The 272,311-nt window shown below is 49.4% G+C and overlaps 70 protein-coding genes across 70 annotated transcripts in view; 38 read left to right on the forward strand and 32 right to left on the reverse strand.

The window, feature by feature from the left end:
- The window catches only part of INS49_003731 (uncharacterized protein), a gene marked incomplete at both ends in the record, with an annotated part of 4,131 nt that extends 1,040 nt beyond the window's left edge, over positions 1-3,091 (reverse strand). Inside the window, 4 exons of the mRNA XM_043164521.1 lie at positions 1-412; positions 1,326-2,424; positions 2,493-2,980; positions 3,027-3,091. The exon at positions 1-412 is cut by the window's left edge and continues 307 nt beyond it. Coding sequence (XP_043019286.1) covers positions 1-412; positions 1,326-2,424; positions 2,493-2,980; positions 3,027-3,091 — 2,064 coding nt within the window. The remainder of the gene's footprint in view (positions 413-1,325; positions 2,425-2,492; positions 2,981-3,026) is intronic.
- A 727-nt stretch (positions 3,092-3,818) lies between these two features.
- Positions 3,819-5,593, forward strand: INS49_003732 (uncharacterized protein; the record flags this gene model as incomplete). The annotated part of the gene is made up of 4 exons (XM_043164522.1): positions 3,819-4,000; positions 4,065-4,103; positions 4,204-4,440; positions 4,501-5,593. The coding sequence occupies 4 exons, from the start codon at positions 3,819-3,821 to the stop codon at positions 5,591-5,593; spliced, it is 1,551 nt and encodes a 516-aa protein (XP_043019287.1).
- Positions 5,594-27,554: 21,961 nt separating this feature from the next.
- On the forward strand, positions 27,555-28,453 carry INS49_003733 (uncharacterized protein; the record flags this gene model as incomplete). The annotated part of the gene is made up of 2 exons (XM_043164523.1): positions 27,555-27,649; positions 27,730-28,453. The coding sequence occupies 2 exons, from the start codon at positions 27,555-27,557 to the stop codon at positions 28,451-28,453; spliced, it is 819 nt and encodes a 272-aa protein (XP_043019288.1).
- Positions 28,454-29,729: 1,276 nt separating this feature from the next.
- INS49_003734 (uncharacterized protein) lies at positions 29,730-30,581 on the forward strand (the record flags this gene model as incomplete). The annotated part of the gene is made up of 1 exon (XM_043164524.1): positions 29,730-30,581. One exon carries the CDS (start codon positions 29,730-29,732, stop codon positions 30,579-30,581), a length of 852 nt encoding a protein of 283 aa, XP_043019289.1.
- A 204-nt stretch (positions 30,582-30,785) lies between these two features.
- On the reverse strand, positions 30,786-32,570 carry INS49_003735 (uncharacterized protein; the record flags this gene model as incomplete). The annotated part of the gene is made up of 3 exons (XM_043164525.1): positions 30,786-30,818; positions 30,952-31,290; positions 31,323-32,570. 3 exons carry the CDS (start codon positions 32,568-32,570, stop codon positions 30,786-30,788), a joined length of 1,620 nt encoding a protein of 539 aa, XP_043019290.1.
- A 1,863-nt stretch (positions 32,571-34,433) lies between these two features.
- Positions 34,434-36,144, reverse strand: INS49_003736 (uncharacterized protein; the record flags this gene model as incomplete). The annotated part of the gene is made up of 2 exons (XM_043164526.1): positions 34,434-35,936; positions 36,052-36,144. The coding sequence occupies 2 exons, from the start codon at positions 36,142-36,144 to the stop codon at positions 34,434-34,436; spliced, it is 1,596 nt and encodes a 531-aa protein (XP_043019291.1).
- Positions 36,145-37,346: 1,202 nt separating this feature from the next.
- Positions 37,347-38,766, forward strand: INS49_003737 (uncharacterized protein; the record flags this gene model as incomplete). The annotated part of the gene is made up of 4 exons (XM_043164527.1): positions 37,347-37,447; positions 37,533-37,584; positions 37,669-38,461; positions 38,540-38,766. 4 exons carry the CDS (start codon positions 37,347-37,349, stop codon positions 38,764-38,766), a joined length of 1,173 nt encoding a protein of 390 aa, XP_043019292.1.
- A 269-nt stretch (positions 38,767-39,035) lies between these two features.
- On the reverse strand, positions 39,036-39,633 carry INS49_003738 (uncharacterized protein; the record flags this gene model as incomplete). Its single annotated transcript, XM_043164528.1, has 2 exons — positions 39,036-39,482; positions 39,568-39,633. The coding sequence occupies 2 exons, from the start codon at positions 39,631-39,633 to the stop codon at positions 39,036-39,038; spliced, it is 513 nt and encodes a 170-aa protein (XP_043019293.1).
- Positions 39,634-40,273: 640 nt separating this feature from the next.
- INS49_003739 (uncharacterized protein) lies at positions 40,274-41,660 on the reverse strand (the record flags this gene model as incomplete). Its single annotated transcript, XM_043164529.1, has 2 exons — positions 40,274-40,561; positions 40,644-41,660. 2 exons carry the CDS (start codon positions 41,658-41,660, stop codon positions 40,274-40,276), a joined length of 1,305 nt encoding a protein of 434 aa, XP_043019294.1.
- A 2,562-nt stretch (positions 41,661-44,222) lies between these two features.
- On the forward strand, positions 44,223-45,221 carry INS49_003740 (uncharacterized protein; the record flags this gene model as incomplete). The annotated part of the gene is made up of 1 exon (XM_043164530.1): positions 44,223-45,221. The coding sequence occupies one exon, from the start codon at positions 44,223-44,225 to the stop codon at positions 45,219-45,221; it is 999 nt and encodes a 332-aa protein (XP_043019295.1).
- Positions 45,222-46,297: 1,076 nt separating this feature from the next.
- INS49_003741 (uncharacterized protein) lies at positions 46,298-50,683 on the forward strand (the record flags this gene model as incomplete). The annotated part of the gene is made up of 3 exons (XM_043164531.1): positions 46,298-46,634; positions 46,696-49,862; positions 49,925-50,683. 3 exons carry the CDS (start codon positions 46,298-46,300, stop codon positions 50,681-50,683), a joined length of 4,263 nt encoding a protein of 1,420 aa, XP_043019296.1.
- An 817-nt stretch (positions 50,684-51,500) lies between these two features.
- On the reverse strand, positions 51,501-53,042 carry INS49_003742 (uncharacterized protein; the record flags this gene model as incomplete). Its single annotated transcript, XM_043164532.1, has 2 exons — positions 51,501-52,887; positions 52,981-53,042. 2 exons carry the CDS (start codon positions 53,040-53,042, stop codon positions 51,501-51,503), a joined length of 1,449 nt encoding a protein of 482 aa, XP_043019297.1.
- Positions 53,043-56,318: 3,276 nt separating this feature from the next.
- On the forward strand, positions 56,319-57,055 carry INS49_003743 (uncharacterized protein; the record flags this gene model as incomplete). Its single annotated transcript, XM_043164533.1, has 3 exons — positions 56,319-56,465; positions 56,520-56,648; positions 56,789-57,055. The coding sequence occupies 3 exons, from the start codon at positions 56,319-56,321 to the stop codon at positions 57,053-57,055; spliced, it is 543 nt and encodes a 180-aa protein (XP_043019298.1).
- Positions 57,056-58,512: 1,457 nt separating this feature from the next.
- Positions 58,513-61,091, reverse strand: INS49_003744 (uncharacterized protein; the record flags this gene model as incomplete). The annotated part of the gene is made up of 4 exons (XM_043164534.1): positions 58,513-58,898; positions 58,971-59,627; positions 59,792-60,251; positions 60,360-61,091. The coding sequence occupies 4 exons, from the start codon at positions 61,089-61,091 to the stop codon at positions 58,513-58,515; spliced, it is 2,235 nt and encodes a 744-aa protein (XP_043019299.1).
- Positions 61,092-63,816: 2,725 nt separating this feature from the next.
- On the reverse strand, positions 63,817-67,527 carry INS49_003745 (uncharacterized protein; the record flags this gene model as incomplete). The annotated part of the gene is made up of 6 exons (XM_043164535.1): positions 63,817-63,924; positions 63,972-63,997; positions 64,505-65,436; positions 66,047-66,167; positions 66,446-67,378; positions 67,449-67,527. 6 exons carry the CDS (start codon positions 67,525-67,527, stop codon positions 63,817-63,819), a joined length of 2,199 nt encoding a protein of 732 aa, XP_043019300.1.
- A 1,321-nt stretch (positions 67,528-68,848) lies between these two features.
- Positions 68,849-70,675, forward strand: INS49_003746 (uncharacterized protein; the record flags this gene model as incomplete). The annotated part of the gene is made up of 1 exon (XM_043164536.1): positions 68,849-70,675. One exon carries the CDS (start codon positions 68,849-68,851, stop codon positions 70,673-70,675), a length of 1,827 nt encoding a protein of 608 aa, XP_043019301.1.
- A 487-nt stretch (positions 70,676-71,162) lies between these two features.
- On the forward strand, positions 71,163-72,268 carry INS49_003747 (uncharacterized protein; the record flags this gene model as incomplete). The annotated part of the gene is made up of 2 exons (XM_043164537.1): positions 71,163-71,820; positions 71,964-72,268. The coding sequence occupies 2 exons, from the start codon at positions 71,163-71,165 to the stop codon at positions 72,266-72,268; spliced, it is 963 nt and encodes a 320-aa protein (XP_043019302.1).
- Positions 72,269-72,548: 280 nt separating this feature from the next.
- On the forward strand, positions 72,549-75,499 carry INS49_003748 (uncharacterized protein; the record flags this gene model as incomplete). Its single annotated transcript, XM_043164538.1, has 2 exons — positions 72,549-72,762; positions 72,867-75,499. The coding sequence occupies 2 exons, from the start codon at positions 72,549-72,551 to the stop codon at positions 75,497-75,499; spliced, it is 2,847 nt and encodes a 948-aa protein (XP_043019303.1).
- Positions 75,500-77,562: 2,063 nt separating this feature from the next.
- On the forward strand, positions 77,563-79,324 carry INS49_003749 (uncharacterized protein; the record flags this gene model as incomplete). Its single annotated transcript, XM_043164539.1, has 2 exons — positions 77,563-77,951; positions 78,007-79,324. The coding sequence occupies 2 exons, from the start codon at positions 77,563-77,565 to the stop codon at positions 79,322-79,324; spliced, it is 1,707 nt and encodes a 568-aa protein (XP_043019304.1).
- Positions 79,325-80,241: 917 nt separating this feature from the next.
- Positions 80,242-81,440, forward strand: INS49_003750 (uncharacterized protein; the record flags this gene model as incomplete). The annotated part of the gene is made up of 2 exons (XM_043164540.1): positions 80,242-80,354; positions 80,444-81,440. 2 exons carry the CDS (start codon positions 80,242-80,244, stop codon positions 81,438-81,440), a joined length of 1,110 nt encoding a protein of 369 aa, XP_043019305.1.
- A 427-nt stretch (positions 81,441-81,867) lies between these two features.
- Positions 81,868-83,645, reverse strand: INS49_003751 (uncharacterized protein; the record flags this gene model as incomplete). Its single annotated transcript, XM_043164541.1, has 4 exons — positions 81,868-81,898; positions 81,960-82,215; positions 82,450-83,504; positions 83,602-83,645. The coding sequence occupies 4 exons, from the start codon at positions 83,643-83,645 to the stop codon at positions 81,868-81,870; spliced, it is 1,386 nt and encodes a 461-aa protein (XP_043019306.1).
- An 873-nt stretch (positions 83,646-84,518) lies between these two features.
- On the reverse strand, positions 84,519-85,973 carry INS49_003752 (uncharacterized protein; the record flags this gene model as incomplete). The annotated part of the gene is made up of 6 exons (XM_043164542.1): positions 84,519-84,565; positions 84,622-84,660; positions 84,726-84,930; positions 84,989-85,059; positions 85,119-85,226; positions 85,967-85,973. 6 exons carry the CDS (start codon positions 85,971-85,973, stop codon positions 84,519-84,521), a joined length of 477 nt encoding a protein of 158 aa, XP_043019307.1.
- Positions 85,974-86,362: 389 nt separating this feature from the next.
- Positions 86,363-87,552, reverse strand: INS49_003753 (uncharacterized protein; the record flags this gene model as incomplete). The annotated part of the gene is made up of 2 exons (XM_043164543.1): positions 86,363-87,310; positions 87,370-87,552. The coding sequence occupies 2 exons, from the start codon at positions 87,550-87,552 to the stop codon at positions 86,363-86,365; spliced, it is 1,131 nt and encodes a 376-aa protein (XP_043019308.1).
- A 2,403-nt stretch (positions 87,553-89,955) lies between these two features.
- INS49_003754 (uncharacterized protein) lies at positions 89,956-91,124 on the reverse strand (the record flags this gene model as incomplete). The annotated part of the gene is made up of 2 exons (XM_043164544.1): positions 89,956-90,515; positions 90,632-91,124. 2 exons carry the CDS (start codon positions 91,122-91,124, stop codon positions 89,956-89,958), a joined length of 1,053 nt encoding a protein of 350 aa, XP_043019309.1.
- A 1,517-nt stretch (positions 91,125-92,641) lies between these two features.
- Positions 92,642-93,197, forward strand: INS49_003755 (uncharacterized protein; the record flags this gene model as incomplete). The annotated part of the gene is made up of 2 exons (XM_043164545.1): positions 92,642-92,833; positions 92,913-93,197. 2 exons carry the CDS (start codon positions 92,642-92,644, stop codon positions 93,195-93,197), a joined length of 477 nt encoding a protein of 158 aa, XP_043019310.1.
- Positions 93,198-93,224: 27 nt separating this feature from the next.
- Positions 93,225-94,954, reverse strand: INS49_003756 (uncharacterized protein; the record flags this gene model as incomplete). Its single annotated transcript, XM_043164546.1, has 4 exons — positions 93,225-93,418; positions 93,511-93,863; positions 93,931-94,536; positions 94,599-94,954. 4 exons carry the CDS (start codon positions 94,952-94,954, stop codon positions 93,225-93,227), a joined length of 1,509 nt encoding a protein of 502 aa, XP_043019311.1.
- A 450-nt stretch (positions 94,955-95,404) lies between these two features.
- INS49_003757 (uncharacterized protein) lies at positions 95,405-97,097 on the forward strand (the record flags this gene model as incomplete). The annotated part of the gene is made up of 3 exons (XM_043164547.1): positions 95,405-95,628; positions 95,689-95,987; positions 96,061-97,097. 3 exons carry the CDS (start codon positions 95,405-95,407, stop codon positions 97,095-97,097), a joined length of 1,560 nt encoding a protein of 519 aa, XP_043019312.1.
- Positions 97,098-98,613: 1,516 nt separating this feature from the next.
- Positions 98,614-99,520, forward strand: INS49_003758 (uncharacterized protein; the record flags this gene model as incomplete). The annotated part of the gene is made up of 2 exons (XM_043164548.1): positions 98,614-98,668; positions 98,730-99,520. The coding sequence occupies 2 exons, from the start codon at positions 98,614-98,616 to the stop codon at positions 99,518-99,520; spliced, it is 846 nt and encodes a 281-aa protein (XP_043019313.1).
- Positions 99,521-103,154: 3,634 nt separating this feature from the next.
- On the forward strand, positions 103,155-104,264 carry INS49_003759 (uncharacterized protein; the record flags this gene model as incomplete). The annotated part of the gene is made up of 4 exons (XM_043164549.1): positions 103,155-103,541; positions 103,658-103,748; positions 103,822-103,901; positions 104,070-104,264. The coding sequence occupies 4 exons, from the start codon at positions 103,155-103,157 to the stop codon at positions 104,262-104,264; spliced, it is 753 nt and encodes a 250-aa protein (XP_043019314.1).
- Positions 104,265-104,992: 728 nt separating this feature from the next.
- On the reverse strand, positions 104,993-106,864 carry INS49_003760 (uncharacterized protein; the record flags this gene model as incomplete). The annotated part of the gene is made up of 3 exons (XM_043164550.1): positions 104,993-105,620; positions 105,677-106,210; positions 106,335-106,864. The coding sequence occupies 3 exons, from the start codon at positions 106,862-106,864 to the stop codon at positions 104,993-104,995; spliced, it is 1,692 nt and encodes a 563-aa protein (XP_043019315.1).
- A 1,963-nt stretch (positions 106,865-108,827) lies between these two features.
- INS49_003761 (uncharacterized protein) lies at positions 108,828-111,093 on the reverse strand (the record flags this gene model as incomplete). The annotated part of the gene is made up of 5 exons (XM_043164551.1): positions 108,828-108,918; positions 108,968-109,029; positions 109,135-110,687; positions 110,783-110,920; positions 111,072-111,093. 5 exons carry the CDS (start codon positions 111,091-111,093, stop codon positions 108,828-108,830), a joined length of 1,866 nt encoding a protein of 621 aa, XP_043019316.1.
- Positions 111,094-114,347: 3,254 nt separating this feature from the next.
- INS49_003762 (uncharacterized protein) lies at positions 114,348-115,334 on the reverse strand (the record flags this gene model as incomplete). The annotated part of the gene is made up of 2 exons (XM_043164552.1): positions 114,348-114,800; positions 114,864-115,334. The coding sequence occupies 2 exons, from the start codon at positions 115,332-115,334 to the stop codon at positions 114,348-114,350; spliced, it is 924 nt and encodes a 307-aa protein (XP_043019317.1).
- An 898-nt stretch (positions 115,335-116,232) lies between these two features.
- INS49_003763 (uncharacterized protein) lies at positions 116,233-117,765 on the forward strand (the record flags this gene model as incomplete). Its single annotated transcript, XM_043164553.1, has 4 exons — positions 116,233-116,333; positions 116,394-116,517; positions 116,595-116,760; positions 116,831-117,765. The coding sequence occupies 4 exons, from the start codon at positions 116,233-116,235 to the stop codon at positions 117,763-117,765; spliced, it is 1,326 nt and encodes a 441-aa protein (XP_043019318.1).
- Positions 117,766-118,028: 263 nt separating this feature from the next.
- Positions 118,029-119,278, forward strand: INS49_003764 (uncharacterized protein; the record flags this gene model as incomplete). Its single annotated transcript, XM_043164554.1, has 2 exons — positions 118,029-118,835; positions 118,916-119,278. 2 exons carry the CDS (start codon positions 118,029-118,031, stop codon positions 119,276-119,278), a joined length of 1,170 nt encoding a protein of 389 aa, XP_043019319.1.
- A 109-nt stretch (positions 119,279-119,387) lies between these two features.
- On the reverse strand, positions 119,388-119,846 carry INS49_003765 (uncharacterized protein; the record flags this gene model as incomplete). Its single annotated transcript, XM_043164555.1, has 1 exon — positions 119,388-119,846. The coding sequence occupies one exon, from the start codon at positions 119,844-119,846 to the stop codon at positions 119,388-119,390; it is 459 nt and encodes a 152-aa protein (XP_043019320.1).
- A 1,999-nt stretch (positions 119,847-121,845) lies between these two features.
- On the reverse strand, positions 121,846-122,767 carry INS49_003766 (uncharacterized protein; the record flags this gene model as incomplete). Its single annotated transcript, XM_043164556.1, has 2 exons — positions 121,846-122,033; positions 122,161-122,767. 2 exons carry the CDS (start codon positions 122,765-122,767, stop codon positions 121,846-121,848), a joined length of 795 nt encoding a protein of 264 aa, XP_043019321.1.
- Positions 122,768-125,739: 2,972 nt separating this feature from the next.
- INS49_003767 (uncharacterized protein) lies at positions 125,740-127,047 on the forward strand (the record flags this gene model as incomplete). The annotated part of the gene is made up of 2 exons (XM_043164557.1): positions 125,740-126,107; positions 126,318-127,047. The coding sequence occupies 2 exons, from the start codon at positions 125,740-125,742 to the stop codon at positions 127,045-127,047; spliced, it is 1,098 nt and encodes a 365-aa protein (XP_043019322.1).
- A 234-nt stretch (positions 127,048-127,281) lies between these two features.
- INS49_003768 (uncharacterized protein) lies at positions 127,282-127,956 on the reverse strand (the record flags this gene model as incomplete). The annotated part of the gene is made up of 1 exon (XM_043164558.1): positions 127,282-127,956. The coding sequence occupies one exon, from the start codon at positions 127,954-127,956 to the stop codon at positions 127,282-127,284; it is 675 nt and encodes a 224-aa protein (XP_043019323.1).
- A 2,235-nt stretch (positions 127,957-130,191) lies between these two features.
- Positions 130,192-131,373, reverse strand: INS49_003769 (uncharacterized protein; the record flags this gene model as incomplete). Its single annotated transcript, XM_043164559.1, has 3 exons — positions 130,192-130,978; positions 131,040-131,092; positions 131,167-131,373. 3 exons carry the CDS (start codon positions 131,371-131,373, stop codon positions 130,192-130,194), a joined length of 1,047 nt encoding a protein of 348 aa, XP_043019324.1.
- Positions 131,374-131,848: 475 nt separating this feature from the next.
- On the forward strand, positions 131,849-133,664 carry INS49_003770 (uncharacterized protein; the record flags this gene model as incomplete). The annotated part of the gene is made up of 3 exons (XM_043164560.1): positions 131,849-131,916; positions 132,188-132,760; positions 132,833-133,664. The coding sequence occupies 3 exons, from the start codon at positions 131,849-131,851 to the stop codon at positions 133,662-133,664; spliced, it is 1,473 nt and encodes a 490-aa protein (XP_043019325.1).
- A 298-nt stretch (positions 133,665-133,962) lies between these two features.
- INS49_003771 (uncharacterized protein) lies at positions 133,963-134,879 on the reverse strand (the record flags this gene model as incomplete). The annotated part of the gene is made up of 2 exons (XM_043164561.1): positions 133,963-134,661; positions 134,763-134,879. The coding sequence occupies 2 exons, from the start codon at positions 134,877-134,879 to the stop codon at positions 133,963-133,965; spliced, it is 816 nt and encodes a 271-aa protein (XP_043019326.1).
- A 625-nt stretch (positions 134,880-135,504) lies between these two features.
- On the forward strand, positions 135,505-136,665 carry INS49_003772 (uncharacterized protein; the record flags this gene model as incomplete). The annotated part of the gene is made up of 1 exon (XM_043164562.1): positions 135,505-136,665. One exon carries the CDS (start codon positions 135,505-135,507, stop codon positions 136,663-136,665), a length of 1,161 nt encoding a protein of 386 aa, XP_043019327.1.
- Positions 136,666-138,089: 1,424 nt separating this feature from the next.
- On the reverse strand, positions 138,090-139,556 carry INS49_003773 (uncharacterized protein; the record flags this gene model as incomplete). The annotated part of the gene is made up of 2 exons (XM_043164563.1): positions 138,090-139,148; positions 139,236-139,556. 2 exons carry the CDS (start codon positions 139,554-139,556, stop codon positions 138,090-138,092), a joined length of 1,380 nt encoding a protein of 459 aa, XP_043019328.1.
- A 1,812-nt stretch (positions 139,557-141,368) lies between these two features.
- INS49_003774 (uncharacterized protein) lies at positions 141,369-147,033 on the forward strand (the record flags this gene model as incomplete). The annotated part of the gene is made up of 2 exons (XM_043164564.1): positions 141,369-142,679; positions 142,735-147,033. The coding sequence occupies 2 exons, from the start codon at positions 141,369-141,371 to the stop codon at positions 147,031-147,033; spliced, it is 5,610 nt and encodes a 1,869-aa protein (XP_043019329.1).
- Positions 147,034-147,310: 277 nt separating this feature from the next.
- Positions 147,311-149,026, reverse strand: INS49_003775 (uncharacterized protein; the record flags this gene model as incomplete). Its single annotated transcript, XM_043164565.1, has 6 exons — positions 147,311-147,561; positions 147,629-147,974; positions 148,164-148,382; positions 148,446-148,553; positions 148,608-148,665; positions 148,773-149,026. 6 exons carry the CDS (start codon positions 149,024-149,026, stop codon positions 147,311-147,313), a joined length of 1,236 nt encoding a protein of 411 aa, XP_043019330.1.
- A 4,256-nt stretch (positions 149,027-153,282) lies between these two features.
- Positions 153,283-156,169, reverse strand: INS49_003776 (uncharacterized protein; the record flags this gene model as incomplete). The annotated part of the gene is made up of 5 exons (XM_043164566.1): positions 153,283-153,297; positions 153,337-153,872; positions 153,961-154,535; positions 154,629-155,278; positions 155,534-156,169. The coding sequence occupies 5 exons, from the start codon at positions 156,167-156,169 to the stop codon at positions 153,283-153,285; spliced, it is 2,412 nt and encodes an 803-aa protein (XP_043019331.1).
- A 1,900-nt stretch (positions 156,170-158,069) lies between these two features.
- On the forward strand, positions 158,070-158,453 carry INS49_003777 (uncharacterized protein; the record flags this gene model as incomplete). Its single annotated transcript, XM_043164567.1, has 1 exon — positions 158,070-158,453. The coding sequence occupies one exon, from the start codon at positions 158,070-158,072 to the stop codon at positions 158,451-158,453; it is 384 nt and encodes a 127-aa protein (XP_043019332.1).
- Positions 158,454-162,188: 3,735 nt separating this feature from the next.
- Positions 162,189-164,162, reverse strand: INS49_003778 (uncharacterized protein; the record flags this gene model as incomplete). The annotated part of the gene is made up of 3 exons (XM_043164568.1): positions 162,189-163,326; positions 163,477-164,088; positions 164,152-164,162. The coding sequence occupies 3 exons, from the start codon at positions 164,160-164,162 to the stop codon at positions 162,189-162,191; spliced, it is 1,761 nt and encodes a 586-aa protein (XP_043019333.1).
- Positions 164,163-165,914: 1,752 nt separating this feature from the next.
- On the forward strand, positions 165,915-167,635 carry INS49_003779 (uncharacterized protein; the record flags this gene model as incomplete). Its single annotated transcript, XM_043164569.1, has 5 exons — positions 165,915-166,159; positions 166,216-166,357; positions 166,429-166,744; positions 166,807-167,168; positions 167,252-167,635. The coding sequence occupies 5 exons, from the start codon at positions 165,915-165,917 to the stop codon at positions 167,633-167,635; spliced, it is 1,449 nt and encodes a 482-aa protein (XP_043019334.1).
- A 5,217-nt stretch (positions 167,636-172,852) lies between these two features.
- Positions 172,853-175,498, forward strand: INS49_003780 (uncharacterized protein; the record flags this gene model as incomplete). Its single annotated transcript, XM_043164570.1, has 11 exons — positions 172,853-172,886; positions 173,289-173,330; positions 173,390-173,401; positions 173,468-173,536; positions 173,598-173,641; positions 173,755-173,776; positions 173,931-174,296; positions 174,355-174,887; positions 174,950-175,018; positions 175,076-175,254; positions 175,318-175,498. 11 exons carry the CDS (start codon positions 172,853-172,855, stop codon positions 175,496-175,498), a joined length of 1,551 nt encoding a protein of 516 aa, XP_043019335.1.
- A 738-nt stretch (positions 175,499-176,236) lies between these two features.
- Positions 176,237-177,622, reverse strand: INS49_003781 (uncharacterized protein; the record flags this gene model as incomplete). The annotated part of the gene is made up of 3 exons (XM_043164571.1): positions 176,237-177,016; positions 177,091-177,416; positions 177,619-177,622. The coding sequence occupies 3 exons, from the start codon at positions 177,620-177,622 to the stop codon at positions 176,237-176,239; spliced, it is 1,110 nt and encodes a 369-aa protein (XP_043019336.1).
- Positions 177,623-179,104: 1,482 nt separating this feature from the next.
- INS49_003782 (uncharacterized protein) lies at positions 179,105-180,175 on the forward strand (the record flags this gene model as incomplete). The annotated part of the gene is made up of 1 exon (XM_043164572.1): positions 179,105-180,175. One exon carries the CDS (start codon positions 179,105-179,107, stop codon positions 180,173-180,175), a length of 1,071 nt encoding a protein of 356 aa, XP_043019337.1.
- A 2,153-nt stretch (positions 180,176-182,328) lies between these two features.
- INS49_003783 (uncharacterized protein) lies at positions 182,329-183,446 on the forward strand (the record flags this gene model as incomplete). The annotated part of the gene is made up of 3 exons (XM_043164573.1): positions 182,329-182,371; positions 182,555-183,164; positions 183,233-183,446. 3 exons carry the CDS (start codon positions 182,329-182,331, stop codon positions 183,444-183,446), a joined length of 867 nt encoding a protein of 288 aa, XP_043019338.1.
- Positions 183,447-191,108: 7,662 nt separating this feature from the next.
- INS49_003784 (uncharacterized protein) lies at positions 191,109-193,449 on the forward strand (the record flags this gene model as incomplete). Its single annotated transcript, XM_043164574.1, has 4 exons — positions 191,109-191,430; positions 191,500-192,215; positions 192,282-192,621; positions 192,800-193,449. 4 exons carry the CDS (start codon positions 191,109-191,111, stop codon positions 193,447-193,449), a joined length of 2,028 nt encoding a protein of 675 aa, XP_043019339.1.
- Positions 193,450-194,943: 1,494 nt separating this feature from the next.
- On the reverse strand, positions 194,944-197,657 carry INS49_003785 (uncharacterized protein; the record flags this gene model as incomplete). Its single annotated transcript, XM_043164575.1, has 5 exons — positions 194,944-195,616; positions 195,668-196,152; positions 196,212-196,277; positions 196,333-196,483; positions 196,555-197,657. The coding sequence occupies 5 exons, from the start codon at positions 197,655-197,657 to the stop codon at positions 194,944-194,946; spliced, it is 2,478 nt and encodes an 825-aa protein (XP_043019340.1).
- A 2,514-nt stretch (positions 197,658-200,171) lies between these two features.
- On the forward strand, positions 200,172-200,942 carry INS49_003786 (uncharacterized protein; the record flags this gene model as incomplete). Its single annotated transcript, XM_043164576.1, has 2 exons — positions 200,172-200,238; positions 200,407-200,942. 2 exons carry the CDS (start codon positions 200,172-200,174, stop codon positions 200,940-200,942), a joined length of 603 nt encoding a protein of 200 aa, XP_043019341.1.
- Positions 200,943-201,748: 806 nt separating this feature from the next.
- Positions 201,749-204,816, reverse strand: INS49_003787 (uncharacterized protein; the record flags this gene model as incomplete). Its single annotated transcript, XM_043164577.1, has 7 exons — positions 201,749-202,627; positions 202,820-202,860; positions 202,939-203,121; positions 203,291-203,301; positions 203,416-203,481; positions 203,772-204,376; positions 204,541-204,816. The coding sequence occupies 7 exons, from the start codon at positions 204,814-204,816 to the stop codon at positions 201,749-201,751; spliced, it is 2,061 nt and encodes a 686-aa protein (XP_043019342.1).
- A 2,109-nt stretch (positions 204,817-206,925) lies between these two features.
- INS49_003788 (uncharacterized protein) lies at positions 206,926-208,451 on the forward strand (the record flags this gene model as incomplete). Its single annotated transcript, XM_043164578.1, has 3 exons — positions 206,926-207,132; positions 207,210-208,032; positions 208,195-208,451. 3 exons carry the CDS (start codon positions 206,926-206,928, stop codon positions 208,449-208,451), a joined length of 1,287 nt encoding a protein of 428 aa, XP_043019343.1.
- A 786-nt stretch (positions 208,452-209,237) lies between these two features.
- INS49_003789 (uncharacterized protein) lies at positions 209,238-210,173 on the forward strand (the record flags this gene model as incomplete). The annotated part of the gene is made up of 1 exon (XM_043164579.1): positions 209,238-210,173. One exon carries the CDS (start codon positions 209,238-209,240, stop codon positions 210,171-210,173), a length of 936 nt encoding a protein of 311 aa, XP_043019344.1.
- Positions 210,174-210,313: 140 nt separating this feature from the next.
- Positions 210,314-213,208, reverse strand: INS49_003790 (uncharacterized protein; the record flags this gene model as incomplete). Its single annotated transcript, XM_043164580.1, has 7 exons — positions 210,314-210,723; positions 210,793-210,933; positions 211,034-211,244; positions 211,473-211,685; positions 211,774-212,216; positions 212,318-212,468; positions 212,531-213,208. The coding sequence occupies 7 exons, from the start codon at positions 213,206-213,208 to the stop codon at positions 210,314-210,316; spliced, it is 2,247 nt and encodes a 748-aa protein (XP_043019345.1).
- Positions 213,209-214,379: 1,171 nt separating this feature from the next.
- INS49_003791 (uncharacterized protein) lies at positions 214,380-216,002 on the forward strand (the record flags this gene model as incomplete). The annotated part of the gene is made up of 2 exons (XM_043164581.1): positions 214,380-214,743; positions 214,828-216,002. The coding sequence occupies 2 exons, from the start codon at positions 214,380-214,382 to the stop codon at positions 216,000-216,002; spliced, it is 1,539 nt and encodes a 512-aa protein (XP_043019346.1).
- Positions 216,003-216,244: 242 nt separating this feature from the next.
- INS49_003792 (uncharacterized protein) lies at positions 216,245-217,547 on the reverse strand (the record flags this gene model as incomplete). Its single annotated transcript, XM_043164582.1, has 4 exons — positions 216,245-216,560; positions 216,653-216,771; positions 216,961-217,212; positions 217,476-217,547. 4 exons carry the CDS (start codon positions 217,545-217,547, stop codon positions 216,245-216,247), a joined length of 759 nt encoding a protein of 252 aa, XP_043019347.1.
- Positions 217,548-218,931: 1,384 nt separating this feature from the next.
- Positions 218,932-221,872, forward strand: INS49_003793 (uncharacterized protein; the record flags this gene model as incomplete). The annotated part of the gene is made up of 5 exons (XM_043164583.1): positions 218,932-219,098; positions 219,184-219,211; positions 219,340-219,545; positions 219,604-221,588; positions 221,658-221,872. 5 exons carry the CDS (start codon positions 218,932-218,934, stop codon positions 221,870-221,872), a joined length of 2,601 nt encoding a protein of 866 aa, XP_043019348.1.
- A 2,526-nt stretch (positions 221,873-224,398) lies between these two features.
- INS49_003794 (uncharacterized protein) lies at positions 224,399-225,745 on the forward strand (the record flags this gene model as incomplete). Its single annotated transcript, XM_043164584.1, has 3 exons — positions 224,399-224,554; positions 224,711-225,443; positions 225,498-225,745. The coding sequence occupies 3 exons, from the start codon at positions 224,399-224,401 to the stop codon at positions 225,743-225,745; spliced, it is 1,137 nt and encodes a 378-aa protein (XP_043019349.1).
- Positions 225,746-225,874: 129 nt separating this feature from the next.
- On the reverse strand, positions 225,875-227,596 carry INS49_003795 (uncharacterized protein; the record flags this gene model as incomplete). The annotated part of the gene is made up of 4 exons (XM_043164585.1): positions 225,875-226,922; positions 226,967-227,123; positions 227,177-227,237; positions 227,294-227,596. The coding sequence occupies 4 exons, from the start codon at positions 227,594-227,596 to the stop codon at positions 225,875-225,877; spliced, it is 1,569 nt and encodes a 522-aa protein (XP_043019350.1).
- A 1,868-nt stretch (positions 227,597-229,464) lies between these two features.
- Positions 229,465-231,855, forward strand: INS49_003796 (uncharacterized protein; the record flags this gene model as incomplete). Its single annotated transcript, XM_043164586.1, has 3 exons — positions 229,465-229,802; positions 230,092-230,284; positions 230,425-231,855. 3 exons carry the CDS (start codon positions 229,465-229,467, stop codon positions 231,853-231,855), a joined length of 1,962 nt encoding a protein of 653 aa, XP_043019351.1.
- Positions 231,856-233,821: 1,966 nt separating this feature from the next.
- On the forward strand, positions 233,822-234,254 carry INS49_003797 (uncharacterized protein; the record flags this gene model as incomplete). The annotated part of the gene is made up of 2 exons (XM_043164587.1): positions 233,822-233,842; positions 233,916-234,254. 2 exons carry the CDS (start codon positions 233,822-233,824, stop codon positions 234,252-234,254), a joined length of 360 nt encoding a protein of 119 aa, XP_043019352.1.
- A 1,727-nt stretch (positions 234,255-235,981) lies between these two features.
- INS49_003798 (uncharacterized protein) lies at positions 235,982-237,939 on the forward strand (the record flags this gene model as incomplete). Its single annotated transcript, XM_043164588.1, has 4 exons — positions 235,982-236,277; positions 236,338-237,448; positions 237,586-237,741; positions 237,811-237,939. 4 exons carry the CDS (start codon positions 235,982-235,984, stop codon positions 237,937-237,939), a joined length of 1,692 nt encoding a protein of 563 aa, XP_043019353.1.
- A 15,394-nt stretch (positions 237,940-253,333) lies between these two features.
- Positions 253,334-259,592, forward strand: INS49_003799 (uncharacterized protein; the record flags this gene model as incomplete). The annotated part of the gene is made up of 3 exons (XM_043164589.1): positions 253,334-253,345; positions 255,263-255,275; positions 258,274-259,592. 3 exons carry the CDS (start codon positions 253,334-253,336, stop codon positions 259,590-259,592), a joined length of 1,344 nt encoding a protein of 447 aa, XP_043019354.1.
- A 9,548-nt stretch (positions 259,593-269,140) lies between these two features.
- The window catches only part of INS49_003800 (uncharacterized protein), a gene marked incomplete at both ends in the record, with an annotated part of 7,631 nt that continues 4,460 nt past the window's right edge, over positions 269,141-272,311 (reverse strand). Inside the window, one exon of the mRNA XM_043164590.1 lies at positions 269,141-272,311. This exon is cut by the window's right edge and continues 4,460 nt beyond it. Within this exon, the coding sequence (XP_043019355.1) occupies positions 269,141-272,311 (3,171 nt within the window).

Below are 272,311 nucleotides of genomic sequence, written 5' to 3' on the forward strand. Positions count from 1 at the left end.
TTGCTCATCTCGGTAGGCGAGACTGACGGGCTGTTCCGACGCAGGCTGTTTCGGTCCAGGATCAGTGAAGATAGGCAGTGATACCATTTTCTGGAGCAGTTGGGCCGTGGTGACCAAGGCTATGCCATGGCCGGCGTTGAATGAGGGCTGAGTGAAGGCGCAGATCTCGTCTTGGCCGACCTCGTGACAGATGTCACTTCTGTACCACTGATTGTCTTGGACTGGGACGGTCTCATTGTCGATGGGATTGGATGTACCAATAGGACATGTGGTCGGTAATGGCCAGGTGCCAACTGGCAGGACGGGGCAGACAGGTCGCACTTGTGTCTCTTGAGAGGCTGAGCCCAAGGCTGTTGCGTGCAGCCCGGTAAAAGCCGCGCCAAGGGGCTTCAAGTACTTCATCTCGGAGTAGCTTGAAAGTATCGATGAGCTTCGTGACCAGGATGATACCTTGACAAAAATTTGCAATAGAACTGCGAAGCTGGACAGCTCCGGAAAGTGGAAGTCGGTGCTGACAGGACAGGAGGTCCGTGACGATCCTGTTTCAGCTGTAGCTGCACAGTGCGCGAATTCCAAGCCTGAAGACCGGCTGGTCCAGCAACACTGCAAACTCTAAGATCGGCCACTTTGACTGCATTAAATCAATCCTTACTCAGATGCCAATCGATTTCAAAGGACTTTGCGGAGGGGATTTGATGTGGTGAACGTAGTCTGAGGATTTCGGAATCATCAACCCCCAGAGAGAAGGACGCTCGGTAGTAGTCTGGCCAATCGCAGAAGAGAATGAATCCTGAATTGTGTTGGAGATTCTTGAAATGATCCGAGCCTTGAGAATCGGCGGCTAAAATAAAGTCCGTAGTTCTTTACTTCATACTTCGAGCCAGGTACACAGCTTCCTCTCACCAAAGAAAGACCATGCCAAGTAAAGAATGCTGAGATACATGAAAAAAGAAAAGAAAAGTGTGCACGCAGATTCCAGTCTTCCGTGGAAGTACATGCCCTGAAGCAACCCGAGTGGGCTCTGTCTGGGTAGAGAAGGGCAGTCAATGACTGTTGTGTGTTCTTCGCAAGATACGCAGATGTAGATATTCAGTTGGTGTGTATTTCTTAGACGACGCGGTCGACCCAATTATTACTTTGCATCAGCAGCATCGGTAAAGGACAATTATAAATACAGCAAAGAATTTCATGCCAGGCACTCGTATGTTCTAATCACTTATCCCGCCGGAAGCTCGTACACCGGTGTACTGCCCTCCGCCTCGTGCACGCGATGACGCGGCCGGCCATCTGCCTCATAGACGGGTGCGTCCCCTTCAGCCTCGAACCTGGGTGTCCCAGCCGCTTCGTGCATATGCATATTTCCCTCGGCCTTGAATCTCTGCGCCCCATCCGCTTCAGACAAGGGAGTGCTTCCTTCCGCCTCGTATTTCTCCCTGCCTCCTGCCCCCGAAAGAGGCGTGGCACTCATCGCCTCATGCCTCGAGTTTGGTGTCGCCATCTCCGCCCTTGCCTTCCCATCAGATAACTCGGGGACGTTGGCAGCACTTCCGATCAGTTCGCCTCCGTAATGCGGTGGTGGCGCGTCCTCGGCACTCTGTTCGGCAGGCTCTGCATCTGGCCACTCGCGACGCTGGTTGCGGCGTCGTCGGAACCACCAAAAAAGAACCCCAGCCAGGATTGATAGCGCGCCCACAGCGCCCACCACTATTCCGGCGATCGCGCCCCCGCTAAGTCCATCTTCAGCGACCTGAGAACCTAATCCCGTCGTAGAATTCCCGCCTGCCGTCGAGTTTGTGTCGTCTGTCGAGAGGATTGCCACTAGGTCGGAGGAAGGCATTGGGTTTGAAAATTTGGCTTGGGATATGTTGAAGATGCCCCGTTCACTGTCCACCGTCAAGTATGTCTCCTGGAGGAACACTCGACCGATCGTGTACTGCGAGTCATTCGCGGCCCTCCTGATGGGGAAATACCGCGTAGCATTTGGAAACACAGGGTACTGCCCTTCGAGATCGAAGGCGGCATATGGAAACTCGAATCTGGTGATAGTGCCACCACTTGTGCTAGCGCCGAGCGTGAAGGTGAGCCTGGGCTCGAGCCTCTGTAGTTCTGTGTGATGTTCGTCATCGACCAGATATCGGCCCGTCTCTTCAACGTAGCGAAGTCCGAATGTCTCCTCGAAGACGTCGCACCACGCTTCAGGCAGCCACATGTCTGGAACGGTCGAGTCAATGACAGCAAGTATTCCGCCGTTAACACCTGAGAAAGCGATCGTCCCGTTGGGGGTATTAGTCCCAATCGCTGACTGCAGTCCAACAACTAACGGACGTTCTGAATCGGACCCGAATGGAAACGAGATCGATGTGTCGGTAAATCGAGACGAGTCATAACCGCCGAGTGTCAAGCTGCCAACAACCTTGGAGTATCCTTTTCCTAATCAGCACATATGTTTCAAAGAACATGCCGACTGGCCCAGCATAGTGTAGAGAACTTACTATAAGGTGCTCCGGCCGTATAGCCGTACGATAGACTCGGTATTTTTTCCGAATCTTTCAGTGTCCGCAACAAGGATGTTGGTTGCTCGTCATCAGAAAAGTTGGTATAGTTCGCCCCAAGTCCGAGAAGTCCAAGCCAGTAGTTCGGCGTAGCAATACCCCCGACAACTTGGTTTTCTGTGGCGTTGCCTGATGCGCCCAGGCCAACGGAATCATAGCCGAACAACCCATTCCCGTCTATGCCCAGGTGCTCCTCGATGAAAAGCGTGTAAATACCGATGTCCTTCCACGTAGACGACTGATCTGTCTGGAAGCCATCGCTGACCTGGTTCTCGAACGGCCAGACTCCTCGGCTGTCTCCGCAATTACTGAGATTCCCAACCCGAGTGCTCGCACATCCTTCCGGTATTGGCACCCAGGTCTGCTGGTTCGCTGTGGATGGCAGAACACTGAAGTATTGTGCAGGAGTCCCTACACTGATGATGAATCTGCGAGGATTAGCGAAAGTGGGCCCGGCGGAGGCGGTGAACTCACGTCGACCAGCTTCCATCCACGCCGGCCCAGACCTCTGTTGGGTCAACAGAAAGAGGTTCTGCCATGCGTCCGACTGTGATGGCAATCCATACGTTGTGAAACGAATGTGATATTGAGATGTTCAAAGCAGGCACAACTTCTGGTTTCCAGAGAAAGATCCCACGGACGACCGGGTCAGTGGCGGCAGCCCATGCACGCGGGCAGCCCCCTCGAATATCGATGAAATTGGACCACTTCTGCGGCCGAACACAAGCCTAGGCAGCGCGTAAGAAATAATTCTCCGGTTCGCAGCGCGATTCTTTTCTAGGTGAATGGAACACAGCCTCAAATCTCAGGCGGATCGTTCCGTACTGGCCATTGGCCACAGTCGTTTCTGCAGTCAGCAAAGGTCCATAGAAGGATTCGTACTATGGCCTTGGCGACAACGTCCGGGCAGTCCAGGCTGGCCCACAAGCGTAAACATGAGCCCACTTGCGTGATATTCTTGGCATCGTTGATCAAAGGCTTTCTAGGTAGCAGGATAGATCTTATAATATCGGCTTCCCTGCGCGTACCTGCAGAAAGGAATGGCGATCTTGTGGTAGAGATTCCCGAACCTGAATTTCATCAAGTGCTTGCAGAATGGTTGCAGTTCTTCGTCAGATCTGGCCATTGGCCTGGGCAGCATGCGTTGCCTGTGCCCATCAGCAAGTTCGAGCCTTGAACTCGACCTCGACCTCGGCCACAACCACCACTTCCCCTTCCCCGATCACCACGGCACCGGGCGTACCGGTCTGTGGGCTGGCAGCCAACATGGCGATGGTGTTAGATTGGAATAAGACAAACGCAGAGACAATAACCCACACAATCGTCCCTCATGTCACCACATATCCTAATGGCAGTGCTGTAACAAGCCTGGAAACTATCACGGCCAGCGCGCCAGAGGTGACGGATTTCGTCCGCAACACCGCGGTGATAAACGGGTGGTTCACGATGTAAGTCATATGTGCTTCGTCATTAGGCTACACATAAGATGGCTAAATACTCACCCATTTACAGGACTTATCCTGAGACCTGGATTCAGTACATAGATTTCTGGTCGGCAAACTGCACAGAGCGCGACCTCTCTACCACCAACTACAGACCCTGCCAAGTTCTTCTACACGGCACACGGCTCAGACTGGGCCTCTGGCCATAGCCCAGCAACCGTGACACCGGCGATGGTAAAGTACCTGGCGGGGCTCGAGACTGTTGTTGAGCAGATGTCAGGCCAAGACATCCGGACTTGCACCTTCGCGACTTGTGCTCAGACAGCTGTCGGCCACTCGATGGTGTCCGCTTCCGTTCTGATACAGGCAACAGAGACTGCGGAAGCCGTGCACTATACAGCCCCAGCTCCGGTGACGACTGAGCGCGGCACGGCAGAGGCTCCCTCGTGAGTGTTGAATCCCGTCTTGATTGATGACAGGCTTGGTATTGACGGATGACGCTACAGGCCGCCCGAAACGACACCATTGCCCTCTTCAACGCAGCAACTGCCTAGCCCTGCTCCAACATCAGAGTCAAATCCTGACGAGCCGCCATCATCCGAGCAGCCTGCTCCTTCTCAGGAGCCACCAGCTTCTGAAGAGCCTGCTCAACCCTCGGGTCAAACGCCACCCTCGGAGCAGTCACCCAGTCCTGAGCAGCCGGCTCAGTCTTCCGTTCAAGCACTACCCTATGAGCAGTCTCCCGCCCCGGAACAGCCCAACAACCCAGTATCGTCTGTGGAGGTCACCATCATCTCGACGGAGGTGTCCAACGGTGTGACTGCTATCACGACGCTGGTAGGCCCCGGCAGCAATGGCGCCCCGGTTGCTCCGGCCGAGACGACGTTTGTCCGCACGGTGACACCGGATGGGCAGACGCTAGTCCAGACCGTGATCTCTCCGGTTGCCACCGCCTCCCCGGGCGAGGTGACGTTGGTGCAAACAGCCAACGACAACGGCCAGCCCGTCGTTCAGACACTGGTCTCGATCCTTCCTGCTCCTGACGTCCAAGCATCAGAGGTGACCCTCGTCAAGACGGCCACGTCAGACGGGAGCACGGTCCTGGAGACGGTGGTTTCGATCTCGCAAGCCGCGGTTGGTGACTCCCCGGCTTCGGAGGTGACTCTGGTCAGGACAGCCACGTCTGGCGGAAGGACGGTGTATGAGACGCTCGTCTCGATCGCACCGGCGTCGGGAGGAGGCAACCAGGCGTCGCAGGCGCCGGATGCACCACAGGTGACATTCGTGAGGACGGTGACGTCCAACGGGCAGACACAAGTACAGACGGTTGTGTCTGCGGCGCCGTCGGGAGGTGCGCAAGCACAGACGACGTTCACCAGGACGGTGGTGTCAGACGGGCAGACGTACTCGCAGACAGTCGTGTCTCCTCTTGCCAGCGGGACAGCCGCAGGGTCGTCTGACGTGGGCAGCAGCGGCCCGACAAGCCCGTCTTCTACTACGGAGCCGGTTGTAACGGCCGGTGCTCCCGGGAGGTTCGCGCCAGTGGGCGTAGTTGGTGGAATGATGGCGCTCGGTGTGGCGATGCTGGGTGGACTGTAGAAGTACAAGTAATGTGCCCTGTATGATGGACGAGTATGACAAATATTGTGTGGCGTGGCATGGCGTATTTGCCCAGCATAGAGGTAGACTAATGAGCCATGATGAGGATAAATGATGATACCCTTTACCACTCACTCGGGCTGCAATCTGATATGTTCTGACTTTCGGCTTGCGGATGTTGCTCGCAGCCTCGCGGCGTGTGAGAGTATTGCACAAGCTAAGTCAGGGTCTGCACATTCGGCCCACCCCCTGATTCGGCCCACCAAAACGGTCCTCCTCGCCATACCACCCCTTTAATTAAAGTCACTTTAAATCATCATCACCACCCATAACGATGCATTCCTCTGCATTTATAATATCTTTAAAAGCGTTTATTTTTACTAAGTTATCCTTAATTACGCTAATATTAATTTATGCCCTATATATATACTTAATTTTAATAAATATAAAGTTTAAGCTTATTTTAACCTTTCTTTTTTTTTAAGGTATTATAACCGCTAATTTATCTTTAAGGACTTAATTTTCTTGCAAAAGCATTATTAATTGCTAATCTTTCTTATTATATTTTTTTAAATCTTTTTAAAAAATAGTTATTAAGTTATAATTAAGTATTTTTATAAGTTATAATTAATAAAAGCAACTTGCATTTCTTAAAATATTTTAAAGGTTAAAAAACCCTTTTTTTATAATATAATAAATATTAAAGTAATTAATTTAAATCTTTTAATTCTTATAACATTATTAAAAATAAGTATAAATATTATTTTATTAAAGTTTTTAAGCATTATTGGCGGGTGCAGGGAATTACATAAGAAATGGTACCGCGTTAAATTCCAGCTAATTATAAAAAGCTAGCTTTTACGCTTATTTTAAATATTCTTTTAAGAAATCAACTTTTTTCTTTTCTTATATATTTAATGCTTTAATTAAGCTTTTCTTATTTTTAAGAATTTCTAAAATATTTATCTTTTCCCTTTTTTTAATTTTCTTTTATTCTTATCTTTCCTCTTTATTATATTAAAGCTCCTTCTTAAATTATCCTTAAAAGAGTTTAGCAAAACCTATCCCTTATTATTTAAGTAGCTTATTTTTACTAATAATTTAGCTTAAATATAATTTTAATTTTATATATCTTTAATTAATAATAAGAAAAATAGGAAATTAATTATAAATTAATTATTTATTAATTTTATTTCTTCTTATTTTTATATTAAACATTGCTAAATTATTTTATATATTAATTTAAAGCTTTAATTAAAGCTTGCATTTATTTTTAACTTATTATAAAGAAGAGTTAAATATAATTAAACTTATAATAATATTATAAGTACCTTAGGATTATTTTTTAATCTTAAGGTACTTTTTATACTTTTAATATTTAAATAAAATATTACCTTAATTATATATTAATATATTATTAAGCTTTAAACTTATTTTAAGTTTTTTATTAAAAATTATACTTAAAATATAATAATAATTTAAACTTAAGATTAAAATAATAAATTTAAACTTTATAAATATTACTTAATATTAATTAAAGATACTTTAAACTTTTAATTAATATTTATTATTATTATTATAACCTTAAGTTTAAAATAAAAAAAGCTATAATATAAAATTAAAATACTTACTTTACTTACTTATAAGTTTAATAAATAACATTATATTATATATTTTTATATTAATTAAATTATATAAAAAACTTAAACTTAAAATATAATCCTATTTAAGCTTTAATTAAATTTAAATATAATTTATTAAGAATTTAATATAATATTAATAAGCAAGGCATTAAATATAAATTTAAAGGGCTTTCTTTATTATAACTTTATAATTTTTATTTTTTAATAAAATATCCTTTTATTAAATTTATTTTATTTATTATATTTATTAATATCTTTATTCTTTAAACTTTAATTTAAGTATTTTATAATAATATTAAAAATAAATTCCTTAAAAGTAATTATTTTAATTAAAAATATTATTATTTTTAAGTTTCTTTATTTTGCTATTATTTTAATAAAAATCATTATAATATATATATTATATTTTTAAGCTTAAGTTTTTTTAAACCTACTTTTACTTTAAAAGTACTTTTAAATCTTAAAAATTATTTATTTTCTTTTATTTAAAACTAAGAAAAGAATCTTAAGAAACTTATTAAGAAAAAAAAAAGATTTAATTTTACTTATTATTAATTAAAGTATTAACCTTATTTTAATTAAACCTTATAATTTATTATTAATAATAAATTAAGAATTTAAATTAATATTTTAAAAGTTTTACTTTTTATTAATATAATAATTTTATTATAAATAGCTTTATTTATAATTTATAATTTAAATACCTTAAAGTTAAATAAAATTAATATTATTAAGGTTTTAAATAATTTTAAGATTATTACTTATTAATTTTCTTACTTAAATAATTAAATTTTAAAATTACTTAAGTAATATTATATTATTTTAAATTTAATAAAAGTAATTAAAAGCATTATTATTAAATAGTTTATTTAAAAAAATTAAAAAAAAAGCTTCTTACCTTTTATAAGTTTAATAATTAAACTTATTATATAAACTTAATTATAATTATTAAAAATATTATTTATAATAACTCTTATAATAACTTAAAAATATAAAAAAAGAAAATTATAAAATATAATTAAAAACTTAATAATATAAATAATATTTCTTTTATTATAACTTAGCTTTTTTATAAAGCATTTTTATTATATTTAAAAAAATAGCTAATAAAAAAAAGAATTATTTATAAGTTAATAAAAAATATTCTTTAGTTAAACTTTAAGTATGCCTTATTAAAAATTATTAATTAAGAATTTAAATATTTTAAGTAAAATAAATATTTATTTATATAAAATAATTTTAATTAAAATTTACTTAATTTAAAAAGGCTAAATTTCTTTTAAAAAAGCTAAAATAATTTTAATTCTTTAAATTACCTTTAAAATAAAAACTTATAAATTTAATAATTTTTATTTAAATTTAATTATATTAATATTATTAAAAAATATAATTAAGATTTATAAAATATAAATAAATTTATTAAAAAGTTTATAAAGTTAAAATTTAATTTAATTAAATTTAAAAATAAATTTAAATTATTTTAATAAAATATTAAAGCTTTCTTTTATAATAAATAATAAAGTAATTTTAAAATAATTAAGCTAAAAGCTATAAATTTTATTTAATAGCTTTTAATAAAACTTAATTAAAATAACTTTAATAATAATAAGGTATAAATTATAATTTTAATACTTTTTTTTAAAAAAAATAAGTTACTTAAAATTTATTATAATTATACTTTTTAAGATTATAATATATATTAATATAATAAATTTAAGTAACTTTCTTTAAATAGCTTATTAATAGCTTTTAAGCTAAAAAGATTATTAATATTTCTTAGCTTATTTAAAAATACTTAAATTAACTTTTTAAAGTATTTAAACTTTATTTATATTTAATTATATTATAATTAAAATAGTTATAATTTAAAAAAATATATTTATAATTAATTAAAGTTTTTATTTAAAAAAAAAGATTTAATTTACTTTATATAATTAAATATTATAAGCTTATTAAGATAAATTCTTTATTTAAAGGAAAGACCTTATTAAAAGCCTTAAAAGTAATTTAAAAGCTTAATAATTAAAAGAAAGTTAGCTTAATTTTAATACTTATAAATCTTATAAATTATATAATTTATATTAAAAAAAAACTTATAATTATAAATAATAATAAGCTTTTTTAAATAAATATTATTATAATTAAGAAAAAGCATATAGTTAAAAATATTAAAAATTAAAATAAAGTTATAAAAATTATAAAGGCTAATTATACTTAACTTAAAAACTTTAAAAAGGTAGAAAATAATTAATCTTAAATTATTAATAATAAGTTATAATTAAAAAATAAAAAGAAAATAAAGAAAAGGAAAAACTTATTTATTAATTAAGATTAAACTTAAAAAAAAATATTAAGTTTTTTATAATAAAAGTAAGCTTAATAAATATAATAAACTTAAAATTAAAAAAGCATATTTAATAATTTTTATTATTTAAGAAAAAGGTAGCTTAAGTAATTTTAGCTATAATTATTAAAATAAATATTATAAATATCTTAATGCTTAATAATATTAATTTAATTTTAATTAAGCATTTATTAATAATATAATTTAAGGTATATATTTTATTAAAGGTACTTTTTAAATTAATATATTTTAAGAATTATATTAAAGATTTATCTTTTAAAGTTAATATAATTACTTTTTTAAAAAATAATATTAAAATTAATATTTTAATTAATTTATTATAAATTATTTAATATTAAATTAACTTTATTATTATATTTATTATAAATATAATTAATTAAAAATATTTTAATTTAATTTACTTAATAATTTATATAAAGGTAAATAATTATTTTTTATAACTTGCTTTTTTAAATATTAAAGTTAAAATAAATTTCTTACCCTTATTATATTATAAATATAATAAATTTTTATATACTTTACTTAATAATATAAACTTAATAATATATAATAAAGATTTTTTATTTTTAATTAAAGTTATAAAAAAGTAAATTTACATTAATTTAAATAAAATTAAAGCTATATTTTTTATTATTAATAATAAAGCTTTTAATACTTTATATTATATTTTTTTAAAAATACTTTTTTTTTAAATATAAACTTAATATTTAAATAATTAAAGGGATATTTTTATACTTATCTTATTCTTAGCAATATTAAAGTAATATATAATTTAAAATAAAAGAATTAAAAGCTCTTTAAAATAACTCCTTTTAAGGAAACTTAAATTTCTTAAAAGTACTTATTAGCTTTTAAAAGCATTTCTTTACTTTTTTTAAGCCTTAATTAAAGCTTAATATTAATTAATATATTAATAATATTAATTTATTTTAATATTAAGATAAAAAAAAATAAAAAGGTTTTAAGCATTTTTTTAAATAAAAATATAAAAAGTTTAATTTTTATATTTATAAAAAATTTTTAAATTAAAGTTTAAAAAATTTATTAAATTAAAGAGAAAAGTTAATAAATATTAACTTATATTTATAATACTTATTTATAGAAAAAAGCTATATATATTAAAAAATAAGTTAATAAAATTCCTTTTATTTTAATAATTATTAAATTAATTAATAAAACCTTTTAATCTTTAATTAAAATTCTTTATAAATAAGTAAGCATTAAAGTTTATCTTATAAATAACTATCTTTTTAATAATATTATTTTTAAGGGTATAATTAATTAAAAACTTATTTATAAAAAAGAAATAAAATTAATTATAAATAAGAATTATAAAAATAAATATAATATTTAAATTTAGCTTAAGTTTTCTTTAATTAATAAGGAATTAAGATTAATGCTTAATTAATTAAATGCTTTTTTATAAAAAAATTATAACTCCTTTTTAAAGTAAGAAAAAGAAATATTTATTTATTTATTTTTTAATTAAAAGAAATCTTTAATATAAAATTAGTTTTATATTATTTAAATTAATATTAATATAGTATTATTATAATTTATTTAAATAATTCCTTATAAAGTATATTAAATAAAGATAATTTAACTTTTAAAAACTTTAAGAAAGATAATTATTAAAATACTTAGGAATTAATAAGTTAATAAAATTATTAAGAAATCTTATATTATTTATAAAAATTAATAATTTCTTATAAAAAAGAAAAACTTTAATTATTAATTTATTAATAATATTTTAAAAGCTAATAAAGTTATAATTAAAAATGCCTTTATTTTATTATTAATAAATAAATTTATTAAGGAATTTATAATATATAAAATATTATCTTTCCTTAACTTCTTCTTAAAATATAATTAAATTAAGCTAAATAAAAAAAGTTAAAATATTATAACCTTTTTTACTTTAATTAAATTATTTTAATAATATAATTTATTTATAAAAGCTATAAATTTTATTACTTAATTTATATAATATATAATTTAAATCTTTTATAACTTAATTTTTATAATATATAAACTCTTTCTTAATAATATTATAGTTAAGGATTTAAAGATAAATTATAAAAATAAAGAAATACTTATTTTATTAAAGGTTTAAAAATATATAATTAAGTATATTAAAAACCTTAATAATATTTTTTATAATTTTAAGTTAATTAAAAAAGCAATTAATATTGCTAAATTAAAATAATATAAGTAATAAGCTAATATTATTAGCTATACTTATAAAATACTTAATTAATTTCCATTAAATAAGAAAATTATTAAAATTAATAAGTAAAATATTTATAAGAATATAATTAAGCTTAAATTTTTTTTAAGCTTATTAAACTTTTATAAAGCATAAATGCCTTTTTATAAGATTATTATTAAGCTATTATTTAACCTTTTAAAAAAAAGTATGCTTTATTAATAAATCTTAAATTATTAAAAAGCTATAAATACTTTTAAAGTTATAATTACTTTAAAACTATATTTAATTAATATTAATTATTTTAGTAATAAGATTATTTTTATAATAAATATAAATTTTAAAAAATAAAATATATACTTTATATAAATTAAAAATAAATTATAATACTTAATTTAATATAAAAGTAATATTTAAATAAGGGTTAAAAAGCTATATAATGCAATAAAATAAAAATATAAAGCTATCCTATATATAATTAAGTGCTTATGCTTTTATATTTATAATATTTATTTTACCTTAAAAATAAATTTAAATATCTTAATTTAATAATTAAAAGAATTTATCTTAAATATATTAAGCGCCTATATTATAAAATAGCTAGCTATAATTAAAATATATAATTTTATTATTTATTATATTAAAGGTTTTAAGAATATTATTATAAATATACTTTTTAAAAAGCTATTAAGGTTATTAAATAAGATAAATTATAAATTTAAAGGAAATATTAAGAATTAATATAATGCTTTTCTTAATTAATTATCTTAACTTTAATTATTTAATTAAGAATTATTATTACTTAATAATTATTTTTAATTAAAAGAATTATTTAAAATTGCTTAATATCTTTGCTATAAGACTTATTTTAAAAACTTAACATTATAATAGCAATTATTTTTTTATAAAAAGGCTTATTATTTCTTTATTTATAAAGAAACTCTTTAAAGATAACTTAAAAAGAATTTATTATAATAATAAGTTATTAATAATCTTAATTAAAAATAAGAAATTATTAAGAATTATTATGCTTTTCTTAAGCATTATAAAAGGGATGTTACTTATTTCTGGATTTAAATTATATATTATTAAAAAAGAATATATATTAATATTAAAAAAGCTATTGCTAGCTATCCTTATTATAATAAGTAGGATATTTAAATTTATAATAATAAAATTATTTTAATTATATTAAATTAATTATTTATTAAGATTTATATTAATATTTAATATTTACCTTTTAATTAAGGATATAATAAGCTAGTTAAAGAATAATATAACTTAATAAGATAGGTTAAAGTTATACTTCTTAAAATAATTAACTTAAAAAGTATTAAAAAGTTCTTTATTTAAAAATTTCTTCTTAAATAAGGGCTTTTAATAAAGATAATAATAAATAAAAAATAAAAGAATATAAATTAATTTACTTAATATTTCTTAATAATTAAAGTTAAAAAGATTATAATTTTAGCATATAATCCTTATGCTAATAATATTATTAAATATAAGTACTTTATTATTATAATTATTATTAAAAAAATACTTAATAAAGAAATTAAAGATTAAATATAAATCTTACTTTATACTTTCTTTATTAATTAAACTTTATTTAAAAGATTTTATAAAAAAAGTTCCTTTTATCTTCTTTATAGCTTTAAATTAATTATTTTAATTAAAATTATTATTCTTATATAATATATTTAAACTTAAACTTTAAATATATTTCCTTAAAATGCTTTTAATTCTTAGCTTTATTTATTTTTTAATTTCTTATAAAATGTAAAGATAATAATTAAATTAATTTTTAATTATAAAAAGAAAGCTATATAATAAGATATATATTATAGTTTCCTTTAATTTATTCTCTTAAAAAAGGATAACTTAATTTTGCTTATTAATAAGCAAAAGAAAGTTAATTATTCCTTATTTTAAAAATTAACTTATTATTAATTTAATTCTTTTATTATTTATAATATTTATTATAATAATATTTATAAACTTTAAATATTTAATAATATTTACTTTTTAAATATATTTTTATTAAAATAATTAAAAAGATTTATTAATTATTTTAAAATATAAGAACTTAAACCTTATTTACTTTAAGAAATTAATTTTATAATTATTATAAATAATAACTCTTTTTTAAATATTTTAATAAAACTTAATTTATTTAACCCTATTTTAAATAACCTTAACTTTAATTATTATTAAAATTAATTAAATATATTTTTATTTATTACTTAAGTATATTAATTATTTATAAGCTTAAACTTATTAAATTCTTTAAACTTTAATATTTAAAATATTAAACTTATAATATATTTATATATAAAATATAAAAACTTAAGAAATAAGCCTTTATAATTTATTAATATTCCTTTGCTTTAATTAAATAACTTTTAATATTCTTAATATAATTAACTTAGCAATATTTTTAAATCTTAAATTAAGTATTTATTTAAGGGGGAGGGTTGTCTTTTCTTGCATATATATATATATATATTTATTATAATATAGAATTTCTTTTTATATGCATTTATTTACTTAATTAAATTTAACCTTAAGTTTAAATATAAAATATTATATTTTTAAAAAATGCATTATAAAATTTATTATATACTTATTTATTATTTTCTTATTAAAATTAAAAACTTTTTTTTTCTTTTTAATAACTTAATTTACTTTTTTCTTTTTTCCTTTTATCTTAATTATTATTTATACCTTATTAAAAGCTTATTTTTATAATTAATATAATAAGAATTTTATATTATAAAATTATAATTATTAACTTTAAATAATGCTAATCTTTTTATTTTAAATAATATTAAAATTAATTATTTTTTTAAGCTATATTATCTTGCTAATAATAATTATAAAGTTAAGCATACCCTTAAACTTTATTTACTTAATTATTATAACCTTTTATACCTTTTTTATATTACTATATTTATTAAAAATATAATTAAATCCCTTAATATAATAAATATAATTAATATAAGCATTATTATAAAAATTATATAAAAAGCAATAATTAAAAAAGGGAATTATAATAAAAATATTCTTATTTATAATTAAGGAAAAGTTATAATTTATATGCTTTAAGCAATACTTATAAGGGGAAGCGTTTTAATAATTATAAAAGATTATAAGTAAAGCTACTTAATAATAATAATTAAAGTAATTATATATTATTATTATATACTTTTTATAAAAAGCCTTATTATTTTTTTTAATAATAATAATATTTATATAACTTTTAATTAAATTCTTAATATTATTTAAAAATTATTCTTTTTATAGCTTATTAAGAAATTTATTAAATAATTTCTTAATTATCTTTTTAAAAATAAAATTAATAAGTTATTAAATAAGGTATTAATTTTATTTAATATTAATAATCTTATATATATAAATACCTTTTATAAAAGCATTATAAAGAATAATCTTAATAAATTAACCTTTATTAAAAATGCTTTTTAGCTTAAAAAAAGTATAAATACCCTTAATTAAAATTTACTTAGCTTATAAATTATAATAAATAGCTTAAAAAGAGAAAAGAAAATCCTTTTATATTAAACTTCTTAACCTTAATTAAAAAAAGTTTAATAATAAAGATATTATTATAAAAAGATATTAAAGAATAAAAGAATTATAATATTTTACTTTAATTTTAACTTAATTTAAAGGCTAATTAAAGTTAAAAAAATTTTTAAAAAAAAAAAAGAAAGAAGAAACTTAAGGGAAAAAAGGAAATTTATATATATAAAGTTATTATAATAAAAGGAAGTAGGCAATGCTAATAATAAGCTACCTTATTACTAAAAAAAGTAATTTATTACCTTGCTTTTAATTAAGATTAGTTTATTATTAAAAAGAAGTTACTTATCTTTAATTCCCTATTTATAAAGAAGTTACTTATCTTTTCATTATAAAGAAATTTTAATTAAGTAATTTATTTTAATTTATGCTTAATAAACTTATAAATTAAAAGAAAAATACTTTATAATTAGCTATTATTTAAAAAAAATAAAAAACTATATACCCTTTTATTTTAATTATTAATAAAATAATAAACTAATAGCTTTTAATAATAACTTATAAGCCTTTTTATTACTTCTTTCTTTTAATTAATGCAATTATTTAACTTAAGGGTAATAAGTTATTAGCTTTTGCTACTTTAGCTTATATATATTACTATATTTATTTATTTATAGCTAAGCCTTCTTCCTTTTTCTTTTTTCTTCTTTTTCTTTTTACCTTTATATTATTATTAATTAAAAGTTAAAGGTTAGCTATTACTTAGCTATTTTAATAATAATATACTTTTAATATATTAATCTTTTCCCTTACTTAATTTTTATTTAAAAATAAGTAATAATTATTTATAAAAGCTACCTTAAGCTATAGCTAAATATTAATTATATCTCTTTCTTATTTCCAACCCTTTTTACCTTAATTACTTATATAATAATTTCTAAGGATATAAGGCTCTTTTTATTACTATACCTTCCTTTTTCATTACCTAACTTTTATTACTTATTCTTTATTTTACTATTTATTTTTTTTATCTTCTTTCTTTATAATTAAAAGCTAAAATATTTTTTAATTAAAAAAATAAAATAAAAAAGCAATCTTAATTACTTTTATGCTATAAAATACCTTAAAACCTTAATATCTTAATTTTAATAATTAAGCTTATTAATTTAGGAAAGAATAATTTAATGCTAATAATTATAAAACTTTCTTATTTTAATAACTTTAAAGATTTACTTAATAAAGTATTATAATTTTTAAATATTATAAATATTTAAAATTAATAAAACTTTGCTTAAAAAGTAAGTATTAATTTCTTTAAAGATTTCTTTAAAATAAAAATTATTATAAATAAAGTTTATTTAAATAATATTTAGCAATCTTAAACTTTTAATTAGCTATTATTTTTTAATATAAAATAAATAATATTTAATAATAAGCTTATAAAGATAATATAAAAATATTTCTTAAGTGTTAATTTTTACCTTAAGTTAAAAAAATTAGCTAAATTAATAAATTTAATAAAATAATATTAAGCCTTCCTTACTCTTAATCTTTTTAATATAAAAGGAATGTTTTATAAATATAAAAAATTAAAAACTTAGCATATTATAGCTTTTATAACTTAGCAGCTTTTTAATTTTTAAAATATTATATTCTTATTTAAAGAATTTTTATATTATAATTATACCTTATTTAAAAAATATTAATAGCATAAATTAATAAAAAATTATAAATTTATTATTATACTTATTTATATATTTAATTATTAAATAATAGCAATTTTTAATAAAATAAAAAATTATTATTTATTATAAAATAGTTTTGCATTAAAAAATAAAAAGAGTAAGATAAATAAAAATGCTAAAGCATTTATTTATAAATATTTAATAATTACTTTAAAAAATAAAATATAAAATTTTAATAAAGAATTTATATTAAAATTAAGATAAATTAATAAAGTATTTTATAAATAATATATTATTAAGTTTATTAAAAACTACTTTAAAGAGAATTAAAAAAAGAATAATTAAAAGATATGGAATTAAGTTAAGGCTTTTTTAATTAAAATTATATATTATAAAATGCTTAAAGTTACTATTAGCATTATTATTTAAATATTTGCTATTTAATTAAAGCTTAATAAAATTAATAAAGTTATTTAAATATTTATATTAATTCTCTTTATTAAAATTAATAATATAAAAGTAATTAAAGTAAGAAATAAGCTTTTATTATAAAGGAATATTATTTAATAATAGCTATTTAAATTATAATATATTAAGATTATTGCTAATTGCAAAAAAAGCATAAAGAAAATAATACCTTTAATATAAATTAATTTAATAACTTAATTTTAAATATTTAATATATAATAAAATATAAACTTTTAAATAACTTAAAATTAATTAAGTATAACTTTAATTAAATAAGCCTTTAGCTTAAATATTATATTATAAAATATTTTAAAGTTAGCGAAAAATACTTATCTTAATATATATAAAGATTTTTTTTATTTATTTATTTTAATAATAAATATAAATAAAATTTAAAATATATTAATTAATTTAAAATAATTAAAATAATAATAAAGTTTACTTAAGGATAATTTAAAAGGCTTATAAATAAGCTAATTAAGTAATTAAATATAAAATATAAATATTAAAAGTAAAAGTATTATAAAAAGTAAAAATAAAAATAAAAGCTTTATAAAAAGCAAAATTAAAAATTAATAAAATTAATATATTATGCTTAATATAATAATTAAAAGAAAAAATAAATTTACTTTTTATTTTATAAAGATATTTAAATCTTTAATAGCTATATTAATATTAATTATTAAAGTAAATTTTAATAATTAAAAGAATATAATTAATAAATATATTACTAAATAAGTTTTAAAAATATTTAAAGTTTTTATAAAAAAGTAAAAGTTATAATAAGATAAGTAAATAAGGAATTAAAGATAATAATAATAATTAAGATTATAATAAAATAAATTTTAAAACTTAAAGGCTTAATTAAAGATAATAAAGTTTTATTTTAATAATTTTTATAATATTTATTATAAAATGCTTAAAAAAAGGTATATTAATAAGTATAAGGAATTATATAAGAAATAATATTGCATTAAATTTTAGTTAATTATAAAAAGTTAGCTTTTATGCTTATTTTAAATATTTTTTTAAGAAATTAACTTTTTTCTTTTTTTATATATTTAATGCTTTAATTAAGCTTTTCTTATTTTTAAAATTTTTTAAAATATTTATTTTTTCCTTTTCTTTAATTCCCTTTTATTCTTATCTTTCCTTTTTATTATATTAAAGCTCTTTTTTAAGTTATCCTTAAAAGAGTTTAGCAAAACCTATTCCCCATTATTTAAGTGGCTCGTTTTTAGCATAATTATACTTATTAATAATTTAGCTATATTAATTAGCTATAAATTAATTCCTTATTATTTAAAAAATATATACTTTTTTTTAAGTATTATAAATTTTACCTTTTAATAACAATAAAGGAATAATTGCTTCTTAATATAAGTATTATTAATATAAAGGTTTAAAAGACTTACTTTTTTTTTATATATTACCTTAAGGCTAAAAAATACCCTTAAATTAAGAGGTTATAATATATATAAGGTATATAGCGGTAAATAAAGGTAATAAATCTTATATAAAAAATATTTCTATATAAACTTTAAAATATAATAGTTTTTATGCTTATTTATTATTAATAAATGCCATTCTTTAAGGGCATTTAGCTTTATTTAAAGAATAAAGATCTTTTATAGCTACTTAAGTATTATAGCGTTATTTATTTAATTATTTAGCGTTGCTATAAACTTTTAATTTTTATAACCCTTAAGGGTTTTAAATTATTATTGCTAAACTAACTTTCCCTTAAAAATAATAAAGGGAAGGCATGATTTACTTATTATAAAAATGCACTTAAAGAAAAAGGTTTATATATATAACTTATAACTTTTTTAAGTAATAACCTTCCTTCCTTTAAGTTTTAAAATAATGCTATTCTTCCCCTTACCCTTAGCTATACCTCTTTTATTAATATTATAATAATTTTTTAAATAAATATTTATAATTATTAATAATTAAAAAAGGTGTGGTTATGGACGTGCCATAGGGGAACAGCAGCACTGGGCACGATAGGCACTATGGGCACTATGGGTAATTAGCACTAGAGTACTGGCAGGCAAGGGTTATATGCGGCAGCATGTAACTACCCCTAGATAGTTTATAGCTAAAAGGAGGTTTTGCAGCCTATGGCCGCAATCCTCCTTCTTTTTATATAGCCAATTTAAATATAATTAATTTGCTATTAATTAACGTACATTAACCTAATTAACATTAATTAATAATTACCTATAGGTAATTATAAATAGCAAGGTAAGTAAGCAATAAATTTATATTATTATTAATTAAGCGGTAATTATTAATAATGGAAACTATTATAATTAAGTTGTAATATTTACGTTAAATAGTTAATATTAATATTATAAAGGTAGGCAATTATTAATAATGAAACCTTACCTAATTAAGTGTTAATAGCTATGCTATAATTAAAATTAATAAAAAGAAATTAATAATGCCTTAACCTTCTTATTATAAAGATTTAACTTATTAATTAATAAGTTCTTAATAGTGCCTTAAATTTATTAACTATATAGCATATTTTATTATGCAGTTAATATTAAAAGTGTTTATGGTTACTTTACTTTAGCATAAATAACAACCTATATTTACTTAAGTTAATAAATACTTTTTAATAAATATTTTTTTATTATATAATTAATACTTTCTTTTTATGCTTTAAAATAATTTTATTATATTTCCTTAATTACCCTCTTTCTTTTCCCTTATATATAAATTACCTAAATATTTTAACGGCCTAGCAAGATAACTAAATTTAATAATAATGCTAAGGAAATACCCTTAAATATTAATAATGCTTTTATATAAGAACTTTAATTACTCTTTAACCTTAATAAAAGGTTTTAAAGTTAATAAGTTAATGTTAGCTATTAAGATAAATTAATAATAAAAGTAAATAGCATAATTAATTAAGTAAACATTATTATTTTTAAGTTTATAAAGGAAATAATAAAACGCTAAGATATAAATAATAATTTACTTTAATGCTTTATAAAAAACTTTGCTTTTTAAAATATAATGATATTTAAAAAGTTAATTATTATTTAAAACTTTAAGAAATTCCTTTAAAAGAAAAGAGTTAATATTAAAGGAAGCGTTAATAAGTAATGTGCTAATTTAAAAGTATTACTTATATATAATAAATATTCTTTATAGCAAGAAAAGGAATTATATAAGGTAGCTAATATATATAAACTCTTTAAGTTTTATATTTAATGGCTTTAATCTTAAAAGTTAGAAATAATAAATACTTAAAAAATACTTATTATTTAAGAAATTTAAGAAACCTTAGCTTTTAATATAGTTTCGCTATTTATAGCTTCTTCTTATTAAAACTTAAAGCAATTAATTCCTTTTATTAAAGATAATAAAGGATTTTAAAAATTATAATTTCTTTATCCTTAATTATTTATAGAATTAAGATAAAATATTATTTAATTAACTCCCTTATAGTAAGTATTATAATTATTATTTTATAAAAAGGAAATCCTTAATTAATTAAATATAAAGGCTCCTTTAGGATATTAAGAGATATTATCTTAATGGAAATTAAGTTTATTAAAATACTTAAAAATTTTATAACTTAGGAAATAATTTATAAGCATTCTCCTTAAGAAGTTAATAAAGATTTTATACTTAGCATTATTATTTATTATAATATTAAAACCTTTATAAGCATATAATTTATATTAAGACCTACCTTTTTAAAAGATAATAAATAATCTTCTTAATGCTAATGGCAATATATAATTTAATAAAATATAAGATAAAAATAAGAATTAAAGCGGTAAATTATATAATTTGCTAAATAATAAAATAAGGATTTTCCTTAATGTTTGCTAAATAGTAAATATTAAACTTAAATAGTTCCATATAATATTTCTTTTAATTTTTAAAGATTATGCTAAGATTTACTATATTTATTATATTAATATAAGGTCCTTTATTTATAATATATACTTAAAGCTTAAAGCTTACTTTAATATAAAGGTTAATTATTAATAATACTTTTATAATTAAACCTTAATTATATTTAATAAAATGCATGTTAATTTAAAAAACATTAATAAGCACCCTTAAAAGGTTTTTATTATAATATTTAATAAATTATAACTATATTAATAAGCACTTAACGTACTTTATTAAGGAAATAACTTCTTATGGATAATAGTTATTTGCGCTTATATAAGCGTATTGAAATTATAGCATATACTTTTTAATCTTAAGTATTTATGTAAAGCGTTATTTTTAGGATTAAGATTTTTTCTTAAACTTAGTTTTTAGCGTAATGCTAATTAATATTATAATAAAGATGATTAAAGTGTTAATAGCAAGAGAAATAAAGCATATTATATTAACTGCTAATACTAAGATAATAGGCCGTTAAGCTATGGTAAATATGGCTGGGGAGGCTTTAGCTATGGCAACTTTAACCGGGGCAACTCTAACCGGGGTAACTTTGGCAATAATGGCTTTCGTCCTTAATATAACTCTCGCTTAAGCCAACGACTTTTAGTTGCTTTAGCACCGTTTCTTCTTTAACAAGGGATGCATGTTAAGCTTTAAGATGTTACTTAAGCCTATTTATAGTTAAAATTAAAGCTTAAATGTATAATACTCGCAAGGTTATTGCTAAAGATTTATAATAAGTATCCTTTTGGTATTATTATATATATTATTAAACCTTTATATAGCATTGCTAAGTTTAATATATATTAATGGATAATATATTATAAACATTATTATAAGGAACTGGGCATAATTATCTTTGCCTATAACCTATGCTTTCTTATCTTAAATGGTAATGTAAATAACTTTGGCATTATGGTTATATAAATAGATAATACTTTCTTTATTATTACTTTAGTATTCTTAATAATAAAGGAAGAGAAGATTAAGAAGATGGATATTTAGTGCAAGTTAAAAATAATACTTACTTTTAAAATAGCACTTAACTTTAATAATATAAAAATTATTATTATAAAGGACGGTATTATTAATATATATTAAAAAGGCTAAGGTATAAAGATTGCCCTTATTTAAATCACCTTTTTTAATTAAGGATAATAATATGCTAAGTAATAGGCTTATAATGCCTACTTGGCTTTTATTTATTAACTAAAAGCTGCGTTTAACTTATTTATAGTTGCTTAAATTATTAATTTAGGCAAAGAAAACTATGCTAGGCTTAATAAAAGGCTTTAATGATAAACTAATTATTTTAAATGCAATATATAATATATATTACTTAACTTAATTATAGCTAAATTACTTATCTTTATTAATAGTTTTTTTGCTAATAACTAAAATCTTAGCTCTTAAATAAGCTTTATTATTACTTTTATTAATAAAACTTAAGGCAATAGCTTTATAAAATTAAATATTTATAGCAACATTATTTATTAATCCTTTATTAAGTATAAGAAAGTTATTAAAAGCATTTTAGCTTTTAAAATTTATAATATAGTTTATAAATTTAATATAGATATTATTTTAATAACTACTTTACGTTAAATTACTACTTATCTTAATATTAATATTATTTCTTTTATAATTTATATAAATTTATACTTTTTATATAAGTACTTAGTTAAGCTTAATATAATTAAAAAGAAATATTTTATAATTAACTTAATAGTACTTTAATAATTATACAAAAGATATAAGATCTTTAAGATTTAATAAATTGCTAATAACTGCAATTTAGCAAACACCTTTATAAAGGGTATGTTAAATAAAACTCTTAAGTAGCTTATAAATATTAATAAAATTATAATTAAGGTATAGGGATATATTAATTAAAGATAGTTATTTACTTAAGCAAAAGGAAAAGGTATATTAAGACTTAATACACTACTTATTATTAAGGAAAATATTTAAATGGGAGTTAATAAAAGTTAATAAATTAAAATAATTGCAATAAGGTTATAAAGAAAAGATTGCCAAAGTAACTTAGTCTTTGCTTTTATTTAATAAAAGTATGTAAAATTAGCAAAAGTTTAAATCTTTCTTTTATTAATTAATTATAAATTACCTTAAGGAATAATATAATATGGCCTATATTTAAAATTACTTCCCTCTTAAGGGCAAATCTTATAGCTAAGATTTTTATAATAATGCCTATGCATTAAGGGTTTAGGTAATAAGGGTTATTATTATTTTATAAGTATTTAAATTATTAGCTTATATTTAATAAACATTCTTAATTAAATTTCATAGTTTAATACTTATATATTAGTCTTATATATGTTTTTATTTATTAACTTAATTAATATTAAATAATCTCTTAATACTTAACTTTTCTTCTTTATTTAAATACCTTATTTACCAACCTTTATAACTTATCTTGCCTATCTTTCCTTTATAATTAATTAATCTTTATTTAATTATAGAAATTAAGTATAATTAAGCTTAAGCTAAATTAAATTAAGGTATATTATAAGCTAAAAATTAAATAATAATGTTATTAATTTAAGGGTTTAATTTAATCCTTATTTAACCTAAGCGCCATAAGCAATAGAAATATAAGTTTATAAAATGCATTATAAATAAAATATTTATATAGCAAAAGCAATAATTTATGCTTTATTAATTAACGCAATTAGGATAATTTGCTATGCACAACCATTAAAACAACCTTTATCTATTAATTACGTACTTTAACGAAATAATTAACCTCCAACCCCTTAATAATAACCCAAGCCTTTTTATATACCTACCTTTTATAAGCACTTAATATAATTAAATAGGCGCATATCTTTAATTAATTTAATTAATTAATAAATTTAAACTTAACGGCTTTAAGTTTAATTTAACTTCTTTTTCTTATATACTTTTTAAAAACATGCATTAATTACTTAATTAAAGATTGCTAATATAATTATAAATATGCCATAAGAGAATAATAGTACTAAGCATAATAAGCATTATGGGCATTATAAGCAATTAGCACTAAAGCACCGGCAGGCAAGGGTCACGTGCAGCAGCACATAACCACCCCTAGATAGTTTATAGCTAAAAGGAGGTTCTGCAGCTTACGGCCATAACCCTCCTTCCTTTTATATAGCCAATTCAAATACAACCAGTCTGCTATCAACCAACGTACATTAACCCAACCAATAAAAGGTTAAATTACTCTTTAATTATATTTATTTCTACTTTATTTACTTAGCTTAAAATCATTTAACGGCTTTATATACTTTAAATTTTAAGATTTTTAATAAGAAAAGCCCTTAGTTAATGCTTATTAAAGAGTAATTAATATTTTTAAGAAGCGGCTATTTAAATTATAAAAAACCTTATTTTAAAATATATTATTAACAGCCTTAATATTACTTAATTAATTACTTAAGTAAATAAATATATTTTTTAAGTTTATAATAACTTTATTTAAGATTTTAAGGCATTTAAATAGCTTTAAGCATTATAATAATAATTATAAAGTATAATTTTTAAAATGCCTTAATATAAAAAGGCCTTTTAAATATTAACGCTAACCTAAATCGCCTTAAGTGCTGCACCTATGTTTTTTTCTATATATAGCTTTATAATTAATAAATAATAATATATTAAAAGTTTAAAGAAAAGAGAAAATTCCATTATAAAGAAAACTCATAATACATAATAGGGTGGACCTAACGCGCACGCGAATGTGAAGTGGGCCGAATCAGGGGGTGGGCCGAATATGCAAACCCTGACTTATATTGGGATGTGTGGTCTTCGAACCAATGATTCCAGGTGTCCGTCCGCCTTTACGCTTAGGTCCTTAGTAAACCCCTTATTTGCACAATCACATGAAATAGACGGATGCCCGAGGTGGAATTACCATTCCGCAGGGTTTCTTTTGGGAAACCGATCGGGAACATATTGGCATGAAGCTGAGAAATGCATTGTGTTAATTTATCGGAGTTCATGTTGCTGATGGTCGGAGAAGATTATTTTGGTAGTCCAATAGACGGTCGCCATCTACTTGGTTCTTCATGCGATGCGAAGGGACCGTTGTGGGTTGCACGATCAAGCTTGAAGGTGGGAAACTTGCATGAGCTGCAACGCAACTTGCTGACAAGGCTGCGACCTTATCTGAACTGAGAATTTGGTGAGCCACCGGAGCCATTTAGTGACGCCGTGAATATCCATTCCTAAGTATGTGTAAGACACACAGTTGCGCTTCATGATCGGTCTGAGTTAGCAATAAATTTTCATCAGGACCAGCCACATCTTTGGCCACATTTTTGCGAGGCTCGATGCCCGACGACGCTCGAGAATTAATTAAGGCATCCAGGCGCCCCGGCCGGGGTAACGTTGCCCAACAGTATCTGTGTAATATTAGTATCGCCAGTGTCGTTCCAACAATAGAAGTACCAAAAGGTAAAGAAACAAATTGTCAGGAGATATTAGGGCTGCTGTGTGAGGGTCCAGTGGCACGAGGTATTTTGAGAACGCTGCCCGAAAATATGCGACGGCCCTAAAACCACGCTGGCCAGCGCCTCTCCTCAAAACTGGCTAGATAATCATATGGGGGCCAAAATGGCAGATGGGGGCTGAAGGAGCAATGCAGGCTGGGTAGGTGTTGCCGCTGTAAATCAGAGTGTGATCCTGACTACCCTGGACGAGAAGTCCATGTTGCTGAGTCATGCTGTGCATGCCCATTACATTGTATTGCCAATCGTGTCGACGGAAAGATTGGGGGTTGGTTGAACAAGTGAAATGTATTCTCAAGGACACTTGAATTGGTCTGGGGCTTATAAATGGGTAGAACCTCATTCTCTCCGTGAGTATCTCCAATTGTTTCAAGCGCATCTTTTGATCATGATCAGTCAATAGCTCAATTTCTTTTCTTAGCGATATTCTAGAGATGCTCTGTGGGGTGAAGGGCGAAGTTACAACGACTCTCGTTGTCTAATAATGGGCTTTAGGCGCAGTAATGATTTGCCTGAGTACCACTGCATCTGGGTTCGGTGGACCGTAGTTGGACACAACGGCTACGATGACTTCTTCAACATCCTAGGGTATACTGCGCTGGCACTGCATAGTTTGTTGTAGCACGCAACAGGATTGATCTGCAGGGGCATATGTCTTTGAGCACTTTGGACAGGTTTTGCGAAGTTATAGGGAGAGTTCACAATAGAATAGGGCAGCCAAGGCGCGAAGCTGGTGGGCCAAGCATCACAGAAAAGACAGAATACACAGGAGGGACTGAGCAGTCCAAGCCATATTCCTTAGCTAACACTGGTTGAGCTTTGGTTCAGTTACCTAGTTGACCTTGTTAAAATCGCTGAAAAGGTTTCTCAACATAATGCAGAGATCCCCTGGAAAGCCTCGAGTAGGAGATGTTCGATTCACCATCTCGAACTTGTTGTCGAGCATGTAAGACGAGGATCATCCAGTGAGCCCCGCCGAATCCCAGTCGCGATTCCAGAACGTTCCGCTGTTGACAAATGGCCAATGGAGTCAATGGACTGGTCTTCTGCGCTGGGCGTACCTGCCGGCTGCAGCGGGGTTCCCCCCTATACCACAGTAAGCTTGCCGACTTCCAGGGTCCGCAGCTCCAGCTGCCAACACCGACGCCATCGCAGCCCGGACGAACCTCACCTCACCTCACCTTCCTTGCCCGCTCCCCGCGCCTTCCGATGCTGCGCGCCTGTGCTACACGTACATAATCGGACGGCATACAACCCGTCCCTGCCTGCCTGCCTTACACCATTCCCTGTTTTCCTGTATCCCCTCGTACTGCACCGCGTCGTACCCAGCCGTACCGTACCGTAGCTGCTCACGGAACCCAGCGTGACCCTCTGCGATCTGCGATCTGCCGCCTGCCGCCTGCCTTGTGTGCTCTGCCGTCGAGCTCGGGACGACGACAATGCTCACCACCCGCCCTCTCAACTCCTCTTGACTGACCTAGAACCTGCAGTCCTCTGAGACACCAGCTTGTTTCCTCGCATTTACCACAGCAAACCTCAGCAACAATTGGTCCAAGCTTTGTCCTCCAACTACCCGCTCAAATCGAGATATCGCATCGCTCTGTTCGACCCGCCTGAGCAACATGGCGGTGCAAGAAGCTGCTGTCCTCAAGGAACAGGGCAACAAGCGCTTCGCAAGAGGTGACTATGGAGGCGCAGAGGGTCTGTACTCGCAGGCGTAAGTCCACGCGCCCCTACCTCTCCCCTGCCACTCTGCCACGAATTGCCCCGAGCCGACACACCACCTCCCGACCACAGGATCATCGCCGACCCCAAAGACCCCAAGATCTACACCAACCGCGCACTGGCACGCTTAAAGCTCCAACGCTGGGAGGACGCCATCCTAGACTGCCAGACATGCCTCGGCCTCTCCTCAGACAACATGAAGGCCCACTTCCTGATCGCCCAGGCCCAGATCGAGCTTAAGTACTTCGACGACGCCCTCCACAACGTGAAGCGCGCCCACGAACTCGCAGTCAAGACCGGGGACAAGTCCCTCGGCGCTATAACACAGCTGGTCCTGCGGTGCAAGAAGGAGCGCTGGGACGACAAGGAGCGGAGGCGCCTGCGCGAGAGCTCCGCCTTGGAGCGCGAGGTGCTCGAGATGCTCGAGAAGGAGCGCGCCCAGGCCCTGGCCGACTGCATTGACGAGTCCGAGCTCAAAGACGTTTCGGCAGACTGGGACGTCAAGATCGCCGACATGAGGAAGACCTTCCAACAAGCGAGGGGCGAGCAGGGCAAGAGGAGGGATGTCCCCGACTGGGCCGTCGACGACATCACGTTCGGCATCATGGTTGACCCCGTCATCACGAAGACGGGCAAGAGCTACGAGAGGGCGAGCATCCTCGAGCACCTCAAGCGCTCCAAGACGGACCCTGTCACGAGGGAGCACCTGGATCCGTCTGAGCTGCGGCCTAACCTTGACCTGAGGGACGCCTGCGAGGACTTTTTAGAAAATAACGGGTGGGCTGTCGACTGGTAGGATCCTGGCGACTTGAGCACCCTTGCCCCCAAACCAACTCCCTGGCGCTGTCTGGTGTGCAGGACCTGGCTGGGGTTGAAGCGCCGCACGAAGATGCCCCGGCCACAGAGTGGATCGCCGCGGCCGTTGTAGGCACTCCATCTACACTCCTGTTTATAGAATACAGCTATTGCTCTTGATCGACGTCTTGGTTCCCGGCATACAACATGGCATTGGCGTACACGGCGCTCGGGGTGATATCACGTTGACTTCGAGGGATTTGGGCATGATTAGCGTCTGCAGTGGGAAGATGAGTACTCTCGGTTCGAACGTGGAAATAGGTGGGTGGACCACTAGACAGTATTGAATTAATCATATCCAATAATACCACCTGGATTGTATGCGTTCCTGTTCAGGCAATGCGTTCGTTATTGAAACTATCCCTCGTATTATGTCTGTGTGCGAGAGTCGTCATGAAAGCATCGAAGTTGGAATTGTGGTCATGGAGGTGAATTGCTTCAGTAAAAGTGAGAGGGTGAAACCTAGAGATATTTGTTCTAATAGTTGTGAACCAACGCCCTCAGGTTCTGTTGCAAATAGTGTCCCGTGTACAAGTGTTAACTCTGTTGGCTCCTGCAGTAAATATTGCTGAGGTGCAATTGCCCATGTCCTCCTTAGCTCTATGAGTGACGATGGCCGGATAAAATCTACCCGTTTACAAACGCCCAACGAGCTCGGAGAGTTTTGTCTTCGGACCTTCGGCACCGGCGAAATCAATAGTAAAGCGGAAAGTATCCAGGCCAGAAAGGAGAGCTGACGGGATTTAGTTGGGCCGTTATTGCTTAGTGATAGTCAGCTTCGTCGTTGAGGCACGCCGAGAGCAGGCCATGGTGGGGCCACCCGTGTTGTGATTACAGATATCTGATCTGCATGGCCAACCCAACCGTCACTATTATATCTGTACCACGCATATATAAAGACGTGAGTTGACTTAGATCGCCGAACTTCCATGAGTCAGTTGGTTGTATTAAACACGCATATTCTCTGCATCAGAACTAGTATTTGCGCCCAAGATACATGAACTCCGGTTCAAAGTGTTCCGAGTCTACTCCGATCACAGTTATCGCCCAGCTTGACCAAGATGGGTGGGAAAATAAATGCTTGGACATTCACCCACGGGGGTTACCCAAAGGCACTTCAACAGTCAACCCTCCCCCCTGACACAAGACCATTGAAACCCTCAGAGATCCGTATCAAAACCTATGCCGCATCCATCAACCCCGTCGACGCCCAGCTAATGGGGTTCCCCCTGTGGCCGTACCTCCCAAGCTTCCTGATACCTTCCCAGAAGGGCGTGGCCGAGGACTTCTCGGGAGTAGTGCAGGAGGCAGGGCCAAACTCGGGCTTCAAGACCGGCGACGAGGTCCTGGGCATCTGCCCCTTCCTCCCCGGGGGCACCCTGCAGGAGGCCATCAGGCTCGACACCAAGAAGGGTTCCGTCGTGGTCCCCAAGCCCGCCGACTGGTCTTGGGAGCAGGCCGCCGCGCTGCCGCTGGTCTGGCTCACCGCGCGGACCGTCATCGCTGAGGCCGAGAGCCACGTCAGGAACGGCAGGGTCGCGGTGCTGGGCGGGAGCTCCGCCAGTGGCATGTACGCTGTGCACCTCGCGGCGCGCCGGGGGTGGACGGTGGCCGCCTCGTGCTCTGGCCGCAATGCGGACTTCGTGCGCGGTATGGGGGCGAGCGAGACCGTCGATTACACGGCCGAGAGCGTGCCGGACCGGCTCAGGAGGTTCGCGCCAGACGTGATCATCGACTGTGTTGGCGGGACGGAGTGCCTGGGTATTGCTAAAAGATATGTCACTATCGTCGGTGACAAGACGAACCGGTATACGATGGGCGGCGCAAACACCTATTTATGGAACCCTCAGATGATCTTGCGTGCTCTCCTTGGGAGGGTAGGTCTTGGTCGGTCGTACACTTGTGTCAATCTTGAGTTCAAGTACCCCTTCCTGGAGGAGATCCTGAGCCTGCCTAAGGACAAGATAATTGTCGACAGCACCTTTGGCTTCAATCAAGTTCGAGAAGCGTTCGATAGACTAAACACTGGACGTACAAGAGGCAAGGTTATAGTTAGAATCAGTGCCTAGAAACCAAAGAGACAGATGACCCCTACGGGTATAGATGACTTGAAGATGGCACCTAGAACAAGACATTCACCCGTATGTAATTAATTACTTCAAGATAATTAGTTTGTTCAATCGCATGTAGACATCGTATTTGGACATGAGACCTGCGGTCCCAGGAATTTTCATCATGTCTGTTAAGTGGCCGGTGACCAAGCTTGGGAGGTTTTACAGACAATGTCCTACCTCTCGAGGGAAGTCCTTTGAGTAAGAGTATTAGGAAAGGACCCGAAACAGATATGCCAAGCCACCAAAGACATTCCCCAAACGACCAGAAGGATCTAGCAGTATACCACCCATCCGTTAGAGAACCCATCCTTCATAAGGAACGTACAGGAGGGCCATTCGCAGAGCCACGCGCGCCATCCCCACCACGGGCCTCTTCGGACGTGAGTATCCTCCGCATGCGGTCCATGAAGCTCTCCCTCCGCGGAATGTTCTCGCGGCCCGGGACGTTCGCGACCAACGCAGGCCGCTCCAGGTGAGCCGTGTGCTCCTGCCCGTCGAGCTTGGTCTCAAGGACCAGGCGCCCGTGGTTTCCCTGCCCCCGTGATGGTCCTGCGCTTGGTGCCATCCGGTCCACCGGTCTCGATGACCGGTTGGCACGCTTCTGCTGCTCGGCCTCGTGCTTATCCCTGCACCTCTTTGCGAGCTCTGTCGTGGAGGCGTGGCGCTCCGGCCCATCTGCTTCAGCACCGAGCGTACGACCGCCTCGAATGCCTCCTCGACGTTCGTCCCCATCCTGGCGCTCGTCTCAAAGAACGGAACCTGCAGATCCAGCGACCTGGCCAGGTCCTCGCCCTCGGCTTGAGAGACCGATCTCCCTGGCTTGGCCTTGGTGACTGCGGTTTCCGAGGCCGACGGTTCATGGTCCCCATCTTCTTCGTCCTCCTCTGACGCCTTCCCGAGAACCTGCAGCCACCGCTCGACGGTCTCGGAGCTTTCTGCGTGAGATGGCTTCGACCTGTTGGTGGTCCCCAGGACCGACCACGCCGCGCCAAGCTTAGCATCCTCGCGGAGGTCGCGGTGCAGAGTGTCCCCGAAGACAGCTATGGCGGACTCGCAGTCGTCGTCAAAGTCGTCATCCTGATCAACTAGCCCGTCCTCTTCAGACAGGTTGGAGTCCCCATCGCCAATGTCAGCCTTGTTACCCACGAGCGCGACCACCACATTATCGCCTGATCCCTTCCCGGCCTCCACGTCCTCCTCAGGCCCGGCCAGCCCGCCGCCCGGGCTGAAGAAGCTCATCACGCTGCCCCTCCTCTGCAGAGACGACCCAGTCGGCGGGCCGGAGTGCCTCCTCGGCACGTGCGACCTCTGCCTCCTGTGGTGCTTGGTGCTGGTACTGCTGATGAGGGGCACCTCGGCGTGGAACTCGCGGACCTTTTCGAAGCTCCTCCGGTCCGAGACGTCGTACACGAGGAGCACGGCGTCGTATTCGCCCTTGGCGAGGACGTGCTGCCGCACCTTGGCGGACTGGAGGGCTGGGTAGTTGACCACCTCTACGAGGTACGTGCTGGCTCTGTGTACGCACTTGGCGCATGGCTGTGGCTTGGGTAGTTCGAGCTCGTGGCCGAAGGAAGCTGAAGTGGGTATGCTTGTCGTGCTGGTGTTGATTGTCGACGTCGTGCTGACGAAGGATATTGGCGACACTGGGTCCGAGATGGGGCTTGCTGGGCCTGCGGAGTCTGGTGGTGATAGAAGAGAACGCGTGGACCCGTGGAAGTCTGTCGAGACGCGTAGGCCGGGGAGCCTCGATGCCCGGGAGCCACCATCACTCGACGGCTTTGGCTCGAGGGTGAGGAAGCGTCGGCTGCATAGTGTGAGGGATGGGTCGTAAGGAGGAGGGTACTGCGATGTCGTAAATCTCGACTCCAGGCAATTCTTCCCGGCGCCCGCTGTCCCTATCACCAGAATCCTGACCGTGGGATTTGAAGCGGTCTCCTTTGCCATTTTGTTTCTTGCTCTGCGCGGTATCTCGAGGTGGTATTCGAAGAGGCCAAGAGTTGGAACACGCGTGTCCGTTTCAGTTTACAATCAATGACAAATCCTTGAGGATAGTCGCAACGCTCAAGTGCAACTGTAACAAGAAGAGAGCAAGCAGGCCACTTGAGGAAAGAGGCTCCACGGCCAACACCGAACGCCGTATACCGAGATCTTCTCTAATTTGGGGAGTTCATCTATGCAACTGCTCACTTTATCCAGTCCAGACAAGGCGATAAATAATGGCTGGATGTCAGCCGTACACACCAGCCCACAATATGCCGCCCAACAATGGAGACCTCGCAGATTGTGAGCACGAAAGCTTGGTCTCACATTCTTGAGCTTGTTACTGGAGCGACGGCCCGAGTCAATGCTCGGCCCGCAAGGCGGCCATGGCAAGCTTGATGACGCATCTGGCCAAGGCCTGACAGCATCGAGATCAGGACGGAAAGAAGCACATCAGACTCGAGCACAACACGAGACCTGTGTGGCCTCACAATGGTCACACAAAATGGGGCGATGTTGTTGTGCGTTGACCAAAGTGGTGAACTGGTTGGCACCCTGTGTGGACAGCAGGCTGTCCCGTGCCTAGTCCCAGCTGTAAAGCGGACTCAGGCTAAATCGGTCACCGGAGACAGACGTACCTAGCTCGACAACGGTACTCTCTCGGCGAATTTACATATATTGGATGCTGATGAGTAAGACCCGCTTATGGAGGTCTGAATGGTATCGTGACTTGCTTGCCGAGCGGATTGCTGCAGCCGACGTCACTACTGCTGCCGTTTCCTGATAGGCGCATGGAGCGCGAAGCCGGATGCTGGCCCGAGACGGTCTTGCCGGTAGACATATCAAAAAGAGCGAATTTCGAAAGCCAAGTCAGTGGGTCGATTAAGGGATCGCCGCCCTCATTCAGTAAATGGTTGGTTGTACCATCCTCGCGCTGCTCTTGTGCGGCCCGACAGCCCTGGATAAGATGCACTCAGCAGTCAACCATCCCAAACCTTAACTGGGTATCATCAAAATTCTTATCATCCTGGCTGACGAAGGAATCCTTTCAATATCCATTGTCATCCCCGATTAATTGCGTCGGGCGCAGATGTCCAACCCGTGTTTCCTTTCGCCAGGATCCACTGCCTGCAAGTTTCGACGTGACACGTGTGGAACGAAAGCCTTTTCGACCTTGCAGCAGCAGCGTATGCCTGTACTCTATCAGCCTCATTCCTAACACATTACACTCATCAGGCAGGCTCGCCAGATTGAAGGGCTCAGCAGTGCCATCGAATACTGCTTGGGGATATTGCTTCCACTCGAATCCTCCTCGTGTGATGGCCGATCTCACAGCAGCGCCTCTGTTGCCTGCGGCAGAGAGCTTGAGAAGAGCTGTGCCCCAAGTCCAGCGTAGATCTCGAGTTCTCTTCGGAGGCAAATGGTCTGCATTTACCAGGCATTAATTCTCGTGCCGTGATTTCTTGAGACGACGCACTCTCACCCTTGCTCTCTTAGGCCAGGCGAGTGATTGATACTGCATACTTCGAGTATCCCTAGGAAAACACTGCCCGTTTCGTGAGGACTGCAGGTGGTCGACAATCACAAGCTCCAGAAACAACGCATCGTGAATTCCAGGTGCACAATCGACACGATTGCGGAAGAACGGCCACCAGAAGCCTTGCTTATGTCACTGAGCCCGCCAATTGACGCTTTATTGTGCACCGGTCGGTCGCAGACACACAAAATATTCTTTGAGACTGATAAGTATGTAATTATTGAGACCTCGTCGAATCCCGCTGTAGTCCCCGAACCCGGCTTTGGTGGCTTTCGATTTGACGTTAGTAGCTAAGCCTTGGAAATGTAGCCCCAGGCGACCATACACTCAAACACTGTGCCGGCCTTACGCGAATCCCAAGACGATGGATTCTTGCTACAGATTTCCTTGACCTGTTTTTTCTTCAGAGAGCCATTACCCTTGACAGCTTCCCTGATAATCTCAGCCTTCACCATAACATAAGGCTTCGGCTGCATCCTGATGACCTCGCAGAGCCTAACCTCTTCGTTCGTGAGAAGATGATAATCGGGCATGTCTTGGCTCAGCTGCATCGGCGTGACGCCAGAAATAGGCTGTGGCACGTGGGTTGGCTTCTTCGATGAATCAGCGCCGTTGGCTACGACAACACTGCCGCCATTGACACCGTTCGCATGGGTTCCGTTCGTGAGCTTGACGTCCCCGTCGGCCGCAGGCTCGCCATTCTGGAGTCCGCTCTTTGCTGGCCGTATCGGAAGTTCTGGGGCTACCAGAAGGGCGGCTCCGCTTGGCGGATCTGACGGCGGGGGCTGCTTGTTACGCTGAGCCGCGGCCAGGCGTTCCCTGTCCATGGAGCCCATTGGAATCTTATTCTGTGCGCGAGCTGCCTTGTCCTGCTCGTACTTCTCGCCGTTTCTGAGGTTGCCAATACCCATGTTGCGCCAATCTTGGAGCTGGGTGATGGCCTGGCGGAGGTTGAGCTCGTCAACAAGGCCTTGGTTGAAATCCTCAAAGTCCTTGTGGTTCATCATACGCGCAAACGGTTTGGCTTTGTTGAGGATGTCCCGCTCCTCCTTGGACCGCTTCTTATCGAGCTTGGTATTCTCTCGATAGTCGAGGAGGTTGTGCTCGAAAATGACCTTTTTGCGATCCACACGTTGTGTCAGCCGCGAGTTATAAATCTCCATAACCGTCAACTTGAGTTCCATCTCTGGTTCCAACTGGCCAGTGTTTGGGTTGATGCCATCTCCAGGTTCGAATTGCATGAGCTGGACTGCCTCCTCGGCCTCGTTGGCATGCTCGGTCTCGAACTCCAGGCGGCCAGGCATGTAGCCCTGGATCTCGTGGCACGAGGGGACAGAGGCGGTTGGTTTGGTTTTCGGAGGTGGGGCAGGCGCATTCTTGATGGCGTCTTTCCGCTCCTCGATTCTCCGTTTCTTACGGGCCTGGAATTCCTCCCTGGTGATTGCGTTCGCTAAGGCGGTGTCTTTGGGACTGCAGCGCTCAGGGAGCGGGAACTTGGAGGACTGGATGTAAACCTTCTCATAGTGGTCCCTGACCTCGTCCTTGTTCCGGTATCCGCCAATGTGGTCTGCAATGTCTGCCCAGGACCCGAGACCATAGATCTCACAGCCCTCAAGAAGCAGAAGCTCCTCATCTGCTCCCCACTCTTCGTCGTAGATGGGGAAGGAATTCTGCTCTATAACTCGGTACGGGTGTGTGGCAGGATTGTGGTTATTACTTGCTGAGCCCTTGGAGAAGCACTGGACGCAGAGATCATAATCGTTACAAGCGGCGTGGGCGCACCGTATTCGGACCTGCAGTAGCGAGATGAATCAATGTCAGAACTGGCAGTGCAAGCTTGAGTGACCCCGGCGGGGAGGGCGGTGCGCAATGAGGCAACGGGGGCAAGGGCAGGAGATGGTGACTCACGGTGGATGTGATGTCCACAGAGCAAACGTCGCATATATATTTGACACCACCCTCGCTGCCTCGGGTGGCAGTCTTCTTCCTGATGACAGCCATGGCGGTCGCCGAGGGTCGAAGCGGCGATCAGGAGCACGTTGTCGAAGCGTCGAGCGGTTGTAGTGACGTTTGAGAGGAAGGAGAAGGAGGGCTCAAATGCGCGTTCGATTGGCTCCGAAAGCCAAGAAAGATGGGCTACAGTGCAGAGGGGATCGAGAATTGATGATGCGACGCGTAAAGTCGATGCCTGGGAGTGCGCATTGATGACAGACGAGCGTGGTCGTCGGTGCTGGATTGATGCTGAATTGATGCGGAGGTGGAATCGCGGGTGAGCAGGTGTGGAGCCTTGGCCGATCCAGTCGGACGAGCCAAGTTTGATGGATGGACCTTGAGCCGCAGGAACCAACTCCGAGCTCCTGGGTGGGCCCCACCAGGGACGCTAAAGGGCGCGATAAGCAGGATAAGCCTTCCCAGCGCAGACAATGGCCTTGGCACCAGCTGACATGTTGAGGCGAGCTGCCAGAAGGCGGCCTGCATTTTTTGGGTGCATGCCTATGTACAGGCTCTCACAGAATTGAGAGCTTGATGAAACGGACAACCGCATGTCTACAACGTTGGTATATATGCTATGTGTATATATGCGTAGATACCTACGAAGTACATAATACCAACTCGACCACTGACATATCTGCTGAAGATCGTAAGGCACCGATTGATATTTCTGCTTGTCGCTGGAAAGGCGCACTTGCTTCTCTACCGTATACTAATTGACCAAACGTCCCAATGATCTGGAAAAATAACAAGCCCTCTGTCACGACAACCAGTGAGAACAACAGGACGTGTTCGAGACCAGATTGTCTGCTGGCGCCGGGTTCCCCGAATTTTGACCCACCCCCAGCCGAGGCCAATAGGCCGCCAACACACTGCCAGGTGCTCGGTGCTGGGTGGTGCTCACAGAAGCTGGGGGACTGGGGGCCGGGGACTGGGGTCGTCACGGCGAGAGCTTGAGCGAGGACCGCCCCACCAAGCCAGGAGCAGTATGGCGGGGTATCAACGATAGTAACACCACCTTGTGCCAGAAGGACCGATGACAGGATTGTTTAGTGCGCGTAATTCTGCCGTTCGAACCACAGGGTAGGTAACAGTAGTCTGCAGTACATATAAGAAAACGGCTCATTCGTCTCGAGACCTCGGGCTGGTCCCTCTGCTTCACTCTGCAGTCCTGCCCTTCCCCCCGTCCTCGTCCACGCCTCTTCTATAACATGCCCGACAAGATCCTCGACGATATCTCCCACCGCAGGTACAACCCGCTGACCGGGTCCTGGCTGCTGGTCTCGCCCCACCGAACAAAGCGGCCGTGGCAGTGAGTGTCTCACAATCCTTTTCCACGACCTGTCTGCTTGTAGATGCGCGCGCAACAACCATGTATCTGACCACCAGTCTCTTAGAGGCCAGCAAGAAGGCGCGCAGGCGAATACCCTGCCAGACTATGATCCACAGGTCTGTCTGCCGCGTCTTGCCTCTGCGCTCTCCTCTCGCGCATGAGCCGCAAAAAGAGAGCGACTGACCCCCGTTTCTAAACAGTGCTACCTCTGCCCGGGCAACCCTCGCGCGCAGGGCGACTCCAACCCGCAGTACGAAAACACCTTTGTCTTCGTGAACGACTATAGTGCCGTCAAGGAAGAGCAGGCCGAGTACCACCCACCAAAGCCCTCCTCCAGCGATGACCTCTCGGCCCTCCTGCTCCGCGCCGAACCCGTCACGGGCAAGTGCTATGTCCTGACCTTCAGCGCAAAGCACTCCGTGACCTTGGCCGACATGTCACCCGCCGAGATCCTCCCGGTCATCGAGACGTGGACGCGCATCTATGCCGCCCACCTGTCTCCCTCGAGCCCCCTGGCCAAGGTCGCTGCCGCCCTGCCGCTGCTGCAGAAGCAGCCCGGCCTGCCGGACAACATCGACAAGCCCAAGAACCAGCTACGCTACATGCAAATCTTCGAGAACAAGGGCGCCGCCATGGGCTGCAGCAACCCCCACCCGCACTGCCAGGTCTGGACGACTAGCACCCTGCCCGAGGAGCCGGGCAAGGAGATCGCCCAGATGACAAAGTACCGCGCCGAGCACGGCGGGCGCCACCTGCTGGCTGACTACGTCAAGCTGGAAATCGAGAAGGGCGAGCGCCTCGTTTGGGAGAACGAGGGCTTCGTCGTGGTGTGCCCGTGGTGGGCTGTCTGGCCCTTCGAGCTGCTCATCATCGCCAAGAGGCATGTGCGCGCCCTGGTGGACCTGAGCGACCAGGAGAGGGTGTGGTTTGCCGAGGCGGTTCAGGAGGTCACCAGGAGGTATGACAACCTGTTTGAGTGCAGTTTCCCGTACAGTAAGTTACATCAGCTCTCTTTCTCCCTCCCAACCCGCCTGAAAAGGCCGGCCAGGCCGTGGTGGCTGACATGACCAGGCTCTGGAATCCACCAAGCGCCCCTCGATTGCACAGAGGAAGAGGCTGAGAATAGCTACTTCCACATGCACTTCTACCCACCTCTCCTGCGCTCGGCTACGGTGCGCAAGTTCCTCGTGGGATATGAGCTGTTGGCCGAGCCGCAGCGGGACATCACGCCCGAGCAGGCGGCGGCCAGGCTGAGGCCTCTGGGAGGCGAGGTCTACCGGAAGAGCCTCCAGAAGTAGAGACTACATTCACACAGAGAGTCACTGTACATCCTACCTGTAACGCCTTGTATTAAGCATTAGTAGTATATAGAGCATAGAGCCAACATTCCACCCATCCTCCATACAGTGAGTGGCTTTTCAGGAAACAATATCATGATCGGGAAATGTGCACCTCAGAGATATTCGCCCTCGTATAGGCCCGTCCTCTGCTTGGTTCGGTTCTCTTCCTTATACACCGCGCGCACACGCCGTCTGTCCACCCGTCCACCCATTCATCCTTGCTCTTTTTACGCCTTCACATAGTTCCCATACTGCTGAATCATCCACAAGCTCCCGCTGAAGGCGGCCGCGAAGGGGAACGCGTGCTCCCACCCTAGCGCCACGGTCTTGAACACCAGCGTCTCGCTCGTGAAGTGCGCGGCAGCCAGCAGGTGGGTGAACAGGCATAGCTGGTAGAGCACGGGGTCATTGACTCGGTAGGCGCCGTAGACGCGGATGACGCCCGCGAGGATCGTGTACACGCCGAACAGGCGCGCGGCGAGCGGGGTGACCTGGTCGACGGCGGTGGGCTTGTCCTTGAGGGACCCCGCCTCGACCAGCGGCTGGAGCTTCGCGACCGAGTCCGGGTTGTTGCGGGCCGAGGCGCGGGGCACGAAGAGCCCGTTGTAGATGCGCCGGGTGTAGTGGAGGGTTACGAGGTTCTGAACTGCGTTGCCTATGGCTGCTACGGAGACCTGGGGGATCATGGGGGTTAGCGGTGAGGCAGAGGAGGCGGGCGAGCGTGTGCGCGGAGGGTGACGAGATGGGGTATGAGCTCACTAGCAGCAGGTAATAGGGAAGGAAGCCGTCCTCGGCAGAGGGCAAGAAGGAGCTCAGGCCGCTCATTTTCGCTGGTTTCGAGCGGTTTCAGGGTCTTGAAGCTTCGTGATGCGTCCGGTAAGGCCAATTGACTGTATGGACCGAGTGATCCAGGAGTGACAGCGTCGATTGGATCCCGGGAAAGCTTCGAAATCTGGGTACCTGCAATGGGTGGTGTGAGAAAAGTGGACGTTGATGATCGTCCTCGGGGCCGGCTCGGCCAAGCTGCTCCACGGCCGGAAGCGGACAACGACAATGACCCTCGACGGCACCAAAACGCCCCATCATCATCTCATTGTCGCCCAACTCATGCTGTCAAGAAACATCGCATTGTGCAGCCTAAGGCGTTGGTTCCACATGCCGTCTCAATTCGCTGCATCCAGGAATGTCGAATTGCAAGGTCTGGCTTCGACATAGCACAGCGCGCTGCAGGATCCTCGGTTCTACGTCCACAATGGCTGTCTCACGTCCTGACATCTTTGTTCGGCCTTAAGCAACTCATTTATTTAATATTACTAATAAGAAAATCGATACAAGAATCGGAACCACCAAGTATTACGGAAATTAAAGGCTCCCAATGGCACACAGCCCCAGGCTATTCTGCTCACATATGCCTTGACCTGTGTGCACAGATCGTCCCCAGTTGAACGACACCCACCCCAATTCATCAGCAGTTTGACCCCTGGCGGCCAATGCCAATGAGCCCAAGCAGCCCACCCAGGAGGTTGCTCAGCAGACTCGACAACCCCGGGACGGAGGTGATGAGCTTGCCGTCCAGGAGCGCGTTGGCGATGGCCGGGACGTTCTTGGTAGACGACATCCACGTCTTGACCTCGCACCTGTCATTCTGCACGAAGGTCCTGACGGGCTGAGGGAGCACCTTGGTGCAGTCCGTGAGCGAGTTGATGTTGTTGACGCCCAGCAGGCTGAGTCGCACATACTCGCGGGCATAAAGCTGTCGGACACGGGTCGGGTTAGCAAGTCTGTGTGGACTGCTGCGGCTCGTCGCGGCCCGGGCTTTCCAAGGGATTACTTACCAGGTTCCACGGCAGCTGCGCGGCGTTGTTGGGAGCGGCAAAGGCAGTAAACAGCCTGCTCATCCTGGGATCTGCGGCCAGCTTGATGTCGCTTGCGAACTTGAACACACGGGCCGGCGCGTTGGGGTTGATGGTCTCGTTGTAGTAGAGCATGTCCCATACGCCGGGGGTGCTGTCCTGGGGATCACCGGCCCTGCGGGGGTCGACGAACCGTTGCTGGGCAGTGGAGTGTGCACCCAGGAGGGCGACCAGGCCATTCGGCTGGATGGTCTTGTCCTGGAACAACTTGATCAGGAAGTCGGCACTGGCGTCAACAGGCGGGAGAAGGCCGTCTGTGGCGGGCTTGGGGTTGTCCTTGCGCCCGATGTAGGTCTTGGTGCGAGGGCCCAGGGGGCAGACGACGGTAGCCACGTTGGCGCCCATTTGCACGAGGTCGGCTGCAGAGATCCCATAGCCCTTGTACTTGTTGAACCAGGTCTGGGTAAGCGTCACGATCTCCTCGAGGCCGCGGTTTCCTGGTCGTCGAATCTCCTCCGTGTTCAGGATGAGGGAACCATCAGCACCACCGTCCGGCCCCGTCTTTTTGGACCATCCGGCCGCGTCGTGGAACCCGAGACGGACGGCAGCCCTCGCTGCATTGGTACATCTACCGGATGGGCCCTTGAAGGCAGTGACCATCTCGTTGGCGACATACTGCCACACGCAGCAGGTGTCAGCCTTGCACTGCGGTGTTCCCAGCCTGGGGACGTTGGCGTATGTCTCTAGGCTCTCACCGTTGGCTTGGTTCAGGATCACGGCCTTGATGTCCTTGCCGACGGGTGTGAGCTGGCTGTCCTGAAACGTCACGAGGTCGCCGATGAGCTCATTGGAGTTCAGGGCTGGATCGACAGGGCCACCCTGACGTGACATGATATTGGCCTTGATCTCATTCACAACCTTGGCCATGCCTGGATGGGCCACGGCATTGCCAATGAAGGCTGCGCCTGCGCAGGCAGTGGTGATGGCTGAGAACTTCATTGTGTTTGGAAAAGGGTGACTGGGCACGAAAGAAGGAAAACGATGGTGGGGCAAGGTTCAGAGGAGGATGAATGGGATGTTTGTGAGCAAAGAGAGAGGATGTTATGAACGAAGGCGATGGTCCTTGTGTCAACAACTTCGACGAGGCTGGCGAGGGCCACACGTTGGTTTTATATCCAACGGCTTACCCTCATCTATCACAACATGGCGCGAGGGCCTCATCTAGACCATTTAGTATACGAGAAGGCTCACCTTACCAATGTAGTTACAAACACAAAACTCTTGGCCTCTGCCTTCATCAACATCACAGTGAAGTTCTTGGAGCAGGCGATTGTGAGCGCACCCGGCCCATTGGAGGAGTCCGCGGTTTTCGCGAACGCTCTCCAGCCTATCAAGCTGGATGAGTTTCCGAGACGGCTTGTCTGGGTGGCCTTGGCATCCATCGCACTGGGTCGTAGAGAGGCGCGCCAGAATTATCTATCACGAGGTGGCTCTAGCTTGTGGGCTTGAGCCGGGGGAGCTGGTAGGACCGTGCTGTAAACATGGCTGTGGCAACTCTTCGACGGACAGCATCTCGCTGACGGGCTGGATGGCGTCTGGAAGTAGCCATTTACCGCCCCATCTGTGCCTTTCCCTACAACACTGCCGGCTGAACTAGTAACGAGGTAGCCGTGGCTGTTTCCCTCCCACTCCCTCGCAGTTGCATATTGCTTTCTGTAGCGTGGAGTACGCATGTTCTATGGGTGTATTGCCAGCATAACAACGTTGCCATGTAAGTGTGCGCCATAGTTGTACGATAGTTGTACGAGGAATGGACATCAGACGCATTCTTGGAGGCCCCCTGCATGGTATTGGTATCCTCGTGCTCTGTCCGTGGTTGTCACAGCGGCGTAAAAGAGGCGTTCCTGAACTAAAACACGGGAACTGAAAGAACGGCGCCGCCACTAAACAGATAGCGTGTGCCCCGAGTGCTAACGACGAGGCACTTAGAGTGAAGAAGTCCATCCCATAATAGAATCTGGACGACGCCAACATCCACGCGCCCGAGCCCCGGGCCGAGACCAAAGCGTAGGCCTTTATCGGACCAAGGGTGTCCGTGGTCACGATGGATGTGTTAAAAGGCCAAGACCGCCCGAACACACGGCGTCGCCAATGCTCTGCCGTGCTTTGGTCAGCTTTCTGCTGCACGCGCCGTATCAATCCTGGGCGCTCTCGAATAGCTTCGGCATGGCCAAGAGCTGGGGCTCGGTCGAGCAGAGACGCCCCTATCAAACCATATTCACCATCCAGCGACGAGGTGTCTTGGCGACCCGGTGAACACCGTTCAAGCGGCAATAGTCTTCCTATTCTCTTTGACCATCTCCAGAAGACAGGTCGTGGAGTGTCGAGGAGAAGAAGACGGTGCGTATCCGACGACCAGGCTATGCAGCCCGTGTGTCTACTCCATCAGACAATGAGCCGGCACGATCGTCGAGGCCCTGATAGGCCGGAAGAAGGAGCAGGACATCATTGCCATCGGGCTCGTCGTCAATACCAGAAGCCTCCTTCACATCGGCCTAGACGATCCACAGCCAAGAGACTACCAAGTTTAGGCCTCCGCCTCGATTGTGAATGCAGCCAGTAAATACATGCCAGGGACTTTGGTGCACTGTTCTCGATCGCAAGGGTTTGGATGCTGACAGACACCTGGAGAAGGTTCTCTGATATTGCCACGACACCGGTCTGTGTTGTTGAATGGCCCAGCATTTGGCTCCCTTGAACTCGGTATCATACCAGTGCTGTCTTTGCAATAGTCTCCACTGCACTGTGCGCCTTGGCCCAACTGGGCTCAGAGCCAGCGACTGCTATAGCTTGGATGGTGATACATCGATTCAATGTTCGGATGGCGATGCTCGCCGCTCACGGGAAGCGTGGCCCAAGATGCCCACGTAACAATGCAGGGTATCAGCCCACAAGAGGCAGCTACACGTCCCGTGAGAGGTTTCCAAGTAGGCACGGCGGCGGCGCCTGCGAAGTGTCGGTGTGAGGGCTGTTTCTCTGGCCACTGTGAGCGGCTGAGCGGCAACTTGCAGACTTGATCAATGGGGCAGTCTTAGAATAGAAGCCTGGCGTTCGGCGCCGCCAGGTAGTGGCGGATGGCTTAAGATAATGAGTGGTGGGCTTCCCTTGGCCATGATCACGGGCGGTTTCATATTCCATAGCTTTGTTGCCAGACCTCAGATCGGCCATTGCAGAAATGCTCGATTGCCATGTCAGCTCTTGCTGGGTCTATTCGTGATGGGCAGCTTGCTTGGAAAATAAGTGCGAGGTTGAGACTGGATGTTTTCCGGGTCTCCCTGAGGAGTGCAGAGTAGGAAAGATCCAGGTAGGTCGTCTAGTCGGTGGTGGATGCCGCACTGAAGGTACGTACCTCGCCAGACCTCGGCTCCAGGATTTGTTGGCTGGCCGGGAGCTCTGGGCCCCATCAATTTTCTTGAGCTCAATGGGCGGCCCAGTTAGCCGGTCCAACGAACTCACCTCTGTCAACATCATCACCAAAGACTCCAGTTTGACAGCGGCGCCATGGCAGTCAGTGATATTCTCTCGACTGTTCCTCAGCCAGTCCAACTTGGCCTGGCTGGCATCGGCACCCTCTACATCGCGAGTCACATCTTGAGCTACGCCCGCTTGCTCCTCAACCTCTTCGTCCTTAGCGGTACCAATCTCCGCAAGTATGGCAAACCAGGCTCCTGGGCTGTCGTTACGGGTGCATCCGATGGGTTAGGAAAGGAATACGCAAAGCAGCTCGCTTCCAAGGGATTCAACCTGGTGCTCGTGTCGCGCACCCAGTCCAAGCTCGAGGCATTGGCTTCCGAGATCGAGAGCTCTAGCAAGCAGGGCGTGCAGACCAAGATCCTCGCCATGGACTACTCACAGGACAACTCAAACGACTACGACCGCCTATCCGAGCTCGTCCAGGGTCTCGATGTTGCCATCCTCATCAACAACGTCGGCCAAAGCCACTCGATCCCGGTCCCTTTCGTCGAGACAGACAAGAAGGAGTTGCAGCACATTGTCACCATCAACTGCCTCGGAACATTGAAGACAACTCAGGTCATCGCCCCTGGAATGGTCCAGCGGAAGCGTGGGCTGATCCTGACTATGGGCTCCTTCGGCGGGTGGATGCCTATTCCGTATCTCGCAACCTACAGTGGCAGCAAGGCGTTCCTCCAGCACTGGAGCAGCGCCTTGGCCGGGGAGCTCAAGGAAAGCAACGTTGATGTCTATCTGGTCCTGTCCTACCTTGTCGTGTCGGCCATGAGCAAGATCAAGCGCCCGTCCGCCATGATTCCCACTCCCCGGCCGTTCGTGAAGGCTACGCTCGGCAAGATCGGGCTGGGTGGCACGCAGAACATCGCATATTCCTACACGCCTTGGTGGAGCCACGCTATTATGCAGTGGTGGGTCGAGAAGGCCGTTGGCTTTGGCAGCAAGGTTGGAATTGGCTTCAACCTGAAGGCCCACAAAGACATCCGTACCAGGGCTCTCCGCAAGGCAGCAAGGGAAGCAAAGAAGGAGTGAAGGAATCTGGTGGAAGGAAAACAAGGCTCTTTTCTTCTTCCAATTATGGTATTTGACTATGAAGGGCATCAATCGAAGGGTTCATGGGGGATGGAAGATAGGAGGCAAGAGGGCATGGTCTGAAAGATGCTTGCTCTAGAAGTAATGGCTATGGGATACAGCTCGGCGCTGCTAACTATTAGACCATCAATGAAGATTAGGAAGAAGCCTAAAATGCCAAGCGAGATACGACTGACAGTGATAGTCATACTTTGCGAGGACATGCGTGGAGTGGCATATAACATTCCGAAGATCAGTACCTGCTGAGCTGAGTATGTATGCCTCGTCTGCTCAGGAAAGAGCTTCTTCGCCTGTTGCACCCTCGGTTGAAACATGTTCGCCTGGCTTCGTTCTCTTGTAATGGATTCGATCCGATGACTCGCATGAAACACTGCCATTGGCCACATCTTTGTGGCATCGTGTCGAGGGGCCAGAGTATTTGAAGCTGTCGTGCCCGAAACAGCCTAGCTCGACGGCCCTGCGCGCCAGGTTCGCGTCTCCACCGAAAATTGGGGCCCAGCCTTCCTTGACCAGCTTGACTGCTTGAGTTGACCACCACCCCTGCAAAGAAATTGTGTTGACTGCATCGGAGAGCTGCAGTCGGCCAAACCACGCCTCACTTCCCACACCTCCCATACCAAACCAGCCGCATCAGGCCAGGACCACACTGGTCGACCGACTGCCAGCCAGCCTCCATCCAACATCCAGATCGCCATTTTATCCCAGCGACCTGCGGCTGCACGCTCCTTGCTCCAGCTCCTGCTGCTTCCGTTCCTGCTCCTGCTCTTCCAAGCCCTCGACTCGACGCGACTCGACAGGCCAGGTCCCATTGATGTTGCGATAGCTTGGTGCGATTCGGTTGCCTCTGCGCAAGACGGACAAGTGGCTGAGGCGAAGCTGCTGCCGTCGACCACCGACCACAGATCACCGACCGTCGACCTTCGCCCTTCGCCGCGAACGACAGTCCTGTCTTGAGGAGGGGCGCTCCTGACATTCGGTCCTGAAGCCCACGCCGTCGACACCCTACTGCATCCCACATGGCCACACCGACGCCGGTGCGCCATCTGCCCGGCGCATTCATCAACACACCCGCGCCCGCTAATGATGCTACACGACGGAACCTCTTCGGAGATGCAGCGGCTGGGGGGCCACGGCTAGGGCCCTTGGGACGGGATCCCCCAAGGCCTGCCCCGGATCCGTTCCGTGCTCCCGGTGCCCCAGGTCCACCACAACCACCAGGCCCGCCTGCGCCGCCTGCCCTTCAGATGGTCCCCGATAATGCGGCCCAGCTCCCGGTTCTCAGGGCTGCGAAGGTGGTCAACGACCTCCTGCAGCTCGACGGCAGCTACCCCGAGCTGAACTCGTTGTGCCAACGTGAGCAGCCCCCGATCTCGCATGCTTCTAGTGGCGGCATCCTACTCACAAGCTTGAACAGTTCGCACCTCGTCCGATTATGATCTTGCGACGCTCGACCCAGCACTTGCTCCCTTCCACAAGCCTACCCAGTACCCGATCCCAGACCGGGTGTTCGAGAACTTCGACCGCGGCCAAATTGCGACAAATATGGGTCTGTTCACCGAGATAAATCACGCCTGGGTTACTATTGATAACGCGCTCTATCTCTGGGACTATACCCATCCAGATCCAGAGCTGATTGGATATGAAGAATCGCCCCATACCATCACCACTTTGGCTCTGGTCCGTCCAAAGACGGACGTCTTTGTCAACACGATCACACACATCCTGGTGCTGGCGACTGCAACAGAATTGATTCTCCTCGGCGTTTCAGCGACACCCACGCCCAACGGTTCCCATACTGTCAATCTCTACTCGACCAGGATGACGCTACACAAGGGCAGCCTCGATGTGAGCTATATTGTTGGCTCCGCCGACGGGAGGATCTTCTTTGGCGGCAACAACGACACCGATGTGCATGAGCTCTATTACCAGCAGGAGGAGAAGTGGTTTTCCAGTAGGTGTGGAAAGATCAACCACACGCACCCTGGATGGTCCTCGGTGGTGCCCAAGCTGCCTCATCCGAGCACGCTTCTGCCCAGTCCAAGTTCTCTCTGGACGCCCAAGACGAACGAGTGCCTGGCCGACATGGTCATCGATGACAGCCGGGGGTTGCTGTACACTCTCTCCAATACCTCGACCATCCGTGTCTACCAGCTGGAGGGCTTGTACAAGCTCAACAAATGCATCGAGAAGGATAGGACAACGTGCTTCAATGAGACGACTCACTTTGTTGCAGGATCGCCGCTGCTGACGAACAACCTGACAATCGTGTCAATCAGCCCGATCTCTGCCAGGGAGAGTTTCAACCTCCACCTGGTAGCTCTGACCAGCACTGGCTGCCGCATCTTTCTGAGCGCAACTAGCTCATCGTCTGTATCTGGCTCCGCCCCGCAAAGCATGCAGGTCCAATTCGTCAAGTTTCCCCCCTCTGCCGACCAAGCTCCCCAGGCGCAGCAGGCCGGTGAGGGAGCATATCTTACCGTCAACTCACAGGCTCTCACAACGAGCAGGTTTGGTCAACGCTTTGCGCCCGGGTACTTTTTCGATTTTGTTGCAAAGGCGGATAATCCTAACACCGATATTCTGTTCGTTGCCGCACCGGAGACTGGCCGTATCAAGTTGCAACATGGGACTGTCGCGCATAACGAAAGGGCCATGAGGTATTACGAAAGCGCAAACTTCATTGACCTCGGCCAAGGAGTCAAAGTCCTTGCAGTGGGGTCTATCACACCACCTTTCGCCGCGGCTGGACAGCCTGTTGGCTTCGGAAATGAACTCGCCGTCCAATTTGATCAGTCTCCCTCCGAATTTGCTATAATGACTAATATGGGCATCCACGTCGTTCGAAGGCGGAGGATGGTAGACATTTTTGCGACTGTCATACGAAAAGCCGCAAGTGACGACACCGTCAAGTACGAGACGACGCGGTTCATTCACCTTTATGGCCGCAACGAGACCGTTTCCACAGCTCTTGCCATCGCTTGCGGCCAAGGCAACGATCTACGCAACGGCGCGGCCCGTGTGATTGACCAAGTCACGCAAGACCGCGCAAGATCTGTTTTCATCGACTTCGGAGGCGACCCCACGGTGACCGAGACGGACTCAATCACCTTGTCTGCCCGACATCACGCTCTGGGATTATATCTCACCCGCTTGGTTCGGATGCTATGGAAGTCGAAAGTCGTCGCGCAAGGCGTGGATCAGGCTGGGGCAGTCTTCGTGAGATCGACAGTCCCAGTGGCCAAATTGAACTCTGTTCAGGAAAACTTGGATCGTCTGCGGAATTTCCTTGAAACCAACCGTGGTGTTATCAAGGGCCTGAACGGTCCCCAGGATCTTGCGAACGCGCAAAACCGCCTCGCAGAGATGGCTATGCAGTCTGAACATCAGGGCCTGCATTCTTTGCAAAGGCTGATGGAAAACATTGCTGAAGGAATCTCGTTTGTACTGATGCTTTTCGACGAGCGTGTAGCCGAAATATTCGTTCGGCTAGACGCGCCAACACAGCATCAGCTGCGCGAGCTCACTTACGAACAACTCTTCTCCCAGGAGGCGGGGAGAGACCTTGCGAAGCTTCTGGTCAAGGCCATTGTTAATCGGAACATCGAGAGTGGCGCAAATGTGGAGACCGTGGCTGACGCTTTGCGGAGACGGTGCGGCAGCTTCTGCAGTCCGGACGACGTCGTTGTCTTTAAGGCCCAGGAGCAATTGAAGAGGGCATCAGAACAGGCTGGCAACCCTAACCACCTTCGACAAGTGCTTGGAGAGAGTCTGCGTTTGTTTGAGCGTGTCGCCGGCAGCCTCACCCTGGCTAACCTCCATGGCGCTGTTCAGCAATACCTTGATCTACAATACTACGCCGGGGCTATCCAGTTGTGTCTGAGGGTGGCTCAAGAAAAAGACCGCGGAAACACGGCGCTGTCTTGGATCAACGATGGCAGACCGCCTAATGACCCTCGACAGGCGGCCTTCAACGAGCGTAGGAGTTGCTATGATCTTGTCCACGAAGTGATGCAAAGATTGGATGCTGTCTCGGCTCGCGAGCCGGAACTGGTCGACGGACGCCTCACCTTGGCCGCCACCAAGCGCAATGAAGCCTACAACGTCGTCAACGGCTCTGATGACGAGGTGTTCCACTTTGACCTGTACGAATGGTACATCGAACAGAACTGGACCGATCGTATCCTCGCTATTGACTCGCCGCACGTCGTCACCTTCCTCCAGCGACTGGCGGCCACTGAAGCCCGCCATGCTGACCTTCTCTGTCGGTTTTACACGCATCGTGGCAGGTTTTATGAGGCTGCTGAAGTCCAGGCCGAGCTGGCGAAGAACGAGGTTCTCGAAATAGGAATCAAGGACCGCATCACCCTGCTGAGTCGTGCCAAGGGCAATGCTAGCGTGTCGACGGTTGGTGTCAGCCGGCAGCATCAGCAGGTTCTGAACCATGATGTGACGACATTGCTGGAAATCGCGCATATCCAGGATGACCTTCTCGAGAGGCTCAAGGCGGATGAACGAATACCAGATGATCGCAAGGGTGACTGCGAGCAGGCTCTGAACGGCCCCATACTCTCACTGACAGAGGTGAGCATTGCCACGGCTTGTACCAACGAATTAATCATGTATGCTAACCACAGGATCCACAGCTGTTTAACGGTTTTGCCGAGCCAGCCAATTACTACGACCTTTCTCTACTCATCTACCACGCAGCCGATCACCACGCCCCGCGTCTCATTGCTGACACATGGCGCAGTCTCATTAACGCAGCTCATTTTGAGACGGAGGAAGCATACCGCAACTGGGAGGACCGGGGCCGGCCAGCTGATGACGCTGAATTTGGCCCGCCCCCGCTGCCCTATGAGCATGTGTGCAACAAGGTTCAAGACATTGCTCACAGGACCAGCATGAACAACCACGTCTTCCCGATCGACACTGTTCTCACAATCCTCTGTGAGTACGCCATCACCCAGAATCAAAACGAGGACATCCAAGCCGATCCAAACTGGCCTGTCTTGCTGTTTGTCAACAACCTCGGCGTTGCCCACGCCATCGTCACACGTGTACTCGAACGCATACTCGACGCACAGGAGGCGCCCTTCACAGGCCGACGTCGAAAGGTCGTGGTCCGGTGGATCTTGATGGCCTGCGAGCTATGGGTGCGCGAGGTGGAGCGCCGGGGTCTGGATGGCCAACAAGGGGGCGGTAACATAGGACACTGGACGGTGCAGCTGCTCAGCAGGGCGGTGCAGACCATGGATGAGATCATCGAGACAGAAAGGGCGGCCGGTAGGCCAGAGCACGCAAGGGAAGCACAGGGCCTGATGGCTGGCGCTAGGGACCTGGCGGCCAAGATCCAGCAAGTACTTGGACTGGAAGAGGCTAGACCTGGGCGTGGGGGCTGGTGAGATGGACCGGATGGAGGTTGAGGAAGGGCAGTGGAAACTCGGGGGCACGGATTTGTGATAGCAACGTCGCTGTGGTGAAAGGCGGCATGAGGAGGATAAGCGCACTGGTAAATAGATGGAGAGGTTGTCACCATTTCCATGGCAACAGACCCCTTGAAGCATTTGGCATCTCATCTTGGGGCTCTTGGGGAGAGAGGGTGCTCATGAGTGGGCCCTTTTGAAATTTGTACAAAAGTATGAAAGAAAATGTGTTATGACAGGGTCTTGTCGGACCTTTATTAGTTGAGCCAGGTGATGATGAACAGGACCGGTCCTGCCGGGTGCCGTTCACATAGTCAGCCGGGAAGATGGACAGCTTCTTGGTGAGGAGGAGGGGCCAAGACAGTCGAGTATATTTCCAAGTGGGTTAGTCTCTCCGTGAGAACAAGGTCAAGAATGTAGCTGACGATCAGAGGGCCAGTGTTTAATACATGTGCAACCGAAAAGGCCCGACAGCTTGCCTGACTGGAAGTCCGATTGCCACTTACAGCTCTGCCATCGGAATTCGATGTCTTGTCCCCAGGGTTTGCCCATCACAGTTCCTGTGCAAGTACTGCTGACATGGGAAAGAATTATTTTATTAAGCATTATGGAATGGAATACTTCGGCGAAGCCAAAAGTGCGGCTGCCGGTCTCCTGGGGCTAACTCCTTGTTGTCGACGGCGTACTTTGAAACCATGTCGGCTCGACCGCCGAGCCCAGCCTTTGCAACTACTCATACCCGTATAACTAAAAGACCTAAGAGCGCATCGCCGATAGCTTTTCCCACCTGACCCACTTAATGGAGGAGGAAGAACATGTTGGCCAGCGCCAGAACAAGCCCGAAGGTCGCCTTTGGCGAAGGAGAGCCGACCCCGCTGAGGGGCCAGGCACCGGGCACCATCCGCAGCGGGACGGAGACGACGCCCGGCTGCGTCACATTGGCAGCAACAGACTGGGAGGGCTCGGCTGCCCGGGCGACGAGTGCGTTGGACTTGTCGGCGGGCTCAGGGTAAGGCAGGAACCCGGGTATGAGGTGCTTTTTGTGAAGGCCTTCAGTGGAGGTTGGGGGGTAGTAACTCCTCAACGTCTCCGCAGACTCCTTGTCCTGCCCATCAAAAGGAGGAGGGACGACATCCCGCTTGACGTGCGCGCTGTTAGCGACGAGTGCGTTGGACTTGTCGGCGGGCTCGGGGTAAGGCAGGAACCCCTTGATAGGATGGACCACATGCCGCTTGACCAGCGGGCTGTCGTCAGAGCTGCCAAACGCCCAAGGTCCGCCGGTCCTGGGGTCGCGGTACCAGTTCTCCTCCGGGTCGCCCATGCACTCGCCCACGGTGACGAGGCGGAAGCCGGCGTCGCGGGCCTGCTCGATCATGTAGGCGGCGAGCTCGTGGACGGTGCGCTCGTGGATGTCGTGCGCCAGGACGATCTTGCCGTTGGAGCCATCCCACGCGCCCTGCTGGACCGCCTGGCTGAAGGCCTGCCGCGCGGCGTCGTAGTCGCCCTTCCAGTCGTTGGTGTCGACGCCCGCGCTGATGACGTGGTAGCCGAGGTCGCCCACCGTGTCCAGCACGTCGTCGTTGGTGCTGAAGTAGGGCGGGCGGAAGTACGTGGGGATCCGCCCCAGGGCCTGCACGAGGGCTTGCTCGTTCAACAAGAGCTGGTCGAGGATGCCGTACTCGTCGACCGTGGTCAGGTCCGCGTGCGCCCAGGTGTGCGTGCCGACCTGGTGGCCCTCGTCGACCATGCGCCGCAGGAGATGGGGGTGGCCGTAGTCGGTGATCTGCCCGTCGCCGCCCATGTTGCCGCCACAGACGAAGAAGGTCGCCTCTGCGTCATAGTCGCTCAGGATGTTGAGGAGCTCCTCGGTGTACTCCCAGGGCCCGTCGTCAAAAGTCAGGGCGACGGTCCCGGGCTCGTTGCAGGTGGTGATCACCTCTCCGTAAGGCACGGAGCCCAGCTCGGGGCGCGGCAGTCGAGCCAACCAGGACAGAGATGGGCGCTTGTACAGCTGCTCAGAAGATGAGGAACTGGCTTCTGTGTCCTGTGTGGTCGTGTCCTGGCGTTTCCGAAGAGATGATGATCGGCCTTGGCTGGGCGACGGGGCCTTTGGCTGCAGCTTGTCGTTGATGTTTCCTTGCCAATTACAGCCAGTGCTGTACTTGGGTAGACAGTCGATTGCGCTACACGATAGCTCATCAGAGCCACATACATTCTATTCATTTACCCACGTTAGCATGCTGGGCCGAAGTCGTTCAAGGCAGGAGATGGCTTACACTCTCTGAGCTGCAGCAAAGTCCATGTCCACAGATAGATCCGCGCTTTGCGGGGGCCCCATATCCGCAGGCGTCACCTTTGGAAAGCAGCGGCAACGAGGTTGTGTTGTCGAAGGGTACAGGTTGGTTCTGAACGGATGGAGAGGCCTGTACTCCAGCAAGAGCTGGCAATACAGGCAATAATTTTGAGGTGAACGATTTCATCGCGGATGTGGGTATACGAGCTTTAAGGAAGCAGACGTGTACGATGGTATTAGAAAGGGTATGCTCCCGAACCGAAGATGGCAGAAGGGAACTGCCTTTAAGAAAGATTTAATAGCAATTATCTAGACCATGAGTTCGTGGGAGAAGCCGTCTTCGAGCTAGATGGCCCAGCGCGCTGTCCGGCCCTCAGCACAAATATGGCGGGCGAGGAGGACCCTGGTGAAGCGTTTTTCGGCCTTGTAGACTCATCTTCATACGAAACTGGACAGCTCATGCGCCTGGTCTTGGAATATTGCCGCTCTTGTTCCTCGTCGGCCTAACATGTATGTTCAAGTATACTCAATAAACTGGAGGAGCCCTTGAGCCGACGTGCCTATATTTCGGACAAGACTGTGCTGGTGGGCTCGATGCCACCTCAAACTGTCCATTAGAGGCAAGAAACATAGGCCACATCATTTGTGATCACTAAAAGTGTTTAGTCCGTAACCGGTCGTCACTGCCCTGCTCTGCTGATCGATTACACGGGCCGGGTCTATCTATGGCAGGAACGATCATGCTCTGGACAAAGTACGGCCGGTCATTTACTTGCACATTCTAGAAGCCGGGGAACATCCAGCGGATACCTAGGTATGTTTGTCTCCGGGTTCATAAAATTGGTTCTATGTCCCAAATAACACTACAGGGTTGTGAATGGCTCTCATCATGTTAGCCTTCGGGAGCGTCGCTCCTACAATATAGTCCTCCTAATGTGTGGGCTGAGCCTGCCAGGCTCGTTTGGCTTGTGTGTCCCGCCCTGGGAGTACGGATGCTGCTAGTGTGCGCCGTCGCGGAAATTACAAGTTGGTGTTATAAACTAAGGCCATGGACTGATCATTTGAGAGGAACTTTTCGCTTCCCCGGGGCTAAAGGCGATCTAGACTTGCTAGTCAGAACTACTTTATGGGCACCGAGATACTCTGAAGCAAATCAAGTCCGTTTCATTGTAAGCCCACCTGGCTCTGCATTCGTCTTCAAGCTGACGGAAGATTTGAATAATTATTCTGCCAGTGATACCAACCTGACTTCTGAGGTGTAGCTAGCCGAAGTTTATCGTAGAGCCTTGTACCTCTTCAGTGCCAAAAGACATGACCAGCTTGCTTGTTGGGGTTGTACAAGTGTTGTCTCGCTTCGGAGTGTGCTGAAGTCACGCATGTCCTCTTAAATCTGTACACATCAACGACAACTGCCCGACGTGTTGACCTATTCGCAAACCCATCAGCTATAAAAATACGGTATACATACCAAGATATGACCCAGCCAGTCGATGAGTTACTTTGCGATGGCTTTGCAACGAAAATGCGGTGAGAACTGTATATTGCCGCGGCGCCGACCTTAGCTATCAGCTTCATCATGCAGGCGGGAGGCTGGCATCGGCGCTGCTGTCCATTTTCATCCCTGTTTGGGCATCTGACAGACCAATGAATCCACTGTACAGAGCACGGACTGCTTTGTGTTTGGACCCGTGGGCGGTCTGGGCAAGAACCTCATCATGTGGGCAACGGTATCGGATTCGCAAGTTTCTCAAATGCATGGAACTGCCCGACCATGGAGACGGAGCGGCTGGTGCGCACGGTAGCTCTGTCAATTGACAATAAGCGGAATCACATGCCACATATGATGGGTTTGAGTCTGGTTTGGAAAAGACGCAGCAAGGCTGCATTATGAGTCAAGGCCAGGGGTATAACTCAGTTATAAGTCCTTCCTGATGCTCCTTTAGTAAGCAGGACATTCACACAATATGCTTCACAGTGGTCATGTAGTTGCATATGTGGATTGACGTGTCCTCAAAATGGTATTGACCGCCGCGTCAACTGGTGTCACCGCGTGCCATGAGTGAACAGTTTCAGTATTGCATTCTGCTCAGCCTCTTGGCGTACAGATTCTCACATGATTTTCTTCTGCCCTTACCCAATCCTCTACAATTGAAGGTTGACTGCCACAACGTTGGCCACCAGCACCAAAATCACTCTCGCCACTGTTGACCAGATGTTCGGTTAGTTCAGAGCCGCATCCTCCCAGACCTGGGACGTTTCACTGAGGCGAGAAGAACGAGCTAAAGAAATCGATTTTCGTCCGACTTGATTGGTTGGACTCGAGCGGCGGCCGGATGAAAGACAGGGAGTTCCCAGACACGATATCTCGCTATGTCAGCTTTCGTGTCTGGCTCGTCTTCTTTCATCCTGTGCCCAGCCACAAGACGAGTCGATTCGCTCATCTATATCCCGAAGTTCGGGTCCAACACGGCAACATCCATGTGAGGAACCAGACCAAAGGTACGATCATGACATCTGAAAACTCGCAAAACCTTGTTCATTATCTGAAACTTTATGCGTTGAACATGCTCCGACCGCAACCATCGTTATCTGCCGCGAGGATCTCCACCTCCATCCCCAATGATCTGGTGCAAGAGCAGGCGGAGCCCAGAACTGCTGCTGGCTCGGCACCCAACCATCGCCCGATCGTCCACCAAAACGCCCACACCATCCCACGTGGTATGGGGATCACTGGGTCGTGAATGCGGTGATATTTGCCTAAAACCCGTCATGTCGCCACAAGATAAGACGTCGTCAAGGCACCATCCGGACCGTTGGCGGCGACAGTGACGCTCCCACCACACTGTTGGGCGCAAGTGCCAACCTTATCTGATGCGCCTAACCTTCTCGTGTCCTGGGCACGACGGAAGTGTGTTAAGACCGTCTTTGCTTTTCCCGCCGTAGCTCGGAGCTAGCTCACCTGTCTGGGATATCCAGGGCTGGCCTCTCTTATAAGCTTGGGCATTCAGTCAAAGCACGGGAAGGGCTAGCGGCAACGTCTCCAAAGAGGCGCCTGATCAAACGGATGGACATATAGAAGTGAGACATAGCTCTTGCGGCACTGCTTGGGCACCCTACTCCGCTCTAGTTATGTTTGTCAGGGCTCGAGACCTTAAGAACTGTACGATATGGTTGTGGCATAGATGTCTTGCTGTTTGACCAGGCCGCCATTTGTTCTCTAATAGAAAAGCACCGCCTAGCGACCCAAACTTCAAAACACAAAAAAGGATGTCTGTCAAAGAAGTCGAACGCCGTCGCACACATCATTCTTCATCGCCTTCGATGTCGGCGTCGGCGTCACCGAGCTCTGGGTCACCAGATGCCGACCATGATCATCACAGAAAACGGCAAAGGCGACGGAGGCGCCCCTCTGGATCAGACATAGTAGACGACCTGAACGATACCTCAAGCAGCAGCAAGCAGATTAGGGTACGCTCACGGGACCGAGGCAGACACCGCGACCGAGAACGCGGCCACGAACAGGACCACCGTCATCGTTCCTCGACCCTTCCTGATCTAGGCATCGCTGGCATGACAGCAGCAGACGACGATGCCAATGGTGATAAGCCATGGTTCAAGAAAAAGACCCTCTGGGCGAGCGTCGCAACTATGGTCAGTAATTCTTCCCTCCCTTTATGGGAGATTCTTGTTGGACGTTGTGTAAGACATGGGACGCAAAGACCTCCTGCAGCCATCACGATAGTCCCAGTATCCACTTCAAGCGGTGAGAATTCCAGCTAACAATGCGCCAGGCCACGGTTCTCGCCCTCCTACCGGCTTCGGTTTCCGCCAACGCGAGCCAGGAGGCCGCAGCAGCGAGTATGAAGGCGGCCAAGGCGGCCGGTAAGAGCGCCGAGGCCTCGACCAGGGCCGCGAACGCGACGGAGAAGAGCTCCAGGGCAGTCGTTGGCACCTCCATGGCAAACGGGCACATTGACAACCGAGGCAATTACTGCGGGCCGACCGACCACTTCAAGGGGAGGAGCGGAGGAAGCCAACGGGGGAGCCGGTCCAGGTGATGAGGAGGGGAGCAGTGGAGACCTGCATCGTGCCACACAGTCTCGTCATCACCAATAGGAGTTGCATCACCGAACTCACCCGGCCACCATACCCAGAAGCGAAAGTATCCCTGGATGAAATCGACCGCATTGGCACGAAGATCAACATATACGTTGTCGTGTAGAAACGTTCGGAGGAAAAGCATTATAGGTGATACAAAACACGCAGGAGGGGACCTTGTGGAGGAATGGACATTTTTTGTGGTTGCATACATGTACACGCTTAAGTGCCTTTGTCATATTCTTTCCCCGTTGCTCAATTCCTTACTCACGATACCTTTTTCGCTCAGTCATTGTCTAGCGTCTCTGTCACCTCAAAATGTTCTCAGCCGTCAATCTCGGAGGTAGCTGTAAAGTGCTTTGGCTGCGGATGGTGGAAGGAAAAGTATTTACTTGCTTCATTAATACTCTACCCCGTTTCTTCTGCTCGGGCTTCATCGATATGCGCAATGCTTCTGGCCGAATGACCGTATTAGTGTGCTATTTGCCGTTCTTGATTGCCTCCTTGCACAAGTTGAGGAGATGATAATGTGAAACATGAGCTGCCAAGGTAAATGTTTAGGTTTTCATCACAAACAAAGTATAATGTCCTCAATTGCCAAGATCAGGCCTGATTCTTCCCAGCAGACTGTCACAGTATGCAGGGAGGCACCACATCAGCAGAAGTGTGTCCCAAAGTCTACTCAGGTCGTACAGCCTGAAGTGGTGGTTTCGATGGTCTGCGGTCACTGGCAAGTCCACACTGCCTGGATAATTGGCTGGGAGTCTGGGAGTCTGAACAAGCACGCAAGCAATACAAAACTCACAAACCGTCAGTCAACAGTGGTCGCCTTAACGAAGGCAAGGACAGAGAAATATTTTATACATTTCAGATGGTTCGACAGCACTCTGGGTCTGCTCAGCCCTCTTCAGGAAACCCTACTATTTGCCTAGGTAGGTATGGAAGAACTCAGTGGCGAACACAAGGTCCTAGTCCTTCAACAAACAGACAAGTTTGCCGAGATAGTATACGGCGGAAGCATTCAGGGATGGAAGTACCATTGTCATATCTCATTTGAACGTTCACTCCATTATGGCTGCTGCTAATCCAGATAAGATGCCCATCCCTTCTAGTATATACACAGAACTGTGATGGTTCCTGCCCCATCCGGCGACGTTGTATGTATCTAATGCCAGCCGGCAGCCCATGCTTTATTTTCCACGCCCCAATCCCACCCAATGCTATATGTATTGCCTGTACCATATAACACCCAATACTAACATGCCAATCCCAAATGGGCGCATCATATGCCCCCTCGCTTCTGGAAATGCAACCAGCAGACCCTACCCAGTGAAAACACACCGGACGCCTGGACAGTCGTGGCATCGAGTCGTATTGTACAGCAGCGACCTAGCTGCAATATTCCCCGGAAAACTCATCATATGTAGGCGCCACCTCTCGGGATCTGCGTCCCGCTGCCGCTGCCGCTGCCGCTCCTGCTCCCGTGCGCGGGTGGTTTGGGTGGCGGTGTTGGCGGTGTTTGATCTCTGCTGCTACCTCGGCCCTCATTCCACCTGCCTCTCTGAGGCTCGTTCCCCTTCTCATTTGAGCCATCACTTCCGGCTCGCCCTCTCGGCGGACTGTCTGTGATGCCACGTCCATAGCGCGTCATCTTGTCGTCGCTGTACAACGCGTCATCGTCGTACAGATAGTCGTCAGAGCCCTCAAAGTCGTCCTCCTCGTACAAGGGCAACGCCGGGGCTGACGAGTAACCAGGCCCTTGGTTATTACTGTCGCCCTTTACGAGACCTAAACGTTCCTCCTCTGTACCGTGTGGTTAGCTATCGGGTCTTGGAGCACTGAGTTGCACACCGGGTTCCATATCGAAAGGCTTACCAGTCGCGGTCTTTGCGTGCGGAGCGCTGTAACCCCGGCTAGAGATGGGCCTGCTCGTGGATTTAGAGCTTGTCGGTCTCTCCTCTGCGCCATCGTTTCCGTGGTCCCGGTGTCGCTTAAAGACGTTCTGGAAGGAGAACTGTCTCCTGGCCGAGTGCGGTTGAGCATGCGGCGGTGGCGTCGGAGGGGCAAGGCTTGCGTTATCTGGTGTGTGCCGAGTCTCGCCACCGAAGTGAATATGTCTTTCACGGCCGCCGATGCTGTCGGAAGAGCCGTGTGAGCCCGGGTCGTACTCGGTCTTCACGCCAGCAGGTACGCCGTAAGCACCGCCATGCGCCACAGAAATCTCGGTCAGTTGCACAGGGTGCATGGGGCTTTGCATCTTGTTGGAAGAGAGATTGAGGGCATTCGAGGAGTCGCTTCCCAGAGAAGACTGCCTGAAATCCGGATGTCCTGGCAACACGCTCGTCGCACGCGATCGGATGGTACCCATAAAGCTAGAGAGGCCTGCACTAAACGGTCTATCCTGCTCAGCGAGTTCCTCGTCGGTTGGGAAGTGCGACATGCCCAGCGGCGGATGTGGCGAAGCCCCGGTGTTCGGTGTCATAGGGAATGTTTGCGGCGTCGTTATCTGCCTGCTGTGTTGACTTCCGAGCGCTGCACAGCTGTGAGTCAGGTGTCACATTTCATTCTCCGGCCGACAGGTGCGAGAAGAAGCCATAACATCAAGTCGACATAGTTTCGAGGCTATTTAAAGCCCACTCGGCTCATTTGCCTCTTGATAAGGTAGGAGAATGATAGGGTGAGGTGAGTAGGCTTACTTGTTCTACGCCTTCGCAGACCATCCCATTCAAATTGCGGCTGGCCGTCCTCACTGACCGCCTCGAGTCGCTCCTGCTCCTTCTCGGCGCGAATCCGTTTGAGTTCTTCGATCTCCATCTTCTCGCGCGTCGTAGAGAACCGACGCACCAGCGCTGCGGTTCCTCGGATAGCGTCTGCCTTGGGTTCCGTCTCGGCCTGCTCCTGTTCAGCAATTGTGCGGACCTGATTAAGATCGCCACTGAAGACTGCTGCGTCAGGCACATCTTTGGCGGATTTTGATAGCTGTAGCAAGACGACCCCGGAGCAGATGGTGAGAAAGCCCATCACGACGGTGACAATTGAGGAAGGGGTTCCCTTGAAGCCCTGGAATAGCACGGCAGAGGTGATGATGGTCGTGCTGGTGAAATAGACATAATAGGTGGGGGTGACCATCGCGGCATTGAATATGTTGAGCGCTTTCTGTGAAGAGCGTTAGCGGCGACACATGTAACTTGACCAGGAGAGTCAACTTGCGTTCAAGAAAATAATTTCCGTCAATAGTGTTCCGATGACGAACACCAACAGAACATAGATAAACCACTGGTTGAATTGTTGTTTCCCGCCAATCTGGGCCACGATCGCAGCGCCCAGGCCCTGGGTCGCAACAACACTCAATCCTCCAACCCAACTGCATATGGAGATGTACACCATCATGTTCTTCTTCCCATATTTGGGCCCAACGAAATAGGCGACAATGACGGAGCCGATAAGAATCACGCCGGCATAGCTGAGGAAGCCGGGCGCGATCACGAATTTCTGCATCTCCTGGATGTCTGCGACCGAGGACTCCTCGGGCGCGTTCATAACGATGACGACGGAGCCCACGATACACAAGAAGCAAGCGACCTTGCCGACCATGCTCAACCTTTCCTTGAGAAATATGGCCGACAGAACGCTGGTGATGACAACAGACAAGGCTCCCATTGGTGTGACGAGAATGGCATCTGTGAACGCATATGCGACAAAGTTGAGCACCTCGCCCAGAATCATGAGGGTCATGCCTCCCCACCAGAAGGCGTTCTTGAGATAGCCATATCCCTCGCCGGCTTCTTCCTGGTATTTCTCATTGGCCTTGAGCAGCCCGACTTTCTTGAGCACGAACGAGGTTCCGATGAACAGGCCGGAGCCGATGGCCAGACATATACCGATTACTTTGTATACGGGTGGGCGCTCTTCTTTTGAGGAGTCGGTAGAGGTCTCGTTTGCGCGGGTGTAGAGCTCGTGTGCCGTGGACAGCACCGCTCCTGCTGCGGCTTCCATGCTGAGGTGGGATGGCTGTCGGCGACAGAGCAGAGATTGAAAAGGTCAGGAGGCGTCGCAAACGACGACAAAGTCGTCGCTGCAGCGCGGAGGGGCAGGTGGATCTGGGCTGTCGTGTTGTGCGGCCCGGTGTTGGGGCGCGAAGGAGGTGCTGACGTCGTGGGGCAGTCGCTGCGGTCAGCCAGCCAACCGGCGGAAATACGGATCGTGGCTCGTGGCTCGTGGCTCGCGGAAGTAAATAGTCGGCTCCCTCTATATCTGCAACTCCTCCATGTGTGTGCAGGTTTTCACGAGTAAACAGTTCGGTCTTGAGAGCAATGGTTCAATCGTGGATTTGAGAAATTGGTAGTGTGTAGCTTGGAGAGGCGGCGGGATTTGCGAATAGTGGTGGTGTTATTGTTGTCTTCGTCCTATCGTACAGGGAACAGGCCGGGTGGTGGAGCGGGCATGGGACATCAATTGTGTGGAATAATGGACCAGGCGGCCGAGCTGCTGTAGTCGGGATTGGAAACTCTGCTGGACTTGGCACGATGTCAACCACTGCCTACAAGGCAGAAAGAGCAGGAGACGCAGACATGCAGAGTACGTACATCTGCCAGTGGTCGAGGAAGCGCCGGTCTTGAGACGCTGGACGTGCGATGTCTTGCCGGGATGGGAAGATGTTGGTTGCAACGGGCGACCCGGGAAAAAAGCAGGCCTGGAACCCTGAGGGTAGCGATTCCGAGGTCGAGGCGGCAGGGGACTGGGGAGATAAAAGAGGCGGAGCCGGGCGCAAAGTTAGAGGCTATTTCTGTCGCCGTCGGCAGGCTTGTGGTGGTTGGATGGCAGACTCGAGTCGACCACCGTCCAGCAGTCACTCAAGAAAAGAGGAGGACGATTAGACTTTCATGAGGAAAGAGTGGAGGCTTGAATAAGAGCACTTGCTTCACATTCATTCATTCATTCATTCGCTGTGTCGTATTAATCCGGATCGGTTTGGATTGGGTCCGGCTGGGCTGGGCTGGCGTCGAGTGCAGACGCACGTCGTGCCCGTCATCCGTCAGGTCAACAACAGGGGCAAAGCAGATCATCGACAGGTGGGCGATGCTTCCTCACGCCTTCCAAGGTTCCGTGGTAACCCAATGCTAGTGGGGCCTGTGAGACAGCGCAGAGGAGCTTACCGATAAGAGTCAGGGTGTGACGGCAGGGCTTTGTGCTAACAGAAGCTACCAGCCAGGGCCTCAGAATGGTCTGGACTGGACCCTTTCCTGTCTCTGGTGCACTCGTGCAGGTGCATGGGGGTCCCGACGGCTTGGCTCACCGTGTTGTTGCTCCGTTTTCACAATGTGCACCTTCCGTCACTGGTCTGCATCGAGTCTACAGCTGCACTTCCAGTGTGGCAGCTGCACTCTGAGCCCTCTCCTCTGGACTCTCCATCTGGATTTGCTCTCTTCTTGACGTCGCGATCGTGTGCCAGGAGCCCTCACCGCATCATCTCGTCTTCTACAAGCAATGGGTACAGCAACTTACGACTGCGTACGACGCACAGAAACCGGGGGCATGGCTGGCGTGATGGGCCCCGTTCAGCCAGTGCGGTGTGCCAGCCTGTAGCTCAAACCCGTCGAGGCTGTGCAGAGGCCTGTGTCTGAAGCCGCGTCTCTCGAACTGACCACCCTCCGCCTCGGCCGACCATTCTGCATCTGGCCCTCCTCTTTGCCTCTTCGAGCATAAAGTTCCGGGCCTGTTTTGTCGTAGGCGTCGACTTCGGACAAATCACGGCGCAGCCCTCCAGACAGGTCGGATCAAGTCAATCGGGTCTTGTCATGGTTCCAGGTTTCTCAGTTCCTACGGTATTGTCATCTTTGCTGCAGCTGCTCTCGCTGCTCACGTCTGAGGGGCAAATTGCTGATCAGCAGAACTCCAAGTCGGTCGTGCCAATACGTAGGTGGCTTTTCATTGCGGCATCACCCCCCAGTGCCCCTGGCCGATCCAATCCATAGGCCCACGTCCTTTCGAGATGCAACATCGAGGGTGGGCTAGCGGGCAGCAGGCGGGGGGGAGCCACACTGTCAGAAGTGTTGCCCCACTGCTCATACACTGCCAGACCTTTGTTTGCAACGGCCAGCCATCCAGCCAGACAAAGCCTGCGAAGTGTGCCGCAGCAGATGACTCGGCACCGAGCCGAATACCCACCCGAACACGCATTGACAACGATCTTCAACGTCGGGACTTGCCAACCCCAACAAGCCTTTGGTGAACGATCTCGGCCCAGCCACCCAGAAAAGCCTACTCTGATCTCCCTGGGCAGTACGAACCTTATCTGGCAGTCAAGCTGTTTGGCCTGATGCCTCTGCACATCCGCAGCTGCACCACCTGCACCACCCGGCGCCACCCTCCCTAGCCTGTCAACTGCGCCCGCCACCCGCCAGCTGAGCCGCGCAAGCCCCATATCTTGCGACGCACATTGTCCCGGCTGCGACTGGGCTGCGACTGGGGGGTTGACGTCTTCGCAACAGCCGCTGCCAATGAGCTTTCCCTGCGCTGTGTCGGCAGGTCGGCCAGTGCCGCGGCAAGCTGAAAGAAGCTCCCCATTCTGGACGGAACGAACTCGAGTCCGAGTTCGCCCCCGTCGGCGTGGATGGCGAGGCACAACTGGAGCCGATCCCTGGGCGGCCGTCCCATCACGCCCGATCCCCATCGCTCGCTGCCTGGGTTTGATTGGCCGTGATTGATCACATCAAACCCATCATTGAGACAGATATGGGCCCGATTCGGCCGACTTGTCCTCGACCCGGCGCATGCTCTCGAGACGACGTTTCAAGCGCTTGACCACGTGCTCGATCACGAGCTCAGCCTTCCAGAGCGCACACTGTTGTCAACAACTTCTCGAGCAATACATACCGGAAATGCAGGATGGTCAATCACGTCTCGTTGAAATGTGTCTCATCCACAGCCGAGATTTGTTAATCATGCAGTATTGCAAAGGGACTTTGGAGGCACGAGTTCCACAATGGAAGTGCTTGGTCTCAATCTCCCTCCTTGAGTAAAATCGGGGAAGCACTCTAGAAGTGATTATAATCGTCCCATCTGCATGTGCCCAATCCACAGGTGATGCATGGCTGTTTACCAACCTGTAGCAATGTTACCTGCACATCCTCAACATCATCACTGAATTCACTAGCGGAAGGGAACTCGTCATGTAGGAGCAGCCCAAACGTCATGTTATTGAAATTGCACAGATATGAATCAGAGTCGTGCATCGTTCTATACTCTTAAGTAATGCCCTCCACGTGAGATCGCCAATTAAAAGAAGAAAACACCAATGGCAAGCGCCAACAACACCCCGGGGACTACCTCGAAGGCTCGTCCTGCTCCAGCGATCGTTGCTAGAGTTGTCGTCTTTGCTCCCGCAGGCTGTTGACCTGTGCCTGTACCGGCACCCGCAACCCCAGACGCTCCCTGAGCCGCGGCGGAAGACACGCCGCTGTCCGCAGGGGTGACGTCGACGGTTTCTGTCGTTGCGTACACATTCGTTGTTGTGAAGGGCACGGGCGTGACCAACTTTGATACAACGAAGGTGGTGGTTGATGAGATGGTGGAGCAGTCCGCACCGGACTTCCCTGGCGCACAGGTGGTTATGATCGTTGCCGACGCGCTGTAGACGGTCGAGGTCGATCGCCGCGTGCTGGTCAGCCTGACTGTTGTCGTCCGGGTGATCGTGCTCCTGGTGGTTGATTCGCCCTCGCTATCGCCAGCTGGCACAGGATGGACAAGGCCAGTGGAGGAGTGCGAGTCCCCTGCTCCTGCCTCTGGTGTCGAGGCAGGCGCAGAGCCATCTGGGGCAGGTGTTGCTCCTGGAGGCGACTGCGCTCCCGTTGTGTGCCCTTTCTCTGCTGGTGGAGCTGTGGACCCATGTTCTCCTGCGACTTGTGAGCTATCCGTGTCCGGGATGGCATGGTTCTGCGCCACAGGGGCATCGCCCTTCTTGTTCGTTGGCAGAGTGGCGGGTGGTGTCGATGACTCAGAGGCCTTCACGTCTGTGTCTGTGTTATACAGCGATGCACTGGACTGGCCATACTCCATTGACGTAGTCGCGGCGTGAGACCCAGTCAGCGAAGTCGAAGACTCCACCTCGTGTTCGTCGTCTGGAGGAATGACCGTGGATGAAGACGCCGGTTTATCCGATTGCTTCTCTGACCCATCCTTGGGAGGTATGACTGTCGACGAAGCCTGCGACTCTGCCGTGGCCCTCTCAGTCGGATGAGGCGTGCTGGGATTGCCTGGAGACGCCGCCTGTGAGGTCTGCTGCTGCGAACCGTCCTTGGGAGGTTTGAACGTCGATGTAGATTGCGATTGTGGCGGGGAGCTATCATTCGGACGAGCTGCGCTTGGAATGCCCGAAGAAGGTTCCGGGGAACCATTCGACGGTGCTGATGATTCACTGGAAACGGGGCAGACGGTCGTATAAGCCACCACAACCTCCGTTGAGAGCACTGTGGACCTTGCCGGACAGCTCTTCACTTCTGCTCCACATGAGGTCACGGTGTATATGTTCGTGCTGTAGACTGTAGAGGTCGTGAGTTCAGGTGGCTCGGTGGAGACCGTCGCGGGATTTTCAGACTGCGACTCAGTGACTGTGCCAGACCCATCGTGAGAACTCGTTGGGGGCTGGGAAGAAGCAGAAGCAGACGATTGTTGCGAGCCTGGGCGGTTCACGGGGCCGACTATTGAATTTGTCTTTCCCGGTGCAGTGCTTGACGAGGAGCCCTTCGAGGAAGTGCCCTTTAAGGAACCCTTCGAGGAGGAAGTAACCTTTGAGGAGGAGGTACCCTTTGAGGAGGATGGACCTTTCGAGGAGGACGTGGAGGAACCCTTCGAAGTAGTCCTCTTCGAAGACGCAGGAGAGCTAGTTGATGAGGGAGAGATTGGATCGTTCAACAAAGAGGTGGAACGCCTCGAAGATGTGGGGGACGGACCTTTCGAGGATGATGATGTTGTTTGCGAAGCGGCATTCTGTGCAACCGGCCCCGACGAAATAGCTGTTTGTTCTGCTGTTGAGGATGCTGGCTTCGATCCTGATCCCGTAGATGGGCTTTTCTGTGACGAAGACTGGCCCTTTTCCTCGGTGACCGGACAGACTGTGGTGTAGTCGACTACGACATCCGTGACGAGCACGGTCGAGGTCAGAGGCTTATTAGCAGGACAGTTCGTGACTGCCGTGTTACACGACGTCACTGTTGAGAAGACGGTCGTCTTGAAAACAGTGCTTGTCGTGAGCTGAACAGACCCGGAGCTTCCGCTGGCCTGGGTGTTCTGACTACTGGCAGATTTGGTCGAAGTCGTACCGCCCGTGATTCTACTCGATGAGGACGAACCTCCGCTTGTCTGAGTACTGTGGCTGGAGGCAGTGTTGCTTGTAGTAGTGCCACCCGTAACTCGGCTCGACGACGAAGATCCTGTGGTGCTGATGGTGTTGGAGGTGGTATCTGGTGCTGGTGGAGCCGCGCTGAGGGTGTTGAGTGCGGATGAGCTGACGACTGAAGACAAAGACTTGGGCAGCTCGGATAAGCACTTGACGCTGTCGGTGGAACCTCTCTTGTCGGTATAGTTGAAATAGGCACACTTTGATGACGGTTCAAGGTTCACAGTCTTCACATATGCAGTGTACGGCAACTTGTTAAAATCTGTCACACCACCGGACCACTGTATGACTCCAGGGGCGTTGGATGGATCACCTGCAACCCAGGCGCCGAGGTGGAACCGCGATGGTGTCTGGGGATACTGGTGTTCACCGTTGTCGCAGTCCTTCTTGTATAGGGTCCTGACGACTTTATCGTCGATGGTCCACGTCAGGCTCTCGGCCGTCCAGTCTATGCCGTACTTGTGGAGTCCCGTCGTCATCTCGAACGCCGGAGTCACGAATGTCGAGCGGTCGTAGCTGCCCGTGATGCCCTTGCCGAAGTAGTTTGTCTGCACCGTGGGCTTCTTTAGGGCATAATTATTGCCGCTCCATTCCCAGTCGACCTCATCGGCGGTATCAGACATGAGAACGGCCGAGGAGATGACGCCTGCCCCGGGGGAGGCTTGCATTATTACATCGACGTGGCCGTACAAGAAGTAACCAGTGGTCCAGATATACGGTGCATCATAGCGTTTTTCAATAGGGAAGACACCGCCGGTCTTGCTGTCTGTACGGAAGGTCGCGTAGTTTGCGATGGTCCAGCCGTTCGTCGGAACGTCTGCTGTGGCAAGCTTGGTGAAGTCGACGCGAAGGGGTGAGGTTATCCCTGGGATAGGAGCACAGGTTTCTATCAAAAGTCAGTAAGAAGAGCCATGGGATAATGTTGGTCCTGAGTCCGGCATGATGTCTTGTCTTACCTGTTAAAGGATTACAATTTGCGTTGACCGTGGTTATGCCAACCGTGGCGATGGCACATATCAGCCTGCGAATTTTCATTTTCAGTCACTCTGATAAGAAACGTTCAGGTGGTTTGATTGAATATCTTGCGATAAAGATGATGAATAGCGTAGGAAAACCCGGTGTTCTTGAGGAAGCCAGATTCTTGAGTGGCTGGAGAGAGACGTTGCCGACTCTTTGTGGACAAAGAGGCGGACGCCTCATCTCAACCACGCCGACACACGGCAATCGAGTGAAAGGCCACCAGTGGCGATATCATCTATATTTGCATGCACCACAAAGGACGGTTGGAAATGCTTGTTGTCAAGCTCCCCGTGTTCCCTTTCCGGAAACGATTTTACTCGATGTGCCTCCTCATCAATGTTTACTGACCCGGAAGAATTCAACGGTAATTTCCTACGACATTAGAGCATACATGTCGATAATATCTTGAAGCAAGGAGTAATCTCATTCTGGGCGACTACTTCTCTTTGGGCCAGATATCGCGCGTGCTACTTGGTTGCAATCACGCCAGTAAACTCATCCTCACTGTGGCTTGCCAGATGGTGTACCGAGACGAACATGGAATCTTGCTAGCATGTTCATGCACCACATTCCTAAATGGTGTGGTCCCGTATCATCCAGGGTGCCTGGGGTTCATGTCTCCCATGTTGTCCACATCGCTCCGCATTGATACGAGCAAGCGTACCTCAAGTGCTGGCTATTATGGCCGCCGCCTTTGCGTGCGCTTGTGATTGACCGCCGGATTCAGGTTGGATTATCAAGCCAACCATGAAGCTGAATGTTTGAGATTCACGCGAATTAGGGAAAACGGTAAATATCCTCGGGTGGGGTTTCGGACGTTGCAGTCTAAAAGGTAGGATGTGAGAGACTTATCCCTCGGGAACTCAGACTTGATGACGACAATGGTATGACTGACTCGCGATCGGGCCGTGTTTGGGTGGGAAGGCCACCGCTGGCTTATGGAGAACAGGTCGAAACAATTTGGCACGAAATCGAACCAACAGACCCTGGTGAAATGCAGGCTGGTGTCAGTGAGACAGAGGTCGGAGTGGGCAAAGGCGGGCGCGACCAGCCCGTGACCAGCCCGTGACCAACCGCCCGGCCGGTGATAAAAATAGGGGGCCAAGACGTGACGACCGGGGCACGACCAACAAGTCGACCAGCACAAACAAATGGGCGCAGCGCTTAAGATACATAATGCCGGCGATAAATCCGGAGCGCCACATGAACAAAGGAAACATTACTGCCACTGCGCATGGCCGATTGGGAAGGAATCCTAGACTCAGATCAAGAACCCAAAAATCAGAAAATCCACCACTCTGGGACCGTCAACATCACCATGGAAAGCCATTCACCTATGGGCATTCTCTCGCTCCCGGATGAGCTCCTCATTGAGATATTCAGGGCGGTCAAGACTCACAACCCAGCCAATAAGGCACACCACACATCCTTCGCCAGCTCATCAGGAGACATAGCCAGTGTCAGGCTGGTGTGCCGCCGATTTGAAGCTTGCAGCTCCCACCTGCTAGTTCACTTCATACGCATCGATGGGATTAATTCCGAGTCCCTGGAGAAGCTCGAGGCCATCTCCAGGCATCCCGTCATCCGAAATGGTGTCCACATTGTCAGACTCGTCACTCAGTTTTATACCTCCACTTATGCAAACGATGTCCGACGGTTTGCCTGGCATGCAGTCAACCGGGTGTTTGGCCTAGCATCGCGGTACAAGGAGGACGTGGAAGCTGCTGAAGATGCCGATGCCGAGGGCTTCAGCGAGAGACGACAGGAGGCTGCGGTGGTGCTGGCCAATGTGAAAGCCATCCTTAAGACATGGGGTCGCGTCAGCCTCCAAGGCATGGAGGATTCCATTGGATCATGGAGCGTCGACTTTGACAAATCCAATCAGGACTGTATGGCAATACGGCGCAGAAACTCGGGCGAGCAAGAAAAAAGCGAAGTGGAGAGGCACCTTCAACTGCTGCATATCGCTCATCAGCTCTACCGGCTACGCTTTGAGGACCAGGAACGACTTCGACAAAATGACGCTTTCATCGAGAGGTTTGCAGCAGCCGTGTCTCGGATGCCCAAGGCCAAGGGGATCGAGTTCCACGACTTTCAGCGCCCACAGTATCAGAGCTCGCACGAGGACGGTGGTACCGAACAGAGTGGCTCGTTCTTCCCAGAAACCGACGAATACGCTGGCCTCGTGGACATGGAATCGCTTGTGCAGCCCATGTCATGGGATGAAGCCACAGATCGGCAACTCGGCGAACCTCCAATTGAACTTGTATTCAGGCTTCCAGTTGCGATCCACCACGCCGGAGCACGGCTTGACAGGATATCGATGCAGACCAACACATGCGCAGAGCAATACTACCCCTTGTTTGAGAGGGTCAGCATGAACGACTTTATCAAGCTGGGGACGGCCATCAACAGGATGAACTTGAAAAGCTTCATCTTTCTACACCAGGAGGAAATGAAGCCGCGCATAAGGCAGACGCCTTCCTCGGAGGAGATTGACGCCTTTGATAGCTTCATCTCGGCCATGACGAACAGCGGTGGCCTGGAAAGGTGCTGGATGCGTCTGGACGGCGGATGGTCTGACGGCGGGCTCGACGCCGATCGACAATCCGGGCTCGGGCCGTTTCTCCTTCCTGACGCGGACTCTCTGGGTCGCTGGGGACAGCCAGACTGGAGGATGCTCCGTGACATCCACCTGTCTGATTTCGCGCTGCACCTGTCCGACCTGGAGCGCCTGGCTGCGCAGCTCAAGGAGTCGGGAACAAGGCTCGACTTCCTCACTCTGCAGCGCACCCGTCTCCTCAGCGGAACGTGGGCCCAAGCTCTTGAAGTCCTCAGGAACGTGGAAGTGGAGTACGAAAAGCAGCTCGTCGAGCCCAACGGGGCGGAGTGCGAGGACGTGACCATGATGCGGGGCGGGCGGTATGATGTCGTTTTTGGAAGGTCTTGGGACGAGACGAGGAGTCTGGCTGACGACTTTATCAACGGAGACATGAAGCATAATCCGCTGCATGAGAGTTATACCGTCGAATTCTTGTACTCTGTCGATGGTGAGGACGTCACGGTGGAGGTCACGGTTGGTGATGAAAGTGAGGGTTTGCCAGAAGCTGGGGAAGCCGAGGATGAGGTGGCTACACAAGTCATATCACAGATTGCATTTTGAATAAAGTTTTGATACAGTTGGGAAGATTCGCAAGTGAGTGTGACTCAGGAGAGGAATATCAAACAGAGTACCCGGGTACTGCTCTATCCATCGCACATAATTTGCTCGGACTGTGAGCTTATTGACATGATACGTGCTGATATACTTGTGATTATAACGTGGCCTTTTCGAACTGACCAGTACCAAGCTCCACCTCACCTCATCCCATCCTCATGTTGTCGGACTCCAGACCTTTGGCTTGCAGACGTCCCAGAGCTCACCTGGGGACCTGCGCCTGCACACGCCCCACCGAGCACCGAGCACCTTTCTTTCCTTCAAAACCCTCCAAAACGTCAATCCTCACAACTCTCTTTTCTCAGGACTGTCCCCCCCCCCCCCAAGTGCGAGCAAAATCATTGACAAGGCGCGACTTTCCGACGATCCTCTAACCCCCACCTCTCCATCTAGCAGAGCAGACAACAGCCGTTTCTGCGCGACCCGTTTGACGATGGCACCAACATTCCTCGACCAGGACGCAGACACTATGGTCCGCGTCGTCCAACGCGGGCCTGTGGAGTCCAAACAAACCGAATTCATGGTACTGGCCGCTGCCATCTCCATCAGTCGCTACTGGGAAGCATTCATTCGTCACATGAATGGCACTTCGGGCTTCAAGCCAAACAACACGCACGTTGAGGACACCGGCATAACTATCGTCGCTGTCGAGATCGTTCTCCGCGGCCTCCACCAGGCCTATCACCATCGTAAGAGTAACAGCGGCGGCTCCAACGAGGGTGACGCAAACAGTGTCGAGGGACAAGTCACAAACAACGAGTCTGTCACCGTCGGCGACGGTGGGGCAGTTCCGACTCTTGGTCCAAGGGACGTGGACGTCTACTTCCCTCACGAGCTCCTCAAGGCAGACATTGACGACGTCTGGGGTGTTCTTGCACTGGCCAACCTCGACATTGTTGGCAAGAGCCACAAAGGAAAGTTTGATGTCGACCGAACAGTGGTTGACTCGTGGTTTCTCAGGTGGCGCGAGACCAGCTTCGCCACCTTCAATACCCAAACCGACTTCGAGAAGGTCATCTTCCCTACGTTCGCTTTCGAAGACTCCAAGGGTTTTGGGTCTCGCGACGAAATGGCTGTGCCAGAGAACCAGTGTTGGAAACATTTCTGAGTACAGCCCCCTGGTTCACAGCCAAAGGACACAGTGGTATCTGCATCTCCATCTGCCTGCACGCGTCACATGTAAGTTTTCTGCATCCCTTGGTATTCCCCTTGCCATGTGCTGACGGAAAAGCAGCCAAGATTCGTACCATGCGCAATCAGCTCCGTGTAAAGGTCAGCGACAAAATCTGGTCCGTCATTCGGGGTCATGACGGCTGGCTCTTGCACAGTGACAAGTGCGCCTGCTGGGTAGTAGCTCACTACAACTACCTCAAGGCGCTTGAGAAGGCGGGTGTGCTTTGCCCTGAGCTTGACCGCAGGAAGACCATCATGGAGTTGGTTGAACTCATGGAGACGGTCGAGTACGAGGAGCCACTGAATGCCAATTCCCGACATAGTGCCGGCGTCTGCTCGGCCGGGGATGGGCCGTCGGCTGATTGAGTACGGTGGTATTACAAACGTCGCGTTATTTTACTTGCCGGCTTCTGACATCACCGCCAAACTCGGGTGCTCATGAGCTACATAGCGGCCTAGTCCAGGCCCACAACCGACACGACTTGGAGAAAGCGATGGCAGGAGTGAACCCCGCGGGCCTCGCTGCACGGCAATAGTTCTATCTATTAAACCCAACGGGTCGTAGCCAAGAAATGTGCCCTATTATCCATTGCTCCCCACGATACCTTGCACCCTAACCAGTAGATGCAGATCACTGCCTGTCGCCATGCGTGCTCCCAACAGTATCACCCGAGCAGGCGTGGCCTTGGGGTCTGTGATTTTGATCCTCACACCGACTGGCTCTAGCAGCAATACAATCGACCTCTCTTCCCAGAAATGGACACTATCCAACAGGGCATACAATATCTCCGTCGCGGGCAACGTCCCATCCCACGTGCACCTAGATCTGCAAGCCGCCCAGGTTATTGCCGACCCCTACTGTCAGTATTGGCCTTCTCCTGTTACGGCTCGCCGCCTGTTTTGTTTTCTAATTTCCCAAAATACATTACTTCAGGCTCCGCAGTAGGTTACTAACATAGACCAGACGGATTGAATGATTTCAACCAGCGGTGGGTGGCATGGGCAAATTGGAATTATACGACTACAATCCCGAGGGACCAGCTTGATCCCGCTGCTGGAAGCAATGCCACCACATACCTGCTCTTTAACGGCCTGGACACTATTGCCGATATCTGGCTGTGCGGTCAAAAGGTCGCTAGCACAGATAACCAGTTCCGACAGTACTATTTCGACGTATCTGCCATCCTCCAGTCCTGCTCGGCTGTGGCGGGCTCCTCGGAGCTATTGGTTCAGTTTTTCAGCGCGCCGGGGACCGCGGCCTACCTCGCCTCGCAACCAGGCGCTGAAACATGGCCCTGGGGAGTCGAGGGCTTGTTCGAATTCCCTCATCGCCCGTTCATCCGCAAGGAGCAGTCTGACTTCGGGTGGGACTGGGGCCCTGCGTTTGCACCGGCGGGAATATGGCAGAAGGCTTGGCTCGTCCAACTACAGGGGGAAGATTTGAGCGTGAGAAACTCGATTTTCGATATCTATCGCGTGGGCCAGCTACCCAACCTTCCTCCGGACCAAGGGGCAGACTGGGTATTAAATGCCAGCATTGACGTGTTGGGAACGGTACCAGAGGGAGCAAAGTTGAGATACTCGGTCATTGATCTGGTGACAAATGACACAGTGAGCAACGGGGAGCTTACAAACGTCACCAACGGAGGAGACGTTATTACTGGGCAGGCTGTATTGAGTGGCACTGACTACAAGCTCTGGTGGCCGTCCGGCCTGGGTCCCCAGGATCTGTACAACATCAGTGTTGAGATTGTCTCTGCCTCGGGTTCGGAGCTGGCCTCAGTCAACAAGCGAACAGGCTTCAGGACTATAGTCCTCAATTTGGGCGAGATCACCCAAGATCAACTCGATCGGGGTATCGCACCGGGTAACAACTGGCACTTTGAGATCAACGGCCACGAGTTCTACGCCAAAGGAAGCAACTTCATCCCACCAGATGCCTTCTGGCCGCGAGTAACGCCACAGCGAATCCAACAGCTCTTCTCAGCCGTCATTTCGGGGAATCAGAACTTGCTCCGGGTCTGGGCCTCCGGCGCCTACTCGCCTGATTTTATGTATGACCTTGCGGACGAGATGGGGATTCTTCTGTGGAGCGAGTTCGAGTTTGGCGACGCTCTGTACCCAGTGGATCCAGCCTTTCTCGAAAACTCAAGGCAAGAAGCCGTCTATCAGGTACGACGAGTCAACCATCATCCATCTCTGGCACTCTGGGCGGGAGGCAATGAGCTCGAGAACCTTGAATTACCTGAGGTGTTGGAGGCCGCCCCGGATGAGTACGACCGATATCTGCACGAATATGAAACGCTCTTCATCAATACCCTCCTGCCGGCAGTCTATGGAAATTCGCGGAGTATTACATATATCCCATCAAGCACAACCAACGGATACCTCTCCCTCAATTTCAGCAACCCCATCCCAATCGTGCAGCGGTACGACAACGCCACGCCCGGGAGCATATACGGCGACACCGACCACTATAATTATCATGCAGCAGTAGCGTTCAATATATCGACTTACCCAAAAGGCCGCTTCGCCAATGAGTTCGGCTTCCACAGCATGGCGTCCGTGGACTCCTGGCTCCCTGTCCTGCCGCCGGATGAGCTGCACTTCAATTCGTCCACAATTCAGCTCCGCAACCACCACTACCCTTCTGGAGGGCTCAACACGTCCAATTTTGCCAACAGCACGAAGGGTATGGGAGAAATGACCATTGCTGCGGATATGTACTACCCCGTCCCGGACAAGACAGCGCCCCTGGCGAATTTCTCCAGCTGGATCCACACAACTCAGATCTTCCAGGCGGACTATTACAAGAGCCAGATCCAATACTACCGTGCCGGGAGCGGGCTGCCGGAGAGGCAGTTAGGCAGCCTATACTGGCAGCTTGAAGATATTTGGCAGGCCCCGACATGGGCTGGAATTGAATACGACGGGAGATGGAAGGTCCTTCACTATGTCGCCAAGGACATTTTCAAGAATGTCATTATTGCACCAGTGTGGAATGTGAGCAGCGGGATTTTGAATGTGTACGCTGTCAGTGACCTCTGGACAGAGGTGCATGGGAGTGTTAGCATGGCTTGGCTAGACTGGGCCGGGGACGAGGTCAATAGCCCGGGCACGACCGAATTCACCATCGGCCCGCTCAACAGCACCCTTCTGGCAACCACTGACATCAGCAGCATTTTTGGTAATGGCTCTCAGAATGGCACGGATGCCGTCTTTGTGGCGAACCTCACCGCCACTGGGACACTTCCCAATACCAACGCCACCAAGACCTTCACCCATACGAACTACTGGACGCCGACCCCTCTGGCTCGCGCGGCACTTAAAGACCCGGGAGTGAAAGTCAGCTACGATAGCCAGGCCGATCAGTTCACCGTCACCGCGACAAGCGGGAACAGCGCGTGGACCTGGCTTGCTCTGGACCCCGACGACTCCCCGGACACGATCGTCGCTTTTGACGACAACGGGTTCTTCTTGCGGCGAGGCGAAAGCAAGACAGTCGGGTACGGGGTCATTGGCGGGAGCCAGACAGCGGGTGATTGGGTCAACAGGGTGACCGTGGAAAGTGTTTGGAACAACACCCTGGCGGACTAGGATTTGTGGCTCAAGCAGTATTTGAACGAGAAACTCCAACATTGACGGCTCGACTTGTGCCACGGGCAAGCTTTTGGGCAAAGAGTAAGTGTTCTTGTCGGCAATCATGACGAGGCGGGCGCACCATCCGCCCATTCCGATATGAGATCGTGCATAATACAGTTCATTGGGAATACGTGTATTGTCCCCAGTTGAAACAATGCACCATCGAGAGTTTACTTGCCGTGATATTGAAGCAGGTAACTTGGTCCGTCAAGGTTCTCTCCGCGGAACGCGCCGACGGTGGTGAGCGCGGAGCAAACTAACAGTGCGCCAACCACTTTCTTTCACGATGCATTGTTGTAGCAAGAGTGGCTGACAGTAAAACCCCCAAGTGGCTTGTCTAGCTCACACATGTGTGTCGACACTCATCGGACTGGGACGTGCCTCTTTGAAGACCAGATGACGGAGTTGAGTCGCATCGATGGCACCACCAGACACCTTCAAGAACGATGAGGTTTGTTGCCGGAGGAGGCATTGACTATAGCACGGAGATTGTCAATATCGAGATACCCAAGCAGCTCGCAGTCGCAACCCAAATGTCTGCCCAACGGGCCGTCCTGTGCCAGCCCCTGAGCATCAAGCAATCTGGGGTACACAGTCTATCCGCTTTTGCTGATGTAAATGCTGAGTATGGACTAGCAAGCGCAGACTGAGATCGGTTGATGGTGAGCTCTGGATCCAAGCATAATAATCCTGTGTACGTGGCACGGCTGATGAGCTCGAGGAAATTCGAGACGTCTGAAGTGAGGATATTCGACAGACGAGCAATCAAGTGGCCGGGGATCAATCATCCGTGTCGTAGGCGCATACGTAACAATCATCTCAAAGCGCGCGCGCGTAATTAAGGTAGAATTTGTCGATCGTGCCCTGGCGAATGCGCGTACATAGGGACAAGAAAAGGGGAAATGCGTCGAGTTGTTACGGGCTTCCTAGTAATTACCAAGCCATGAGCTAGAAGACTAGTAGGCAGTAAAAATAGTAGCTGTGCTTGTGAGCATGCGGCTCCGCTACTCTATGCCTGTGCACCACGACAATCTTATTCCAAGGTCTTGGCCCGATGACGAGCGAGGGAAGAGACTCATGTGCCCACCCTTGGAGAGCACGCGACCGGCCAAGATCGCCGTCCGCCCAGGGTTTACACAAGTCATTCGCGTTCTAAGGAGGAACCGGTGGAGCTAGCGGGACAGAGTTGAAAGGTCTTGGGAAACAGAAATAGCCTCTACCCCTGCCTCAGTGTCGATGTTTTTTTTTTTTTTTTTGTTCTCTCTCTCTCTCTCTCTCTCTCTCTCTCTTCATATTGTGTTGGTGGTTTCCGCGCATGATAACATCGGAGCGCTTGAGGACATGCCCGTCGGCAATAGCAAACCTTGCATGCAGCACATTCACGGTGCATTAGCGGCCCCGGATTCGACTTATTAGGCTAGACTTCAACTGCACAGATACTGTAGCAATCAGCGTTTGCCGGTTCCTGGCAAGGGAGATGCGGGGGGGGGGGTGACCTGCAAATATCCGGCATGGTCTAGGTTGCACGCTGGTCCACTCTGCACCCGGATAAGCTTTGGGCCTAACCACGCCCACCTCCCGCTACAAGCGCTCCCGTTGACAAGCTGAGGGCTTACGACAATCTTGTACGTTTTGTAGGAGCAACAGGAGCACGCACGACTGATAGGCACCGTGTCAGAGTCAGGATGCTGCGATCCCTCATTTCGGGACCCGAATTAATGTCTCATGCACGATCCATGTTTTCGGACCGGCCCACGAGAGCAGGATGCAGGGGAACACAACCTCGAGCAGATATCTGCAGGCCGGGACGAGCTGGTCTGGGCCGGGCTGGGACCGACTAGAAGTACTTGAGCACAGTAAGCCCAACATCCCGCGAATGCACACACACGCCCCACCGCCCAGCCCTCTCTCGTTCTCTTCACCGGCATCCGCAGCTCCTCAGGCTCATCCAGCCTGCAAGCCAGCAGCTCCTTAGCTCTCTCAGGTCCCTTGAGTCGATCCCGTCGACACTCGCTGCCATGGCCATCCGTAGCCTTGTGGGCCTGGGCCTGGGCCTGGGCCTGGGCCTCTCCCAGCTCGTGTCCGCCTTTCCTACGACATACCCAGAGTCCAACTCAACCGACGCCAAGCTGGGGGCTGTCGCCTCTGAGAGCGCCGTATGCAGCAACATCGGCATCAAGCTGCTGGAGCAGGGCGGCAACGCCATCGATGCCATGGTCGGCACCACGTTCTGTGTTGGTGTTATTGGCATGTACCATAGTGACATTGGCGGCGGAGGGTTCGCTCTCGTCAAGAGCCCCAACGGGACTTATGAGTGTGTCGACTTCCGAGAGACTGCCGCGGCATCTTACTTTGAGACCATGTATGTCAACAAAACCGACTTGAGCCTCTACGGTGGTCTCGCAGCGTGAGTAAATCCCCTTCGTCCCGCTGGACATGAGCCGGCGCTGACCCGCGTGCAGTGGCGTCCCTGGCGAGCTGCGAGGGCTTGAATACATCCACAACAAGTACGGCAGTCTCCCGTGGAAGACGGTCATGCAGCCCGCCATCGAGGTCGCCCGCAACGGCTTCGAGGTCACGGCTGACACGGTCCGCTACATCGCCTCCATCACCAAGCCCGACTTCTTCACCCAGGACCCGTCGTGGGCCGTGGACTTCGCCCCCGACGGCACCATCGTCCAGCTGGGCCAGACCATGACCCGCAAGCGCTATGCTGACACTCTGGAGACCATCTCCAACGAGGGGGCGGGCGCTTTCTACGAGGGCGCCATCGCCAACGCAACCATCAACGCCCTCCAGGCTTCAGGCGGAACCATGACCCTGGAGGATCTTGCCAACTACACCATTGCGATTCGCGATGCGGTCGACATCAACTACCGGGGCTACAAGGCGACTGCCTGCAGCGCTCCCTCCGGCGGCGAGGTGGCACTCTCGATGCTGAACATCATCAACGGCTTCGACGGCTTCGGCGACCCCGCCCAGATCAACCTTAGCACCCATCGCCTTGATGAGGCCTTCAGGTGGTCGTACGGGCTGCGGGTGAACCTTGGCGACCCTTCTTTTGTGCCCAACTTGACCGAGTACCAAGCCGACATGCTCTCCGAGGAGACGGCTGCTGAGATCCGTTCAAAGATCTCGGACGTGACAACCTTCAACTCCTCTTACTACAACCCCTCGAACATCGAGGTTCTCTCCGACAATGGCACATCCCACATTGCCGCCGCAGACAAGAGCGGCCTGAGCGTCTCCATCACCACGACGATCAACACCATCTTCGGCTCTCGCGTCATGGTCCCCGAGACTGGTGTGATTCTCAACAATGAGATGAACGACTTCTCCACGCCCGGCTCCACAAACGCCTTCGGCTACGAGCCCAGTGAGGCCAACTTCATCCGCCCCGGCAAGCGCCCGCTGTCGTCCATCTCGCCAACCATCCTCGAGTACCCGGACGGCGGGCTCTTCTTCATCGGCGGGTCGGCGGGCGGCTCGCGCATCATCTCGGCCACGGCCCAGATCATCCACAACGCGCTCGACCGCGACATGAGCGCCGCCGAGGCCCTGGCCGAGCCCAGGCTTCACGACCAGCTCAGCCCCAACGCCGTGTCGTTCGAGTACGCCTTTGACAACTCCACCACCGCCTTCATGGCCAGCCTCGGCCACACGGTCCAGTGGGTGGCGCCCGGGTCGAGCACCGCGCAGGCTATTAAGAGGCTGCCCAACGGCACGTTTGATGCGGCGGGTGAGCCCAGGCAGCTTGCTAGCGGCGGATTTACTATCTGAGGTGTGGAAGCTGGAATATCATTTATAGGTCGAATACACACATTTATGAAATCAAGTCGACGAGCTTGCAATTAGCTTGGGAATGTAAACGACAATTTCTGAAGGCTTGGCCCGGCTCATGTGAAGTAGAATTCGACTGAGCCTGCCGAACTATCGTCAAGCTCCTAGTCACCCCACGCAGGTCTCCGTGCGCTTCTCTCCTGTGCTTTCCAAATAGAGAAAGCTCAATACAGGAGACAAACCTCGGAATGGAGAGGCTGCATGCCATGACTTCCTTGAATTGGAACAGGCTAGCATTTAAATTATATTGCAACACATGCATCGCCGTGCTCAGAATGTGAGTGCAGTATACGTCCTTAATCTTTGTCAATGTCGGTACCACCTTAACCTATACTAGTATGGTGACGCTTTTCTAACCAATCAGAATCCGCTGCACCTTGCATTTTCAAATAGAACATAATCAGAAGATTTATATGATGAAATTAAGCCTCACTTGTTTTAGTTGTAGAAATAAGTACCTAGGTATTTATTTAGATATCAATGCCGTAGAGGTACTCATGTACGAAAAATTCAGGGATCAGGGTGTAGATATGACAATCAACCCCACTTCCAAGGCGATACCGGCAAAGTAATCTCTGAAGATACCGTCCCTAAGAATTTCTGTATATATTGTCGAGTGTGTTCGGCGCCGTCGTCCAATTACTCTCAACACAGTACATGGTGATATTCCGTCGCCGCACACATGCGCATTCCCTTGGCGAGGGTTGCAACCCTGGTAAGTCGACTTCGTCACCAGCAGCCACACCTACCACCATGTTGTGATCGCCCTATCTTTACTGTTGCTCACGACGGGACCCTGGAGACTAGATTTCAAATCACATACGGATGTCATATAGACACTGAACATCTCCTGCAACATGCATACATCGCGCCTTCTTCAGGACTCGCTGCCCTTCTTCGGCATCACCGCAGCGTTGGCTGCAGGCCACAAGAACCTCATCATCGACACAGATCTCTTTAGCGACTGCGAGTGAGTTACCAAGTCTCTGTTTGCGGTTCCCCCTGAAAAGTCGCCAAACACCGTGTGCAATTTGAACTAAATATGGCTGATCGCTTCAGTGATGCATCGGCCCTCCTTCTTGCTGCTACCAGTCCCAGTGTGAACCTGCTCGCCGTCAACATCAACTACCCCTCTTCCTACTCAGCCCTCGCAGCATCCGCCATCCTCTCCCATTACGGCCAAGGCGAGGTCCCCATCGGCATCTCGAGGCCGATTTCTAACGAAACATTTATCGACACATGGTCATACTCACTGGGCGAGTTCGCCACCAAGGTCGCGTACCAGTGGCGCTGCGACGACTGCGCCGTGCGGTGGGGCCACGTAGAAAACGATACCTGGGACCCGGTGGCTCTTTACCGCAAGACGCTCAGCGAGGCGGCGGACGGCAGCGTGACCATCGCGTCGATAGGGTTCCTCAACAGCCTCTCCGGCCTGCTCAACTCGTCCGGCGACCCGTACTCGGAGCTCACCGGCCCGGAGCTCGTCGGGAGGAAGGTCGCTGAGCTGGTCGTCATGGGAGGCGGCTACCCTAGCGGACACGAGTTCAACTTCTGGGGTTATGGCCCTTCGGCGACGGCGCACGTCGTCAACAGCTGGAGGGGCCCTGTGGTCTTCTCCGGTGCCGAGCTCGGTGGCAACGTCAGCAGCGGAGGTGACCTGATGGCTCGTGGCCCGGCGAGGGATCCGGTTCGTGCGGCATATCTCTACTACACGTACAACACATCACGATTCTCATGGGATCCCCTCACCATGCTGTATGCTGCAGACGGTCTTGGACAGCTATTCGAGTTCGGCAACGACGGCGGATACAACTTTGTATACGCCAACGGCTCCAACGAGTGGATAGAGGATGCGAACGTCAAGAATCAACAGTGGCTGAAACTCAAGGTTGACAATGCCACAGCGGCAAGTTCCTTGGACGAGATGATGGTTAAAGCCTCCTGGTCTGTTGCCACCAATTCTACTGAGATGCCGACGTCCGAGAGAGCTTCACATTCGGCGAAACGTGCAACCCGGCCACGCCAGTACACCCTACACCATCATGAAGAGCTGTGAGTGGAATTTTGGAAAAACAGAGAGTCTGAATCTATTGAACTGCGACACGGGACAGAGCTGATTGCCTAAGCATCGATAGCTCCACGGCCTCCAAGGGTATCCATCTCTGAAATTAGCGAGGCTGCACTTATTAATTCCACCATGTCTGATTGAAGAATCTCAGCACCGTTGAGCAATTTCAAACACAAAGACTCGTCCTCTTAGCAAGCGCATACCTTGCCGTCAGCGCAGTTTCTATGAAGACACACTTTCCATGAGCCCCCCCCCCCCTCGGCAAAGTGAGCTTAAAGTGTATTGCGTGTTGAACCGATGGTCACGAACTGTTTGCCGATTCCATGAAACGCATTATCAGCTGCGTAGGCACCGACTTGCAGTGATGGGCAGACCTGACCCCAACTCTAGCAAAATTCGCAACGGGCGTGATCCCTCACAAGTGCTGCACATGCTCTGGACTCTTCCTGCCGCGTCCGTCCAAGGAGCCAAGATGGGTCCTCGGTGGTTCTCCAAGTGCTTCCATACTGGTTGTAAAGACCCAAAAGTGCCTTGCTGTGCATCATGACACCAGCGAGCCCAGAGATGCCTGACCAGCGAGCCTCGTCTCGATCATCCCCGTTCTCATCGTCGTCTATATAGTTCTTGAACAGCCGGCGTCCTCTGGCCGAATCCTCTGCCCATGTCGGAAGCTGCGCTGGGTCCAAGGGCCCCAGCCCAATGTCACCGATGGTCAGGCCTTGGCCGCAGCGGCTTCGAACGATGCTGTTCAGGTGGTTCTCAACTGGCACGTTTCGCAATTGCCAAGATGCATCGCGATGGTGTCCAGCACAATCCATGTGAGTACAGAGTTGCCAGTCCCCGCCACCGTTTTGATGAAAAGTGTGAAACACCCTCAGAGGAAGATTCCATATGGTGATGGATTTGAGGGGGCAAGTGTCCTTGGCCATTCTATCAGCGGGATTCCTAGCGCAACCAGTGCATTCCCTGCATTTCTGGCTGGTGTCGGGAAAAGGACGATAGACGGCAGAGAGGTCAAGCTTGCCAACGTATGGGTGTTCTTGGATCTCGTCCAGGTACTCAAACACCATGAGCTGCAGCTCAGCTGGTAGGGACCTCCTCGCCATTGCCATCTGTGCCAGACGCTCGCTGTCCCTTGCGAGGTGGCACTCTGCGATCTTCCGAGCGTCCAGGACGAACTGCCGCGATCGGCGGAGAACGGCACGGTGTCGGGAAACTTCTTTTCCAGTGTCTTGGTCCACGAGAGTGTAGCGGAAAGACTCTCGAATCGGACCATCTGAACCAATATCTTGCCACATGAGCATAGACTCGCCATCCGCAAGCTTTTGGTAGCCGGCCCGGGAAGAATCTCGATGTCGCGGGTACTGTGCCGTGTCCCCCTCTGCCCGTTTCCAACGCCAACGAGGCTGTACGCCATTCTCAGGCGTCAGGGCTGCCGAGTCCGTTATACAAGCGGTCTTGACTTGGTCTCGTTTGCGCTGTTCATGATACTCTTTGACTGAGTTGCCAGGGCCGGCAAAGTCTTGACAAGTGCTGCCACCTGCAATGTCGCAGCTACAGGCATTGACCGGGTAGTCAGTAAAGGCCCACTTGAACATTTCTCGTTTGTCGCTTTGAGTCCATATCTGGGCTAGGCACGATAGCAAAAGATCGTCGAGAGAAATGGCAAAGTTGCAACGCAATCCAATCGGTTTAGCGCTTGATTCCAACATTGGCAGCCTTGTAGGGAGTTGGCCGTGCTGCCGGTAAGCCTCGGCCAGGTACAAGGTCATGCGTGCTGCAATCAGATGACCATGGGGTTCTATCTCAAGGAGAGCGTTGATGGGGCCCAGGAAACTCTCCCATGCTGCGAAGATCCTCTTGTCTGGCGTTGAGGCACTTCCCAGATAGCTGCCGAAGTCGCGGATGTGCATGTAAAGTTGTTGCAGCAAAGCTTCCAGCGGGCCTCTCAGTTCCTCATTTGGGTCTTTTCCACTTTCTTGGGACAAGTCTGCATTTTGTCTCGTTTGGACGAAGTTTCGTATTTCTGCGGTCAATGCTTCATTTTTATTGCTGGTATATGTTAGCTATGAAGCCTGAAGTGATGGGTTCTGGAATGCTCCAAAACACAACAGACTGGGAACCGTGAAAGGAGAAAATCTGTACTTACGGTACAAAGCGGAAGGACATCTTCTGCTTCAAAGCATTGGCCATGGTGTTTGTGCAGTATTGGCTGGAGGGCGATGTGGTTCAACGGTATTCTAATCTGAAGGAATCAAATGAATGCAGAATGAAAATGTGAGAGGATTGGTGGACCGCCCGCATTTCTAGCACGAAGCAAATGAGGCTTCAATAAGTGAGTGCAAGGGAGGTCTCGACGCTAGTGGCAGCTGCCTAAACCACAGCAAGGGTCAGTGAACTGACAGGGAAAGACCCCTCCAAAAAAGAACACGGAAATTCACACCTGCAAAACAGAGGGTACACCGGTATATCAACTTATAACATAGCCATAGCTAATCAGAACACATCACCTAGGTCTAATTCATTTACTTACACCTAATACCTTACACCTAAATTGAATTAGGTATATCAATTGGGTATATAAGTTGGGTGTATGCGTGTTGGGTGTATGCGTGTTACTGTTGGTGTAGGTGTCGGGTAAGGGTGTTGGGTATGGGTTTTGGGCGTGGGTTTTGGGTGAGGTGGTGATGTACCGGTGTACCCTCCGTTTTTGCAGGTGCGAATCACCGTATTCCCAAAAAAAAAAAAAAAAATGAAAAGTATCACCTCTCTCAGACTCAACTGAGATACGTATGCAATTTGGCAGGCTCAAGTGTTTTCAGGCCTATCAAAACCTTCAGATCTTGGGCGGTTTTGTGGTGAGGTGGGCAATCAGAGAGTCAGTGGCTGCATTGAGGCTAACTACAGAACGGCCACAGAGGAGAGGGATAGATAGGAAAAAAGATCCGAATGGCCTGCGATCCAGGCTGAAAATACTCATCGGAGGGGTCTCTACATCTACGATTGGAGGGTTGAGTGATCGCCATATTCGCCGATCACAGGTCTTGAATAATGAGCAAGCCAACTTCAGTCGTCGAGGGGCAGAATATTTCGTTTTCCGTCCCTTACTTGCTCTACAACAGTCAGTGAGGATTCAATTACCCCCCTCAAAGGTCCAAGATCTGCTTACCTTCCAAATAGCTCTTCACCTGTGTGTAGTCCTTGCACACTGCAGACGACGTCAGTACTTGGCCCATACATCAAAGTGTCCATAACGTGAGGCGCTGTTCTCACCATGACGACCATTGAAGGCATTGTCAAGGTTGATAGGACCAGGCTGGCCATTCTCCCCACGAGGCTCAACCGCGAGGTCCCCAGCACACATGGCTGCCTGTCGCATGTAGTCGATACAGTGGAGGAAGTGGGCCTCATAGTCGTCAGGCTCAGGGAGGTCCGGTGAATTCGTCAAGACTGCGGAGAAGATCTTGCCCATGATGTACTAGTGTATGCAGCTCAGTATCGGTCTTGATCAAGCGGAAAGGGAATATACCACATACCACGCAGTGCAGCTGGTGTGTCACAGAGGTTGAGTTGTAGACGAGGCCGTCCGGGCCAAAGCCTGCCCCAGCTACACGCTCATTTCAGCACTCCATCATAAGAGCAGGGTATCATGTGGGTCGAGCAAACCTGGGTACAAGCTCTCCCACTTGGTTTGGACCTTCGGGTTGAGGAACTCGGTGGCATTCAGTGGCACGAAGTCATAATCCGCCCTCCATTGCACGACCTCGGTCGGAACTGTATGAGGTGTCAACAAGATGCCGCTGGTGACGAACAATTAAAGGGAACCAACAGCTCTGCGTTTTCTCCACGTGATCGCCTCCGACTTGGTGCGAACATGCTGCTGTCGTGCTCCTGATTCGGCTCCATATGATCAACTGGAACCCAAGTACAACCACTAATATCCCGGTCGTGATGAACCACCGGTATTCTGAAAGTGCTCTCAGGCCTCCCCTCCATCTTGACTCCCGCATTCCACCTATATCTGCAGTCCGCCAGTGCTTCGCCTCTTCTGCAGCTGATGCATCGAACTCCTGCAGCAGGCCTCGCCGATCCTGCATTCTAGCGGCGTCTCTATATGGTTGCTGGCGACTCATTTCGGACAATGGTATAAAAGGTGTTCCAGGGCGCGCGATACTGAGAAATATGGATCAGGTCTTGGCGATGAACACCTAATTGAAAGTAATCACAGTGATGAAATGGGTTTGTTAGAGTTGATTTGCCTTGTCAGTCGAATCTTGCGGAGGAAGAGCTCAGGGACTCCATTGCAGTTTCACGTCGGGTTCTGAAACAACATAGCGGGATAAATCGTCCCAACTCGTGCTGGCGTTTCAAATCCTGGGAGAACACCATTTTTGTTTTGATCTTGAATAACTGTAAATCAAAAATCGAACAAGAGGATTTACTTTGCTATCGTCTTCTGCAGCTCCTTAGAGTATTTGAGGGCTGGCCAGTCCACGCAGGACAGCCCCACAGACCGACCATTGGTCTTCTGGGCTACTCCTCAGAAGCAATTTGCAACTTAGAATGCACCCTAGTGGTGCGTTCTTCTCCCAGATACACCGAGTCAAACACATGCTCTTTAATAGATCTTCTTCAAAGTACTTAACATGATAGCAATAACCGGAATTTCGTAGCAGCGGCATTTCACAGAACATCTCACACTTCTAGGGGCACTGAGAACACTGAGGCTTGGAAATTTGCAATTTTTCTTTTTTTAAAGAGTCTCGAGTTCGGTGTAATGACCTCGGGTAGTTTCGAGCATTACACGGCGTCAAACGCCATCATAGGCTTCGTAACAGTACATCAATAATGTACACTATCTAGCTGAATCCAACTTCAGTCACCCCATCACATCATGATGCGTCACTCCCTTAGAAGCCCAGGGCCTGGTTAAAGGCGGTTGCGGTGGTAGCATCCTTGGTGCCCAGGGCCTGGATTTGGGCCTTGGCGCTCTGGCAGGCATCCTTAGCGGCCTGGTTGGCCTCGCAGACGTTGGTCAGCTGGTCGCAGATACGGTTGGTGATGATGTTGGGGTTCAGAGCGTCCTGCTGTCCCTGAGCGACGAGAGCATCGGTGGGCAGGAACGTGCCCTCGGTTGCCTTACGGCCAGCGCGACCGAACTGGAAGTCCATGGTTGGTGTACACTTTCCGAAGTCCGCGCCAGCCAGCGAAGTCTGGCCACCGGTAGCAGCAGCTGTTCCGTTGTTGGCAGCAGCAGCAGCACCGGCATTGTTGTTGGCAGCAGCACCGTTGTTGTTGCCGTTGTTGTTATTGGCGTTGGCTCCGGCGTTGTTGTTGTTGTTGTTGTTGTTGTTGGAACCCTTGCCCTTGCCCTTGGAGCTGCAGGACTTCTTGCCACCGGCACCAGCGTTCGCATTTCCATTCGAAGCGTCGGCAGTGGCATTTCCGGCAGCACCAGAGGCAGCATTTCCATTAGCACCCGAGGCAGCACCCGTAGCCGCGCCGGCGGCCGCGCCACCTGCCGCAGCCTTTGTGCCATCAGCAGCAACGGCGGTGAGGTTGGAGAATCCCTGAGCAGCCATGATCTCGGCCACGGACAGGCCGTTGGCGTCGAAGGGAGTGGTCAGTGATGTCTTGGAGTTGGCGTTCTCGGTATCAGAGCCAGTGACGGCAGGGTCGATCAGAGGCACGACGCCACGCAGCTCTGCGGTTGCAGGAAGGGTGGCATCAGAGCAGATGCTGGGAATAGAGACCACAAAAGGGTTGAAGTTCTGCTCCGCAGCCACGAGCCCCTTGGCGGCATCGATGACGGACGGGTCAGTGCCGAGCTGGGTGACGATCTTGTCGGCCAGGGTAAGCTGGAGTATTTAGTCAGTATTTAGTGAGCCTGTGGAATCCGGATAACAGAGTGGCTTACCTTGTCACATGGGTTGGCGGCCGCGAGCAGAGACCCCGGAATGCCACCAGCGAGGGTGGCAGCCTCTCCGGGGTTGCCAAAGTTGGAGAGGGAAGAGACAGCAGAGACAGGAACCTGTTCCTGGCCGAAACGGGCCTCGGTGTAGGCCACGAGGGCGGCGACGATGATCGACTTGGACATCATGGTGGCGATTTTTGATTATTGGAGTGGATAAGCCAAGGACGTGATATGTTTATGAATGGGTATAAGCGAAATCCTTGACCGAGCAAGAGGATTTAGGTGTGTAGAAAAGAATGAATGTAAATAGTAGCAGGCAAAGAATGTGGTAGGGAACCAAATGTTCACAGAACTGGTAAAGAATGGAAGATCACGAACTTGGAGCTGGAAGTGTATACTTGGAGATGATGGTGAAGGTGTGGGAGTAGACCGTCACCCCATGTGAGCTGGTAGCGAGGTCTTTATAGGCCGCAGCCGACCCAAGGTGATGTAGGTGATGGGCGATGTACAAAACATGATGTGAAGCAAGGGTATAGAGAGCCATGACCACTTGAATCACCAAGCGATATGTTCCCCTTCAATGCCGATCATACTGGGCCTGGGCACTGATGGCTCGCAGGGATGGTGAGACGATGCCCCTGAGACTGGTGCCATGCCGCCCATCCCAACGTTGCGGTACAGTAACGGGAGCAGGGGGGTCAAAAAAGCGTGTGTGGGTGTGTGGGCGAGGCGCGCGGCAGAAGACAAGAAAGGGAAAAAAGGTGCAGTAGACCAGACGAGACAGGCCGCTTGGCAGCTTGGACAGGCATGGCCGTGGTCCGGAGGTTGAGGCTCTGGCAGCTAAGGACGCCACCATTCGACATGATGGGACGAGACGTCATGCGATGTGCACGAGGGTACCCCGGGCTCAGATAGGGTTCCTCTGACGGCAGCGACTAAGTTGACAGCAGCGAGTAAGTCGAGGAGATGTGACGAACACACAGTCCAGCCGGGAGATCTGCAGCTGATAGTGATCACCAGCCAGGTCGACTAAGGTTTTGCTGCTGGAAGCTTAGCTATGCTCGACAGTAGGGTTCTGCCCCACACTAACCAGTCAAGACCGGGAAGCGAGAACCAAAATTCCGAAGAAGCAGGGGGAAAAAAGAGGGCGGCTCTGTTCCACGTGCACGCAGGTGTGGAGACCAGACCAGACCAGACCAGGCTGACAGGCCATGGCTTGCCCTCCTCCTCCCATGGCTGGCCATGTCCAGACAGACGACAGACCGGACGGAGGTTGGCCCTCAATTGCGGCCATGTGTTCGTGGCCCAACCTGACAGAGACCCATCATCCGGACGTCGCAGAAGAGTACAGTAGCTGGTTAGTCGGCGGCTGCTGGAGCATTGTTGCCCAGGCGGCGGCATCACAGCCCGTTGACGGACTACCCGAGGGTCCAGCGTCCCGCTCTGCCGCAGGACCGTGTACATGCACAATGTTCCAAGGCTATTTACAGTTGGTCGGTCCTGCTTTGGGGATGGCCGATGCGAGCAGTTGTCTGGCGCCGAGGGGGGTGGGTCAGGGCAGAGCGGCAACAGAGGGAAGTCCCTGGCCGAGATGACACGGAGACGGGGCGAGGGGGGGTGCGAGGCAAGGCATAGCGGGGGCGCTTCCACCTGAGCGAGTTTCTTGTAGCTGGGAAAGGCTTAGCCGTGCGTGGGGTGTTGTGGTGAGAATAAACTCATCAAGGTTGAGATCCACGAAATAAGCAGCAGAAGAGCCTCAACGCCAGCAGGGGTGGCCCTAGCTGCGGGGGCCAAGACCCTGACCCAGCTGAGACACTTGGGGGGGAAGGGGCAGCACAGCGCCACACCACTGGCAGGGACGGCCAGGGACGAGCTAGAGCTGCATGTGGTAACTGCCCAGGTGGGCTGCCTACCCACAGGGCTGTTTGTCACACGGGGTCTGCACTTGAGACGGACTCCTGTTCTCAAGAATTCCCCGCTACCCGCCAGCTGCTACTCAGGTTGCTCTCAGGTCTTGCTGGTGACACGACGAGGGCGCCGGCTGGCCTCGTTCATGGGCTAGCCTCACGCTCGTCACCCAGATCCTCCGCCAGATCGGACCGCCCAGCCGCTGGCATCTGGACTTTCTCGTCGTCACGTCCCATCCCGTCTCATCCATCCCATTCTCACCTGTGCTCTCTTTCCACGTCTCTTTCCCTCATCCTGGCTTTTCGGCTCAAGCTGATTGAACTGCTGGCCTGCACCCGCATGTCAGCCCGTCCGGACATCAGATTTCTCAGCTCGTCTCTCATCCGAAAGCGCAAATGAGAGAAAGAACAAGGAGCGAAAAAGAAAAAAAAAAGATTGGTATGGGCTGCCGCACACGGGCCTAAGCCGCACACAAACATTACCTGGGTACCTAGATCAACCTGCACGACTCTGTGACATGCAATCGATGCTGTGCACCTGCCTCAATGTTCCATCAAGCACATGTCACATGTATCTAGCGAAACATGGCAACGGTGCGAGTCACAAGGAGCAGAAAACAAAACCCAAAAACACAAACATTAAACGTACGCAGTGTTTGTCGATCAGTCAGCCCCTGGAAGTCTATTGTCCAACGAGTAAACACAACCCTATCATGACACCCGTCCATACGAGCCCCTTCCCGCGACTGAGAGTGGCCACACCGTTGTCAGATGTAGCAGTAGCTGTGGCCGCCCCCGTTGCAGTCACAGTGGTGCTCGCCTCCGCCTCAGTGCTTGAGGGCAACTCGGAGCTCGTGCCCGTCGCCGAGCTTGTGCCCACATCCGCCCCTGTCGTCGCAGAAGGACTGGCACTGGGGGCCTCCGATGTGGCTCGGGAGCTCGAAGATACGGTCGCAGTCGCCGTGGCAGTGTTGTTCTCGATTCCCACCATGGATCGCACCCAACCTGCAGCGTCATCGGTGAATTTCTGGAAGTAGTCCAGGTGGGTCGCATGATCATCTCCCCCGGCGCACACGGGATCCGTAGCTACGCAATAGGAGCGGAGGACAGAGGCATAGGTGGCCATCTTCTGGAGATCTGTGCCAGAGCGCGGGAAGCCGCTATTCTTGTCGGCGCCAGTCTCCACGTTGTACGGCTGCCCTGCCGTGTGGCGGGTGTCGCCGAAGACGAGAACGGCAGCAACTGTTACCCTAGCATCAGCTACACTCTTCTCCACATCCAATTACTGCAGGTGCTGCTGAATCTAGCCGAGGCCCCGCAGCAAGAATACTTATCAAGTCAAACAAACGTGGACTTACGATGACTCCCCGGGCTCGTCTCGGCCGAGTCGAACCCATCCACCTCAGGCTCTGTCGTTTGGTACATGATGGAGTCACCACCTGTACCGCACAACATATCTCCCACGACGTGTGCGCCCAAGCTGTACCCGGACATCACAAGTTTAGCCTCGGGGCAATCCTCCGCATAGGCTGTGACCTGAGACTTGCCAGCTGTCACGCCCTCGTGTATCGAGACCCCGTAGACACTCCCCTTCATGTCGTCAAAGATAATGTCTTCATATCCGCAATCGCTGCCGCTGAGCCCAGAGCAGATGGCATCAACCACTGCTTTCTGTCTTCCGGGGTATTCCTCGTTCCATCCTCGCACGAGGAATATGTGGGTTGTCTGGCAGGCAGATCGCTCCGGGGTTGCGGCGGCAGGCGAGTGATGTGATGCAAGGTCCGTTTGGGTGCTGGAAACGAGTGACAACAGCGTTGACACAAGTCCCAAGAACATCGAGCTTGAGAGCATGATAATTGACGTTGGGAAAGGTCAAGTCTGTTTTGTGTCGATCAGTGTACTCTAGAAGCAACCTCAGCAGTCGGCTCCACAACGACTCCAGTTACGATCCCAGTGCTAAGAAGACGCAGACGTAGGCCACTCGAGTCACGCCGGCGTGTTTGCTTCCTAACTGGAATCTGTGACTTGTGCACAGAGCTGCCCCGAGAGTGTCAAAGAAATTGTTCCAAATGCTGGTGAGGATGGCCAAGACGGACAGGACCAGGTTCCCAGTTGGTATCCAGGAACTTACCCAGCGTTCGTTTGCAGGCCGCCGGGCTGTGCGTCTTGAGGTCAGCTGTTGGGCGGATTGAGTGTGTTTGTGCCTGGTTCCTGGCATTAAAACGATCAACTTCCTGTTTCCGTCGCCCAGAGAACCTGGGTGGAACACACGACGTGATGCCTACCTGATGCCAAATTTATACGGAATGGGTAGTGAGCTGGGCGATTAGTCGATCTGTGTCTGCATTATGGCTATTGATGGAGGAGGGAAAAGAGGCCAGATAGCCTGCGATCTAGGTTATAAATACTGGACGGGGTGGTCTGTGACTGGAGGTTCGGGTGAATGCCGCCGTGTTCACCGTACCACGAGTTTCCTGCGGGGAGCCGCTTTGGCCAGGACTGAACAGTTGAACTAGACCATTCCTCCATACGGCCTTAGGCGATTCAAGATTGTACCTAGGTCGGCGGCAGCTTGCTTATTAGCTAAACTTCAGATGTCTCAAAACTTTACATGGAGTGTAGAAAGTTTGTAGTGCCTACCGCATCCAGAGGTGTAACGTTGTCTGGTAGTCGTCCACATACATAATCAGCCATCGTCTCCTTCCACCTTGGAGAGGTTGTCTCAACCAGCATGATGACACATATGGCTATGTGTTATTAAAAGACACAAAAGCTAGCCGACCTGCGAGTATTTTGTGCATGATGAAAATATAAATAAGACTTCTCCGGAAGCAGCCGTCTCTGGCACCACTGCAAACTTAGGTTCATGGCCACCAAATTTGGGAAGGTATCATTAATCTAATTACAATTCAATCCGGAAACATCAAAGTCAATCACATCGGAGTGCCAGTTGCCTTCTTTGGTACTTTCGACCAAGCTCCGTGATCAAGACTTTCTGTCGCCAACGGGAGACCAACAGCTCTGCTGTGCAAGACAAGTTGGGTTTGGATGATTGTTGGAGCCGTGCATGAACACCTACAGGCCTCGACGTTTCTGACTTTCTTATGCCTGCTTTTCATCCGATTTGTTTCCAGAGCCAGCCACCACCGTAGCTGCCAAATCGGACCTAGAATGGATGAGGTTGCTCAATTCAGGCTTGCGTACGGTGACGTCACAGGTAATGAGCATGCTAACAAACATGCTCTACCTGGGCAGCTGCAGCACTTGAAAGCTCTGCCTCGCATACTGCTGTGCTGTTGTACAGTCGACCATCGATTTTCAGAACTCTCTCCTACGCCTACCTACACTCGGTCAGACTGTCTCCCACCATGTTCTTCCCAACCGGCCTCGTGGCCCTCATCATCACCCTCATCAGCGTTTATGCCCTGCGCCAGTCCGTCACGTCCATCGGCAACATTTCGAAATATGAGGAAAAAGCAAAGAAAGCAGCAGAATGGAGCAACACGGCCAGGGACCGCCTCTGGGGCACGCGCTACACCATAGGAACGGGCTTTGTCTCTGTGAGCACTTCCATACTTTGACCGTCTAGTCTACTTGAATCAAATGCCGGGCACAGCTGACCTTGTACCCCGAATTAAGTGCCTGGTGTCCCTGATCACAGCCGTGGCCTACGTGCTCCTCGTCCCGTCCGGCTCCGGCATCTTCGCCGCTCCGTTACGGACCATCTGGCCCGCAGTGCTCGCCGTAGCCCTGCGCTTCGGTGCCAGCCGGTACATGCACAACTTTTGGGCGACCAAGGCCAAGGTGCCACTGGTAGACCAGTACAACGCCGCGATCTCCCAGAGCATGGACGTAATCGGTTTCTTGGACCTGCTTTCGGTCGGCTGGGCTGCTGTGGCGGTGCTCAAGGCGCTCTCGCTGTGATGGTGGGTTCGAAACCGGTCAGGGGATCTATGGGTCGTAGGGACCGCGTGCGCGTCTCCCGGAAAGCAGCTCGGCCTCTCCCGCCTCTGTGACCAGGTAGATGTCTTCATGACGCACGCCAAATCGATTCTCGAGATAGATACCTGGTTCGTTTGTAAATGTCATCCCGGCTTGAAGGCGGATCCCCGTGTTCCACTTGTTCAGGTACGGTGATTCGTGAGCTGTGGTTTGCTCCGTGTTAGTTTGTGTTCTCATCAGCAGGGGAGAGAAAAACACCCGCGAGGCTGCTGACCCTTGATTCCAATCCCATGACCCAGCCGGTGTGTGAATCCATATCCATATCCAGCGTCTTCGATTACGGTCCGAGCTGCGATATCGATGCTTGCGGCCGTCGCGTTGGGCTTGAACGCTTCCGCTGCGGCCGTCTGTGCCTCGAGTACGATTTCCCAGACTCTCAGTTTCTCGGCATGGAGCTCTGGAATTGATGGAGCTGCCTCCTCGCCCTGGCCGCTTTGACCTCCCAAGAGCCGCCTCATGCTTGCCAGGAATCGGCCAAGAAACGTGTGCTGTCGCGTAGGCGGGTCTATGAAAAAGCTCCTGCAGATATCTGAGGAGTAACCAAGATAATGAGCTCCGACATCAATCACCACCATGCTCTCATGCTTTCTGTTACACATTAGCAACTATTGGTAAACAATGGAACAGTCCGCACAGAGTCAGGACTCATACGTACAATTTGAGCCAGCCCGTAACAAAGCCGCCGTGGGGCAGAGCTCCGTGTTCCTCGAAGAGCACAATGTTGAAGAACAGCTGGAACCCAATTGATAGCATCGCATTGTTGAGGATATCGGTGACTTGATTTTCGGTTAAACCAGCCACAAGACAAGGCCTCATGGTCCTGACAGCCTCGACCGTGCCTGTATTCACGGCCCTCAAAAGCTCAACCTCTGGGGGGCTTTTGGTCTGACGGACAAGCTCCACAGCAGGGTTCAGTCCTACAGTCTTGAAGCCCGCTCCGTCCAGGCCTCGGACGATGTAGTCGCGGATTTCCTCGTCCATCATCAGCTTGGGGGAGCCGTTGAAGTCCGCGAAGAGTCGGGACTCGAGCAACGTGTTATACGGGTCCCAATGCTCCTCCCAAATGACGATGTCAAGCTCGTCGTCGCGGCTGGGGATACCAAGCATTCGGACGCGACCTTCTTCGAAATGTGGCGACAGGAAGGCCGTCTTGGCTCTGATATCGCCGTTCTCAGATTGCTCGGGCAGCACAAGCATGAGGAAGGGTCGCTCCTCAGGCTCCCAGGGCTCCCAGTCTGTCTGTGAGATGTTTCCATAGTATCTGGCTTTGGGTCAGCCAGCGGGTACTTGTATGCATTCTGAGCGGTAGAAGCGACGACATACTGAAACGTATAGCCAGGCTCGAGGACAAAAGCATCTACTTCGGATGCTGCCAGAGCCTTTGCAAGGCGGTCTCGTCGGCCGATGAATTCCTCGGCCGTGATGGGCTTGGCCTGATCCAGGAACGACAGGTCCTTGTGCAGGTTGTCGATGGCGCATCGCTGGGCCTTGTCGAAGGCCGAAGACGTCGTCCTCTGGAGGAAGGGCAAGGGATTTTCAGAGACAAAGAGGCAAGCAAGCCATGTCATGGCCAGAATGGCGCTACCCAAGCTAACGACGCGACGCTTGTGTGACAGCTGCCCAGAAGCGGGCCGAGCGCTCGGCGGCACGCCGCCTGCTGCATGCTGCACCTTCTCCATGACTTGGGTATCGCGTGGCCGACTTCTCGAATCCTCTTGTCAAGTGCGTCACCGATGGTGCCTCTTTCGACGTTGATGCCAATTCCAGGGCCTCGGGCAAAGATGGTGTGAAGGATGCAGGTCCTGGTGGCCCGACATGCTGGATCGGCTCCTACACGGAGACAAACGTGCCGGCAAAGCGGGTCTTCCCCCGCCCATCAGCACCGGGTATCGCTTCGCACGTCCTCTGGATGCCGGTGAACTGCCGGTAAGCCCTGTCTGTTGACAACATGCTTGTGCGTTACATCCGTCTTGATAAGACCATACCTGAGTGCACAAATTGAGTGGGGGGTCTTGTTGAAGTGAGCGAGTCCATGTCGCGTCTCCATGTTGTGAGGGGCGCTCTTAATTTTCCCCTCTGTCTCCTACAGCCAGCCGTTTAAAGCCAGACATTGCCTGAACTTGATAAACATGGCTGATCCGACCACCAGCCATGAGTCTAAGGCTCCTGGAGCCCCCGGTGACGGACTTGAGATTCAAGAGTCAAAGATTGGCGCAGCTTCAGCCACCATCGATGATGCATGTGGCGATGTGGAAATCCAGGCGGTAGAAGAGCCAGAGAAGACTTATTACAGCAAGCTCTCGGTCTGGCTCATGGTGCTCTTCTCGGGCCTGGCGATTGGATCTGATGGCTAGTGAGTCTCCAATTCAAAGTGCCATCCGCGCAGACATAATGGAAAGCTGATCGCATCTAGCAATGCCGCGGTGATCGGCAATGTGGAGCTTCTCCTGGCGGTGCTCTACCCGGAGGCACTCACTGACGCTATCTACAAGCGCCTGAGCAATGCCTTTCTCATCGGCATGATCCTGGGCATGGTTTCCTTGGGATTTACGGTGGACCAGCTGGGCCGCAAGACGGGCGCCGTCGCTACTACGATGATTCTGGTCATTGGAATCGTGCTGTCCGCCGCTGCAAGTGGAACGTCGCCTACCGGATTGCTGTGGATGCTGATCATCGCACGTGGAATCGCCGGCGTAGGCGCCGGCGGCGAGTGTGAGTTCCAAGTTCAAGAGGGTTCGCCGTCATCCGAAAAACATCCCCACTGACGCATCGTTGCTTGTCATAGATCCCGTCTCCGGTGCCGGTGCAGCTGAAGCGACGGACGAGAGTCACCAGTACCGCAAGCATCGTGGCTTCATGTTCGCCATGCTGGCCGACCTGTCCAGCTCACTGGGCTATGTCTGGGGAGGCCTTGTCCCTCTGCTCTTGCTCCTCTGTGTCGGCCAAGAGGTCGAGAAATACGACATCGTCTGGAGGACCTCGTTCGCGCTTGGGCTCGTCCCGCCATTGGTGATCTTCTGGTTTCGCTTAAAAATGGCCGTCTCGACCGCATATCGAAAGTCTGCCCTCCGCAAACAGCGCACCCCGTACCTTCTTGCTGTCAAGAGATACTACCGACCTCTGATCGGCTGTGCGACGACTTGGTTTCTATACAACTGGATCTCGATACCTTTTGGAATTTTCAGTTCCACCATCATATCACGGGTTAACGTTGGTGACAACCTGGTCAAAAACTTTGGATGGGGGACTTTAATCAACTGTTTCTACATTCCAGGCCCGTTCCTTGGTGGATATCTCTCGGACAAGATCGGTCGAAGGAAGACCATGGCTCTGGGTTTTGGTATGCAGGCGGTCCTGGGATTCATTCTCGGCGGAGCCATTTACCCGATCCAAAGCATCTTCCCACTATTTGTAGTCATCTACGGGCTTTTCCTAACATTGGGTGAAGTTGGGCCCGGCAGCACCGTGGTTCTCACGGCTTCAGAGTGCTTCCCAACCTCAATTCGAGGGCAGATGATGGGCTTCGTGGCTGCTTGGTCGAAAGCTGGGGCTGCGATAGGCACGCAGGTATTCACGGCAATTCTCAGCGCGTATGCTACCGATCCGTCAAAGGGCGACCAAGTGGCATTCCTCGTTGGGTCGGGCTTTGCCGTAACTGGCGCCCTCGTCGCCCTCTTCGTTATTCCAGATGTATCGAGAAAGCTAGAAGACGATGACAGGGACTGGAAAGAATACCTCGCAAAGCAAGGCTGGGAGGGAAGCTGGGGCGACAATACCACCAAGGATCCTTCTGGGGTGATACTCAACCAAAGGGGATCGTAGAAGAATAACAATGGAATTCTGCCTACTATCAGTTATTATACAGAAATTTTATATTCACCTGCGCCCACCCACATGTGAGTCGAGCTATTCGAATAGGGCTTTGATCAGGAGAACGGACATTGGCACAGAAAGAAACGGATGGTATACAGATACGTTACACGTCTGGTACACTTATACCCACGCACCCACACCCAACGCACCCACACCTAACACACCCAACACACCTACGACCATTTCACATCCCCCAATCCAATTCATATACACACTACAATTCACATAGCCACATTTATACACTTAATTTACACACCCAATCTATGCGACCAACTTGTTGTTCCGGCGCCTTTCCCGGTCTATTTTTTTCTGTTTTATTATTAAGAATATTAAAGTAATAATAAAATCTTAGCCACGCGTTACATACAGCAGCATGACTGAGCCGATGCCCGACCTATTCCAAGTGTCCCAGCTGGTTTTCTGTCGTTACCAGCGCGTATATACATGATAGCACATAGGTCCGGGACAGACGACTAATGTTTGGACACTTTGAAAGGCAAATTGCTTAGAATTCCTCCCAAGTGGTCGATCGGATGGGTCACATCGAGTGCAGGAATAGCTTGAGGCGGCAACGGCGGCTGGTTCTGGTATTCCCTAGGCATGATTAGTGTCTCGGTGACCCTCGGGGAGCTCAGCCAGGCGCTTCAGTGTATTATGCAGTATTTCTTCAAGAGCAGACCCCTTCTTACCCCTTTGCTAATATTACCGCTCGCTGCAGACATCAAGGCAGGGCGAATCCCACCCCAAGGGCGGATACGAATAAAGTTCACTTGTGGTACGGTGTTAGTGACGGCAAGGTGGGAAGCTGGAGACCCGCAGCCCTGTCCCAGCCAACAGCAAGACGCGCTCTTCTACTAAATACAGAACCGTTGCGGCAGAGATCTGTCTAGTCCCTGAAATTTTCTCGGTCCGCAAGTCTAACGCACCATGTCACGATTATGGCGCAGCCGGGTTTTGAGGGATGAAGACGAGCCGGGGCTGGTTGGCGTGCCCACATCTGATTGGCGCGCATGTTGCATTGCGACTTCGTAAGGGTCGACTCCATTGGCACGTGTGTTGCAGGGCTGCAGACATCGCAAGATTTTGGGATTTGTGGGTCTGTGTAAGCTTCAAAGACATGCGAGAGGTATTCAGCGGGCTTTATCTTGAGGGTCTGGATCTGTCCATGCGTGATGTGGCGCGTATAGAAGGGTCGCATGCACGACTGGTTCGGTGTCCTCAAACAATACCCGCCCCGAGAGGCGTATCAACATACCCGGGCCATGGTCGCCCTCATTGTATATAAAGCTTTTGCTCTCGCGGCCTCGATCGTCTGTTTCTCGGATACCTGTAGACCTGCAGTATTTCTTTTCCCTTGCTGGTCACCTTTTCATTTTCCGAAGTTAGAAAGCAATATTACCAGTCCAGACTCGCCAGCACCAGCATCTTGATTCTTCGCAGAGGACGCAGGTGAAACGTTATCAATATGTCTTACAAGCCGCTCGAAGGCAGGCTCGCAGTCCTGACAGGGGCATCAGGAAGTGAGTCACCTTCCAGAGCTCCGATCTGGCGAGCAAAGTGTCTAACCCACAACAGCGATAGGAACTGCCATCGCAGATAACCTCGCCTCCAAGGGCTGCAACCTCGTCCTGAGTTACTTTGTCCCTGAATCAGCCCCTGCTGCCGAGGATCTTTCCATTGCGCTGCAGTCCAAGTACGGCATCAAGGCTTTCGATGTCCGTGGGGACCTCGCCAAGCCAACCGGTCCTGCAGACCTCGTGAGTGCTGTCAAGAAGCACTTCACCGAGCTCGAGCCGAACAAGCCTTTCCAAATCGACGTCTTGCTAAACGTGGCCGGTATCGCTCTCAACAACAAGCTCCCCGATATCAAGGCGTCAGAGTTCGACACTACGTTTCGTATCAACGTCCTGGCCCCTCTGATGCTCGTGCAGGCTGTCCAGCCGTACCTTCCCAAAGACCGCTCCGGGCGCATTATCAGTGTCTCATCAATTTCCGCCCATTGCGGCTTTGTTGGGCAGGCAGTATATGGTGGGACTAAGTCAGCCATTGAGGGTATGACGCGCGTGTGGGCACGGGAACTTTCCGAGAACGCCACAGTGAACTGCGTCACTCCAGGCCCTGTGGAGGGACCGCTGTACGCGTCCAACACGGATGAATTCAAGAGGGAAGCCAAGGGCTGGATCGAGCACACGCCGCTTATGCGTGTGAGGAGCGGCATCGACCCCGATGACGTTGTAGAGGAGGCGAAGACGACGGGAGGACGACCCGCATACGCGCATGAGGTTGCGGGAATCATAGCCATGCTTTGCCTCCCGGATGCGGCATGGTGTACGGGGCAAGTTGTTTGTGCCAACGGTGGCATGCTGATGTGAACAGTGCTGCACAGCAGATGGGATTAAGGAACGAAAGACTATCTCATGTGTACATTTTTCAGGTTTCAGGGCTGCAACGCAAGAATAGAGTTGTTAATATAGCATGAGCTAGAAATGTTGTTAAATGCGGAAGAGTTCTGGTACACTGTTATAAATAATACTTTCAAATATAGAAACCCATTTCTAGCATCTTCAGTCATCTATAAAGTAGAGTTCGAATGCAGATGGTGCTTGGCAGATGTTGGATTTTGCAAATGTCGTTTGATTGGCGTTGCTAGCTGGTGGCTGCCCACATGCAAGCAATCTACTCAGTGGCTATATCTCGGTTTCGGAGGGCGAATTTAGTAGTAGCTTTAATGTCAGGGGAATGATGAAGACATTGCAACACCGTGCGAGCTTCTGAATCCTGAATATATTTGACTCTGTTTTATTAAGTGTGCTTCATTTTGTGGAGTTTCGAGCAAAGAACACACTGGCAAGTCTCTCTCCCCATGTCACTTGAAATAACTTGAACTTCAGCAAAGGCAATTGACACATGTTTGATCATCTTGAACTGTTCCACCTTTCTCAAATCTACTGTTGACAGTACAATACTCTCATGTTCTATGAGGAAGAGACTGCTGTCGATCCGCAGTCAGAAGTACGGGAAATGCTCTCGGCCTTTGTCACCCTCTCATCGATCAAGAGGTTCCGCGATTCTGTCAAGTTGGCGAGCGATGCTCAGTATTGATCTCAAACCAGGCCTCTGTGCCTTGCCACACCAAATTCGCAGACTGAACAATACGGATACCCTGTAATTAAGTCTCAAAATGCTTAGGAAACGATCAAAGTCTAGGAGATTTTTCGCTAACAAAAGTATACTGGACTTTGTCTGGTCACATTCAAGTGTTGGTAATATCCATGAAGCCATCGACAAGGTCACAGAGGCGCAACACCCACTGGGGTCTACCCTACAATTTCTACTCTACATGAATATCTACGAGGTCTCTGACAGTCGGTGCCCCATAAACTATTGTGAAAAAGCAAGGCGTCAATGCAACTTGAACATCAGTGAGTCCTACGACGGGCTACAAATCCAAAATGGGCCATGAGCGCTCGGAAACAAGCAAGCGGATCATGCACGTGGGGAGCCCTGGTAGGTACGTGGTCAGCAATTAAGCATATTTGCTGAGCACCTTTTTGAAGTACAGCACGCGTTACTGGCGTTGGTATAGCCACTAATTATCTTAGACATTGATGCATTCAGAATTGGTGGCCGAGCAAGTTTCTGATCTCCAAATCTCACTCCATGGCCATCCTGAGGTACCTTACAACACCTTCGTAAAGATTTGGATCAAGCCGTACGCAGGGAACGAATTTGAACTTGGCCCGATTCAAATTTCATTTGCGTACAGGAGCTGAGGACATTCAAGACTTCTCCGGCGGAGGCGGTACCCACACGGGCTGCTGAGCCTGGGCTGCAAGATTCGTCATGCCAAGGGCTTGATAGGAGCTTAGGGCTTGCGTACATGGCCAATAGGTCTTCTCAGCGCACACAAGACAGCTAGTATAAATTGTAACCTATGTCTTCAGTATGCATCGTAAGCTGTGAATGGGGTAGAAGGGTGATTATCCCCAAAAGACAAGAATGGCAAGGAGCATGTGTGAATGATGGATCCCCAACGGAGTCGATCCTCATTCCCCGCAAATTCACTGCGCTGACCGGATATTGAGAGTCGCAGTTGATCTGCATGTTCAAAACCAAGATGTCTGCTATCAAGCCATGTGCCGGTTGTTAACGATTTCGGAAGACCGCCCGAGGTGCTGCAGGCCTCCTCCGGTCTTCCGGGATGTGAGCTGTCATATGGCATGGGGAAAGGGCCGGGTGGACTGCCCCTTTCGTATGGCAAGTCCAATTTCGAATACATACAGGTTATTCGGCTGCGCACCACGTCTCAGCAGTCTGTGTCTACATGAGGCCAAGTGCACACATTGGAAGGAAAGGGCTGACCATAGATTTGCTGTACTACATGGTCTTGCTAGATAGAGAATTAATCACACAAGCATAAAAACCAAACCTTTTCGATCCCTTTCTATAAATCGCCCCCGTTCTCAGCAATGCGAGATGCCACAAGTCGTTGCATCTACTGAAATACGTGCGGGATTCACACGTCAAGTGGTGAGGCAAGTTCCGGCGTCCAGGCTGCTCTTCGGGAGATTAGTGCACACACTCAAAAGGATCAGGTTGTGGAACCCGCGATTCCAGCCCACATCGTAGAGGAAGGTTTGATCGAAGGCGTGTGGGTATTTTTACTGGTCAATTGTCAAGCTTGTCCCAAAAGGAGCATTTCTTGCGATTCCAATCGCAATTGATGAGGCTCACCGCCCCAAGGGGAGTGCGAAAACTGCGACTCATGCAGGCAGTGAACTGGATCTGGGCCTTCCCTCTGGGGCAGCAGCAGCAGCACTTGCGGACCGTATACGTCGAACTAGTGGAGCCATCTTCGAGGAGAACGAAAAGCAAAAATACCATGCCGGACCGCCGAATTAGGACGTTTCAGTACCATAGGCTTGGGATCAGGCTTGGGATCGGGCTTAGACGGTTCGTGTAAGTCGTCGTTGGCAACGGTCATTGATCTGCAAGGCCACATGTGCAGCAGCCGGGGTCCCCAGTGTGACGTTCAGGGGGGCCCCTGGAGGCACGCTCGAGGATCTTTGCAGGGCGAGTGGGACCGTCCGATGTCCCAGAGATGGCGGAGGAATGGTACCGGGAATGCGGCATTGTCTGTCGATTGTCGCATGCGGGACGAACCACTGGAGTGTGACTAGGAAAGTTTCAATGTCACCTCGGCCACATCAGCCGTCGATGAGCCGTACATACGTATGCCCCTCGACCTCAGGGTGCGATCTCCCTGTAATCTATCTGGGCTGGTTGTGCCATCATCCCGGAGGGCGACCCCATCTCTCGGGAGGCTGCAAAGGAACCTAACCAGAAGTGGTCATCTTCACGAGCCGCGGTCGACCACCGTGCGCTTTGCTTTGCTGGTGGCTCTGTGACCCTCTTAAGTATTGTCGACCCCCGGCAGTTGCCACGAGATATGCTGGGCCACGCGGACTGTGATCAAGGAGACAGAGGTAGATCATTGGATCAAAGATGGTGGGGACTACCATTTTGCAGTAGACTTCCCAGGGCACTTGATGATGCGTTCTGCCACGGCTGTATTATTCCATGCCTGTCCTCGCTCTCCGATGTGCCTAGTATCTGCTTGTCGCCCAGGGCATTGGGAACCCTAATTACACGAACCAATCGCAAAGCTCAAGATAGATGCCTCGGCGTTGAAGAGAGTGACTGCACTAGGTAACGACGGCATTCAGCAATAGTTTAGTAAGTCATTGCCCAAGTCGGGCCACTTATTCAATCACTTCTCAACGAATCAGGAGAGAAGAGGACGGGGACTGACAGAACAGGTGGCGTAGGAAAGACAGTCAGGCGAGGTACACCATCCGCGACTGTGCAGCAAAGGAATAACGACGCCAGCCAGTACGGGTATAAATAGGTACGGAAGGAGCCTCGTCTCTCGGCGATTCACATCCTGTCCATTCTTGCGAAAGGCCGTCTCTCGACTCCCATACAACTCCATCGACCGCGAACAAAATGAAGACCATCGGAGCCGCCATCGTCGCCTTCGGTTGGCCCATCCGAGCCGCCTCTATTCCAACGAACCCTGGCTCCCAGGCTCACAGCAGCTTGACTCCTCGGGCCGACTGCAGCAACATCACCTGCACACCGTCCACCGATGCCGCGCACATCGTAGTCAGCCGTGCCTCCACCGAGGCCCCAGGCACAGGTGTACTGGGTAGCGTGGCTGATGCCATCGTGGCCGCCCGCCCCGGCTCAGATATCGCTACCAACCCCTACCCAGCTCTTCTGGATCCCTACTTGGAGTCTGAGACGGCAGGCGTCGGCAATCTGACTGAGATCGTTCTGGCATATCAAGCTTGCTGTCCGGATAGCAAGATGGTGCTTCTCGGCTACTCTCAGGTGAGCAAGGCCCCAATTATCTCCCAAGACAGATCGGCTTGAATGAGTGCGACCGGATATTTCGAGATGAGATCCAATTAGGAATGGGTATCAACTAACCTGCTATCTCTAAACAGGGCGCGCAAGTCACTGCCGATTTTCTCTGCGGCCGCAGTTCGGCAGGATTTCCACCAACGCCTCCTTACTCCGCGGTCGTGACCGAGAACAGTGAGTCCACCACTACTGAGGGACTCCTATTTTCTCTCGGACGAGTCGACTGGAAGCTGACCTATTTACCCAGTTGCCGCGATCGTCCTAATGGGTGACCCTTCATTCGTCAAGAACCTCTCCTGGGACCGGGGCAATGCCTCGAACGTCAGCGTAAGTCCTTCTACTCATCGCGAGTCTGTAGCATAGCATAGTGCCCAAGGACGGCAAAAGACATGCCTTCAATAACGGACGTCGTGATAAACTCGTCTCGAGTCCCGTCCACCTTAATCACGAAGAAAAAGCCGAAAGCAGAATGCTGACCAACTCCCGCAACAACAGTACTTCCCTCGCATAGACAACACAGCCTGCCTCCCCGTCGCCGACAAGCTGATCTCGTATTGCGACAGTAACGACTACTTCTGCGACAATGGGACCACACCCGACGCCCTGACCATTCACGAGACCTACGTCCAGAGGTACGGCGCAGAGGCTGCCGAGTATGCTGCGGACAAGATCGGATGCAGTACGGAGTGAGGCAGAGGTACGCGAGGCTATTTGCAACATATCAACAGCACGGCCTCTGAGCAAGCAAAGAGTAAATGTCCGGATGCTGTGGCAAACAATGTTTGTATATAAAATGCTGTACAGCTGGTGAGTCTAGTGGCCCTCTAGCTCCAGCCTTGGATGGAGTTAGCCAAGGGCTCAGAGTTGTAAATGGGCCAGCGGACCATGCAGCTTCATGCTTTGCCGTAAACGAGTACCCTAATTCGTGAGTGACACACATGAACATACCTCGCTTCGGAGCCGTGCCGACCACAATATTTACTATTTTCCATGTCATTGTCGGGCAAGATGAGAGACTAAGGTACATTCCGTACAACAGAGACAGCTGCAATCTAGGGACACAGTAGTCGTGGTGGGAATGATGTGATTCCGAGATTATTTCCCAATTGGGTCCCCACACGTACAGTTTCAGACCACCATCGAAATGATCACCACGAGTAGTGAAGCAGCAAGTACAGTCAGTTCTGTGACCCCAGCCAGCTACAGGGCTGGCTGAGCCTCGGGGAGAACGGGACACCACCACACCAGGCTAAGAGGGACAAAATATGTCCGATATGATTAATTGTTCATTTTAACAAGAGAGGAAATCACCCGGAGATCCCAGGTGAGTAAGTACAAGCGCTCAAAGTATACCGTCTGTTGTTGGCTGCCTCTTACTTAGGCTTCAGTTTTACCAGTATGCCCGACAAAGGCGGCCTTTACAAGCTGGAGTATTTCTTGAAAGCTCCGATCAAGCCACCAGTGCTGGCGTCGTGGCCGGACCCGGTGCCCTCCTCGTCCAGCTCCTTGAGGATCTTCTTGGCCAGCACCTTACCCAACTCGACTCCCCACTGGTCGAAGCTGTTGATGTCCCAGACAGCGCCCTCCGTGAACGTGAGGTGCTCGTAGTAGACAATGAGAGCGCCCAGCTCGGCCGGACCAATGTGGCCGCCAACCAGCACGCTTGTCGTGGGCCTGTTTCCAAGGAAGACCTTGTGGGGCGCCAGGTCGTCCGATGTACCCTCAGCCTTGACCTGCTCCACGGTCTTGCCGACCATCAGGGCCTCGGCCTGCGCAAGATAGTTGGAGGCAAGCATCTTCTGGTGCAGGTTGTCGGACACGGGGTTGTGCGACTTGGCAGCCAGGATGAAGTCGGTGGGAATCAGCTTGGTGCCTTGGTGGACGAGCTGGAAGAAAGAGTGCTGGGCGTTGGTGCAGGGCTCGCCGAAGAGGATGGGACCGGTCGTATACTTGGCCGAAGTGCCGTCAGAGGTGGTGGTCTTGCCGTTGGACTCCATGGAGAGCTGCTGGAGGTAGGCGGGGAAGCGGTGGAGATACTGGTCGAAACTGTCACAAAGACTGTCAGCAAGGAGGATGGAAAAGCCTGGGAGGTCTCAGCTTACGGAGCGACCAGGTGTGTCTGGGCGTTGTAAAAGTCGCTATACCAGACACTCAGGAGACCACCGATGGCAGGGATATTGTCCTTGAGAGCTGCAGAGCGGAAGTGCTTGTCCATCTCGTGCGCACCAGCCAGGAACTTCTCGAAGTTGTCATAGCCGATGTAGAGCGCGACGGAGAGGCCGATTGCACTCCAGACGGAGTACCGCCCACCGACCCAGCTCTCGAAACCAAACATGTTCTTGCTGTCGATGCCGAACTTGGTGACCTCGGACTCGTTGGTGGACAGGGCTACGAAGTGCTTCGCGATGTCGCCCTTGCCGCCTGTCTTCTCGAGGAACCAGCTCTTTGCCGTGTTGGCGTTGGTAGTGGTCTCAGCGGTGGTGAAGGTCTTGGAGGCAATCAGGAAGAGGGTTGTCTCGGCGTCGGCGTTGGCGAGGGCCTCTGCGACGTGGGTGCCGTCAATGTTGGACACAAAGTGCAGGGTCTGGTCTTTAGCACCGTAGTGCTTGAGGGCCTCGGTGACCATAACGGGACCCCTATCAGAACCATGTCAGCTCTAAGATCATGCATTCCCATGTCCATAGCCACATCCGTGGTGGTTGCAGCTGCTGGAGTGGAAGCAGGCCATATTGCCCCGGGGTATGGGGGTTTCCCACTTACAAGTCAGATCCACCAATACCAACATTGACAATGGTGGTCAGCTTCTTTCCTGTGAAGCCCTTCCACTCTCCACTGCGCACCTGCTCGGAGAACTCCTTCATGTGGGCCAGGACGTCGTTCACGCCGCCCTTGGTTCCCATGACATCCACGCCATCGACTTTCAGATCCCAAGGCTGGCCCTCGAGGCCAACGTTCCGCAGGGCAGCATGGTATACGGCACGGTCCTCGGTGAAGTTGATCTTCTCACCGTTGAACATGGCGTCACGCTTCTTCTCAACGCCAGCCTCGGAGGCCAGCTTGGTCAGGAGGTCCAGGGTGTCATCGGTCAGGAAGTTCTTGGAGAAGTCGAAGACAATGTCTGTGGGCTTGCCGGAGGAGGAGACAGAGCCGGGCAGGGTGAAGGTGCGGGTGAACTTTTCGAAGCGCTTGGGGTCCGCAGCGAAGGCCTCCTTGAGCACGAAGGACTTGCCTACCGTGTCGCGGTGCTGCTGGAGCTCACTCCACGCGGGAAGGCTGCTTGCTTGGGGCATTTTGGCGTTGTTTGGGGTGGGTGATCCTGTGGTGATGCTGCTGTGGTCAGATGCCGGCGTCAGTCTTGAGATTGGAACACTATAGCGAGGTGAGGGCCAGTTGTTACAGAAAGGCACAGAGAGGGGGGGATGGGTGGCAGAGACAAAAGGTGAGGGGCATAACAGCTTCAGGATGGAGCTCCCAACGACGGTGTGAACGGAGACGGAGCACTTACTCAATGGGTGACAGGTGTAGGATTCCGGACGCTTGAAAATGGTTGAAACCTCAGAAAACTGCGAGGAAGAGGGAAGTAGTGATCAGCCCAGAGTTTTGAGAGAAACAATAAATCGAAGAGAAGTTGGAAGTGCCCAGGTGGTCGCCCAGGTGGAAGCGGGGTCCTGTGCTTCCACAGCTTCCGACACAGCAACCAGCAATAAGTAATGGCCCACGGGAGAGACATCATAGCCTAGCTGCTGCTGCCCCGCAGTGGTCTTACCATGTACCCGGGTACATGGTCACCCTGGAGCTGTGGCCCCAAAAAGAGGGTATCCGTTACACAGGCCAGAAACCGTGCAGAGTGGATGCGTTAAGATGCGTACTGCATGCTACTGTGATAAACACATCAAGAATGCACAGTCAATGGGGCCCTGAATCCAGCAGTCAATCAACCTCGTCAACTCCACTTGGGTGATCAATAGCCCGACTTTACAAACCTTTTGGAGGAAAAACATAGAAGACAACAGATTCAGACCAGAGACAGATCCAGGTTGGCCTCCCCGCTTGGTGAGCAGGTGGAGTGGAATAGACTACACTACCTGATACCCAACCTTGTCTGCCCTGCCCATCCCATCAAACTTTCCGAGTTCCAATTGTGGTGATCAGGCAAAGGTGAGCAAGCCCAACAAATGGGACTGGGACTGCGTCACCACGCATGCGTGCATGCACTGACCCAATAACTCATTCAGCACAGCAGACAACACAGCACCAGCTACAGGTGCTTCTTGTCTGTAATCAATAAACAAGCTAACATTTTGGACTCTGGGCGCTGACTAAGGACAAGATGCAGCTATTCCCAGACGTCTGAAAATGTCCTTCCCGGCGGGCCGCCCTGCCCCGTCCATCCATCTGTCTGTCAATCTACATAAGAGATGGAGGAGGCCAGGACATCGATCACTAGAGCATGGGCTGCTTGTCCTTCCGAATACAATTACAAATTCAAAAGCCAATGCGAATACAAAATAGGTGGATTCACTTGCCCAGTGGCCAGGGAAGACCTGGAGCCAGTCTGAACCGGCCGATTTACCATGTCTTTCAACCATGCATGGCCTGATCCTGATCCCGATCCTCATCTGGACCATGTCTTGGGAGTCCAGAATGGACACCAGAGCAAATTCTGCCCCAATTGATCCCCCAGGCGACACCACACCACGCCACACTCTACAGAAGAGCTGTTCACGCCATTCATGTCCACATGTGTTCAAGTCCAACTGTGCACTTCCCATTTGGCTCAACTCTAACAACTGCTATGATCATGTCTACCACCAGGCTTTTCCTCTGGTTCAAAGACACAAACCAGTAACAACAAGTGCAGATCATGGAATTTGCAGAATGAACCCTGCCCAAACCCCTTTGCCAGCCAACTGAAATGTGTAAATGAACAAGACCGTACTCCGACATGTGAATTGCTTTGAGGCCAGTGGAATGCAACCAAGCACCATGAACAGGCTGACTGGTTTGTCCTGTTGCCTCAGGACTGCTTCTCCGTTTCCCGACCCAGCCCAGGATTGGGCCCCCTTGTGGCCAAGCTTGGTCTCCTAACTGCAGCCTCACGATAAAGACAACGATGTGCCTCCACGATGTGCCTCCTTACAGAGCATTTTCTATACCATGACCTCACCTCCAGTCGCCATCATGCCCTCATCCAACAGCACGGCTTTGTGTCTGAACATTTACAGTCTGCCAGAAACGACAGACCAGGTGAGTCTACCTGTCGTTCAGACTGCCCGCGAAACCGGGGTCTTTGACACTGCCACCCATCGGCCAGGCCGGCGATTGGCCGGTTGTACGAAAAGCCCTGGAACTGGTTCTGCATCGTCTGCGACAGGACAGGGCCCTCGACGTACGAATCCTGCGGCGCCTCCGATGTGAATTCGGGATCAAAGTTGGCCGTGTCCAAGGCATCGGCCTGTTAGTAGCCAAGTCAGTAAATATGTCCAAACAGTAACAGTACTCTAACGCCAGGCCAGACTCAATGCCTTGCGAAAGGGGTGGGTGGAGGGGGGTAACATACCACATTGGGTTTGAAGGTCGGCTCGTACTTGCGCTGCAGCAGCTTCCGCCAATCTATGGCGTGGAAGAACGGGTGAGCCTTGATCTCAGCCGACCCATTGGCGCCCAGCCGCTCTGCTGGGTTCCGGTTCAGCAGCTTGGTCAGCAGGTCCTTGGCCGCTGGTGGCACGACGTCGTGGCTGGGGAAATGCAGCGGCTCTGACAGGATCTTCCTGTACATCTCGTTGGTGTTCTCGTCGTAGAAAGGGGGTAGACCTGTCAACATCTCGTATAGCAAGACACCGAGAGTCCACCAGTCCACGGTCTTGTTGTAGCCCTGACCCATCAGAAGCTCCGGGGCGAGATACTCGGGAGTGCCGCAGAAGGTGTTGGTACGGTCCTCGTCCTTCATGTCCAACTTGCATAGGCCAAAGTCGCACAGCGCAATGTGCCCTTGGTAGTCCAGGAGGATATTCTCGGGTTTCAGGTCTCGATAGATGACGTTGAAGCCGTGCAAGCACTCGAGAGCGCAAAGCAGCTCGGCAGTGTAGAACCTCGACCGGTTTACATCGAAACGCTGTTCCTTCTGCAGGTGGTGAAACAGTTCTCCTCCGTTAACGAACGCCAGTACGAAGTACAGCTTCTCGGGTGATTGAAAGGTGAACTTGAGGGGTACGATGAAGGGGTTGTTGATCTGCGCGAGAACGGACCGCTCGGCGAGAGTGTGGGTGACCTCAGACCTGGAGATGATGTGCGCCTTTCGGATCGTCTTGAGGGCATAGATCCGGCTGGTGTCCTTCTTCCGCACCTGCATGACCTTGCCGAAACTGCCCTTGCCCACCACCTTCAACAGCTCGAAATCCTCGATCTTCAGCTTGCCGGCCCGGTTCTCGACATATTCGACACCGATCTTGAGCTGGCCCTGTCCGTACTGCACGGGCACCCACTGAACACCGTTGTGGCCCAACGTCCTCTCCTTCTCGGCGAACTCATTTGCTGCCTTCTCCCGGTCCTTCTTGCTCGCCTTCGGGTCTTCGGTAAACTGGTGCTTCTCCTCGAATCGTGGGTTGATGCGGACAACACCCAGGAAGATGTCCTGGCTTCGTCCTGCGCCGGGCGGGGCGGTCGGGTTCCGGATGTAGAGATGGACGGTGAGCTCAGTCACCCTTGACACATCGAACTTGTACTGGGTGTTGGAGCCCGCCCACAGGGGGTTCTCGGGATTGCCCTCGACGGAGTTGACAAAGACCTGGACCTTGTCGAAGTCGAGTAGGGCGTAGGGCATGTACTTCCCAGAAACACGGCCATGGTTGGTGGGCACGTTGCCAAAACCGCCCGACGTGTTGGGCCTGTGTCCATTTACGTAGGAGCCCGCTGCTCGTTGCGAAGAGCCGGGCCGTACGGACCCGGCGACACTGGCGCCCCCTCCTTGAGAGAGTGAGCTGGAGTGACTGCTGAATATACTCTTGTGCTGGTCAGGTAATGCAAAGTCTTTGCCTTCGTGTATAGTGACGACGAGAATCCCGGGCTTGGGCGGCGTTATGACGGGGGCCTGGGTGAGGGCTTCCGAAGAGGCTGGACAAGCGGTAAGTCAGCGGGAGTTGCAAGGCCCAAGCCAAGGCTGCAGCCATCTGGGGCTGCAATGCCCACGGTGGGACGGAGAATCGTACCGATATTGTTGTCTGACGGTGTAGGGGATGCAGAGCCAGCGATGCTAGACTGTGCCTTGTCGTCCTTGTCGGTGATGGTCGAGGTGGAGGTGGAGCGCCCGAAGCTGCCCAGAGGGCTCAGGTGCGTCTCCTTAAGTTCTGGAAGACGAAGAGTGAGGGGTTAGCAAACGGAAAGCTCGCAGAGCGGCGCAGGCCGTCCTGGACAGCAGCGCAGAAGCGGGCCACCGCTTGTTGCTCTGCTGCAAGTCCGGAGAGAGGGCTCAAAGGGCCAAACGGGCAGGAGACTTACTCTTGGTGAGTTTCCACGACATGGTGAGTGTTTTGGGAGTTGCGGGGAGGAGGGTGGGAGCTGGGCGATGCGACGGCTGATAGTGCTAGCACTTGCAACCCGAGAGAAAGGTCACGTCTCCAAGAGACAGAGCCACAATGAGAGAGGGGAATGTGGGAGAGAGGCTGGAAGAAAGCTGACAATGAACGGGAGGGGAATCAGCCAGGGAGTGAAGAAGAAGCCGGAGTGATGGCGATGGCAAATGGCAAATGGCAATGGCTGGGAAATGTGTAGATAGGTGACCAAGCTCCGTGGCAAGTTGGCAGGCTGGAATCGGGTTGTTGACTTGGACCACGGGGGGGATGGGCGAATGGGTGGGCGGATGGTGGTTGATGCTGAGGTGTGCCCAGTGCGGCTGCACCAAGGTTGGCACTTAGCACTGGATTGGTAAGACGCTCGTTTCGGGGACAGGGCCAGACTTGGGGGCGCTGCGGTTCCACTGGGGGCTCTGCCTCTGGGCAGGCTGAGGATTGACAGGCTGACTACCTGGATACAGCGGTAACAATGAGCGCTCTTGCAGTACACAGCTGAGCATGGTTCGGCAGGAGGTACCCTTCAGGTAGGGTTCGGGTCGAGGGGCAGGGAGGGGGGACGGGGGCATGGAGCAGGGACAGGGACAGGCACGAGCAATCCTTGGGCAAAAAAAAAGGGCCACAGAGCCCAACTGGCCACCCCAAACTACAGGCACGTGGCCAGTGGTCCCTGGTCACTTTCAAATGTGCAGGTGGATGGGTCAGACTGCAGCTACCCAACTGTACAGCAGATATCTGGGAGGCCTGTGAAAGGGAAAGGGAGGTTGCAGAAAGTCAATTTCAGCGGTTCTGGTCCTAATTTTAGTCGAGGTCGATCCAGATGTCTGCGTGTCTGGTCGGGACAGGGGCGGTCAGGGGCGTTTGGTTTTGGGGCCTGGAAAAGGGGTTGTTCAATTCTTTTCCCTGAACAAACAGTCTGATAAGTAACAAGCGATAGGAATCCTTCTGCAGTCTGTGTTTTGTCATGTGCGCAGTACGGTGCTCTGTCTACTTGGCCTCCGTGGTATGGGAGACTGCGATATCTATCTAGTCTGCCGGGCTATCCATCTCCGTGTTCTATAGGTAGGTAGACTAGGTGGTCTACAGTAGATGAAGAAACACTCCTACATGTGCTCAATTGGCCCATGGGTGGACCTCCTATAGGCCACTGCCAGCCCATCATCCCTGGACCGCCGAACGAGTCGGATCGTGTTGCTGTCACCAGCCAAAAACGGCCCGAGACGAAACCTTGGAAAGTGTCCAGGCCTTGTGGCAAGCAGCACCGCCTGCAGCACCTCAGCCCAGCCCAGCCAGCCCAGCCCAGCTCAGCTCTTGTCTAGCCAGCCAGCCAGCCAGTCAGATACTCCCCTCACATTTTTCTCGAAGCCAGTGTTGCATGTAACGCCAAGGCGGGGGGTGGCAGTGCCTAGACTCTAGACCTCCTACCTACCTGGGTATCTAGCAGCTGAGATGGTCGGGTACCTAGCCCGTGCCTAGGTAGTCTACCCACATTATAACCAGCAGTAGCACAGACACAAGCCTAGCCATTGCCGACCTCACACTGTATCCCTATCTTCGCTATCATAGATCCATTCTATTGTCTCGAAATGAAGGGTAAGTCATAGTTGACACTTCTCATCAATGCTTCTTCTCTATCTCCATTCCAATCGTTCCAAATTCCTCCCAAGACTAAACCATGACGCGGTTTTGGATGCCTTTATTGTGTCAGAGCTACGGCTGCGACGGTCCACACTACGGTACAAATTACAATCTGTGGCACGGAGGCCCCCAAGACATTTCCGGTCAGGAATCGATTGCAGGAAGTTGATTTCTTTTCCACCTCATCAACCCTTTTTGAAATTCTTCGTTCAGGAAGCTATGCCACCAGGTCTTGAGGCAGCTTCGCAGTCATTATGTCGATTCATGTGACCCTCGATGTTGAACTTGTCATGGTCAAGGTCCCTCTCGTGCCACTCAATTTGATATGAGACGGTAGTTTTAGCTGTTCCCATGGTATTTGCGCCTCAAGTTCCTGTAAATGTGTCACCCGCTTTTCGTGGGACCCATTATATTGTTTGTCGTTCCAAATCTCGCCTTGTTCGTGCTGAACAATATCATCCTTGTGCCACAGATCTATGCGTATTTATAGCCAGTCATTAGCAAGATCCATGGTTTATGTTGCCACACGTCTGAGCCCTCATGCTGTGGTGCGATTTCTCCCTGAAGTGACACCACGGAAGGTGTTTTGTATGCAGTGTATGCAGATATGACTGGGTTTGATCTTATTATAGGCGGGATCACATATAAGTTTGCGCTACCCTAGTGTTAAGACATAGTAACAGGCTGGATTCTGCATTATAGTAACAAGCAACAAGACCAGATGTAGACAAGATGCACCGTAACCAATCAAGAGATTGTACGGGTGCCTTTACAGTCTTTCGCGTTGCACCGCGATGTTCGAGTCTCTTGACAGAAGACCACATATTGAGATTAAAATACGGTGCATGGCACAATGCATGTCTCTACATGTCAGCCGCCGGAGGCACTGATTATCAAGATTCAGATGTAGTAGACTGACATAGTATACTGTGTGTAGATTTTTCAGAAAGAAAGACATAATAACTAGCACAATACGAAGAAGCATCACAACAAGAACGAAGGCAAGTCGACCTCGCCGCTGGTTTGTTGGACAACGAGACCAGTCTCCACACGCTCGAAAGCGACGAGATGGGATTGTCGAGGGTGGCACAGTTCAAGTGATCAAAGGCTTTCGGGGGGGGGTGTAAAGGTGATGAAATGACTCTCCGAAGAATCTTTGGCGCACGTGGTCGTATCTAGACAGATAGGCGAAGGAGACAAAAATATTGTGCCCACTTCTCACCAAAATCTGAGATATTTGAGCGACCACCGCTTCGTATCTAAAGAATTTCTTCTCTATGAGCACATGACCGTTCTGAGTAAAGACCTGGAGCGCATAGTCGCCTCATCCGGGGCACATCCTGCGCCATCCACTGAGAAGCTGGAAGACTTGCATCGCCTTTGAAAGGATCATTACCCTGGCCTATCAACTCGTCGCAACGGAGAAAAGAGAAGGAAAAAAAAGGGGGGGGGCACACAAAGTGACGAAGGGGACGAACTGTGGTTGCGGCCTGTGAAGTTTTATCATTAAACGTCGTTCTATCTGAAGCTCCTTAACAGAGAATTCTATAAGGATCCAGGGTAGTATTTATCCTAGAGTACCTGACAACGAAACCGCGCCGACATCATTCTTCCCCAGATTGCCTAAGTTCCAGTTGTCCTCGGCGGTCTTGGAGAGGCTGTAGTGATCAAAGCGGGTCGAGTTAGTCGTCCCGACGAGGTCATCCGATACCGCACTTCCTAGCAGGACGGCCAATACTCGATTCTCTGCCAGGTAATTCTCGCACTCATCGAAAGTAAGGATGATGAGTGTCCTGTCGATGTTGAAGTTTTGGTTCGATAGCAGCGGCTCCATGAAACTCCTTGCCCACTCCCCTGCGACTGTGATGGAGCTGTCGTGGCCATCTGAAGTCATGTTTGGTGTGACCCAGATCCACTGTGGCAGGGTGTTACTTGCCAGTTCTTCGTAGAACACGGTTAAGTTCTTTGATTTGGCCAGCCTGTTGATATCCCCCGTTGCCGAATTATAGCTCATCATGGGCTGCCTCAAGAATCAGCATCTCCGGCATAGAAGCCCAATGATGTAGGGGAGGTAAAAACTTACGTTATGCTTTCTTACATACATGTTAGCGCCCGTCTCTTGATTGACCCAATCCGCCTCGAACCCCGAGTATGGTTGGTCCTCTCCATAGATGCTCCAGCTAACACCGCCGGCTTCCAGGAGATCAATAACGGTCTCAACGCTCTCGTCGATTTGCACAAAGTTATCGAGCAAAACACCGTTCTTATCGGCGCCCAGCGCCGCAACGTAGTTTGGCTGGGACGGGTGCGTTATGCTCCAGTAATTATCGAGCTTGACACCCAGGGTGGCGAGGTAGGCGAAGTTCGGGTCGCCCTCGGCGATAGCGTAGTCTTGATTTTCGAAGAAAATCTGCACATAGCGATCAAAGTGCTGGCCCTTGACCGCGCTAGTTGGGTGCAGGGTCAGGGCAGTTGCTGCAGCGGCGGCGACGTCTGATGCTGCCGTGCCAGTATACATATTAGACGCTGCGGGCGTCGACTGCGAGGAGCCCATGTCAGTGAGCCCCGCTGGGTGTCGAGACTCAGTGGTTGAGGTGAGGAACAGAGGCACACCTGTGGCGAGGAAGCAGGGTGGGCATCCTCATAGTATTTCAGCGGCCGTTGCAGCCCGTGGTTCTACCGCAGGCATACAGCACGAGGTGCTCCATCTCGCGAACTCATCTTGTCGAGCCGGCGCTCTGCACGGATGCGGCGACGGGGGCCAATAGAGAGGGCGGACACGACGGTCAGAAGGCCTCTCAGCAGGGGCCGGGGCCGACAGTGTGGATGCAGGGGCTAGAGGCGATGCAACAAGAGCCGGAGAGCAGCTCGCCAGTGCTTGTTCAGGAAGTGCCACCATCGTGGCGAGATTGCATTTGGGGGTCCACCTCGCAACCTTCTCGGCCGATTGGCCGCTGCTTGATGGCTTGGTGGAGTGAAGGGACGGCGCATACCCTGACACCTCGGAGGCCACCCGCGCAATCAGGAACTAGCGTAGTTGTAGGCCACTGGTAGTCGGACAATTTCCAAGTCCCGAGTCATCGTGCCTCCGTCGGTTGGACCCTAAGTTTTGGTAACCAATGCCTGGTTGATGCATCATTCCCTGGATCGGAGTTGTTAACTACGAGCGTTCGCGGTTGTTTTGACGGGCTGGCAGGCTGGGCTCATTCAGGTACGGCACGGTACGGTGCGTTACGGTACTGTGAGCGGACGCTGGTGGCACAGGCCATCCGTTTGGGCCCTGGAGCCAAGTCCAGTTTCCACCGAGTAGCACCTTTGTATGTTCCTGGCGTACCTACCCCAGTACCTACCCACCGTACGGCGCAGTACATTTATCTACAATGCATCAAACCTGAGCGAATAATCAATAACCTATGCTCCTGGTCTGATTCAAGGCCTTGTCGGGCTCGGCCATGGCCACCTCACGCAGGGGAGACGAGTACTACCGCAGCCTCTACGCGAAAGAGCCCGACTTCCATCGTCTAGCGCTGCAAGATGCCAACTTCAAAGCCATGTGGGATCTCAGACGCAGGACCCGTGCATGTTGCAACCATGGACGCTGACAGCCGCGCAGTCTCAGCCCGAGCTATCAGCTGGACTTCACCGACCCGGCTGCTGTCAAACAGCTTACCAAGACCCTCCTTAAGATCCATTTCGACACCAAGATTGACCTACCGGGCGACAGGCTTTGCCCTCCTGTAAATACCCTCTCCTGGCCGCCACATCCGATGCTCACACTGATTCGCCCAGGCTGACCTGCTCGACATGAACGCAGGTCCCCAACCGGCACAACTACATACTCTGGCTCAAGGGCCTGCTCGACTCCACCTCGTACAATGAGCCTGGGGACAAGCTCATCGGCCTCGACATTGGCACCGGCGCATCCTGCATCTACCCCTTGCTCGGCTGTGCCCAGCGGCCATGGTCTTTCATCGCCACTGGTGAGCAAGCCCATACGACCCAACCTCGCCGTCGTGGACATGCCCATCGCTGACGTGCCATCTCCTCAAGATGTCGACCCGGAGAACTTGAAGCACGCAGAGAGAAATGTCCAACTTAACGACCTAGAGTCTCGCGTACAGGTTCTGCCCCGGAAACTCACAGACCCTCTGGTGCCCCTGGATGAGCTCAAAAGGGACAGGATCGACTTTGTCATGACCAACCCGCCCTTCTACGAATCCGAAGAGGAGATGCTCAAGTCGGCCGCCAGCAAAGCGCGCCCGCCGAATTCCGCCTGTACTGGCGCACCTGTGGAGATGGTCTGCGCTGGCGGGGAGGTCGCCTTTGTCATCCGCATCCTGGATGAGTCTCTGCGTCTTAAAGAAAGGGTGCAATGGTACAGTTCCATGTTCGGAATGGTCTCTAGCCTTGAGGTCATGGTTCAAAAGTTGAGGGAGCACCGTGTGGACAATTACGCGGTCACCGAATTCGTCCAAGGCAAGAAGACCCGGCGGTGGGCTGTGGCGTGGAGCTTTGGGCCCATGCGACCAAGCCAGAATGTTTGCAGGGGCATGAAGGCTACGCCTTGGAGGAAGCTTTTACCAAATGTTGTAGAGGTGGAGATCCTGACTGTTCAGAAGATTGAAGAGGCTGGTGTAAAAGCCGATGAACTGTCTACGCTCGTAGGCTCTCTGCAGCTCTTATCGTGGGAGTGGGATAGGGAGAGGCTGAGAGGTACTGGACGAGCGAGGGAGAACGTCTGGAGTAGGGCATGGCGGAGGAAGAGGAAGCGCGAGGAGGACGGTGGAGCCACAGCCGCTGCTCAGGACGCTGGGGGAGAGGAGCAGTGCGCCTTGGGTTTCTCAGTGTCAGTGAGCGTTCAGAAGACGGGTGCTATTATCAGCTGCAGGTGGCGAGAAGGCCATGACGAGTCCATATTCACGAGCTTCTGTGGGTTCGTCAAGACAAGACTCCAAGCAGCAACCGCAAATAAAACCACGACTTAAGTAAGTGATGTTGGATTCATGGAGCCAGCATCTTTTGAGGCGCAACTGACTGCCCTCCCTCTAGCGGCTCCGCACCCCCCCTCCCCCGGCCCACCAGTGCAGTATGCCAACTCAGGGTCTGTAACCCTGCTCGCATACACCTATAGAACCTTGGAACTTTGGCCTGTCGCCGAGGTCGACTTATTCCCAGACTCTGAGCACCCACACACCACTTCGCATCAACACCCTCTTGTCTCTCCAGTGTTCTTTAGCGCGATCCCAGCATGTCGAACTCCTCCACACCTGCCCAGGCGCAGTCGCGCTTCAAGGCGCCAAACAACTTGTCCACGCAAGAGCGCATCTCGACCAACACCGTGGGACTGGTGAACCTGTCCGACTTCCGCAAGCGCAGGGCAGAAGTGCTGGAGCAGCAGGAGCGCGAGGCCAGGGAAGCGCTGCGCTCAGGTACGACAACCCCTTTGATCGACCGGTCACAGAGCGCGACTCCGAATAACCTGAGCGATGGGGGTAGCGAGCGGCCAGTGAAGAAGCAGAAGAAACCAAAGAAGGCACTGGTGTCCTTCGGCGATGACGACGAGGACGACGACGCAGGGCCTGCTCTGAAACCCAAGGGCAAGGCAAAGAAGGCCACGAACCTGACCAGCAAGGGCGGTGATCAACCGGAGCCGAGTACCGACGGCGACCTTAGCACCAATGACAGCAAGAAGCCCGGCGGGAAGATCGCGGCCAATACCTCTGTCGGCTTCGTCCCCCGCGCCATGACAAAATCGGCGCTGCGGCGCGAGGCGGCTGAGCGGGATGCTCTCAGGAAAGAATTCCTTGCTCTCCAAGAGGACGTCAAAGCCACCGAGATCGCAATGCCTTTCGTCTTCTACGACGGTACCAACATACCCGGCGGCACAGTCCGTGTCAAGAAGGGAGAGTTTGTCTGGGTATTCCTGGACAAGTCCCGCAAGGTCGGTGCCGAGCTCGGCGTTGGCGGCGAGAAGAACGCCAATGTCAGAAGGGAGTGGGCTCGCGTTGGTGTCGATGACTTGATGCTGGTTCGTGGCACGATGATCATTCCGCACGTAAGTCTCCTGAGCCTAAGCCGTCATAATGACAAAATAAATGTGTGTATAGTCTAGCTAACAACAAATGAAAACTCCAGCATTATGAATTCTACTTCTTCATAATGAACAAGACGGTGGGACCGGGCAACGTCCGCCTATTCGACTACAGCGCCGAGGCTCCCTCCAAGACTCCTCGCGCGTCAGCATCACCCGAACCATCACCGAATCCCCTCTCCTCATCGGCCAGTAAGGGCGGTATCAACAGCAGTCTGGTGGACATCAATGCTCTCGAGGGGGCAAACGAGGACCCTGCGTTCACCAAGGTCGTCGATCGGCGGTGGTACGAGCGCAACAAGCACATCTACCCGGCGAGCATGTGGCAGGAGTTCGATCCAGAGAAGGACTACACGTCCGAGGTTCGTAGGGACACCGGTGGCAACACTTTCTTCTTTACGAAGTGACCTGCTTCTGGTACCGGACTCTTTCGTATCATATCTGTCGTGTATCCGGCCGATTCCACCAAGACCAGGGCGGAATGCAGTCTGGATATCAGTACACCGCAGGTGTATTTCAGCCAGCCAAGAACCTGAGCGCCGTCCATGCCAGGTAGAGCAGGCCAATAATGAACCAACCCGGCCAAAAGACAGCCAGGCAGAGGCTATTCCCACAGCCAAGAATCAGCACGAAGAATTCGAACTCCAGCTTCTTGCGCAGACGTCTCACTTGGGTCGAGTTCCACGCGGACCACGCAATCTCGCCCAGGGCTGTGGCCGACCTCGTCGTCAGATCTTTGGCGATGAGATAGGTTTGCAGCGCTGCAACATTGCCTCCGAATATGAGATGCGTGAGAAGGGCATGACTGAGGCGGAAAACTTGTTCTGCGAGGGTGAGAAGTGCAGGCCGGGCAGCTTCGATGAACAGCTTCAATGCGGGACTGAGCTCAATGGTGTATTTGCCAACAAGTTCGGGTTTCTGCCGGTAGCTCATATCCGAAGCGGTTTGGGTTGTTGCAGCTGCGAGGAGAGACATTTTCTGTCGAGAGAGCGGGATGTTGTCCTGGTAACTCGGGCTCTCGATGCGATAAGGCTTGGGCAAGTATATCGGTCTGGGAAAATAGGGGGATTCCCAATTTCGCAGGTCGGTCGTTGTTTAGGGGACCATAAAATGTCTTGTATGAACGCAGTCGGTTGGGCACACATCACCCGGTGCGTTTGAGAGGAATTTGCACATGCCCGATTCCGGAAACGATATCTACCAGCTCGAACGATCACTCCGAACGAGATGGACAGGACTATAGCTTTTTATGAACTGCGACACCAACGTACGAAATCCGTCGAAACGTCTCTAAGTGTCCTTGCATCTCCCGCCAAAGCACAGTCGCGGCCCAGCCCCACCACCGTCGACACGATTCGCAGGCGGGCTGGGCGCAACCCCACCAGGTCGAACCCACGAGAAATCTCGCCAAACAGTCGGTCCCACGTGGGGCTGGAGCCGTAAGCTCTGGAACCACGGTTGCCGCCCCGATTGACATATGAAAGGCCTGATCCCCGAGTCCTAGGATCGGCGACAGATCTGCATTTATCTACTGCAACATATTCTAATAGATAGCTAATCTATCAACCTACTTACTGTACTAGACAGTCCAGGAGGCATGCGGCCAGGCCGCCTAGGCAATGAGAGGATCCCCCACTGGTGGTGTACACCGCTTTTGGGCATTGCTGTCTTTCCCTCTGCACGTTGGCATAGTCTATGGGTCCATTAATAGCTGGCACCACCACCGTTCGTCCGGGTGATTCTCGAACGAGCAACACCTTCCCTTGTTTTCGATCAGACGGCTGCATGGTGTACGAGACCTTACTCAAGCCTGAACACCGGAGTCGGCAATGATCCTCGCTGTCTACACGATGGATGCAGTATACGCAGTACCTAGACTGCCAGGCTACCAAGCAACGTATAAGTGGGCTTCCCCGCGCTTTCTTTGTCAACCTGCTACACTCATGGTTAGATACTAGGTCGGGCCTGGGTCACCCAAGAAGGAGAGCCGCAAGACCCTTGTGCTCCTTCCGTGTCGTGCTATTGGCTGAGGCCTCCTCCACAGGCTTCCCAAGGTCGGGGCAGCATGACCATCCCCGACTCAACACCTGCCTCTGATCCTGTGCAGACCTATATAGGTAGTATGTTCCTCGGGTCTCACTGCTTGAACATGTGCCCTGGCGCCCTGGGTGATTGGTCTCTTTCTCCGCAACGGAATTGCCTGATTCATGAAGCCGTCGTATCCTCTTTGCTCCGCATGCGGGCTGGAGTAGTATACCGTGCTGCACAAAACATGCCTCACAGGCACTCTGGGCTGACCTCAGTTGTGGCGAGAGTTTATCCTGCTCGTAACAAGAGCGGCAGTGTTCAGTGCTGCTGCTCAAGTCTCCCTCGCATCTCCTTGGCAGGCCCCCATCCGAAGTCGCTCGCCCTCGCCCCAGCTGCCCGCCAATCGCGGTGCTCCGAACCGCCAAATTGGGCAAGTCAGTGTGCTCACCAATCGAGGATCATGTCTTACCAAAACGAACATCATACGAGCATGCGCCCAAATTGGCCAACTTGACATCTACTGCCTACCTATGTAGGTGTATATGGACCTCTAGCAGGCTGACCTGGTACGATTTATAGGGTAAATGGCTCATATTCCAGGTGATCGTGGAACAGTCGACCACCTGGACCAAACCTGCATTTTGGGAGAAGTATTCGAAGACATCTGGGGTTCAACATGCGGCAGATGAGCTGTAGCAAAGAGGGCTTCATACGTGTGCAGGAGCATGATTGCATGCGTGTCCCAGTTCCGCCTCCGGCCAGATGTCTTGATTATTCTGGCCCGTGTCATGCACTCGCTCGGTTTGGATCGTTCGCAAAGCTGATCAACTAATAGATGATATTCACGAATATTTGATACTAACACTCTGAATATATACAGCATGTTGAATTATTACGGATGCTCAACACCTACAGAGAGAACGCAACCCGTTGCATAGGGAATGTGCTACATCCCTTCCCGAGCCGCAGATCCATGAATATCGTCACTAAACATACGCCTCGCCTGCTGGGGAGTTGCGCCGGTTGCCGCCGCAGTAGCGTTCCGGATCATGTCCATGGTGGTTAGTAAATCGGCCCCGCCCAACGGCTCAGCTGGGCGTGTCCATCCCACCTCGGTTGGCAGACGTTCTTTCTCTGCGGTCGTGTTAGGAAGGATCAGATTGGCAGTACGTCCGAGTGGCCGCAAGCGGTATTTCGGTTTGCTTTCCAAGGAAGAGCGGCAACCTCAGGGAAGGGCAAAAACTGAATGTAGTTCACTTACCAAAGAGATACTCCACCACCGTCCTGTTCGCCGTGCGTGTTGTCTTGTTTCCGAGTACGATAAGATAGGCTGCTGACTCGCCAACGCTGAACTGTTCGCCGATCTTTGTGAAGCCGAAGCTCGGATTTGTCATGTTTGAGGTGTTCACTCGCGCCAGCCTTGCCTTGGCAGCCTGTTGGACGTCGATTGTGTCCTGCCAGTTCGAGCGGGTCTCGTTGAAGACGGTGTCGTTGAAGGCGATGTTGTCGCCAAACGCAGCGTCCTGCCGGCTGAGGCTTGCATCGTGTTCGAGGATGTTATGGCGAGCAAGGTGGTCGAGATTGAACGAGTTCGTCACGTTGCCCGTCGGGTTAGTCCGGACTGCCGCCTTATGCAGCAACTTGCCAAACTCTGGTGGGATGTTCAATGCCGTATCCAAGGCCTTAGCCGTAGTGTTCTCGTCAATGTTTTGTCCATTGCGAGGCAAGAAACCCTGATTTGCTAAAGCATTTAACATAGGGCATGGACCGCGAATATCACCAGGTCCAGCCGGTGCGAACTGATCCGGAGCCTGAGAAAATGCTTTCTCAGCAACGAGTGTAAAGATAAAGAGGAAGCCGGCCCTCATTTTGTCGAAGATTACCGCAACAAGAAAATTCTGAAGTAACGTATACAAATCGCACGTCTAGAGAGAGACAGGCATGAAGAAAGTTATTCGGTCGCGGCCCACACTGATGTTGCTTTATTACTTATATCCTGACAAACACTATAGTGTCAATGGGAAGCCATCATGCGCGGGTCGCTCTACTATGGACAACTGAACATTCGACGGTGATTCCAAGATGGAATGAAACAAACAAGCTTGGACGAAATGTAATAGCTGTGACCACAGCATCCGGTGCGTCTGACATGGACCGTGTATAGTGGCTTGGCATTGCCGCGGGAGACCTATAAATTTGCCAGAAACGGCAACCCATCCATGAAACGATCTGCCTTGACACCAATCGCATGCTCCGACGGACATCTGACTGATAAACGACAGTCTCGGTCAATTCGTCCACTGTCGACATTCCTGGGTACTCAGCAAGAGCTAGGACTTGATGTCCAAGCCATTCTCAATTAGCCTTAGCCCTTACCAAAGCATCGTTTGAGACCAGCAGAATGTGTAGGAACCAAAAGTGGTGGCCTTCGGGTTCCAATGGTCGTGACAAAACCTCAACAGTAGTGAAAGCCCCAGAGGACGGAGGCAGGGTACGCCCACCCAGCTTCCACAGTACGCCCACCCAGTACAAGGAAATTGGCTGCATGCGCTAATAAAACTAAGTACTTTCTTAATAAGCAAAAAGCTACCCTGCATCCTTAAAAAGCTACCCCGGCTAGAGGGCCCCCAAGGGCAAAGAGGGCCCTTAAGGGATAGAGGGCCTTTAAGGGTAAAGAAGGCCCCGGAGGTATAAAGGGCTGCCCCGGGGGGTAAAAAGGGCCTTAAGCAGTAAAAAAGGCCTTAAGGGATATAAAGAATATAAAGGAGCATAAAGGGCATAAAGGGGTATAAAGGGTATAAAGGGTATAAAGGGTATAAAAAGTATAAAGAGTATAAAGAATATAAAGGGTATAAAGGGTATAAAGAGTATAAAGGGTATAAAGAATATAAAGGGTATAAAAAGTATAAAGAGTATAAAGAATATAAAGGGTATAAAGGGTATAAAGAATATAAAGGGTATAAAGGATATAAAGGATATAAAAGATATAAAGGGTATAAAGGGTATAAAGGGTATAAAGGGTATAAAGGATATAAAGGGTATAAAGGGTATAAAGAGTATAAAGGGTATAAAGAGTATAAAAGATATAAAAAGTATAAAGGGTATAAAGGGTATAAAGGGTATAAAGGGTATAAAAGGTATAAAGGGTATAAAGGGTATAAAGGGTATAAAGGGTATAAAAGGGCAAAGGGGCAAAGGGGCAGAGGGGCAGAGGGATAGAGGGGCGGAGGGGCGAAGGGGCAAAATCCAAAGTATACCTATATTTTACTAGTGCATGCAGCCAATTTCCTTGTACTGGGTGGGCCAACGTTGGAAGCTGGGTGGGCGTACTGTGGAAGCTGGGTGGGCGTACCCTGCCTCCAGAGGACGCACAAAGAGAACCCCTTATTTTCGTTCTTTCTTGTGCTTTTATTTACTTATTAATTTCTTTTTTTTTAAAAAAAAAAACCAATTATTATTTCTGTGATGAAAAAGAGACATAATGATGAACATTAAAGGTAGAGGTTTCATGACTGACGTAGACGAAGATTATTGAATGCAAGGTTAGGTTTTAATACTCTTACCCAGAACTAAATCTCTTAGAAGTCAGCCTCGTGGGTAATAAATTTAATGGAGGGTTGCTAGAGTTAAACACTGGATTTTCATACGCTTATGCAGCAATTTGATTTCCTTAGATTCTTCTATTATACACCCGGATTGGAATACGTCTATGTGCTGGCCCGGCTCAGTAGTATGATTAGATGTAGAGGACTATAAGTAGAATCCTCTCCAAAAACTCAATCTCTAGCTTAGCTACACAGCAGCAGTCTTGCCTTCTCTGGAAAGGCAACAGAGATTTTGCTCGACAAGTGATATTTTGATTGCCAATTTTTTTGGACTTGAAGTTCTCTGGAGTGCTGATATTCTAGCTCATAGGCTTCTTATGTAATGGCAAGAGCAATAAGTTGTAGTCATCTATATCTCAAGTGTCGATGCCACGCCCTGCGCCGTATCAGGAACTAGCAATTGGACATGAATAGAGCTAAATGAAAATGGGCCTCAGATGTGGAGCCGGAGAAATGATAGCAACTGTTACAAACTTATGGCACTGCCTGATACCAGCAACCACACTGTAGAAATTCACCCATCTTATCGCATCAGTGAGCAACATGCACACTCACTAGAGAGCCAATCATGAACCTCCACACATGTAGCGAAGATGCGACGAGATATGGTTTGCCGTAATCTAAATACCTTTTACGACAATTGCGTATAAGAGTTGATATAGATATGGGCCAGGTGGCTGAAGGCGAGGGGCATGTCTAGATTGGCGAAGCAGCTCTCGGCTAAATAATAGCACCGCCAACGAGCTGCTTGTTTACCAAGTGAACGTTGAGAATATCCAGGGAAGATTAATGACGGCAGCATCAACATTAATTCTAGTCACATGGTAAGTTTACAAGGGCTGACTTCAAAGGCACCATAATCACTGCGTCTCACCAGAGAGGGTCTCACGTGAGATATTAGGTCGATTCTCGTGGCCACCTACAGTCCGCACTTGCGTATTTTGTATTTTGTCCAAGATCCAGCCATTAGCCCTGTTGAGATAACTCAAGCAAGCACGATCCGAGCAATCCATTTCTTGGCATAAGCGGCAGTGACACCACCCCGCTCACGATCGCCTGCAGTGAAGTGGCTAGTGAGCATATGCAGTCTAAAAGGGATAGACCAAATTATAACTCACGGACACAAAATATTACTCCAAGTAAAGGCCCTCCTCCTTTCCTTGTCATGCTTCTCAGTACTGACCATTGTATTGTTCTCATTTGGCGATCGCTCAAGCTTTCATCACTTACAACACATGTCTTATCTATCAGGTGCCAGCACGCAGGATGTTTCCCGCGAGATTCAAACTGTCCAGGAGGACATCCAGAATCTCTCGTGTGCCGGTGATGGGGATGATCAGGCCCAAAGGCAAGCACTTCTCAGCTCAGCTCGCGAGCTAGTTAACGCCCTGGAAACTACTGGGCATGTAGTTGCTCGAATGAGCTGGGATGAGCCAACCATGTCTGGGTCTCTGCGGATCCTGATCGATCTCGGCATATTCAAGCATATGCTAGAAGGCGATACCACGGTCCCTAAGCAGGCGAATGAGCTTGCTGAGCTGAGTGGAGCCGATCCGGTTCTGCTTCAAAGACTGTTGAAGCGCGTGGCCTCGTCGTCTCCACCGTTTGTTGAGGAGACTGGAGCAGATGAGTATACACCTAACAGATGGACACGAGCTTTCGCAGATGAGGTGAATACTGGCGCCTTCACGGATGTGTATGTGGAAAGCTTCCCCCAGTTACCGGTCGTTTTCAACGTTATCATCACCAAAGGCAGCGGGTAGCTAACCTACAATTGACGCAGGTATGACGGATGGACTTCTGCATGTTCCAGGGCCACAGAGTTCATGAAGAAGACAAACTACAGGAACCCGATCAGCAAGGACGACACCATCTGGAAGTTCGGCGCAGGTATCGATATCCCTTACTTCACCTGGTTGCAATCGCAGGACGACCGACTGCTCGCGTTTGCAAACCATATGAAGTTCAAATCTGTTCGTCAGAACTGGTACGATACGGTCACTCTCAACGAGATTTTCCCGGCCGACTTCGACCCCCAAGCAGTGCTAATGGTCGACGTCGGTGGCAACGCGGGCCACGATCTTCTCGGGTTCCACCGAGCACACCCCAAGCAGCCCGGACGACTGATCCTCCAAGACCTGCCAAACCAGCTCCAGCCACTCGATAAACAAGCACTCGCCCCCGTCGAGCCGATGGCTCATGATTTCTTTACTCCGCAGCCTGTCAAGGGCGCCAAGGCATATTACTTGAAGATGGTCTTGCACGACTGGCCAGATGCACAGTGCAGGGAGATTCTGAACAACCTGAAACCAGCTCTGACTCCCGGATACAGCAAGATTCTTCTCAATGAAATCGTGGTTCTAGATCAGGGTGCAGACTGGTTCTCTACAAGTGTAGACCTGCTCATGATGGTCTTCCACTCATCGTGGGAAAGACGAGAGAAACAATGGCGGGAGCTGACAGAGAGTGTTGGGTTGAAGGTGACTCGGATCTGGCCTTGCGGAGGCGCGCCGGAGAAGCTGATTGAGGTTGAGCTGGCCTGATGTGATGCTGGGTGCAAGTTCAAAGGAACGGGTTCCGATGAATGGGGGATCCGATGGCAAATGCTTTCCACGGTCATGGCGAGACAGACATTTACTGACTTCTTGAAAAAGTACCTTTTATTTAAGACACACGCTGTAACTGGAATAATGCTAACAAGACGCTGCATGAAGTCGTGTATGATGTTTACATGCCAATTACTGCCATCTAGACGTGCCACAAATCCCGACAGCACTTCATTTGCGGGCTTTCCAGTACTCCTCGCCCCATCGTCGAAACATCTCGCCAAAGAGCAGATGGAGTGCGAGCTTTCCCTCTGTGTTGGGTGATAATGTAAGGCCTCCTGTCTCGCGTGCCAGCCTTGTCATGTCCCAGCCCCCTGGGAGTTGCCTCACAAACGGTCCGGCTTCCTCGGAGTCCGCAAAGGGTCCCGCCACAGAGATGATCTCGAACCGCTCGGTTTTCCGAATGCCTGCATGCATGGGCGAGGCGGTCTGCTGCGTCGAGTCCGTCAGGATCGAGTTGACCCGGATGCCGTTCCCTTTGAAGGCCTGGCACATCGAGACCGCGTCGCCTCTGCATGGGACCTCGTCAGTGCCCACGAGCACGACCTCCATCTCGGTGCAATCTGGGGCGTTGCGCTTGACCAGCCTCGAGGCCGCGTCGAGGACGTCGCACCAGTCCTCGCAGTCCTCGCGAATGCACTGCTCTGCTATCTTGGGGCTGTTGGACTGCAGGAGGCGCCTCCCGGAGAAGTTGACTGTCATTATACATCCGCGCCCCCGGACGTCCCGGAGATAGTCGAGGACTCCTGAACAAATCGCAAGGCTCTTCATGGTCCTGTCTTGGGAGACCGGGCTGAGTCCGAGGCAAATAACGATCGCTGCTCTTGGCAGACTTGGATCGTCCATCTTGGCTCGTGGAGACAGTTGACGATCCCGGATGCTTGATTTGGAGGGCGTGTATCGAGATGCGGCGCGGTCCCTTTTGTTATTTCGGTAGCACTGGCGAATGAAGGTAGAAGCTATCCGTGGCCTTGTAATCTGTGAAGAACGGGCTATTCGGCTTGCTAGCGGATAATTGTCTGAATAACAGCATCTAAAGCCTCGCCGCGAAGCGAAGCTAACGGGAGCATCTCGCACTCATGAGAGCGGAATACTCGAACTAAGCAGACATCATTCTCGGTACCGATTGCCCAATGTAATTATGCACACAATGCCAGAGTTTCAATCGTCCTTCAAGGGTCACCTCGCATGTCTCAGGTCCGCCTACCGTTGAAAGCTGGTCTTGAAACAAACGAAAGCGCTCGGCTAAGCTTTCCCTGTTCCCTGTCAGTTGCTGTTTGATGGCAGGTCGTACCCGTTTGCACAACTCAATTGGAACAAATTTCAGATCCGCCCGAGCTCTCGCATAATAGAAATATGGAGCTTCCCCAGCATCAATGGTCAAATCGACGCTCATCGTTAGGCCGCCGGCCTCGGGACGGGAGATGTTGAATGCTCAGATACCGCAGCTATGGGACAAGAGACTGACGGTTCTGCAGCCATCAGCGTGACTGAGGATCCTGGCTTGGCTTCTTTCTATCACCATGTACTGCTCCGATGATGCTGGGTGCCATTCACCAAAGTTTGACCGTTTCAGGCTGCGTACTCCAGCCCCCTTAAACCGCGGCAACCCTGAGCAGGGGCGATGAATTTCTGCGAGTTGTTTTAATGGGGCTCCGTTGAGCTCCACGTCCATCGTTGATTCTCCCAAAAGCCAACACCCCGAGTCCGAATCGGGAACACTCGTGCACGTCTCCAATATTGTGCATATGATTTATAGATTACAGTTTTGATTTGTCCGACCTCTGTCAATATCCACTCACTTTCCATCCCGCGGCTGAATGGAGTTGACTCCCTACGACACTGCGATTCACGTCGAATAGCCTTGCGTCGATCCAACGACTGCCGACTCGGTTCAGGCTGATGCATGTGTAATACTCGCTGCAAGCCTTCGACGTTTGTCCCTGGTCGCAGGGACCTCCTATTCCCGATTCTGACTCTGCGAGGGAGCAACGTGCCGCGCACAAATCAGTTTATAAGGAACCGGCCGCCTGCAGTCGCAGCACAACATTGAAACTCATCCGGGCTTCCTGAGAAAACAAGTCTTGGGAAAGAGCTACTCTAGGTCTCGAATTGGACCGATACGAGCCCTCAATCTGGTAACCTCATCCCCTGTCAAAATTTCTTTGCAGATAAGAATGAAGGACGTTAGAAGAAGAAACCGAAGGCACTACCTGGGTATGTGGACTGTGTGTTACTAGGCAAACTGATCCACCACGAATGATTTCGGGAACACCGGCACAAGCCTTTAGTTGTGATTCGGAGCCTCGTCACTCAGAATTACATGCTTTCACCAAGCACACACTCAAGTCTTGCGGAGACATGAACATCATGACAGAACGGCCATCTAAATCCTGACGCACCGGCGTACACAGCCACGTGAATGCTCCATTGTTCTGTTTGCCGACCAAATATACCAACAAAAGGTTGGAAGTTGTGGCTAACATTTGGTACTGTCCCTGCCTCTGCCATTATAAGGATGCTAAAACTCCTGAGGATGTACTGAGGGTCCTAGACGTCGTTGAAAGTTTCAGCCAGATGCATCTTCTTTGCTACCTTGGGCCTCCCAAGCCCTCTCTAGAGTTATGAGCGACTAAGTCTCAGCTCATAGGCACACATATGGAATACGTTCCAGCTTATGGCTGTTCATTCATGGCTCGGAATCTGACATGCAAGACGGCTGCCTAGCGAGTGCTTGCGCACGTTGTGATCAATCCATTCCAACGTGTCCATCTACGGCGACCACGCCGTGAACCTGCCCTATGGGTATATGCTCCTTTTCACCTCATCGAAATCGTTGCTTGCATCCCACCCGGCTAGAATCATGGAGCCGGTCTCGATTCCACGCGCCTTATGGTGATGGTAATCATAGTGCCGCATAGGAATAGCCATGAACAGCTAAATGGGCCTGCGCCGTTGAGCGGCTGCCACACCCCTCGGAACTCTGACATTCGCACAGGGATAAGTAAGATCTCGCTCCGTGCCAGCACCGCACTGCCCTGAGCTGCCTCTCGGGCTCCCTCGGCTTGTGGTACTGAGCCTCTAGTAACGCTGCCGACCTCCGCGGCCGCGATTGAAGCCCCCTCGGTTGCCTCCGCCGCCCATCCCCCCTTGATCATAACCAAACCCTTGGCCTTGATTGCCACCGAAATTGCCGCCACCAAAGTTCTGAGGCTGGCCGCCTTGGCCCTGTTGGCCACCAGCATTCTGCATGCCGGCAAACATGGCGCCCATGGCGGACGGGTCCATCTGGCTGGGGTCCATGCCGCCGCTTGCCATCATCTGCTGCATCATCTGCTGCATCTCTGGTGGCATTCCCTCCATGCCCGGCATGCCGCCAGGAGGCCCGCCCTGGCCCGAAGCGCCCTGGCCACCACCGGCGGCGCCAGGCATCATTCCCGGCATGCCTCCCATGCCCATCATCATCATGTTCTGCATGTCCTCCATCATCTTCTTGTTGTTAGCAGCGATGGTGTCGGAATTGAACTCTTGCCTCATGGCCCCCTGCTTGGAGGCGTAGAGCGCCCAGGTGAACTCGTCGAGTCCATAGTTGAAGTAATCGGACAGATCGGTACCGGGCCTCCGCCATGGCTTGTCGTGCTCGGCCAGGTCCTCGTCGATGTTGACTTGTGTCAAGGGCTTGCCGGTGGGCTTGTGGGTGGGGATGGCATTGATGTCAAGGGTGGAGGTCCTGACTGCGGGAAGGTCGGCGCCGCTACTTTGTTTCCGGGCGGCGGGCGAGTCTGGTTTCTTTGGGGGTGCTTTCGATGCGGTATCGTTAGATATTGATCGCTGGGGGATATCCTTGATATTGCTGTATCGGGATTGTCTGGTTATAAAGGTCAGATAGGCAACCAAGGCGGCCAACTCAGCATGGTACTGGTACTGACGACGGTGGGCCTGCTGAGGTTCCGTCCTTCCTTTCTGTGATAATTACCATGCTCTGGGGAGAAATCATTAGCCACATGACACAATGTGATTGGGGGGGGGGAGGTGGGGTGTGCTGTTCATGCTCACATCATCAGAGGAGTCGTCCTCGTCCATGGCGCCGCCCTCGTCTTCCTCTTCGCCCTCCTCGAGGTCCTCGTCCTGGTCGGGCTTGGACTCGGGCTCGGCGGGGGCACTTGCTGTTGTCGCGGCGCCATCTGGCTGCGCGGTAGGGGCTGCAGGGGCTGCAGGCTCCTCTGGCGCATAGAAATCGTCGTCGTTGTCATCGATATCCATCTCGTCTGCGGGTGTTGGACTGTGTATAGGGTCAAGTAGGGAGCTGTCCGGTAGGCGACAAAAGTGCAGAAGCAGGTGCTGGTGCTGGTGCTGGTGCTGGTGAGAGGTCAAAGAAGCATGGGCCCCCACCAGCCCACACCACCTTAGCTGCAGGGCTGCAGGGGAGCTGTTGACCTGGGACCGTTGCAAGGGGAGCCCTTTGCAGGCTAGCACGGACGGTACCGCAACTCCAAAAATCAACAAGAGGGCAGCGCGACGGCGTCGTCCCGGAGCCTCAACTGCTCGATACTAGGAGGGACTATCGTAAAAGCGACCGCATCGCATCGCATCGCGTCGCGCCGCCTCAGCTCAGCCGTTTTGCATATCTCCCGCCATACCAGTACAAGTGTTTGAAGGCAGGCAGACAGACAGGCAGGAAGGCCGAAAAGCAGAGACATACAGACGGGGCAGGAGAGAACCCGCTCCTCTGTCAACAATGGCCTTTGCCAGATCCGCCAGTGGACCAGCCGGTCTTAGTATCAATACTGGAGCCGCCAACCTGTTGTGGGTACCCTCTCTCTCCATTCTCTCTGTGTCTCCCTCCCTTCGCTGCCTCTTCCTCCCTTGCATGCATACTGTGCTTGTATTGCGGCAGCTCTTCACATGTCCTCCGTAGCAGCTTTGTACATGACCAGAGTACATAGTCTGTCATGTATGTGCACAGTCTTTGTCTCCGTCTCCGCCCACGTTTTCTCCCCTGTCCTCATCTTCCAGCTGCGACAAGACATGGGTCCCCTTCATGATGGAAAATTGCTGATGACTTCTCCGTCCCCAGCGGAAGCGCTTCGAGTCAGCCTCCACCACCCGGCGGATCAATCCCAGCCAGTGCACAACCATCAACGCAAACGAATAGCCTGTTTGGCGGCAACCTGAACCAACAGCAGCAACAAACACAATCCCAGCAGCAACAGCAGCAGCAGCAGCCCGGCGCCGGCGGCGGTTTGTTCGGAGCAAGCATGGCAGCATCATCACAGCCCAGCCTGTTCGGCTCCAACACTGCAACAGCAGGCACGGGAGGTGGAGGAGGCCTGTTTGGCGGCACGACAGCTTCACAACCTCAACAACAGGCGGGCGGCGGTCTCTTCGGCTCAAGCACCACTGCCACAGCTCAACCAGCACAGGGAGGTGGTGGAGGGCTGTTCAACACTGCTGCCACCCAGCCCGTGTCTACGGCAGGCGGTGGGCTGTTCAACAATGCCCAGAATGCTGGTGGCTCTTTATTCGGCGGCGGCGGAAACACCAACACTGGGACATCGAGTCTGTTTGGGCAGAAGCCAGCGCAAGCCGGAGGTCTCTTTGGCGGCCAGGCTGCTACCCAGCCAGCTCAAGCCACATCAGGCGGTCTATTGTGCGTTCGCTCCCTGGCCCGTACCTCTCATTTATCCCGCTCTCCTTTCTCGCAAGCTAACCCATTCCACAGCGGCGGCCTCAACAAATCCACAAACCAGCAGCAACCGAATCCTACTTTGGGCGCCACCATGAACCCGCAGGTCGTTCCTGGCGTGCGCATCGATGTTTCAAACATGAAGTCCACGACGCGCTTCAACGACCTGCACGAGGATATCCAAAAGGGCATAGCCGACATTGACAAATTCATACAGAACTGCATGTCCCAGAAGGACCAGCTCGATGCCTTTATGCCTGCACATGGCGAGCAACTCTCTGCGATCCCAGGCGACGTGCGCTTCGTCGGTCGCAAGTACGCCGCCGTCGACTCGGCCCTGGGCGCGGACCTACACGCCATCAAGCAGATGCGCGACCTGGTCAAGTCGGATGCGGAGGAGGCGAAGCTGAGCTTCTCAGCGGTGGACAACCTCATGCTGCCCAGCCAGTACCACGTCAACAACGCCCCGGGCTTCTTTGGGAGCTCGAATAGGGACGGCTCGGGGGGCGGCGGCAAGGGCGGCGACGATGATGACAAGACGGCGTCGGACCTGGTCGGCTACTTCTCCAAGCAGGTCGACGAGATGGACGAACAGATCAAGCGCTTCCAGAAGAACGTCCGCGAGATTGAGATGCACCTCGGCGGCGTGCAGCAGAACGTTATGGACCAGGCCAGCCGGCTGCAGAACGGCGGCGGCGGCTTTGGTGCCGGGTCGGCCGAGGACAAGCAGATGGAGCTGTACGCGGTGCTGAGGGACTTTGAGGAGAGCATCCTGCAAGTCGCAGGTGTGGTTGGTGCCGGCAGGGAGGGAGTCACCGAGCTGCAGCTTAGCGATTTCAGGGGGCGGGGGCTGAATGGTGTACACTGAGTTACGGGTGAGGCAGGGACCCGTCCTGTAATTTTGGTATTTAAAGGCTTGTTTTGTACAAAGGCTGGTCGGCCAGTGGCAGTAGAGCGAAAGGGCATAAAACGAATATCCCGGGTGCCAATAAACGGCACACATCTACCATCATCGCTTCGGGAAATGACCATCGCTATACGGGCTTCCAGCTGGACAGTAGATTTGGGATCTATCTGGGGCTGTAACGCTGACCTGGCTGATCTCGGTTGGGTATCAATTAATCCGACGTCCTCACGCCGGTGTGGGCCTCCTGGTCACGAGGAAACTAGTACTCTCCCTCATCTCCGCCACCATCGTCCATGTCGTCGTCATCGCCATTATCGAAGTACCCCTCGGCATCGTAGTCACCCCCGTCATCGTCGTCGTAAGCGTCGTCCAACTCCTCGCCGTAGCCATCCTCGTCGTCCAGCCCCAGGTCGATATCGTCGTCGCCCTCGCCTCCGCCCTCGCCCAGCTGATCCAGCGCCTCGAGCGCCTTCTGGTGGTCCACCGCGCCGGAGCCGTCGGTGGCGGCGACGGGCTCGGCCGGCATGTTGAAGATCTCCTCGGCGGTGCGCAGGCTGGTGACCTTTGACAGCGTCATGGTCTTCTTCTTCTTACCCGGTCTCCTGCCGGCCGCGGTTTGCGGCTCGTCGTCGCCGTCGAGGGTGGCGTGCAGCTCGGGCGGGAAGAGCGACTTGTTGAAGGGCCGCTCGCTGAAGTCGGGCAGGGCGCGCTCGGGCCTCCGCATGCGGGAGGAGGGCATCTCGACGGCGGTGAAGGGGTCCAGCGTGGCCTTGCTCTTGAGGCCGTAGCGCTGGTTTACCTGCTCCTGGCCGTAGGCGCGTATGGCAGCGGATGGGTCCCGCGAGCGTGTTGCTGTGTAGAAGGGCCCGTCGTGGACCTGCTCGCGAAAGAGAAGGTATGACTTGACCTGGGACTTTTCGCGGACGACGAGGGGCGCTGGGATCGGGACGTCATAGGGCTACAGTGCACATGTCAGTCAGGCACAGGCACAGGCGCATGCACAGGCGCATGCAGAGGCACAGCCTGCGAGGCGGCAGGATTGGCCACGTCTGTACGCACTGGAAATGCCTCGGCTGGTCGGCCGTCCACCCTGAGTGTGGGATCTTCTTGCCAGGGCAGCTGAGGCCCGCCCCCTCGTCTGCCGCCGCGACCTCCCCTTCCCCCGCCTCGAGACATGGCGCAGCGAGATTCGGTGGTCTCTGCGATTATCGTGGTGCTAGGAAGGGGTGTAGCAGGACCAATGTGAGGGGGTTGGAAAGAAAGAAATCTGGACGTGCCAGAGGAGCTAATGCCAGGGTATGTATGTTCAAGTTGTGTGTGGTTGAGGGAATAGTTGGCTCGAGTCAAGTCACACGCCGAGCAGCAGCCTGGAAATTGTTGATCATGTCCGTCTGAGAGCTGCCAAACTTCAGCGGGGCGTCACCCTTAGTTATCGATAAGCTGGAAGCTCCCGCCGATCACAGGCCCTGCAACAGGGATGCTGCAGACACAGTGCAGTAACTCAGGTACATCCGGTACAAGGCACGAACATGCACACAGGACGGGAGCTTGGAGCTGCTGTCGCATATACACATACGTAACCGTCGTGCCTAAATCTAGTATTCCTCATCTCCAGTTTGACTGCATTTACAAGGGAGGGTCAAGTGCGGGAGGGCTGGGGCTGCAGATTCACAATTCTTGTGGCAGCGTCTTACAACTTTCAACATTGACATTGTCATCATCACCACCTACCACCGTTCAGCTGTTGTTGCCTTCCAACACTGGTGCAAAGAACGTCACATCAGCATACTAGGCAGCAAATATGGCAGACGGCCAGGAAAACAGCCTTCCGCTGGCCTCACAGCTGGACGAGCTCGAATCTCATCTTGACGAGCTGCAGCAGCAAGATGACCCCTCAACTCACTTCAACGCCTCGCTCTTCGACCGCATAAACTACCAACTGGGCCCGGTCGAGTACCCCGAGCTGACGGCCCGACTCCTCCCAAAAGTCGCCGGCATCATCAAGAAGTGCGCTGCCACCGCAGAGTCGTCCACAGACTGGAAAGGCTACCCGCCACCGCTCATCACCCTCACAATCAAGCTCCTGCGGCCGCTGCCCTTCACCCAGGCCCTTGAGCTCTGCCAGCCGGAATATCTCATTACTGCCCTCGCCTCCCCAGAGCCCTACATCAACGAGCTCGCCTTTGCCATCCTGGAGAAGGCCTCCCGCTCCCCCTCGGACGCGTCCATTCTCGCCTCGGCGCCGGGCCTCCTGGAGGCCTTCCTCGACCGGTGGCTCTCGTCCCCTGCCGTGGGCGTCGGCCACCAGGGCGTTCGAATCCTCGGTGACCTTCTAGACGTCGACTCGCCCCTCTCACAGCCCGTCTTCACAGACGACCAGAAGCAGGCCTACGACATTCGCCTTATCCGCCGGGCTGCCCAAGGGCACGGTGCGGTATGGCGCAGGCTATTCGGCGACGAGGCACTATGCTGGCAAGTGTTGCAGAAGATGGACACGGCCTTCCCATCCTCGTCCGCGGATCAGAACGTCATAGCCCAGCGGTCCTTCGCACAAGACCGTTTCCTGCGCCTGCTCCCTCGGATGGCAATTCTCGACTTTGCGAGTCTCAACCGGTCAACCACGCAACTGTCACCCAGCGGCCCAACCGTATCCCTACTTGCCTTTGCGGTGTTGTTCATGGTCGACCGCCGTGGCGACGAGCTGATGCACCTAACCTGGGTCGACTTCATGCAGAAGCTCGTTGGCGCGCTGAGAGTGTCCGATACGGCCAAGCTGAGCGTCGACGCACTACGCGCTTTGGTGAGGGACGCGGATGATACGCAGTTGTTTGATGCACTTTGGAGCATGCCGGAGAATCTGGTTTGGACTCCAATGGGGGAAGCGGACGCGATGCAGGCTTGGCTGAGGGAAGTCGCGCCGAGACGGGCTTTGAGGATAGAGGGGATGTTGAACGGCGACTAGGACGGCTGGCCCGGGCGGTGGCAGTTGGTCCAGTTCATTTTGAGGAGCAATCTACCTTTGGCATCTGTGAGCTTTTGCCACGCTCCATCTTCCTTCGGCCTCAGCCAAAATCGATACTTGACTGGAATGCTCTGTGCGCACACGTGCTGGGCATTCGCATCTTTTGATTACCAGGCTCTGACTCTTCAAAGTCCGTACCTGAAACGGCATGCAGGTAGGAAGTCCTGAGCCAGAGCCGCCGGGGTGACTGGTCCCAAGCCTGACGAGAGGAGAACACTGGAGTTGTATGTAGGCATCTCTTGTGTCTTGCAACTAGCTGTTATCCTGCATTCGACCTCCCAACACCAATACTGAAGGCACCAAATCACTCGTGTCCCACCCGCGAGGCAATTTCTCGTGGAGGACCCGCTGCAACCGCAGACTAGGGAATACGTAGTCACATATTGAGTGCTGTCTTGCTGAGGTTTCGTAATTTGAGCTCGGGAGTATTAGATCAAGCATTATCATACTGTGGCTCAAGTTCTCATATCAAAAAGCTTCGTCGCCGCCAGCTTCTATAGCTGAAATGAAAATGCAGTTTTGCCAATGCATTCAAGAATCAGAAAGTACAGCTCAGGCTGTAGATTGGGGCGAAGCTGGTCGGTTGATACAGAACACAGTCGGGTGTGCATTGCGGCACTTACAACTTGGGGGTGAGTCTACTCTCTACAGAAAATGTGTGGGGATACTACGTTGATACAGCGGAAGGACCACGCGTGCTCGTATACTTTGGAGCTTTCACACGGTGGGAGGATTGAAAGGCTCCATCCCAAGAATCCAGAATTAACCGAACGCATGGGCCAACAAACTCGAAAATCATACATCCAAGAATGGATGCAGATCTAGGTTGAGTTCGGATCCAGGCTGAGAGATCTCATCTACAAAGGGTTACGCAAATGCAATGCATGAAGGGAGGCTGCAGTCCCCTAACGTGCGAGCGCCATGGAAAAAAGGCATGTCTGAGTGGACGGAGCGAAGTGCGGGTGTGAGAAATTTGGGCGTCAGGGTTGGCCTCTCGACGGCACCTTGGTACCTAAGTAAGGTGGATCAGGATGTCGATCAGAGAAGCTTTAGCAGGTGGTCCGTCGGAGAGGGCCTAGGTCGCAGGCAGTCCAGAAAAGAGAGTCCACTGGCGATGCCCTTATGCAGGCCTTTGTTCTTCCCTTGCCCAGACACGACCATCACACAGTCCTCAAACTAGCTGTTGTGTGGCTCTTTGTTGGAGGACATTTGAGTTCAATATGCACGTCCGCGAGGAACTGAATTGGTATTAGTACATACACCCTGAGATACGCTACGCGTGTGTCTATTCCACGGCGGGGATTATATCCCCAACAGTTGTTCGTCGCATCGCTAGCGGAAATGTCGGTCGCCCTTTGCCTTCCTTACAGCAGAAGCTCAAGGGGGTTCTCGACGACCTTCTTCAGCTCCCTCATGAACTCAGCACCGATCGCGCCGTCAACAACCTTGTGGTCAAAGCTGCCGGTAATTGTGATCTGGTCGTCCCACGCAACGCCGCTCTCGTTCTCGGATGGTATCGCGACCTTCTTGGGGCTGCCAATGGCCAGTATCGTGGACTGAGGGGGGTTGATAATGGCTGTGAAGTTGTCGACAGCGGGGTTCATGCCCATGTTGGAGATGGAGATGGAGCCGCCCTGGTATTCCTCGGGCTTCAGCTTGTTGTCGCGCGCACGCTTGGCGAGGTCCTTGACGGAGGCGGAGATGGCCTCGAGGCCCTTGCCCTCGGCAGCCCTGACGATGGGCGTGATAAGGCCGGTGGGGGTCGCGACAGCCACGGAGACATCGACGGTGTTGTACTGGCGGATAGCGTCGTTTTGCCAGGACGAGTTGGCGGCGGGGACCTTCTTGGCCGCGGCGGCGATGGCCTTGATGAGGAAGTCGTTGACGCTGAGCTTGTACTTGCCCTCAGCCGAGCTGTTGAGGGCCTGGCGGAGCTTAAGGAGCTTGCTGACGGAGACGGACGAGGAGACGAAGAAGTGAGGGTTCTCGCGGACGGACTGCTGCAGGCGGTTGGCAATGGTCTTGCGCATCCCGCTCAGGGGAAGGTCCTCGTATGCGGCGCCAGAAGCGGCAGCGCCAGAAGCAGGGGCAGCGGAAGCCTTCTTGACATCGTCCTCAGTGATCTTGCCTCCGGGGCCGGTTCCCTTGACCGAGGACAGCTTGATGCCCTGTTCAATGGCCAGTCGCTTGGCGGCGGGGGCAGCGTTGGGCTCTCGCTGCAGAGAAGTCTCGAGCCTGCCCGAGGAGGCGGTGTTCTCGGGCTCCGGGGTGGGCTCCGGGGCGGGTGCCGGGGCGGAAGACTCGTCCTTCTTGGGTTCCTCTTTCTTCTCGGCCGGGGCGGCAGCGTCACCGCCGGCGTCGGCAATGGAGAAGCCCTCAAAGGCAGAGATATCGGCACCCTCTTCGACTAGGACAGCAATTGGCTGGTGTAAGGAAAGAGTCAGCAGTGTTGTGGTGTGGATGTGCTGCACGGCAGGTGGGTCTTATCGCAGCGAGAGACAACAACGTACGTTACCAACGGCGACATCCTTCTCGCCCTGCTCCTTCAGGACCTTGGCCAGCACACCCTCCTCTTGGAACTCAAAGTCCATCTGGGCCTTGTCCGTCTCGATCTCGACCAGCACATCACCAGGGGCAATGGAGTCGCCGGGCTTCTTCTGCCAGGCGCCAATGTTGCCGGCAGTCATGGTTGGCGAGAGGGCGGGCATCTTGACGACGGTGTGAGGCGGGTAGGAGGCGTACCATCTTGCCAGGCTGGAGGTGGTGGGCAGAGCTTGTCGGAGGGTGTTTCGCGATTGAAGGACTTGCCTTCGCAGTATTGGGCCGAGCATGCTGGGCCGTTGTTGTGGTTGTGGTTGCGGGAAAAATAGCTCTCGGGGATCGAGGAAAGGTGGATGTCCGGGCCTGCGCTCAGCAAAGTCGCACCAGACTGACGAGAGGACCGGGAGGAATGTCCTTGGTCGCGCGGGAGGGAATTGCTCTGCTCAAGATGCCCGGGGAGAAAGTGGGCGGCAAGGAGGAGAGTTGAGCAGATGGGAAGACGACGGAGGGAGTGAGTGGGTGAGTGAGCGCGGGTCGCCTTGACAAGGGTTGTTGGTGATGGAGGAGAGGTCCGATGTTAGGGAGTTTTCGGCGGCGATCTTTTTTCTTTTCTCGCTCCCCGTTTCTCGTTGGGGGGAGCAGGAGCTGCTGCTAGGACCGCAGGCTGGGGGCTGCGGACCAGGATTGGGAGCTCCGGTCCCCTGCACCCTCCCCGACAGGTGCGCAATCGCAGTGCACAACGAGGCGGATGTACCCCCGTACCGCAGGCGTTGAGCGCCGGCTGGCCTGGGCCAAGAGCGCCATGCCGCATTGGGCGATGGTTTGACCCGACAAAAAGCTGAGGGAGTGGGCTTATCGATTGCTGGGTACCTGGGTATCTTGATACCTCGACCTGTGTGGGCAGGTAGACTTCGGTACTCAGTCTGTTTAACACATATACGCGAATAGAGACAGACAGAGACACAAATGCTGCACTTCTACACTGCTGGGCGTGATCATGAATTTGGCCATCATGTGTACCAGAGCTTATACTACTCGCCACCCAAGGCGAGTCATAGCTGCTCTCTTCTCTCATGCCCCTATGCCACAGTACATGTACCTGTTGTGCGCGATATAATGCGTAGCACAGCCGGTCGGGTTTCTATGCCCACCCATGGGACAATCTCAGCTCAGACGGCACATACATTGTATTCAGGCTCACCGATGGTGTGCTTCGAAGGAAATGCGCTTCGAGAAGAAGACCAATGAAGCAAAGAGATGCTATTTCGAGAAGAGGAGCGTGCCGGTTCGCGGATGGGTTTGACCGGATGATATGTGCTTGGATGTGTGGACTTTTTATTATGACATGCAGACACAACGCAGTCGACCGCTAGAAGACTCGTAGTAATAGATGCAGCACATGTTGTATTTACGTAGAGACTGGACAATGTTGCTGGTTACTGGTTGTCCGGGATCCTTGGAACTGACTGACGGTGGGTCCCGGTCTTCCCACCCGGGTGAGGCGTCGAGGTCCAGCGACCACAGCTCACTCAGCACGGCCCATGCTTGGAAGCTGCAACCTGGTCCCTTCTCGGTTGAGAGCCCCAGCTGCGACACCGAGCACTGGGAGTAGCTGCCCGTGTCTGCTGCGTAGCATACCTAGCGGAGCCCAGCGGTGCCCTGCACGTCAAGTCCACTCAGTGTAATAAAGCACACGGGCAAACTAAAGACACGCAACCGCCGACGCCGACATCAACCTCGACGTCGACTCCGGCCCCGACACTGCATCCGCCCTTTCCATGGAGCGACATTGCACCAGCTCCAGCACCGAGCCTGACTACTGACCCGTCAGCCGAGCCCAATTGCTGTCTTTCTCATGGGCTGACCCGCGTTGTCTATTCCTTTGACCACAAGGAAACCAGCGCCCTGTTTCTCTCTCTTTCTCCCTGTCCCTCAACCTCACCCTCTCACCCACCCTAGTCCAGGGACCGAGATCAAGACCAATAGCAGCCAGACAGTCCAAGATCCAGAACCAAAGCCCCTGCCCCATCGATCGCACCCGTACCGCAGAACGACCCAACGCGGATGCCTCCTGATCTCCGCCCAGCACGGCGACGGCGACCATGAGCTCCATCCGCTTTGTCGTGTCCTCTCTGGATGCTATCCAGAAACATGCTGGCACCCGCAACAAGCCCCTGACCGACGGCGTCGAAAAGGCCCAGGCTGCCCTCACAGAAGCAGACCCCCACCTGCCAGACCCCGAGATCATCTTCGCGCCTCTGCAACTGGCCTCACGGTCCGGCAACGCCCAGCTGACAACCACCGCCCTCGACTGCATCGGCAAACTAATTTCATCCTCCTACTTCTCCCTCACATCCGAGTCTCCTGCCGAGCCACCAGCCGCCCCAGATGCCGCGGCACCTGCACCTCCCCCTTCCCAACCACAAGCGCCGCTCATCGAGCGGGCCATCGACACAATATGCGACTGCTTCCAGGGCGAGGCCACTCCTGCCGAGGTCCAGCTGCAGATCATCAAGTCCCTGCTCGCCGCCGTCCTGAACGATAAGATCGTGGTCCACGGCGCAGGCTTGCTCAAGGCTGTGCGCCAGGTATACAACGTCTTCCTGCTGTCCAGAAACACCAACAACCAGCAGATAGCCCAGGGGACCTTGGCGCAGATGGTCGGCACCGTCTTCGAGAGAGTCAAGACGCGGTTACACATGAAGGAGGCCAGGGTGAACCTGGCAAAGCTCAAGAACGGCGAGAGCAATGCCACCTTTGACCGGCGGGACTCGGTGGATAGTGACGAGGCCAACGGCGAGGACGGCGAACCTGCCGAGACTGCAACCACCGAGCCTTCCGCGGCCGAGCAGACGGCTGAGGGGGGACCAAAGCTTACACTGAGGGACCTGGAACACCGGAAGAGCTTCGATGATTCCAACATGGGCGACGGGCCGACCATGGTGACCAAGCTGAAAGGGCCGAGGAAGGCTTCGAGGTCCGTGTCGGAGCAGAGCAATGCCGAGACAACTGCGACAGACCGCGACCAGGACGATGTCCAGGAGTCTCTCGACACCGAGGACGAGATCTACGTCAGAGACGCCTACCTCGTCTTCCGCTCATTCTGCAACCTGTCCACCAAGAACCTGCCGCCCGAGATGCTATATGACTTGCGCGGCCAGCCTATGCGGTCCAAGCTGATCTCCCTCCATCTCATACACACACTCCTGAACAACCACATCTCCGTCTTCACATCACCCTTATGTACCATCACGAGCACCAAAAGTAACGAGCCCACGAGTTTCCTCCAAGCGATAAAATTCTACCTATGTCTTAGTATCTCCCGCAACGGGGCCAGTTCTGTCGACCGGGTATTTGAGGTCTGCTGCGACATCTTCTGGCTCATGCTGAAGTTCATGAGAGCTCCATTCAAGGTCAGTCGTCGCCCGTCTCTTCTGCATTTCGAGCGATCTCTGATATGTTTTGCAGAAAGAAATAGAGGTCTTCCTCAACGAGATCTATCTTGCGCTGCTGTCCAGGAAAAACGCGTCCCCCACACAGAAGCTGCAAGTCATCACGATCCTTCAGAGATTTTGTGGCGACCCTCGCGCCTTGGTGGAGTCTTACTTGAATTATGACTGTGACAGCCAGATGAACAACATCTTCCAAACAATCGTGGAGGACCTGGCCAAGTATTCCACAGCCAACGTCATAGTGAAGCCGGAGCACGAGCAGCAGTATGAGGAAAAGGCTGCCAAGACCAATCCGGGCGACTGGCAGATGAAGGGCATGCTCCCGCCCTCGCTGTCGGTAGCAAATATCGTCCCGCCCGAAGAGCCCGAAAATGGGATTCCAAAGGAATACATGATGAAGCGTGCCGCTCTCGACGCTCTCGTCGAGTCTCTACGGTCCATGGTCAACTGGTCACAACCCGACCAGTCAAATGGGACGAGCGAGTCGTCCGACGCTGAGAAGAGGCAATCTCTTGATGGTGTGAGGGAGTCAATTGACCCTTCTATCGCAGACGGCACGTCGAGGATGGAGACACCCATCATGCCGTCAACGCCCACTATCGAAGATGATCCTGAGCAGCTGGAGAGGGAGAAGGCGCGCAAGACTGCGCTCGACAGAGCCATTCGAGCCTTCAATTTCAAGCCTAAGAGAGGTATCAAAATGTTGCTTGATGGAGGCTTTATACCTAGCGACAGCCCACAGGACCTGGCGCGTTTTCTCCTGACCGAGGAACGATTGGACAAGGCACAGATAGGGGAGTACCTGGGAGAAGGCGACGCGAAGAACATCGAAGTCATGCACGCATTTGTCGACTCGATGGATTTTCACAAGAGGCGTTTTGTAGACGCACTGCGCCAGTTCCTGCAGTCATTTCGACTGCCCGGCGAGGCCCAGAAGATCGACAGATTCATGCTGCAGTTCGCGTCGCGCTACCTCGCAGGCAACCCCAACGCATTTGCCAGCTCCGACACAGCATATGTGCTCGCGTACTCGGTCATCATGCTGAACACGGATCTGCATAGCAGCAAAATCGCGAGGCGCATGACCAAAGAAGACTTCATCAAGAACAACAGAGGTATCAACGACAATGCCGATCTTCCCCCGGAGTATCTAACCAGCATCTACGATGAGATCGCCAGCAACGAGATTGTCTTGAAGAGCGAGAGAGAAGCTGCTGCTGCGGCTGGGGCGATCGCGCCCCAGACCAGTGGCCTTGGTCTCGGTCTCGGTTCGGTATTTTCAAACGTCGGCCGGGACTTGCGAAGGGAAGCGTACGTGCAGCAGTCCGAGGAGATTGCTCTCAGGTCAGAGCAGCTTTTCAAAGATCTTTTCCGCAACCAACGGAGGAACGCCGCCAACGCCGGGGTCAAATTTATCCCAGCGACATCATTCAAGCATGTCGGCCCCATGTTTGATGTCACGTGGATGTCTTACTTCTCGGCGCTGTCAAATGAAATGCAGAATGCTCACAATCTTGAAGTGGTCAAGCTGTGCCTTGAAGGGATGAAGCTTGCGGCCCGGATCGCCTGCTTCTTCGAATGGGCAACCCCGCGCGAGGCTTTCATTTCGGTATTGAAGAATACGGCAAATCTCAACAACCCACAAGAGGTGTTGGCCAAGAATGTGGAAGCGCTCAAAGTGTTACTGGATCTTGGTCAGACCGAGGGAAATTATCTGAAGGAGTCCTGGAAAGATATCCTCATGTGCATCAGTCAGCTAGACCGCCTGCAGCTCATCACTGGCGGTGTTGACGAGAGTTCGGTGCCAGACGTGTCTAAAGCACGCTTCGTGCCGCTGCAGCGGGAGAACACAACTGATTCACGGCGGTCCTCATCGTCCAGGAAACACCGCCCACGCAACAACACAGGCCCACAAGGGTTCTCGACAGTGCTTGCTCTGGAGGCCAGGTCAGATGAGATAATCAAGACGGTAGACCGAATATTTACCAACACCGCGAATCTTGACGGCGACGCAATCGTCCAATTTGCGCGGGCTCTTACTGAAGTGAGCTGGGACGAGATCAAGGTCTCCGGTGCACATGACAGGCCTCGCATGTACAGCTTGCAGAAGATCGTCGAGATCAGTTACTACAACATGACACGTGTGAGGTTTGAGTGGACTCACATTTGGGATGTTCTTGGCGAGCACTTCAACAAGGCTGGGTGCCACATCAATGAAACCGTTGTCATCTTCTCCATCGACTCGCTGCGGCAGTTGTCAATGAGGTTCATGGAAATCGACGAGCTTCCTGGCTTCAAATTTCAAAAGGACTTTCTGAAGCCTTTCGAACACGTCATGTCAAACTCCAGTAATCTCAGGGTGAAAGAGCTGGTCCTCAGCTGTCTGATTCAAATGATTCAGGCGAGGGGCGAGAATATCCGGTCTGGTTGGAGGACCATGTTCGGGATATTCACCGTCGCAGCTCGGGATCCGAACGAGACAATCGTCAACATGGCCTACGAAAACGTCCTCAAGGTGTACAAGACCCGGTTTGGCGTCGTAATCAACCAGGGCGCATTCACAGATCTTATCGTCTGTCTCACAGAGTTCTCAAAGAACATGAAATACCAAAAGAAAAGCCTGCAAGCAATGGAGACACTCAAGTCAATCATCCCGCAGATGCTCAAAACGCCGGAGTGCCCACTGTCCCGGAAATCTGACCTCGGTGCGGCCCAGTCGAGCATGGCAGACATCAACCTCAAGTCACCAGGACAACAAACCCGCACATCGGTGGAAGAAGGGTTCTGGTTCCCCGTCTTGTTCGCCTTTCATGATGTCCTCATGACAGGAGAGGACCTTGAGGTCCGGTCAAACGCCCTGAACTATTTCTTCGAGGCCCTACTGAGATATGGCGGGGACTTCCCCCCAGAGTTCTGGGATATCCTGTGGCGACAACAGCTGTATCCAATCTTCATCGTGCTACGGTCCAAGCCGGAGATGAGCAACGCGCTGAACCACGAGGAACTTTCAGTGTGGCTGTCGACTACCATGATCCAGGCTCTTCGTCATATGATCACGCTCTTCACTCACTACTTTGAGGCGCTTGAGTACATGCTCGACCGATTTCTGGAGCTTCTGGCGCTTTGCATCTGCCAGGAGAATGATACGATCGCAAGGATAGGGAGTAACTGCCTGCAGCAACTCATCCTGCAGAACGTCAGAAAATTCACTGTGGACCACTGGTCAAAGATCGTCGGCGCATTCTGTGAGCTGTTCGAGCGGACCACTGCTTACCAGCTTTTCTCGGCTACGACGATCAACAACACGGCCTCATTGGCGCCGGTGTCCAACGGCGTGGATTTTGGGGAGCCGCTGAGCCCTGGCTTGGAAGGGACAGACGACGACGCCAAATCTCTGAAGATCAATGGCGTGGAGACCAACGGCCACTCGGACGATGACCGGCCTTCGACAGCAGCTAGCACCACTGCAGAGGAAGACCCTCAGAGGACCCCGACGACAACCAAGCCGCTCGAGGAATTCAAGCCCTCGAGCAACCTACAGATGCCTCCGCCACAGATTTCTGCCGCCCGGCGCCGATTCTTCAACCGCATCATCAGCCGGTGCGTCTTGCAGCTTCTCATGATCGAGACAGTCAACGAGCTGTTCAGCAACGACAACGTCTATGCGCAGATCCCCTCCAACGAGCTCCTGCGACTGATGGCCGTGCTCAAGAAATCGTTCCTATTCGCGCAGCGATTCAACAACGACAAGGAGCTGCGGATGCGTCTCTGGAGGGAAGGTTTCATGAAGCAGCCTCCCAACCTGCTGAAGCAGGAGTCTGGATCCGCTGCGACGTATGTTGCGATACTGTTCCGCATGTTCGGTGACACGGACCCGCGTAGGAGCGAGTCCAAGGCCGACGTTGAAAACGCGCTGGTACCTCTGTGCAAGAGTATCATTCGCAGCTACGTCACGCTCGAGGAGGAGAGCCAGCACCGGAACATCGTGGCCTGGAGACCTGTAGTGGTGGACGTATTGGAAGGTTATGCGGCGTTCCCGGAACCATCCTTCAAGAGCCACGTGCAGTCTTTCTACGGACTGGTGGTCGAGCTCATGGCAAGCAAGGAAATGACGGGGGAGCTGAGGGGCGCTATTCTTGGCGTGCTGAGGCGGGTGGGCGAGGTTGAACTAGGGATTAAAGGGATGGTCAACGCCGCTGCTGGTGAGGATGATCTAAGGAGGGGCAGTGTGGTGTCAACAAGGAGCGATGCGACAAGCGCGCTTGTTGACCGTGAGGGAATCGATGCTAGCGCTAGGATGTTTGGGAGGGCGTGAGGACGTGCGTGAGGGACGAAACAGGGACGGGAAAACACCGGACTAGACATTAACCTTCTTGTGTTTATAATTGTACAGAAAAGGTGGAAATGCAGGGATATCCCATTTCCTTCGAGGCAGTTGCAGAGGCGTTGGGTGCGTCAATACCATAATTCTTCGTCAAACAGTCCACGGTCTACACGGGATTCATTTGTTCCTTTCCACCGCTCGCCCCGAGCGAGGGCTCATTTGTTTCAAAGTTTCGGCACCTGGGCCAACATCCATCCAGAAGCCTTGACTACGCCGCACCCGTGTACAACAGCCTGTTGGGACTGTTCTGGGCATCCTGGACTACGTCTTTGATCGCAAGTTCCTCCAGGCGAGCTCTGACCGCATCCGGCGTGCTCAGGCCCTCCAGTTTCTGCAGGTAGAGCACGACACCAGCAACGTGCGGCGAAGCCATCGAGGTGCCATTTGTGACATGCGTTGCCGTGTCGCTGCCAATCCACGTAGAGAGTGTGTCCTCGCCCGGTGCGAACACACTGATGCCTTGGAAAGCATTAGCAATAACATGAATGAGAGAAACGAAGACGGGCCGATGTAGCACCAGACTCACCAGGCCCATAATTGGAGAGCGCGGCGCGCCTCCTCTCCCTGTCGACACTCGCGACGGCGATGGCACCGTTGGCACCGGCCGGCGAGATCCAGGTGGAGACACGATTTCCGTTGCCTGCTGCGGCAACCAAAGTCATACCTTTTCGATATGCTGCGAGTACCGCGTTATTGACTGCGGTAGATGTTGGCCCCCCACCAGAGACGTTAACGACCGACTTCTCAGTCCGATTGTTAACAATCATGTCATTGAGCGCCCAGTCCATGCCATCAATCAGGGCGGAGAAGGACCAATTCGTTGCATTTGAGATCTTGACCGAGACAAGGTTGCACTTTTTTGCGACTCCGTACTAGGGAAATGGACAGGTCAGCCACTTCGTCCTTTTCAGTATCCTGTTCTCACCAGAGGAATGATACACGCAGTGTCTCCCGCTAACCCTGTAACAGTGACACCCTCGGCTCACTGGAAACCATTCAACCAAATGTATTCACCATGGAATGGGAAAAGGCGGGTTCGAGCCTCTTTAGACATTGCTCACAGTAGTAGAACCGATCGTGCCCGCAACGTGCGTACCATGACCAGTGTCGTCAACGTGATCCTGCGAATTAAGAGCGTTGTATCCCAGAGACGCGCGACCCCCGAAGTCGACGTGGTCTACATTGATGCCGCTGTCAAGAACGTAGGCGTAGTGGCCCTCGCCTGCGGAGGCATCATAGATATAGTCGGTCGCACCCAGATCTCGGTGGGAGATGAGACTCTGCGTATTTGCCGTCAATGATTGACCAAGGCCGCCAACGAGAACCACAGCAAAATCACTTACCAAACCCCATGTAGCATTGGCCTGAGTGACCGGGCTCTGGACGTCCGACACTGAGCCAGATGGAATTTGAAATGCCTCGAACACTTCATCTTGTTCAACGTAAGAGACCTTCTCGATGTGTCAATACAAACATCCATCCACCCTGGGCCTGGGATGTACTACGTTTGGATGCGCTCTGATCTCCTCAATTGTCAGATCATCAAAGTCTCCGATGTATCCTCTGCATAAGTATCATGTCAGAACCAAGCTGATGATCGCCAAAGCGATTGTGCTAGGGAGATCCATGTAAACCCACTTGGACAGAATCATCCAGGAAATAGTGCATACCTGAACTGACGAAATATGGTCTTGACCCCATCGAGGCCCTCGGGCAGTGCCCGTTTTCTGTATCTTGACAGGTTGCGAGTGTGAACGCTTCGAGCCCATTGAGCGTGAGCAGCTACATCAACGTCTTCTTTGAATTGGATTATGTAACTCTTAGGAACGTAGTTGAGTTGAGATCCAACATCAGATGTAGGCACAGCTGCAATCAATGAGACAATTGGCACGAGGGCCAGGAGGATGTTTTTCAGCCCACCCATCGTGGCTCGGATAACAACAAAACTCAAAATGGCTAGAGACTATGGTCAAGACGAATGTTTGGTGTTGAGTGCCGGGGCGTGTCTAGCTCTTAAACCATGATTGCATGTTTCCCGACAAGGTAGGTGATCTTCCTCAGAGCACGCAAGGTGACATTGCTTGAACATGTTCGTATTGTCGACTTGGCATCGCATGGTTGCATCGTTTGGTGGGCCCAAGCACGTCAACACGGCGGCCGACTGTGGGATTCTGCGATTGTGTAACAATTCCTATGTGAGCCTGGCATGGTTGCTATCCCTGACCGTAACCACCATGCTGAGTGTGTCCTAACGTGTCTCGCAAGTGACGAGAAACAGTGTCTGTCGTGGAGCTGTGAGTGCTACCCTTCTTGGATTCCAAAGACTGTTTCGCAGCTTGCCCCTCTGTCATGTCATATCTAGATGCGTTTGCCAAATTAGCGGTACCGAAAGTTGAACGATACCCTTTCAGGCAGTCCCATCGGCGGATTTACAATACGAGAAGCCAAGCCTCGGCTCAATTGTGGAGTTCCGCAAGCACCTGCATTGCCAAGGCCACATGGAAGACTGGTCCATATTATCTACGAGAAATGGTAGCAAAAGTCCGGTAATGGGGCGAGATCATTTGATATATCTACTAGTGAAGACTGGCGAAAGAGCCCTGGATGTTGGTTGCTTTTCTACACAATGAGCCAGTCCAACTATCACGCTGAGATTTGGACACAAATCGGTCTGATGTGACGCAGCACAATATCACGAAGGCAGTGCAGCCTCGGGTAAGCTGTGAAATTTTGCAAGGCTTGGGCAAGTGCTGGCGGGTATAAGTTCAAGGTCGGTGATGCTCAGACTGATGCACACGTGGATACTATGTGCCCTGGGCTGGCAGGAGACACGACGGCTGGATCCAGCCTACAACTCGTCACAAGCACCCAATGGGAGACAATTCAAGGTCAGACCTGGACAGCGTGCATTGAAAAGTGTATGCGTTGATCGAGTTCGATTGCTCGGAAAATTACTGAGGAACCAACAATATCAATATTTCCCCAGTCATCATCTTGCTGGGAATAGTTGGCGTTCAGAAATTAACAAGGAAATCACTTGGTTCAAGGCGAGCCTCCTTAAAACCATTCTGCCATGCGTATCCAGCAACAACCTCTCAACCATCGTCCATCTTCCCGCTATCCCCGAGCCCGTAACATCCTCTCATTCACGGCCTTGTCAAAGACTCAGAGGCAAAGGTAATGAATAGGGTGGGTGAACAGTCAAAGCCAGCACCTCAGTCTCCCCCACCAACTGCTACAAGGTCGAAGTGCTCGCGCAAATCGTGCTCGTCAGCGTTGATGCCCCATTTGCAGTCGATGGCCCTACAGTCGTTATTACCGCTGGGCAATGCCACTTGGGCTCGAGAACGTGAAGACTTGTACACCCGTGGCAGTCCACGGCGGTATACTCCGTTACCGTTGATGTCCACTTTGGGGACCGCGCGCACGGGTTGTGAAGGTCCCCCATGACGGTTGTAGTGCAACCGCTGACGATAGTGGGTGCAGGCATCGTTACCTGGTGTTCCGTTGACACTGGGAATGAGACGGGAAGTACTGGTGGCATCGGACCAAGTAGATTGACTTCGTCAGTGCTGTCGGAGTCTTGAGTGGACACCTGGCGCTTCTCGTTCTTGATTTGTGCTGGATTTTGGCCAAAACAAATACTGCTGGGAACGACGGTTGATTCGGCTGCCGTGGGCTCGACGACAAATTTTATATCCGTTGACTTAGTAGACTGTGGGCCGAAATGTATCTGTCGCCTCGTAGGAGTCCAAGAGACTGAATTAGATGTAATCGTTGTTAAGTACTTCTGACCATCGTGTGGTACCAAGGGACTTGGAGCGACTATCGTCAGCAGTAGAGTAAGCACTGCCAGGCTACAGCAGCGCATCGTGGTAAGACTTGAAGTCTAAGAAGACGACAAGGCTAATGGGAATCTTCCTGAGGGGACAAGGAATAATATCAGAGGAGCTTTCCCAGACCATGCAAAAAGCAGTCATGAAGTGTGCCTCCGCGGGACAAGGGACTCCTTTATAGGAAATGCTGGTGCCGCTCGATTGAGTGGAGAAATTATTCTGGATATCAATAATCAGGCATCTGGACACAGGTCTTTGGTTGGTCCACGACAAATTCAAACTTGTGTATCGAGAAAAGCTCGCTATGAGGGCTGCCTGACGAGACACAATTCGAAGTGCTCATGACACAGGCAACGCGGCTGATACAAATGACGGAAGCTTGGGATTACCAAGTGATGACAGGTGTCATGTAGGAAATGAGGACACCGCAGATCTGGACGCTTGCGCACCTGTACGGAACTGAAGCAGCTACACCCGCCGGTGAATGGAGAGTGGCGAATAGATCTGAGGAGAGACGGACGCTGCCTTTAGTGGTGTGCGTGACACATATCGGGTCTGTCCAAGCGAGTTGAGCCACGCAAACCGAGTTTAGAATTCCAAGATGGATCTTTGCGATTCGAAAGACAGAAAAATTCATCATGGGATCCAGGATGAAGAAGGGTTCATTGCAAGTTGAGGTCTCCCTTTGGACAACCTACAGCGGCTGCAAACTCCCAGTCGATGTGACAATCATCGCACCCACAATTCCATGCGGATTGTGTTGAGATAGAGCAGGTTGGAGACATTCATGCGAAACTATGCTCAGGATCATCCTAGGAGCGCCTAGATGCGTAGAAGAAGAAGGGGGACACAACCGCGTCAATGACAATGATCTTTACATGGCGTACTCGGTCACACGGTCATACAACAACTTCCGTGAAACTCCATGTCCTTCATTACGCAGCGAAAGGGTTACCATCGACTCAAAGTCTAGGCAGTGAACGACCATTTGAGGTGGTAGAGTTAATTTCAGCTCCCAATAGGTTTTGGCCAGCATCCAGGCCTTCGGCTCTTCTATACGACTGATTTCGTTAGAGCGGGTGTTATGTGTTGTACTACCGTCTTAATTCCCGAATCACGGAAGCCTCTGCCACATCACAGATCGATAATTGGTGTGATCATGGTACCACCGTGCCGCAAGCAATTGTGCTCCTCTTGATGCCGGTATTGGCGGTCCCGGTGATCGATGCTCCGGTTGTGAATTGCTGTGGATCAATCGCACTGCTGTAGCCCAACGATGGAAGGTGTCTGTATCTAGACGGATTGAGGAAGACGGCTGCGTCCTTGTACCGCGAAAAGATTTGCTTTGAGTATCAATGCCTCTTGTTCACTCAAGTTGTTGATCTGAGCACAGATCTCGATGTCTACCTAACCAGAGGACACGCCTCTGGGCGGTGGGATCTGGGGGATCTTAGAGGCAGTTTTCGCCTGGTGCAGCGGCAGGAATGGTGCCGAAGAAGTGATGGCTTCAAAGAACTAAGAATATCGCCTGCTGCGCAAACCACAGATTCTACCGGCGGGGATCATTTCGAAGCAAGCATTTATGTTACAAACGTGGTCAGAAAGCCGTAGCTAGCGATAATCTCATTTTGAATCAGTGAACAACATTGCGCGGTAATCACCGAACAACATTGACCGTCGAGCGAGCGTTGCTGCAACAGCTTTCTGCGCAACAAGGTCAATAACTGGGTCTTCAGAGACTCCAACAGCTTGGATGACAAGGTGTTACAGTGGGATAACAGAATGTACGTCAGTGGCATTGAGTTGTAAGCGAACACCGCGGACTCAGAGACCGGACGAAGACAAAGAACGCAGAGGATAAGTGCCTGACTAAGTGATTTGGCAACCATGGTGTTCTCCCTGTGGAACGTGAGTCCCAGGCTTTTGCCACCACGACAGCCAAGTTGGGTTCTCGTGGCATGCCGGCTTTACACAGTGACCTGCTATGTGAACTCGGGGCATTGCACAACAAGGCACTGTCTGTCTCGACTAGCGAGTCTGTTCTGTCCCAGTGGCATGAGCTGAGTGGGCTGCTTCTTGTACCCAGGTTCAAAGTTAAGGGCGGCGAGATGGTAAAAGCGACTGAGATGAGATATGGTATAAAATATGTTACACACACGCCCGCAGACGGCGCCACACGAGTTCATACGCGATGAATGATTCTAGGGAGCACCATCTGCATCCGGTAACTACAGGCTACTGAAGACAAGATCCATTCCACCGAGATTAATGTTAAAGTTGAGATGATAGCTAGGATCCTGAAGCTGTAGTCATGGTTAGCAAATTTTAATAGTACTCGGATATTCTAGACGGACGCCTGCTAGTCAGCACGTCAGACGGTCATGGGCAACAAGCTTACACAATCCCAGTCCCACTCCCTGCTCAGTTGCTCAAAATCACCCATGCCAGAGAAGGCATCTTCGACGGCGGCAGAGACTTGTGGCCCATGGTCCCCTGTGTCCATCGACGAGCCTGCATCGGCCTCTCCTACGCTGGACATGGGATTGCCACCGCTCAGCGCGGCATGCATCTCTTTAAGAAGGTCGAGCGCCTCCCTTGCCGATTTCAAACAAGCTTCTCGTACGATGTCCTTGAGCTGTTCCTCGCTTGGATCTTTCGTGAGCCCTTCGGCTTCAGCAAGCACCGCCGTTGCGAACAGAAAACCCTTGACGTTCACCTCGCCAGCCTTGATGCGTGCTCTCATCCACTCCACCGTATATCGAAGCACGTCAAGCATCTCGCTCTCATCAACCATTGGGCCCATGAAACCTAGTCCCGCTCCCGGCGTGCCAGCTGCCGATGTTGTTGAGGTTGTCGCCGTGGTGCAAAGATCCAGACTTCGTGCACCTTCGAGGCGCTCATCCAGTTCCCATACGAACTCAAGTGTGGCCGCCACTAGGATATGTTAATCACCGGCTACGGGCCCCAAAGTGATGCGTTCTGGACAGACGGGGAACCGTGGATAGAGATGAATGGTGCTTACGGAGACACTGCGTGCCGATAAACCGCACCGATCCTGAGCCACAGATAAGTAGCCGCCGAAAGTCGTCCGGTTCCTGGAAAGCCCTATCTGCTGGGTCGATGGACTTATGAGCCCTAACCACTCTGTGGTGCCTCAGACCGGCCTCGACACAGAGCCTCCTGCTGTAGAAGTAACGCGGATCATCCTTTGCAAGGCCGAGCCAGGGCAGGTGGATGGCCAGGAAGTACCTCTGCATTATATGTTCGACTGTCCGAAGTTGGAATGAAGAGGGGCCAGGGTTTTGGTTTTTGTGCGCACGCAGCAATGCATCCAGCGATCGGGACGCCGCCGTGAGCTCGGAGTTGATAGCTAGGGACTTGTCGTAGCTCGTCACAGAGCGGAACTCGTTGAGATATGCTGCGATTTCGATGCGCACCTTGATCGTCCTGACCAGCCCGATCTGGATTGACGTGTCGGTGAAGGTGGTCAGGGGCTTAGGTTGTGGCACTTCGGCTAGGAGATCCTCGTCATTATAGTTGCCTGGCAGTTTTGTATCGTAGTCAAATGGTGATATCAGCGGCGGCCCTCCTGAGTCCCTAGTATGTGTCAGTCACTTACTACGGAGCCTGGGGTGATGCATTCCATATCTTAAAGACGGGGAGCTGTTAAAGGAGAAGACTTGTGCTTACATGCTTGACTGTACCAAAATCTCCAGTATCGCGGCCCATACTCGACGGCGTGTCTCGGCTGCAAGGAGTGACATTTTGGGGAGATTATCTGGGTCCCGATGGAGGCCGATATACAACGCCATCCTCATCAACGAGCCAGCGGATGCCCAAACCAGATCTGATCCAACTCCACAAACATCACGGGCTAGATGGATGAGGCAACATATTTGCAGACCTGAAAGGTTCATCCTTGACCTCTCCGAGGGCTGGAACAGCCAGAAGCGAGCTTCGTAGACCCATCGTACCGCCAAACTCCGGAGAGAGAAGTGGTCATCGTGCAGTACCGCACCTATGGCCATACAGAGCTGGAGCTGGATCACAAATGCCTGCCTCGCCCCTTTTGGGTTCTGCCAGTACCGTGCGTACTCGAGCCTGAAAGATGGGATGTGCAGGACCCGATGGATAGTCTCGTAGGTCCGTAGGTACGCTTCCACCAACTCGTCGGCGAGCTGCTTGGATGGTATGTGGTTCCCAAACTCCAAGGACATTATTTGAGGCACTCGCAACGCTTTAATCTGGCGCCCTAGGGTCTTGCTCTGGGCAACTGCCTTGTAGCCTTCTGAACTCTTGTCTGACTTTAAGGACTCAAGGAACAACATAAGCCGTGGAAACTGTGGAGCAGTCAGAGGGCTAGCGCTGTACATGGTACTGGAGGTTTCGACTGTGACAGGTATGTCTCCACGCAAGGAAACAGACTGGCTGTTCTCTGATCCGATGAATGAAACGACGGGAGCGTGTGATGCGTTGTGCGGCATAGTGCAGAACCTTAATAAAAGCAAGAGAGTGGGTCGGTCAAGTGCACGGGAGGCAGAACTCTCCTGTGCGACCGGGAGTGGGTGGGTACAAGTAAAATGGATGGGGCTTACAAGCGTCACCCCATGTATCCAGTGACTATTTCCCAAGTACCTGGACTTCGAGAGGATGGCGTTGACGTTGCCACTCGTGGGATGGTTCTCTTCAGTGTTCGGGCCGCCTCTCTCTTGATTCGGCCCCTGAGCCTCTCTTGAGTGTCTCGCTCTTGGCAAGCTAGTATCTGCAGTGCCTGAGCCCTGAACCTGCCAGTGCTCCGGTCCCAGGAATCTGGATGCGGTCGGAGGGTTGAAATTCGCATTGTTAAGGTATGCTTTGGGGACCTCGGACCGGGCAGGGGCACTACTATTCCGTGCGTTGACGAACTGGCCGAGCTGTTCCTCGAGCTGCCTGACCCTTTCCGCAAGCTGGTCCGGAGAGCTGTTAGATGGGGAGGCTGCGGTAGTGAAGAAGGGCACACTCGACAAAGCGTCACGCTGCGGGTGTCGGCCGTTGATGCCATCTTCAAACCCTTCGGTGCCCTCTCTCGGCTCAATACGCTCATCAGAGACATATGAACAAGAGGCGGCCCTCCGTGCGCGGACGCAGTTTTGACACGGCAATTTGCGATCGCACCTCACTTTGCGGCGTCTGCAAGCGATGCAAGCCAAGGGCGGCCGTCGTCGACGCTTCTCGGGCGGTGTGTTCTCCATGTCTGGTAAGGATGGGCCCACAGCCAATCTGTGGAATATGGCGAGTATGTCCGAGAATTCACCTCTAGAAATGCAGTAGGAGGAGCGTGGTCGCTTTGCAAAAAGGGCGAGCTCGGAATAAGCCGAACACTATGTCCGAGGGCGACGTCTGATTTTCGGACTGTATCGCTTAAGTGGAACTCATCGGATTAATTCCGCGGGGAATTCCAGAAGGCCGCTTGTGGGAGGATCTGATTCGTCAGAAGCACGGTCGGGCCGAAAGGAACGAAAAGGCCGTCTTACACAAGTAGCTCGCTCAGATGGCGGCGCCCATTCTGACCCACAAAGCCTCCCCGTACACAATCACATGCATATCAGCAGCGACCGCGGGAGCTCCAAGGTATGAGGAAAGTAGAAGAGTAGGTTTCAAGTATGCGGGCCCAGAGTTAATCATCGAGGTATTCAAGAACAGGATGCCTGAAGCAGAAGAGACAGCGGGAACGTCTCAGTGCATGACTGACACCTGGGGTTACAAAGGGGCCAAGTACAAATTGACACTAAGCGCTTGATAGTGCTATACAACTACTTCAACAAAGTAACTAATAGTCAAAATACTTGCATCATCTCTATACACTGTACAGCTGAGACCAGTTCACAATAGAGTGTTTGGGGCGTTGCACAGGATTGGACTCAGCGGATGTAGTCATTTCTACCAGACATCAATTTGAAAAGCAATGATAGCAGTTCCAAATGGTGAAACATAGAGAACCAGTCAAGACAGAGAGTATCCGCGAGCGCTGTATCGTGTCACCGAAACAAACATCATACCGGTAGACGATAGATACACGTAGCTCCGCCGTCATAATTAGGACTACAATGATCACTCTAGAGAGAACTGACCCGGAAACTTTCATCTCAGTGATCTGATACGTCCCCCTGGCCTCCTACCAGACCAAGGATCGATGTTGTCAATGAATCAAAGTGCATCATGAAGTGTCTACATTGGTTCAACGTTAGAATCGGATTGCACCTACCTAGACCTTTGCCATCTCCCACATGATGGCGAATCCCGCAAACTGAGCCGGAGCCTGACGCTAGCCTTTCACCGTGTTCCATCAATGATCCGGGACCACCGATACAAGCGGGCGGGATGAGTACGAGGCTGGACGGGCGTACAATAGATTTGGTGCTTGGAAGCCTCAGCATGGGGACGAGTAAGGCTAAAATAAATAGAACACACAGTGGTGACACTACTCATGCGTTGATTTCAAGGCTACATCAGATTAGCCCACAATCTTGGCCAAGATGGGCAACCCGGAAGGTCGGCTCCGTGCAGCTCACTGAAGGCTCGATGATGTCGTGGCTGGCTATTTAATTAGAGCTGCATGTATGTCCAGACGAATCTGTAACTAGAACACCGTCTTCTGTCTCGACGTTCTTCTCTCTCCCCCCCCATCGTATGGTGAGGTGCCGCTCCTTGGTTCTACCCTCTTCCAGCGTCGTGCGATACATCAAGCCTCGTCGGGAAACACAAACTGGAACACAAGCAACATATCAGCTGAGGCACGAAAAGAACCCCAAAGATTTGGTGAATACGCCGGGTTCTGAATGCATCAAAGGGGAAGCCTAATTGAAGTGCCAGCCCTTTGGCAACCATCCCTACGTGGTTCGCGCCAAAGCTTTCCGAGCCACTATGGCTAAGTTGCCCGATGCTACTCTCGCTGCAGCCACGAAATCTAGCAGCTTATCTGGAATTGTAGCGACGTATTTAATTATGGAGTACTTATAAGTAGCAACTTGTGCGGATTGGGACTGCTTCATGTTGCAGAATACCCACGTTGCAATTCTCTGGACTTCAGCCACATTTGCAAACTTCTTCCAGAGAATGTTCAGCACAAGCTTTTTGGTCCTGGCTTTTGCCATGGCAGCCGTCGCAAATCCCCTCAAATCCAATGAGCCCACTTTAACCACCACTGTAGCTGAGGAGCTGCCTGGGCAGACCCTCGCTCCTTCTCCGGGTTACGTGGACGTTGAGCTTCGCAACCTCGCCATCACGACCACACTCGGCGTCAAGTGCACCGTCACCAAAGTTGTGGGCAGCCCCGTCCAGGGCGATCCGACCCTGACCAAGTACCCCTACACGGTCACATCTACGGCGGCAACGAATTGCCACGGCTGCAAGTTGAGCGTGATCACGCGCTCGGTCATCACGTTCGAGCCAGTGAAGTACACCAAGACGATCACAGCTCCTGATCCAACCACCGAATATAGTTGGGTGTGTTTGCCGACTGGGTTGGCAGAATAGGACTGGACAGTCCTGTCTTATTTTGGAAGAGTGAAATCCAAAAGACATGGAAAGATCGCAAAACATCATCAGAATCACTACAGAAGCTAGTCAGCGACCAGTATTAGCAAAGGAAACGGCAAGGAGAGATGTTGTGAGGACGTGTTTAGATTCAAATCGTTGTTGTCGAGCCCGAAGAGCTGTGGCAAAGTGCCTGGACTCGAAGAGGAATCATGAGGGCGCACTCAAACACCCTCATACTGTTGGGCACAGCGCTTATTGTACCTAGGTGAATTTGGGTTGATGCACTCCTTCTTGCATGTCATGTTCACTCTTGGTCATACCATTGGGGAATAATTCGTCGGCTTGGCTTCCCGTATCCAGCCTTGGGATCGAGCTAGCCGTCTAACAACTCAGTAGTCTTTCAATGCAGCTTTACTCTTGTGGTTTCGGCCTTCGTATCTCACTAGGAGCCGCACTTGGCCGATACAGCGGTCGTTTCTGTCGGAACTCGAATTCGTTGCCTGCAAGGTTTAGACGGAAACGATCTCGTCTGTGGATAGCGCAGACTTTCGCTCTTCGAAACAGGCTCACGTATGTCAAAACAAGACATGGGGCAAAGTTCCAGCAGCTTCCTTCGATGGCAACCTGCCAAATTGGAGACTCTGCCGTTGCGTGAGATACTGTAACAAAAGAGGTGGCGTTTGGGGGAGAGTCAGATTGAAGTCGAGGAGAATTCGGTGCTGTGTTTGTCATTCGTGTGTCTGATGAGGTCACCACCACAACGGTCTGGGATCTATCTCGTTTGACCTCCATGGGGTGAAGGAGCCGAGCTTGTTCACCGTGGACGGCGCAGGACATTGTCAGCCCACGGCATACGTCTCAAACTGCAAGAGAGATACTCGTAGATGAATTTTCTATACGCCCATGTTCGTGTTTTCGATCGGACTCTCTGCAAGTCGACGCGGTTGGATCATCGAAAGGTTGTACAGGAGGTGTGACGCCGATGGATCGCTGGGTGAGCCAGAACTCGCACTGGTGCACAGTCTGTTTTTGGGAGCTGCCCCATGAACTGGGCGGCTGGCACTGTTTGATAGAATTCTGGGTCATTTGTCTACCAATTCGTCGTTTCCTCAGCCAGGAAACGGTTGCCAGTGTTGGGTGCGTGGTGGTGGGGCAGGGAGAAAAGAGAAGTTGACAGGCACAAAGAACTACGCATCAAGGGACGAAACACACGATGGTGCGGAGAAGGGTTTCAGTCGTTAGCATGGGATTGTTTGGCACGAGTTGAAAGGAGCCGTCGCAAAGTTCAGGCCGCCACCAACAATTGCTTGCTTGTTTGGTTGGTGCTTTTGGGAGCCTTGACTGCTTGGAGTGGCTGATCGAGGTCTGTTCAGACGACGCTGACCTCTCCTCGAGTGAAACTGTCAATGATGCATCCATCAAGATCTCCTCTTGATCCAGGTTGGAGTCCTTGGACCTGAGTACCTAGGTAGGCTGCTGACGAAGGTGGAGAGCAACTGCCCGAGGGCCCACGCGTCGCGTACCAGCAGAGCTCATGCGGGAACAAGCGCAGTCTGACCTGACTGCGTGTGCTGCGTCGCAGACAAACACGATGGGTGTGGCACTAGCATTTGTCACTTTGGCTGAGATTAAATGGACAGGTTTGACGGCACCGACGTAGTAGGAGAAGAGGAGCAAGGCCGATGGGACGAGCAAGAGAGATGGTATCACCACAGAGGTCGCAAGGGATCACAGCGCAAGCAGAGGCAGTAAACGACAGAGAAAGACCGCTGAGCGAGGGAGACAAGACTGAATGTCGACCGTCACACGTCAGGCAGGCGAAGCAGGTCGTCAATTCTCTTCTTCGCATCGCGAGACAAGCTCACGAGTGCAATGAAAAGAGGGGGGGAAGAAGGTCCAATCAATATTTCGCCACCACGAAGCCATACCGAAGCAGCTTGCAGAGCCATAGGCAGTGAGCACACGTCCCACGCTGGATGAAGGGCCGAACCACTTGCAGAGCCATATGCAGTGAGCTCACGTCCCACGCTGGATGAAGGGCCGACAGCAACAGGAGCAAACCAATCATGGAATGTCGACAAATGCAAAGGGGAGGTTGAGGTGCAGTGAGGTGATCGGAGGGGCCGAGGCCACTGAGTTGTGTCAGAAGGAGTTGTTGTGTTGTGTTGTGTTGTGTTGTGATGAGGGAAGAAGGAAGGGGGAAGGAGAGAGAGCCAGCTGCCTCTGAGGGTTTAAGTACTCGAAGGGGGAGCTGGTGGCTGATTTCGAATCACAAACCAGACACGTACCTGGGCCCAGGGCAGGCTAGCGTGCGGCTCTGGGAGGAAACAAGCTCGCGCTAGCGGCCTTTTGACAGCTTATGTGGGCCCATGTCCACACACCTGCGCGGTCAACACCAAGCAAGGACCGCAACACTTGTCGTGATCCCAAGCCACCATGGCACTTTACAGGAACAAAAAAATAATGTGCATGATGCTTAAAGTTTTGCGAAGCTTCTGTATGTATTTTTGTCAATATTAGACGTTCCGTTGTCGAGGGATCCGTAAATTTTGTGCCTCATCCTCCACCCGCCTCCTCCGTTTCCAGACCTGGCGCCCACATTAAGCCAGCCAACCAAAATTTTGGGCTCTTGGGCACCTTTCCACTTTGGGACTCGCTGATCTCGATCCGTTCTTGCGCCTGCTGCTCCCGCTACCGATGCCCAAGCCTGTCCCGCTGCCTCTTCCCAGCACGTGACGCCTTCACTTTCGTTGCAGTCTCTCCCATCAAAGCCTCGACCATTGCTTGTCGGTTGTAATCAATTGTTCATTCTGTTATCGTAATCGATGAGACTGCCCAGGTGCATTTGTAGAACTTGTCCCTGACCCTGACTCCTGCTGTCAAGGGCTGCAGTGCCTCGCACCCCCGTGCGCTCGACGCTCGGCAACACCCTCAGAGCTGTCTTCTGCAGAATGTCCCACAGCCTTGCACCCAATCTGTGACCACTTTCCGTGCGCTCGTGAGCTGGTTTCTCAGTGCTACGAAGAGAATCTTGCGTAGGTAGTCGGCCACATGGCTGCCACTTCTGTTTGCTGGTCAAGTCTCCACATGAGCGTGCAGCCCATATTACTTGCTCTACATTCAATGATTGGCTCACATACTGCTGTGTTGGTGGTACCTCACATCGCAGCGGGGTGTGCTCTTCCCTGCCATTGCCAACCTACATTGGATGCCTGAGAAGATTGAGCTCTTTAGTTACTGCGGGGTGGCCGAGGCATCGTCGACTCGGGCGGACAAGCTGACTGCGCAGCCGGCAAACAACGTCCAAATCACCTCTGCCCTTTACCTACCTCTAACGGTCTTCACACTGCTCACTGTGCTGTTCTGACAATCGCCCGAATGGCGACAGTGATGGTTGAGCTGCCTCCTCTGGGACCTTGCAACGATTCCAACGATTTCTCTCAATTTGAGCTCTGCGCCGACCGCCAACGTTTGCAACGTCTGTCTCTGGCGTGGCTTGGTCTCAGGCCCTTCATGCGAACCAGCAAAGTGCATTCTTCCAGTAGTAGGTCGCCTTCCACTTCCACTTCCAAAGCACCCCAAGTCATCCATGGATGTTGCTTACAGCTCTGCTGGCTAACATCAAACAGGCACTGGTATCGGAGCAGCCTTTGATCGACCCACATGGATCAACACAATGTAGTCACTCGGCATCAAGACCTTTGGCCTTCAATCACAAGAAACGCGTCTATTTCATCCTTCTCGTTTTGTCTCCCGCTCTTGCACGGCTTCGATCGCATCCCCCATCAGCTTCAGGAATCTGTCCTGTTCCATGATGTACCGTGTCATCCACCAAATATCCGATGCCTCCTTTTTCTCGCAGGTGTGATACCAACCATCGCTCGCCGCACGATTCTTGCACATCATGTACGACTTCTCTCCTCCTGTCACCCTTGGATCAGAGCAGACGAACGACCAACCCTCGGGGTCTGTCGTGAAGCTCCAGCACCTGGAGGTGTCGAACGGGAGGAATGAGGTCCCGTCATCTGGCATCTGTTCCAGATCTCCTCCAGGACCGGGGTAACAATTTCCAAGGACCTTGTTCGCCCCGGCCACAAAGTATAACTGTCCAGTCATCTTAGCCAAGTTGCGGAAGCCCCTGTGACATAGCCTGTCCGGCTGGATTTCGACCAGAGCTCCTCGTCCTTCCTCCATGAACATGACATGCGTGAAACCGGCACCGTGCATTCCCACCAGAACGTCCGTGTGTCGCGCAATCTCGATCTGTTCTCGGAACGGCTTGCCTTCGAAGTCCACAAGGCGGATGTCCGCCACGTGTGCAAACTTGGCCTTGGCTGCCTCGAAGAGATGTTCTTCAAGTCCAATCAACCTGCGCGAGTTCCTTCGGACAACGATGCTGACGTTGAGTCTCGGTGGGGATGGCGATAGGAATAGGCTGGAGGCATGTGAGCGTGGTGCACCACGCTGCCGCTCGCGGGGAATGCCGTAGAAATCAAAGACTCGCTGGATAAAGACCCGCAGGACAGCGTTCTCGTCGCAATTGATGGTCACCCAGTCCGACCAGAGAGGGTTGGCAGCACCCGCCAAAGGGATGATTAATTTGTCCACTGGTATTACAGCCGCATCTTTCCTGGAGCTTGTGTCGCTACTCCTACTGGCGACCCACTCAGCTAACCGTATGGGTTCCTTGCCCGATGCTAGTTGAAAGAGGTCGAAATAGGGACCGTCCGGAAATTCGTCGATGATCACTATCTCCGTCCTTGGAAGGTCTTCGGGGCTGAACACAGCTTTGCCTCCAGAATCTGGGTCAGGCGTGGTGCGCAGGACATCCAGCGTGGATAGGACTGCCATGATCTCATTGAGGCAATGCCTGGGAAATCTGTCAGCAAGCTAATTTGTCTTCATATCCGGAATAGACAAGTCGCATATGCGGCCACAGAATGTCTTGGTTTCTGCGCTCCGCACAAAGTTACCCCTTTGACAATCCAGAAAGGAAAACAATTGTCTCAGAAATGCTAACCAGAGATTTCCGTCTACCTCCCGTTTCATTAGAATTACAAAGCTCTTCTCTTTGAGCTGTGATGGTCCGACAGAGCCTCCACCCAGAAACATGGGCGTCTTTTTGAGTTTCAGGTCCATCCACTCTTTCAGAATATACTTCGGCCCAGTTAGATACTGGTAAGATTGCAAGTCCTCGAATGGAGCAGCGCCCAATGCTTTCTCCTGGTCGGAAAGCCCACGAATCTGGCAGTCGAATGCGAACTTCTGCTGTTTGGTGTCAAAGACAACGCCTTTTTGAGCTATACAGAAGGAGTCTAACGACCCGCTGGCAAAGGAGCCGGAGTTGACGGTGTGAAAGCAGGTGAGGTCGGATGCCGAGCTCTCTGAACAATATCCTGCTCGGCGGTCCCGGAAGTCCTCGAGAAACTTTGTGCTGAACCTGTCTCTACAGAACTGAGACTGTGGCTCTGAACTTCGCCCTGGTCCGGTGGCGTTGTACTCGGGTGGGAGCGGAAGAGCCGCCACGACGGTCCGGTCGCCATCTCGTACCGTGCCCTCCTCGTCAGGGGGAGCCTGCTGGCCCTCGGCGGTCGGCAATGGTCCCAGGCTCCTTGTGGGGAAAGACCGCAAGCTGAAGAGAAGAAGCAGCACGAGTCCTGAAAGTAAAAGTGCGTATTTGCGTCCAGGTGCAAACAACGTGGCCATATTGCCGACAGAGAGCCAGGTTTACAGGTGAGTGCATGCAGTGAGCTGCCAGAATTACGCTGGATGGAAGAAGTTCGTTCGGGAGAGGCTCTGACTCGTTGACCGGTTTCATACTTTGCTGTGGGATCCGTTCGCCTGGAGCACCAATCACTGTGCGATGGGACTGAGAAGCTCAATAGCTGAATCAGTAAGTAACATCCTGGGCACTCCCAAGAAACAGGCATGATCGGCTTAGCTGAGCACGGGGAGTCCGAAAAACAACAGCAGCTGGACTTTGCACTCTCGCAACGCGGAACACCTGTGTATATTCAATTGCGGAGCTGCTAACACTTTTTTGCACCATCGACTTGGATTGCCGCCACTCATCAGACGACGCATCTGAAAAGTCTGCGTTGAGATATGCAAGCGTGTTCCAAGTTGAAGAGGTGGGTTGGTAGAGTCCATCTCGCCAGTCGCAGGCGACTCAGCATGAGCCAGAGGCACTGGTGCAAGGTTGCAGGTCATCGTCCAAGATGCAGACTGCTGCTTATATCTTGCGACGCGTAGGTGGCCACTCTACACATGAAGCATGCCTGCAAAAGTGCGAATGGTTGCGCGCATCAGGCGATGCATTGCGAGGAGCGTACAGACGGAGCAGAGCCAAACGTTTCAGAGGAAGCAGCATAAATGGCTTCATAGACAACGCAATCGCCCAATACGATGGCCGAGGGCGGAAGTTTATCGAGCAGGTCCGCCCGTTCCGACAGGGTCTCCTCTCTTTTGACGTGTCACATGGTCGACTGGCCATTGTTGTAATCTGCTGTCAGCTGGCCATGAGTTGGCATGGAAGTGATTTTGCAGCAATGCACTTTTGTGGTTCAGTGATCACGCGTATTTGAGCAGACTGATCGGCACCCGGCTTGAGCCTGTTACTTAAACTGGCTTATCTTGCATACAAGTGTGGCCGATACTACTTCGAGGGCTTCCCACACAACCGGCACTTTATTTTCGGTCCCCAAATCACCGTCCGCTGGATTTTGATCAAGGTGTGACCAGGCTGTGAAGTAGTCACATAAATGACGTGGCATTGATGGACACGTAAGACGGTGCGCTATTCGCCCACATATTGTGCCGGCCCTGTTTGTCAGCGAGTTACGGGCTGTCCATGCCGCATTCTTGAAGTAGATGTTGGATGACCGGGCTGAGAAGTGGTTATATTTCCTTTTTGCCTAGAAAACAATGAATCAGCCCCAAGTCGTAGCAGGGCAGTGGTTCCGCAACACTGGAAAATGTGTCTTGGGCAGCACCGCGATGATCGATCGCTACTCAATTCTTGCCAGCGAGGGCAGCAACTGTCAAACGGCATTTTGGTTATTCTCTGACTTGCATCAAGAATCGGGTGCTCACTCTTTCAACAATCGGCTTGGAGCATCCATGTGGTGCCTGAAATCGGTTCATAACCGGGTGATGTCCCAGCTGGGTCAATACGCGGAGACGGAGATTAATCGGCCAATTGGGTCAAGCACTGCTTGAGTAGGCCATCAGGCGAGCTGCCTCGAGGCAATCTGTATGCAATCAAGTTCACATTGGGAGGGTTTCACGGAAATACATGTCTTGCCCTGGAAACTCTGGTCGGAGTATTTGAGCGTGCCGGGCTGTCCTCTAGCTAAGCTTTCAGAAAGAAGTTGCTCTGCAGCACTCGATTCTCTTCTCACTCTTGTGACTTTGACTGAGCCCAAATAATAACGATTTACTTTACTCCACAAGAACACAATGCCCCGGTCACTACACGACCTCTTGTGCGCCACTTCAGCAACGATGAACGACGAGTCCAGCAACAAGAAGGTCCACGGACTCGTAGACCAGGGCGAAAGCAAAGCCGATAGCGACAACCAGACTCACAGTGAAGGCGGACATGAAGCTTATCAATTCCCCGAAGGCGGGTTCCGAGCCTGGCTGGTAGTCTCAGGGTCGGCTGCCAGCATGTTCTGTACCTTTGGATATCTCACCGGATTCGGGTATGTGAATAGCGTCTCGGCTGTCTCTCGATCCGGCGTACTGAACACCAAGACAGAATCTACCAGCAATGGTATGGCGAGAACCAGCTCAAATCTTACACCCAGTCAGACATCTCATGGATTGGGTCGGTCCAGATTTTCCTAACCTTCGCAGGAGGCTTGGTAGGGGGTCCAGTACTGGACCGCTACGGCAGCGTGGTAAGTTGAATCCCATTCCGTGCCGTTGAAGGGGCACGTAAGACTATACGCTGACACATAACCATCGGCAGGCCATGCTTCCAGTCTCCGTGATTTACGTGATCTCTCTCGTCTTGACAAGCTTCTGCAAGGAATATTACCAATTCTTCCTTGCCCAAGCTATACTAGCGGGTCTATGTCTCGGCTTCCTCTTCTCAAATTCATTAGCCATCATTGGACACTACTTTGATAAACGCTATGGTCTCGCTTCTGGTATTGTTATGGCAGGCGCTGCTGTTGGTGGGGTAATATTCCCAATCGCGCTCAACAGGCTGCTCAACGAAGTCGGTCTCAGCTTCGGATGGTCCGTTCGAATATGTGCTCTAGTGGTTCTCGTGCTTTTGGCTTGTGTGTGAACCCACGGCTACGTCCATTCCGCTGCTTTCTGGCTTACAGCTGACCTTACACAGACGCAAACCTGACCATGAAGCCGCGCCTCCCCCCGACGAAACAAAGCATGGACCTCTCCTTGATGAGACGGCCGGTATACATCCTCGTTGCCATAGGTGGCTGGTTGCTCAACTGGGGCCTTTACATTCCTCTGTTCTACCTGCCTCCATTCGCAATCACGGCTGGCCTCAGTGCAAAGCTTGCGCCGCACACTGTGGCCATCTTCAATGCCGTGTCAATCTTCGGCCGTGTCCTCGCAGGAGCACTTGCTGATAATCTGGGCTGTGTGAGTTCTGCCTTGGATGTCTTCGAATTCCACCCGGCCATTATCGCAGTCCTTGTTTTGCCCCCAACCTGGGTTCAACAGGCCTCCGGTATCGAGGTCTTGCAAGGGAGGGCTCAACAATGCCTCTATCTAATTCGCACTCATTCTGATCTGGACAAGACTGACTTGAGATTATGCAGTTCAACGTCGTGATCATTAATGGCCTTCTTTGCGCTGTTTCTCTGTTCGTCTGGGCAGCCACGCACACGGCTGCCGGCGTCCTCGTGGTCACCATTATCCAAGGACTCTTTATCGGGAGCATTGTGTCCTTACAAGCCGCCATCATTACGACCGTCACCCCTGATCCGAAAAACCTGGGCTCGATGATTGGATTTACCATGGCCATCTGGGCTTGTGGCGGGCTGACAGGGCCTCCTATTGCCGGAGCCATCCTAAATGGCCACGACGGCCCTGGAAGCTATAGTGGTCCCGGGTATTTCGGTGGCGCATCTCTCATCGCCGGCTCTGCGTTCTTCTTCGCTGCTCGCTTGATCATGCAGAAGACACTGCTCGCCAAGGTTTAATGAAAGCCTACTAGTAAGGACATGAGCGGTCATTGTGTCTCGTACAGGTCTTGGAAGCCCGTAACAAAGCAGTGGGTCCCTTGGATATATGGATTCACAAATTCGGAAGCATTGCTTATGAGGTGACGTAGACCAAAGTCTACAGGTCACTTTGAAAAGGCGTGATCCGATTACGAAGAAGAGATCATGGCGAGGAAGTTTCTCAGAGCCCAGCTGCTGAGACAAGGAGAGACGACAAGCTTTACACCTCTTGAACTTGTAAAGAATCTGTGTGCCGTGTGTGGTCCACGGCATGGTAGGCATTGACTCAGCCATATGGTCAAGTTACAGTGTCTTCCTACATACAGACGATAGAGGATCACCAGAAAATAGAATCAGTCCGTCATGTTTCGTTGCTTCTGCCTCCTTCGTGCCCCGCACATGATCATAATACTTCTCGACGCCCTCATATTCGGGCTTTCGCAGTCTCTCACTCATTTATACCACGGTTGAGTACTTCTAATATATACGCAAACGTTTTCAGTGGCTACAAAGTTACCTCCAAATCGCTCAGGTTAGACAACATGCTGAAGGAAAAGTAGGGGGATTGTATTGATGGGTTCCAATAGGAAATACAGCGTAAAAGAGCAATCCCTGGAAAATCATCAAGCCGATGACCTTTTCTACGTTAAAACCGATCCGGCATAGTCTGTAGATCTCGAGCCCCATTTAGCTAGTGTGTGTAGATAGAAAGCTGTCACTGGATTTCTCGATTGGCACAACGTGTGAAGACTCTCGTATGCCACACGCCACTGTTCGATTCTGACTGTGCGTCTCATACAGTAAGCATTACATTGTGGAGCCTGGAGAAAGAAGACTTCGTATCTTCCGCTTTTGAAGTCCTCAGACAAGAAAACACAGCAGGGACTGCAGTCCAGGCACTAGCGTTGCTTTTTTCTCTTGGAAATCCGGCCCGCAATCCCGCGGGGTGCTTTATCAGTCTCAGAATTAGTCTGGACAAGCACTGTGCCAACCCTTGCACGAGAACCGTATCAATTCATTCAGGGGTGATGTTTTCGTGCTCCTTTTCCTGTGCAGAACCGCAATTTCGCTGCTTTGAACCCGTTCGGATTCAACATGCAAGGGAGGTCAAGTGCCTATCTGCAGGCGGGAACAACATTACACCCGAGTCCCACGGGAACGAGGTGGCTCATTCAGGTGGCGAGACTGCCGCGTTCCGAACATGCACAGGGAGGCCGTAACCAGACTTTCAACGGGTTTTAGCGCGAGACGCTGATCTGCCCTGGTGCCACGTGCAGTTAATCTAGGTGATTTACATCGCAACCAACCCACCTGTGTTACCCAGCAAAGTATTAATAAGACTCAGCAACAGATTAATAAGGTCGCTGGTACGACGGGACACGTGCAAAATACCACGTTGCCCCCTCCATGTCACAACATAAAGATATGACCTCCTCACTAGTTCCTGGTTCTTCGTGTCTCACCACCAGGATGATAGCACACTTGCAGACGTCAATTCCACAAGCGACTTGGAAGTACACAAGTCTTGGTACATTGGGACTTCGAAGGTGTTTAACGTTGGTATGAGTCTTCCTGATACGCCAGCGATCATGATACCGTAGCGCAACGCTGGACCCAGCGAAAGAAACCAGTACTAGTCGAGTATACCGAGTAAGATGGATACAGGACCACGTATTCGATAGTGCCGACTTTCACACATGATTTTGCCCGCGTGTGTAATTGTCTGTAGGTTGAAGGAGTCGATGGACCTCGTCCTCCATCTCTGAGCCTCACTCACGACAAGACGGGTCTAGGCGTCTGCATTGTGCGATTCTCATACATACCGGGCAAATGTGTACCGAATCCCAGAAATCGTCCATGCAATGCGCATTGTAGGATGCTGACAAGGAGCGCGGTCGCCTGATCTGTCGTCCGGCCTGCCGCCAGGGCATTAGAGCTGAAGACAGACACGGCAAAGGCAGTCAATGGCGAGACGAGGACCAGCGAGCTATCTCAAAGAGAGCATTGCAATCTGACATGGGCCAAGAATCCTATAGGCTCAGGAATCCCTTAGGTCCGTCTTGCGCCACATGCAGTGTGTCCAACCATGAGACTGCCCTCCACAATGCCTCAGAGTCCCCAGAAGCAGCTCTTTGTGGAGATGAGTTAGTGACCTTTTACGGCACACATGAGCGGCGGCCCCTGCCAAAGAGTCTTTTCAGCCCGAGGACAGACAAGATTCATTCATGCCTGTGTTGGTAAAGTTTTCTATTTTGAGACGTAGTAGAAACATCACACGTGGGGAACAGGGGCCGATCCCTGTGTTTCTCCAAGGTAGATATACGCAGCGATAGTGTGAGCGGATCCCAGAAAATGGAGACGGCGGGAGGCGCGGGATGTTACCTCGCCCGTCCTATCGAGCTGCCGGTGAGCACCGGGACAGTCCGATTTGTCGTCATTTCTCATCTTTCAACTTGTCTTCGCGCCAGCGGCAAAGCTGCGCACCATCTCCCACGGTCTTGTCTTGTATTCGTGACCGGCCACCCGCCGGGCCAGACACCCTTGTTGTGCGGCGCGCTTGCGTGCAGTCATGCACCCACGGGCATGGGTATGATCCCATCACAAGGCCCGAGTGTTGTGCGTCTGTAATACGATCGAAAGTTCCGACTTCCACCAGACCCACTATTTTGCGGGGTGAATGCCCAACAGGACAGCGGTCGTCTCACTGGCTCGGCCGCGACGCAGTCATCAACATGCGTTCGTTCATAGGCACGAGTGGCGCGAAGTTGCGCTGGTTCCATAGGGGCTACCGGCACAAACGCCAAGCGCGAATCTAGCATCTACAGGATCTGTGGCGTGCTCTCAGCTGTACGGTATTGTGGTGGCGTGCCAGCCGTGCTGGCATCGCTTTGTTCTAGACGGTTGGGCGAAGTTTGTTGGCCTATCAGGTCTTGTTGGGCAAGCCAGGATGTCAGCCTCAAGATGTTTATTTTTACTGTGTCAAGCAGACCAAAGGAGAAGGCCGCGGCCTACAAGGGTCTCGTGCCAACGAAACACGAAGCCAAGGCTGCAACCCCAGTCCTCCAGCCCTTGGGGACGGCCCGTACTAAGCCTTGTGTAAATGAGTGGCAATAAAATGGACTCACCGACTGCATGCCTGGGGCTCAGCGGCTTCGAGGATTTGTTATTTCGCCAGCATCCGAATCCCAATTCCCGGCCGACTATGGCTGCAATGTCGTCGGCCTCCACACCACTGGCCGACCACCGGCCGACGATAGACCGTCCCTTGCCGACCAGTGATTGGCCAGCTGCACGTCTTACTCACATAGAGACGTCAAGTCATAGCCCAAAGAGGACGTCCTGGCCGCTGGCGCATATGCCTACACCGCTGTAGGCATCCGTGTGGGGAGACGCCCCTATGCACTTCGTGAGACATGCACAGGGAATCACATGCACATGCAGCAAAGTGCGCCGTCAACTCTCAGGACCTGTTCGAGAAATGGGCGAGGCCCGAGGCTCCTAGATCGCATTGTGTGGTCATTTGTCCACATTTTCGTGAGCGCCTCTGCAAGTCGGGTCCGAAGGAATCAAGTCCGGGCCAATGCGTCCGTTGTACTTGGGATCACACTGGGATGTACCTCGTAAGTGGAATGACAGTCTCCCAGCAAGGCACGGGCATCGGCTGATGGCTGTACTTGGTACTTCTGATGCCCAATTACTTCTGTACGATCGAGCCAGTACCAAGGATTCGGGATCGGATATCCCAGGCACCAGTTACGGGGCACGCCAGATCTGACAGTGTCTATGTAGACACTTTATCGACGGGGGGGGGGATCTCGTTGACAGTCCCAGACCAGCCGGTTCCTGGAAGCAATCTCTTCGACATCATGTCCATGCCATGTCGTTTCTCTACTCTCTCTTCCGGCCGACTGACAAGCTCCCGATAGAGGGATGAAACGGTAACATCGGCTTGAACAGTCACCCATCCCCCTACTTAAATGAGACCCACCGGTTCAAAACACTCAGATACATCATGGCCACTATGTGATTGTGACTTGATCGCTCGCGCGCGAGCTATGAGCCGTCCGGTTCCAGATAGTTCATTGCTTGGCTCGTGCTACCGCTGCTGGCCGTGGCTCCCAGACCACTGCTTGTATATCGTGTGTGTCGTGTATAACCCCCAGGTGGCGTGAGCGGTTGTCAGCGGCTAGCCAGCGGGACCAGTTCAAACTCTATTCGGCCTGTCGACAACCTCCATACTTCCCGCCCTCATGCGGGTTCTCCGAGCCGCCCGGAAAATGAGACCTCCACGAAGCTCGGCTGGGACGAAGCTAGTCTGTTACAGTCAGGCTGATTTTAAGCTTGACTCCTCGAGGCTGTCTTGTTCGTATGTCATCAATTGCCCATTGCTGTTGATAACACTTCACTCATTTTGCCTAACAGCTTGGCAATGGGCATCCCACGGGCAAAGCTGAAAAGAACCAAGATAGTTTGAGGGTTAAGGCTCATGCTTGCGCCCCTGGTCTCATCCTCGCTGGACCTTCTCATGCTCAGCCTGATGGACAGGCCATGCGGCCGAGCAGCATTATTCTCGCTTTCTCGCTCCTACTTCCTGTGAAGCTCGTGTTCGGCATATTCGGACAGGGAGGACTAGTTGGTCGCGCAAGCGCTTAGACATCTATCCGCAAGTCAAGGAAGTATACGGGTTTTCCATGTCACTCTTCAAGTTACCACGAACCGCGCATATCGCTTCCGTGAAGTGAAGCCTGAATATTAGATACCTCTTGATACATCTACTCGGCTCTTCCTTACATTCCGAAATTACTTTTCGATAGCACTGCACTCTTCCACCTCCTTCAAGTGAAGGTGTGTCAACCCTAGATAGTCCTGACAACGGGGGGTGGACCACCCAGGCGCCTTGTCTCATGACAGACCACGCTGGGCAGTTACACGGCGCCCAGAAACTCATTTTCGATGAAGATAACTGGCATGCATGTACTGTCGCAATGTGGAGGAGCGTTCTGACGGTAGCGAAGCACTACTCATCTCATTTCACGATCTCACGGTCCTATGAGGAACGTTTCGGTCTGCCTAGACCACAGTTGATCACACACGTTTCCTTTCGTGTAATATTAGCCTCTCGACCATTCGAAAGCAATCTAGAAAACATTGGATGGCTTATCACAGGGCTTCGATCCCTCGGACGGCCGCAGTTGTATGAGGTCTAGTTCAGATCAAGGCAAATGGTATCGTGAGCTTGGAGTATAAAGGTTCCCTCGTCTGCCCTTTCCATGAGACTCGGAGCCAACACAACCACTCCAAAGCACAGCTCACACTCTCTTGATATCTCTTCATCCTCGCTCGCTTGGCTGCCTCTGACGCTTTGGTTCATTCGTTCCCAGCTCTGTCGAGATGCATCTTTTTACTTCCCTTTTTGTCACCGGGCTACTGTCCTTGCAGCCAGCCCGGGCAGCTCCCTCCTCACTTCTCCAGCCCACCGAAGTCCGTCAGGACGTGGGCTGTAATACACCCACAAACCGTGCATGTTGGGCCGACGGCTTTGACATTACCACGGATTACGAGACCAAGACCCCGCTCACCGGCGTTGTCAGGCCGTACACACTGACTCTCACTGAAGAGACCAATTGGAAAGGGCCAGATGGAGTGGTCAAAGATCTGGTGATGTTGGTCAACGGTAAGTTTTCTACGATGAAATTTGACCGAACTGCATCGACTGACTGAAATTTGCATTAGGCGATATTATTGGTGTGTCTTCAATCCTGCTCCGCTTCAAGCTTCTCGGAACATAATGTCACTAACGTGATGGTAAAGGGCCAACTATCCACGCGAAATGGGGAGACACCATCTCGGTCAAAGTCATCAACAACTTGGAGACCAATGGTGAGTATCCATGCGGGAACTGAGATTAATTCATGTCAAACAAAAGCTTACGCCAGCCAAGGCACCAGTATTCACTGGCACGGATTCCGGCAACTCGGTACCAATGTTAGTGTCCTTCCCCATCAATTACCACCCCTAGCACTGTTCAAAAGATGAGACAGAAACCCCAAGAAGCATTGCACTACGGTTTGATCAGTTGCTGACTGGCGCGAATACAGCTTCACGACGGTGTCAACGGAAGTAAGTTGGTTCATAACAGCTTTAAATCCCTACTGAACACGTTTGAGGCTGGGCTTTGTCAGACGTGTCAGATCTTCTGGCCTTCTGCAGAAGCCTTCAAAGGCTCTCGTCTTATTGGTGGAAACCTGAGCATTCATCACTAACAGGACTTCAGTCACCGAGTGCCCTATACCCCCGAAAGGTGGTGAGCGGCAGTATACCTTCATAGCTCGACAATACGGGAGTGGGTGGTATCACAGCCACTTCTCAGCCCAGTACGGTAACGGGATCATTGGCGCCATCCAGGTTGACGGCCCGGCAAGCCTGCCTTATGATATTGATCTTGGCCCCATGCTCTTGACGGACTATTACCACGATACCGCAGATAACCTCGTCCATTACACCGAGACCAACGGCGCTCCCCCAAGCGACAACGTCCTCTTCAACGGCCATACAGTGAACCCATCGACAGGAGAAGGCGAGTATGAGAAGGTGACGCTCACTCCAGGAAAGAGGCATCGTCTCCGTCTCATCAACACCAGTAAGTCACATCGGCCCCCGTAGCCCGCGAGCAGCCAGCAATTTTGACACTTTATCAGGCGTCGAGAATAACTTCCAAGTCTCGATTGTCGGCCACGACATGACAGTGATCGCTTCCGACTTTGTCCCTGTGACTTCGTTCACCACGGACAGCCTCTTCATCGCCGTGGGCCAAAGATACGACGTCACAATCGAAGCGAAGGAAGACATTGGAAACTACTGGTTCAATGTGACCTTCGGCGGAGGCAACCTTTGCGGCGCATCAAGGACCCCTCACCCAGCTGCAATTCTCCACTACGACGGTGCTCCCGATAGCCTGCCAACGAACGAGGGCACACGGCCGAGAGACCACAACTGCCTGGATCTCTTCAATCTCACTCCGGTTGTCCAGCGCAAAGTCTCGACCGCCTTCACGCCTTCTGCTGACAACACCTTGGAGGTTCAGCTTCCCACCGGTCCAAAGTTTGTGTGGAAGATCAACGGCAAAGCCATCAGGACGGAATGGGAGAACCCCGTGGCCCAGTATATTGCTTCCAACCGCACCGATTACCCAGAAACAGACAGCATCTGGCAGGTGGACGCTGTTGACCAAGTGAGTTTGTTCATGATTTCCACGCTTTCCTGTGTTCGCGCAAAGGCTGACATGTCTACAAGTGGGTTTACTGGCTCATCGAGAATGATCCAGAAGGAGCTTTCAGTCTTCCACATCCGATTCATCTCCACGTAAGTTTAATCCCAAATCGCATTCTTGTGCCAGCTGTGCTAACAGGTCTTGTACAGGGACACGACTTCCTTGTCGTTGGTCGGTCACCGGAAGCAGCCCCTGCGACGCAGACCAAGTATGCGTTTGACGCTTCCCTGTTGAACGGAGCCAACCCCGTGAGACGTGATGTGACCATGCTTCCTGCCGCTGGCTGGCTGCTTCTCGCGTTCAAGACAAACAACCCCGGCTCCTGGCTGTATGTCCCCCCTCGACGAGCCGTTTGCGTCAAGGAATACTTTAGCTGACTCATTGTTTCCAGAATGCACTGCCACATCGCATGGCACATTTCCGGGGGACTCGGGCTGACCTTCCTCGAGCGACTTCGTGATTATCAAGCTGGGATGAAGCAGAGCGATATAGATGTCCTGAACACCCAGTGCAAGGCTTGGAATGAACATGCCAAGAACGCCCCATGGCCGCAGGCTGATTCGGGTCTTTGATCCGCAGTCGACGAGCCTACAACTACAGCCAAATCGGCATGAAATCTGTTTCCGGGGATCCTATGTTTGCGATATTGTTTCCTCTTATGCGAATAATGCTTAATTCTATTGCGGGAGCGTTGTGGGTTGGAGCACCTTGTCGTATACTTCATATATGTACTATTGCTAAATCATAATTCATATTCTCCGTTCACTCTAATTCGGTCTGCAAGCCTGCTATCAGACTAGCTAGAATGGTGGCACGTCCATATTACAAATGTGACTGGGCTCGAGGAATAAGAGGCTTCAAGGACTTCTGCAAGGGACTTGCGACGTCTGATTTGCGAACACAATTTAATCGTCACAGCATCGGAACCATCACGATGGTCCTTAAGAATGCTTCCTGGTGTACGTTTATCGTATGCAATATTGGAGATCGTTCACCGTTTCTCTGCCGCGGAAACTAAAGCAAGGAAGATAAGTACTCATCATGGACTAGGGGCAGGGAAGGAGAGGTGCTGTTGTCTGCGTGGTGGTTGAGGCCAAAAGTGTTGTTCGCATGCAAGGGAAACTAATGCCCAGGTAGATTGTGAATTAAACTGGCCTTGGTGACTCATGCATAGACTTATACGCCACTTATCCAAATGATACCCGTTATAAAGCAATTCTACTGGAAACTGCGCCTGGGCTGGATCTGAGGACAGGCTCAGTCAGCTCCAGAAAGTGTTGAGCAAGGAAACCTTTGTTCACCCTTCACCTCTACTGTTCTATCGCTTCTGTCGGCTGAGCTGTGGTCCGAATATCGACGGGTTTGCCCTGCACGCTGTCCAAAAATACTGCAGGGCTCTTCCGGTGACGATTCACCTTGAGCTCGAAAACGTCCAGCCTTTGATAGCCCCCGGATATGTCGTGGCACTGTTTCCCCTCGATGCAGTCCTCAAGGTTAAAATCCGCGTACAAAATGCCTTCTTCATGTTGCAAGAACTCCTTTGCTTCTCTCTCACCAGCGCTGTTGACCGTGAAAGCTTGAATTGGCGCCCCCGCAGGATCAAAAAACATACTGACGCTTCTCGACGAATCTCTCAAGACTTGAGAGACTCTTTCCGGGTCCTCAGCACCGTCGGCGATGACACTGATGGCTTCATTCTCAAGAACGCCGGCGCACACTATCCCGTAGCATTTTGCTTCGAAACAATGAGCAGCTGCACGCACTTTGTTGGCCGAAACGTTGTCGTAGTTCCGGCTCCTTGCGATCGGCAAAGTCACATTCGTACTATCCTCGCTCGTCCTTCCTTTCACGTTCGATGACGCCGGCTTCGCCGTCCTGGTCGGCCATGCTGCAGGCCAGGTGGAGATATGAATCTGTTCCCCTTGGGCCATGAGGGAGTACCGGGCTAGCGAGTTTGTATTCTCGCCGCAGATGAGGTTTCCTATTTTCCCGAAGGCTGTCTCCGAAACCCTCAGGCCGTGTCCGTCGCCGTTGCTCCAGGTCAGCTTCTCGGCACGAGTTTCCGGTGATGGACCAGCACGTCCCCGTTGCTTCCGATAAGCAGGTTCGAGTTATATAGCGTCGCGCTGCTCGAGTGGACCTTTTCAGATATTCCTATGCTAACGATAGCCCCGGTCTGTTTCGCCGTAGCCCGGACTCGGATAGCTTGGATCTCCTCTCCATCTGCGAAGACACTTTCGAGAGCCATGCGTCGGAACAGGTCATGGTTCTCAGTTGGGGCTCTCAGAGAGCTCCAGAGGGGGAATGCAGGTACGTACGTCTCCGGAAATACGATGAGATTGGCCTTGTTCTTTGCTGCTTGGTGGATCAGGGAGAGCGCTTTGTCCGTCGTCGCTCTGCTGACAGGAACACAGGCGAGGCATGGCACGCCGCCGCCCTGACGAGTGATGCCATCAGTGCGAGAGTCCAAGGCGCAGAACTGCGCTGCAACTGGGGCTAGGGTGGGTTGGCAAGCAAGTGCAGGTGAATGATGTTGGGGGGCGATAGAGGTCGCACGTATTGCAGAGTAGCAGCACAAACTACAAAAGAGGGGGTTCGTGGAGAACAGACAAGTCCTGCCGGAAAGTAAGGGGACTGGCTGCAGCTGTCATCTTTTAGTCCTGTTTATTAACACTGCACGCAGGGAACTTACTCATACTGCATGCTCCCTATCCGTCTTTGGGTCGGCGGTAAGATGACAGGCAGTGATTTGGTCCTCGACACAACAATATGCCAGCCGAGGCCAAGCAAGACCCAAGGGCCCAAGCGAGGTTCAGTTGTCGACTACCCACCTGGCTTACTCTCATATGCAATCAATCATACCATTTTCGCGCTAATGACCTGCACAAAACACATCACACCCTTTTTCGTTTACACTTTTTCCAACTCTCTTAATTTAGCTTCAATCTATTTAAAATATATATAAGAAGAAAGCTGCTTCTTTTCTTATTTTATTTCTTCTTTTTATTATTAAATTAAGTATTTAAAGGAGGAGTAATTTATATTTAAATGTTATGGGCTGGCCCCAAAGGGGCTGCAAGCTGGCTAGTGCCTTCTCTTATAAGCTGCAAAGCAGCAACCTTTTAATTAAGCCAAAAGGTACGTAATAATCCAAGCTCCCTTAAATTATTTAGCCATATTATATAAGGCTTAGGCAATAGCCTAAGCCCATTATATAGCCCCTTCCCCCAGGACCCCCTTAATATAGTAATATAATTACCCCCAAGGCTTACCCGCAATATTGCCTTTTAAGTTAGGGATCTTCTTTATAAAAGGGGTGCTTGCATTTACTTGCGATAAACATAACTTAAACTCTTAATCCTAAAGCTTGGATTATTTATTATGGGCTGGCCTTAAAGGGGCTGCAGGCTGGCTAGCGCCTTTTCCCATAAGCTGTAAAGCAGCAACCTTTTAACTAAGCCAAAAGGTATGTAATAATCCAAGCTCCCTTGAATTATCTAGCCATACTATATAAGGCTTGGGCAATAGCCTAAGCCCATTACATTAAATTAAAGTTAAAAATAACTTAAGTTTAAATTAAATTTTAAAAAGAATTAAAGAAGGGTAAATTTTAAGAATTACATTAAAATTTTTAAGGAAATAAGGTAAATTTAATAAGATTTACTTAAAATTATACTTTCCTTAAAATTTTAAATTTTTTTTTAAAATAAAATATTAATATACTTTATACCTTTAATATTTCCTTTACTCTTTTTAAATAAATATTAAAAGAATTAATAAAGAAGCAGCTTTCTTTTAATATAGGTTAAAATTAAATTAATAAGGTATTTATTATATAGGAGGTGAAAATATATAAAAAAATAAAGTGCATACAAAAAAGGGTGTGGGGTGTTATGTGCAGGTTACTAGCGCCAAAATGGTACGATTGATTGCATATGAGAGTAGCGCTTCTTTGTGTCCAGCGCTTACATGGTGACACCAGACGGTGTCCGATCGGCCGAAAGCATGATTTGTAATGAGACCGCCCAACAAGAGGCACAATCGGCCCACACATCGCGTATGGGTCAACAAAGATACAATAAATAGGATTAATGTCGTCGCGCAGGTTCCTCTCAACATGACCTCTGACCTACCTAGGTGATATTGCCACGTTAAATTCGGACCAACCGCCACGAAGAATGGAACCTCAGAGTGCCAGAGTTAGGACCGTTCTCGTCACCGGTGCGAATGGATACATTGGCAACGCTGTCGCGAGAGGATTCGTTCGCGCCGGCTGGATCACGTACGGCCTCGTCAGGTCCCCCTCGAGTGCGCACTCACTTGCTGCTGAGGAGATTCTGCCTATAATAGGCAGCATCGGCGATGTTGGCACGCACGATGAGATCAAAAGCCAGCTGCCCCCGGCCCTCGACGCCATCGTCTCCACCACCGAAGACCACAGCGACTATGTTCAGCACTACACTGCTATCATCAGTCTTCTGCGCACAGTGGCATCAAGAAGTGTGGAAGACGGGATCAGGCCACTAGTCATCTTTACCTCGGGTTGCAAGGACTACGGGCTGGGTCCTCACTTCGCCAACGATCCCTCCCTCAGCCCTCACACCGAGCTGAGTCCCATCCGTCCACCAGTTTTCGCCGCGCTGCGTGCAGAATATTCTCAAAAGATTCTCGAGCACGACGACCTCTTTTCCCCAGTCTTGGTGAGGCCCACGAATGTCCACGGACGGTCGTCAAGCTTCTATGGTATCTTCCTGAGCGTTGCCAACCAGGTTGCCACAGACGACAAGCCATTAGTGATGCCGGTCCCACCAGACAGCATTGTCCACAGCATGCATGTCGATGACTGCGGTGACGCGTATGTCGCTATCGCAGCGCATCCACGGCGGGAAGACGTCTCGGGACAGGTCTTCAATATCTCTGCGCGGAGGTACGAGACGGTGGATGAGGTGGGGAGGGCACTAGCTGCTGAATATGGTATCTCGGAGGGGCTGAAGTACGTTGACAAGAAGGATCTGGGGCAGGGAGAGAGTCCATGGCCCCCGGGACTGGTGGACTTTCCCCAATGGACAGGATCCGAGAAGCTTAGGAGCATCACGGGCTGGAGAGACCATCGGCCGTTGTTCTCAGAGGCGATTCATGTTTATCGGGTGGCGTATGATGCAGCGCAATCAGCTGGACACGAGAATGTCCAAAAGGTGGGCAAGCTCTACGAGACAGCGTTGTCCACTGGGCGATGGAGAAGGGTTTAAGCTATGCAGCCAGAGCTCGAGGTACGCTTCTTTATGGCGGGCTTGCTAGCAGTGGCTGAAGCATGCAACTAAGCACCAAAATCTAGGTGGCCTGATTTTGTCCCCTATGAGTGTTTCGATAATCACGCTCATAGTCCAATGCTGGAGAACTACTGGGCCAGCCTCGGTGGCTCTGATTGAGCAGCACAACCGTTCCCCGCGGGGAGATACCGTCACAAGGGCAGTGTCGCTACAGCGGCCCCTCAGTTAAGAAGCAAACGCCAGCCCACCGTAGGACTCGTGGTACAAAGGCTGACCTGGTTGGTAGCAGAGACTCGGCCGAAGCACGTCTCGCAGGGAAAATTATGTCGAGGGCTGGTGCACGATGTCGAGCTACCTGGGCCGACATTCCTGCTGCATACAGCCAGCACAAATGCCCAGCTTGTCAAGCAGGCAGGCGGGGACGACTGCCATCTTCTCCCTGTCTAGCGTAGGCTGAGGCACGTGTTAGTGAAGGAAGGTATCCTGCGACGTCACAGGCCACTAGTGGCCATCAAGGTACAAGAGCAGGAACGGAAAGGACAGAAAGGTCTGGAGTGGGTGTCGGCCTAGGTACCGTACTTGGAAAAGAAACGGTCGGTTGCGGGGTTGAAACAGCGACTCGGCCGAGCCAGCTGGTTGCCTGGGGTACCGTGGTATTACCTGAGTACGGTGGGTGGGTGGAAAAACGCGGGGAAGGAGAGCTCAAGCTCTGGGGACCGGGGACGAGAGGAAAATGAAACCGACTTCGACGGCGACTGCGATGGCGGCGGCGGTTGTTGGGATGCTTAGACCTGCCAGATTGCCGGAGGAATGCAACGCCAGCGGCCATCGAGAGTTGCAAGTCTGTGACAAGACTGACGGACCGACAGAAGACTGGCAGTGAGGTTGGTCGATTGAGTTTGCTCAGGGTGCGTCAGGAGACGAGTGTGGTGTTGATGCATTGATCAATCAGGAGCGGGCAGTCAGATGTCGAGTTCCCCGGAAGGAGAAGAAGATGACGATCCCCCGCTCGTCCTGTCCCTTTGGAGCACGCTTGGAAGCTTGGAACCCGGCACGGTTGACGACGCGAGGCCGTACTGTTGGCCGATGCTGCTTCACGTTCGTTTCGTGGCTGGAGGCAGGTGCGGCTGCAGGCCGGTGAGCTGGGGGCGTGACAGTCTAGATGCCACTTGGTACATGCATGCTCCCGTACTCGTAGACTGCTACTGTACATGCACGGCCGACCGCGATCGATGCCTAGGCCGTGGCAATGCGCCCACGATCCACGATGCACAATCCACGATCGCAGGGGTTGTGGCTGTGTGCCCCGTTCCTCAGTGCCTGGTGATGAGGGGTTACAAAAGTCAAACGGGAAATTAGAATTGCTGCTCTGCTTGCTGCCGCGCTGTGTCGTGCTGCAAGACGAGGAGATGCAACAGGATGCAACAGGATGCAACAGGATGCGGCAGACCACCGGATGTACTCCGTACGTAGTCGCTAAGATTCGTATGCAGGGCGACCTTGAAGGTTTCAGGAGCTCTTGGTCAGTCAGGTCAGGCCATGGAGTACGAGCACAGCAACAAGTGAGTACCTAGGTAAGTACATCCAGGCTACATCTTCCTGGGTCGTCCACACGGCGAACAGACATGTCATGTCGAGCACAATCAATTGACTGTAGCCATGGTGACTACTGAGTGGCCCGCCCGTTTCCGTCTCCGTTTCCACCTTCCCCACAGCACAATCCCAAGCTCACCAGAGCTCCCTCCTAGCCCGAACGGTCATCTCACGATCATCAACGTCATCAATTACGTCGGTGCATCGACCACTGGAACGAGACCAGCCCTTCAGCTGAGCTTTTCCTGCTGCTGCTTGCTGCTGCATTGCTGCATCCTGCCAGCATGATGTTACTAGCTGCTGGTGGCTGGAGCTTGTCCCGCATCGGCCACGCATGCCCACAGACTTGATAACCTCTATGCCTCCTCTCTCTCTCCTCATACTGATATTTCCGTCCTTCCTTTCTCACACCACTAGAATTCGTGGGATAGCTCGACCACTCGTACTCACGAACCAGCCGGCCGAATAGCTCGAACCGACTTGACCTGAACAAATCCCGCCAGCCACTCTACCGTTGGTGCTCCCTCGCCGCAGTCAACATGTCGAACATTCTCGAGATCGATCCCATTCCCACCGTCAAGCGTACGTCAAGCCTCTCACCTTTTCACTTCACCCCTTGCTCACCTCCTCTCACCCTCACCACCGTTGGCACGTCCTGGCCTGTCCGTTTCCCCTTCCATGTCCCAATCCCCGTGCCTCAAAGCAGCCGCAATTGCCCACCCATCACTCGAAGTCTGACTGACAATGCCTTCTGCTCTGTTATAGCCGACCCCACTCAATATGAGGTCGCCGGCGACACTGGCTTCAGCACACTATGGGTCGTCTTCGTAATTATGCTGGTAGCCTCGGGCTTCTTCACCCTGCTGTCCTGGAACATCCCTGTGTCGAAGCGTCTCTATCATGTCATCACCACGCTCATCACAATTACCGCTGCTCTGTCTTACTTCAGCATGGCCACCGGTCATGGTGCCAACTTGCACTGCGTCGAGGTCAAGTCTCACCACAACAAGGTCCCCGACACCTACCACGACGTCTGCCGTGAGGTCTACTTCGCTAGGTATATCGACTGGGCCATCACTACGCCTCTCCTGCTGGCTGACCTCTGCCTCCTGGCCGGCATTGATGGCGCCCACACCCTCATGGCTGTCGTTGCCGACCTGATCATGATCTTGACCGGCCTCTTTGCAGCCTACGGCAGCGAGAAGACCGCCCAGAAGTGGGGCTGGTACGCCATTGCTTGCATCGCCTACATTTTCGTCGTCTGGCACGTCGCCCTGCACGGCACCAACACCGTCAAGGCCCGCGGAAACAAGGTCACCAAGCTCTTTGGATCTCTGGCTCTATTTACCTTCATTCTGTGGACAGCCTACCCCATGTGAGTACCGCCACGCATCTGCATCGCCACTCCCACAATTGTTGATACCGGACTGACGTTCCGCTTAGTGTGTGGGGCTTCGCCGATGGTGCCCGCAAGGCCTCCGTCGACTCTGAAATTCTGGCATATGCTGTTCTTGACGTCCTCGCCAAGCCCATCTTTGGCCTGTGGCTCCTCATCAGCCACCGTAGCATCCCCGAGACAAACGTCGAGATTGGCGGATACTGGGCTCACGGCTTGTCCAACGAGGGCCGCATTCGCATTGGCGACGATGAGAACTAAGCCATACTACCAAGGAAGCCTCGGGCTGAAGTAATTGGCAGCTGGCCCCACGGTACAATTCTTGACACGGGAATGTAAGGTTGTTAGTGCGTGAGTGCAGAATTGAACAAGTCCTCAAGACACCACAAGATTGGAACCACGTCGGAAACGGCTGTCAATGAAGAAACACGGGAAAAAAGCACGTATGACATCACGGAACTTGTCTTTTCTTATGGTTGCATTTACTGTGTTTTCGTTTTGTTCACTCTACTCATTCATGATTATTGCATGTTACACGACGATTGGGATGTTTACAGATGTTTTGGCGGCGGACCGTTGAGCGGCAGCATTTGTTTTTGATTCCAGGACGCGACTTGCATCGCCAGACAACTTGGATTAGCATCCTCTACAACCTGTATAATCCAATAGTGATAGCCTGCCTAATCTACTGCACATCACGGCCTATGTGAACCCCAAACATTTGTGAATCGAGTTTTGCGTTGAGTCCGGGTTTGCCACACGAATATTGTGGTTGAGGTCTGTAAATTCTACAAAGCTCGTCCATGATCTGACTCATGGGCAGGTAAGGACGCAAGGACATGGCCATCGTTGGCAATGGTTGAAACCCAGAACTCGTCCTCCTGTGAGGGCATCGACCTCGCATCACCGCATCATCCTTGTAATAGCCCGCCCATCAATTATGCTCCCTGCTTTTGCAGCAGCACCAAGGCATAAATATGGCTTGGCATCGGCTCAGGGTCATCTGAGGCCCCACTCCGTTACTTCACTCTGCTGTCACCAGAAGCTAGGCAGCGAGGTCGCGACGTTGTCTGCCCGATACCATCCGTGACTCAATAGGCATGGTTCGAAATACTTGTGCAGAAGATACAACATGTGGCACTGCAACCCACACGTCGTGCGGTTCAGCGTCCGATTATATCATCACCTTTTCTTGACTTCCGTTGATTTCCGGTGACTCGGCTGTATCGGTTGCATATCACCTCTCTCCCCCAATGCGTGGACTGCCTGCCACCTCCCATGCTTCACTGTACTACACACCAAAATACGGCTTGCATGAGCCAATTCTTCTCGGACAGGCTCGCCGACTCCCTCTCATTGTATTACCCCAGAGGACATGTTACCTTTCTTGCCTGGGTTGCAAAACATTGTTCAGCAGCGAGCAGCCCAGCTCTGCTGTTGTTGTCAGTGAGCCACAATGCGCCGGTCAATCACCCATCATATATTGTGGCGTCAAAAGGCTATGTTCAAGCGCGGCCTGAGCTTTGTATGGTAAGGGACAACACAACTGAGTTGGATAATGTTGCTTTACTCCATTTCTGAATTCCGACCACGATAGGAATGTGTGATTACTCTTTTCATTACCTTACCTGCACAGAAGAATTCCATCAGCCCGAGTCGTAGCCCTAGTCTGAGTTTCTCAACACTGCGCGTTCATACATTTCGTGAGGGCGTGGGTAGTCCGCATGAGCAATTTGGTGAATTGCTGACCAGGTCGTTCAAAAGATCGAAAACAACAGATCCTCGGTCATGACCCAGGCACACGGCGTGTAAGTGTAACATTCTGTTGTTGTAAGTCCGCAAATCGGGGCTATATTTCAACTGTTTGGGGCGACGTGCCCGCAACTGTAATGGGATGGAGTGAGTGTGTTGTGCACTGTAGAGTTCAAGTGGAGCTCAACTTGGACTCGACGGCAAGCTGTGAGGAACGACGTTGCTCATACAAATTCTGTGGTGTTCAATTGACTTAAGAATTCTGGAAAGTGGCAATTGTGGGTGAGAATGGCTTCGACAACATGTGGTTGGCGCGTTCGCGGCTTGCTTGATGTGACGCTGACAGGCAATCTGACGACTTACAAAGGTTATGATCCACTTCCAGTTGTCGGTAGGGGAACCATTCTATTGACGAGACTGTTATCAAATGCTTCTTGGGTTTCCATTTGAGATGCAGGGGTATCAAAACATTCTCAAGGATTGTTTCACTTGTACCTATGCAATGCGTGAAATGACCAGGTATACATTCTTCAACCTGCCAAAGCCCATCCGCAGCCAGTGTGGTTCCTCTTCGCAAACTGAGAAGCACGATGGCTCCTAGTAATCTTCATGAATTTTGGCCGAACTTTGGGTTTCAGTGGCCAGTCTTCGCCGTTGCGCTACCTAATCCAATACCCCAATCGCAGAGCAGGTGGCTGCTAAGGGTCTTTTATGATACCGGGGAACTTTGACACCTTGAATCTGTATACTACGTATAGTATGTACGGCCGAGGGTTGAACAGTGCATCTAACTAGTCAGTTTCGCAGCATTCTTGGACGAGTTACCTGCCTACCGCCCCCCCCCCCCAAAAAAAATTTAGTCAAACCTCGTGCTGACGCGGGCTGGTATCTGATTCTTTTCACACGCTTTGCTGCTTGGTTGGGTAGTCAGACGGGGGCGAATCCCATGTACGCGATGACAGGGCCCTAGATGTCTTCTATGTATTGGTGGTCTAGGAATGAAATCTTGTATCGCAGAAATGAGTGAAAGATCTTACTCAGGCGAACACCATGACAGAGGTATACAAGCTCTCACGTGCGAGAAGCATCCCCATATATTTTATTGGACATTGAAACATACCAGCCAGGCACCACCCTTATAGGGGCTCGGTGAGCGAATTGGCGTCAAGGCTGATACGGCGCCAGCCTTCCTTGTTCTTGGCGAGTGAACGATCAGCTAAGCCCTGATGAAGTTTCGCTTTCTCCTTACCTTGCCCATGACCACGAGTCGGCAAGCTTTCGAAGGAAGGCGCAAGAATGTCACCCCGTCCCCCCCTTGATCTGCGCTCCAGGGGGTGGCCGCATGTGCACTGATGCAAGCCACGGAGCTTGATTGCAAGCGATGTCTCTTCGGCTGGGGCGGCTGGCCACCCAGGTTCTTGGCCCTGAACTTCGGGGAGCATAGTTGCCACGCCTTCGCGTATTTGTACTCGAACAGATCAAGTCACCACACCGTAAATGGGGCCATAACCCCCTACCGTCAGCATCTCCACCATTGCAGAAAACCGACGACTCAGAGGAACGTCTCGGACGAGTATGTGACAACGTAGTTGGCTTCAACAACCTCAGTCGCGGATTCGATTGTTTCTGATAGATCGATGGCGTGTTGCATCGTGGTTTACCTTCTGAGCCTTCGGTTGCCTGCTTCTGGCGATTCTCAAGGAAGACTGCGCCAGAGCTCTGTTACTGTGAGCGGTAATCTCTCGGTGTACCAGCAACGTATGCGTTGGCGTTACTTGACTGCTTTGGTAGACCGAAGACAGGGAGCATGGCTATCATACGAGACATTTGTAAGGGGGCGAGAGTAAGCTGTGGGACTCGATAGGCATGAGCTACCTAGGTATGTTGAGCCGACATTAGGGCCGATGATGCTGTCACAAGTCTGAATCCGCTCCCTAGCGGGGCCAGCCTGCATAGCAGTCTCAGACTTGCCTCCTTGCGGTGGACATGCTTGCTGTCATTGGGCCCCCGTGATGTGACCTAATCTATGCCAGCCTTGCCTGGGCCGCCTCAACACTATGTGTGTATCGGCAGATCGATCGTTGGCTAGAGATCCCCCTTTCTCTCTCTCTCTCTCTCTCTCTCTCTCTACGGGTAATAGTCATAGCCAGTAGCCTAAGAGCCCGCTGCAGCCTCGTGCCTTTCGGCTGGAGCGCGTTCGCCATCTCAGATCCATTGAGCCTCAGCACATCCGGCCACCATAGTTTGCACCAGGCGTGTCCCTTCTTTCTCGGCGGTACTTGCGCCAAGTCCCCAAATGGAATCCATGCTGGTCTACGGACCGTGACCCTGGCTATTGACAGTGTAGGGGAGGGTTTTGCTGCGGCCGTCACGATATGAATGCCTGTGGGTCCTCTTCAGGGGTACGTTGGCAGCTCTTGATTATTCCTTGCTCTTCGCCGCTCACTTTTCACTCCCAATCCAGCAGCACTCTGCAGAGTGTTGTTATATTAGTCTCCGCTTCACACTAGTGGTGGTTCTGGACATTGTGTCTAGCCTCTCGAATACCAGAAAGTAGGTTTTCAGAAACTCCCCCGGCGTAGGGGTAGAGTTCGATGCCCCCGTCGTAGATCCGGAAGGCCGGAGCGAACGTATCATCTTATCTGATGGGAAGGCAATTCAAATCACGACAAGCTTTCTCGGTGGTTCTTCGTTCACTGGACGTGTCATTGCAATTGCATCGTCGCAGGAATTGCGATGACCCGGTGAAAGTAGTCTACAGGGTGCTATGAATGAAGCACTCAGACTTCGTCTTTGCTATACCGAACAAGCGCCGCTTACGTGAACCAATTTTGGAATTTCAGCTGGGCATGGAGCGGCCGAGCAAACAACGAATAACAGCCAATCGCCCAGGTCGGTGGCGTCTGGGGAAACCTTGTAGCGACCCAGCCGGGTCGGGGAAGCCGTGACGGAAACGTCCTGCGCCAAGTGGTTCTTGCATAGAACTTGGCAGCTTGGCCCCGATCATCACTTTGTGTAAGGTGGGAGCCTTTCGACGTCCTGTCATGGCCGAGACGGGCTGGAGAACCCACCTGCTCACATAGCAAGCCATAGCAGCGACGCCAACCATGCCAACCAAGAGCCAAGCCAGCAGTGAGCTTAAAATCATCCGAGGTGCCTCTGGCCCGCGCACAAGCAACAATGGTCCGAATGCTTACCACAAACCATAGTGCCACACAACTCGCCTTGTTCGGACGTCTCATCTCTGGATTGCCCAAAACACATCTCATGTCCTCTCTCTCTCTCTCTCTCTCTCTCTCTCTATCTTTAGATCTCTGGCGGCTAGCCGTTGAGGAGGCCGAGGGCGTGGGGTTGTGAGTCCCGGAGCAGCACGGTGTCATCCGGTGAGGTCACCACGACCGGGGGCTTCGCAGCGTATCTGTTCCACTATTTCGGTCGCTGGATGCAGCCGTGAAACATCGATTGGGTCCCTGTGTTGGCAGCATTGAAGGTTTGGGAAACGTCGATGCGCAGTCATTCAACCACGCCGGGAAGCCAGCCAGACGACCACCGCATCAGCGTGAAGACTTAGCCGCTCTCACATGGGGGCTCCCGGTAACCGGCTTGATCATTGGCCAGGGGGTCGACGAGGCCCCTGGACACTCGTTGACTAATGTGGCTCTTGACGAGCGGTCGAGCTGCCTCGTCCGATCTCACCTTGGGCAGGGGTGCTAATCGGGCGAAACGGCCGGTGCGAGATGATATGCCAGCGGGAGTCGCAGGGCATCTTGTCCCTTTATTGTGAGCGGGCACCCCACCATCGACTCTGCCGGAATGCGAGCGCATAGGGTCACCGGCGGGGCACCGTGAGCACCTTGTGGGCCCCCCGGTGCCGTTGTTAATTTTAGGCTTTTGAGAGCAGATCTCACACCCGCTCCGTGCCGCCCGGATAGCTGGCCCGGCAACTCCTAGTCGGAGCATCCATGTCATGAACTGATTCTGCGTGGTTGGATGCTACCTGCACCCGTCTATGATGAGCCCATGAGCGAAGCCCAGCAGCAAGACGGGCCAGTCCGACATGAGCACAAAGGCTGTGCAGCTTGGTATTGTCTTGACCTGGAGGAGAAAGGCGGCGCAGAGGGGTGGCCGCAGGTTCCAAGCAATTGACGAGGCCGTCTCGATCAATACCATGCTCGGGCAGGCATTCGACCTAGCCGTTCTGGTGCAGACCGACCTCATGCACGGCGTACCAACTCCGCAGGCGGCGACAGAAATACCGGTAATAATAATCTCTGGCTCAGGCTGAGGAGCCGTCTTTGTGCACGTGTGCGTGCCTCGATGGCCGGCTAGTGCGCAGTGCTACCCTACCTCTGGACCTGCAGTGCTATTATTAAAAGAGAAACTGGACGCAAGGGATGGATGCGCGGTGGTGCATGTGTCGCGATGGGCGGTTCACCCACAGAATATTCCAACAAGGCGGACTGGAATCGCAGGTGCCGGCTGCCAGTGCAATGTAGGGCCCTGGTCACAACCGGCAAGGTTGCATGCAGGCGTGCCTGCAGGCGTGCCACCCAAGGGGGGGGGGGGGGTCCCCTTGCCTTTGGAACCATCACTCATCGCCCATCGCCCATCATCCATCCTTCTCTCCTCTCCTCTTCTCCTCCTCTCCTCCTCTCCTCCTCTCCTCCTCCTCTCCTCTCCTCTCTCCTCTCCTCCTCTCCTCCTCTCCTCCATGCCCCCTTCCTCCAACGCCCACCCTCACTCACAACCCCTTCCGGTCGGTCGGTCGCATAGCTAAGACAACGGGCACCACCGCCGGATGCGCTCATCTCCTGGGCAGAACAGGAAAACATGGATCGCTCCATGGGCGGAAGCGGCTATCAAGACGGAAGCCAGCCGCGCCGATGCTTCGATGCTTCGATGGCCCCGCCATGTCGACATTGTGCTCTGAGGAGGGCGTCCGTCCACTTGTCTGTTGGTGAGCCAAGACAGGCACATGTGTGTGTGTGTGTGTGTGTGTGTGAATGAGTGTGTGCATGTATGTACGTATGTATGTATTCATCCCATCACATGGGGCCCCCACCATCCCGAGTTGCCTCATCATCTACTTGCAATTCCAAGAAACACAAGGTGCCGCCAGATCGAGCCGGCCGCAACGCTCTTCGCGACTCTGATTGCACCGCGCGGCTTCAGTCTAACCTCTCGGACGACGACGTGATGGGGTCTCCCCCGCACCCATGGGCCCCCGACTCAGACGGATAGCAAATACTTCGCCTCTCGGCCGCCCCTCTCTGTCCTCTCTCCGCGCCTCCTCCATGTCCGGCTGTCAGGGGCGAAAGGAAACACTTCAGCAACATGTCCCTGAACCTTGCGCCTTGAAGGGTACCCCGCACGGCACGGGCTATAGTCTACTAGGCTACGAGACTATGTGTGTGTGTGTCTGTGTGTGTACACTATACCAGACCGTGTACTCGCCTGCTCCCTGCGCGCCCACCGTAGCCTGCACCGTTGCTTTGTATCGCGACCACCTGGTGTCATCTCACCACACCACACCCTCACCATGGCACGCCGCTGCCACTGGTCAGCCCATTCGGCCCTGAAGCTGCATCTCTCTCGCCCTCGGGGCCCTTCGACCAGAATAGGTAGCTGCCGAAGAAACATGGGCACTGGTGATGGGTTTCGTCTGTTTCAGTGGTAGCCAGTCTTATCTGGCTCAGGCTAGCTGCTCTGTCTTCAATCTGAGTGAAAACATCCCGAACGCCGACAGCATCGACGGAGACAGGCAGCTGTGTCCCTGCGCCGTGGCTGCTCGTCATGTTCGTGTATGTATGCCAGGCTCTGGGTGTCCGGGGGGGGGGTCAACAGGATAGGATGACTGGGTCACTGACAATAGTACTGTGATGCTTGCACGCTGCACAGGCCGGCCCCTGCTCTGCACTGCACGGCGGGAGCAGCAGTCACGTCCGCTCAGAGGTCTTACACGTGGTAGGGATCTTGGGTCTGCGCGTGACTTCCGTCCCGGGCGCTCATTGAGTTCAAGTACATAACCTCCCGCCCTCATTTCTCGTCCTGGGCCATGAGATCGTGTGTAGACAGAGCGTCCGACTTCGTCATCTTAGGCGCGCTCCTTTCGCATCACATCCTCCCTCGGCCTCACACAACCTTCCCCCCAAGCCACAGGCAGCCGTCATCATGAAAGTGGTTGACGCTGTGAAGAATGACGTCCGCACGGATGTGACCTGGAACAAGGTCGGTCGGCTAACGACCAAGGCGGCGAGGGCATTGCCTTCTGCCACCGCGCAGTACATGATCGACAAGGTGCCCATCGTCGGCTGGCTGCCCCGGTACAACGTCCGATGGCTCATCAACGACACCATCGCCGGCTTGACGCTGGGTCTTATGCTCATCCCTCAGGGCCTGTCCTATGCCTCACTTGCGACGATTCCCATCCAGTATGGCTTGATGTCGAGCTGGTTTCCATCAGCCCTCTACGCCTTCATGGGGACCACCAAAGGTGAGCAGACTATTGCTTTTACATGTCTAGGAAATCAAAAACACCTGTCGCTCACGAGATACACACCAGATTTGTCTACCGGCCCGACCTCCCTCATCGGGCTCCTCACATCGGACATCGTCGCGTCCTTCGGCGAGGGCTCACCATACTCGCCTCAGCAGATCGCGTCCGCGGTTGCCCTGTCAATGGGTATATTCGGCATGATCTTGGGTTTCTTGAAGCTTGGCTTCCTGTTGGAGTTCATCTCCATCCCCATCATCACTGGCTTCATCTCAGCTGTGGCCATCACCATCCTGCTCAACCAGATGGGCTCTCTGCTCGGCTCGGACGTTTCATCCGACGGTGCTGCCAGCCAGATCCATGACGTCTTCGCAAACCTCGGTGGAGCCAGTGGCCTCACATGCGCCATCGGCTTCTCATGCATCGCCTTTCTGACCATCCTCGACAAGTCTGGGAAGCGGTGGGGTGACAAGAACAAGGTCATCTGGCTTCTGTCCATTCTGCGCGCTTTCCTGGCCTTGGTCCTCTACACGGGCATCAGCTACGCAGTGAACCACAACCTGGGTGAGGACGACCACCTTTTCAAGGTGGTCAAGGTCAAGTCCAACGGTCTGGAGACGCCTCAGATCCCTTCGATGGACCTTGTCAGCCAGGTTGTTGGCAAGAGTATCACCGTGTTTGTCGGTGCGGCCATCGAGCACACAGCCATTGCGCGGGCCTTCGGTGTGAGGAACGATTACATTCCTGACCAGAGCCAGGAGCTCTGTTACTTTGGAGTTTGCAACGTAGGTGGCTTCGCCTGCTCCCTAAATGCTTTGGGGTGTTCAATTACTAACTCGGGGATCTTCCAGTTCTTTAACAGCTTTTTCCATTCCATGGGTGTTGGCGGTGCCATGTCCAGGACATCTGTCAACTCTTCCTGCAAAGTCAAATCACCGTTGTCCGGTTTTGTCACAACTGCGATCATTCTCGTGTCCATATACAAGCTGGTGGGTCTCCTTTACTGGATCCCGAAGGCGGCGCTCGCAGCAATCATCATCTGCGCGGTGTGGCCCCTAATCTATCCGCCCTCGACCTTCTATCGCTTCTGGAAGACCTCCCTCGCCGACTTCATCACGTCGATGCTGGCTTTCTGGATTACTTTGTTCTATTCGACTGAATTCGGTATCTTCATCCCAGTCGCTTTCAACAGTAAGTTGCATTCTAGTCTCCCTGTCCGGTGACGAGGCGGAGTCTTTGTTTCATCGTCCTTTTTCGACATCGCTTCAACATCCGGCCGATTTTTGACTGACACTACATTCAGTTGTCTACCTCATTCTCCGCCAGACATTTGCATCTATCACGGCATCTGCTGTGCCGCCACGCTCAGAATTGGCTTCTTCTCTCGACGCCGCACGGGGATTGCCGACGTCGCATGTTGCTGATCAGATGATGCTGGATGTTCATGTCTTCCGCTTCAACGAGTCGTTCTTTTTCCCGAACTCGCACCGCCTGACAGCACGCATCCTGGACTCGGTCCAGACTCACCACGGCCCCATCTACAACGGTTCGCGAGGCGCGGAGAGAGAGCGAAACTGGTCCGTCGTGGCTGAGAAGCGCACAAACCGCCTCCGGGTTGCAGCTGGTGTCACTGACCCCTCGGCCCTGCCACCTATCGGCCTGGTCGTGCTTGACTTCGGAAGGGTCAACCACATCGACATCACTGCCGTGTCGCACCTCAAGACTCTGACAGCCGAGATTTACAAATACGGCGGCAAGGGTGTCGAGTTCCGCTTCGTCGATATGAGCCCTTACGTGCGTGAGAGGTTTGAGAGGGCGGGGTGGAGGATCGTGGACGGCAGCGTGCCGCTCTCCTTGTCCGAGGCCGATGAGGCCAAACAGACTAGGCTCTTCAACTCAGTTGCCGAGGCTGTCATGGCGCCCAGGATGAGGGACTCGCACTTCGAGGAGCAATATCTGGAGAAGTCAGACACGGTGAACACGCTGAAGCCGACAGCGTCGTACATGGAAGATGCCTGAAAGAGGGCTGTCTCCCCGGAAGCAGGAGCGCCACTGATGGGACGGAGATGTGGAACGTACGAAGCTGGGCAGGTGCTGGCTCATCATGTGAAACGTACGGTCATGCTCCTGTTGTTTCCAGGAGGTTTCCTCCTCCTTTCATCCATGTCATTCTTTTCGTTGTTGATAGCTCTGAATACAGAAAACACCTACAGTCGTTACCAAAATGAGTGCAAGCGTCTAAACGTCTCACTCAATAGAACTCTCTACCTGATGATAATGTTCAGTGGATTAGTCCTCAATTTGCATAGGGTGAACTCATGTTAGCTTGATGGGTTCATAGTAGTACTGTCAACTCCGCGTCTCTGCTTCGAGGCAGCTAGCCAGGTACCCAGAGAGGTTTCTAGGTCTTGTTCAGCTTTGTCAAGTCTAGGCCGTGCCCGGGGAATTGAAGCTCAACCAGTACGCAGAACAAGCAGGCAGCCAAGCCGCTGTCTTGAATCCATTGTCCAAAGATGATCGATAATAGCGCAAACAAAAGAAGCCGCTTAAAAGGCAGGACACAATGAACAGTATTAGAAGTAGTCCTTTGCTGGGATACGAGTCATGCACGGTATTTAAACAGCTCAGATCATCCAAGGTTTAAAGCATGTCGAGCATTTGAGCAAATCTCAACTGGCAGGAAAGCTGAAGTCCCAGTAGACGACCCTCTTGCCTTCCGAGACAGCCTTGGCACCCACCGAATCTCTAAAGATGTCAAGCAACACAAAGGCCGCCGCTGCGATCCCGGAGACACTTCCGGGGCGGGAGCTAATGGGCTTCGTATGCTGCAAGTGCGGCGAAGCAACATTGGACAAAAAGGTCAGCAAGTGCTTGAACAAGTGTGGGCACGAACGCTGCGATTGCTGCCAAATTTTTGACCGAGCAGGGCGCTTGTGGAAACAGCAGTCTTTGATTCCCATCAGCTGGGTTTGTGTCTGCGGCCGGGCGCACTTGGTTCTAGATTCACTAGTAGTAAGTCGGCTCACGCGGCCCATTTGTCCTTGTGATACACCTGGATTTGCCGCCTTGTACAACACGACCGGAAGACTATGCAAGGGCTTAACAATCAGCTCTCCATTCCCTCTAAATACCACTAATGATGCAAAGCAGCTTTTGTCGTTTTTAGAGAGTACTTCATGGGGAAGCTGTATCCAGTTGGAGCGAGAGGAGCACGAGAAGTCGATGGTCGTGGAGCAACAGGGATTCTGTCAACCAGGAGAGGTAGGACTGTTTAGGCAAGCCCAACGGTTTTCAAGCGTGCGAGTGCCACTGAAATAGTGGGTTATTGTAATATTATATTAATCGGTCGAGCCTCACTCCCCTGGATTTCGAGACGTCGTGTATTACACTAAAAGAGGGGGGGGGTCAAGATTGTAGTCGGCACACTCTCAGGTCAATTAATCTAGTGTTTAGGGAAATACCTCGAGTAATAAAGACTTGGTAATGGTTGTACATGAATAAGCAATAGTGCCTCTAGACCCTATTGGAGCCCACAAACTCAGGCCAGTAGTTTCCTGCTAATCTTCTCGGGCCTCTGCTATTCCCAGCATATGAGCTGTTGAAACCCGTGTACTCCCCGAGACTTGGCGGCAAGTCATTTACACCCCTGCCCCAAGTGCTGCTTTCATTTCGTCCCAGAGTGAGAACTAGCTCCTTGCCCTCTGTGAAGAAGCTGTGATCTACCCAACTCTTGGTGTATGGCACACCGTTTAGCGTAGCGGACTGAATGAAAATGGCCTCATACGTTGGGTCGAAGTTGACGTTGCGAACGGTAGCAGTCTTACCAGTGACCGGGTGCGTGATGTTCACACTGGCGAAGTAGGGCGGTATAATGAGATATACGTCCTGACCTGGGTTTGGAAACAGTCCTATCATGCTAAAGGCCAGGAAGCTTCCCATAGCACCGGAGTCGTCGTTTCCTGGGAGGCCAGCGGGTGTTGGGCTGAAGAAAGACGGGATGTAGAAATGGGAGCGCTTCGCAGAGAGCGCAGGGCGACCGGCGTAGTGGTATTGGAACACGGTGAGGAACGCAGGCTCGTTTCCTATGTAGGTGATATTTTGGTCGTGGAGGTAGTCCAGGCGCCGTACAAAGCCTTCGGGCCCGCCGTACAGCGTGATGAGTGTTGCTTGGTCGTGGGGAACAAAACTGGTCAGGTCAGTAATTGGTGCCGAGATCTGCGAAAGGGATGATACATACAAGCCATATTCCCACAGACTGCTCTCAAATGTCTCCCTGCCGGAATTCTGAAGTGAGCAAGCAATGCCTGAGCTGTCGATGTTGCTGCACGTCAGGGGATCCTGGACTTCCCACGTCTGATTCAGGAATTTAGGCTGGAAGAAGCCGACAAAACCTGTGTCCACCGGCCCAGTCGACGTGTTGATGAAGGACGTCTGATCAGCTCGGTAAATGTTCTGCCAATTCCCGCTGGATTCGACATATTTCTCCTGGTCAGCTGTGTTGTTCAGAGCAGCAGCCAGCTCGGAGATGCAAAAGTCATTGTAACTGTACTCGAGGGTCCTAGAGACACTACGAGTCATTGTCCCGAAGCCCTTGTAGTCAAAGTCCTGCACCGGAATATAACCAAGAGCTTTCCAGCTGTCAAGGCCACCGCGTCCGTTGCAACACCAGTCGTAAGGTTCGACTTCGGCGTCTTTAACCACTGCTTCGTATCCAAGATTCCACTGCAAATATCAGCTTCGTTGAGACGCTCGAAGAAGGCGATTCTCGGCGCGGTGCTCACATCGATATTGTTGGAAAGACCCTTCAAGTACCCATCGACGAGCACAACATCCGCATTTGACCCACCCTGGAACTACTGTCAGAGAATGCAACCACCAAGTTTCAACGCAGAAAAGGCTTACCTGCGTGTAGCCTTTACTGAGACTCATGCGGCAATCTGGTAGCCAGCCAAGATGGGCGTAAGTATCGATTAGAGACCTAATCATGTCCTCCACGGCTTCCGGATCTACCACAGTCAAGAAAGGAATCTGCGATCTGAAAGAATCCCAAAGACTGGTACCACACAACCCCAATTAGCACCTGCGGGTGAGATACTGTTATACGGTCCAATCTTATTTACTTACCAGTAAAAAGAGTCGAAGTAGGGCTCGCTACTCGACCAGAGCGGGTTCTCGCCAGTGTAATTCTGCGGATTGATCATTGTACGGTAGTACCCGCTGAAAAAGTTGGTCGCAAAGGAAGGATCCACTCCCTCTACGTCGACAGAAATGTAGCTCAACTTCTCCCTCCACGCACTTCTTGCAGCGTTCCGGACGCCGTCGAAATCAAAGTCCGGAATCTCGGACTCGGCTTGAGCACACGCCTGGTCGACACTGATGAAGCTTGTTGCGGTGCGGGCGTAAATTGGGCCATCTCCACTGGCGAAACGCACGAAAGCGCCACCGGGCAGAGGATAACCGTTGATAGATCGCGAGATCTTGAACTCCTTGACGTCAGCACTCGCGCGGCTGTTTGAGTAGATGCCGTTATCGAAGATGGCAGCTCCGGAGAAGTCTGTACAGAAGTGTAGCACGTAGTTGCCCACGCCAAAACTGGGAGCAAACCTCGCATTTCCAGTGATGCGTCCCGTCGCCGCGTCAACAGCCACAGTTGCGTTGTCCTGGCGACTGTCCTGCAAATCCGTCAGGTCCTGGAGAATCAGGGGGTGGCTGTCGTTGCCCGCTGAGTCCGGAAAGGAGAATTTGAAAATGGAGGTGTGCTGGGTCGTGGTCATCTCTGCCTGGATCGCCGAGTCGAGGGTAATGCTGAAGTACCCGGGCTCAGCCACTACGCTATCGTTGCTAAAGGCTCCAAACCGCGCGCGCGCCTTTTTTGGAAAGACGCAGTTGTTGACGTCTCCGCCGGGGCAGCTGGCGAAAGGAAACAGTGCAAAATTGCCAAGCGATGGGCTCCCCCCTGTTCCCGAATCGTGGAGTACACTGAATCCTGTGACATTGCTGCCATCAAGGGTGAAGCCACCCTGGTTACTGCCACTGTTGGTGTCACTGACGGCCTTTGCCATGCCGTAAGGCAGCGAGGCGCCTGGAAAGACATTACCACCGTTGCTGGCTCCGACGAGGGGGTCGACAAACTGCAAGTTGTCGACAACGGTGCTTTGCGCGGTGGCCACTCTGGCTGCTCCCAGCAGGGACGCCACCGTACACAGGTGGGCCGTCGCAGAGAACATGGCTGCCCAGGCTGGAGTTTGACGAGCGGTGCGAAGAGGAAGCGTCTAAGAGTGCGGGAATGAATGAAAGTGAAGATGTTCAGACTGATTCCCGCTTGTGCCGACATGTAGACGAACACGTCACAAGAATGTCTGCAGTAACCAAGCGCCTGCAGTGTCGCTCAGAGCAGCAACACGCTTTGCAGATGCTCCGGATACCCCGGTTTACAACGCAGGAGTCAAATAGAATGCTGTGCAAGATAATTGGACCGCGGGCGGCGAGGCCCCTCTAATAACTCGCTACCATGTTCAATCTCAGATGTGCACCTGCTGCAGGCATCGCTCAGGTCAGGTGCAGGCAAATAATCAAACTCTAGCGAGAGGAGGTTGCGAAGCGCATGGGTGCAGCTTGCAGCAGGTGCCGATCCGGATCAGCCTGCATTGTGTCATCCATTCAGTGAATGTGACCAGGACTCCGCATCCCATTTTCTCTCCATCTCTCTCTCTCTCTCTCTCTCGCGGGCACGCCCTTGTCATTGACAGTGGTTACACAGGACAGGAACGACACGGCACATGTAGGGGCTTTGAGCATCTAGACAGGCGAGAGCGATTGTCGCCTTGGTCACCAGTGCAGCGCGAGAAAGGGCCCGAGAGTTGGCGTGGTCACTGAGAAACAACTAGACAACTGGTCGGGGCACGCAAGGAATATGCAGTGGTTATTAGTGGCTTCCATCCCATGCCCAGAGGGGTTGCACTGCACCTCCCTTAATTATCACGTACGAGTAAATAAGCTGGCCGTTTTGTGGTGCACAGGGGGGGGGGTAGCACTGCAGCAGCGGCTTGTGCTCTGCAAGAAGGGACGAACTCGCCAATACAAACGGCTCCCCAGGTGAGCTGGGTGACAAGGTTTGGAGATGGACAGGGGGTAACAACCGAAGGTGCCTCGGTGCCCAACAATCCGAGGGCAGGACGGCGGGGGGGTTTCGGCTTGCAGGCATGATTATTACGAAGTCTAAACAAAGGCGCACACTCCTCTATCGCCCAGAAATCGAGGTTGGGTGGCCTGCGGTCACCCAACCTTGCTGCACGCGTGGCTGCAAGTGTTGCTTGTGCCTTGCATGAAACCATTAAATGATAGTCAGTATCTCTTGCCGTCAAAGGCAGGTGGAATGCTGCCAATCGGAGGCGATGCAACCCACGGCAAATCATTGCTATGCCCTGCCCAGCCTGCCTGCCTGCCTGCCTGGGCTGCCCGGGCCTCTGCAGTGCATCCGTACCTCGTGGATGCCAACCTTGGCAGGTCTGGGGAGATTATTCGGAGCAGTCTATCTACCCTTGCGCCTTGGAGAAGGTCGGCACAGGGACCCGAAATGCCGCCCACATCGAGTTGGGGGTTACCCGGCCGCAGACGTTTGAGTTCCCAGGAGAAGACAGTCTTTGTTGTTGTCTAAACCTTCCCGTAACCCTAGTGTTAACAATAGCCCTGGTTTCAAATGCTGCCAATGATCTACACAAAGATGTACAGCAACAGTCAAATAATAATATATGAAAACCTGAAGATACAATGATTGAGATCATGGGGCAAAAGCGCTGGCTTCACTTGGCCCATCAGTGCTCACATAAGCTGACTTGCCCAACATTTCGCAAGTCAAAGTAATCTATATTTTATTAAGAAGTTTGGATAATTCATTCATTCAAACTCTCGACTCCTCCTCCAAGACAATTTGCTATTGCATTCCGGTATTCTTTTAGATAGTGGTGGTCTCGTTTTTAATCTGTACACATATGCTTCTTAGGTAGAACGTATAACTATATACTTATACCTACTATCTCTAATCCAAAAACTTGATCATCCACCATATTATATATATTCTCACTTGAAAAGACGTCTATCCTCTCCCAATGCTGGCTGAATCATCACAGTGTTGAGCACCTGTATTAAAGCGTGTTCCGCTAGTAAAACTACTCTTTCCCCCTCCTCCGGTGGAAAGGAGGCTTCGAGGATGACGTTGGCTCTGAAAAGTCTAGGTGGTTTTTTTTTGGCCTCCGCCTTGACGCCCCGGGGAGACACTCGTGATAACTACATAGGACACTTGTTTCCCACAGTCCGAATTAGCGTGCCTAGGTAAGTATTTGATAGGGTCGAGAGTGCACTCATAAGGCCACACAGAAAGTAATAATTACTGCACAGGTGTCTAGTCATGATTCCCACTAGAGGGCGCTACAAGGTCACGGCTCCATTCTAAACACCTGGCAGTGCCCGTTCGCGTAAGATGTACCGGCCTTCAGCATAAACCACGCCGCACCAAGCACCGTCATAGTCCCTCGCTATCTACCCTCATGTCCTTGGTACAGACGCCATTGCCATGCACTATATGTATCGGGGCCTCGACCAAACCAGAAACCCCTTAGTGGAGTGCAAAAAAGCTTTGCGCCGCTCATACTTACCTGCTTAGGTATTTATTCCATCGCATCTGCCACCTTTTGCAACTACTCGACCACGAAGCAAGAAACCCTCCTCACAAACGTCCAAGCATGGCCATCTTTACATCCGACGAAGGCGAAGGCGGCACGATTGCTGAACGCATCGCAGTTATCGGCAGTAAGTTTTTTGAATTGTATCCTTCACAGTTCCCGTGTGATTCCTGAGCCTTGTTGCTTTGGTGCAGGGATGGTAGGTAGGTACCGGTAGTGAACGAGACCTCCCACTACCGCCCTTCGATTTCTCCATTGGTCACCGCAAAGCTTCAGATTGTTGACAACGGTCTAGTCATCTGCTTCGCATTCTCTTGGATTCCAATTTTCATCATCTGGAAGCTTAGTTCGACCTACCGAAGACGTTCCAGAAGCCAAGAACAAGAGCTAGAGGCCGGCAATATGCCGTTCCAAACGAACCCGTCAAAACCGAAGAGAAACTCCTGGAAGCCGCCTCCGCAGGTGCGACAGAGCATCGAATTGACCAGAAATCCACAAGAACTACCTCCGACTGCTCAAGGACGAGACGGTCTCCAGAAAGAATACCGTGGCAAGCGAAGGCCAATGCCTACCCAGCCCACCGACCCCAAGATCAGAATGCTTTCTGACAACGACGACGCTGCAATCGAGGTGCAACACAACAGATCTGAGGATCTGCAGCATGAATCATCACGGTCTAGGCTATTCGAGCAGCCAGCCCAGCCGCTTCGAGCCTCCTTGAGGCACCAAAGCCCGCCTGTCGACCACGACTCGGATGAGTCGTTTGGCGCTCCCGGTCCAAGCTTTAGAGTGCCTCGCAACTATCGACGGTCTGGTCAGGATCCGCGGTAATAATGCCTACTTAGGTACAAGATACCCCCAACCCCTTCAGGGACGTGCGGAATCATGAGAAGTCCTAGCTCAATCCTACGGCTCTCTGTGGACGGGGGCCTTTGGATTTTGGTGGACTGTCAGGGTTATGTTTTTCTTCAAGCTCTAGGGTGAGACCTGTGAGAGGCGTGAGGGCTGTGTAAGTGTGTCTGAGGGAGATTGGGTTCCCGAACTGGGTCCCCGGGGCGGACTTAGTTTCGTTGTCCGTCGTATAGCCCAATTTCGAGCACTGCGATGGTCCATAGTCAGTGAGCAAGGAAGACCCGAATGTGAGGCTCCAGATGTCATCGATTTTAAGTGCGGAAACTCTCTCCCTCCCCACCACCTAAACACCTGAAAAGAAGAATGCAATGACAACTGAAGAAAGGCAAGAAAGTTTCGATTCAAGTGGACACAATCAACCCGCGAAGCACCTGGTCATCTTTCTAAGGTATGTTAACTCGCTCAAGCGCATTGAAACTTGAGATACGAGGCATTCGTATGCCCATCTCACGTAGATAGGTGATTTTGTGAGCGAATAATTATGCCTTCACCCTCTCAGAGCTGCGTTCTCTGGTCAGTGCTTTCCATCTGCTGTGCTTATTAAATAAGGCGTTGTCTATATATGCTAGATAACATAAATATTATAATTTACTCACTCAAGAAGACCTCTCTAATCTGTAACGTGTGGTTACCTAAACACAGTATGTGTAAATGTACATTAATCTAGCACTCGTTGACTCTCTCTCAGCCAGATGGATTTCTCAACCCTTGTATGAAATTCGCGTTTACATCAGGCTAAAGAAGACGGTGATCGCACCCCAAGTGATGAGAAGTATGGGATAATCTGAGTAAGACAGCGAGGACTTGGTGGAGTTTGCAGCCGAGCTGTGGTTTGCGCTCGAGCTCACGCTCTCATATGTCCTGTGGGGGAAAGCATCGTAAAGACCCTCGTGGATGGTCACATCGCTGAAATCGACGCTCCCGGTACCCTCAGCGAAGAAGCTGATATTAGTCGAGGCGCTGTACCAAGGTTTAATCCACGTGGATAAGGCGAATCTGTCATTTGCGTGGATCTCGACGATGGAGTTGTCGACCACCACAGTCAGCTTCAAGGTCTCCAAGGTCTCTTCTCCGTCTTCAAGCAGGTCGAACAGCCGAAGCAGGCCTTTCTCTGGGCGTGTATCGATCTTTGTGCCTCCGGTTGTAGCCGCAGCCGCGCTTGAATTGGAACGGTCGACGAGGAGCGTCTCGTTGGAGAGTTTGTACCATATCGTGGTGCTCTCGTGTTCGCTTTCCAAGATCCGCAAACCCGCACGCAAGTCACTCGTGCGTGCCGAAGAGGGAAACGTTAGGTTAGCAGTCAGAACGAAGTAGCGCGATGTAGGACTCTGAGCAAATGCTATCCGACTGGGTGAGGTGATTTTCCGCGCTGGCTCTGTACTCAGGCGCGAGCCATCTCCACGCATGGCAGCCAGAGGCTCTTGCGCAATGACTTGTCGAAGAGTCTTGAGAGATAGTGTCCCGGCGGATTTATCAGCAGAGTCAACGACCCAAGCGCCGGGAACCTCACGAGAAAGCTCGTTGTCCACGACGTTTGTGATATATCCAACAGTGAGCTCCCGAGGCAGACACAGTGCGCCCGTCCAAGTCGCTGCTGGAGCATCCTGCAGCATTCAGAGTCAGCTATCAAAGCAGCACCGAGTAAGCAGTTCCGTATGAATCTGTGAGGGAACAGGTCATAGTGCAGCCATGGCTTGTCTCAAGATCTGCAGCCTAATGGAACCTTTGAAGTACAAGCTACAGATAGAAGAGACTCTTCCTTGAGGGAATTAAGATTGTATCCGAAAGCTGCTTACTTCGTATCCTTTTTTTCCGTAAAGATTTCCGGTGAGCCAGACTGCAGCATTGAGTGTCAGCCATCAAAGCACCGTGGAAGATACTTTACGGATTTGTGGAGGAGAAGACCGCTGCTTACCATAGCTGATCCATCGGTCGTGGTGTAGGCCACTCTTGGTAGAGGCTAAAGACGAGGACGGGAGGGTCTGGCCCGCGGCTGCGTAAGCAGAGATACCCCAGTCCAGGAAACCGGACATTGTGGGCGTGAAGATTGGGAGTTGAGTCTGATTGTGGAGTATGACTTCCCCGGAGGCCCAATGCACTGCGATAAGTATAGTCAGCCCAAGATACGAGGCATCATGCCAAAGAATAAGTTGGCCCAAGCGAGCACCCGCATCTCAGCCTGTTCCGTTGTCCTAGCTCACGGGAGTCTTTCGACTTGTGGCAGCTATGTGGCTGGAGTTTGAGGGCAACCACTGGAAGCTGCTTACTATCGTGATGGCTGATCGTGAAGTCAGTCGATTTGCAGAATCAGAGGTGACGACTGTGGTAGAATGACTAGATATGACAGGTTGACCACCTTGGAAAAGGTGGTGAGAGGTTGGAAGGCACTTACTATTCACCCTTAGGCGCATCGCCTACGACGTGGTTCCATTCGTCGGTCCATTCGCTCCCAAATGTACTGCCGATCATTTTCTATTAGCGACTTCTGTTTCAGCAGTTCCAAGTGTCTGAAGAGTTTTCCGAAGAGATGGCCGACAGGTTGCTCAAAGAATAACGCGGGTATAGTAGTTGTAACCCTGGCTAGATAAGCATGAAATCCACGCAGAGGGTGTGGATGCATCCATTTTCCCTCTGTATTCAAGTGGTATCAGGAGCTTTTTCTCCCAAGAGATCTCCTGGCACGGCTTCCGTGGCATTCAGGAAATCAAAGAAAAGGGTGAGAGTTTCTGGAGGAAAGAAGGTACTCACTGAAACATTTCTCCATCACTATTGTTGATACCATTCTGGTCAATGTTTTGGGTATTGGAAACCTCTTCGTTAAATCCGTAGACAATACCAAAGGTGGCATCAGATGAGGTCACATTCTGGGCCTCCTTCCACCACATCCCAAGATACTCCCAGGATTGGAAATCATCCTCAGCGGTACCATTTTGTCGATATAAAAACTCGGCTGGGCCAGCCTCATCCCCTTTGATGCCCCCAGAAATAGTCACGTACCATGTGCCGTTTCGACTGGCACTGATCAGCTCATCGAGCTGATAACTCTGGAAGAAATACGGGTCCCGGAAAGCGGTTGGTTCGATGTTGTCCGGCTGTACGATGACAGGGTCCCAATCCATCTTGGTGAAGTTCCTGCCTCCATCATATGAAACAGCAACGGATTGAGTCTCGCTTTCAGCTATATATTCAATCGACCAAGTAATTGGGAGGTGTTTTACACCGGAGTACATCAAAGTCGGCTTCCCGTCAATCCCGCTAGGGATGACGGAGCCGTCAAAGACAGCAAGCGGATCGTTGGCTCCCCCTGGTGAGATGAACTGCTTTCCCATGGGGTTCACATCCTCATAAGTGACCTGAGTTTTGTTAGTAATCAACACAATACGGTGCTCCAAAGCCAGAATGGCATGTTGAAGATAAATATATGGCACATGTCTTGCCTCTGTTGCCTCATATACACGGAGACGCGCTCACGAGATTACACACAAGAAGAAAACAGTTCCTCCTTTGGACCACTCACCAAGTCATCTGTCTTGGTGCCCGATGCACCGTTTGGTGCTTTGTTCAGGAGGAAATTGACATGAAAGGAGCCAGTATCTGGATCGGTGTAGTGCATGCATGGATCTTGCAAGGTTCCTTGCAGAGGCACAATGTGTGCCTTGGAGCGCCATGTCCAGTAGAGACTGTCCTCAATCTCAGTCAAGTTGGGCGGAGCTTTCGTATGATCCAGTTTAGCCGAGCAGCTCCTAATTGCAGTCGTGAGGCTCACCACGTGGAGCAGGCATGGTCTGAGCATGGTAGCCGGCTGCTCACTTGGACAGAGGTAGCAAAACAAGATCTGATAGGCCGCTAAAAGAAACGAATGTCTGCGCCTAGGCGCATGAAAGAATGGAAGAGCAGCTCGAGACTATGGAATTATCCCTTGGATTTCAGCCAAGCTCAAAGTCACCATTATAAGAGGAAGATGGGCCGGAATGGGAGGTGAGTGGGGACTTCGGAAGCTCTCCGTGATCAGTCAACCCTTCATTAAAGTTAAGAAGGCAGTGAATGACCAGGGGGTTAGGTACCTAGGTATCCTCCCACTTCATCCTAAGCCCCTATATGGGAGCTGTCAGCTTTCAGCGGCATTAGAACTTGCCCTTCGCCACGCGAACGAAAGGCTCCATCATGCTGCCTGTGCTTCTGCGTGACCGTCATGGTGATCACCTCTCCAAAAGGTTGCTATCTCGTCCACCCGCGAGTCGGGGTCCCGCAATGAATCATGGCACATCGTGGGTTGGCCCACCTTTGCTCTACAATCTGCCTGACAAGTGGTGAGCACAGAGTCAACATATCTCGGCAAAGCCGGATAGCAAATTACCGCGCAAATTTGAACACATCGCGCCTTAAACGCGTGGCTATGAAGACCGGAAGGCAGATCAAGGGCAACCTGAGAAGATTTCCGAACTAGTCTACACAGAATAATGAAATTTACGGGGAAAACCTCATCCTGGCACAGTCCAATCCGTCTACACTTGTCAAGCTATATCTAGCTGGCTCCATACTGTAGTCGGTATCAGTAGCCCCAACATTTGCTGTTCGCCTCGCTAGGGGTATTTACCGAAAGCTCATTCGAGACATGGTTTGCTTTCTCCATAATATCTGAGTGGATGTGGAGTCTCCTTTCACTACAGAACTATCTTAGCGTACAAGCAAATCCACAAGTTCTCTTGATTTGCCTGCTAACGACCACGATATCTGAATCCTGGGCTTATCTATGTGACATATATTCATGCCCTCTTTGCTGCGACTCGCTTCTTTTGATTGCAAAGCCTGCAGACGCAGCGGCACCGTCTCTGCTTTTCCGACGTATCTATTGGGCCAGGGGCTATAATCTAGTCTCGATATGTACTGATACTTCGCATATTGCTACAAGCCAGGCATGATGGTCAGAGGATGCTGCGAGGTCGGCGAAGGCAACTGGATCTTTGAGGCTTTGTGGCAATTTTCCGGCTCGACCTATTCGAGGGCGACCAAGATTTGATGCTCGAATGGGATGCTCGGCGTGGCGCTGAGTTGTAAGGGTACGGTTTGAAAGCAATGAGATGCCGCTATTGCCACATAACACACTATCCAATGTACAAAATCCAACGCGTGTGCAGCAGGCAGGCTGTATTACTAGCTTGACCCTTTCGCGATAGGTGAAAATGAAGGAAGTTCTATGGCATGTGGGGTTCCACAAGACAATACACTCCATGAACTGGGGAACATCCTAGGAATATAAAGATAATTAGGGCCTTCCACAGACCCTTTGCCCGATGTTTTTGCGCTCGAGAATCCAGGCCGGTCCAGCAGCAAGAATACGGAGATCAGAGGCGAACATTGCTCGACAAGCAGAGCAGTCTGCAGGGGGAATGGTGCTTCCCAGAAGGGATCGATGCATGCAACAGCGAAGATGTCATCGGGTTGTGCTCTATTTAGCAGTGCGAAAGGGTGACCTACTTGAAGATTCTATAATTGTTTTCTGGGGCACGGTGAAAGATGCAGTTGCTGGTGCAAAAGTTACGGTCTCAAGCTCTATAGAAGCTCAGATTGAACGGTTAATTATAGCTTGCCCAGATACACCACAAAGATTTGAGGAAGCCCGAGGAGCCAACCGGGTGTGTGGGATTCAGAAACCTTGCCTAAAGTAGGTGGATCTGCCGGCTGGGTCTTTCCGGCGGGGTTACACAGCACAGCAGATGGGCCACAAGTCAATGGTCGATCGACCATAAGCGCCTGTGAGATCAGCTCCCTCCACCAAGCCAACCTCCGCCTGCCGCCCTTTTCAACCGACTGCTCTACAATTCCATATCTCTAGACCCCGGAGACAACAGGTGATCTTTCTATATGCTAGACATAACACTGCATTGACATGTCCAGCATCATGCGGGGCCTGACTGCCAAGCTTACCGTTGCCGCCTGCATGTCCATGGCCATGGCAGGCGGGACCTCGGCAGACCCAACCAAGAGGCCCCAAGTTCAGATACTGCCCCCCCTGCGTGACCAGGCTCAGATCGTCGACGCCTGGACCGAGGAGCGCAGAACGCTGATCCCAGGCATCTTGCGAAAATATGGTGTTGATGCGTGGCTAGTCCGTCCAGCCTCCCGTTCTCAAGGCTGACACTTTCCCGTATCACTCCACGAATGGCATGGCTAACCTGGCTACAGATAAGCCAACGTGAATATGCCGAGGACACGGTCTTCTGGGCTCTTAAAGAGTACGCCCAATTCTCCGCCCGGCGCCGCACAACTCAGGTGATTTTTGCCAACACCACGGGCGACTCGCCGTCTTCATATCAGTGGATCGACAACACGCCTCAGGTCTGGTCTGACCTCAAGGCTGTCCTCGCCGAGCAGCAGCCACGCACTATCGCGCTGAACACACACACCGAGCTGGCCTTCAGCAGTGGTCTGCACGCCGGTGAATTGGACGCGATTGAGGCTGCCCTGGGAGAGGAGTGGGCCGACCGTTTCATCCTCGAGCCTATGATTGCCGTCGAGGTTGTCGCAACCATGGTCGACAGCCGACTTGGCTGGTACCGCAAGTTGATGGAAACAGCCTGGGCAATCATCGAGGAGGCTTTTAGCAGCAAGCATATCAAGCCTGGCGAAACGACGACCTTAGATCTGGAGTGGTGGATGAGGGAGCGTATCCAATCGCTGAACTATACTACTTGGTTCCAACCAAGCGTGTACATTCTGACGGAAAATGACTGCAGTATGTGTTCTGAGTCAAGGACGAGGAGATTTCCCGGCGACAAAGACCACGTCATCCAGTTTGGAGACATTATTCATACTGATTTTGGAGTCTCTGCCTTGGGCCTGAATACTGATACGCAACACTTGGGCTATGTGCTGGAGCCAGGCGAGACGGAGGACGACATCCCTAACAGTGTTCTTGAGGGCTTGAGGAAGGGAAATCGACTACAGGACATAACGAAGGCGCATATGCAGGTTGGTGTCACAGGAAACGAAATCCTCAGGAATATTCGTCATCAAATGGACCAGGAAAATATTCAAGGCAAGATTTACTGTCATGCCACTGGAGAGTTTGGGCATAGCGCAGGGACACTTATCGGTACGGATCCTCTACGGCCTCCTTGAACTAGCTACCACTCCATCCGACCTAAAGCTGATCGAGTAATGACTACAGGAATGACCAATCTACAAGACGAGGTTCCATTTCTTGGAGACCTTCCTCTGTTGAAGAATATATACTACAGCATTGAGCTGTTTGCGCAGCATTACATCCCGGAGAAAAACATGACGGTCAACTTCCCGCTGGAGGAGGACGTCTACTGGAACGAAGAAACTCAGGCTTGGGAATGGGTATTTGGCCGGCAGTCCAAATACCTCGTCGTTCATCCTCCCCGCAAGAGCACGGCGCAAACACCAGAGCTTGAACTCTAGTCTACCTTGAAGGCACGATTCCGAAGCGTATCGATACTGGCAAGCGCATCATGGCTGACTTCCGGTGCCCGCATAAGGGGAAAGCAGCAGCCTCAATGAAATCGAAATCACTGGCACATGAGTGGTGCGGTGGACGCAAATGAGATTTCCAGCACCAGCATCGAGCGTCCTGGTGCGAGAAGTAATCCTTACTAGTAGGAGTGACCGTTGACTTCTTTCTCCGCGAGGCGGTGGGCGACATTTCCAGCAAGCATGCGTTTCACAGGCATTTGCTGCTCTCATCGCTGAAATTCGTCTCGATTATGCCTCGGCCACCTGGGCAGGCTTGTGGACTGTGTCGAGTCCGCTTCCAGGGGCAACCCTGTCCAGACACCCATGGGCAAACACCGCGAGCTTCTCTCCCCGCGGACCGAATTGGGGGAAAGCTTCCCGAAGCTTTGAAACGTCCCCAATGTGCATGTGCTCTGAGGCCACCCAGCCGAGGCTTGTGATATTGACCATCTGTATAAACTTGGACGACGTGCCTCCGGTCGGCTTGTAGCGCACGCCCACAAACTTCGAAAGCCTCCTTTGCCGTCCACACTACCCGCACGGTTCTAGCCTTGACTCGGCTGACAAACTTTGCGAGAATATTTTATAATCCCCATTATCATAGCTAGCCGTCTGTGCCTTGAAGACGACGATCCTGATTGTGTTACTAAAATGGCGGCAATGGCGAGGACGGTCGTCCCAGTAGCCCTCCTTTCAGCCCTTCTTTTCGCCCCTGCAGAACTGATCGAACAATACATGGGCGCTGATTTCGCACGAAATACTATCCCTCGCCTCGTCCAACCCGTGCTGAAAGCTTTGGTTGGGCTCGGTATAGCCAGGACGCTCAATAAAGCGCTCAACTCACTCGCCACCAACAACTGGCGCATCTCTTCCTCGCCGCCAACCGGATCATGGGACTGGCCAAAGGAGATTGCTGTTGTGACAGGTGGTTGCAGCGGGATCGGTCTGGCATTAGTGGAGGGACTTGCGGCCAAAGGCGTTAGAGTCGCGGTTCTGGACGTCAGTGAACCTTCACCAGCTCTCACATCCAACCCCAAGGTTACCTACTTTAAGTGCGACGTCACCTCCCTACAGCAAGTAGTCGACACGGCCGACGCCGTACGCAAGAGTATGGGCGGGAATCCCACGATCCTAATCAACAACGCTGGTATCGCACGCTTCAACTCAATACTCGACATTCCAGAGCAATCCCTACGCCAGGTCCTCGGAGTTAACCTGCTGGCACTATGGTTCACCACAAAACAGTTCTTGCCAGCAATGATCAAAGAGAACAAGGGGCACATTGTAACCGTTGCGAGTCTGGCGAGCTTCATCGCACTGCCGATGAGCATCGAGTACAGCGCCACCAAGGCCGGGGCGCTGGCTTTCCATGAAGGCCTGACGTGTGAGATCAAACACTTGCACAAGGCACGCGGTATCAAAACGACTGTCGTGCACCCGAACTTTGTGCGCACGGCCATGACGCTACCGCACGCGACAAGAATTGAGAGAACACAGAAGATGATGTCTGTCCAAGACATTTCCAAACCCGTATTGGAACGCGTATTTAGCGGGAGGGGTGGTCAGCTCGTGCTACCCGCGAGGTTGGATATTCTCACAGGAATTAGGGGCTGGCCGAGCTGGATGCAAGAGGGATTGAGGGACGTATTGGGGAGGGCATCATTTCGGTAGAATCGCTAGCTGAAGCTAGCCTCCATTCGCTGCGCGTCCACAAGACTCAAAAAATAATATCTACGCTTTGATTATAGTGCCTTCCTTCCTTGCTGACAAGCATGGGTCTTCATGACATGCCTCACCTGTGAAAGTCATGTTCACGAGACGGTGATGCTGCCGGTCAGCCTGAGGTCTCGGCTCGAAGCCCCGACGCTGATACCAAAGTTTCCTTTAGGCACCACCCAATTCTGGCTAGCTACGTCCCAGTAACTCAGGTCCCTTCTCCGGAGGTTGAAGGTTGCAGTGCTACTCGCACCTGGCTGAAGAGATAGCTTCGTGAAGCCGCGGAGCTGTTTCGGTGGCGCAGCTGGAGCACCAGACGGTAATGAAAGATATAACTGGGGGACCTCGGCACCACCCACAGAGCCGCTGTTAGTAATTGTGGCTGTCACAGTAGCAACTTGTTGGAAAAGGTCGCTCCGCCCGCCTGACGCAATGGGTCCCGTCGCAGGGCCAAACGTGGCTGTTGATGTGACGGTCAATTTGGAGTAGGTAAAGTTGGTATAAGCTGTTGTGTAAGCGGTCTTGTGTTAGTAGATTGACGATTCCTCGATTTGTACATATAGAGCACACTTACACAGCCCATAACCAAACTCGTATCTTGGTGCAATGTTGGCTCGGTCAAAGTGGCGATAGTCGATGTACAGTCCCTCGGGGAAACTGTCGTCCCCGGAAGCGACAGCCGTTCCGTAGTCCGTGGCCGACTTCGCGATAGTGTCTAGAGTTTGTTAATCATTTGCTACGAAGTCAGAAGCGACATATGCTTCAAGACTCTGCCAAAGCACAGAGGACCAGAGCTGGTGCAGCATAGTACTTACAAGGGAGTTTTCCGCTGGGGTTAGTGGAGCCATAAAGGATATCCACCAACGCATTGCCACTTTCTTGGCTGCCCAGGCCTGCCCAAACAACAGCCTTCACACCATCAAGTGCCAGAATATTTTCAAGGATGACTGGGCCAACACTCTGGACCACAACTATGGTATTCTTGTTGGCTGCTGCCACTGCCTGAACGAGGGCATTGCCGTTATGCTGTGTACTTTGTTAGCAAAACCGTCTCCTTTCTTGTGTTGTTGGAGACAGAAGCATGGTCAAGGGCCTTTGTGTTATGACGGCTTCGAAGCAAGTTGGAGCCTCTCCTCAATTACACTCCAAAGCAGTTGATTTGCGCAAATACCGGCGTTGTAAATCCAAAATAGACTTATTGGGAGACAAAATGTGATGAGAATGGAGTGGAAGGGACGCAAGTGTGAGACATACCCAAGGATCAAGATTGTTCCTGTCTCCAGCATTCCCCTCGACGGTGATGTAGCCTTCTCCAGAATCGGAGGTAATGAAGACAATAGCAGCATCGGCACCAGATACTGTACTGGCCACATTGCCCGTGCTATCGCTACTGCTCAAAGTTAACGTTGTGCCATCGGCTGAGGTCCGGGTCTTCAATGCATCGTATGGTGCCGAGAAATAGGGATACTCGGATGTGCCCGATCCCCAGCCCATTCCCAAACTATTAGTATTGCACCCTCGATCCGTGCAAGCATTCGCCCCCCGATGGGTTGACGACAGCTGCGGAGCCGACGAGGGCGAGTTTTGTTGGTTTTTTGAGCGGGAGGATCGAGCCCGTGTTTCTCAACAGGACAATCCCATCCCTTGCAACAGCTCGCACATTGGTCTTGTGGTCCCCCTGGACGTTGGCCTGGATGTTGATAGGAGGGTAACCGGTATCTTGACCAACGACATACCACGCGGCTAGAATGCGTTTGACCATGTCATCCACACGGCTTTGAGCTACCTGCCCACTGTTCACCGCTTTTGTAAGTTCTGGCCCCCAAAATATTGTTCCTCCATTGAAGTCTGAGCCGGGCATGGTCATATCCAGGCCTGTGTTAGCCGCTTGGACAGTCGAGTGCTGAGCGTTCCAATCGGTCATGACATATCCCTGAAACCCAAGCTCCTGCTTCAACAACTTGTTCAACGCATTGTCGTTCTCACATGCCCATGTCCCTACTATGTGTTAGTAACCTGCTTTAGAGTTTGGAGCAATGCTGTGTATTCATGAAGATTACGAAATACAACAGACAGAACTGTAAGAGGAAAGGACTGACCGTTGATCTTGTTGTAGCTGCACATCACGCCAGCCACCCCGGCTCTGACGGAGTCGGCGAACGGCCAAAGATAGAGCTCGTGCATGCTCCTGTCATCAACACGGCCAGACATGGTTTCGCGGTTCTTCTCTTGCTCGTTCAAGATATAATGCTAGCATATCCAGAGTCAGCCATTAGCATACCAGAGAAGGATGACGATTCATGATCAAGGACTTTGGGTGGACCTCCCGGGGCTGCCACAGTAAGCCCGCCGCAACAGTCCTCAGAGAGTAATAGACTGCCGAGGCTGTCGAAGGTGTTCGACAACAGAGGAGCAAGAGCCGCCCGCCTCTGAGAAGGTGAAAGAAGCTCCCAAAAGCCACTGACCTTTGCGGTGGCCTGAACACCGGAACCCTGCATGCCCTGGATGGTCTCGGCCATAGCGATGCCAGTCAAATAAGGATCAGGCCCAAACCCCTCCCAGTTCCTGCCACCTTGTGCGATTTTCCCCAAGGGGCCGGCGACAGGGCCAAGTTGGACGTGTATGCCAGCCGCCTTTGCTTCAGCGCCCATGAACTGACCGCGCTGGCGAATCAGGTCGATATCCCATGTCGAAGCAGCTTGTATACCAGGAGTAAAGGCGGTGGAGGCCTTGCCGAAACGAATTCCCAGGGGGCTGTCCTGTAGGCACAGCTGAGGGTAGCTGATGGAGGAGATGGCCTGTGTGTTTCCGACGCAAGGCCCCTTATCCCAGCCAACGCCGGTGACAATATTCACCTTATCTTGGAGTGATAGCTTGGCGAGGGCAGCATTGGCTTTTGTATACGCTGCGGCCCAGTCGAAAGTCTGGGCGAGAGCGGGCGATGTCAATGACAACCCGAAGGTCGCGGCGAGGCACAGGTTCAGGAGCATGGTGGAGATGCTGTCTGCGGGCAGTTAGGGGGAGAAAAGTGCTATGGCTGTTCACTGTTCAACGAGCAGTATTTACGTAACCGCTTGAACCCCGTTGATCAAGCCGAGGATGGACCAGGGGGGGAGCAAACAGTGGAAGGCGGTCGAGTTTATATTGGATGGCTAACTAACACATCAGATCGCAGACGTCAAGTCGCAGACGTCAACTCGCCTCTCTTCCCAACGCACCGCAATCTGTCTGCCTGGGTACATTCAACCGGAATCAAGCCACGAGGATGATCACATCTTGTCCCTGGCGAAAAAAGGTACACCGGAAGGGAGGATCTGGGGCATGTGCCAGGTCAGGTTCGTCCCGTTTGTCGGCGTCATCACTCCTATTGGCTGCAGCCAGGGTACTCGGGAGCTGGGGGAGAAATAAGGCGGTGGTCAAGGCCCCATTAGGCTTAGATACAACCTCATCCGGCTCAAATGGCTACGTGGGCACTGCAAGGCCATGCCTGATGTGCTGGGCCTGAGCTGGGGAAACTTGTACAAAGCTCGGCGCGCCAATGCCCAGAAAACAGCGTCCGGCCCGCACAGCCCTTGGTTAATTCCTTGGCCAATATATCTTGGTTCCGAACCTTGGAAGTATGGCAGATCCTCGGCACGCCCCGCGAGGGGTCTGCCCGTCTACCACGTCCAAGGCGGCCCCGTGGCGTCATGTGCTGACATGCTTTTCTGGAAGATAATCCATCTCAAACTGCAGGTCTTCCTTGCCGGGCTGGGCGAACCATCGTACCTAGATAGTTGGGTCAGGCAGACACAGATTGCATCAAGCGTCGTTAAAAGACATCCGGAACCGGAACAAGAGAGCACCCACTTAGCACGTCCATAGGCTGCAAGTTAAGTTTGAATGTACATTACACAAATGCATACCGAAACACGAGCAAGAAGAATCAGACCGAGCGGGACCAAATGAAGCACGGCGGGACAAGGCCGGTTATCGGGTCCCGTCACGCCTCGACCGTTACCTTGCCCGCGCCCCTCCCGCGTGCATCTCCGATCCGGTCCCGGCCCGGCCAATTCAACGTCCTTCGACTTCGTCCCCCACGGATCTTGAGCCGTTGCCCGCCTCGACTGCATATACAACTCTGGACGCGACCTCTGCCAGTGCACTCTGCCCGTGCCCAAGATGACGCGAAAATCAGCAGCGCCCAGCCAGAGCGCCCAGCCAACCGTGGATGGACACCCGGACAAGTCAGGACATCCAAGGAAGCTACCCCTAGACTTCGGCAAGAGCCTCCGGGACAGCGAGTTTCTTTTTGACCGGGACTATCGCAACCTGAACCACGGCTCCTTTGGCACTATTCCCAGGCACATTAAAAATAGGCTGCGGCACTATCAGATTCTCCATGAGCGCCGGCCTGACCAGTTCATCCGCTATGACTTTCCTGCCCTCCTCGACGAGAACCGCGAGGCCGCTGCGAAGCTTATCAATGCGCCATCCGTGGACGAGGTTGTGTTCGTGACTAATGCTACCGTCGGCCTGAACACCGGTGAGTCTTCCGCGCACCCCCGGCGGCATATTCCACTTCTCATGGACACCTTGAACTGACGCCTCTTTGCCACAAACTCACAAGTACTGCGCAACCTGTCCTGGTCTGAGGATGGCAAGGACGAGATCATCCATTTCAGTACCATCTACGGCGGCATCGGGAAGACAGTCGACTATGTCGTTGACTCGACCTATGGGAGAGTATCCAGCAGATCAATCGAGCTGACATATCCCATTTCAGACGACGCCATCATCGCCAAGTTCAGGCAAGCAGTCCAAGAAAGCCGTCGGCTCAAGAGACCCCGCGCCGCGGTCTTTGACGTCGTTTCCTCGGTGCCGGGCGTGTGTTTCCCATACAAGGAAATGGTCAGCGTATGCCGCGAACTAGGGATTTTATCCGTGGTAGACGGTGCCCAGGGGATCGGGATGCTAGAGCTGGACATGACGGCCCTGGACCCGGATTTCTTCGTATCGAATTGCCACAAGTGGCTTCTTGTGCCGCGCGGGTGTGCCGTGTTCTACGTGCCCCAGCGCAACCAGCATTTAATCCGCTCGACAGTGCCAACTTCTCATGGCTACGTACCGCTTCCCGGCGCGGCACTGAGAGCGAATCCCTTGCCGCCGAGCGCGAAGGGCGTGTTTGTGAACGCCTTTGAGTACGTCGGCACCTTGGACAACTCGCCATACCTGTGTGTAAAGGACGCTCTCGAGTTTCGTGAAAGCGTGTTGGGCGGGGAAGCGAGGGTTCAGCAATACATGCGGTCCCTGGCAACGGAAGGCGGAGCCAAGATCTCGGAGAAGCTGGGGACCTGGGTCCTCGGCCACGAGCACGGTGAAGGACACAGCTTTACAAATTGTGCCATGGTCAATGTCGCAATGCCGCTCGTCGTCAAGCAGGGTCACATTCAGGGCTCCTTCACTCCCATGGACAGGCAAGATGAGAGCCAAACGGGGCGGGGCGGCGCTCAGGATGCTGCAGCACCTGTGATTTCCGCAGGGCCTGAGGGCCAGGATGCTCAAATACAGAGGAGAGCGGAAGACATAGTGATCCCGCACGAGGACGCCCATAGGATCTGGGAATGGATGACAAAGATCCTCGTGGATGACTACCAGACCTTCATCCCGTTATTCTATCATGATGGGAGGTTTTGGGCCCGCTTGAGCGCTCAGGTGTACTTGGACATGGATGACTTTGAATGGGCTGGCGAGACGCTCAAGCTGCTGTGTGAGAGGGTAGCGAGGAGGGAACACGGGCCGTGACAATCTCTAGTCAAGGTTATCTCAACATGTCTCATGGAGCACAAGTCTCTGATGGAGATGTCTCTTGCTATAGCAAGGCGAACGGAGACGAGACTGTGCTTGTAGATTCGGCCGGGATTGGTGCCCAAGCCATAAATGTTGTGTGACTGGCTATACATGGACTGTCACTAGTTCCTATGAGTAGCGAACAGTCATCCTCCTTCGGCCCGCAGGCGAAAGACCTGCAACACGACATGGGATATCTACCACTTTGCCTCCTTGCTGTTGACAAAGGCCTTCAGGATGCCGATGATCTTGTCCAGGGCGCCCAAGTACTGCTGCATGAGCTCGTTGACCTTGGCCTCGTCGTCTCCCAGCTTCTTGTAGAAGTCGTTGCGAGCGGGGCAGGCGCTCATGGCGGCACTGAAGAGGGGCTTGACCACGAAGCTGTGGTGGGGCTTGAGGGTGGTGCCGTAGGCGTTGCGGAATGAAGTGGCGAGCTCTTCGGTCTTGTTGTTGATGTTGGCATTGAGGGCGAGGCACATGAACTCGAGGCCCCTGTTGTCCATAGAGGTAGGTCTGTGTCAGCGAGGGACAGGTGAACAGATGCGTAGGCCCTGGTGCGGTCTGGGGAAAGGAGGGGAGGGGCCGACGGTTGAAAAGAGACGCACCGGGTCAGCCACAAGAGGCCTTCGGTTGCAACGTGCTTCTTGGACTTGAGCTCGTTGACGACGAGCTCCTGCAAGGTGGCGGACTCTGCAGGAGCCTCTGTGTAGCGCTGGTTTATTTTCTGGAGGAGCAGGAGTCAGCACTGGCTCGTGTGTTTTTTTTTTTTTTTTTTTTTTTTTTTGGGGGGGGGGGGGGCATCGGGAAGAGGATGTTGTTCATACGGTGATGTTGCCGTTCATGTCGTTCTTCACGAGAGAGAAGGTGGTAGGGCCGAGGAGGTCTGGCAGCCGGGCTGTTAGCTTCAGGGTACGGATTTCGTTGGCTTGATGGGATGAGGCGGCGTGCCGAAGATGGGAGTCAGAGACTCGGCGGCCTCGATGAACTCCTTGGTAGCAATGGCATTGTTCTTGTCGGCATCGACGGGGACGTCAACGAAGGAGCGCTTGAAGGTGTTGGCGTCGAAGAAGGTGCCACCAGGGGGGATAACGGGAGCAGACATGATGGCGGTGCTGGTGGCGTTGGTGGTGAGCAGGAGGAGCTGGGTCTGCGTTGGTAGGATGGTCTGTGGGAGTCGTCGATATGTTATTGTAGGCGAGGATGCGGTGTAATGTGGTGTGGTGTGGTGTGTTGTGTTGTCAATGTTTGATGCGGGAGTTAGAGACACATGGCAGTTCACCAGCTCCTCAATGCATTGGACAAGGCAATGCACCGCAGTCGAGCGAGTCGAGGCGCGTCCCGACTCGTTGCAGATGGAGCTCCCTCTCCCCAGCTTGACCTGACCGCCCCTCGCCAATTTGGTGCCGGGGTACCTGTCCATTGGAGTACCCAGGTGGTCTGGACACCTGTGTCGTGTGTAGCATATCCCTGGAAGGTGGGGTCGTTAACAGGAGCCGACATGGTGACAGGTATGAGAGCGTTAGTCGCCAGGGACAGACGGTGAGCATCCCATTCCCAAGCGAGTACCTGGGACCTTTCACGGCGGTCCCCAAGGTGGCCCACCCAGATGGTTGCCCCTGAATCCCCGATTGCATTATCTGATCAGATCAGATCAGACGCACCCTGCGCTGCACTGGTCTACTGTGCTCTACCTACTGCCATGTCTGCTCCTGAGGTTTTGTCAGTCTACCACCATCTACCGAGTATAGGAGGTGTTCACCAACCTCGTACAGTGGGCAGCATAAATATCCAGGTAGGTGTGTTATGGGTAGAATGCAGTGCAGTGCCGTAGCCATGATGACGAGTGCCAAGGACAGGCACGAGCTGCTCGTCTTGCTGTCGTACCGGCATAGCGGTACGACCTTCACTCATCAAGCATCCAGCGGCACACAATCCATCCCGTGGGACAACCTCCCTTTGGAATGAAATTTGATGGGCTAGCCTGATTTGCCTACTTTCGAACATTCACCTGGTTGCTAGCAATCCGTAGCTTGTATATTCGCAGCCAACCAGCCCCTTGTTGTAGGGTCGTTGCGAGCTCGACGTCATCGCTTGCCTGCGTGGGTACTGGGATACAAGGCCTGTGTACCGTGCACAGTAGTACACTAGTCTGGGTAGTGGTTGGGATTGCACCAATCCCGCTCGACCTAGGCACATAGCAGCATGTGGTCTGCCCTGGCCCAACCTGAACGTCGATACTACTACCCACTCATGGACTGCAGTCTCGGTCCAACCCAATTGTGCAATTGTGCATTATACGCATCATTCAACATGTTGTATTCAATATCGCCTGTCGTGGGCGGTCAATTGATGGGCCATGGCCTTCGCAAACCAGAGTCTGGCTGGGTGGGGGGCCTGGTTGGTTGGTTGTTGATTGATTGATTGATTGATGCCGTTGATTGGGCCCAAGCTGGACCAGGAAGAAAAGCTGGTCCAAGCTGGTACCAACAAGTAGGCACAGCCCACCCAGCCCACCCAGCCCACCATCCTTCCCCTCCGTTGCGAGCCAAACCCTGTTTCAGGCACGGGTGGTGCATACTGTTACATACAATGCATGTACGGCCTCTGCTACCGTGACAGTTGCCCCTGCCAATGCCCCATGCCCATCATCTATCCAACCCACAACATCCATCACGTCCACACATCCTGATTTCGATTCGAGCCTGCTGTATATGCCCGCCCACCTGTCCATGACTGCCACGGACGAGGTGCGCGCTTTGCTGGAAAAGTCTACATATTGCGCGGACACCCGGTCCACGCTTCTGCTCCCGTTCACCTTCCTCCCCTTAGCCCTCAGATCCCCCACTCGCTCTCTCAGCTGATCTGCCCCGCCCCCGCCCTGGCCATGTCTCATTCTCATCAACCCCACGGCCACGGCAACGGGGTCAAGCACGACGACAATGATGATGATCACAGCCTCAAGGAGAAGATCAAGCATCCCTTCCACGAGCTCAAGGAGAAGCTCGAGGGCACCCACCTCCACAGCCTCAAGGTCGGCCTGATCCACAAGAAGTGCGCCTGCTCCCTCTCCATCTTTCCTCTCCTCCGACGTCTTCGTCGTGCCCACCGAACCGTGCTGACACGCCGTCCTCTGCAGGCATCAGATTGGGAAATTCGCAAACTTGGTGCGCATCACACTCCCCATATCTACCCCAATGTAGAAACTTGAAATTTTGAATACAAGTAGTATTCTTCGTCTCCCCAAGCCCGGAAATAAGTAAGCACTGCCATTGACCACCCGCTCTGGCAATAGTTCAACCCCCAGCACCGTCATGACGAGGAGCATGAGAAGGCCTGTGATGAGAAGCGCACAAAAATATGCGAGTCTCACCGTTTCAAGTCCTTCTTCCCCGAGCGGGACGGCAACCTGATCAAGTGGTATGTGGACGGCCGTGACTATTTCTGGGCCGTATCAGAGGCCCTAGAAAAGGCCAAAGAGGTCATCTATATCGAGGACTGGTGGCTTTCTCCGGAGCTGTTCATGCGCAGGCCCCCCTATTACAACCAGGGAGTTCAGGCTGGACCAGATCCTCAAGCGCCGTGCCGAGGCCGGTGTCCAGATCTATATCGTCGTCTATCGCGAGGTCGAGGCCGCCATCACCTGCAACTCGGCCCACACCAAGCATGCCCTGCAGGCCCTATGTCCCGAGGGCTCTCCCGGCTACGGCAACATCAGGATCATGCGTCACCCGGATCACAATGTCTTCGAGAACGCCGCCGACATGACCTTCTACTGGGCGCACCACGAGAAGTTCCTCGTCATCGACTACGAGATGGCTTTCATCGGTGGTCTGGACCTGTGCTTTGGCCGCTGGGACAACCATCAGCACCAGCTATCCGATCTGCACCCCGAGGGCATCCAGCACGAGGTGTGGCCCGGCCAGGATTTCAACAACAACCGCGTCATGGACTTCAAGAACGTCGACGACTGGAAACAGAACGAGGTCAGCAAGGCCGAATACGGCCGCATGCCGTGGCACGACGTCGCCATGGGCCTCATCGGGCCGTGCGTCTACGACATCGCAGAGCACTTCGTCTTGCGCTGGAACTTCGTGAAACGCGACAAGTACAAGCGCGATGAGCGCTTCGACTGGCTCGAGCTACGGGGACGTCAGGGTGAGGACGAGGACCTTGTTGGCGTGCAGCGGCCCAAGCATCCTGTCGGCGACTATGTCCTACATCCCCCCTCTCCAATGGAGACCAAGAACCTGGACAACCGAGGCTCGATCCATGCTCAGATTGTTCGGTCCAGCGCTGATTGGTCAAGCGGTATCCTGACGGATCACTCCATTCAAAATGCGTATTCGGAGATCATACGCTCTGCGGACCATTACGTATACATAGAGAACCAGTTCTTCATCACTGCCACCGGTGACCAGCAAGCCCCGATCCACAACACCGTCGGCCGGGCCATAGTGGATGCTGTGGTCCGTGCCGGAAAGGAGAATCGCAAGTTCCGCGTCATCATCATGATTCCTGCTATCCCAGGATTTGCAGGTGATCTCCGCGACGACGCTGCTATCGGCACGCGTGCCATCATGGACTATCAGTACAAATCTATCTGCCGCGGTGAACATTCCATATTTGAGCAGGTCCGCAAGGAGGGTGTGGACCCCACGCAGCACATCTTCATCTTCAATCTTCGCAGCTACGACCGGATCAACGTGACTCCTTCGGTTAAGAAACAGGAGGAACAGTCAGGCGTCAAGTATCAAGATGTCCAGCGTGCCGAGGCCGAAGAGATCATGGGGTCTGGTATCCACGGCTCGACGGATGTACATGGAGAAACGGATACCCACATGGGCCAGAAGGGCGTAGGACAGTCCCTGAAGGGCCGGGCCGAGGAGAAGGCCCAGCTCAAGGCCGAGGAGCAGAAACCTGTGGAGCAGGAGCACAGTGAGGATATAAAGAGGCGGTTCGCAGATTCAATGCAGGAAGGCCAGGGCGAATCCAAGTCATCCGCTAGCGTGGCGCATTGCGCCATGTCAAACACAGGCAAGCTCCTCAGCGAGGTTTGGGAAGGCGAGGAGGAAGATGAAGTCAACAACTGGATCCAGGAGGAACTCTACATCCATGCCAAGCTTCTCATAGTGGATGACCGCATCGTGGTGTGCGGGTCGAGCAACCTCAACGACCGCAGCCAGCTTGGATACCACGACAGCGAACTCAGCATCGTCATGGAGGACACAAACCGGATCCCATCTGTCATGGACGGGAAGGAGTTTGAGGCAGGGTACCATGCCGCAACCCTGCGGAGGTACCTGTGGCGGGAGCACCTGGGGCTGCTACCGCCGCAGATCAATGATGCGTCCGACGATCTAAACGCACGGCCGCCAGGCGATGGCACCATGAACGACATCTGGGACCAGGGTGAGGCGGCCGAAAGCTACAAGTTCGTGGAGGACCCCTTGAGTGACAAGCTGTGGGAGATGTGGACGGAGCGGGCGACGGTGAACACGAAGATTTTCCAGCAACTCTTTCATGCTGATCCTGATGACCACGGTAAACCTGGCCCCTTCTGCTTGAATGTTCGCGAATACATAAAGGTGACAAAGGCTAACATGAAAGCAGTCAAAACTTTTGAGGATTATGATCTTTTCTTGCCACCAAAGGGTGTCAAGGCTGGCCACATCTTCGACCGTATGCAGGACCCCATCGAGATCCGCAAGAAGTTGGACAAAGTCAAGGGCCATCTTGTATGGATGCCGCTGGAGTTCTTGAGGGACGCCAACATGGCAGAGACCGGGCTGCAGGTCAACCAGATCACGGAGAGTGTTTATACCTAGATGCAAAAGCGCTGTAGGACCATTGGCTGTTCGAGATGTATGTGGTAATATGGTAATTGTCTTAATGAATTATGCTTAATGCTTTGTACATGTAGAAGTACGTAGGAATATCCAACGTCCCCAAAGAGACGGCCATACCTCTGCCATAAAAGAAATTCCTCTCGACAACACTAAAGTATCATCATCCGTTCTTATGTAGAAAGTAAACCGTCTCTTCCTTCCTTGTGTGCATTAGCCAGTGTTCGGTCAGCTGTGGGACACCCTCCTACGGGATAGCTCTACTGCTCCTGTAGAATGTCCTTCCCTGGGATAATTTCTACATAACAGGCTCCTCTCTTCCAAGATGAGCTACCTCCCGGGGTTTAAGTTTACATGAGGGGTTGCAGGGTATCTTCAATGGGCTATCTCGTCAAGTCACAGAGCACAGCTAATGGCCAGGGTTGGTGACATCGGTCGTGTTTCGCAAGACGTCTTTCACTCCTTGCACATGTGCTTTGCCAGTCCTTCAAATGCCGGCAAAGACGAGGGTTTCTCACCTTCTGGCTCTCTGAGAAGGACGGGTCCCGCGCTTCAAGTCGGTTCTTGAGATGGACATACCTCAGAAAACAAATCAGGTTCAGGGAGGCACACTCTCCAAGTCAAATACGATTGGTTATTTGCTCTACAAGCTACCGGCGCCCAAAGCTATATTGTACCCAGGTACGTCTAAATATATCATAAGCAGGTTTCAAAGTCCTTTTCCGCATGCCCGAAAAACTCCAGCGAGCTACCTAGGTACCTAATTAGAGGTCTTTGATGAACAGCCTGCTTTATGATGACCACTCGGGGAAGCACGTCTTCCGAATTTTGTTACCGTTATGATATAACCTGAACGCAATTACAAGAGTCGACATCAAATCTCTCAAGCCTCATGCCTGCTGACTCTCGCTCCCGGCATGGCTGCGTTTCCTCAAAATAAATAAGACCCATACCAAGGCCATCCCATCCAGCTTAGAATTGGCGAGCCGCAAGCTAGTGCATTCTTGACAGTTTGACATTCCGAGGCTTAGTCCTCGTTTTCACCAGGGTTCAAGCCAAACTGGGTGGAATATACCTCAGTCTGGCATGGGGAATCACTAGTACCACCATCGTTCGAATATTCGTTCATCGCGGTTCTAAAACCAGTGTAGGCTCAGTAGTATAGCCTGCTACTTCTCTCTTATAAGGTTTTAAAAATTCTGTCACCGATCCGCCTACGGCCAGATCATCTCATCATGGTCAGTGCCGCACTCCTCACTTCCCCCTAGCCATGGCATTGTCTGCCCGCCATGAATGTACGAACAGCGGTCACGTCCTTCCCGCTGCGGTACCTTAGCAGGGCAATAAGCAGAAGAGGCGGATTAAATTCATTGACAAGCGATTGTACTTTCGGAAGTCCAAGATATGGCAACAAGGACGCGCAACGTCAATTCGACCACACATGCTGCGAGCATAATTTCAACCCCACGGTAGGTTGTAGATGAGGCTCAGGTATTGCCCACACGTTTTGCCCTGTTCGGCATCCATCTATAGCACCTCAGACCTATCGGTGGTTGCGGAGAAGGCAGGGTCAGGCTTCCGCTGGTGAATGTCTCCACCAGTGAGACAGGCAAGATTGAATTTGGCTCTATGGAACAGTGGCATCTCTCGAACATGCTCAATGTAGAGGAAGACAAACATACTACATAGGGGTGACTTTTTTGCAGATTTGCCAGCGATCCAATCTGGGGAGTTTTGCTCTGGGCATTTCCCAAGTCTCAGAGCTTTGGCCCAAGAGAGACACCTGGTAATTATTGGCAGTGCATATTCCGGACCACCAAAATGGGGACATGTGGCATTGTAAGCAGCATTGCGTGATCCTCAATGACGACCGCCCCGGGGCTTTCGAGTTGAGCGTTGCCGTTTGAATGGGCCTTATTGGTGCCGAGCGTGGTGGCGGCATTGCGTGATATCGTCCCGCGATAGCAACATGGAAGCACCCACTCACATGACATGAGTCGCCATTCGTTTTGCGAGAGCCGGCTGGGCCTGCAGGAGCATCGACAGCCGTGTGGAGGACGGGAATTTGTGACCATGGTAGCATGGGTGAATAGTCAAATCAAGGCGTAGCCCCGTCTTATCTCCAAATGAATTACACCTATCGACCGCCATGTCGTGCGGTACAAGGCCTCCAGCCGCCGAGGGCCTAAGATGTCCGGCGCGGGAAAGGCGTGGGTTTCGATGCACTAGACTAGATGTTCAAACGATGTCGGAGACCTGCGGCGGGCCACTTGGGCGAGGGGGTGACCTCGCGCAATCTGCCTCTTCGATGGTGGTGATGGTCAATACCCCGCATGGGGTCATGGACCCGGCCCCAGAACAACACTCGATAGGTATAAAGACAACTCTTGTTCTCTCCAGGAATCGTCCTTCTTCTCTTTCGGAATCAAAAAAATTTCTGGTTCCCGAGAAAAGTACTGTGCGGAGATACACAAGTCCAGAGACAAAAGTACATAAACTATTGCAGACATGGCTCCATCCGCCACCGAGACCATCACCGTCACCCAGCCGCCGCTAAAGCTGCACTCGACAAAGTCCGGCACGGGTGACTACAAGCAACTTCAAGCGCACAATGTCGACAGGGACGCCGAGGAAGGCAGGAAGGAAGGCATCAAGGCCGCCAAGGTGAGAGACCCCACCAACTACACCCGACTTGTCCTTTGCGTTCGCATGCTTCTCTCTGCTCGTCTTGAACACTTTACGCCATGCCAAGCGTAGGATAAAGGTGACCCGCAGCAATTTCATTAGCCTGACTGACCGTGCTCCTCCAACCCGGAACAGTATGCCAACTACCTTCCCACGTGGGACCCTAGCCAGAAATATCCTCCCCTAACGCCCTTCGAGCACTACGAGCATGGGCAAGACGCGGACACCTCCTTCAAGGACCTCCTCCCGGCGGAGTCGAAGGTCGTCGACCTGACGCCAACCATCGGGAGCGAAGTTCGCGGTGTCCAGCTCTCCCAGCTCTCGAGCGCGGGCAAGGACCAGCTGGCCCGTTTTGTAGCTGAGCGCAAGGTCGTCGCCTTCCGTGGGCAGGACTTTGCCAAGCTGCCCATCAAGGACGCGTTGGAGTGGGGCGGATACTTCGGGCGGCACCATATTCATCCTACGTCCGGGTCGCCCGCTGGATACCCTGAGGTCCATCTCGTCCACAGAGCTGAAGGTGACAAGAGCCACGAGTCGTTCTTTGAGACACGCACAAGCTCTGTCGCCTGGCACTCGGACGTCTCCTACGAGGCCCAGCCGCCCGGCACCACATTCCTGTACATCCTGGACAAGCCGGAGACGGGAGGTGACACGCTGTTCGTGGATGCCGTGGAGGCTTACAACCGGTTGAGCCCGCTGTTCCAGGAGCGGCTGCATGGACTGCAAGCGGTGCACTCTGGTATCGAGCAGGTGAATGCCGCCGTCTCCAGGGGGAGTATTGTGAGGAGGGAGCCGGTGTACCATGCTCACCCTATTGTGAGGACGCACCCGGCGACGGGTCAGAAGGCGCTTTATGTCAACCCACAATGTGAGTATCCCTTTCAAGCCTGTGGGGTTGGGGCAGTGCTGATCCGGAGAGTAGTCACCCGCGAAATCGTTGGCTTGAAGAAGGAAGAGTCGGATGCGCTCCTGAAGTTCCTGTATGACCACTTGGCCTACGGGGCTGACTTCCAGGCCAGGGTCAAGTGGGAGGAGGGCACAGTTGTTGTGTGGGACAACAGAGTAACTCAACACTCGGCCTTGGTGGACTGGAAGAATGGGCAGAGAAGGCATTTGGCCAGGATCACTCCTCAGGCGGAACGTCCCTTTGAGACGCCCTTCAAGGCATGAACTGGTCTGTTAGTAGAGGTGGCTCCTTTATAAAATGTTACTTCACGACCAAGTCTACCCTAAATACTAGGTCAATCCGCATTTGTGACCGCCTCCGCCTGTGCTGGCGACGAGGTCGCCCGTCCATATTCAGACTGACGGGACTGCAAGTGCTGCGTTCGATGTGACCTGGCTCTTGGGCCTGGCCTGACTTGCTTCCCTCCCAGTCGGTTCGTCCGGAGTCGTGGGTCTGTGGCCGCGCTGGGGCTTGGACTTGCTACGGCGTGCCCTCAAGCGTCGTTGAAAGTATGTTTCTGAGCCACTGTCCGAGCCATCATTGACCTCAGCAGACTGCGGAGTCGGGGTTCGTGAAGCGTGATCGGTTGACATGGGCTTTTGTGGGCCCCTGTCCCGCGCCGAGATGTCTTTATTTGTTACTGTCCTCCTTGAGGCTGCTGCAGTCAAGTGGTTCGCTTGCAATGTTCCGTAAGATCTCGCTGAGTGCTGCTCGAGATCATCCACGTTGCTGTCATGATCTGACTGAGAACGGGCCAGTCCCGGAGGCAGGCCACTTCCTACGGCGGCCTGCTCAGGAATACCGCGTGGCCCATAACGAGCATGCGCGGTCTTGGCGGTTGACATCGAGATTTTGTGATGCGTGGCCTTGGCCGATGGCGATGGAGTGCCAGTGCGAATGCCAAGGCTGCTTGGTTGGCTGCTTGTGCTTATAGCAGCGGCACGCGCCTTGCCGTTGGAGGTTGCGGTGCTCGTCAAGGGCTGTGCCCTCTTCCGAGGACTGTCCAACAGGCTGGCCAGATGGGTACGTTTTCTGGGGGGTTGAATTTGGAATCGGTCGGTATCCTCATCGTCGGGTTGTGCGGCAGTGGCAGCGGCAGCGGCTGGGGCAGCGCCTGAGGCTGAGCCTAAGGCCTCGGAATGCAACTTGGCCGTTGCAATGGCTCGTCGCTGGGAGGCGACCAAGGTAGAGGCAGCTTGGCGTCGCACCACCTCAAGAGTCGGGGGGCGTGTGACGGGCCGCGCGAGAGTGTGGATGGTGGGATTTTGCTTCTTGGCCTCGTCCTTCAGACGGCGGTACTGAGCGGCGTGGAGGTGGGCGGTAAAGCGGGCAGCAACCGAGTAGAACTCGTCCTCGACCATGCGCCAGCGGTCATCATTGTCAAAGCCCTCGAGCATGAAACTGTACGGGAGTCAGCTTCAACGGATGACGTGCATTGTTCTAACTCTGGCTGGGAGACGGGACGAGGGGGCATGGGAAACGAGGTATGGGAGAGAGGGCCAGCAGGGAGGTTCCGCGGGTCCAGGCATCCAGGCACCAGAGGCCCATGGCGTGGTATTTTGGGACGCGGGGTGCGGGATGCGGGAGTCTGACCACCAGTCACTGGCAATCAGGTAGTGGCAGTCAGTCGGTCAGTTAGTGGTGGTGCTACTGACCTTTCAGGAAGGGGAGCTTCAGACGGTCGGGCAGGGCTTGAGGGCGACGAGGCGGAGCCGTCTGTGCGTGGGTGTGCAGGGCTGGGAGCGGGCGATCGTGGTGGGACAGGGCCTGACACAAGCATTGGGCGAGCCGAAGGCGCGGCAGGTGTCGCGCGGGAGAGAGAGGTCCCAGGCGGTGGTGAGGCGGTTGTTGTCGGATGTAGACTGGCTGGTGGTTTCGGCGTGGAAGGGTGGCCGACGGGTTTCCAAGGCAGCGTCCTGCCCATCGTCACGGGCGACCTCCAGCCAAAAGTGCAAAAACACAGGACGGTCGATCAGATCAGAAGCCGGGACGAAATGCGGGCCGGACGATGGAGAGGACGGATGACGGGCGCTCGGCGGTGGGCGGTGGGCGATGGGTGATGGACCGTGAACCATGGACCGTGGGGCCGTGGACGGTGGACCGTCGAGTTTGGGGGATGGGAGGATGGAGGGGTGATGGTTGACGGCCAACACGCATAGACAGACGATGGTGGTTGTTGGCTGATTGGATGACGGGTCACTGACCGGGGGAGGGGGACAAAGACTGGCGGCAGGCAGGTCGACTCGATGCGGAAAGTCTCAGATCCGTTTGAAGACGTCGAGGGGAAGAGAAACTCTACACGGTGCTGGCTGTGCGCGCGTAGTAGCTAAGGAAGGAAGCAAGCAGCAGTGGCGACAGTAACCGTAGCAGCAACCGTAACAATAGCAGCAGCAATAGAAGCCGCAGCAGTCGCGAGCAGCAACAGCAGGCGAGGCTGTTGCCGTGCCGGTCCGTAAATAGGCACACCGGTAGTTCAATTGAAATAATCATTCTACTCATTACACAACTGCGCATGTATAAGCTTAACCGCCGGCCAGTCGGTCAGATCGCTCCGATCACTACGATCCGGGAGATCAGTCAGCAGCAGCATCGCAAAGACGACAAGCCAGGAAGGACCCCACCCAGGCTCCTATAGTTAATTGCCTACTACCCGCGACCTCCAACCTCCCAAACACGCCACACCTTCTTGGGTACGTACTGCGATAACCGCAAGGTTGGTATCTGGGCGAAAGGGAAGGTCCTGCCAGGAGTGTAAGGGGTCCTGCTCTGTCCACATCCCGCCTGGGCGGCCTGCAAACAGGTAGACCACCATGCCTGATGAGTAGGTACCCAGGTGTCTACATAGGCCTAGTTGGCCTCATCAACAGCCAGCCCGTTGATTCGCCCACTACTGCCGTAGCCGTTGACTTGTTTTACAATGTCGACACTACTGCACTGTACCTGGCCAGGTACGTACTCTGTCGCTTACCCTGGCCCTGGCCCCAGCCGCGGCAGGGGCGATAAGGTTTTGAGCCTCCATGTTGCACCATCACAGCGAAACACCCCGAGGCACTTCGACCCTGGGAGCTCAACTGGACAAGACTCAAATCTCCACACACTCACTGCACACATCTGCCATGCTCCGCGCGACCGGCACCTGCATGCTGCGTATCGCCTCGTGCGTATCGCTAGGCGCCTTGTGGTGGGTGCGTGTGTGTGTTTTTGTATTGAGGCGATTTGAGCCGAGTTGAGTTGAGTTGAGGTGGCGACTCGGCCGCCGCCAGGTCTCGCTCATCACATCCATTGTCCCATTGAATCTCGTTCCATTCCATGACATCCTCATCTCGCTGCATGGACCTCCAAATTGGGCATCGTGCTATGCACAGATCTGATCGGGAATCGGAATCCCCATGGCCAAGGCCCGCAACGCAATTTGACGTCAACCGGCCCTGCAGCCCGGTACACTAGAAGATGGAACAAAGAGTAGAGTATAGTCCATTCCATTGCCTGAACTGTTTTGCTGCTGCGGTGCAAATGCCTCCCGTAGTAGGCTAGGTACCTAGGTGGTGTGTATGTAACCTTACAGCACGGTAGCAGCCCAGCATACCTCTATGGTCCGCCCCTTGTTCCTGACACGCACGTCTCTGATCCCTGCGGAGGATCCGGGAGCGGAACATTCGCCCATGCTCTGCCTCGCCCTTCTGGTCAGGCCTGGCATGGCCTGGCATGGCCCGTCAGATCTGGGTCAGGCCAGATCTGGTCTTGTCTCGCCCGTCCCGCCCGCAGCGCAGAACAGATAGATGCCCCCACACCCCCTTCCAAGCCGAGCCCTGCCTCGTGCTCCGCGATGCTTCTCGTCCGCTGAGCCATGGGCAAGAGGAGACAAGCCAACCAGCCAACCAGCCAGCCAGCCAGTCAGCCCGTCAGCCAGCCCTCCGCCTGACAACCTCCACAGATCCTCTCCATGGACCTCCTTCGAGACAAATGCCATGCGTCCGAAGCGAGCACCTGCTCCAGCCCCGACGCTGGCGCCGGCGTGGGCGCGGGAGCGAGCGCGGGTCAGCCACACGCCGCTCACTCCTCGCAAGCCACCCGCTCCCGCGCCGACCGTCCATGCGACACCTGCCGCAAGAGGAAGTCGAGATGCGTCAAGGAGCCCGGCCAGGACAAGTGTGTTCTGTGTTCCTTCCACCGTCGCGCCTGCACGTATCTCGACGAGCCTCAGCGTAGGAAGAGGCCAAAGGCTGACAGCCTGGCAAGCATCTCCTCGACCCCAGAGCACCGCAGGCAGAGCTCCGATCCGTAAGCCCTGTCCTCTCCTTCCGTCTTGCTGGATGTCCTGTCCCCTCCCTCTACCCTAACCCGCCCCTCTGCTTCAGGCTTAACAGGGAGGGAAGAGAAGCAAGAGAAGCAAGAGGACAAGAGAAGAGGGAGAAGGCAACAATGGCTCTACAAGTGCTGACAACCATCGTGTGTATCCTAGTTCGTCCAGGAAAAAGCCAAAATCCGCTACCTCTCGAGATGATTCCCATGCCACGAGCCCGTCCAGTGCAAGGTCACTTCTTGACTGCACTTTGGGCCTCCACGGCAGCACGCATTTCAAGTACATCGGCCCAAGCTCTGTGTACGAGGGACAGCTCCTGGACGTCTTGCACGGCCTGGTGGATCATGGCGCTGATGACACAACACCGAAATTCCGCCGCGCCGATACTAGCACCACCTTTCTGTCGCGGCCAGATTCCAAGTCTCTCTTCAGCGCCGACGACGACGAGGACCTCGATTACGTCGAGTCGCTGGTCCGTCCATACGGCCCGGCACTGGTCAACCTCTATTTCAGGACAGTCCACCCCAGCTTCCCCGTGATCCACAAGGCTGTCTGGCTCGAGAAGGACGCGCTCCTACAAGGAATTTCCCCCCGCCTCAGCTCGCCGCCTTCTACCTCATCGCAATGGACTGGTGGGAGTACGATCCTGAACTGTCGTCCAAGGACAAGCCGGACGCCACGGCGCTGCTCAAGGTGGCCATGACGACCCTCGCCGCCGTGATACACCGACCAAAGCTCTCGACGGTCCACGCAGGCTTGCTGCTGCTGCAGAGGTCAGGAGGGGACTCGTGGGTGCTGACAAGCCAGGTGGTCGCGCTTGCTGAGGAGCTCGGCTTACACGTCGACTGTTCCTTGTGGAACATACCAGACTGGGAGAAGGGGCTGAGGAGGAGGCTGGCATGGGCCGTCTTCATGCAGGACAAGTGGAGTGCCTTCACCCACGGCCGACCGTCTCACATCACCCCGGGCTCCTGGCGCATCCCTCAGCTGTCGCTTGACGACTTCCCGGAATCAGCCGCTGACGATGACGGCAAGGACGGGAGCACAGATGTTGAGACGGGGCGGCAGGTCTTTATCCACCTCACACATCTGACCGAAATAATGGCAGGGACCCTCGAGTCTCTGTACGGCCCAAACCAGATGCGCACAGAGAGCGTCTACGCCCAGCACGGTGTACAGGGCCTGATGAATATGGTGAAGCCCATGGTCAGAAGGCTCGAGGCCTGGGCCGAAGAGATCCCCCCGGGCCTGGAAATGGACTCGACCAAACCAAGGAGGCTCTGCTCAAACGGCAACCTCCACCTGTCGTACTTCATCACCGAGATCATGATCTACCGCTTCATCCTGCGTCGAGTGACTCCCGACACCCTGCCTGCGGTCCGAGAAATCGCCCGCGAGGCAGGCAAGGCATGCCTCGAGAAGGCCATGAGCTTTGTCGAGTGTCTCCGTCCCGAGCATCTGCAGGCCTTCTGGTGGTCCGCAGCGCCAAAGTCTCTCGCCCTCATCAGGTCATTCGGCGGGCTACTCTGGGCAACCAGCAGCACCGAGATGGAGGCCGGCTTTTACCGGCAGAAGCTGATAGACTTCCAGTGGAGCTTGAAGGTGCGGTCCAGGGGCGTCGGCTTCCTCACTGCCGCCATCCGAGAGGTGGAGGATTCCCTGGATGGCCCCGACATGGCCCACTCGCCAGTTCCAAGCAGTAGCAAATCACTGTATCATTCGTTGGAAGAGATTAACGCTACAGAGATGCCACCGCACTCGCAGGCGCACTCTTTCCCTCGGCAGAATCTTGCCCGCATGAATGGACCCTTGCCAACGCCCCCACAAATCTCGCCTGTTGAGCAGGCCACACCGCGGGTTGCGCCCTTTGACCCAGCCATGTACGATCAAGCCCAGCTGGGGCATGGCCAGCTGGATCCCTCAACGCTCAGCTTCAGCATCATGGACCTTGATCCTGCTGCGAGGCAAGTGTATATGGATATGACCGGACAGGCTCTCTTCTATACGGATATGCCCATGTCTAATCCGTGACGGTTACAAGACCCAGGGTGTCTGGCGGCGGCAGCAAGGTCGAATGGCTATTTTGCAAGCGATCTCTCTGGGACGATCGTGGCGGCACCTGCTCCACTCCTCTGGGAAAGGCAGTCCCACTGGATCGCGTCTCATGCCTAACACAGGAGAGCGGTGGAACGGTCCGAGGAATATCGCGAGTTCCCACGCCACGCCACATCGCCTTCGCCATGCCTCCTCCCTGGGTCCGTATGTGATGTTGCCAGGTGCATTCATCACAGGTGTGCATATTATCAGCCATACCATACACCGAAGCACACTAAGAGGGAGATAATTTGGATGTTTGGGCGTTGCACGTCTCCTGCATCTTCTTGTACATTTTCATCCCCAGTAGCTGGTCTCTACTGGGATGTTGTTCGGCAGTTGGCGGATGGGCGTTCACGTCCCGGGTTTGAACTAGGTAAACCGCCCGCTGGTCGCGGCGGCAGCATTAGCCTTTTTTTTTTTTTTTTTTTTTTTAACAACCCAGTCCAAAGTGTACATTGAACCGTTGTAAACGACGGGCTTGTCTGCAGCATGATTGCCATGCTGCCGGCCCCATTTGTGTCTCATTGCATCATGACGATGAGCTGTTATTCAATGGGCAATGTGTGATATGACTAACCTATTACAAATGTGTCCATTAGCCTCCTCCATGCTCGCCCATGAGAAGCCACACTTGCTTATGCACCCGCCTCAAATATCATTGTACTGGTTGCCTTGTTCAGAACCCCAGACGAGCACGTCTAACTGAGGGTGCTTCGCGAGCGCATATATTACCTTTACCTTGATAAGTTTGAGAAACAACAAAGCTGTTTTTGGTCTAATATCATTTCATTATCCTCAGCATACTCTAAATAAGTCATTCCGAGTGTCTATTAGGAAGCAGTTGCTTAGCCGAAAAACAATGCTACATGACTCGTACCCAGGTATTTAGTAGGTGTTCCTGTTTTGTATAGCCACCGAAATCAAATACGAGTTCCCCTTGATTCAACGAAACTCAGCACTTCCATCTGTCCATGCAAGGGTGTGTACGAACTCGACTAATATGTAGCAGGCCAAATTTATAGCTACGGATGGAGTTAGTATCGATATAGTGGTGCCAGGCATTATGCGCCCGGGTTTGGATTTCCACTTTTTTACGGCTATTCCCGAATATAGCTATGCACATTCTTGATTCTTATCCAATATATGCACAAGATGCCGGGGTGCTTGAGGCTTCAGATTTTATTATCGAATTAGCTACTCTTCAGACTGCATTCCACATGCCGTACGACAGGTCTGCGTGGAAGCTGGTACAACACGTATGTGACAGCCGCGTCTGCATTCTTGGCTGTGCGTTACGCAAAAAAGTTCTCTGAGAGGTTTAGATCCGCTGCATTGGTGGCGGTTCTCACAAAGCCTCTCAGCCTATTGGAAGATCTGTTGATTCCCGCTTTGGGGCCGCCGGGCGACGTAAGGGAGGGTACGGATTTTCAAGCAGCTGGCTGGAGTTTCGCAGACATCATGTGCCAAGGCACAGTAATGAAGGAGATAATGCAGAAAGGCTCACAATTCACAAAAGGAATCAAAGCTCTAAGCTAGTTCATAATGCTCGCTCGACAGGTGTGCACTTCGGGCCCCCTGGCCGGGGGCTCCGTCGGTCCTCTTGGCCGTGCCTAAACTATTGTCAGGCCTGTGGGAGCTGATGAAAGACGGGGATATCAAGGTTGTAATGATCTGGCCGCCCGGCTAAAGACGTTTTCCAATTTTTCGAGGCTCTTATGACTACTAGGTATGTCTCGAAAGGACAGTTCGAGTCAAGCTGCCCGTGCGCCGAAGTGGTGGCAACCCGAAACACCACCCCCTGAACCCCTTGCAAGGCAATCCATCTCAAACGGCCAAGTCGGCAAATATCCTGGGCCGCCCACCGTGCAGGCGCATTTGCTCCCTCCGACCTCTTGCCACGATGACTATGCTGTACACCAAAGTCTGAACGACGCCTCGCCATCGCAGGAGGCTCCTCGCAGTACTAAGCGCACTCCAAAGAACCACTTCTCCAGTCGAAACAATTCACACTCTACTCAGCTGTGTCCTCGCCCGTCTCCGATTTCCGCCAGCTCTCCTCAACAATGCACGCGCCGGCCGCTGTTGTCGTCATCATGCTCAGCGGCCTGGCCACGGCAGCCGAGGTCAGCGGCCGCCAAAGCGTCAACATCTGCCAGACCGTACAAACCCAAAACGGCTGCATCCAGTCCGCATCTTTCAGCTCGCCCGTCTTCTTTACCTGCGTGGATGGACAGCAGACACTCTTCACCTGTGACGGGGGCTGTCGCCAGGGAAACGCTGCCAACTTGCCGACTTGTGACAACGGGAAGCTTTTCAACGGGACGATAGACTGAAATCCACACTGAAAATCGACTATGGTCGCCGTGCCTTGGGATATTTCAAATCTGTGGTCCAGGGCGTATGGAGCCATGGCGTGTATCATAGACCAGAGTCAAGGTCGTAATGTGCAGCGCAGGTCGCAATGGTGTCTGGGAAAGACTACTACAGACCGTGCATATGTGTATGAGGAAATATTAGGATATAGAAATGTCGATGAACAGAAGCCAACGTAGGCTGTGGCATAGGAAGCGTGAAGCACCATGCCTAAGCTGCCGTTCCCACTCGGACCTGAGCCCGGAGAATATGCACCTGTCTTTGTTGTTATGTCCTTGACTTACTAGCTGTAGTACATGTTTTTTGTTTTTTTTTATGTAACTATGTACGTTCACGTGTAGTTGCTCTAGTAGGCAGTGATGATCCGCAGCGATAGCAGGAGGGGTTCGGCAAGAATTGATTTGCATCTTCGCTTGAGAAAACGTCAACTATTTACAGGAGGGAGGCTTACGCCAGACGACTAGTCTGTAGTTTGCAATTACCCATGCCTCTATCAGATGCCGATTCGAGCAATACTCGACGCCATTCCAGTGGGTTTGCTGCTCTTTCTGCATGCTGGACACAACAGAACCCCTTGACATACAACAGAGAGGAGACGTGAGTTTGTACGCCATGGGTACTGGTCATACATACCAGCAATTTGTGGACAAGGACGTGGTAATCACGTTGATTGGAGCTAGCTGATAGAGATAGCTATAGGTGTGGAAAGACACTGGAGTGGCCCATCTGCGCGATCGGTTACTACCAAAGTTCATTGTTGCATCATCTCCGTTGCTCCTATCACATCTGGGTCCACTCACCCCTCGCGGTGATTATACCAAGTTAGGCACAGTCAGCTTACAGCCTGAAATACCAATCACAACATTGAACCATCAGATCCAGGCCGTTGGACGTATTGTCAGTCTGACTTGCCTTGGCCTCCTTGGTATGCTGGTCTGAGGTCAGCACGGCCATCAGTTGCATTGTCTCTTTGATGACCTGGTCAGCTACGACTGGTTGTTGAAGGTAACTGTGCGGACGCCACACCGTTCACATGCACTGGAGTCTGACTCCCACAAGCACTTCCTTCCCAAGGTTACCATCCTAGATCGAACATGAGAACAGAGGCCGCCAGTTGAAATTCGGAGCGGGCCTTGAAATCCTGATGCCTAGGCCCCTCTGCTTGGACCTTGGCGAAGATGCTTCGTCCTAACGGATACCTTTGTACGACAGAGAAAAGCATTCTCACCTGATGTGCACCAACGGGCAAAAGGGTACCCCCGCTCCCCTTTTTTTTCATTTTGCTTAGTCTGCAGGGTCACGCGCAAAGTTCGCCCACCCTCCTCCTGCTTCCCCGGCACCCGGTCTTGCATGCATGAGGGTGGTAGCAAAAGTATGGTACTTCACACATCGGCTGCCCCTAGAGCTTCTCTCAATGTCCAAACGGATTCATGCCACAGCAGCGCAAATTCATTTTTCATGTACTTCGGGATTCACTGGGATTGAAAGTCCTGCTATCGCCACCTCAGCTCGGCTAGATTTGCGCGACACTGCTGCCCACATAAGTCGTCGTGTCTGCTTGCTCCCTTCCATACTCGGACCTATGCCGGATGTTGTTGAATACGACTGATTCAAGCTCTTTTCATCACACACACGTACTGCATTGAACAGAATTCGGTTGTAAAATATTGCTTCACATCACATCATAATGGGGTCCAGGTCGAACGATGTTGAGGAACTTGATGCTCTTGTTGTTGGAGCTGGGTTCGGAGGTGTATACCAGCTGAAGCGCCTCAGAGATCTGGGCTTCAATACTAAGCTACTCGAAAGCGGTAGTGATTACGGCGGCGTGTGGTACTGGAACAGGTATCCTGGTGCCCGTGTGGACAGCTCTATCCCCCACTACGAGTTCGATGACCCAGCTCTGTGGAGCACATGGACCTGGAAGCAGAGGTTTCCCGACCACTGTGAGCTCCGGGCTTACTTTTCGCACGTGGCCAAAGTGTACGTTCTACGTGTTCCTATGGTCCAACTCAAAATACTAATGCTCGATCCCATGTCAAGATGGGACCTAGAGAAGGACACTCAGTTCAATACTTTTGTGGAATCTGCTAGCTGGGACGATTCCGAGTGCCTCTGGACAATACACACTCGGGAGGGCATGTGCTACAAAGCCAGGTATCTTCTACTGAACACGGGGTTTGCCGCTAAACGATATATCCCGGACTGGAACGGCATCGAAACATTCAAGGGGACCTTCATCCATCCGTCATACTGGCCACAGGATGGCTTGGACCTGAAGGGGAAAAGAGTCGCCGTAGTCGGCACGGGCTCAACCGGGGTCCAACTCGCGACGGAGCTCAGTCCGATCGTCGGCGAACTTGCCATCTTCCAGCGCACTCCCAACACAGCTTTGCCCATGAGGCAAGTCGATTACAAGGATGGCGAGCAGGCAATCGGACGGGAAGCGTACCCGGATCTTTTCAAGGGCCGACCGCTGTCTTTCAGCGGGTTTTCTTTCAGTCCTGTTTGCCGGAACACATTCGACGATTCACCTGAGCGACGGCAGGCGTTCTACGAGACCCTTTGGAAAGAGGGCGACTTCAAGTTCTGGCTGGCTAACTATCAGGATCTTCTGTCTGTCAAGGCTGCAAATGATGAAGCATACGCCTTCTGGCGTGAGAAGACCCGTGCGAGGATTCAAGACTCTCGGGTGAGAGACCTCCTTGCGCCGATGGCTGCACCCTACAGCTTTGGCTGCAAGAGAATCTCGCTCGAGCAAGGCTACTTTGAGATCTTCAACGAGCCTCACGTCCATCTTGTCGATGTGAACTCGACACCAGTTGAGGCTATCACTGAGAAAGGCATTAGGACTTCTGAGAAAGAGTGGGAGTTCGACTACATCATCTGCGCTACTGGCTTCGACAGCATCACCGGTGGACTGAAGCAGATCAACGTCAAGAGCACTTCCGGGGAGCTCTTGGCGGAATACTGGGGAAACGGGACTCGGACTTACCTCGGCATGGCCGTTTCCGGGTTTCCCAACCTGTTCTTCACTTACGGGCCTCAAGGGCCCACGGCGCTGTGCAACGGGCCAACTGTAAGCAACCCCCCAGACACCATTTTCACCATGTCAGTGGCCAGCGCCCTGAACATGGCAGCCACGCCGCTGGATGTATCCTGCAAACTCCCAGGGTGCAGCTCTAGAGATCGACCAAGTACTACAGGCAAACAGCATCCCGCCTATACTCATGCATTACGCGCAACTGTGTTTTGTTTGCTTGATATAGCTGACTCGCTGGGATGTTACAGTGCGCGCAGATGCAGGGGGATTGGGTTGTAGGATTGATCAGCCGGATGAAAGAGGCCGGTGAGAGGAAGGTGTTCGTGGAGAAGACGTATGAAGAGGAATGGCAGCAAACCATTCTGAAGGTCGCCAGCATGACCTTGGTACCTGGCACAAAATCGGTACGCTATACTTCCCCCATCTTCTCAACACCGTCAAATTGAAGGCAGCTGCTTACAGCTTCAACTCAGTGGTACATGGGAGATAATATTCCAGGCAAGAAACGAGAGCCGCTGATTTATCTGGGAGGTGTTCCCAACTACTACGCCACGTTGAATGAAGTAGCAGCAAATGGGTATCCGGGCTTCGCTTTCGAATAGAGCGTGGATAGTAGATGTAGAGACAAAAGCACACGAGTTAATGGAGCAACAAGGGGCAATAGGTCACCGCAGCTAAGTTTCTTATGTAATCCCTTGAATATATAATCAGATGTACCATGCTTCCCGAAGACATGTTCAATATTCCACAAGTATATTCTGGCTTTTTGGTGAAGTCGTTCATGCAAGCAGATCTTTAACAATTTGGACAGTTACGCCACATGAACGCTGGATGTTTAAGCGTTTATTATTATATGAAGGGACTGGATGCATATTGCTTAAGAAGCATATGTGTATAGACTAAAAACGAGGCCCTTTTTGGGGGTGATGGTTTGCATTTGCTAGGAAACTCTTGGAAAAGATCGGAGATCTTGGCGCATAACAAGGTAACCAAGCATAAAGCAATTGCAGACCGACTTCAAACTGTATGCCCTACTTTCCGGGGCTAACTAGTGCTAACATTCCGTCTTCCCACAGCTTTAAATTAAACTCGGCATATCCGGTGCTTAAATTGGGCCTAAAGATCAGTCCTTTCCACCTGTCGTTTAAGTGCTGCCTACCCTTGAAACCTTGTGTTTAAAGCCTTCTTAAAATACTTAACACCTGCCATTAAGGCAAGATGATTAGCTTAATTATGCAAATATAAGGACCCATAATAAATAATGTAAGGCTTTGCTAAGAAAGAGCCTTAAAGATTATTTATTAAGCTTTTAATATAATAGCAAAAGGTGCTTATATTATAATTAATAAAAATGCACTTTTTTAATTAAAGCTTGCTTATAAATATTAAGCTAATGTTAATAATATCCGTTATTTTACTCCTTAATACTTGAGTTTAATTAATTTAAAGTTTATTATATATAATAATTACCTTATATAATATATAATTATTAAGATTTAATATTATTATAATATATTATATTTTAATATAACTTTTAAGTTAAAGAAATAAGGTTTATTATTATTTTCTTATATTAATAATTAATTATATTATATAATTAAAGTTAATATATTTAAAAACATTTTACTTTTATAGCGGTTACTTTAAGGTGCAGTTAAATAATAGGTATAAGGCATTAATTATTTTTATTTTAAAGATCCTTAGCAGGGGTTATTAAAGGGCATTACATGCCTTATTTAATTAACATATAACTCATAAGGCTTATACGCCTTGCTAGCAATATTTATAATACATTACTCTTATAACGGCTGCTATAAGTATTAAGTATTAAAAAGATATAATATTTTTATTATTAATAATTTTAAATATATTAAGAATATTATATAAATAAAAACATTAAAGTTACTTAATTAACTTACTTTTATAGCCTTTTTTATTTCCTTAAAATATTCTTTTTTATTATAATATTTAAATATATAATCTTATATATATTAATTAAGTTTTAATAATTAATTAATTTATAAGGTAACTTTTATTTATTATATTAAGCTAATTAATCTTTTTAATATATAAAATATTTTAATATATCTTTTTCTTTTTAATGCTTAATCTTTTTATTTAATATATATTTAATTTTATATTCTTTTTTAAAAGCTAAGTAAGAGGGTAAATAGAATTACTGCTTGCAAATTCATACCTTCCGGCTAAAAAACCATAATAACCAATCTAGGATTGGTTATTCCAAGCAATATATAAAAGCCGTACCATTATACTAAGCTTTTATCAAGTTTATTATTATTTATATAATAATATATTAAGCTAAGTTTTAATAATAACGTGGTTTACTAGTAAGTGGGCAGTATTAATAAGTAAGCATTTTTTGCAATATTTATTAACTTTTATTAACGCTAGCACCCGCTTAATGCATTTAATTTATTAAAAATTAGCATTAATTAATGCTAATTATATTTAATTCCCTATTTTTAATTAATTTCATTAATTTAAAGGGGTTAGCGTGAGTATAATATAATTAGGAGTTATTAAGGTTTATATAAATTGGCTTCTTTTTAATGCTAATCGCGTTTTAATTTTTCACGTTAATTTTATTCCAATTTACTTATTTAAATATTTAATACGTTAAAAATTAATAATTATAATATATATTTTTTATTTAAAGAAAATAAAATCCTTTTAGCTATTTAAGCTATTTATAACTTTAAAAAAGCTAATTAAAAACCCTTAAAAGTAATAACAACTATATATATCTTTAATATTTCTTAAATAACCCTTTAACATAAAATAAATTAATAATGCTTTTATAAAGAATTATATATTAATATATATAAACTTAATTAAATTAAAGAGTAAATGCTTATTTAATATATTATTAAGTAAAATATTAAAGAATTTCCTTTATAATTCTTTAATATAAAAAATATAGCTAATCTTTTGCTAGCATTATATAATGCTAAACCTATTAATAAGCATTAAGCTTAATATTTTATAAATATATAATTAAGCCTTAAGATTAAGTTTAATTATCCTTATAATTATTAAAGAACTTTTTATAAAGATTTAAAGATTATTAAAAACTAATTTAAGCTTCTTTATAATATAATAACTAAATATTAAATTATTAATAATAACCTTTATAACTTTAATAAAATTAGCTTTATAATAAGTATAATTACCTTATTAATAATTATTATATATATTAATAAGCATAAAAAGGCTAAATTAATTTAACTTAATAATTAAAAATAGGTAATTATTATTAAATATATTAATATAAATAAGTTATAAATTTTATTATTTATAATTATTTAAAGCGCTTATTATTTTATTAATTAAGTAATAAAGTTAAGTTTTTTAAATAATTAAGTTATTAAGCTTATTTTTAATAAATAAATAAATAATAAGATTAATTTAAAATAAATTTAATATTTTAATAAATATATTAAGCTAAAAAAAATATTAATTATTAAATATTAATTATAAATAGCTATAAAAACTATATATTAATTAAGTTTAATTAATATTATAAAGATAATAAAATTATTATTATTAATATATTATTATATTTATTTTATTTATATTAATTATTAAATATTATATTATATTTATCTTTAAAGTATGCATATAATAATAAAATTAACCTTTTTATTTAAGCCTTTATTAATTATATTATTAAATTTAAGTTTTTTTTTTATATTTAAGATAGCTTATAATAAAACTTTTATAATAAAAAATATTAAGTTTATATTTAAAAAAGTTAAAATTTTTTCTTAAAATCTTAATTTTATAATTTTTAAACTTAATATTTACTTATAAACTTTAATATAATTCCTTTTTATTTTTTTTTAAAAAATAAAAGTTTTAAATATTATTAAATACTTAATAAATTATTTAATAATTAATTTTTATTAAAAATAAAATTTTTATTTATTAAAAAAGCTTTTTTATATTAATTATAAAGATTATTAATTAATTAATAAAAAGTATATAAATAATAATATACTTACTTATTATAATAAATAAGTAAATTTATATGCTTTAAAATATTAATATAATATTTATTAAATATTAAAGAGCTAAAAAAACTTAAGTATAACTTAAAAAAGTATTTATAATTAAGAAATCTTAAGTTTTTATTTAAAAAAAATAAAAAAAAAAGTAATTAATTAATAAAATAAATAATAATGCTAAAGAAATAATTTATAATAAATTAATTAAAAAACGTTATAATAATTATAATAAAATTAAGTATAATATAAAAACTTATAAAAAAATAAAAAAAGGTTTAATTAATTAAATTTTAATTATATTATAATAAATTCAATTTAATTAGCATTAATTAATGCAAATATATTTATTTTAGCGATTTATAATAAATTATATTTTTAATAATGTAATTAGCATTATTTAATATAAAGTATAGTTTTCTTATTAAAAGTTAGCTTATTTAAATTAATATTATATTTATGCTAATCCCTTTAAATTAATAAAATTAATTAAAAATAAGGAATTAAATATAATTAGCATTAATTAATGTTAATTTTTAATAAATTAAATATATTAAGCAAGTGCTAGCATTAATAAAAGTTAATAAATATTGCAAAAAGTGCTTATTTATTAATATTGCTTACTTACTAGTAAACTATGTTAATTAAGTTTTATTATTTTATTAAAAGAAAGGCTTATAAGCTTTACTTATATAAAGTTATATCTTATTATTAATCTTAAATTATTTTTAATAATAAGCAGCATTATATAGCTTTTTAAATTTTAATATTATAATATTTATAGCTAATTAAGCATTTTTATAAGTATTTTTATATAAATTTAATACTTAATTACTTTTAAATAATATTAATAAGTTATATAAAATAATAAGATTTTAAATTTAAATAAAACTTTATAAGGATTAATATTAATTAAAAGTTAATAAAAATATTTAAAAGTAATAAAAATAATATAACTTATATTAAATAAAAAAGGCTTCCTTTTATTAAAAAAGTGCATAAATAATATAATTTACTTATATATTAAAAATATAATATATAATTATAAAAGAAAAAATTATTAATATTAAAATAACGTAGTTTATTATTAAATAATGGATATTATTAAGTAGCGGATTTTTCTAACTTTATTTAACTTTTATTAATTATAATATTATATTAAGGTAAATAAATTAATAAAAAGTTAATATTAATTAATAATAATTATATTTAATTCCTTATTTTTAATTAATTTTATTAATTTAAAAGCATTAATATAAATATAATATTAATTTAAATTAATTAACTTTTAATAAAAAATATATATTTAATATTAATTAATACTAATTATATTATTAAAAATATAATTTATTATAAATTAATAAAATAATTATATTTATATTAATTAATATTAATTAAGCTAAATTTATTATAATATAATTAAAATTTAATTAATTAAACCTTTTTTTATCTTTCTTATAAGTTTTTATATTATACTTAATTTTATTATAATTATTATATTATTATTTAATTAATTTATTATAAATTACTTTCTTAATATTATTATTTATTTTATTAATTAACTGCTTTTCTTTTTATTTTTCTTAAATAAAAGCTTAAAATTCTTTAATAATAAATACTTTTTTAAGTTATATTTAAGTTTTTTTAACCCTTTAATATTTAATAAGTATTATATTAATATTTTTAAAAGTATAAACTTAATATTTTAAAATAATATATTTATATATTATTATTTATATATTCTTTATTATTTAATTAATAATTTTTATAATTAATATAAAAAAGCTGTTTTAATAAATAAAAATCTTATCTTTAATAAAACTTAATTATTAAATAATTTATTAAGTATTTAATAATATTTAAGATTTTTTTTTAAAGAAAAATAAAAAGGAATTATATTAAAGTTTATAAATAAATATTAAGCTTAAAAATTATAAAATTAAGGTTTTAAAAAGAAATTTTAACTTTTTTAAATATAAACTTAATATTTTTTGCTATAAAAGTTTTATTATAAGCTATTTTAAATATAAGAAAAAATTTAAACTTAATAATATAATTAATTAAAGCTTAAATAAAAGAATTAATTTTATTATTATATATATATTTTAAAAATAAATATAATATAATATTTAATAATTAAAATAAATAAAATAAATATAATAATATATTAATAATAATAATTTTATTATTCTTATAATATTAATTAAATTTAATTAATATATAATTTATATAGCTATTTATAATTAATATTTAATAATTAATATTTTTCTTTAGCTTAATATATTTATTAAAGTATTAAATTTATTTTAAATTAATCTTATTATTTATTTATTTATTAAAAATAAGCTTAATAATTTAATTATTTAAAAAACTTAACTTTATTACTTAATTAATAAAATAATAAATACTTTAAATAATTATAAATAATAAAATTTATAATTTATTTATATTAATATATTTAATAATATTTATTTATTTTTAATTATTAAATTAAATTAATTTAATCTTTTTATGCTTATTAATATATATAATAATTATTAATAAAGTAATTATGCTTATTATAAAGCTAATTTTATTAAAATTATAAAAATAATTAAACTTAATTTTTAAGCTAAATTATAAATTTATAAAGCATTAAGCTTAATATTTATTTATAAGCTTATTATTTTAAAATATTAATAAAAGATTAATTATATTTTTTATATTAAAAAATTATAAAAAAAATCCTTAAGTATTTTAATTAATAATATATTAAATAAATATTTACTCTTTAATTAAGTTAAGTTTATATTATTTAATATATAATTTTTTAAAATTGCATTATTAATTTATTTTATAATATAAAGTTATTTTAAGAATATTAAAAACTTTAATAGCTTAAGCTATAAGCAAGGGTTTAATATAATTTTTTTTTAAAATATTAAATAACTTAAGTAATTAAAAATATTTTATTTTCTTTAAATAAAAAATATATATTTTTATTATTAATTTCTTATGCATTAAATATTTAAGTAAGTAAATTAATGCAAGATTAATATAAAAATTAAAAATATAATTAATATTAAAAACAGCTTATTTTATTAAAACCTTAATAATTTTTAATTATATTATATTACTTTTAGCTTTTTTAAATTAATAAAATTAATTAAAAATAAGCAATTAAATATAATTAATATTAATTAATATTAACTTTTTATTAATTTATTTACCTTAATATAATATTATAATTAATAAAAGTTAAATAAAGTTAAATAAATCCGCTATTTAATAATATCCGCTACTTAATAATAAATTATATTAATATTTTATTAAATTATATATTATTCCTTTAATAAAATAAGCTTAATTATTTTATTTAATTATATTATAAAACTTATTATTTTAAGATAATAATTAAAAAACTATAAAGAAATATAAAAAGAATTAGATAATTAGAAAATATATATATATATATATATTTAATTAGATAATAAAGGTTATTTAATAATTATAGATATATAGAGGGAAAGCTTAAAGCTTATTTTAATATAAAGGTTAATTATTAATAATATTTTAATAATTAAATCTTAATTATATTTAAAAAAATAGAGGAAGGGAAAAAAAATATTAATAATACCCTTAAAAAGTTTTATTAGAATATTTAATAAATTATAATTAGGGATATTTATATAAGTATATTAAAACTTTAAAGAGAGACGGGGGAATTTTAAAGACGGAGAGAAAGGAGGAGGGGGAAAAGGAATCGGGGGGGAAAACTTAAGTTTTAATAATAAAAGAAAGAATATATATTAGATTAATTATTAATATTATAAGAAGAAGGAAGGTTAAAAGTAGAATAATTATAATTATAAAGGCTTTAATTATAATAACTTTAATTAAAATAACGGGAATTATAATAATTTAAAGAGGAAATAAGGGGAGGGAGAAAATAATTAGGAGGAGAAGAAATTATTAAAATAGGGGGGAAAAAGAAAAAAGAGGAGAGGGAGAATAAAAGGAAGGGGGAAGAAAAGATTAAGAGGAATTATAGGAGAGGGGGGAGATATATAGAAAAAACGGAAGAGAAAACTTATTTTTAATTAAAAAAAGAAGAAGAGATAAAAGAAGAGAAGAGAGGATTAAAGGAGGATAAATAATATTTTAGATTATAAATCTTTTTAAAAAAAAAGATAAGGAGGAAAAAGAAGAATATTAATAAAAAAAAAAAAAAAATATAATAGGGATAGGGATGGTTTAAAGGGAGGGAATTAAAAGAATAGGATTTTTAAGAGAAATATTATAAGGGGGGGGAGAAGAAAAGAAAAAGAAGACGGGAGAAAGAAAAAGAATATTTATTAAATTTAATAAAAAAGGATAAGCTTTAGGGGGGAAAAAAATAAGAAGAAAAGGTATAAGGAAGGAAATTACGGGGGAGATATATATAAAAAAGAGAGGGGGGGGGGAGGGGAGATATAAAAATAGAAATAAATTATATAGAGGGATTTATAAAATATAATAAATAAATTAAGGGAATAGTAATTAAATAATTTAAAAAAAAATAAGGGGAAGGAGGGAAAAATAAAAATATTTATAATAAGAGGGGGGAGAGAGGAGGGGATATAGAGGGGGAGAAAAGAAAGGATATTAAAGGAGAGGGAAATAGGGAGGGGAATAGGGAGGAAAAAAGAGGAAAGATATAATATAAAAAAGAAAAACTTTAAAAATTATAATAAAGTTTTATTAGGAGGATTATTATTAAGGGGATAATTTTATTTTAGAAAATTTAAATTTATTTTAAAAAATAATTATAATTTTAATTATAAATTATTATAATATTATATATTTTTTTAATAATAATATTTTAAATAATTTTATTATTTTAATTATTTTTAATTAAAAAATATATAAAATATATTTTTTATAAATATTAAATTAATATTTATTTTAATTTTTTTAATTAAATATTTTATAATATTAATATAAATTTTATATTTATTAAATTTAAAAAAATAATATAAATAATAAATATTATTTATAAATAAATTTTAATAAAAATATATTATTTTATTAATAAAATTAAATATTTAATATATTAAATTAATTATTATTTATATAAAAAGGTTTTTTAAATAATAATAAAGTTTATAAATAATATTTATAAGTTTTAAGAAATTTTTTTTATATTATTTATTTTTAAAGCTTATTTATATTTTTTAAAAAACTTAAGTTTTATACTTTTAATATATAAATAAATTAAAAGTATTAAAATAATAATATTATGATTTAAGCTTTGCTTATTATAATTAATTAATAAGCTTTAGCCTTATAAAAATAAGCTTTAACATAAATATAAATAAAAAAGCAAACCTTTTCCTTTATACTTTAAATATAAACTTTATTTAAATACCTTATAATAAATAACTTAAGGTTAGCTTATAATATATATTTAAAGTCCTTTTATATTATAAACTTATAATATAATTATATAAAATTTAATATAATAAAATTTAAAAAAAAATAATAGCAACTTACTAAGCCCTTTTTTATCTTAAGGAACTTTTATCTTAAGAATATTTAATAACTTAATTAATAAAGATAAGGATTAAGTTTATAATAAATAAGGAAGTAATTAATATTAAAAGGGCTTAATTCTTTTTCTATCTTTAATTAATTAAGAACTTTTCTAATTAATTTTTACTTTCTCTTCCTTTTATAAAAATATTTAAAGGGTAGTTAAAAAGCTTTTTAAAAAATTTACTTTCTATTTCCCCCTTTTTTAAAAAAAAAGCATATTACGCTTAACTTCCTTGCATTATAATAATCTTATAAAGAAAAAAAAAATAAAATTTCTTACTTAATTGAATTAATTCCCTTATATAATAAAGACTTAAAATTAATTAAAAAATAAAAATATTATTAATACTTAATAGCTTAATCTTTATAATAAAAGGTTAGCTTAATTATAAAAAATAATTAAATATCCTTTAAAGCTTTTTGCTTTACTTGATAGCAATATAAGGATATCTTTAGCGCTATAATAAAAAAGAATAATATTTAAGCGGAAAAATAATAAAGGAATAAAGAGGAAGATCTTAAATGGTTTTAATAAGCAAAGTTAAGTATTTATCTATAAGGAACTTAGCTATTATAAGGATAATTATTTTAATTATTAGAAAAAAAGAAAAAGAGAGCTTTTATTAATTAAGATTAATAAGGAAAAGGAGGGGAGGGAAAGGGGGGGATAAAGGGGGGGGGATAAAATAAGGCGGAAAAAGTCCTTTTAAGGAAAAGAGGAACGGAAGCGGAAAGTAAATTAATTATATATTAATTAATTTAAATACGAGAAAAAATACTTAAAAGGAAGAAATTCGGAGGAAATAAAGGAAATTACTTCTAAGGAAGAGAAGAATTCCTGAGAATTATAAATTATATAAGAAAAGGGAGAATTTTAAGAGGGGAAATAAGGAAAGGGAGAGAAAAAAGCTTATATTAAAGGATTAGAAAAAATATTAGAAGGGAACCAGGAGCGGATACGGAAAGAATTATTTCTTCTTCCTTTTTATAGGATAAGGAAGAGAGGAGAAGGAGATAAAGAGGTATAGGAAGGAGAAATAATAAGCTAAGCCTTTCCTCTAAGGAAAAAGCATTAGGAGGGGGAAGAATTAAAGAGCGAAAGTAAAGAGCAATAGGGAAGGGAGAAATTAAAGGAGAACGTTTTTATTTGTATTATAGAACGACCCGGGAAGGCTTGAGAAGGAGGGAAAAAAGGAAGAAGAGAGGAGAAGGGAAGCGGGACGGAGGAGAAGGAAGGAAGAAGCGGGAAGCGGAGAAAAAGAAGCGGGAAGAAAAAGAGAAAGAAAAAGCAAACCGGGGCGGGGAGACGGGAAAGAGAAACCGGAGGGAAAGACGGGAGAAGAAAGAACGGAAGGGGAGCGGAGAGAAAGAAGAAAAAGGGGAAAAAAAAAAAGAAGGAAAGAAGAAAGAAAGAGAGAAAGGGGAAGAGGGAGAAGAAAGGGGAGGAGGAGAAAAAGAGAGAAAAGAGAAGAAAAAAGAAAGAAAAAAGAAAGCGGAGAGAAACGGGGGAGGAGGAAGAAGGAGAACGGGAGAGGAAAGGGAGGGAAGAACGGAGAAGAGAGAGGAGAGAGGGGAAAGGAAAGCGGGGAAAGAGAGAGGGGAAAAGGGGGAAAAGGAAAAGAAGAAAAAGAAGGGGGGAAAAAAAAAAAAAAGAAAGGAAGGGGGGAGGAAAAGACGGGGGGAAGAGAAAGGGGGAGGAGGGAAAGAGGGGGGAAGGAAAGAGGGAGGAGAGAAGAGAAAAAAAAAGGAGAAAGGGAGAGGAAAACGGGAAGAAAAGAAGAGAAGGAGGAGAGGGAAAACGGGAGGGGGAAAGAAGGGAAGGAGAAAAGAAGAGGAAAGGGAAGGAAAGAGAAGAGGGGGAAAGGGAGGAGACAAAGGGGAGAAGAAAGAGGGGGGGGAGAAGAAGGAGAGAGAGGAGGAGGAGGGGGGGAGAAGAAGAGGAGGGAAGGGAGAAGAGAGAGAGGAAGAAAGAAGAGAGGAGAAAAGAGGAGGAGAAAAAGGAAAGAGAGGGAGGGGGAGGGAGAAGGGAGAGGGGGAGGGGGAAAGAAAAAAGGAAGAAGGGGAGGAGGAGAAGAAGGAGAGAAAGAGAGAAGACGGGGGGGGAGGAGGAGGGAAGGAGAAGGAAGAAGAAGAAGAAGAAGAAGAAGAGGGGAGGGAGGGGAAGGGAAAAGGAGGGAAAAGGAAGAGAGAAGAAGGAGAGAAGAGAGAAGGAGGGGAAAAAGAAGGGAGAAAAGAAAAGGAGAGAAGAGAAGAAGGGAAAAAAAGGAGGAAGAAGAGAGGAAAAGGAAAGAGAAAAGGGGGAGAAGGAGAGGGAGAAAGGGGGGAAAAAAAGAGGAGAGGGGAGAAGGGGGGGAGAAAGGGGGGGAAAGAAGGGGAGAGGAGGGGGGGAGGGAAAAAAAAAGAAGAAAAGAGAGGGGGAAAAAAGGGAAAAAGGAGAGGAGGGGAGGAGGAGGGGAGGGGGGGGAAGAGAGAGAGGACGGAGGAAAAAAAGAGGGAAGGAGGAAGAAGGGGAGGAAAAAGGGAAAAGAAGAAGAAGAGAGGAGGAGGAAGGGGAAAAAAAAGAAGGGGGGGAAGGGAAGGAAGGGGGGGGGGGGGGGAAGAGGAGGAGAAGAGGGGAGAAGGAGGAGAAGGGGAAAGAAAAGGAGGAGAAGAGGGGAAAAGAAAGGCGGAAGAAAAGGAAGAAGAAAAAAAGGGGGGGGAAAGGGGGGAAGAGGGCGGAGAAAGAGGAGGAGAGGAGGACGAGAAGGGGGAAAAAAAGAAAACGGGGAGGGGGGAGAGGGGGGAAAAAGGAAGAAAGGGAGGAGAAGGAGGGGAGAAAGGAGGGGGAGGGGAGGAAAAAAAGAGGGGAAGAGAGGAGGGAGAAAAGGGGGGGAGAAGGAGGAAGAAAGGGGAGGGGAGGAGGAGGAGGGAAAAGGAGAGAAGAAAGAAGAGGGAAGGGGAGGAGGAAGAGAGGAAAGGAGGAGAAGGGAAAGGGGAGGGAGGAGAAGGAAGGAAGAAGCGGGAAGAGAAAGAGAAAAAGAGAAAGAAAAAGGGAGGGGGGGGGGGAGAGGGGAGAGAGAAAGGGGAGGGAAAGGAAAGGGGGAGAGAAGAAAGGGAAGGGAAAGGAGAAGAAAAGAGGGAAAAGGAGGGGAGAGGAGAAAGGAAGAAAGAAGGAGAGAAAAGGGAAGAGAAAGAGAAGGGAAAAAAAAGGAAGAAGAAGGGAGATGGAAGGGGGGGGAGGGGAAAAAAGGGGGAGGGAAAAAAAGAGGGAAGGGGAGGAAGAAAAAAAGAAAAAAGAAAGGGAGAAGAAAGAAAAAAAAAAGGGAAAAGAGGAGGAAGGGTAAGAGGGAGGGAAGAAAAAAGAAAAAGAAGAGAGAGGAAGGAAGGGAAGGGGAGAAAAGAGGGAAAAGGGAAAAGGGGGGGAGGAAGAAAAAATAAAGGAGGGAGAAGGAAGGAGGAAGGAAGGAGAAAGGGGGAGAAGAAAGGGAGAAGGGGAAAACGGGAGAGAAAAGAAGAGAGAGAAAGAAGGGAGAGGAAAACAAGGAGAAAAGGAGGAGGAAGGGAAGAAGGAAGGGAGAGGGAAAGAAGGAGGGGGAGGAGGGGAGAGAGGAAAGGAGAAAGAGGAAAAAGAGAGGAAGGAGAAAAAAGAAAGAAAAAGGGAAGAGAGAGAGAAAAAAGATTAAAAGAGAAGGAAAGAAGGAAAAAAAAAAAAAGAGGGAAGGGAGAAGGAAAGGAGAAGAGGCGGGAGGGGGATTAAAGAAGGAGGGGGGGAAAAGGAGGAGAAAAAGGGAAAAAAAAAAAGATAGGGATGTAAGGGAAGGGGGATTTAGGAGAAGGAAGGAAGAAGGGGGAACGGGAGAAAAAGAAGGGGGAAGAGAAAAGAGGAAGAAAAAAGAAGGCGGGGGAGAGGGGAAAGAGAAAGGGGAGGAAAAGAGGGGGGAGAAAGAGAGGAGGAAGGGGATAGAAAAAAAAGAGAATTAAAGGAGGAGGAAGAGGAGAAAAAAAAAGGAGGAAAAAGAAGAGAAAAGGAGAAAGAGGGGGGAGAAGAATTCGGGAGAAAGGGCGGGAAGGGGGGGAGAAAGCGGGAAGAAGAGGGGGAGGGGAAAACGGAAGAGAAGGGGGGATAAGAGAAGGGAGAGAGGAGAGAGAAGGGGGGAAGAGGAAAGAGAGGGAAAAGAGGGGGAAGAGGAGAAGGGGGAGAAAGAGGGGGGAGAAGGGCGGGAGAAGGGAAAGGAACGGGGGTAAGAGAAGAGGGAGGAGGGAGAAAAAAATTTTTATAAGAGGGAGAGGGAAGGAGGGGAAAAGGAGAAGGGGGGAGGAGAGGGGAGAGGAGGAAGAGAAAAGGAGGGAGAAGGGGGAAGAAAGGGAAGAGGGAAAAGATAGGGGGAAGAAAAGGAAAGGAAGGGAGGAGAGGGATTAGGATTTAAAAGGGAAGAATAAGGGAGAAGAATAGAGGAAGAAAAAGAGGGGAGGGAAAAGGAGGATTAAAAAAGAGGAAGGGGAGGGGAAATTTTTTTTAAGAAGAGAGAAGAAGGAGAAGGAGGGGAAATAAGAATGGGGAGGGAGAGAGAGGGAGAAAAGAGGGAAAATAGAATAAGGGGGAGAGGAGAGAAAGGTTTATATAGAGGAAGAGAGATTAGAAAGAGAGAGGAGAGGATAAGAGGAGGGGGGAAAATATTTAAAAAAAAAGGAGAGGGAAGAGGGAGGGGGGATAAAGGATTTAGAGGGGGGGAAAAGAGGGGATAAGGGGGGGAAGAAGAGGATTATAGGAGGAGGAGGATTAAAAATTAGGAGATAAGGAGGAAGAAAATAATAGAATAGAAATAATATAGGAATAAAAAAAAAAAAAAAGGTTTGATAAAACTTTTATTATATAGAGGGAAAAGAACTTTAATAGGGGGGGAGAATTAATATAATTTAGATTAATTTAGGAAAAAAAATAAAAAATAAGAGAAACTTTAGAGGGAAGGGAAAAGGGAATAATTTATAAATAGGGGGAATAAAAAAAAGGATAAAAATTAAAATTATTTTATAATATTATTAGAGGGGGAAAAATAAAATTTATAATTATTTATATTATAAATTTTATATTATATTTTTTTAAAATTGGGAGATTTAATCTTTTAATAATAGCTGGGAAAATATTTTTATAATTTTTATAATTTTTATTAAATTATTAAAAAAATAATTAATTTTTAATTTTTTATTTATAAATTTTTAATAATTTTTTTTTAAATTTTTTTAATATAATTATTATATTTTATTAAAAATTTATTAAAAACTATTTAATTTAAAAATTATTTTAAATAAAAATTATAATAATTTTATAAATTTTAAATTTTTAAAAATTTAATATTAAATAAAATTTTACTTAATATTTTATTATTTTTTATTTTATTAAAAGCTTTTTTAATATTATATATATATTATATTTATTTTATTAAATTAAATATTTTATAAAATATTTAATTATATAAAAATTATTAATAAATAAAATAATAATTATTTTTAAAAAATATTTATAAATAAAAATATTTATTTTCTTTTTATATTTTTTAAAAAGCTTAATTATTATTTTATAATAAAAATAATTTTATTAATTTTAATAAATAATAATTTTAAATTTAAGCTTATTTATTTAATAATTATAAAAAACTTTATTTTATAAATTTTTTATTATTATATTTTATTATATTTAAGCTTTAATAATATAATTTATATTTTTTAATTAAAGTTTATTTAAATTTATTATAATTATAAGAATAATATATATAAGCATTAAATATAACGTGCTTATGTAATAAGTACGTTACAAGCAATGCATAAATTTAAAGGTATAAAGTTTAAATTAATCTTATTAATAATAGCTGCTAGTTAGTATTAGCTAGTTATTAATTAATAATTATATGCTTTATATATAAATTATTATAATTAACTTATAATTAAATAAGGAAAAATTATAGCTTTATTATAATTTACTTTTTATATTATAATTAAAATTAATTATATATTTTATTTATTTATTATTAATTATATAAAAGTTAAATTAATATTAATTAATGCTTACTTAGCAAGTATAAATAATTAAATCCTTAAAAGTTATTTATAAGCATTTATAAATAATAAAAACTTATAATACTTTTATAAAAAGTTATTTATAAATATTTATAAATATAAAATCCTTATAAAAAAGCTATTTATAAGCATTTATAAGTATAAAAGATTAACCCCTTTAACTTCTTTATTAAGCATAATTAAAAATATTATATTAAAAGTTTCCCTTATAATATTCTTAAGCCCTTGCAACCTTTCTTAACTATTAAAAAATTCCTTGCAATACTCTTAATTATTAATGCCCTTATGCTTATAATTAACATACCCTTAAGCCCTTTTTGCAATATTATAATACTTTTAAGCCCTTAAAAGCCCTTATTTGCAATTAATGCCCCTTAAGGTACTTATATAATATCCTTAACGCCTATAACCTTTTAAAAACCCCTTAAGTACTTAATAAAACTTAAAGTACTTTAAAGCTTTAAAGTATTAATAAATAATATTTCTTTTAATTAATTTATATACTTAATTAATATATTTTAATTAAATACTTTAAAAAATATTAATAAAAATAAATAATTAATATAATTATCTTATTTATTTAATTAACTTAAAATTATTAAGAGAAATAATAAATATTTATTATTAATTTAGCTATATAAATAACTTAATTAAATTTTTAAAATATTTACCTTTTAATAATAATTAATATTTAATTAATAAGCATAATCTTTCTTTTTTATACCCTTTTTTTCCTTTTCCTTATACTTTTATTACCTTTCTTTTTTTCTTTTCTTTTTAGCAATAATAATTTTTAATATTAAATATCCTTAAGAATTAATATAAGTTAATTTACTAAGTAATAATAGCATTTAAGCGCTATTACTTATAAGTAAATAATTTAAAAGCTAATTATTAATTTATAAACATAATAAAAGAATATTTTCTTTCCTTTTTCTTTACCTTATAATTAACTATCTTAAGATTTACCTTAATAATAATAGCAATAACCTTAATAGCAATAATGCTTGCTATTAATTATAAGAAAGCCCTTACCCCCTAGCTATTTAATCCTCCTTAAAAACCCTTTAAAAGCAATTATCTTCCCTTAAGCGCTATTTATAAGCATTTATAAATCCTTAAATTATAACAATAAAGTTATTTATAAAAGCTATAAATGCACAATATAAAAACGTTATTTATTAATAATATAACTTAATATTTAAATTAAAATATAAGCTAAAGGCATATATCTTTAATATTTATTGCAATAAATTAGCAAGTAATGCTAATAATGCTAATGATTTTAATACTTCTCCTTAGCTAATTTCTTCTTAATAGCCTTAAAGGCAATCATAGCCTTCTTTATAATTAACTTATCCTTAATAAGTTACTTTTCATTAACCTCCTCCTTAGCTAACTTCTTCTTAATAGCCTCCTTTTTTATAAGGCCATTAAGTATATTAATAAAAATACCCTTTTATATTATTTAATTAATTATATTATGCATATAAAATATTAAAATTATTAAAGCTTTAATAATATTAGCAGCTATTATTATTATTATAGCCTTAAGGAAAGCTAAGCATATAATTAACGTTATTATAAGCTTTAATAAATAATAATTAAGAATTATTAAAAGGATAAAGAAATAATTAAAAGGAAACTATTTAAAATAATAATTATTATACTTTTTATAAAAATAATTATAATTTAAAAAAAAGGATAATTACTTAGCATTAAGTAATAACCTTAATAATATTTATAATAATTATTTTAATAAATATTTTAATAATAATAATAATTAAGCTAATAATTATAACTTAAACTTTTAATTAATTAAAGTATAATATTTAAATATTTTAAAGCTTTAAAGTATTAATAATTAAATAATTTAATTAAGTAATTTAAGTAATTTAAACATTTAAAGCATTTAAATACACTTGTACTTAAATACTTATACTTAAATACTTGCACTTAAATACTTATACTTAAATACTTGCACTTAAATACTTGCACTTAAATACTTACACTTAACTCCTTAAAGCAATAATTATAAGGTACTTAGCCCTTTATAGCTCCTTAAAAAATAAGATATTTATATTAATTAAGTAATTTAATTAATTAAGTAATAATTTAATGGAAAAGCATAATTTTAAAGCATATATATATATATATATATAAAAGACTATTAATATAAAAATAATATATATAAGTATTATATATAATATGCTTATATAATAAGTGCGTTATAAGCAATATATAAATTTAAAGGGTCTTAAGGGTTTCCCTTAGTTTTATTATCTAGCAGGGCTAGTTACTATTAGCTGGTTGCTAGCTGGCGGGGATATGCCCGGAGGAGAAAGGACCAGAGCTAGCGGAGAGCGAAACAAGGGAAGGGGAGAGCGGGGCGGCAACCGAGGCGGGAGAGGAGAGCGAAAAGGAAGGAGAGACGGGAGGGAGGGAGGAGGAAGGAGAGAAAAGCGAAAGGAAGAAGAAGAGAAGGAAAAGGGAGAGAAGGAGGAAGGGGAGGGAAGGGGGAGAGAGGAGGGGGAGGAGGAGGGAAACGGGAGGGAGGGGAGGAGAGGAGAGAGGGAGGGAGAGGAGAAGGGAGGGGGAAAAAGGAGAAGAAAGAGGAGGGAGGAGGAAAAAAGAAGAAAGGGAGGGGAGGGGAGGGGAGAGGAAAGGAGAAGAAAAAGAAAGAAGAAGGAGGAAACGGGGGGAAGGAGGGGGAAAAAAAAGAGGAGAGAAGGGAGGGGGGGGAAGGAGAGGGGGAGAAGGGGGGGGAGGGGGGGAAGGAAGGGAGGAAAAGAAGGGGAGGAAGGAAAAAGGGAAGGGAAGGGAAGGAAAGGAAAAAAGCGGAGAAAGGAGAGGAGAAGAGGAAGGAAAAAGGAAAGAGAAGGAAGAGAAGGAAGGGGGGGGGGAGGGGGAGGGGGGGGAGGGAGAGAAAAGGAGGGGAGGAAGAGGAAAAAAGGAAAAGGGGACGGGAGGAGAAAGGGAAAAAAAGAGGGGGAGGGCGGGAAAGGGGGAGGAGAGGGAGGGGAGAAGAAGAAAAGAAAACCGGAGGGGGGGAAAAAGGGGGGAAAAGGGAAGGAAGAGGAGGGGGGAAAAAGAAAGAAAGAAAAGGAGGGGGAAGGGGGAGGAGAAGAAGGGGGAGGGAGGAGAGAGAAAGAAAAGAAAAGAAGAGAGGAGAAGAAGGGGGGGGAGAAGAGAAGAGAGAGAGGGAAGGGAGGGGGAGAGGAAGGCGGGAGGAACGGGGGAAGAGGGAGGGGAGGAGAGAAAAGAGGAGGGGAGGGGGGGGGGGAGGAGAGGAGAGAAGAGGAAAGGGAGGGAAAAGAAGAGAAAAGGGGAGGGGGGCCGGAAAAGGGAGGGGGGAAAGGAGAAGAAGAGGAAAGGAGGGGAAAGAAGAAGAAAGGGGGAGGAGAGGGGGGAGGAGGAGGAGGAGGAAGGGGAAAGAAAGGGGGGAGGAGGAAGGAGGAAAAAGAAGAGAAGAACGGGAGACGGGGGGGGAGAGGAGGAAGAAGAGAAGGGCGGGAGGGAAGGGGGAGAGAGGGAGGGAAAAGAGGGCCGGAAGAGGGGAAGAAAGGGAAGGGGGAAAGGAAAGGGGGAAAGAGGAGAAGGCGGGGGGGGGGAAGAGGAGGAAGAAAAAAGAAAGGAAGCGGAAGGAAAAAGAGGGGAAAAAAACGGGGAGGAGAGAGAGAGGGGGAGGGAGGGGAGAAAAAGAAGAAGGGGGGGAAAGAAAAGAAAAGGGAGAGAAGAGAGGGAGGGAGGGGAACGGGAAAAGAAGGGGGGGAGGGAAAGAAGAGAGAGAGAGGGGGGGAGAAGGAAGAGAGGGGGAGAGAAGAGGAGGAGGAAGAACGGAAAGAGAGGGACGGGGGGGGGAAAAAAGAGGGGGAAAAGAGAAGAAGGAGAGGAGAAGAAGAGGGGAGAAAAACGGGAGGGGAGAAGGGGAGGGAGAAGAAGGAAAAGGGGGGAGAAAAGGGGAGAGGAGGGGGAAAGAAGGGAGGAGGAAAGAGAGAGGGGGGGAGAAAAGGGGAAAGGGAGAGAAGGGGGGGGAAGAGGGAGGGAAGGAGGGAAAGGGGAGAGAGGAGAGGAGAAGGGGAAAGAAGAAGAAGAGGAGAGAGAAAGGAAAAGAGAAAGGGGAGGGGGGGAGGGAGGGAGGGAGGGAGGGGAGGAGGGGGGAAAAAGGGGGAAGGAAAGGAGAGGGAGGGAAGAAGAAGGAGAAAAGGGGCGGGAAGGAGGAAGGAGAGAGAGGGGAAAAAGAGGGGGAGGGGAGGGGAAGAAAGGGAGAAGGAGGGAAGAGGAGAGAAAGAGGAAGGGGGGGAGGAGGAGAGGGGAAAGAGGAAGAAAGAGAAGGGAGGGGGGGAGAGAGGGGAAGGAGAAGGAGGAGGGAGAGAGGGACGGGAGAGAGGGAGGAAGAGAGAGAGAGGGAAGGAGGGAGAGAAGAGGGAGAAGGCGGGGGGGGGAAAACGGAAGGAAGGAAAAGAGGAGAGGGAAGAGAGAAGGGAGGAGGAGGAGGGGAGGGAAAAGGAGGGGGAAGAAAAAAAGGAAGGAGAAAAAGAGGAAAAGCGGGCGGGAGAAGGAGGAGAGGAGGGGAGAAGAGGAAGGGGGGGAGGGGGAAAAGGAAGGGAAAGAAAGGGGAAGGGGGGGGAGGAGAAAGGGGAGGGGGAGAGAAGGAAGAGAGAGAGAGGGCGGGAGGAGAAGAGGGAGGAGGAAGGAGGAAAAGAGAAGGAGGAGGGGGGGGGGGGGGGGAGAGAAGAGGAGGAGAAAGGGGGGGGGGGAAAAAAAGGGGGGAAGAAGAAAGGAGGAAAAAGAGGGAGGGGAAGGAGGAGGAAGAAGGAGAAACGGGAGAGGAAGGGGAGGGAGGGGGAAAGAGAGAGGGAGGAAGAAGAGGAGAGAGGAGGGGAGGAGAAGAGGAGAAGAAGGAAGGGGAAAGGAAAGGAAGAGGAGGGGGAGGGAGGAGGAGGAGAGGAGGGGGAGGGAGGAGGAGGAAGGAGGGGGGGAGGAGGAGGAGGAGAAGAAAGGGGAAGAGAAGGAGGAGAAGAAAAGGAAAGGAAGGAGGAAGAAAAGAAAGGGGAGGAGGAAAGCAAGAGGGGAAAAGGGGAGAGAAAGAGGAGAAGAAGGGGGGGGAGAAGAAAAGGAAGGAAAAGGGGGGGGAGAAGGAGAAGGAAGGAGGGAGGGGGAGGAAGAAGAAGGCGGGGAGGAAGAAGGGAAGGGGGAAGGGAGAAAGGAAGGGGAGGAGGAGGGGAAGAAAGAAAAGGGGAAAAAGAAAAGGGGAAGGGGGGAAAAAGAGGAAGGGGGAGGAAAGAGAAAGAGGGGAGGGAAAAGAGGGGAAGGGGGAAAGGGGAGAAGAGAAGGGAGAAGGGGAAGAGAAAGAGGAGGGGAAGAAGGACGGGAGAGGAAAGGAGGAGGGAGGGAGGAGGAGGAAGAGGAGGGGGGGAGAAGAGGAAAGGGGAAGGGAGAAAGAGAGGGAGGAAAGAAAGAGGGAAGGAAAGGGAAGGAGAAGGAAAAAAGAAGGGAGAAGGAAGGGGAGAAGAGGGGAGGAAGGGAGAGAAAAAGGAGGAAAGAGGGAAGGAAGAGGAAGGAGAGGAGGAAGAAGAAGGAGAGGGGAGGAAAGAGGGGGGGAAGAGAAAAAGAGGAAAGGAAGAGGGGAAAGGAAGAGGAGAAAGAGAGGAGGAGAAAGAGAGAAGGAAGAGGAGAGGAGGGAGAGGAAGAGAAAAGGAAGGAGGAGGGGGGAAAAAAAAAAAAAGGGAGAAGAGAAGGAGGAGGGGGAGGAAGGAGGAAAGAAAAAGAGAGAGGAAGGGAAGGAAGGGGGGAAGGAAGGGGGGGAGAAGAAGGGAGAAAGGAGAGGAAGGAAGAAGAGGAAGAGGAAGAAAGGAAGGGGGAAAGAGAGAGGGGGGGAGGAAGAGGGAAGAAGGGAGAGGGAGGAAGGGGAGGGGGAGGGAGAAGAAGAGAAGAGAAAGAAGGGGGGAAGGGGGAAGGGAGGAAGGGGAAAGGGAGAAGAGGAAGAGAAGGGAGGGGGAGGAAAGGGGAGAAGGGAGGAGGGAAGAAAGGAGGGAAGGAGGGGGAGGAAAAGGGGGAGAGGGAGAGAAAGAGAAGGGGAGAGAGAGGAGGGGGAGGGGAAGGGAAGAGGAAGGAGGAAAAGAAGGGGGGAAGAGAGGGGGAAGAGGGAACGGAGAGGGAGGAGGAAGGAGGGGGAAAAGGGAAGGGAAGGGGGAGAAGGGGGGGAGGGAGGCGGGAGAAGGAAAGAGGGGAAGGGAAGGAAAGAGAGGAGAAGAGAAGGAAGAAGGAAAAGGGAAAGGGAAAGGAGGAAGAGAGGGGAGAAGGGAAAAAGAGAGAAAGAAAAGAAAAGGAGAAGAAGGAAAGGGAGGGAAGGAGGGGGAGAAGAAAGAAGGGGGGGAGGAGAGGGGAGGGGCGGAAAAAGAAAGGAAAGGGAGGAAGAGGAGAGGAGGGAAGAAAAGGGAGAGGAAGGAGAAGGAAAGGAAGAGAGGGGGAGGGGAGAAGGGAAGGAGGGAGGGGAAGGGGGGAGAAAGGGAAGAGGGGAAGGAAAGGGAAGGGAAAGGAGAAAAAAGAAAGAGGGGGAGGAAGGAGGAAGGAAGGGAGAAGGGAAGAAAGGGAGAAAAAAAGGGGAAAGAGGGAATTTTTAATAAGAAGGAAGGAAAGGAGGAAAGGGAAGGAAGAGGAGAAGAAAAGAGAAGAAGAAGGGGGAGAGAAAAAAAAGAAAAGAGAAGGGAGAAAAAGGGGAGGGGAGGAAGGAGGGAATAAAGAGGGGGGGAAGAAGAAAGGAAAGAAGGAAGGAGAGGGAAAGAAAAGAAGAAAGAAGAAAGGGGGAGAAGAGGAAAAAAGGAGGGAAGAAGGGAGAGAAGAAGAAAAAGGGGAACTTAAGGAGGGGGGAAGATAGAAGGAAGGAAAAGAAAGGAAGGAAAGGAAACGGGGAAGAAGGGGAGGAGGGGGGCGGGGGGAAGAGGAAAGAAAGAAGTTAAATTTAAAGGGGGGAAAAAATCCCGGAAAGGAGAAGAAAGGTGGCGAGATAAGGGGGTGGGGGAAGGGAGGGTGAAGAGAGGAAAGAGAGAGAGGAAAGAGGGGGAAAGGGAAGGAAGGGGGGAGAGAAGGGGAAGGAGAGGAAAGAAGGGGAGAGAGAGGAAAGGAGAAGGAAGAGAGAAGGACTCCTCTTAAAGAAAAGGGAAAGGAATAAGAAGAGAGGAAAGCGGGGAAAAAGAGAGGAAAGGGAGGGGAAGGAAGGGACTAGAAGGGGGGGAAAGCACTTTTTGAATTCCTCTTGAGGGAAATTTAAAGGAGGAGGGAAGGGAAAAAGGGAAGGGAAGAAAGAAGAAAGAAAGAGGAGAAAAGAGGGGAAAGGAGAGAAAAGAAGGGAAGGGAAGGGAAGAAGGGAAGGGGGAAAGAAAAGGAGGGAAGGAAGAAGAGATAAAAAAGGGATTCCCCTTTTTCCTCTTTTTTCCCTTCTCTTCCGAAGAGAAGGGAGGAGGAAGGAGAAGGAAGAGGATAAGGGAAAGAAAGGAAAAAGAAAGAAGAAGAAGCGGAAGGAAGAAGAAAAAAAAAAGGAAGGAAGAGAAAGGAGGAAAAGGAAGAGAAGAGGGGAAGGAAGGGGGAAAGAAGAACGGAAGATAAAAGAGGAAAGAAAAGAGAGGAAGGGAAGGGGAGGAGAGGAAAGAAGAGAGGAGGGAAAGGAAAAAAAGAAGAAGAGGGGAGAAAAGGAAGAGGGGAAAGAAGGGAAGAAAAGAGAAGAAGGAAGAGAGAGAGGAAATAGAAGGGAAGAAAGAGAAAGGGGGGGAAGGGGAAGGAGGAAGAGGGGGGAGGAAGAGGAAGGAGAGGGGAGAAAAAAGAGGAAGAAGGAAGGGAAGAAAAGGGGAAAGAAGGAAGGGAGAAAGAAGAGAGGAAAGAGGAAGAAGAGGAAGAGGAAGGAAGAAGAAGGAAGAAAAAGGAGAAGAAAAGAGGGAAGGGGAAAGAGAAGAGAGGAGGGAGGGGAGGAGAGAGAAAAAGGGGGAGGAGGAAGAAAGAAGAAAAAGAGGAGGGGGAAGAGAGGAAAAAGAGGGGAGGGGAGGAAGAAGAGGAAAGGAGGAAGGGAAAAAGAAGGAAGAAAAGAAGAAGAAGTAAGGAGAAGAAGAGAGAAAAGAAAAGGAGGAAGAAAGAAGGAAAGAAAGAGAAGAGGGGAGAAAGGAAGGGAGGAAAGGAGGAAAGGAAAGAAGAGAAGGAAGGGAAGAGGGAGAGGAAGGGAGAAGAAAAAGAGGAAAGAGGAGGAAAGGGAGGTTTCCTTAGAAAGGGGGAAGGGAGAAGAAAAGAAGAGAAAGGAAAGAGAAGAGGAAGAAGAAAAGGGGCGGAGAAGGGAGAGAAAAGGAGAAAGAAGAGAGAAGAAGAAAAGAGGGAGGAGGGAGGGAGAGAAGGGAAGAAGGGGAGAAAGAGAAAGAAGAATAGAAAAAGGGAAGGGGAAGGGAAGAAGGAAAAGGAGGAAGAGAAGCTTCTAAGGGGAGGAAGGAGGAGGGAAAGGGGGAAGGGGAAGAGGAGAAGAGAGAGAGGATTTCTCTTTCCGAAGAGAAGGAAGGAGAGGGAGGAAAGGGAAAGGGGAGGAGGGGAAAGAGAAAGAAGGAGGGGGGGAAGAGAGGAGGAAAGAAAGGAGGGGAAAGAAGGGAGAAAGAGAAGGAGAGAAGAGGGAGGAAGGAAGGAGAGAGAAAGGAAGAGGGGAGGAGGGGGAGGGGAGAAAAGAAAGCGGAAGGGAAGAAAAGGAAAGAAGGGGAGGAAAGAAAGTCCTCCTGGGAAGAGGAGGGAAAGAGAAGAAAGAGAAGAAGAGAAGGAGGGAGGAAAAAGGCTTCTCCCCTGGAAAGAAGGAAGGGAGAAGCTCGAAGGGGAAAAAAAGGGAGGAAGAAAGAGAAAAGGACTTCTTGGGAAAAAAAAAGAAAGGAAAAGAGAGAAAGGAAAGAATCGGAAGGAAAAGAGGAAGGAGATTGGGAGGAAGAGAGGAAGAGAGAAGATAGGGGAGGGTCCTTGCCCTCCGAGGAGAAGGAGGAAAAGGGGAGAGAGAGGGGAAGAAAGAGAAGGGGGAGGGGAGAGAGGGGAAGGAGAGGAGAGGAGAGAAGAAGAAAGGGAGGAAAGAAAGGGGTCTAAAAGGAGGAGGAGAGGGGGGGAGGAGAAAGGGGAAAGAAGGAGAAGGGGGGAAGGGGAAAGAGAGGGAAAAGGGAGGGAAAGGGAGGGAGGGAGAGGAGAGGGGGAGGAAGGGAGAAGGGGGGGAAAAAGAGGGAAGGAAGAAGGGAAAGGAGGAGGGAAAGAGAGAGGAGAAGGGGAAGAAAAAGGAAGAAGAAGGGGGGGGGAGGAGAAGAAGGGGAGAAGGGAGGGGAGGAGGGGAAGGAAAGAGGGAAAGAGGAGCGAGGGGGGGAGACCCGAAAGAGGGGGAAAAAGGGGGGAGGGAAGAGGGAAAGGAAGGAGGAAGAAAAGAAGGAAAGGAGAAGAAGAAGGAGGAGAGGGGGGGGGGGGGGGGAGGGAGGGAGGAGGAAGAAGGAGAAAGGGAGAGGGAGAGGAGGGAGAAAAAGGGAGGAGAAAGGGGGAGAGGGAGGAGAGAGAAGAGAAGAGAGAGAGAGAGGAGGAAGGGAAGAAGAGAGGAAGAGGGGAAAAGGAGGAGAGGGGGGAGAAGGGGGAAAAGGGGGGAAAAAAAGAAGGAAAGAAAGGGGAGGAAAGAAGGAGAAAAAAGAAAGAGGGAGAGGAGAAGGAGAGAGAAGAGGGGAGGAGGAAAAAGGGAGGGAAAAGAGAGAGAGAGAAACGGAAAGGAAAAGAAAAAAAGAAGAGGGAGGGGGAAGAGAGGAGGAAGAAGAAGGAGGGGAAAGAAAGAGGGAAAGAGGAAGGAGGAGGAAGAGGAGAGGAAGAGGAGAGAGGAAAGGGAGGAAAAGAGGAAGGGGGGAGGGGGAGGGGGAGGAGAAGGGAAGGGAAGAGAGGGAAGGGAAGGAGGGGGAGAAGGAGGAAAAAGGGGGAGGAAAGGGAAGGAAAAAAAGGAGGAGAAAGAAGGGAAAGGACGGGAGAAGAAGAAGAAGGAAAGAGGAAGGGGAGGAAAGAAGAAGGGGGGAAGGGGAAGAAGAAGGAACGGGAGGAAGAAAGGGAGAAGAGGAAGAGGAAGAGGAGAGAGGAGAGAGAAGGAAAGAAGGAAAAAAGGGGGAGAAAAAAGGGAGAGGGGGGGAGGAAGAAGAAAGAGGAGGAGAAAGAGAAAAGAGAGGGAAGAGGAAGGAGGAGAAAGGGAGAAGGGGAGGAGGGAAAGGAGAAGAGGAGGAGAGGAGGAGGGAAAGAGGAAGGGAGAAGGGGAAAGAGAAGGGAAGAGGGGGGAAGGAGGGGGAGAAGAAAGGGGGAGGAAGGAGGAAGAGAGAAAAGGGAGGAGGGAAGGAAGAGGGGAAGAAGGAAGAAGAAAGAAAGGAGGGAAGGGGGAGAGAGGAAGGGGGGGAGGGAGGAAGGAAGGAAGGAGGAAGGAAGGAGGGAGGAGAAAGGGGAGGAGGGAAAGAGGAAGAGAAGGGGAGAAGGAAGGAGAAAGGAGAAAGGGGGGAAGAGAAAGGAGAGGAGAAGGAAGGGGAGAAAGGGGAAGGAGGAGGAAAAAAGAAAGAAAGAGAAGAAGAGAGGAGAGGAGGAGGGAGAGAGAGGGAGGAGGAGGGAGGGGGGGGGGGAAGGGAGGGAGGAGGGAGAGAAGAGAGAGGGAGGGAGGAGGGAAGAGGGAGAGAGAGAGGAGAGGAGAAAGGAAGGGGGGGAGGAAGGGAGGAAGGAGGAAGAGGAGGAGGGGGAGGGGGGGGGGGGAGGAGGGAGAGGGGAGAAGAAAGGGGAGAAGAAGAGAGAAGGAGGGGGGAAGGAAAAGGGGAAAGGAAAGGAGAGGAGGAGGGGGGAGAGAGGAGCGGAGGGGGGAGGAAAGAAAGAGGAGGGGAAAGAAGAAGAAGGAGAAGAAAGGAGAAAGAAAGGAAGGGGGGGGGGGGGGGGGAGGGAAAGGGGGAGGGGAGAGGAGGAGAAGAGGAGAGAGGGGAGGGAAAAGGGAGAGAGAGGGAGAAGGAAGAGGAGAAAGAAGAGGGAGGAGGGAAGGAGAGGGAAAGGGGGGGGAGAGAAGGAGAGGAGGAAAAAAAGAGGAAGGAGGGAAGAAGGGGGAAAAGAGGAAGAGGGAGGGAAGAGAAGGAAGAAGGAAAAGAGGAAGGGGGAAGAGGAGGAAAAGAGGAAGAGGGGAAAAGGGAGAGGAGGGAAGAAAAAAGGAAAGAAAGAAGGAAGAGGGAAAAAAAGGAAAGAGAAGGAAAAAAAGGAAAAGGGAAGGAGGAAGGGAAGGGGGGGGGGGGGGGAGGAAGAAGGGAAAAAGGGAAGGAAAAAGAAAGGGAAGGAAGAGGGGGAAGAGAGGGGAAAAAAAAGGGAAGGAGGAAGAAAGGAAGAAAAGGGAGGGGGGGGGGGGGAGGGGGGGGGGAAGGGGGAAGAAGAAGGAGGAGGGAGAGAGAGGAAAGAAAAGGGAAGGAGGAAGGGAGAGAAGGAGAAGAAAAGAAGAAAGGAGAAGGGAAGGGGAAGAAGGGGAAAAAGAGAGGAAAGGAGAAGGAAGGAGAGGAAGGGGAAGGGGAGGAAAGGAAGAAGGAAGGAGAGGAGGAGAGGAGAGGAGAAGAAGAGAAGGAGGGAAGGGAAGAGGGGAAGAGGAGAAGAAGAGGAGGGGAAGGGGAAGAAGGAAGAAGGAAAGAGAAAGAGGAGAAGGGAAGAAGGGAAGGGAGAGGAAAGAAAAAAGGAAGGGGAAAGGGAGGAGAAAGAAAGGAGAAGGAGGAGGAGAGAGAAAGAGAGGAAAGGAGGAAGAAAAAAAAAAAAAGAAGAAGGGGGGGGAGGAAGGGGGGAAGAAAAAAAAAGAAAAGAAAGGGAAGAAGAAAAAGGGGAAAAGGAGGGAAGGGGGGGAAAAGAGAAGAAAGAAGAGAGGGGGGAAGGGGGGAGAAGGGGGGAAAAAGAAAAAAGGAAGAAAGGAGGAGAAAGGGGGAAGAGAGGGGGAAGAGAGAGGGGAAAGAAGAAGGGGGGAGAGAGGAGGGGAAGGGGAGGAGGGGGAAGGGGGAAAGAAGAAGGAAGAAGAAAAAGGGGAAGAAGAAGAAGGGAGAAGGGAAAAAAAGGGAAGAAAGGGAGGAAAAGAGAGGGAAGAGAGAAAAGAAGGGAGGAGGAGGAGAGAAGGAGGGAGAAGGAGGGAGGGAGAAAAGAGGGGGGAAGAAAGGAGGAGGGGAGGAGAGGGAGGGAGGAGAAGGAGGAGGGGAGAAGGAAGAAGAAGGGAAAAGAAGGAAGAGGGGGGAAGGAAAAAAAGGAAAGAGAGGGAGAGGAGGAAGGAAAGAGGAGGAAAGAAAGAAGAAGAAAGGAAGGAGGGAGGGGGGAAGGGAGGGAAGAAAAGGGGGAAGAGGGGGGGGGAAAGAAGGGGGGAGGGGAGGGAGAAGGAAAAAAGGAAGAAAAAAAAGAAAAGAGAAAGGGGAGGAAGGAAGAGAGAGGGGAAGGAGAAGAGAGGGGGAGAGAAGAGAGGGGGGAAAGAGGAGAGAAGGGGAAGAGGGAGGGAAGGGAGAAGAAGAAAGAGGGGGAGGGGGGGGGGGGGGGAGGGGAGGAAGAGAAAGGGAGGAAGGGAGGGAAGAGAGGAGGGGGAAGGGGGAAGGAAGAGGGAAAGGAGAAGGGGGAGAAGGAGGAAGAGAGGGAAGAAGAGGGGGGGGGAAGAAAGAGAGAAGGGGGGGAAAGGAAAGGGGGGGAGAGAGGAGGGAGGAGGGAGGAGAGGAAGAGGGAGGGGAGAAAGGGGGAGGAGGAGGGGAGAAGGGAAGGAAGAGAGGGAGAGAAGAGGGAGGAGGAAGAAAGAAGGAGAGAAGAGGAGGAAGAAGAAAAAAGGAGGGGAGGGGGAAAAAGGAAAAAAGGAAAAGGAAAGGAAAAGAAGGGAAAGAAAAAGGGAAGGAAGGGGAGAGGAGAGGAGGAGAGAGAAGGAAGAAAGAAAAAAGGAGGGAAGGAGGGAGAGGGGAGGGAGAAGAGGGGAGGAGAGGAAGGGGAAGAAGGGAGAAAAAAAGGAAAAAAAGGAAAAAAGGGGGGAGAAGGAAGGAAAAAAAAAAGGAAGAGAGGAAGGAAGGGAAAGGGGAGGGGGAGGAGAAGGAGGGGGGGGAGGGAGGGGAAGAGGAGGGGGGAAGGAGGGAGGAGAAGAAGGGAGGAAAGAAAAGAGAGAAAAAAAAAGAAAAAGGGGGGAGGAAAAAGGAAAAGGAAAGGGGGGAAGGGAGGGGAAAGGGAAAGAAAGAGGAGGGAAGGGGGAAGAAGAAGGAGAGGAAAAGAAGGAAGGGAAAAGGGGGAAGGGGGGGGGGGAAGGGGAAGAAGAGAAAGGAGGGGAGAGGAGGGGAAAGGGGGAAGGAAGGAAAAGAAGGAAAGGAGAGGGAAAGGGAAAGGGGGGGAGGAAAGGAGGGGGGGGAGAGGAAGAGAGGAAGAGGAGAAGGAAAGAGGGGAGGAAGAGAAAAAAGAAAGAAGGAGAAGAGAAAGGAGAGGAAGGGAGGGGGGGAAGAGAAGGGGGAAGAGGGAGGAGGAAGAAAAAAAAAGAGGGAAGGAGAGAGAGAGAAAAAAGAGGAGGGAGAGGAAGGAGAAGGAAGAAGAAGGGGGGAAGGGGGGAGGGGAGAGGGAAAAAAAGAAGAAAAGAAAGGGGAGGAAGAGAAAAGAAGAAGGAAGAAGGAGAAGAAAGGGGAGAGGGGAAGGGAAGAAGAGAGGAAAGGAGAGAGAAGGAAAGGAAAGGGGAAGGGAAAGGAGGGAAAGAGAGGGAAAGAGGGGGAAAAGGGGAAAAGGGGGAAGAGAGGAAGGGGGGAGGAAGAGGAGAAGGGAGGGAAGGAAGAGGGGAAGAAAGAAGAGGAGAGGAGGGGAGAAAAAGGGAAAGGGAAGGAAAAAGAGGAGGAGGAAGGAAGAGGAAGGAGGAAAGGGGGGGGGAAAAAGAGGGGGGGGGGGGGGGGAGAGGGGAGAGGGGGAAGAAAGAAGAAAGAAGGGGAGGGGGGAGGAGGGGGAGGGAGAAGGGGAAAAAAAGAAAGGGAAGGGGGGGAGGGAGGGAGGGAGGGAGAAGGAGAGGGAGAAGAGGAGAAGGGGGAGGGGAAGAAAGAGGGGAAGAGGGGGGGAAGGAAAGAAAAAGGGAGGGAAGGGAGGGGGGGAGGAGGAGGAGGGGGGAGAAGAGAGAGGAGGAAGAAGGAGGAAGAAGAGAAAGAAGAGAGAAAGGAAGAAGGAGGAAAAGGGGAAAGGGAGAAAAGGAAGAGAGAGGGAGGAGGGAGAGGGAGGAAAAGGAGGAGGAGAAAGGAGGGGAAGGAGAGGGAGAAGGGAGGAAGGGGGGGAGGAAAAAAGGAAGGGGAGAGGAGAAAAAGGAGAAGGAGGGGGAGGAGAGGAGGGAGAGGAGAAAAAGAAAAAAAGAGAAGGAGGAAGGGGAAAAAGAGGAAGAGAGAGGGAGGAGGGGGGGGGAGGGAGAAGAAGGGGGGGGAAGGGGGAAGGGAGAGGGGAAAGGGAAAGAGGAAAGAGAGGAAAAAAGGGGAGGAGGGGAAAAAGGGGGAAGGGGGGAAAAAGAGGGAGAGAGAGGAGAGGGAGGGAAAGAGAAAAGGAAAGAAGGGAGGGAAAGGGGAGGAGAGGAAGGGAAAAAAGAAGGGGGGAGGAGAAGAAAAAGAGGGAGGGGAGGAAGAAGGAAGGAAAAGGAAGGAGGGGGAAGAGGAAAGAGAGGAGAGGGGAGAGAAAGGGAAGAAGAAGGGGGGAAAGGAAGAGAAAGAAGAAGGAAAAAAGAAAAGAGAAAGGAGGAGAAAAAAGGAGGGAGGAGAAGAGAGGAGGAGGGAAAGGGGGGAAAAGGGAGAAGGAAGGAAAGGGGGAGGGGGGGAGGGAAAAGGAAAAGGGAAGGGGGGAGAAGGAAGGGGGGGAAAGAGGAGGAGAAGGAAGAAGGAAGGAGGGGGGAAGAAGGGGAGAGAGAGAAGGAGGAAGAGGGAAGGGAAAAGGGGGAAAAAGAAAAGAGGAGGAAAAGGGGGGGGAAGAAAGGAGGAAGGGAGGAGAAGAAAGGGGGGGAGAGAGGGGGGGGGAAGAGAAAGGGGGAAAGAAGGGAGAGAGAAGGGAAGGGGGAGAAAGAAAGGAAGAGAAGGAAAAAGGAAGGAGGAAGGGGGAAGGGAGAGGGAAGGAAAAAAAGAAAGGGGGGAAGAGAAGGAGGGGGGAGAAAAAAGGAGAGAGGGGGGGAGAAGAAGGGGAGAAGAGGGGAAGGAAAGAAGGGAGGAGGGGAAGAGGGAGAGAAGGGGAAGAGGGGAAAAAGAGAAGGAGAGGAGGAGAAAGGAAGAGGAAAGGGAGAGAGAAGGGAGAGGGAAAGGGAAAAAAGAGGAAAAAGAAAGAAAGGAGGAAGGGAAGGGGAGGGAGAGAGGAAGAGAGAGGGAAGAAGGAGAAGGGGGAAGAGAAGAGGAGAGGGGGGGAAGGAGAAAGAAGAAAAGAGGGAAGAAAGAAGGGAGAAGGGGAAGGGAGGAAGGAGGAAAAAGGAAAGAAGAGGAAGGAGAAGAGGAAAAAAAGAAGAAGGGAGAGAAAAGGAAGAAAAGAGAAGAGAGAAAGGGGAAGGGGGAAGGAAGAGGAAGAGGGGGAAGGAAAAAAGGGGGAGGAAGAAGAGGAAGGGAGAGGAAGAGAAAGAGGAAGAGAGAGGGGGAAGGGGGGGAAAGGAAGAGAGAAGAGGGAAGGGAGAGGGAAAAAAGGAAGAAAAAAAGAAGAAAAAAAGAAGGGGGGAAAAAGAGAGAGAGAGAAAAGGAGAAGGAAAAGAAGGAAAGAGAAGGGGGGAGGGAAAGAAGGAAGAAGGAAGGGGAGGAAGGGGGGGAGGGGAAAAGGGGGGGAGAGGAGAGGAAGAAGGAAGGAGAGGAAGGGGAGAGAGGGAAAGGAAGAGGGGAGAGGGGGAGGGGGAAGAAAGGAGAAGGGGGAGGGGGAAGGAGGAGAGGAGAGAAGGGAAGGGAGAGGAAGGAAAGGAAGAAAGAAGAAAGAAGGGGGGAGAGGAGAAAGGAGGGAGAAGGAGGAGGGGGAGAGGGGGGAGAGGAAAAGAAGGGAGGAGGGGGGAAGGAGAAGAAGAAAGAGGGGAAGGGGAAAGAGAAAAGAGAAAAGAAGGAAGAAAGAGAAGAAAAGAAAGGGAGAGGAAGGAAAGGGAAAAAGGGGAAAGAAGAAGAAGAGGAAAGAAAGGGAAGGAGAGAAGAAGAGGGGAGGAGGAGGGGGGAAGGGAAAAAAAGGAAGGCTAAGGGAAAGGGGAAGGGGGAGAAGGGGGGGAAGAGGAAAAAGGGAGAAGGAAGAAGGGAGGGGAGGGGGAGGAAAGAGGAAGAGGAAAGGGGAAAGGGGAAGAAGGGGGAAGAAGGGGGAGGGAGGAGGAGAAGGGGGAGAGGAAAAGGGAGGGGGAGAAGAGGGAGGAGGGGGGGAAGAGAGGGAGGGGGGAGAGAAGAGGAAAGGGAGGAGGGAGGGAAGGGGGAGGAAAAGAGGAGGGGGGGAGGGAGGGAGGAGAAGGAGGAAAGAGGGAGAGAGAGGGAAAGGAAGAGAGGAGGAAGGGGGAGGGGAAAGGGAAGAGGAGGGAAGGAAAGGGAAAAGAAAAAAGAAGAAAAGAGAAAAAGAGAGAGGGAAAAAGGGGGGAAAAAGAAGGAAGGAAGGAAAGGAGGGGGAGAGGGAGAGGAGAAGGGAGAGGAAAAAGGGGGAAGAGAGAGAGGAGAGGGGAAGAGAAGAAGAGAAAGAGAAAGGAAAAGGGAGGGAAGGGAGGAGGAAGAGAAAGGGAGAGAAGAAAAGGGAAAAAGGGGGGAAAGGGAGGAAAAAAAGAAGGGGGAGAGAAAGGGAAAGGGAAGAGAGAGGGGAAGGAGAAAGAAGGAAAAGGGAAAAAGAGGGGAAAAAGAAGGAAAGAAGGAAGGAAGGGGGGAAGAGGAAAGAGAGGGAAAGGAGAAAGGAAGGAAGGAAGGAGGAAGAGAAAAGAAGGAGGAAGAGGAAAGGGAAAGAAGGGGAAGGGGAGGGGAGAAAGAGAAGAAGGGGAAAGGGGAGGAGGAGGGAGAGAGGAAAAGGAGAAGGAGGGAAAAGAAAGGAAAAAAGGAAGGGGGGAAGGGAAAAGGGGAAGGGGGGAGAAGAGGAGGAGAAAGAAAAAAAGAAGGAAGAAGAAGGGAGAGGAAAGAGAAAGGAGGAAGAGAAAAGGAGGGAGAGAGGAGAAAAAGGAAGGAGAAAAGAAGAGGGGAGAGAGAAAAGAAAAGAGGGAAGGAGGGAAAGGAGGGGGAGGAAAAGAGAGAGAGAGAGGAGGAGGGGGGGGGGGGAGGGAAGGAAGAAGGGAAGAAGAAGAAGGGAGAGGGGAGGAAGGAGAAGGGGAGAAAAAAGAAGAGAAGAAAGAGGGAGGAAAAAGGAGGAAGGAAGGAAAGGAGGGAGAAGGGAGGGAAGGAAGGGAAGGGGGGGGGGGGGAAGAAAGAGAGAGAGGGAAGGGGGGAAGAGAGAAGGGAGGAGGGGGGAAGGAAAGAAGAGGAAGAGGGGAGAAAAGGAGAAGGGGAAGGAGGAAGAGAAAGAGGGAGAGGGGAAAAAAAAAGGAGGAAGGAAAAAGGAAGAGGGAGGGAGGAGGGGGAGAGGGAGAGGGAGGGAGAGAGGAGGGAAAGGAGAGGGGAAGGGAGGGAAAGGGGAGGGAAGGGGGGGGAGGGAGGAGAGAGAAGGAGGAAGAAAGGGGAGAGGGAAAGAGGGGGAAGGAGAGGGAGAGGGGGGGAAGGAAGGGAGAGGGAAGGGGGGGGGGAAAGGAAGGAAAAAAGGAGGGAAGGAGAAAAAGAAGGGAAGAGGGGGAAAGAGAGGAGAAGGGAAGAAAAGAAGGAAGGGGGAAGAGAGGGAGGAAGAAAAAAGGAGGAGGAAAAAGGAGGAAGGGAGGAAGAGAAAGGAGGGAGGAGAGAAGAGAAGGGAAGGAAGAGAGAAGAAAAGAGAGGGAAAGAGAAGAAAGGAAGAGGAAGGAGGGGGGAGAGGAGAAAGGGAAGAGGGAAGAGGGAAGGAAAAGGAAGGGAAAAAAAGAGGAAAAAAGGGGGGGGAAGGAGAGAAGAGAAAGAAGGAGGAGGGGGGGGGAGGGGAAAAGAAAGGAAGGGGGAAGAGAAAAAGAAGGAGGGAAGGAGAAAAAGAGAGGAGGGGAGGAAGGAAAAGGGTGGGAAGGAGAAAAGGGGGAGGAAGGGGAGGAGGAAGGGAGAAGAAAGGGGAGAGAGGGAGGGAAGAAGAAGGAGGGGGGGGGGAGAGGGGGGGGGAAGAGAAAGAGAGGAGAAGAAGAAAGAGAAGGAAGGAAGAAAGGGGAGGAGGGGGAGGGGGAGGGGGAAAGGAAGGGGGGAAGGAAGGAGGAGGGGAGAGAGGAGAAAAGGAAGAAGGGAAGGGAGGGGAGAAAGGAGGGAGGGAGGGAGGGAGAAGGAGAAAGGGGGAGGGGGAGGGAAGAAAGGGGAAGAGGGGAGAGGAGAAAAGAGAGGAGAGAAAAGAGGGGAGGGAAAGGGGGGGAGAGGGGGAGGAGGGAGAGAAGGAAGGAAGAGGAAGGGAAGGAAGGGAGGAGAGAGGGAGAGAAGGAAAAAGGAAGAGAGGAAGGAGAAAAAAAAAAAGGAGAGAGAGAAGAAAGGGAAAGAGAGGGGAAAGAAAGAGGAGGGAGGAGAGGGAGGGAAAGAAGAGGGGAGAGGGAGGAAAGAAGGGAAAAAAAAGAAAGAAAAAAAGAGAAGGGGAGGGGAGAGAGGGGAAAAAGGGAAAAAAGGAAAAAGAAAAAAGAGAGGAGAAGGAGGGGAGGAGAGGGGAAGAAGGAGAGAAGGGGGGAAAAAAGGGAAGGAAGGAGAAGGGAGAGGGAAAAAGGGGAAAGAGGGGGAGAAGAAGGAAAGAGGGGAGAAGAAAGAGAAAGGAAAAAGAGAAGGAAGGAAAAAGAAAAGGAGGAGAGAGAGAGGAAAAGAAAGGAGGAAGGGAGGGAGGAAGGGAGGAGAAAAGGGAGGGAAGAGAAGGAAAAGGAAAGAGGGGAGAGGGAAAGGAAGAAGGGAGGGGGAGGAAGAAGAAAAAAGAGGGAAAGGGGGAAGGGGGGAAAGAGGAAAGAGGGGGGGGAGGGAAAAGAGGAGAGAAGGGGAGGAGGGGAGGAAGAGGAGGGAGGAGAGGAGAAGGGAGAAAAGGAAGAGAGAGGGAAGGGAGGGGAAAGGGGAAGAGGAAGAGGGGAGGAAGGAGGAGAGAAGAGAGAGGGGAAGGAAAAGGAGGAGGAGAGAAGAGAGAGAGAGGAGAGAGAAAAGAGAGAAAGGAGGAAGAAAGGAAGGGGGAGGGAGGAGAAAGGGAGGGGGAAGGGGAAAGGGAGGGAAGAGAAGGAAAGGAGGGGGAGGGAGGGAAAGAGAGAAAAAGGGAAAAAGAGAGGGGGAGGAGAAGGGGAAAGGAGAAAGGAGGGAAGAGGAGAGAAAGGAAAGGGAAGGAG

The sequence above is a fragment of the Diaporthe citri genome (genome assembly GCF_014595645.1).
Source record: "Diaporthe citri strain NFHF-8-4 chromosome Unknown scaffold_10, whole genome shotgun sequence".
NCBI classification, from domain to species: Eukaryota; Fungi; Ascomycota; class Sordariomycetes; order Diaporthales; family Diaporthaceae; genus Diaporthe; species Diaporthe citri.